Here is a 288,358-nt window from a genome sequence, read left to right as displayed (position 1 = left end):
TAGTCTGATGTGAATGTGTGTATCAGAAAAGATTCGGGGAAGTATTTGAAAAGGCTGGGACAAAAACGCAAGTTTGTGGTACAGAGATAAATTCACCTACAAGGTAAGGAAAGGAAGAGAGCAAGAAACATGCTCAAGGGGAAAAAAAGAATTGGCAACCAATTGAACATTTTTGTGTCAACAATTGATGATGATGATGATGACGACGACAACGACAACGATGACAACGATGACGACAACGACAAGAACTTACATTTGTGTAGCCTTTGCTCCCGGTCAGGCATTGAACTAGGTCAGGGTTTCTCAACCCCAGTACTGTTAACATTTGGGGCCAAATAATGGTGGTAGGGGTTGTTTTGCGCATCATAGGCTATGTAGCAGCATCCCTGGCCTCTACCCACTATCTGACAATAACAAACCAGGTGTGTCGATAAAAAATGTCTTTAGACATTGCCATATGTCTCCTTAGGAGGCAAACTTTTTCATAATTGAGGAACTCCTATACTAAGTGCGTCACGTGCATTATCTCATGTATTCTTCACAGCAGCCCCACACGGAAGCAACATTATAGCCCTCACTTTACTGATGAGAAAACTGGGGGTCTGTTTGGGCAGCTGACCTGAGGTCCCACCACTAATAAGTAAGAGAGCTAGGACTGGAATCCAGGTTTGTCTGATTCTAAAGCATATTTTTACTGCTGGTCAATATGAGTTTCCCTCTCATCTCAGATTCACACACAGATTTACAAGCTGTCCCCATCTCTTCTGATCCCAGAGAGGAATAGAAACAAAACATCAGCTACACAGCTCATTGATGAGGAGTTCTCCGCTTCCCAAACCCTCTTTAGCTTTCCCTTTAGTCTTCTGCTCTTTTGGCTCTATTTGTACCCATGTTTTCAAGGTTAATTACCTTTCAGAAAATCAGTGTAGTATGAATGAACAAATAAGTGGTTAAAGCCTGAATACATACATATGGAGAGTATGTCCTCATGTTCTTAATATAAACATTTAACCAACTGCAATTAAAAAACACAAATATGTTTTTATAAGGAAATTAATCTACCAGCCCATCACCTTTGATATCCAGTGAGATGTGACTAAAAATGTAAACTTCACAAATGGAGCTAAAGTTTAAACTGCTACAAGTTGTAAATTTATTCTTGAAATATTACACACATGGGAAACAGAAGCTAATTATTTTGTTCTATTTCAGTATGTGAAAATTACTTATAATCTGTCTGTTAAACAATTCAAAATTATTTTAAATTATAATTGACTATCAAACTAGGGCAATTTACACCTACAATCCCTCTGAGACTACCTAAAAATTGGGAAAGTAGCAGAAGAAAACACACTTCCATGTTTGTCAATTTCTTTCTGTTGCTCAGCCTCATTCCCCCAGGCTAAAAAAACAGAAAATCAGAAAAGCTTCACACAATTGATTAATAAGGAAACACTTTTCAAGCACTGGAAGTTTTACATTATTTGATTGGACTCTGCCAAGGAAAATTCCGTGACTCTCACACTTAAAACAAGCCATTATTCCAACATTGTTCATGGGGAATTTTATTTCTTTAAAGAGAAAAAAAAGGGGGAATCTCTTCTAATCATCTCATTGTGCTTATTGACCATCTCCACTTCAGTTCAACAGCAGCAGAAATCCAAATGCAGTGGTCAAAACCAACAGGTCTTTGGTTTTCCTCACAAAATAAGAGTTAGGTGGTTGCAGACATCAGTTGTACCACTTAATGATGCCATCAAAGACCAGATTCTTTCACTCTTTCTTCACTCTTCTTATTTGTATCACATAACAGAATGGCCACTTCAGCTCCAGGTATGATGTCCATGGTCAAAGTACAAGGAAGGGAGGAAGGGAGAGGCATCAGCTTTCCCAGAAGCCTACCTCTAGCCATTTCCTCTTATAACTTAGTGGTCCATGGGGTTACATGGTACATGATCACCCCTAACTATAAGGGTTGCTGGGAAATTAAAAATCTATAAAAGAAAATGGGATTACCTTGACCAGTTTGTATCAATCATGTTTCATCTTCTGGGACTGGACTTATGGCTGATCCAAACAAAATCAATTTCTGTTATCAAGAAAGAAAGTGAGTAACAGTCGTTGGGTAGAAGTAGCATCTACCACAACTTTCCTGCTTCAATTTATAAATGTAACAACAAACGCATGTTTTGCTTTCACAATTTTTTAAGAACTATGATGGGCCAGCCATTATGTAGGCACATTTTAGGGGCTAGAACTGGATCAGACAGTGGTTCAGTCTGGAACTTAACAATTAGGACTTATAGTTAAGCCAAGGAGATAAGGCTTGACTACAAACAACCAGAAGTGAATCATGTTAAAAATGAACAAATATATACTATTAAAAATGTGCCAAAAATGTGTTTTATTGAAATGGCATTCATAGGAATGTTGCTAATCTGTAAGAATTTAAAACTTATATTGAGATTATGTTCAAATTTTAGCTAAATTATAAATAGAATACAGACATTAAGGAATAGCAAATAAACTTGAAAATGCAAAAATGCCATGAATTGAAATCCTTTACATTTACTTTGAACATATTTAACAATTTGCTATTATTACTATAGAGATACACACACACAAACACAATCTGTTATAAAATTCAACAGTTTGACCTTCATCGAATTTTGCCTAAGCCTCAAAGATTCTCATCACACCATGGGTGTTCTTGGTTTCTCTTTAACCTGTGCAATGCAAAGTGATTTTCAAAATCCTCTAAAATGAACACGCCAATAAAACGGGCAGTGGGCCATACTAAAGATTAACTCCCTGCTATTCCTCCCTTGTTTATTTGACTCTTCAGAGCCTGTGATTTTGCGTCTGTGAAACCTGGGATTAGGTCAGGCAGGTGCGGGATAATGTTCTTTCACCATGACAACACCATTGTGTCCAGGCCATGGAGAATGACAAGGAGATTTTATAACCTCTCTAGTAGGGCTATTTTCATAGCCTGAACAGAGGAGAGGCTAATCAAATTTTATTTCAAAGAAGAATATTATTGCCCTTATATCACCTCTTCCTTTTTCAAAAGTGTCCTCCTAAGAAATGTATGATACAGATATCAATTCTAAAGAGGTGTGATTGGATAAGGAGACAGAGCAAGTCCCACACTCCTATCTCTAGCTCTCATTTTCAACAAAGGCTCTCTGCCTGTGGCAAGAATAATTTGGTGTGTAGAAAAAGCTAAAATTAACAGATGATATTTTCTTATCCATTTGTAGACAGATATGATTCTCACAGATGATTCCTGTTTTCACTTTCCATTCTATTCCTCCACATGATCACTCCTTTCCTTTATACTTTTCCAGTGTCATATTTACATATCCAAATCCCAACTAATCATTTTCATAATAAATATTTATGGAGCACAAACTGTGGGCTAAGACTATGCTCAGCCCTGAACATACAATGGTATCCAAGAGAATCCACAGACCCTACCCTCATGGAGCTTAACGTCTAGCTTTCCTGTGGCTATTTTAATGCTACCTCCTCCAGAAGGCCTTCCATGATTCCTTTCCTTAGTCTACATGCTCACGGTGCTCCATCCTCACTGTACTTTTGGTCTGTATCATTTTCTACTCTGTATGGCAATTATGTATATATTTCATCTGCCCTGTCCATTCATTCATTTTTTAATCCCAACAGCACCTCACCCAATACCTTGCTAATAGGTGGCACCCCCCCAAAAAAAATTTAGAAACTGAATAAAAAACACAAGAAATAAATGTGTCAGCCTTTAAAATCAGCACTAATTACATTTCCAGAGTCTAAGGAGGAAGAGAAATTTATGAAAATCATGGAACAGTAAAACATCTGTAGTACTAGAAGACAAACAATACAAAAATTATAGTGCACATATTATATAACTTTTTTTGAAAAGAGGAACAAGTGCTAGCCTACTTTGTAGACTGATGACACTCTAGCTAAATGGGAAAAGCAAAAAATATATGCCAGTTAAGTAATAGCTGTTAGGTGGAAAGTATTGATCACAGGGGAAAAGTATTGCATGGGAGGAGGGAAATACACCACCGAATTAAGTTAATAAATGCAGGAGAAACCTTGCTAGTCAGCCAGACCTGTAGGTGAGAGTCATACTTCATGGAGAAAGAGAGCAAAATGCAGAGAAAAAGCAGGTCTCACTGTGGAATGAGCTGTATTGTTTTAACCACAAGAATAAGAAACATGCCCTAGCCCATTTGGTTCAGTGGACAGAGTGTCAGCCTGCGGACTAAAGGGTCCCAAGTTCGATTCCGGCCAAGGGCACATGCCAGGATTGTGGGCTCGATCCCCAGTAGGGGCGTGCAGGTGGCAGCCGATCAATGATTCTCTCTCATCTTTGATGTTTTTATCTCTCTCTCCCTCTCCCTTCCTCCCTGAAATCAATAAAAAAAAATATATTTTTTTTAAAAAAAGAGTAAAACACACAGAAGAAAGTTGACTGAGTAGTGCTCATGATCTCCAGAGCTACCTACATAAGATTCAGTTTCCTGACAGGGTTACCCCAGTCCATGACAATGGCATGAGAATGAGAAAAGCCACCTCCACATGAAATGAAAACATCCCACCTACAATGGCAGGTGTAGTCTTGTTAGTGCCACCTCAGGGGTTATGCCAAGCAAGGAAGACCAGACATTAAATGGAGCCTGTATTCTCAAGAGAACTGGCCTGTTGCTTCTCCAGCTGACTTTGTCTAGAGTCAGCAGAGGCAATAAATCATCGTCATTGTCTGGTCCCATTATCTCACTCTGTCTACCCTACGATTCTGCTGCTTGGAAGGAAATCCCAGAAATCAGGAAGCGCACACTGAGAACCCGTAGATGTTATTCAGAGCATTCAAGAAGCCTACAGGAATCTGTCACACCCTGACCTAAGAGGGTGAGACCCATCCACAAGGAGGCCAAGAACAGGAAGTGAACAACTAACAGCAGCTCTGAAAATCCAACTTCACAAAGGTTGCTAAATTTTACTGGTTAAATGTACAGCTGACTCTGAAAGGGAGCCTAAAATAGGGCTGAAATTTTAACAATGAAAAATCATCTCAGTTAATAATTCCTTTTTGCATTCAAACCAATGACAGACAGTCAAGAAAATAAATGACCATGTTGAACTCAGAAATGGAATAAAGTATTCTTACAATGAAAAAAAAAATCCTTTTCTCAAAAACCTCTCTCAACAGGATAAAATGCCCTAAGTATTAACTATTTACTAATTAGCTTTTCCATCAAGTATATTTTACCTTCCACAAAAGATCTATCACTCAAATTCTTGGAAATCCTCCTGCTGAGTTTCAAGGAAAATAATGACAACTAACTCAACAATGGATTTCTAACGATGTACTTATTCCTACAACAAAAATAGAATTTCATGACTTTATTCTTATAGTTTGCTTTTCAAACTAAACTAACTCCAAGTCATTTCCCCCTTCCCCTAAGTAATTAAATAATGAGAATGTTATAAACTACATTAACAATTTTCAAAGTCAGAGAAAAGGGATACACACATAAAATAAAATAAGTTAAAAAAAAAAAAAAGCTCAACCTTTAATATCAGTGGGGAATAGCAGTATAAAAAAAATAAAATAAAATAAAAATAAACTACATTAACAGTGAAAAGCAACACAGGACAGCAAATGGCAGTGGCTGGTTGCCTGGTGCTTTGGGTTCAGAAGGATCCTAAAGCCAACACTAGGTTTAGTGGGGAAGTCTCATAATTGACTATTGATTTCTTCCATTGGATGTAATCTACTGCTTTGGGTCTAGGTCACATCCAGGATTAACAGGAAGCTCTGTTCATAAGGACCCCTCCCAGGTAAGAGGAGACCGCCCACTTAAGGTTGGACTCTGATAGCCTAATAGAGCTGTGAACAAAATGCTCTGAAGGAAAGCCACTGAACTTAGAGCACCTGCTTCAGTTTCTAAATGTGATTCATGCTATGTCAGCCTGAGCTTTACTTTCATCATCAGTTAAATGGGGATAACAGCTCTTGCACTCATCTGAAAGGATGGTGAAGGGTTAAAATGAGAAGCTAAGTGTAGCATTCAGACCACAACATACCTGAACACCTTTCAATCTCATACATAGGAGACATTCCAAAAATAAAAGCTAATTTGGATTCCCAGATTCCAGCATTGCAAATTATTCTCCACTGAAGATTGCCATAAGGAACAGGAGGCTGAGTTCCCGACTGGCCTATGGACTGAGGAGGTCACAGTATCACTCCACCTATGTTTCCTGGTCACAGTTTTCAGTGTGCACCATTGACTACACCCCCTGCACCAGTGAAGAGATAAGAACAAAATAATGTCAGTGATTAACTTCTATCTAGAACTTTAGAGTTCATCAATCATTGACCATTTGAAAAACTCTCATATCAACTAGTGGTATCATCATTCCCATTTTAGGAATCAGGAGACTGAGAAAGATAAAAAGTAAAGGAATGGGAAGCAGAGAACAGGGAGAATACTGCAGCACTGATTCTAAATACTGTGCCATGTGTACTGTTTAAAGTGGGTATTAATTCAAGGAAGTAGGTAAATTATGACAGCCGAACGATGACCCTGTATTTTCCGTTATCACTTAGGAAAGGAATAAAGGAAATGAGCTTCAATTATAGAGGCAGAAATTAAGGTTTCATACAAGGGCAAGTATACTGACAAGGCAACCACGTACAGAAATGGGTTACTAATGAGATTTGTGTAGAACATCTCTCCAGGGTGTGGAGAAAAGTGTGCCTGCAATCAGACACTGTTTTTTATTTGCCAAATTAAAATAGGCCTATGGGCTTTAGGAAATTTCTAAAAATAACCTTCTCTGTCCCCTGGGCATCATACTATCCCAAACCATTATCTGATGAAAGATTAATTTTTCCATTCCATGGATACTATTCAATTTTAAGTCAAATAAGTTGCCTACTGTGTACAATGCACAGTATAGCAGATGACATGTTGTGCAATGTATTCAAGTAAACATATTACTAGTATAATTCTATAGTGAGAATAACAACAAAGATAGTATCCTCTGCTAGATAAATGTGAAGAGGCACTTCAAAGAGACAAACTAGTTTTTGAATTTTTAAAAATATTTCAAATATAAAATTATCAAGATGCAAGTGGATTTATCCAACCAAAGGTATGTATATATGTATGTATGTATGCCCATATAACATTTAATCCCACCACAACAGTTTTATTTCTTTTACAATATTTTTGGCCCCTACTTATGGAAATATCTCACATCTTTGGTTCTCCATTCTGAACCAAAGTAACTTCATGGAATAATTATTTCATCGTGATATTTGCTACCAACAAAAGTATCTGTCTTCCTGGGGCTTATACTAGTAATAGGACAATTTGAAAATCAAGTAGTGGGCATGTGCACAGTGACTCAAAAATTCTTGTTTCTCTGGGGAGATGAAAAGGATTCACATTGACTCCCTTACTCAGATGCATTTCACCCAAAGGTACTGACACTCATTAACTTCTATCTACCCCCCTTCTTTGACCATTGTACTAGGATTCACCACAGCATAAAGTCCTCTTTCAGGACAAACCATCAGAATGGGGAAGCTTAACTAGCTTTCCATCCCAGTAAAGAGGAAAAAAAAATCCTTGAGTATTTATCTTAAAGTATCACTTGCATTAAGGACTTTTAGACAGGGTACAGTAGGAAATGGCTTCCCATAAAGCTGGTGGTGGTTATGATCAAAGCATCTCAGTGAACAATCTGAGCTATTTCTAGCCTTCTCCATTCTCCTCACTGGCCACTCGCTGTGGCAGGCAAAAAGTCCAAACAAGTTGCCACAGCCTAGAAAGTCTTGCCTGACATAGCAACCACCCACCTCTATCATCTCATCTGAAACTACTCTCCCTTCAGCTTATTCTTGTCCACAAGTCTTTCCCCATTGCTTCCACTTGCCACTTCCACCTTGAAGGTCTTCACACCTGCCATTCCCATTGCCTGGACTGTTCTGTACTTCCACCCTCCCCTAGTCAACCTTGATGATACAGCTAAAATGGCAATCCATCAAGGAAGTGCTTTCTGTTTTACATGGGTGAAGCCTCAGTTATGACCCCCAGTGATGTGCTCTTTCCATTACACTTATCACAATTCATTGTTTGTATAACTATTTAGTTAGGATATATCATGCTAGACTATTAACTCTTGAAACCAAAGATTAAGTCTGTCTTTTTCACCTGTATATCTCTAATAGTTAAGACAGTTTCTGGTATATAGTGGGACTTTAATATATTTATGGAATAAATGAATGAATGAATTGAATTAAACTATAAAGTTATCTAACCAAAAAACTTTCTCCTTTAATTATTTTCCCAAATCAAACATGGGCCAGTTGACTGAAAGCCAGGATCAGCAAACCATCAGCTACACTACCATAAACCTCTGTGAAGGCTACAAAAGTATCACAGTACACAGTTTAGTGAGCCATCAACTGGAGTTTCTTTTTTCAGGTAATAAAATGTTCTAAAAGTGATTGTGGTGATGGTTGCTCAACTCTCTGAATATACTAGAAATTATGGGATTGTATATTTTAAATAGGTGAAGTGGATGGTATGTGAATTACTAGTATACCTCATTAAAGCTGTTATTTTAAATTTTTCTGACTCTAAGATATAAAAACCAAAGTACTGAGGTCTCAAAGTACTTTATTTCAAACTTTAAGTCCTTTAAGTTGTCTTTGGATTTGGTCTTCAATTATTAAAAGGGAAACTGGAGTTTTTGTGGCTTAAGAAAGTATTCAAATGGAAACTGCTATATTTTGAATGAGACGTTTGGGAAAGAATACTTTTCACCAGTGGGCTGGGATCTCTCCTTTCACATGAACAGGCAGCTCACCAAAGAGGAGCTCCAGAGTGGTGCTACACTAAGATGCTGACAAAGAACTCAAGAAATGCAAACTGAAATGAGCCTTCACATTTTTTGCTTACACTACTGATAAAAAGCTCAGAATTGGAAAATGTGTGGTTAAAGAGGAATTCATACTCACTGTTGGTGGGAGTGGAAATGTGCAGAAGCATTTATGGAGGGCAACTTGGCAATAGCTATTAAAATTTTACATGTTTATGTCATTTTACCTAGATATACCCTCCTAGTAGTTCATTCTTCAGAAACACTTGCTCTGTGTTGGGCAATTATTTATAACTAGAGGCCCGTTGCTCGAAGAGATTCGTGCAATAGGCTTTCCTTCCCTTGGCTTCCAGCACCGGTTTTCCTCCGGCACCTGGGACCCAGGCCTTCGCTCTGGCCGGAGTCTGCCATCTTGTGTTCGCTGCTTCACTGCAGACTCCAGCCGGAGTCTTCCATCTTCGTCATTGCTGCAGACTCCAGAGTCTGCAGTCTTGTCTTCGCTGCGGCACTCCGCTCCTGTAGATCCCTTCGCTCCCCGCCCTCCTTCTCATAGCAGGCGTCCTGCCCCACCTGGCCACTCCCTGCCTGGAGCAGCTGGGCAGCAGCCATCTTTGGCCTTCTAATTTGCATACTCACTCTGATTGGCTGTGGGCGTAGGCGGTATGGTCAATTTACATGTTTGTCTATTATTAGGTAAGATACTGAAAAACTAGGAACAAACCAGATATAGTCTGTCCACTCAATAAAATATTTGATAATTGTTTTTAAAAATGAGGTGTTTTGCCTGGCCAGTTAGCTCACTTCGTTAGAGGATCATCCCAATACACCAAGGTTTTGGGTTCCACCCCCCTTCAGGGCACATACAAATCAACAATTAACCAATGAATGCACAAATAAGTGGAACCACCGATGGATGGATGCCTCATTCTCTCTCTCTTGCTCTCGCTCTCGCTCTCTCGCTCTCTTCCTCTCTGTAAAATCAATCTTAAAAATCATATTGTTAATATGTATATAGGAAAAATATAAAGAAATATACTCTGTATTTAATGATAGTTAATATACTAGTAGAGTGATGGGATTTCCATTTTTTTATTTAAATATTTCTTTCAAGTTTGAATTTTTTGAAATTCAAGTTTGAATTGCATTGCTTCTGCAAGCAAAAAAAAAAAAAAAAAAAAAATGAAAGGTTTTTAAATGTCTCCCTTTCATTTGTTTGGCCCACTGGAGAATGGGGAAAGGGGGCAAGCAATTACAACTGTCTCCAATTCTAGGAACAGGGACAACTCTCTACCTTCCACTGTGAAAAGTCACTCCCCTCCGCTTTTCTTATCTCCCACAGCCCTTCCTTTCTTCTTCCTCTACTTTCAAACTTAGCCACTTTCTACCTCAAACTACTGAATGGCAATCAATCAATTCTTTAGGCTCCTGTTGGAATACAAGTTCCTAGAAGACAAAGGACTCGACTCACCTTATCTCTAGGTCCTCCACAGCACAAATAACAATGCTTGTACACGGTGTTCTGGAGAGCTTCAGCAAGCATGTCAGAACTTTATAAACATAGTATTTATTTTTTAAGTTTTTTTATTGGGTTCGGCTTTAAAATACAACAGAAAGAAAAGATAAAAATGACCTCTGGATTCTCAGTTCCTCAGTGCTTGACAATGGCTGTTACCAGGGTCTTGTCTAATCTTTCAGAAACAGTCTATATACATGCATGTAATCCTACAGCCCCTTTCTTTACACAAATGGTAACATTCACTCTGTTCTGTAGCTTGCTTTTTTCACTTATAAAATTATGCAAATGTTTCATACTGGTCCATATAGATCGAATTAATAATGCCTTCTTTATCATGTTGAAGGTTTCCCAATATTGCATTTTATGGCTATCCCCTAACTAGGTTAGCCAGTCTCTCCCTGACATATCTAGTTAGTGTATTATTTAGGACTAGAGGTCCGATGCACAAAGATTCGTGCAAGAATGGGCCTTCCTTCCCCTGGCTGCTGGCCCGCCTTTGCTCCAGCCCGGAGCCACCTTTCTGCCTTCGCTCCAGGCCAGAACAGCCTTTCCACCTTCCCATGCTGCCCAGAGGCCCGGAGCAGCTGGGGCGGTGCGGAACACCTGTGTCATCATCATGGCGATGATTCAAGCGTCCCGTCCCTGGCCGCTAGGCGCCTGTGTATGCAAATTAACCCACCATCTTTGTTGGGTTAATTTGCATACTCACTCCTGATTGGCTGGTGGGCATCACAAAAGTACGGTCAATTTGCATCTTTCTCTTTTATTAGTGTAGATAAGATCTCACTGTGCTCAGATAACAGTGCCTTTCTTTTTTACAAAAGTGTGGAAGTAGATAGTACAGGGCTGTTCTGTACCCTACAATGACACCCTTGTCCCTCACCTCTTATTATTCCACCAGGCACATCCTCATTCCAAGTTCCCTTCATGGTCCAAGACGGCTGCTCACGCCCTAACTACAATGTCCATATTCCAGCCAACAAAGAGAGGGAAAAAGGAGAAAGCCATGCCCCTCCCTTTAGTGGACTTCCCAGAAGCTGTACAAGCTACCTACACTTACAATTTAGCGATATGGTCATACTTTGTCACAAAGAAGGCTGGAAATGTAGTCTTCACTCCAGGCAGCCATGTGCCCACAATAAATTAAGAATTCTTTTGCTACAGAATATGGGAAGAAACCAAGTGTTGAAAATAATACCATCTCTACCACAGGTTTCTTCCAATCTTTTGCAAGTCAAAAAAAAAAAGAGCAATAAAGAATATTCCTATGTATCTGTATTTGTACACTTATATGAGAGTATTTTGGACAAATTATTATAAAAGGAATATGAGAGGTTTTAGAGATCCTACTCCAATTCCCTCATTTTACAGATGAGGATTGACACCTAAAGAAGTGAAGTAACTTACCAAAAATCACAAAATTAATTCCCACAGGGTAGGGTTGCTAGATAAACTATAGGACAGACAATAAAATTTGAATTTCAGGTAAACAAATAATTTTTTATTATAAGCATGTCACATATAATATTTGGGACATATTTATAATAAATAATTACCCCTTGTTTATCTGAAATTCCAATTTAACTAAGCATCCTGTGGTTTTTGTTTGTTGTGTGTTTTTGGGGTGTTTCTTTTTGTTTTTTGTGTTTTTTTGCTAATTTTTGCAACTCTCTTCAGCAGAGCTAGGTTTAGAATTTAAATGTCTTGACTTTCTATCCCACATACATCATGGCCATGTCAAGTGGACACTCAGTTAATAAATGAGGTATCATCAACAAAGCACACCAGCAATACACAGACAAAGAAAATATCTTGCCAACAAAGATTACCTTTTATAAGGGCTCAGACATCATGCTTAACCAGGCCATATGCTTAAATTAATTGCATTTTTCAATGTCTTAGCTACATGGGTGACAAACCAACCACTCCACAGTGGTTATAATCAATGCTACAATCCAAAAGCCATTAGCGCCCATGTGCTCCTCTTCAATAGAAAATGAACTTAAATCAAAGCTGACTCCCAGGGCCTGGAAGAAGGCAAACCTTGCCAGAGTTCTGGTTTATTATGCATGCAGAGCGGAACACAAGGATGCAATCTAGATATGATAAAACAGTCAGAATTTCTTTGAAATTCAGTCACTTCACCATAGTAATAATCTCAGGAGAGGAACCAAGCTGGAAACCACAGTTACACCAGTAAGTACATTTCATTACGTTCTGTATATATGGCTTAAAAAACTAAAACCTAAAGAATTAGGACCTTCTCATATCCTTTCTTTGTGATTACAAATAAAGAGCTCTGCATAATTTTTCACATGACAAGATTTTATAGATACACATACTTTTTATAACAAAGAAATCAAGAACCTTAGTTCTAAGCACGTTTTTCATTCTAAGTAATATACATTATTCCCCTAAGGAGAACTACCTTACATATTAATTTTCCAAAATTTAGCACACTAGGCCCAAAAAAAAAAAAAAGAGAGCCTGATTATAATCCAGTCTCTGGACTCAGCTACCAATTTCCAGGAAACATAAAGAACAAAACAACATTTTAAACTCCGCAGGAATATATTCAACGAAATCCAGGCTGAGGAAGTTCTATGGGGCAAATTATCTGGTCTCTTCAATAACTAAATAGCAAATAGGGGGAAGGGGGGAGTCAATGAAATTTTAAAAACACCAACCAATCACAATGTGTGGTTCTTATTTAAATCCTGATTCAAACAAATTGTCATAAAACAAAAAACAAAAACTATTGCACTTATGAGACCATGGGAAATTTGAACACTGCCTGAATAGCTGATAATATTTTTAAAGTATAGCTCATTTTTCAATGCATGAGATAATATTATTACATTTAGAACTTTTTAAAAGGTCCTTACCTTTTAGAGATAGAGACTAAAATATTTATAGATGAACTGATAGGCTGGCTTGGTTCTGCATCAAAATAATAGAGGAGGAAGTGGGTAGGGTGTGGATGGTGTAGGAGTGGCCACAGGTTGATGGATTGGGAAAGATGATAGGAACACAGGGAGAAATTAACTATTTTCTGTTCACACTTCTGCATGTTTGAAATTCTCCACAATTTTTTAAATTTCTAGTACATGCCAAAAAATAAACTAAAGCCTATAGCATATTTATAAATATCTGAAGTATGATAATATTCTATCACAAAAAATTAATGTAAACAAACCCTATTGCTTCAGATCCTATTATGAACATTACATTAATTTAGGTAAAACAGTTTGTCTCAATTTTTTTCAAAAGCAAGGATTTTACTTAACTGCTATGAATTAAAATGAGGAAAAACACTACATGCTACAGTTATTTAAAACATTTAATTTTCCTACAATCCAGCAACATTAAGACCTCTCTCCTAAAAGCCAATTACTATTTTCCACCAACAAATTATACACAATCCCCTAATGGGTGATTTTCTAATACCTCAAAAACCATACTGTGAAGCAATTTTTATCAGCTGCCCTTCCCTTGAATCCTCTTTTCGTTTACTTTCTTCCCCTAGCCCTTCACTTACCTAAAAAGAGGGAAGCAGGAAAGTCCCAAGGTTGCCCAATATAAACAAGCCTGTGGAAACAACCTGTGAACTTTTCTAGCTCCGCTAAAATGTTTATATCACAAAAGCCCAAATAATTTTTCATTAGGCCCACTCAACCAGGAGGTATAAAATACAGAGTGTTTTTTTTTTTGCAAGCAAAGCATCAGTTCAGTCTAGGCATCTTGTGAAGTGAATAAATTGCTCCAATGAAGAAACTGAGACTCTGAATTAACATCAAATGAGACAGTTGAGGAATAGTTGACTTGAACTCAAATCCTCCAACATCAGTCCCAATATTCACCCATGCCCTCAATATAAATACATATCCACATGCACAAATATTTTTCAACCTAAATTACTATACTGTAACCTAATCAATATTTCTCTCATCAACATTCTTCCACATATCAAAGCCCACCTTATTATGCAAATGGCTGCAGGATATTCCATGGCAGAAATGTGGCATAATTCATTTAGCTAATCCTTTAAATTGGCTCTTTAGGTTTTCTCCAATCTTTGCCTTAGTAAAAAATGTGAACGAAATGGATGGGCCCAGACGGGGGCAGTGGCCCTGAGCAAAGTCAAGGTCTACAAATTATCTAAGCCTAACTATTATCAAGGTTGACTGAAGCAAAATATCAATAATTATTTATTTATAATATGTAGCATATGACATAGTAATTCCACTGTCATTAAATATTATCCTGTTTTTAAATGTCTGGGATGGTATTTCATCATATTAAGATAATATGGATACCCTACACTATTGGATATTTAGGTCAGTTTCCATGTTTTGTCAATACTCAAAATAGAATAACTATGATGAATATCTTTTTACTTTGTGTGCACATAATTCCTAGAAGAGGAATTACTGCATCAGGGAAAAGAATATTTTTAAGTCTTGATACATATTACCAATTTCATTCCAGGAAACAGGTACCCATTTAAACCTCCAAAGCAGTATGTGTTTTTGCTCATTATATGTGAGTGGCTATGCCCATCTCACCAAAAGAATGTGGGCTTCTAAGCACTCTATCTCCTCTCCCAATGGGCGGAGCCAGACCAGAGAGGAAATGCAAAAAGGGGCCAAGGGAAAGTTAATTTCACCCTCTCCATGAAACTCTGACTCCTCACTGGCCATCCCAGTATCTCACATCCAGGCTGCCTTCACAGTTATGAGCTGTGTAGCTTCATAGAGCCCCAGGCTAAGCAGAGCCCCATGGTTGGCTTAATGTCTGTCATCAATAATTTCTGAACAAGGGTCCTGCATTTTCATTTTGTACTGAGCCACCAAAATGTTGCAGCCGGTCTTGCTCATACCCCGCAGTGCCTTGGAGAGTGTGATGCACATAAAACACATTCAAAACTTTCCCCAAGTAGAACAATATTATTGTACTTATAGGAAAGGGGGAGGAGAAAAATCAAACTAAATCCACATTAAAAGCATTTTTTAAAGAGTATGCATTTTTTTCAAACAAATCATTATCAAATTACTGCTTAACATTGTTACACAGACATGGGGACAAATTGGAAGTCACAGAGATCCAAAAGAATCATGCAAAGAAAAAAGTAAACAAAAATTTTTAAAACATAGAAAGACAATAATTCAGACAAACACTAAGTTCAAAGTCAATGAAAATTTGGCTTTTTCCAAGACTATATCATCTTCCCAGTGGGTTCTTGAACTGAATAAATGTGATTTCTGCTTGGAAATTTTCCTGAAGGCCATCTGGAAAATTGAGACAGACGGAATAAGTGTCTTTTTATTATTATGAGCCACATAAAACAATTGTTCTCAGGAGCCAATAAAAACTATTCCAGAGGAACACAGACCACTAATCTTGCTACCCCCAAGCACTCACCAACCCTAAAATTTAATAGACTATTAGTATTCCTAGTATGAACATGGCCCTTTTCCCAAGTTTTAGTTAAAGTTTAAAAGATCAAAAAGTATTAGAATTCTGCAGATAGGTTCTCAGGGGAGGCCCTAGACTTCATCAGGCCAAAATCATTTTCAGTCCAAGTCCAAGTCCATATCTTTCTCACGTTCCATGCAGACATTGTTGAGAATGTGTTTTAAATCTGGTCTTGAATAAACTGTTTCAGAATTACATAGGGTATTTCTTAAGAATGGTGATTTCTGGTCCCCATGCTGGACCTTCTGAATCAATATATCTAAATAAAATTTCCAGGTCTCAGAAATCTATATTTTTTACCAACGTGGGGTGAATCAATGCAAAAACCAGAGTTTCTCACATTTCATTCTGCATCTTTGCACACTCATCAATGGGGGATTTTGTTAGAATGCAGATTCTGATTCACTAGCTCTAGGTGGGGGTTTAAAAGTGGACGTTTCTTACAAGATGAGAGCAGTAGTTCCCACCCTGGCTGCAAATTAGAGTCCCAGGGGGAACTTTTAAAAAATGTATTGATTTTCAGAGAGAAAGGAAAGGAGACGGAAAGAGAGAGAGAGAGAGAGAGAGAGAGAGAGAGAGAGAGAGAGAGAGAGAAACATCGATGCAAGAGTAAAACGTCAAAGCAAGAGGGAAACATCAATGGCTGCCTCACACACACACACCCCACACACCCCACCACCACCACTGAGGATCAAGTCTGCAACCTGGGCATGTGCCCTGACCAAGAATCCTTTTGGTGCAGGAGATGATGCCCAACCAACCTAGACACACTGGCCAGGGCCATGGGGAGCTTTTTAATATCCCAATTCTGGGGGTGGGTCTAAGATGGAGGAGTAGATGGATGCTAAGCTCACTTCCTCCCAAGAACACATCTAATGTATATCTATATTTAAAGCAATTCCTCCTGAGAAACAACTGTACGCTAATTAAACAGCTCTGCACAACCAGAGAGAGAGAGAGAGAGAGAGAGAGAGAGAGAGAGAGAGAGAGAGAGAGAGAAACCTCATAGAGAAGGTTGGAGAACCACAAGAGCTTTCCAGAAGCTGAGGGAACCACCCAGGACAGAAGGAACTGGTGAGCACCACTGTTCATATTTCCCTTGCATGTGGATAGCAGGAGAAGCTCCATCCAGGTTCTCTGGCCAACCTGCAGGGCACTATAGCATGTCTCCAGCCATCCTGCCTGGAGCTAGATCCAGCAGAAACAGAAGGGCTCCATAGCATGCATATTAGAGACCCTGCCACCCAGAGAATGATTCAGCGGGTAAGGCAGATTGCTGCTTCCGGAACCCACTGGACTGCCCACACATGTGGGCCTTCCCTGGCTGGACAGTGTGAAGCCAGCAAAACACTGTGGTCCCCGCGTACAGGGCTACTCTGTGCATAGAAAGTGTGGAGATAGTAAAGTGCTACTGTGCATTCATGTGGAGCTGCCCCACCTGAAGAGAGTGTGGAGCTAGCAAAATGCCATGGTACCCACACAGTGGGCTGCCCCAGTTGGAGTGAGTGGTGTGCTGCTGTGCGCACTTAGTGCTGTCCTGTCAGGAGAGGGTACAGAACTAGCAAAGTGCTTCTGTGTACACACACAACACTGCCCCACCTGGGGAAAGGGTGAAGTTGGCAGGATGAAAAGATGCAGGCTAGAGCAGCCCACCCAAGATCCCACTCTGATGGCGGACAATTAAAGCAACAAGGCGCACACACACAGGGCTACCCTACTGAGTGACTGGGGTGCAGCTGAGCAAGTGAGAATCTGCACTGCCAAAGAGGGTGCAGAACCAGTAGAGAGCAGCTGTACATGCATGCAAGACTGTGCCACCCAGAGAGGGGGTGGAGCTGGTGAGACATTGATATGCAAAGCAGCCCTGCCCAGAACCTCCTCTGACAACAGACAGTTAAAGCTACAGGGCATGCCAAGAACACACCAAGCAGCCCTGTCTACACCAGGCAGTCCCGCCTGAGTTAGAAAGGCAAGGAAGTATGCATATACCAGAATACCTCACCTGGAACCCACTCCTTCAAGCTAGGCAACATACCAGGCATGGCATGCACCTGCCCCAACTACAAGCAGCCAGCCAAAACTATTCAACACACAGTCTACACAGAGACCACTTTTTCAAGACTGGGAGAGTTAACTATCCCACCCAACTTAGAGGTACAAAGAGAGAAGATCAACAAAATAAGCAGACAGAAGAATATGCCCCAATAAAGAACAACAAAAAACGCAACAGAAAAACCCTAATGAAACAGCTAAGTAATTCACCTGATACAGAATTCAAAGAAAGAGTCATAAAGATATTCAACAAACTTGACAGTAGAATACGGGAACTCAGAGAGCACTTCAACAAAGAGATAGAAATGTAATTAAGAACCAATCAAAGATGAACAATACAATAACTGAATTAAATAATACATTACATGGAATCAACAACATAAAGTGGAACCTCGGTTCATGAACTTAATTCATTCCAAAAGGCTGTTCGAAAAGTGATTTGTTCAAAAACCAAATCATTTTTTCCCATTAGAAATCATGTAAATTGAATTAATCCATTCCAGACGTACAAATGATTCCCTGTTTTAACCTTTCTTCTATAAGGTACATGTCTAATATACTGTTTAGTCTATAAATAAACTTATTGAACCACCCCCTATTAGTCTTAAACAAATCACTTTCAGCACTCATTCTAGGGTTGTCTTTTAGATCGGCATGTAGCATTTTCACTTGCACATATCACTGCCTCCAAAATGCTGTCACCACTACCTGTCTTGCATTTATCCAAATCAACAACTGTTTTTCTACCTCTTCGATTGCCTGTGATCACTGTTTCTGAGTACTTTCACACCCTTAGCAACATTAGCACTCTTAATGGCCTCTTTATGTTTTAAAATTATACTAATTGTCCATTTCACCAACAACAAAAGCATTCTCTCCTTTGTTGCCTGAGAGATGCCTTTTGTCATACTAAGGTATCAGGATTAAAGGGTTGTCAGGTTGAAAACCGAAGTTTGTTTGACAACCAAGACAATTTTTCTGTGAACAACTTGGTTGAGAACCGAATTATTTGAGGGAGGAGACATTCAAAAAACAAGTTTTGATTGTATTAGTTAATACAGGAGAACAGATTAGCAACCTGGAACACGGAATAGTGGGCTGCACCCAATCAGAACAGCAAAATGAAAAAAGAATTTTAAAAATGTGGGTAGTATGACATCTCTGGGATAACATCAAGAGCTCTAACATTTGCATTATAAAAATTTCAGAAGGAGAAGAGAGAGAGAAGTGGGGGGGAAGAATATTTTTAGAAATACTGACTGAAAACTTTCCTAATCTGGGGAAGGAAACAGACATCCAGGTCCAGGAAGCACACAGAGTCCCAAACAAGATAAACCCAAAAGACTCACACCAAGACATATTGTAATTAAAATGGCAAAAGTTAAGGATAAAGAGGCAACCTTAAATTCAGCAAGAATGAAACAAGTCACATACAAGGGAAACCCCATAGGGCAGTGGTCGGCAAACTGCGACCAGAGTGGTTTGTCACTCTGTTGACTAATGAGTTTGCCGACCACTGCCATAGGGCATCACCTGATTTCTTAGAAGAAATTTTGGAGGCCAGAAGGGAGTCGCAGAAAATATTTAAAGTACTGAAAAAAAAGGAATCTATAACCTAGAATACTATATCTGACAAAGTTATCATTCAGAGCAGGAGGAGAAAGAATTTCCCAGATAAGCAAAAACTAAAAGAATCCACAACCACTGAACCAGCCTTCAAAGAAATGTTAAAAGGTCTTCTTTATGCCAAAAAGGCCATAACCAGAAATAAGAAAATACAAGAAAGAAAAATAATCTCACTGGTAAAGACAAATATGCAATAATCACAGTGAATCAACCACTTAAAAAGCTAATATGAAGGATAATAAACAATAGTATCAAAATTAATTATAACTACTATAAATAATCAGAGGATACACAAAACAAAAAGTATAAAACATAACATCAAAAACAAAGACTGGAGGAGGGAATAAGATGTAATGCTTTAGAATGTGATTGAACTGAAATGCCTATCAACTTAAAGTAGACTATTATAGATGATAGATAGATAGATAGATAGATAGATAGATAGATAGACAGACAGATATGAATCTCATGGTAAACATAAAACAAAACACATTAAAAACACACAAGCCCTGCCCTAACTGGTTTGGCTCTGTGGATAGAGTGTTGGCCTGTGGACTAAAGGGTCCCGGGTTTGATTCCAGTCAAGGGCATGTACCTTGATTGCGAGCTCAATCCCCAATAGGGGTTGTGCAAGAGGCACCTGATCGATGTTTCTCTCTCACTGATGTTTCTAACTCACCCTTCCTCTCTGTAAAAACCAATAAAATATATTTTTTTAAAAATAATATACAAGCCCTGGCCTGTGTGGCTCAGTTGGTAGCTGCATCATCCAACACATCAAAAGGTCAAGGGTGTGATTCCCAGTCAGGGCACATATCCAGGTTGCAGGTTTGATCCCGGGTCAGGGTGCATACTGACCAATGTTTCTCTCTCACATTGATGTTTCTCTCCCGCTTTCCCTCTCCCGTTCTCTCTCTCTAAAGTCAATTTAAAAAATACACAAAAAATGAATAGAAAGAAATTCAATGAAAACCAACAAATCAAAAGGAAAGAGATCAAGGGAACTAAGGAACAGAAAACAACCTCCACCAAAAAACAATTAACAAAATAGTAATAAGCGCATGCTATCAAAAATTATTTCAAATGTAAATGGGCCAGACAGGAAAAGATTTGACTTTGGGTAGTGGGGACATGATGCAATATACAGATCTTGGAACATAGAAACCCACAACTGAAACCTACATGCTAATGTTGACCAATGTCATCCCAATAAATTTACTTATTTTTTAAAATGTAAGTGGCCTAAATGCTCCAATCAAAAGACAAAGGGTGGCAGAATGGACAAAAAAATCAAAATAAAAACATGACCCATATACAGTATATCTATGGCTTACAAGAGACTCATTTTAGGTCAAAAGACACACAGACTAAAAGTAAAGGGATAAAAAAAGATAGTCTATGCAAGCAGAAACAAAAAGAAAGCTGGCATAGCAAAACTCCTATCAGACAAAATAGACTTTAAAACAAAAAATATAAAAAGACACAAAGGAGGACATTACATAATTTTAAAGAAGTCGATCTAAGATGAGGGTATTTCAGCTGTAAATAACTGTGCACCCAGCATCAGAGCACCCAAGTATATAAAGCAAATATAAATGGACATAAAAGCAGAAATTAACAGTGATATTATAATAGCTGTGCACTTTAATACTCCATTTACCTCAATGGATAGATCATCCAGACAGAAAATTAAGGAGGGAATAATGGCCTTAAATGCCACACTAGAGCAGTTTGACTTGATAGACATCTATAGAACATTTCACCTCAAAACTGCAGATTACACATTTTTCTCAAATGCACATGGAACATTTTTCAGGGTAGATCACATACTAAGTCAAAAAACAAGCCTAAATAAATCAAGAACATTGAAATCATATCAAGCATTTTTTCTAACCACAATGGCATAAACTAGAAATCAACTACAGAAAAAAATAATAAAAAACCTGGACAAAACCACAAACACGTGAAGATTAGACAACATGCTTTTAAATAACCAACTGATCAAAGAGAAAATCAAGTAGGCAATCAAAAACTACCTTAACACAAATGAAAATGAAAACACAATCTTATAAAAATTATAAGATGCAGCAAAAGCAGTTTTAAGAGGAAAGGTTGTAGCTATACAGACCTAATTAAGAAGCTGGAAAAATCCTAAATAAACAACCTAAATTTACACCCAAAGGAACTAGGGGAAAAAGGAACAAACAAAACACAAAGTAAGTAGGAGAAAGGAAATGATAAAGATCAGAAAAGAAATGAGTGAAATAGGAAAGATCAATGAAACTAAGAGCTGGTTCTTTAAAAGGGAAAACTGAGCATCTTTTAAAATCTCTCATAAAAATTATCTGTAAATAATGAGAAAGATGTTGAAATATTAACGCCTCCTCCATGAGCACATCAAAATGCTCCCCCAGCCACCTTCCATCTGTTCTCCCGCCTCTTCCAACATGAGCACAGCCTCACTCGGTTTTCAGTTCGGTTTTCAGTTTATTTAATGTCTAAAAAGATTAAGCCAAAAATTGTTTTAAAATGCTGCAAAGTATAATCCTCACATTTCAGACACATTTGGACATCCTAATTTAAAATATGGTGGAAAAATAGCACATTTGTAGGCTGTTTCTTGCCATATTTTAAATGCATCCTTCATAGAATTAATTTGTCTATCAAAATCATATGCATGAACTTAACTTCTAAGTGAAGTCACAACAGCAACAATAATAGCAGCTAACACTAACATTGTTCTAAACACTTTACACACTCATTCATTTAATCATGCTGTAATGTTATTATTATCAACTCCATTTTACAGAGTAGAAGACTAAGGCCCAGAGATACTCAGCGACTTTTTCAAGGTCACAGGGCTGATAGTAACAGAGCCAATGCTTGAAACCAGGGCTCTGGCTCCAGATTCTGTTTTTAGCCATTATGCCAAACTGCCCACTACCTAGCTATAATCTTTCTTTTTCAATGTCTGTGGTCATTTTCATATTGCAGCATTAAAAAAGCTGGAGGGTGAATGTAGTGGGTTGAATAGTGGCCTCAAAAAGATATGTCTAAATCCTAACTCCCTGAACCTGTAAATCTGACCTTATCTGGAAAAAGAGTCTTTGCAGATGTAAATAAAGATCTCTAGATAACAAGTGTCCCCATAAGAGAAAGGCAGAGGTAGATTTGAGACACAGAGACATATGAGGGAGAAAGTGATATGAAACAGGCAGATATTGGAGTGATGCGTCTGCAAGCCAAGGAATGCCAAGGGTTGCTGGCAGCCAGCCACCAGAAGCCAGCAGAAAGGCATGGAATGTATTCTCCCTCAGAGCCTCTAAAAGGAACCAACCCTGCAGACACTTTGATTGCAGACTTCTAGCTTCCACTACATGAGGGAATAAATTTCTGTTCTTTTAAGCCACCAAGTTAGTGTTACTTTTGATGGCAGCCTCAGGAAGCTAAGGCAGTGAGTCACACAGTAGACCCAAAAACCTTGAACAGAAATCACATCTTCATTTTACAGATCAGGAAACTAATGCTCAAAGTGAGGAATTTATCAATGTGCTGTCAGTCACACAACAGGTGTGTGGCACAGCCAAGCCAGACTCTAAACTACATGCTGGTCTCCCAACCCTAGGCCAGCCCCTTGTTCAGTATCTATTTGCCACCTCTTTGAGAGACAGAATTATACATGCATTTTAGAACTTGACCCAGATAGGTGTCCTGATTCCACAATTTGCCAGCTGTAAACCTCCATTTTCTCATCTGTAAAATGGGAACAGAAATGATACCTATCTTACAGTGTTATTTTGAAGAGTAAATAAAGCAATATATAAGCTTGATATATAGCCGCTCAATAAATGTTAGCTTTACTATTATTTTATTCCAATGTCTATTTAGCTATTGATAAAGGGTTAATTATAAAATCAGGAATATCACAGTGCCTGGGGGGAAACTGATAGACACATTAGCAGCATTTATCTTTATGTTTGGAAATTGGTCACAAATTTTATCCCCCAATTTCTTAAGGGGGGCGTGGATATCAAGATATAGTCCCAGTACCCTAGATGTGCACCTCTCAGACAGTCTTTATTGGCCCTACCCCCAAAAAAGAGGGCCTAATCTGATTGGCCAGTGACCAAGACATTGACTGAAAGGTGTCATTCTAGTGGACACAATACTATAACACAAAAGGAACACAATGCCCCACTTCCTCTCTCAGCCAGCCCTAACAGGGCAAGCTGGCCCTGAGCCTCCCATCTTTTTCTTGCTCTTCCATGATGACCATTCTTGGAAACACTGCTCTCTCAAGCAGCTCTGCCATCCACCCAGCTTCCCAGCCCTGGGACCAGTAAGGCAGTAAAGGCCTTTCCCTGCCTTACAGGAGTGGGCCCTGCCCACTCTCTTTACCCTTTCACTCTGGGTGTCCACGTGGTAAGCACACCAGAGCCTCCTCTTGCTAACTCTGATATCCCCCGGAGCATGATGGCTACATGGGGTCAGCATGCAGCAGGATGGTCATCTTGGGATCTGGTGGGGAGGAATAGCATTTTCTGTCCCTAATCAAAAATCCCTGCATGGAGGGATACTGAGCTCATCCTCAAAGATTAATAAAGCCATACTCTGTCTCCCTTTGACTGCTGGACATCAGGTGTATACCCACCTTGGTCAGACACTGAAGAGAGGAAGAAAGAGCACTAGCTTTCAAACACCAGAACCCCACCCAAATTCCTAACAAATTCATATTATTTTCTGATGTTAAATGGGTGCAATAAGCTATGTTATCTCAAAGAATAATACTCGTCATAAAGTGTCCCCTGATGTACTGAACTCCCTATTAGTCATCTGAGTGATAATGCAGACTTGAAGAATACCAAGAAAATGAAACACTCGGGGAAATGAGAGCCATTTCTCCCCAAACCAAATAACCATCAATCTGTTTCAATGGTTATCCTGCTCTAATTATAGCACTGGATCTACACACATACACACATACATACACACCCCTCCCCTTGTCATATTTCTCCCAATGTAAAATCCAAGCCAGCTGCTGGAATGAAGCTAAATACTATTGAAATGAACAGTGGCCTTAGGAAATGTGGGTCTGGGATGCTGATTTCATCACAAACATAATTTCTCTGTTTGCCAGTACTTTTCCCAAGAAGTTCAAGAACCATGAGCAGCTGTAGAAATCCAAGTCATCTGAAAAATCAAATAAAGGATCTCCTCTCCTCCAAAGCAAATGCCCTAAAAGGACCTCAGCATCTGCCTTCTTAGCATCAGATGCCGGCACCTTAATCTAAGGTGAGTTTTTGAAAATTCTCTCTTCCCTTTTGTTCCATTTATTTATGAAACATGATCCCTTTCACTCCAGGCCAGCACCATACTTTCAGCATCATCCATAAACATGTCAATTGCTTTTGACTTTCAAGAATTAACCAATAAGCCTTACACATTTCCCTTTCCCCAAATATCCAAAAGGAGGTCCTTTCCCATTTCCAATCCTGTGTCAGTGGCTCATAAATTCCTTGAGGTCAAGAGAAGGATTAAGATGACACCACAACTCCCCTGCCCTCCCGCCCCCCACACACAGGTAGAGTCAGGATTCTCACACAAGACTTTGGGGCCAAAAGATACACATATATCTCTAACATCTGGAATTTGAACTTGTTCACCTTTTTTACCTTCAAACTAAGAATGAACATCTGTCAACCAAGAGGTAGACTAGAGCACTCCAGAGAGACAACATCCCACCAAATATCCAACAGGAGGTCCTAAGGCAAGCAACAGCTGCTTAGCTCCAGCTCACTGGGTTCAGGGCTACCATCTGGCTGGTATTTAAGAAAATTCAGAAATCCAGGTTTTCACATGCTAACTAATTCCCAAGGTCACACAGCCAACTTGTGGCAGAGTGAGAATTAGATCTAGTCCTCCTGGCCTCATGAAGCCCAAGAGGCCTTGTCTTGATACATACTTGTGTGTTTCATTTCACAGTTATTTACCAACAACTGCTATATTCAGGGATATAATCTATAATAATAAAAGCATAATAAGCTAATTAGACCAGATGTCCTTCCGGAGGAAGCCAGGGCTGCGAGGGAAGCCTGGGTCCTGGGTGCCAGAGGGAAGCCAGTGCCCATAGCCAGGGGAAAGAAGGCCTAATTTGCACGAATTTCGTCCATCAGGTCTCTAGTTTTTAATAAGTGGATAGATGGATAGATGGGTGGATGGATGGATGGCCAGATATTAATGAACTAAAGTAGAAAGCAAGACATAATTCCCAAATTTACAAAATACCTTAAAAAACTGACACAACATTCAATGCATAACTATCATCTTCCTTTCCAAAATAATTTTTATTTGCAATTGACATTGAATAGGGAATAGATTAGTCTAAAAACAAAAAGTAAAGCAAACAAAGAATTTCTATTTAAGCCAGAACATCTTAGTCATAAGAAAGCCATGACTAAGGAAGCACTTGTAGCTCTGTGATCCACAGGTAAAAGCCATTCTTGGATTACTTAAGAATCTCTTTTCCCCTCTGCACTATTGGGAGCATGGAGTATATTTCTACAGTATTTCTATCAGGATGCTAATTATTACAGCTGAGAAATGCCATCAACAGCAAAAGTAAAATTAGCCTTTACTTGTAAAATTTCTCCTGGGATATGCTGGTGGCTCCTGTCTCAACCAAACAGAATAATGGGCTAACTGTGTCATCCCACAGCAAGCAATGCACCCCATCAGCAACACCTGAATGAAATCACCAACACATCAAACTAGACTGCCAACATGTCGACCTTGGCCTGCTGCAACCACACCTGCCGCATTGTAGCCCCATGCTCCCATCAAATCGCACTCGCGAGTCGAGTAACACTGACAGTTTTCACCATCAGGGCACTCTTAATTTCCGTAAAAAATTTAAGTAGCTTAGAGTTGTGGCATGTTTCAGCCAACATACACCTTTGAGACCATTTTATTCAGTGATGCAGCAGGAAAAACTGAGGTCCAGGGAAAAGAGGTAATTTAGCCAAAATCACATCATGTTTAGCATCGAAGTCAAGTCTAAGTTAATTCCTAGTCTGGGGCTTTCTCTTTTTGATAAACCAGTCTCCTTAGGTCAAAAAATACTTCTTTCACTCCACAACTAGGAAGGTCTCTATCTGGACCTTTTCTAACTACGTCCTCCCTGGATCTGAGGAAGAGAAACCCCATCCCCAAGGTTGACCTTACCTTCTCCTTTCACTATGACTTTTTTCCACCAATAACCCCTCTCTCTACCAGCCTATCCCCTACAAGTTAAAAATGTGGTCAAGTATGTCACACATTAGTGAAAGGATATTTCCTCAAACTCCGCATCCCCTTCCAGTTACCACTCTTTCAAGCTAAGCTCCTTGAAAGAAGAGTATAAAAATCAACATTAGCACTTCCAATCCACTGCAGCCTAATATCCACCCTCTCCAGTCCATAATAATGTCCTGGCAGAGGCCATGAGAAAGCCCATTCCACCAAACCCTACTTTGCCTCACCACCTGGATCAGTGAGGCTTTGCAACAAAACATGACCAAAGAACCAAACTCCTGATCTCTCCCTTCCTGAGTCTCCCCAGTGGTCCAAGCTCAAATCCTTTGACTTCTTTTGTTTTCCCCCCCCCCCCCCCCCGCACTAAAATGGAAGCTCCACACAGACAGGAATTTTTGTCTATTACCATAACCTCAGCACACACAGGGTCAATGTTCGTTGACTTAATCCACTTAGCCATTCAGTCATTATCTTGTTTGAACCCCTTGGGGAGCACCAGTGATGTCTCCAGTGGAAAGTGGGAGGTACATCTAAAGGCCAGTGGAGAGATTAGAGTTAGAGAACTTGATTTGGGAAACCATTCTTTTGATATAAACTACTAAAGTGTCACTTATAAGAGTTTTAGCTAGACAGAGCTGATGGAACAGATGAATTCAGTAGGCACAGATGAGCAAAAAGGCCCAAGTCTACAAAAATCAATTAATCAATAAATCACTTCCTCTGAGTCCTCAGGATTCTGGCTGGTTGGATCAGTCTATCTAGACCTGGAGGCCATGTGATCTTCTTTGGGCAACTGGAGAGTTTGTCTTTCCTGAGGGATCAGACAATAATATTTACTGGAATTTTTTTCCTATATTACTCCCTATAGAGAATAAAAAAATCTACAGTTTCCACCTTATGCCACAGAAAATATTTTAATGCAGCCTACCAGAAAATATGAGTCTTCCCCTTTTTCTAGCTATGGCCCAAAGTTTTCCAGAGCAGCCATCTGCAAATCAACATGAACTGGCTTGGATTCAGCTAAGGGGGTCTATACCTCAGTCGAGAAAACTCTCCTAGCCATCCCCAAGAAGTTCATCTAAATTTGGTTTCAAGAGAAAAATATTCTAATTCCACTGACTCTGTAAAGGAGAGAGAACAACAAGACAATAAGGAAAAACTGTTCTCAAGATTGTGATATGGTACCTCCTTGGCATATCACTAAAATACTTGTTTATCCAACATGACAGTTTGAAGATGACCTCTCCTCTCTCTTCCTCTTTCTCTCTCTCTCTCTCTCTCTCTCTCTCTCTCTCTCTCTCTCTCTCTCTCTGTCTCTCTCTCTCTCTCAACAAAAATGACCTCCATGGGCCAATTTCTCTTTCTCCTCCCTCTCTCTCTCTCTACTAGAGTTAATTCTGACTCTGAGGACTAACTCTGCATGGGCTCAACCCCAGCTCTGTCACTTGCTAACTGTAACCTTGGAAAAGTGACTTTCCCTCTAGCATTGCCTTGCTCACATATAAAATAGTGATATCATTAACAGTATCTACTTCACAGGGTCACCATGTGGATTAAATGAGATACCATATGCAAGCCCTTCAGCACAGTATTTGAAAGATCATTATTTCACTTAGAGTACATGTAGGAAGTTTTTTATGGGCTTTAGCCGCTATACTGATCATTTTTATTCTTATCAAGGAAACATACTTTAGTGACATGGGTGTGCTCAATGGGACAGTCTCACATGCTTGCCTGAGAAAGTCAGGAGCCCCAGCATTCCTCAATCCCTTCCAGAAGCCCTATCCTGGCTGGTTCTGGGAGGATGCTGTATCTACTCTCCTGGACTCTGGCTAGGTTTCTACAAAAAAGAAAGCTCACATCAAGGGCTATTCTCAGAAAGGTAAGTAAATTTGGCAAGCTCAAACTTCATGCTCACGTAAAGTTCCAAGGTAGAGTCAATTGTCCATCAAAAACTAGGTATATCACTGCTGTGTTCCTTACTCACGTTCTATATAGAAAAAAGAAATGTGTCTCTAATGATTTTCACTAGACAATAAGGGGACGACTCTTCAGAGTCTTCTTCAACCCTTAGCATATAAATAGGAACACAGTAGGTACCAAATTAACCCAAAATCTTTTGTTCCTTGCTCTATCACAAATGCCTACAGCATAATTTAATTTACAATGCTCAATTTCATTTGCAATTACAAAGAAGTAAAATAGAATTAACAGAGGTGAATTGGGAATTTAAGTTCCCCAAGACAAACACGATGAACTAGAAGTCCTTATTGAAAATATTTAAACATGTACCTTACTATGACACCCAACACTATGCAAACTCTTTTAAGGTCACTTATTCTGTAGGGTGAACTAGAATCTACCACCTCTAGTAATTTCTACTTGAATACATTTAGTGAATGTGGTGCAGTCTATCTATAAGTTTTCACCGTACTGATGTACACACCCTTTAATCATCCCCAAAATCCTGGCACATGTCCCCTACTTCTCAACATAAATTGAACATTAGTGAGCTGAAGACATGTCTCATATTACCAAAAGCTCATTCATTTCATTAAGTACTAGGAACTACTTATTCCTACTACACATGCAATATTAATGCAATACCTAAATATTCTTAGATGCTCTTGGGATTCAGAACACGAGTAAGGAAGTGAAGTTACAATTCAGTTATGCACACTTTTTTAGGAAAAATGACAAAGTTTTTATATGCTCAAAGAGCACATGACCCCCAAAATTAAAAACCACAGGCCGAAATTTTTAAAATCTGATAAAGCACATTTCATTTATTATTTGCTGCATTTATGAATTTGAGCAATTTCTAATTGATCAGTATGTGCATTGTTCAACTTTGTAACTTGTATATTTACTTATTTCTACTGGTTTCAGTATTACTTGGGTTCTTCAAAAATTTTATATCAATATTTCAGAAACATACCTAGTTCTAAAAGTTGCAAATCCTAACTAGCACCATAATATCATCCATCATGGAGAACCAAGTCTAAGGGAGTTTATAAAAAGTGGGGATTTTAAGACTTTTATGGAGGATGCAATCTGACATATAAGGGAGCCATGTGGGGCCACTAAGATAAGACAGCATGAATTGGTCCTGGTGTCAGTGAATACCACTTCCAGAATTTCTCCATTGGGCACAATCAGAGGTAGGGGTTGACAAGGTGGATGTGAAAATCAAGAGATTCCAGAAGGCTCCTGAAGTTGCTGCTGAAATAGCTAGGTATAGACAGGTGAGAGTTGCTAACTTTCTTTGATTGATCTTGGTCTTCCTAATAACTGAAATAAGGCAAGCTCCCAATTATGTGTTACACAAACATATTTCCTGGCAATGGCTGCCCTTTCTTCCTACCCACCTACCCACAAGCTGTATTGTTAGAGATTCTACCCATCATGCCTCTTTTTCAGAGTCTCTTTCCATAGCTCTGCTGTGGGGGATGGAAAGGTAGAAAATGGATCCCATGCCTCTCTTGGCCACAGCTAACTGGACCTAGAACAGACTTGGGATTCAAGCTGGCCAATCAGATTCTTGGTTCTCTGAATTTGAAACTGAAAGACAGCAACTCTAGGCAGACTCCAATGAGCACTTGAATAGAGAAGACACATGCTTTCCTTGAGTGGCCACTTTTTCACAAGCCACATATAAACACATAGCAAGAGAGAAAACAGAGAGTGAGAGACTGATTTTGTCATAATTACTATTTTCCAATGATTTTATTCTAGCCCCCCAAAACACCTGCCCTACCTACCCTTAAGGTCTGGGAGGAACTCTTATATGTTCCTAGTAAATCCCTTCTTTTCCTTCAACATGCTTGAATGGGTTTTTACTACTTGAAGTTACTATATTCTCTCTTAAACAAAAAGTAATTGAATGATTTAGTAAATGAGTGCGTTGGATTCTCAAAGAGGACAAAGAGGTTTCATAGGGAAGTTGATGGGAGAGAAGGAAATCAGGAATGCTGGCACCCAAGAGGGGAAGATCTGACTTTGAGACACAAGATTTGGAACAACCCAAAAGACAAATCCTGAATAGGTGTGACCACCCAGTGAGGTCAGAAACCACCTGAAGAGGAAGCTGAGAGGTGCCAGTTGAGGGACTCTTAGGCCAGGAGGCAATTTATGTGCCTTGAAGTTCCTGTGGATGGAGGCAAGGTCAGAAAGAATTCTAACTGAATTAATGAGATCATCTTCAATAAAGTCCAATAATCCATAATAAAGAGCTTCCCCATCCTTAAAGCTCTGCTCTGTGAATCCAGTGAATTTATCAAAGTCATGACTACCTGAAGAATCTGCTGGATCTTTAATGAAGCATCCTGAGCAATAATCTCTCTCATTTCTCTGCTGTGGTTTTAATTTTCCAGTCAGTCATGAAGTTGCTCCTCCTGTCCTTCTGGACAGGTTTCCAAGAGAGGAGTGTTCATTTGGCATTCTCCTCTGCTCATTTACTTGACAAGAATGCATTTGCTCCTTCCTGCTTGCCCTCTCTCCTCTGCTGCTCCCAGAAATGTGCTTCCTTCCTCATTCTTGCTTTCCACCCTTTCTGCATACCAAAGAGACAGCATCCTGAAGATATTGTGAGGCAGCACTGCTACTTCCACTCTATACTAGGCCTTCCATTTCAGCACCAAATTCTCTGGTTTTCAAGTAAATCTGTGTGTTCCCTTCAAGACAGTGAAAAGAAAGCAATTTTGGGGCTAAGCATACCTAGATTCAAATCCAACTATACCTAATGGTGATACCTCAGGCAGGTGACTTAATCTCTCTGCCTTGTTTCTCATCGATAAACAGTGATGGTACATGTCTTACAAGGCTGTTGTGCTCTCCCACACAGAAAGCAACTAGTAAATTCCAGGCACATAGCAGGGGCTCAATAATGCTTATTCTCTTCAAGAAAAAAAAAACTCATAGACACAGACAACAGTACAGTGCTTACCAGAAGAAAAGGGAGTTAGGGAGACAAATTGTGATGGAAGAAGACTTGACTTGGGGTGCTGAACACATAATACAATATACAGATGATGTCTTGTAAAACTGTACACCTGAAACCTAAATAATTTTATTAACCAATGTCACCCCAACAAATTCAATAAATAAAAAACAAAATGTTTATTCTCCCCCCCTTTCAAGATCAATGTCAAACATGGACCCAAAAAATACACCATAAATAAATAAATGACAGCATAAACAAATAATAGGTTTAAAAACAGTTTTCATTTCCTTGAAGGGTTGTTAATTTCCTTGTAAGATTGATCTATATTTACCAAATGTCTACTTCTAAAAGAATTCAAGGTGTTTGAAGACTCATGTGTAATAATCCAGGTCAAGATTTTTTTTTTTAAAGTCATTCACAATTAATTCCTTTCCCCAAATCATGAAACAGGTTTCATCTTTTATGTCATTATTTTTAAATAAATGTATACTTCTTTTTTTCATAGAAATTTAAGGTAATTTTTTTCTTTTTTTTAATTTAATAAATCTTTATTGTTCAGATTATTACAATTGTTCCTCTTTTTTCCCCCCATAGCTCCCCTCCACCCGGTTCCTACCCCACCCGTTGCCCTTACCTCCCCGCCACTGTCCTCATCCATAGGTGTATGATTTTTGTCCCGCACCCCCTACTCCTCTTTCCCCCTGAGAATTGTCAGTCCACTCCCTTTCTATGCCCCTGATTCTATTATATTCAGCAGTTTATTCTGTTCATCAGATTTTTTATTCACTTGGTTTTTAGATTCACTTGTTGATAGATATGTATTTGTTGTTCATAATTTTTATCTTTACCTTTTTCTTCTTCTTCCTCTTCTTAAAGAATACCTTTCAGCATTTCATATAATACTGGTTTGGTGATGATGAACTCCTTTAGCTTTTTCTTATCTGTGAAGCTCTTTATCTGCCCTTCAGTTCTGAATGATAGCTTTGCTGGGTAGAGTAATCTTGGTTGTAGGTTCTTGCTATTCATCACTTTGAATATTTCTTGCCATTTCCGTCTGGCCTGCATAGTTTCTGTTGAGAAATCAGCTGACAGTCGTATGGGTGCTCCCTTGTAGGTAATTAACTGTTTTTCTCTTGCTGCTTTTAATATTCTTTGTCTTTTGCTCTTGGCATTTTAATTATGATGTGTCTTGGTGTGGTCCTCTTTGGATTCCTTTTGTTTGGGGTTCTGTGTGCTTCCTGGACTTGTAAGTCTATTTCTTTCACCAGGTGGGGGAAGTTTTCAGTCATTATTTTTTCAAATAGGTTTTCAGTATTTTGCTCTCTCTCTTCTTCTGGCACCCCCATAATTTGGATGTTGGTACACTTGAGGTTGCCCGAAAGGCTCCTTACACTATCTTCAAGTTTTTGGATTCTTTTTTCCTTTTGCTTTTCCAGTTGAGTGTTTTTTGCTTCTTTGTATTTCAAATCTTTGACTTGATTCTTGCGGTCCTCTAGTCTGCTGTTAGGTCTCTGTATAATATTTTTTATTTCAGTCAGGGTATACTTAATTTCTAGTTGGTCCTTTTTCATATCCTCGAGGGTCTCGCTAAATTTATCGGCCTTTTCTAGGAAATTCTTGAAAAACCTTATAACTGTGGTTTTGAACTCTATATCCAGTCGTTTGCTTTCCTCCATTTCTTTCATTTGTGATCTCTTTCTTTGTCTCCGCATTTTTTTCTGTTTCCCTGACTTGGTAGAGTAGCTTTGTGTGCTAGGTGTCCTATAGGGCCCAGTGGCTCAGCCTCCCCAGTTACCTGAGGTGGACACTCTTGGTGCACCCCTTTGTGGACTGTGTGCACAGCCTGATTGTTGTTGGTATCACTGGGAGGAATTGACCTCCAGGCCAACTGGCTGTGAGAATCAGCTGTGTCTACACTGGGAGAACTTCTGTGCTGGAGACACCCTTATGAGACAAGACTTGCAAAATTGCAAAAGCCTCTGTGCTCAGCTTGGATGGGGCAGAGTCTCAGGGCGGAGCAGACAGCCTTGGTTTCCCATCAGCCCTGCCCTATGATGCCCCTGGATCTCAGTGTCCCTCGGTAATTGCTGCAAGCATCTCTGAGAGAAAGCCGCCCTCGAGTTTCGCCCACTGCCAGACAGTCCAGTTTCTCCCCAAATGAGTCTGGGTTCCCAGATTCTCGCCCGGAAATGGAGTTCAGTGCAGTCGGGAGCTTCTGTCTCCCTCCCACTTGAGAAAGCCAGCCACGCACTCAGCAGTCAGTCCTCTCTGCCCATGCGCGCCTCCGGACCTCTGTCTTCCACAGCTCCCCTGAGTCTCAGTGTGCTTTTCTCTTTTCCTAACAGTCCAGATTCCCCCGAATGAGTCTGGGTTCCCAGAGTCTCGCTCGGAACTGGAGTTCAACACAGTCAGGAGCTTCCATCTCCCTCCCGCTTGAGAAAGCCAGCCGTGCACTCAGCCACCAGTCCTCTCCGCGCACGCGTGCGTCTCTGTACCTCAGCCTTTTGCAGCTCCTCTGAGTCTCAATGTGCTTTTCTCTTTCCTTCTAGTTGTAGAATTTCCACTCAGCCAGCTTTCCTGTGGTTCTGGATGGTGTCCATTTTGTCTTTTAGTTGTAGTTTTGAAATTGTTGTGTGAGGCAGCAGTTTAGGTATTTACCTATGCCGCCATCTTGGTTTCTCAATAAATGTATACATTTTTAATAATTTTTTATATTTCAATTACAGTTGGCATACAATATTATATTAATTTTAGGTGTATAATCCAGTGATTGGACATTTATATAACTTATGAAGTAATCACCTCGATAAGTCTAGTACCCATCTGACCATATATAGTTATTACAATATTATTGACTATATTCCCTATGCTGTGTTTTATATCCCTGTGGCATTCTATAACTAACAATTTGTACTTCTTAATTCCTTCACCTTTTTCACCCATCCCTCCCAACCCCTCTCCCATCTTTTGAAACCCCAGCCCCCCAACCCACCATATATACATTTTGATTATCACTTTACAAAGTGAAAGAATTGAGTGCAGGCAAATTATCAACTCTAAACTTCTCAGTCTTGTACCTACTGACAATCTTGGAAAGATAATGTGGAGGGTTGTCCTATTATTCATTGTAGGATGTTTGCAGCATCTCTAGCTTCTACCCAGTAGATGCCAGTAGCATATCCCACCCAGTTTAAAAAAACAAAAATGTGTCCGGACATTGCCAAATGTTTCTTGATAGGCAAAATTGTCCCACTAATTGAAAAGTTAATTTGACCAATATACCTATAGTCAAACCAGATAGTACAAGCGCAACCATGGGTTTGTAAGATATAAAGTAGCTACTCAGTCTTTACTTCTCTACAGAACATTCCTGCTAAAAAACAAAATGGCTGCATATCGCTTCCAAGACACAATCAAATGCTGGCTTCTCAGAGAAACGGGGGAAAAATGGCACGTGCCAGAATTCTGTTTGTCAAGCTGCCCCAGCTCTTGGCTGCATGCCCAAATTCTGCCTAAAGCCTACTTCCCAAACTTCTTAAAATGCTTTCCACAGCTTTCAGAACCTGACCTTTGTAGCAGCTTTGTGTGTGTGTATGTGTGAAATAGATTTACAATTTTCTATATTTCTGCAAAGCCAAACCACTTATTGAGTCCAAATGCCAACTGGAGATGGTGGGAATTTGCACACAGATGTCAGCGGACTCCAAAACAACAACACAAGAGCTCCACCTGCAACTAATTATAGAAACCAAAATTGCACTCTGGCCAGAAGAGGCCAGGTTCAGAACCCACCCCATCTGCTCTGGCCGATAAAATCACTCTGTTACTCTTTCTCCTGTCAACATAGACTGGCTTCTTAAAATCCTCTGAGGATGTTGTCTGTAGGGAATTGTATCAGGCAGTGAATGCTTTGGGGGTGACCACTCCCTCTGCCTTCCCCTCCTGGAGCTCGGTTTCAATAAGTGTCTTTGGCACAAGTGAGACTAAAATCTCACTGAAATATTCCACAATGTTTTCTTTGGTTGTGAGCTGTTGCTCTCCCATAGCCAAAATAAAGTGATCCAGAGAGAAAATGGAACATGGAAGTCATTTAGCTCTCCCAAGGTCCAACGTACAAGAATGTTTATTTTCCTCCCATTAGCCAAGTCTTTCGTAAGAAAACCTGGGAGTAAAAATCTCTAAGGCTACTAATACAATGCACATGGCTGATCCTAGGGCTGACTGCAAGAGATTACTGAAGCAAAAACCAGCTGACATCTGTGACAAAGACGTATAGTTCACTTCAAATCATTCCCCCACACTCTGGCAAACAAAGAAATCAACTGTTGGCTCAGTGCCATCTCATCTATCTTCAGAACCAAAGGAAGTTTTTACCTCCCCATGGAAGGCATTACAATTGTGGTTTCAGTGTAAGTAGATCATTGCCTAAATCTGGACCAAAGTTTTTCCACCTTTCTGGAAAGGTAGACAAAGGCTACAGTTCTCTGAAAAGCTGAGGAAGACTATGTCAAGATGAGGAAGATGGACACTTTTTTTGCTCCTTCTAAGGTTCAACATTCCAAGTTATATTATGGTGCTAAGTTAGTTCATATTATCCAGTTCCAAATCCATGTGCCTATGTAACATTGGGAAAAATACACATAAGACACACACATTTCACACCAGAGTTTAAATGAAAACATATACACAGATAAGACATGACCGACTTCTTAATTTCTCAGGTCTCTTGATAGGGCTTATAAGCCCTTAAGCCATTTGGAGAAAGAGAGTGACCAAGCACAGCTCAAGCCAGTGCAGCAGACATCTGTGTTTGTCCCAGAGCATCCCTTCACCCCTCATCTCAGTAACTTTGAAAACTGTTCCTCTCCCAATGCCTGTTGTTCTAATAGGGTCACCAGTCACAGTAACCCCTTCTCACATACCTGTCCCCATCCCTGCCACATGCACTCACCAAGTCTGGAGGCAGGATGTAACTAAGGCAGGACCAAATCCTTCCATAAATTATCCAAGCAGGAAGTGAAGACGTGGGGATCTCTTAACCCTTCCGTTGTGGTACTGGCAGCCAAGACAGTCCACCACATGAAAGAGAAAACGAGGCTTGCACATAGAGGCAGACACTGAGAATCAGAGATGAAGCAATGGGGAGACCCATAGTCCTGCTACAGTTTGAGGCCTTGGGTCCAGTCAACCCCAAGCTCCACACCGGAGCCTTCCTGCAATTTAATTACAGGAACTAATAAATTCCTTTTTTGCTTATTCAGACTTTGAGTAGCATTTGTGTTGCTACTTTGGAATATTGCCTAATATAATTTAATATAATTAGTAAGTAGATTTCTTCATTCTAATGTGTTAAGTCCTTTAAGATCTCATTTCACCTCCTGAAATGCACCTATTTTATGACCAGTAATTATTATTAGTAACACTTATCAATTATTGGTTTTCTATGTTTTATCAGTTAGGAAGGTATTGAGCTGCAAGTAACAGAATATCCAACCAACAGTGACTTAAACAATTAGGGGTTTATTTTCTCATGTGACTAGAAGTCTGGGGCAGCCACTACAGGTGCTGGTGCACTGCTCAGAGATAGCAGGGCACGTGTATCCATGCTCATCTCTCTTCCATGGTTACTATATAGATGACACAGCTGCAAGTATCACATAGGCACTCAAGACAGAAAGAAGGGGAAAGAAGCATTGCTGGTGACATTCATTCCTGTTATCGGGAAAACAAAAGCTTTCCCAGAATCTCCCAGATTTCCACTTGGGTTTTATTTGAGTTTTATTTGCCACATACTTGATTATTCCACTCCCTCTCTGCTTTGTCAGGGAGTAGATTTTGCTGACCTCACTAACTTTGGCCTTGGTCACATAATATGCTTTTGGTAATAGAATGTTAGTGGATATGATGCAAACAAAGGCTTTAAAAGTGTTTGTGGGGTTTGGTTGGACACCTGATGTCTACGATCCACCATAAGAATATGAAACCTTAAGTAGCTGCTGCTGTGAGAAGAAGACATTGTCATAACTGAAACCAACTTACACACTAGAGCCTGGTGCCCTGAGTCCAGACCTACCCAGCTAAGTTGCCGCCAACCTGCAAATACGTGAGGGAGAGATCAATGCTTATCTTTTTGAGCCAATTAGTTTTGGAATGGCAAGTTACACAGCATTCCTGCTTAAGATAACGTTTCATAGTCAAGTAAGTTTGGGAAATTACTGGCTTTAAAAAATGTAATAAACATTTTTTAACTGCAAGAGTCAGAGCATTTCACATGCTGATATGTTGTATTAGTTTTGCCATAATAAAGTGCCACAAACTGGGTGGCTTAAACAACAGAAATTTATTGTCTCAGTTCTAGAGGCTAGAAGTTGGAGATCAAGATGTCAGCAGGGTTGATTCCTTCTGAGGACTATGAGGGAAAGCTCTGTTCCAGGCCCCTCTCTTGGTGTGTAGATGACTATCTTCAACCTGTCTCTGTATACTCTTCCCTCTGTGCATGTCTATGTCTGTGTCTAAATTCCCCTGAATTAGGGCCCACCCTAATGACCTCATTTTTACTTGGTTACCTCTGTAAAGACCCCATCTATAAATAAAGTCACATTCTGAGTTACTGGGGGTTAAGAATCCAACATATCTTTTGGGGGAGACACAATTTAACCCATAACATATGCATTATGATTTTGTCCTTAGGATAGTCCTTAGGTCAGGACTATCTAGCCTATGACATCTCAGGTTTATTTGACCAGAGAATCCTCTTTGGAAAATGCTATTTCCTCAGACACACTTTGGAAATACTGGCTTTGACGGATGCATGGATCTCAGACAGAGTAGTAGAAGGAATGGAGCCTGGAAGAAGGCACAGGGATAAGACAGGTCTATTTGATCAGTGAATTTATTTAAGTCCTACTACAAACCTGAGGGGACCTGACACTCAAGGGCAAAGCCCTTGGTTCCACAAACGTTCAGTGCTCAAGGTGACTTGCAGTGGCATTTAACTGTCAACTGGCCCTTCACAAGACAGCTGCCTCACCATCTTCTCAACAGGAGAGAGAATGGATTCTATCACCCATTTCCAATTGGTACAACTCTTCATATCTGGACACTCACAATAAAATAAGTATTTTAAAACAGAATTGAATGACCCCTATTGAAATGACCCTGCAGTTATACAAATAAAAAGAGAAAATAATAATAAAGGAAACACAGAAATATGATCTATCGTGACCTTTTCAAGTTACATGGTCAGAATGAGAATCAAATCATATATTGCAAGTAGCTCAAAAACCCATATTAATATCGATTTAGAGTAGATTATTTCCTATTGTGTTAAGCCAGAAATAGAAATTATCACCATAACCACAGCTTAAAAGCCATAGCATTCCCCAGATGGGTTTACTTACACTTCTTAGGTTACGTTTCCCAATGACCTTGTCCCACTTCTGCACACATGAGACGGATAAATATTAAATCTAGTACAATCTCCCAGTGTGTGATGCTATTTATATTCATGCAGATCCTCGGCTAGCCATGCACAACTTAGGGAAATGTTTAAATATTGTTTTAGGTACACCTAATTTGGAAAAAGTAATCCATTAAAAATACAAAACTAATAATTGTATAAAATATCCAAGAATCTGAAAAGTCAATAAGTTATATGTGACAAGCTGTAAGATATAAGTCCCTATGAACTTTCTGTAAATTTATTCTCTACCATGTTTTCTCTCTCTGATTTCCATCAAACAGGTACATAGAATGGATCTGTCAAGAAAAAAACAACCATATAACCTTTTAAAGAAAATTGGGTCCCTTTACACCCATGTAGTTGCATTCTTCCACCTCCAACCCCACACAGGCCATTAAAATATTAAGGGGCTGCCTCAAGTGGCAGCCGAACATTCATTCTAAATTTTTTCTCCTCACTGCTCTCCAAAGCAACCTACTGGTGTGACACTGACAGTATGGACTATGTGTTCATGTCATTCCAAATAATTAGATGTCATAATACACCACCCCATTCTTCTTCCATTCAGGAAAGAACATCATGAAGCAGAAAGCATAGGGATAACTCTGTATCCATGCACTCCGGTTCATATAAACAAGCCAAAGATTCCAAATGTCAGTACTGTAACTCTTAGTCACAAATGCATTTCTACTCATGCAGCTCTGTATGGCTGAGAAGTAGGGCCTTGGAGGGGGCCTGGGTATAATATCCATCCAGAAACCTGAGTAGTATCATCCGTTGGCACAGGAGAAATTCAGTCACAGCCACCTACCACTGGCTCCAAGGTTTCAAACAGTCCAGTATTTCTATAACACAGGAAGGGCATGCAACATCCTCCCTTAGATCTTGAGTTGGGTTCAGCTCCCTTGGAAAGAACCACTACAACTTCAAAATCTGCTGCAAAAGAACTGATGAGTGGAAACCCTCAACAACACTGTGCATAAGGATAAAAGGTCTATGCTAATGAGCATTAAATTCACAGAACTATAAATATCATAAACACGAGCATTCTAGCTTTCTCACCTTCACTCAGTAATGGACCTGCCTCCCATTTCTATTCACATAGTGCAATTCATATTGTCTTAGGACTTAGGTCATCTGAATTTAAGTTACTAAAATTCCAATTATCCAAATACTCTCTGGTAGAACTAATTGATTGTTGTAGATAAAAAAATAACACATAATTAAGTGACCCCTATCTCTTTTACATTCTTTTCTCCCTTGCAGAAAATGTTTCCATGTCTTTTCCTTTAAAGGGAAATTATAGTAAGTGATAGTAAATGGTAGAAATTCTAAACAGCACAAAAACCATTTCTAGGAAAAACAAATAAAGTCCTAATTAAGAATGAAAGTACTAAGTAAACTAAATCACATTCTTAATCATTCTATCAAAACTACAAATGCTCCTCAACTTACACTAGGGTTACATCCTGATAAACCCATCATAAGTTGAAAATATCACAATCTGAACATGCATTTCATATACCTAACCTACCGAACATCATAGCTTAGCACACCCTACCTTAAACATGCTCAGAACACTTACAATAGCCTACAGTTGAGCAAAAGCATCTAACACAGGAACACAGGGTAGAGTATCAGTTATGATTGCATGGCTGACTGTGAGCTGCAGCTCACTGCCACTGCCCAGCATCACAGCAGAGCATAATATCACATATTGATAGCCCAAGAAAAGATCAAAATTCTAAGTACACCTTCTACTGAATGCATATTGCTTTTGCACCATCATACAGTCAAAAAACATTAAGTTGAAACATTGTAAGTCAGGGACAGTCTTTAGTCATTTTTTACATCTAATCTATATGAAGTATGATCTTCCTAATATAGTAAGATTCTATTTATAGGTCAGTGACTCTATAAAAAGGTAGTGAACATAAAGTTAAGATTTAGATGTTGGCATGAAATAAACCAAAGCTTGAAATTGCAGCTCTGTCAATTATCAGCTGTATGAACTTGGGCAAACTGCTTATTCTCTCTACATTTATTTTTCATCTGTAAAATGAGACAAAGTCTAGCACCTACCTCAGATGACTGATGCAAATACTAAATAACATAAGGTACACAAAGCTCTAAGCACAATGCCTAACACATAATGGCCCCCAACAGATGTCTGCTTGTAGCAGCAGCAGTAATAATAGAAACAGCAGCAGCAGCAGAAGTCTTTATTGTTCCCCAAACTTTATTTCATCTAGCTCCACTTTTGACAAACATAAAAATCCCACTGGTAGAAATTTCTAATGCTCCTTCATATCTAATTTCCTTATAGCTAACTCTCCTTCCTGGAAAGAGGAAAGGACAACACCTCCCCGCCCCTTGCAATTGTGTCTCTTCCAATTCAAGGAACTGAGAAGCCAATATGCCATTTCTAGGCACTCTCGCTCTCCTGTAACTATGTACCAAGATGCAGAAAGCCTGGAACCGGAGTCACTGCCTGGAGGAGAGCTATTTGACCTGCTTCATACTTCAGGTGAATACAAAATAAATCTCTGATGTGTTCAGCCACTGAGATTTGAAGCTTGTTTATTATTGCATCAGGATCTACCCTATCATGACCAATAGGTACTCATATACCCCTAAAAGGGATTCTAACAGACTTCCAAGAGGGGAAGGAGGGGCACTTCAATGTTTTTTTAAGTAACTTGCTTTTTGGCAATCTTAATATTCTTTACTTTGTAATACTACCTCATATTGCAAGTAAATTGACTTTTCAAACTCTCCATGCTTCTTCCTCCTTTTATATTTAACCTAAAATTATGTTATACTAATATTTAATATACAGATTAATACTGGGGCTTTCACTGGGTCTATGTTACACAGTCATATCTCACCCACAGTAGTAGCCTCTGATCATATAAGTTCCAGAACAAGGAAGGGGTAATGGGAGCAGCCTAAATTAACTCTTCACTTGTTTCCAGCTTAGGGTAACATGGGATAGTTAAATAGAATTATGAATGTCACCTAGTTTAAACTGAACTAACCCTCATGAAATGAACAAGGGGTTTTATATGTTTTTACTGCCCGGCTGGGATGGTTCAGTGATTTCGTGTTGACCTATGAACCAGGAGGTCATGATTCGATTCTTGGTCAGGCACATGCCTGGGTTGTGGGCTCGATCCCTAGTCCAGGGTGTGCAGGAGGCAGCCAATCAATGGTTCTCTCTCATCAGTGATGTCTTTATCTCTCCCTCCCTCTCTGAAATCAATAAAATATATATTTTAAATGTTTTTTACTAGGAGTCAAATGGTTCTTTGTGTCATTAAAATTTACCTCAATATACTATTTATTTTACTTTGCCTTTTCCATACTTAATTTTTGTGACTGTCATAGAAGACAATATATTAACATAGTAGTACATCATGCATTTTATAAATAAATATACATGTGTAAGTGGGAAATCTATGCTCAAAAACATTTAATGGTCGAAGCATAAAATAAAAGTATTTTTGAAACTGACAGTTTAGATAACAGCTTTCAATTTTGCCACTACATGCATTATTCCTAATCTTCTGTAACCATTTCCCAAAACAACTAAAAAAGGAAGAAAACCAGTATAGGACTGGGGAAACACTCATAGCTGTAACAGGTTCACAGGATTTGCATGAACTAGCAAAGTCAGAAAAAAATATAAATAACAGTGAAGAGCATTAATTTGAATTAGGAGTAAAGGTCAAGGCTTTCTGTTCCAACTGAAAATCACATTTGCACATCTGAAAACTAGCAGACTGTCAGATAACCAAAGGGATAAGATGATTGCTTTCCACACTCAGAACAAACAGCAGATTCTCCGACAGATTAGAAATGCTTCTATGGGTACTTGGACTCCACAGGCTGGAAGCCAGGGAGACAGACAGGACGGTCCACAAATGACCCTAAGAAAGGCAGAGCACTACATTAGGCCAACATAAATATCACTTATCGGAGAATCATGAGTTTAGCCAAACTGAAATTATCTCAAGTATCTGGAAACGTTTTTAGCCAAATGGCATAGCACCATCTATTCCACATCTCTTAGCACTTATCTCACTACCAATAAAAGGTGAGGCTGGGATTTAAACCCAGGAATGTCTGACTTCAAAGCCCTTATGAAAATAGCATCATATAAATGAGCCTCACAGAACAGGTAGGATGTGAAAATCAAGACTGGCTTGATTGACTTTTCAAACTCACTGATGAGAGAGAACCATTGATTGGCTGCCTCGTGACCCACAGGTTGAGAACCGGTGCTGTAGAGCCTAAGACCATCGGAAAACACAGATATTTACATTACGATTCATAACAGTAGCAAAATTACAGTTATGAAGTAGCAATGAAAATAATTTTATGGTTGGGGGTCACCACAGAATGAGGAACTGTATTAAAGGGTCGTGGCATTAGGAAGGTTGAGAAACACTGCTCTAGTAGAAAATGATGGAAAGAGCAGAGGTATGGAGGTGGGAAACCCTGAATATTTACAGGTAGTACCACATGGTGGTTCTGGTAGCCTAGGAGATGTGGGGGGGAGGTGGTATGAGATAATGCTGGAAAGGCTGGTCAGGCTTTCCAGTGAAAGGCTCAGCCACAGAAGCAGATTTTGTTCTGGAGGCAATGAGTAATGACTGAGGGCTTTAAAGCAGGGGAATGGCATAACTTCAGGTAGATGCTGGGAAAACTAATCTTGCTATGACATGAAAGATGGATCAAAGAAAAGTATGAAGGTGCCTTGCACATAGTATGCGGTTAATATTGAATGGATGAGGCAAAAATGTGTTGTGTTTCTCTAACATATCAAGCCCATTCTACCCAACACCACTTAATATTGTTCAGTTCGATATTTAGAAAAACTCCACTCATTCTAGAAAGAAATAATGCTGCTGATACTTCAAAAAAAATCAATTCACTGGTCAGATGTGGTCCTCTAAATGTTGCTGTTAAAATGTCTACTCTTGCCTGGCCAATGTTGCTCAGTAGTCGAGCATCAACCCATGAACCAGGAGGTCAGAGTTCGATTCCCAGTCAGGGAACATGCCTGGGTGGCGGGCTCAGTCCCCAGTGGGGAGCATGCAGGAGGCAGCCAACCAATGATTCTCTCTCATCATTGATGTTTCTGTCTCTCTCTCCTTCTCCCTTCCTCTCTGAAATCAATAAAAATATTATTTTAAATGTCTACTCTTGCAAAAATTAACACTTTCCTCTTCTATTCAAAGGATGTATATCTGAGTTGCTGTTGTAACTGCTGAAAAAGAAAACAAGATTAACCAAGTCTCAAAGTTAGACAATGACAAGTGATCCTCCCTCTTCCACAACAGTGTGAAAATGTCATTGGAAAATAAGGAGGTCACAAGCTGTTATCTCATATTTCCTATGCCCTCTTGTAGCCTCCAAGTCAAACACATACTAAGTAGGAGCTTGTTTGATAATGCCGAACTTTCTTCTACACAGGTCATGGTACCATTTGCAAAGCAAAACACTGAGATGAGCCATAACCTACCTGATTTTCTTCATGGGAAACCCTCATCTGCTCCTTGAGGACAGACATCCGGGCTGCTTCTTCTTTCCTCAAGACTCTCTCCTTCTTGAGCTCAGGACTCCAGAAGGTCTTGATACTGTTCATGGAAGATCCCAACTTGCTGTCCTTGATGTCTAGCTCTTTCCGAAGGAGTTCATTCTCTCTCTGCAGTTCCTTGAGCTGGGCTTGAAGGTCTAACATTGTGCTATCCCTTACCTGCCTCAACATGGAGGGGACCTGGTGGTGGTGATGATGGGATGAGCTGGTCAGACCTACATGTTGATCTGTGTAAGAAAGGACATCTGTGTGGGAAAGTCCAGCAGAAGCAATATTGGGACTACTCCCCATGGCTGTGACGCGACCTCCATATACAGCTCTATTTGTGGCCCTTCCCAGAGTCATGGTGCCCTTTGGGTAAGTTGTCGAAGCCACCCCCTCATGATCACTCAGATACATGGGTCCAGACGTAGCATAGGCTGCATTAAGGGACTGGATATTCTCCATGGACAGAGTCTTGCCCGCTCCTCCACCTCCCCCACTACTTGTTCTTCGGTGGCCCAAACGAGGAGACCTTGGCAAACGAGGAGATCTGGAAGGGCTCCCTTCCAGATTGGTGATTGTTCTTGCGCTTCCATACATTTTTCTTCTATTATGAGGTGCAACTGAAGAGAAGAAATATACTAAGTTGAGGATAAAGCCAAAATTTTCACTGTTGGCCAGAATTTTCACTGCATCCCACTCATAGTCTGTACCAGAAAATTACTCCAATCAGAGATCTGAAAAATGAGAAAAAGGATCATCAAAAACAAACTTCTTTAGAACTCTCACTATAATTTCATTATGTTTTTAAATATATAGACAACCAAGATGTCCTCCGGTAGGTGAATGCATAAATAAACTGTGATACATTTAGATAATGGAATATTATTCAATGCTAAAGAGAAATGAGCTATCAAATCATGAAAAGACATGGAGGAAATTTAAATGTATATTTCTAAGTGAAAGAAGGCAATATGAAAAGGCTACATAATGTATGATTCCACCTAAAAAACATACTGGAAAAGGAAAAACTATGGACACAGTAAAAGAATCAGTAGTTGCTAGGGGTTAGGATCAGTGGTTGCTGGGAGAGGGATGAATAGATGGAACACAGAGGATTTCTAAGGCAGTGAAACTACTCTGTTTGATACCATCATGGTGGATACATTTCTTTATACATTTGTCTAAACCTATAGAATGTACAACACCAAGAGTGAGCCCTAATGTAAAATATGGGCTTTGGGTGATTATGATGTATCAATGTAGGTTCACTGTTTGTAATAAATGTACCACTCTGGTGCAGGATTGATAACTGGGGAGACTGTGTATATGTGGAAGCAAGAGCTCAGTGGGAACTCTGTTCTATTTTGCTGTGAACCTTAAACCACTCTAAAAAAATAAAGTCTGTTAAGGTAAATAATAGATAGATATCAATGGTGCTAATGACAGATGAACAATAGGTAGGTAGGTAGATAGATAGATAGATAGACAGACAGACAGACAGACAGACAGACAGACAGACAGACAGATAGATAGATAGATAGATAGATAGATAGATAGATAGATAGATACTGGTAGGTAGGTAGATACATGATGATAGAGAGATAGATAGATGATAGATAGATAGATAGATAGACCCATGTTCATTTAAAAAGAAAAGTGACCCAAAACTTTACTTACTACATCTAAACATTTTGTAAATTCTCCCCACCCTGCTCCCAAGCAACGTCAAAATTTCTCCGCGCAAAAAAACACTAATTGTTCCTTAGGAAAATGAAGTTCTGTGTTAAGTGACAGTTGGAACTTCCAGAAAATTGATCATAGGATGTCTCATCACAGAGACCTGAGTTATAAAATACCCTGTCCTGGAGGCATGACCCCTATACACAAATGCCTTGACAGTGACTCTGAGAAGCTGTTGCTTCCTAAGATGTCAAATAATAATCAACCATGTTGTTACCTCCACTCTTGTACTCACTAACCCATCACAGTCCTCTTTTCCATTAGGTTCAGAACTCTTCTCAACACAGCACTCTAGATGGTTTACCATCAATCAACTGGCATCAATATATGATTTAGAACCTATAGGCCATCTTGGAAAAAGAGGTTGCTCAACTAATATAGGTGGCTCCCTACATATAGCTGGATCCTAAGTGCTATCATCAGAGATGACAGTCCGGTCTCTTTCCCCTTTCACATACATCTTTCAGACTTGCCTTTGGGAACTTTGGGGACTTCTTTTGCATTTCTGCTGATCTAAATATTCATATTAACCATTCCACACCTGTACAGAAATGGCACGGAACAGTACACCATGTTAGAGTCCCTAGTTCCACAACCCCTAGAGAAAAGTAGTAGAAGCTCCGTGTCACCATTACTGAAGTACTTTGGTACAGATTTTATGCAGCCAGGGCTACAAACTGTGATTATCCAGTCAGTGCTGGTATTCAAATGGCCTTAACAGGATGCATCACGGCCTCCTGCTCTTTCTCTTAGGGTGTGTTTGGTATACTCTCTTTTTCTTCAGCTTTAAGATAGTAAGAGCACAGATTATGGAAAGGGCCAAAGTGAGGTTCAACTCTCCACTCTAACAACTGACTAGCTGAGTGACCTTAGACAAATTATTTAACTGTTATGAGCTTCCTTTCTCCAATCAATAAAATATGGGTAATTTCATCTAACTCATAGTATCCTAAGAAAAAGATGATGTTTATAAACCACCTAGTTTGGTGCCTAGCAATAATTTCTGTTGGTAGTGTCAATAAATACATTAATAGTATTATACAGGGCACCTTTTATTTTTAGCTGCTTATCATTCATTTCTCTCCCTCCCCCCCCCCCCCCCCCCCCACTTTCTGGTAACACTATCTCTATTTTCCTTAGAGAAATTATCCCAACCCTCTACTCATAGTCATTAGGTTATATAAGGCTGATTCCCTCTACTCCATCCTGGATAGGGTTGGAGTGAGAATATGAACCAGGCCTGGCCAGTCACCATAGTCCATCCCTCAAACATGGCAGATGGTTTAGGATGAACATGTGGCCCACCTTGGTCCAAAAGACTCCATACCATCATTTTAGATGAAACAACTAGGAAAAATAAGCTCTTTTTCAGCTGGAATTACTTGCTTTGAAGATGAACTTCTGAGAACTACCATGTAAAAAGGGCTTCCCTGAGACTGAAGCTAATGCAAAAAAAAGTCAGAGCCAAACTTTTAATAGTGTGAAATCAGACCAGGTGACATCACTTGAAATCCTGGATCCAGCAGTCATTGAAACTATATCCATCCCTCGGCCATTTTAGTTACATATGCCAGGCAGACTGACTGCATTAATGGCCCCAATTCCTGTATCTGTCCCCTTGGCAGTGCCCTCACAATCTGTCCCTGGGTTCTGTTGCATGGCTTGCTTTGGCCAATAAGGAGATAACGAATGTGAAGCAAGTGGAGGCCTGAAATAGCACTTGTGTATTTACTCGCTTGCTCATTTTCTTCTGCCATAGGAGTTAGAACATGCCCAGTCTAGCCTGCTGGAAAATAAAAACATAAAGCAGGGTCAGTGTGTCCTAGCCAACAGCCAGCCCCAAGACATCTGAGCAAGCCCAGCTAAGATCAGCAGAGGTGCCTAGCCAACCAGCAACTGACTATAGATGCAGGAGCAAGTCCAGCTAATAGCCACTGAACTCCATACACTCATGGACTAAACAAATGCTTCTTAGTATGTCACTGATGTTTTGTGGTCAGCTGTTTTGCAACATTACTGGTTCAACAGGTAACTGATATATTCACCCGTAAAATTTCTACATTCAATTCTAGTTGGGGTATCTGTCACTTGTACCTGAAAAAGTCCTTACGTATTGTATGAAGAAATATTTTCCATAAATGCTCCTGCTTTCCCTAAAAATTCCCTACAAAGAATTATATGCCTGTCTCTAACTAAAGAACTTGGTTTCAAATATTTACTAGTACATTGCTCAGAGCTTAATTATGTTTTACTTGATAATAAACAAAAATCATTTTATATCTAAGATTTTTGCAGAAATAACCTGTTGTGTTTTTTTAAAAGGGTAAATCAATAGTTCTAACCATTGGAATTCAGTTTACATAAATGATGAGAGACAGACAGTGAAATAATGTGATCTTTACATGAATATTTAATGAGATGATAAGATGTTCATGCCTAATGGGGTTGAGGGGGAGCAAAGAACAGACTGCAAAACATTTCTATGATTTACTCAAACTTTTGTAAGACACATGCACACACACTAACTAGCAGAAGATTAAAACGACACGCATCAAAATGTTAACAGTGGTGGGAATCAAAGGGATTTTCATTATTTTCCTTTTGTTTACTTGCCTTAAATTTTCTATCTCTATATATAAAAGGTAAGCGACTGAACGACTGAAAGACTGGTCCACTGAACCGTCGACCGGTTGCTATAACGCACACTGACCACCAAGGAGCAGACGCTCAATGCAGGAGCTGCTCCATGGTGATCAGTGTGCTCCCACAGCCAACCCCTGCAGTACCTCCCCCCAGCCAGCTGTCCTCAATGGCCCTAATTGGGGTGGCCGGCCAATCTCCTGCGGCCTTCCCGCAGCCCCTCCCCTTGGCCGGACAACCTCCCGCTAGCCAACCTCTCACGGCCCCTCCCCCCAGTCAACCTCCTGCAGCCCTGATCGCCCCGATCGCAGACCAGGCCAAGGGACCCCACCCATGCACAAATTCGTGCACCGGGCCTCTAGTACTACATAAAGATTTTTCTATTGTCTTTTCATTCTCTATTTCATATATTTCTGCTCTGAACTTCGTTATTTTCTTCCTTTAGTAACTTTGGGCTTCGTTTGTTCTTCTTTCCCTTGTTCAAAAATAGCCAACGGTAAGGGGTTTTTTTGGTTGTTATTGTTGTTACACAGCAAAGAACTGAAATAGTCACTTAATGTTTCATTGAAAGGTTATCTAATCATTTTTGACCAATCACCTGTTATTAGACACAGGTTATTTTTAATGGAAATATCATAATTAATATTCTGATTGATAAAACTCTATATACATCTCTTATTACTTCCCTAGGATAAAGTTATAGAGGTAGAATTATAAGATGGAAATTTAAAGGTTCTTGATACCCACTATCAAAATTCCCCCCAGAAATGTTGAAATAATTTACACTCACACCCTTACCACTGGCTATTTTTCCTCCACTGCCTTGACTCTTTATTCTCAACATATATTGGAAGCCACTAGTTTCTTTTGAGGCAACTAAAAATCCCTGAAATACCCAAATCAGGATCACAGCTCTGCATTTTCAGTAAATACACCTTAATGAGGAATACCAATACTGTGCTAACCAGCTCTGCTTTGGGCCAGTGCTTCCACGATAGTGTGGCCAATGTTCAGATAAACAAGACTAATGGGGTTTTGTTTGTACACCAAGACTTCAAGGCATTAATGTGTACTGTGACTATTCCAAAATTGAGTATACAATGTAGCTTTTTCCAAATTTATTTGAGAGAAGAACCCTTTTCCCTTCAAAATACCTGAAAACTTTTCCCTATCCATTCGGACTTATTTATTTAATTAACATTTTTTTAAGCATCAGCTTAAGTCCCAGTGTTGAATGCTGAGGATAAAGCAGTGTCTGAGACAGACACAGGTCCTGCCTGTGGGAAGTTTAACCATGAGGACAGACTTTATCAGAGTTTTTTTCATCAAAAATCTAACATGGTTTGAGGGGAAGGTGGTTACAGGAACTGGGCATTGCTTTAAGGACACAAAATTGACCAAAAAGAATCAGAATTGAGCTCTAACAGAGAAATAGAGAAGACCAAAATGATGACTGGTTGGAGTTTTAGCCTTACTAGGACAAGAAATAAATATAATTTTGTATTTATTTTTCAAACACCCCATATGGAAGACAGAATGTCAAAAGGAACACAAATGAGTCATCAGCAGTCCGTGTGTCTAAGAGATGAGGAAACAGGTTGATGTTGCTTATCCCAACATCCCACCAGACAAGAGGTATTATGTACAATTCCACAGAACTTAGCAAATCAAATAAGAACTCAGGAGAACATTAAAATGGTTATCAGAATAATTTCTTCACCACTATACATGTGCTTCTTAACAGTAAATTATAATTAGCAACCTAGACCCAACACTTTACTTATTAGAAGTAGTCTCTTCTACCAAATTTACAAAGAGCAGGGATGGTTTACTGGAACAATTTCACCTGTAAAGCACATAGAGTGATGTGGTTTTCACAGATGGGGTAAAGGTCAGTTGATGTCCACTGGCATGGCTTAGTGGTTGAGCATCAACCTATGAACCAAGAGGTCTCCGTTCAATTCCCAGTCAGGGCACATGTCCAGGTTGTAGGCTTGATCGCCAGTGGGGGTCATGCAGGAGGCAGCCAATCATTGATTCTCTCTCATCATTGATGCTTCTATCTCTCTCTCCCTCTCCCTTCTTCTCTGAAATCAATAAAAAGATTTTAAAAATTAAAAAGGCCAGTTGTCATGGTAAGCCAAAGGTGAGTTCCCATGGCTGTCGTGTCCCAAGTCTCAGGATTCCTACTTGTTCTACTGAGTCACCACAGCCCCTCCCCCTGCCCCAGCTGTGTTTAGTTGCCTGATACAGTTTTAGACACTTGTTTTGACACTCGGGCTTTTTTGGTTGTCCTCTTCTAATTCTCGTCTATCCTGATTTGTTTTTGTGTGTGTTTTTTTTTAGTTCTGTAAAATGAATCCCTGAGAAACAGCAAAAAGATCAACTTTATTCAGCAATCAATAATGCAATAATGTCTTCTATTTCCTATTACTGACTTCAAGAAAACCATTTCTGAGCTTTTCCCAAGCCTATAAATGCATTGCAGGAAATTAGGTAGCAGTTAAGATCATACTGTTTTAAATATTATTATGAAGCCATGATAAGCTCAATCATTGAGCATTCCTGTAAACTCTTAAAAACACCTGCTTCTTGTGTATTTGTGATGTACAATCCTCAGAAGGATACGTTATTAATAAGACCAAACTGTCCACAGAAACAGAAATGTGTTGCTGAGAATGACCTCAAAGAAATTAAATTGCGCAACACCTTTCCCTTTAAAAGCACCTCATGAATACAATTCGAAGTCCAAGAATAAGTTCCATTTAAGGCAACAATGCAAAATAAAATCAAAGACGGTTTTATGAACCTATAAGAATACTTTCTCTAATTGAATTGGATTCATAAATAAAATATACACGCATCCACTCACTCTCTTAAATGGCTTAAGGACTCAAACTGTAAGCTTAGAGGGAAAGAAGGTAGAGACTTGATTCCTCTCTACTTCAGGCATCTCAGACTATCATGGTCTGGAATGGTCTATTTTAAGACAAAAGCATTTCCTGCTATGTGCTCTAAATTAGGTTAAGTTTATTTCCACATATCTCAGTTTCAGTCCATCACCTGAGCCCTGCTGACAGGCCATGTGAGCTGAGATCATCAGTATCTCCCAAGATTTAGCCCAACTTAAAATATTCTCTTTTTTTTTTTCCTTACTGGCATCCTTAACTTTTTTTAAAAGTTTGTGTAACAGACTCCAGTTAATTCTAAAACCATTCCAGGGGAAGGCATGGTGCTGAACAGATCCCAAGCAAGAAGTGGCTGACTAGGAGCCAAATGCTGCCAGCAGATGTGTTGTATAGGACTATCCCAGTGCTCTTTAGAATTTTGATATAGTTGCCAAGATAGAGAGATACGGACATTTCACATTAAAATCCAGATTCTAGCTCCGGAAAAACCTGAAAACCTGACAATGTCAGGCCTACTTCCCTACCTGGAAATGACTGGTGAGAGCCAATCAGCAGTTGCCCCTTCAAGAGAGAACATTCACCCTCCAGTCCCCTCCTCTTCTGTAATCTTACATTCAGTCTCACTTTCTCATGCTTGCCCCTTTAGGCATTTAAATTTTACTACTTCTACCCTTATAAAATAACCTAGATAAGAATTCATTCTCCTCACCACCCACTTCAAGTCCATTACCAAATCCTACCAATTCTACCTCCAAACTTCTCAACCTGTTCCCTTGTTTTCTGCTTCTACTATCACTACCCAAATGCACCGGCATGACTTCCTTAAGCTATCCCTTACCCTCCTCAAGCATGGTCACTCCTCTAATCCTCCACCTCTATTCCTCACACATCAGCAAAACTATTGTAAGGTAACAATTCTGATCACAAAATATCTCCCCTTACCCACTTAAAACTGTCTAGTACCTCCCAGTGCTCTTTGGACAAAGACCAAACTCCTTCCCATGGCCAGAGGACCTACGAGATCTGGCCAACAGTTCCAGCCCCTCTCCTGCCACTCTCTCCTTCACTGACTCAACCCAGGTTTTCTTTCTGTTGCTCAAATGCATCCAGTCACTTCCTTTTTCAGACACTTCACCTGTGCTGTTCTCTCTGCAGAGCTGATTCCAGTCATCCTTTAGAATCTAAATGGGCCACCAGTTGCCGACCGCTCGTTTAGATCACAGCATCGACAGTACACCCTCCAAGGTCTATCACATCTCAGCTATGTTCTTTCAAAGCCTAATGCCTTTTTTCATGGCATGAATGTATTTTTTAATAAGAGAAGCTGACTTCATCTGCCCTACAAGGTCTTCAGAGTGGTTCTCTGATTTAGATGATAATAGGGGTGACCAGGTAGCCTGGGTCCTCTGGTGAAGGTGTAAGAAAATCTATTGTAACCTGATCAAGGCTGCCCCTCCTCAGAGCCTTGGTTTGAAAAATGGAAAGCCCTGAAGGAGAGGAATTGATATGCACAAAGGATTCTGGAGCCTTCAGGGAGGGAACACTGACATACCAGTCGTGATGCCCGGGATTCAGAGTGAGATCCGTGGGAAGAGATAAACATGGTTGCGAATAAGACTAAAGCTTCCAGAAATAAAGTAAATATTTCAAAATAAGAGGAAGTCCAGGTTGGTGACTGGGACTCAAGACAAGTGTCCCAGGCGCCATGGAGAAGCTTGTATGCACAGAGCACGTGAGTGAGGCAGGAAGCTAACAGAGGCCCACCACACTGTGTAGAACCTGTGCAATAGGCACAACGTATGCATGGACTGTAACTCATAAGGAGGCCCATGTGTCTTAGCAGGGTTCCCAACAAGCAGACGCTGAGATGAGGGTTTAGGTAAAGGTGGTTCATTTTTAAGGTAATCCCAGGAAGAACTAAGGGGAGAATTTGTCACTAAGACAAGGTAGTAAAAAAGCCCATCTAGGATATCTTTTAAGAAGGATTCTGTTGTGTTCAACTGGGCTCAGTCCTCTTGGAGGAGCTCTAAGAGACAGTGTAAAACCTGCCTCATAGTTACACCTCCATTCATCACTGGCAGAGGGCCGTTCCCTGGCACCTCCAGCCTGCACTGCAGGAGGCCAAGATAAAGCTCTCACGTTTCCATACAGAGATGTGAGTGGGTCATTGATGGTATCTGCTACACCACGCATGGCACACCTGTGGCTGAGCCTGGCCACTGAGAGACCATATAGTAGTGACTATGAAGGGCACCAGCATCTTTCAGTCCAGGAAGACCAGCCTCAACAGTGACACCTTGTGGCAGAAAAATGCAATCAAGTGGCGGACTGGTTGATCCTCCTTACTTAGGAGCAGCATAATCTCAGGGTAGAGAGAGGATCAGGGGAGGAGACAGGGAGAGGTGGAGAGAGGTGGGAGAAAAGACCTAGGCTTCCAGCTAAGAGGGAACGCAGGTTCCAGCATATTTGGTTTAATTTAGACAAATAAAACTGGGTGCAAGGTTGATGTTTTTTAATAGAAATCCATATATGACCCAAAAGCTCTACCACACTTTATAACTCCATATTAATTTGTGTGCACATTTGTTGGGATCTCTCTTCCCTCCTACTTTAACTCATACACTGCATCCTCAGGGCTTAACATTCATTCTAACATTTGTGAGGTCCAGGCAAGAATACAAATGGAGACACAAATACCATATGTCTGTACATTTTGAAGTTATAATCAAACTAACAAACTGGGGGAAAAAATACATTCTATCCTTCTACCTTGAAAAGGTAGCCAATAAAGATGTGGAGGTTAAAGTTTGTATTTTGAACTTAGAATTCTTGGGCTCTTCATAGTTCTGGCCAAAACATGGTAGTAAAGGGAGAGAAACCAAGATGGCGGCATAGGTAAACACCTAAACTGCTGCCTCGCACAACAATTTCAAAACTACAACTAAAAGACAGAACGGACACCATCCAGAACCGCAGGAAAGCTGACTGAGTGAAAATTCTACAACTAGAAGGAAGGAGAAAAGCTCACAGAGAATTGGAGGTACGGCAAAGGGTCTTTGTGCGCGCAGAGACGAAGGGCGGCTGAGAGCCTGGCTGACTTTCTCTGGCGGAAGGGGGAAGGGAGCCCCCGACCGAACTGAACCCCGGTACTGACTGCACTGAAACCCTGTTCCGGGCGAGCCCCTGGGGACCCACGCTCTTGTGGGGGGAGTCTGGACTCTCGGGCGGAGACTCGGGAGCCGGGGAAGGCGGAAGACTGAAAGTCCGCTCGCGCCAGTGTGCACAAAGGCTGCGGGAGGCTGCCACAGGCTTTCCCTAGCGGAAGGGAGTGAGAGGCTCCTGACGGCACAAAACCCCAGTTCTGACTGAAGTGAGCCCCAGTTCTGACTGCAGCGAACCCCAGTTCCAGGCGAGCCCCTGGGGACCCACGCTCTTGTGGGGGGAGTCTGGACTCTCGGGCGGAGACTCGGGAGCCGGGGAAGGCGGAAGACTGAAAGTCCGCTCGCGCCAGTGCGCACAAAGGCTGCGGGAGGCTGCCACAGGCTTTCCCTAGCGGAAGGGAGTGAGAGGCTCCTGACGGGAGTGAGAGGCTCCTGACGGCACAAAACCCCAGTTCTGACTGAAGTGAGCCCCAGTTCTGACTGCAGCGAACCCCAGTTCCAGGCGAGCCCCCGGGGACCCACGCTCTTGTGGGGGGAGTCTGGACTCTCGGGCGGAGACTCGGGAGCCGGGGAAGGCGGAAGACTGAAAGTCCGCTCGCGCCAGTGCGCACAAAGGCTGCGGGAGGCTGCCACAGGCTTTCCCTAGCGGAAGGGAGTGAGAGGCTCCTGACGGCACCGAACACCAGTTCTGACTGAAGTGAGCCCCAGTTCTGACTGCAGTGAACCCCAGTTCCAGGCGAGCCCCCGGAGACCCACGCTCTTGTTGGGGGAGTCTGGACTCTCGGGCAGAGAATCGGGAGCCGGGAAGGCAGAGGACTGAAGGCACACACGTGCTAGCAAGGGCAAGGCTGATGGGAAGCCAAGACTGAGACTCCACCCCATCCAAGCAGAGCACAGAGGCTATTGCAATTTGGCAAGTCTAATCCTATAAGGCTGTCTCCAGCACCGGACTTCTCCCAGCATAGACACAGCTGATCCTTACAGCCAACTGGCCTGGAGGTCAATTCTTCCCAGTGATACCAACAACAATAAAGACTTAATTACAACAAGGCTGTACACACAGTCCACAAAGGGGTACACCAAGAGTGTCCACCCCAGGTTAACTGGGGAGGCAGACCCACTGGGCCAAATTGGAAACCTAGCACACAAATCTACCAACTCAGGGAAGCAGTGAAAATGCGGCGTCTAAGAATCAGATCACAAACGAAAGAAATGGAGGAAAACAAACGACTGGATATAGAATTCAAAACCACGGTTATAAGGCTTTTTAAGAATATCCTAGAAAAGGCCGATAAATATAACGAGACCCTCGAAGAGATGAAAAAGGACCAACTAGAAATTAAACATACACTGACTGAAATAAAAAATATTATACAGAGACCCAAAAACAGACAAGAGGAACACAAAAATCAAGTCAAAGAATTGAAATACAAAGAAGCAAAAAACACTCAACCGAAAAAGCAAAAAGCAAAAAAAAAAATCCAAAAAGTTGAAGATAATGTAAGAAGACTCTGGGACAACTTCAAGCGTACCAACATCAGAATTATGGGGGTGCCAGAAGAAGAGAGAGAGCAAAATACTGAAAACCTATTTGAAGAAATAATGACCGAAAACTTCCCCCACCTGGTGAAAGAAATAGACTTACAAGTCCAGGAAGCCCACAGAACCCCAAACAAAAGGAATCCAAAGAGGACTACACCAAGACACATCATAATTAAAATGCCAAGAGCAAAAGACAAAGAGAGAATATTAAAAGCAGCAAGAGAAAAACAGTTAGTTACCTACAGGGGAGCACCCATACGACTGTCAGCTGACTTTTCAACGGAAACTATGCAGGCCAGACGGGAGTGGCAAGAAATTTTCAATGTGATGAATAGCAAGAACCTACAACCAAGATTACTCTACCCAGCAAAGCTATCATTCAGAATTGAAGGGCAGATAAAGAGTTTCACAGACAAGAAAAAGCTAAAGGAGTTCATCACCACCAAACCAGTATTATATGAAATGCTGAAAGGTATTCTTAAAGAAGAGGAAGAAGAGAAAAGGAAAGATAAAAATTATGAACAACAAATACATATCTATCAACAAGTGAACCTAAAAATGAAGTGAATTAAAAACCTGAGGAACAGAATAATCTGGTGAATACAATAGAATCAGGGGCATAGAAAGGGAGTGGACTGATAATTCTCAGGGGGAAAGGGGTATGGGGGGGTTCATAAAGAGACTGGACAAAAATCATACACCTATGGATGAGGACAGTGGGGGGTAGGTAAGGGCAGAAGGTGGGGTGGGAAATGGCTGGAGGGGAAATATGGGGGAAAAAAGGAGAAATAATTGTAATAATCTGAATAAAGATTTATTTAAAAAAAAAAAAAAAAAAAAAAAAAAAAAAAAACATGGTAGTAAGAGGCAGGCCTGCCCCAGCCAACATCCTTCTCTCCCCACCCCTGGCTCAACATGTGGTTTCTGAAGCCTGCACACCAGGCTAGCTCCATCTGCAGCAGGGGCCCGCAAACTTTTTCTATAAAAGACCAGATAGTAAATATTTTAGGTTTTGTGGGCCATTTGGTCTCTGCCACAACTACTCAACTCTGACATTTCAGCACAAAAACAACCACACCATTTGTAATCAAATGAATGTGGCTGTGTTACAATAAAACTTTATTTTAAAAAACAGGCATGGATTCGGCCCCCAGGCAGTAGTTTGCTGGCATCTGATCCATACTTTCACAAATAGGTACCCCTCAGCCATTCTAGGCTTACGGATATGCCCACTGTAGCATGGATTGTCCTCCGGAGAACGGGCCTGGTAAAGAAGCCCAAGCAGACCGTGGAAGACAACTCAGGGTCATTTAGGCAGGGAGGTCCCAGGCCTGTGGGTACCCAAAGTGGACCCTGGAATGCCAGGCACAGGTTTCAGGTGGGCACCTCCACTTGGCCCCATGCAGTCAAATGAGGCCTTCTAGACTCAGCCTCTAAAGTCTGAGGCCCTGGCAGGGGCTCCTCCTGTTATTATGACACTTTCATCATAAAACTGAAATCACTCCCATGGCAGTTAATGCAACAATTCTGTAATTGTAGCCAGAGAGGTGAGACATATATTTTTATAAAATGAAAGAGGGGAGCTCAAAATTAGATCTGGTTAAAGTCATATCTCTACTTTTTTGATGTGTTGCCTTGAGCAAATTACTTCACTTCTCCAATCCCCACTTTTTTCATCTATAAAATGGAGATATTAGCAATACTTTTCACAGTGATTTGGGAAAGATTAAATAAAATGATAGAAGAAAAGTAATTAGTACAATGCCCAGTACACAGCTAATCTACACTAATAAAAGAGAAACATGCAAATTAACCATCACTCCACTACGCCCACCAGCCAATCAGGAGGGAATATGCAAATTAGAAGGACAAAGATGGCAGCCGCCCAGCTGCTCCAGGTGCAGAGTGGCCGGGTGGGGCAGGACACCTGCTATGAGAGGGAGGGTGGGGGCGGGGAGGGCGGGGGATGAAGGGATCTACAGGAGCGGCACTCCGGCCACAGCCAAGACGAAGACTGCAGACTCCGGAGTCTGCAGCAAAGACGAAGATGGCAGACTCCGGCCTGAGTCTGCATCGAAGATGGCAGACTCTAGGTGGAGTCTGTAGCGAAGATAAAGGCGGCAAAGACCAAGAAGTCAAAGGCCTGGGTCCCAGGTGCTGGAGGAAAACTGGTGCTGGAAGCCAAGGGAAGGAAGGCTTATTGTACAAATCTCTTCATGCAACAGGCCTCTAGTGTTCAATAAAAGCTAACTTTGATCATTCTAACGCTACCAGAATAGGGCACAATGATTATGAATCTCAAAACTGTCTTCCAATTCTCTCAGTTCACTAACTTGCCTTGTCTGATACTCCTGAGTCAAACTTATCCTACTATTCAAAATGCTCAAGACATCGACCATTTTTTAAAACTGGAAAGAAAAATGGTCATCTTCCCATCATCTGCAGATTACAATATTATGCATCAATAGGTATTGAAAGTCCCAATAATAAGCCATTTCTTCTTCAAATGCTACAATGATATGAATCAGGAAAACAAAATAAAAAATGTCCAGCTTGACACAGCAGGGATTTTTTAAAAATGCTTTCCCATCATTCTCCAAAAAGCTGTCAGCAACTGAAACACACTCATCCACACATTAATACTCTCTCCTTTAGTTCCTCCAAACTCGTTTTATAATTACTGTTTTCCATGTGCAGATCTAGAGTGATTACATATTTTATAGTAAGGTGCTTGAGTAAAGAGGCTGACTATATACCATACTACAAGGTAAGGACTCTGTGTATCCAAGTATTAGTTAAGTGCACTTTCCATTAGCTTCTTTCATTACTTTAATTTCAAACTCTAACAATTTATTCTAAAGGGTTAAATTTAAATTCTAAAATACCTAAAAATGTTTGTTAAAGAGACAGACCACTATCTAATACATAGCTAAACACAAGTTTAAAATACATATAGCAAAGCCTCAAACAATAAACAGTAAGAATAAAAAATAATTTGAGATGCTAAATCAAATTATAAAATATTATGATTAATATAAAATGCTGATTACGACATTACTCATTATCTCATAAAGTTTTGTAAATCTAACAAATTAAGCTTGTTACACTGAACAAATAAATAAGGTTTTTTTATTTGTGAATTTCCTTTAATCTGCAAATGTAAAATGTCAGCTGGCAAAGCTTTCAGTTATAGTGTACTTACAAAAAAAAATTCAGGAATTATTGGGTTTTGCACAAATAATCCTCAATCTGTCAACTAACAGATGTTTCAGAGAAAATGATAAAAAGGTAGAACAATAACAACATCTTGTCCCTAAAAATCCAATTACACAATTTTTCTACATTTAAAATCAACATGTAAGGATTACATTTAAATAACCTTTTACTAGAAAAGAATATATACATAATCATAATCACATACTCAAGGGAAATTTTTAGAAAAAATTATAAGCAATTCCAAAGGGGAAAAAAAGACCACAATCAATAGCAAGGAATGGGAAATGGCTTAAATGTGCAAATTTCAGAGACAAGCATTTAGCTCTATATTCTGGAAAGATGATAAAAAAAAAATGTTATATCCTACTTCTGGGGTCTCTTAAAAATGACTGATCACCATGGAGAAATCACATGAGCCTTTACCAAGGGCCATGTTAGGGGTCCGGAATAGTACTCAGAAACTCCTCTAAAAACTGAAATCATAGGGAATGCGAGTTAATAACTGCATTAAGTCATCAAGTAACTGAGTTAAGCCTTTTAATCAGTGTACGGATAAGAGTAAGTTTAAGTAAGACAAAAATGTATTAGAAGAGAAAATATGGGACAAGATTCAAATCTATTCAACAAATATTTCTAGAGAATGAATCAGTAATATGATTTCCAACCTTCCAGAGACTCAAATTGCTCCATTTTTAAAGGGAGCCATAGCCCCATTATTAAGGTTTGCATGAGCAACTCTAGCTACTGTGCAAGGCTGCCAGGTATATGAACACTGGAAATAGATTAGAGCTTTTCTGGGAGGGGAGGGTGTGCTCTCAGATGGAGAGAGGCCTATAAAAGAGGAGTACTCGAGAAAGAAAATCATTTTTCAACCTGGGCAAGAACTGAAAAAGACAGGAGAGACCCATAGTCATGTATATTAGAGAATTTACAAATATCATGAGAACTTAAGGTTGCTTTTATTTCAATAATCTGAGAAAAAATAATGTAAGGATATTCAAGATCATCACCACAGCCATGCCCATTGAATTTGGACAATAAACCAAACCCTAAAGAATCACTATGGGTCAATGAGAAAGGGAAAAAAATGAACTTGGGAATCTAAATAATGTGTTCTCACCAAATGAAAGGTAAAACTATCAAGCTCCACAGCATAGCATAAATAAAAGTTTCAAAGAAGTTGAAAACGGTAAATATGATGAGAGAATTGAGTCATCACCCAGCACACAGCAGGGTAGACCAGTTGACTGCCAAAGAACCCGCCTAGAATAGTTGGCATCATATTCCAGTTACAAGTAGCAATTTAGTTAATGTGGCTAAATTGATGTTATTAATTTGAATTAGTAGCATTAAGTGTACTTAATTTCTAAATTGATTTAGGTTTTATGTAGGTGTAGGAGTGCCTGGCTGGGTAGTTCAGTTGGTTGGAGCATAATCCTGATGTGCCAAGGTTGCAGGTTCTATCCCTGGTCAGGGCACATACAAGAATCAACCAATGAATGCATAAATGAATAGAGCAGCAAGTAGATGTTTCTCTCTCTCTCTCTCTCTCTCTCTCTCTCTCTAAGAATCAATAAATAAAAATTTTAAGCGGTAGGTGTCCTGGCCCATGTGGCCCAGTGGTTAGAATGTGGGCCCAAAGACCAAAGACTCACAGGTTAAATTCCTCCAGTCAAGGGCACATACATCAGTTCAATCCCTGGCCACTTGCAGGAGGCAACCAATTGATGTGTCTCTCACATATCTATCTATCTATCTATCTATCTATCTATCTACCTACCTATCTATCTATCTATCTATCTATCTTTCTCTCTCTCCCTCACTCCCTTCACTCTCTCTTAAAAAATCAATGGAAAGAATATCCTCAGATGACGGTTTTTTTAAAAAAAAAAAAGCTGTAGGAGTTTTAAAAAAAAATAAAGAACCTCTCTAACTTTATGTTTGATAATTAAAAGTATTCATTAAAATAGCAATAATTTAAGTCAACCCTGGGGTTCTACAAGAAATTATCTTCTTTAAAAGGGACCTCATCCAACTCGGAGAAACGCTGGTTAAGTGATTAAACATACACTGGGTTTGAGTCCTGAATCTCACATTTATTATCTGAGAAAGCTAACAAACCTCTCCCCGCCTTGTAAGTACCTCAGTTAGTAACAATGGTCTCGGGAATAACAATGGGTACTACACAAATATAAGGTGAGTTGTGATTAAATCAGAGAAAACCTAAGAGTTTAGCACAGTGCTTAAGCCTTAGTAAATAAATAACTCAGTACAACAACAACCCTCATCACCATCAATATTAACTACAACACCTGTGTTGTTTTCTTAACGTATGATCAGCCAGTTATTAATAACTAGTTCTTGTTCTCTACTAATTTCACATGACTATGAAAGCCATTCCACTCTGAGCCCTAATATTCCCTTCGATCTCGATCAGTTCTTGAAAGACAGTACAATTGATTGATACTGTCTTTTAAGAAAACTAATACTAGCTATGTGGTTGATTTTACATGGATCCCAGGAAGGCAACTAGACTCTTAAGTACAATATGTTTTTCCTTATGAGTAAAAGAATGACAAAATTAAACATGTTGCACTGGGTCTAAAAAGGTTACCTGGTTTAAAAGTGTGCTAAGCAATTTGCACATAAGAGTAAAACTTTAGCCAGTGCAATATATGGCATCATTTATTCAAAATATTCACTGTCCTCTCTCGTTGTCTCATTCCCTACAGTCTCCCTCCCACAGGAGGAGAACCCTTTCTGCCTCACTGGCATCAGGCTTGGCCATGTTCTGTCAAATGTAACATGAACTGAAGTGGCATGCCATATCCAAACAGACGTGGTAATAGCCATCTGATGAGTAAACCACTGTGGGGATTTTTTCTTCTCTACCATGAGAATGGCCCCTCCAAGAAAGGGACTCCTCTTCCTGCCTGAGTCCCAGAATCAAGACAAAATAGAGAAGAACCTTACACAGCCATGAGATAGTTAGCCATTGAGATTTGGAGGCTACCTCAGCCTAACCTAACAACATCTGACTAATACACCCAGCTCGCATGGATGTGGCACTGAAACGAAATATTCAACACTTTGGTAAAAATACAGGGCAGCATTTTCTCACTGATTTCTCGCATTTCTTTCCTCCTTTGCCAGAATACCAATCTAGGTAATGTCATCCTTTCAGGGACAAAATACTTCATGTTAGGTCTCTAGGTAAAAGCAAATCACTTATAAATGATCTTTTCAGACAAAGAAACACATAACCAAGCATTTTAATTATCTCCAAATGTATATTTTCTTTATCATTCCTAGTCCCTGATTTGTTTCCTAACTAACTGCTGTTCCTGGTACTTGGACATCAAGATGAAGGCAATCGTTGGAAAGGCTCAAAGGAGGATAAATCCTGCTGATAACATAGTCATGCAAACAGCTCAAGCGAAGGCCAGAAAGCAATAATGGGTTCAGGCTGAAACTCATGATTCAACCATCGGTACATACGTGAATGCCTGTCCTGGAGCACAGCCCCATAAAGAGTCCAGTGGTGCCTGGCCCAAGCATGCCTCCCACAGATTGTGAAAAGAAAAGGGGACCCATACACCTGCAATGCCATGGTATAATGGCTCCATGAATTCCAGTTGCACCAAGTGATACCACTGTCTTCCCTTGAGCAGATCCAACCCTGAGAGGTCCCTGAAGGCAATAACTATGTCTCATTCATGTTTGCATCTCGCTGCTGTAACACTTGTAATTAAAGGCAGCTCAGTGTAGAACAGTGGAAAGCAGGGGCTTTGAGTCAAGAATCCAAGACTCAAATACCAATTTCTCCATTTACCTGGGTAAGGCCCTTGTGAGCAGATGCTGTTAAGTGCCCTACTAATGAACTTCTTTTGAATCTTGGAAAACTACTCTACTCTTGCAGGAGGCAAGATGAAAGTGCCAGGGAATACCTCTTTCTCTCCGAGCAGGCGGCGGGCGGGTTGTTCAGCCATGGCCAAAATTAAGGCTCGGGACTTCCGCGGCAAGAGGGAGCTGTTCAAACAGCTGGGAGGACTTGGTGGAGCTGTCCCAGCTGCCTGTAGCCAAAGTGACAGGCGGCGCAGCTTCCAAGCTTTCTAAGATCCGAGGTGTTCGCAAGTCTATTGCCCGTGCTCTTAACCTTCATTAACCAAACTCAGAAAGAGAACCTCAGGAAATTCTACAAGGGCAAGAAGTACAAGCCCCTGGATCTGCGGCCCAAGAAAACACGTGCCATGCGCCACCGGCTCAACAAGCATGAAGAAAATCTGAAGACCAAGAAGCAGCTGTGGAAGTAAGCGGTCAAGACCTGAACATCGCGGTGTCAATAAAGCACAAACTGGCTGACAAAAAAAAGAAAGTGCCATGGTGCCATGGAATAAAGAACAACTGACAGATATAATTATATACCAATGTTCATAGAAGCATTGTTGACAACAGTCAAAAGGTAGAAACAAACCAAATGTTAATTGGCAGATAACTGGATAAACAAAATGTGGTATAGAAATACAATGGAATATTATTCATCCTTTAAAAGAAACGAAATTCGCCCTGGCCGATGTTGCTCAGTGGCTAGAGTGTCGGCCTATCCACCAAAGGATTTTGGGTTTGATGCCCAGTCAAGGGCACGTACCTGAGTTGCAGGTTCGATCCATGGCCCCAGATGGGGCAAGAACAGGAGGGCATTGTGTCTCTCTCACAATGATCTCTCTCTCTCTCTCTCTCTCTCTCTCCATATATATATATATATATATGGAGAGAGAGAGAGATCATTGTGAGAGAGACACATATATATATGGAGAGAGAGAGAGATCATTGTGAGAGAGACACATATATATATGGAGAGAGAGAGAGAGAGAGATCATTGAGATATATATATATATATATATCCCTTCCCTCCCTCCCTTCCACTCTCTCTCTCTCTGAAAAAAAACTATGGAAAAAATATCCTTGGGTGAGGTTTAACTAAACAAAACAAAAGAATTGAAATTCTAATTCATGTGACATCATGGATGAACCTTGAAAATGTTATGCTAAGTGAATTAAACCAGACATAAAAGAACAGATATTGTATGATTCCACTTATATGAAGTAACTAAAATATAGCAAATTCATAAAGAGAGGAAGTAAAATAGTGGTTGCCAAGGGCTCGGGGCAGGAGGGATTGGAGAGTCATTGTTTAATAGGTACAGAGCTTCAGTTTAGGGTGATGCAAAAATTTTGGAGATGTATAGTGGTAATGGTTACACCACGTTGTGAATGTATGTATTACCACAGAACTGTACACTTAAAACAGTTAAACTGGGCCTGGCCTATATGGCTCAGTGGTTGACCATCAACCCATGAACCATGAGGTCAGGGTTCAATTCCCAGTCAGGGCAGATGCCCAGGTTGCAGGCTCAATCCCCAAGTAGGGACCGTGCAGGAGGTAGTCAATTAATGATTCTCTCTCATCATTTGTGTTTCTGTCTCTCTCCCTCTCCCTTCTTTTTGCTGAAAGCAAGTAAGTAAATAAATAAATAAACAAATAAAATAGTTAAACTGATAAATATTATATTATGTATATTTTACCATAAAAAAATAAATGTTTTCGAAAACAACTGACAGGAACTGCTTATTTATCCTTCATGTGAGGCCATCCTAAGGCAGGTGTTTTATGCTACATCCAGAGTTTCCTTGTGAGATTAGCCTCTAGTCATGAGTGCAATAATTTACTTAATAATGTCTCATCCACTGGCTGCCTTCTCCTCTCTGTCTCATGTGCTTTGTTCACCTACTATTGTTCCCTGTAAATCCCATGTAATTACTTGCACTAGAACACTTGTCTTAGGGTCTGCTTCTGGTAAAACTAAACCAAGACACATAGGCAAGTTTCTTAACTTCTCTAAATGTTAATTTCCTCATCTTGAGAAATAATACCTGGATCGTGGAGTTATTGTTAAGATTAAATGAGATAATACTTGACGTGCTTAGCACAATACCTGACACATAGTAGGCACTTACTGAGTTCCTTGGATTTCTGGTCCAATAGTTATCTGCCTTTTTTTTTTTTTTTAATATATTTTATAGATATTTTACAGAGAGGAAGGGAGAGGGATAGAGAGCTAGAAACATCAATGAGAGAGAAACATCGATCAGCTGCCTCCTGCACACCCCCCACTGGGGATGTGCCCGCAACCAAGGTACGTGCCCTTGACCGGAATCGAACCCGGGACCCTTCAGTCCGCAGGCCGACGCTCTATCCACTGAGCCAAACCGGTTTCGGCCTTTTTAATAAAAGCTAAACTATGTCTCTCCATTTCAAGAGCTATTGTTTACCATCTTCTATCTGATTAATATCTCCTATGATTTAACATTTACCATCTAACCACAACAGGCATCAAATGGAACTGGAATTTTGCATCCAACTCAATCCTTGCCTTAGAAGTGGGTTGAGCCCATAAAGGACATTAGACAAGCTCCCATATATCAGCAAGATCCTCCAAGGCAGACAGACCACCACCATATCCTCCTGACCTGCGGAATTAATTGTACACAAAACTTAATTCTTATCCTTCTTTCTCTTTGGCTCTGAATCTACCATCGTAGCATCACCAAGGCTTATGGTAAGGACTAAGATGCATTTAGTCTTTTCCTGTTCCATGGGGCACAACAAATGAAACCATGGAATCATAAAACTCCATTCAGGTGTATCCTTTGTGATGGAGCATTTTATGTGCTTTGGTTTCTCTTTACTTGCTTGCCAAAACACAGAGAGAATTTTGTTAGCACAATGATCACCCATGCCAATTAGCAAACCAAAGGAATAGGTTACTGACTCTGGTAGATGCTCCTAAGTAAGACTAGTGAGAAATCTAAATTCTATTCCTTACTTTTATAGAAAATACATTTCTAAATATGTGGTTTTTAAAAGTTGACTAGACTTACACGTTAAAAAGGAAAGCTCTGTTCCCCAAAACAAATGAATGACAAAATCCTAGATTACATATTGCCCTTTATCATAATCCCCAAAGCTTTTTTCCAATATTGCTTACCTCCATAGCATTTAACTCTGTTCTTATCCCTCACAACTATTTACAGTTGGCCAACCGAAGTCTAAAACCTGTCCATATTGGGCATGTCTAATGGTTTTCAACTTTGCCTCAATTACATTTACATTACATTTATGAGGGTCATACTACTCCCAATATCACTGCCTGCATTTTCCCATTTTCCACTTACTTTTTATAAAATAATCAAAAGATTCAAGAAATATTCAAATGATTACACAAACTCTGATATACAAAAATGGTGACACTAGTGAAATAAAAACTACTTGTTAGCAAGTAAGGCTATGACATAGTAGCTCAAAACATTGGCTCACAAGCTAAAGCAGAGAAATCAGGATTAACATATGAAAGGCAATGTAACCATGTACCAACTAACATCAGAAAAGTTGTATAAGACATACAGAAGTAGAGTCAGAGGCAGCTAATATGCATGGGGCATGGAATACAGTTCCAATACATAACTCCCAATCTTGCACATTTCAGGGAATTATTAAACCATTTCCATTCATGATCTTTCTCACACCACTTTCAGAAGGTATACACTATGAATTACTCCAAGTATTTCCAATTCTATTAGTCTAACAAAGTCAGTTTAATTACATCCATTAACTGCAATCATTTGCAAAGATTTTAAAACAAGATCCACACTCTTTCTGCTCTACTCAAAACTCAGGAAAAAGAACTGGGCCCCAGATGACATTCAGAGATTCTCAAAACCAACAAGCAGTGTGGAGTTCAACTACAGATCTTTTATCAGGAGCATCTTCACTTGGAAAATGGTCTTTTAAAGTTATTAAGGCTAAATAAATTGTGTTTGGTCAATGAAATTAGAATGGGCACTGTTAGGATTCCTAAGGCCATATCCATAATCTTTCTATTGTTTTCCAGGTCATCCTGCCACTCTCTTGCCCCAATTTCAAACCCCATGCTCCTACAAACACCAAAAGCTGGTAGTCATTGCCATGCAATCCCTTGATAGTTAAGCTTGAACCTCATCTCCTTAGTGGATCACAGAATCTTCATGCTTGTCACTCTCTCTGGCTTCTCTCATCATCCCTCAAGCTAATCTCCAGTTCCACTGGTCTCCTTTCACCTCCCCAAACCCCAAATCTCCTATTCTCTTGCTGACTTTTGGACCTAGACCACTCCTTGTGTTTTTGCACCTTCAAAAACAAGCTTACTTCACTTAGTGCTCCACCTCACCTTCTTTAAGAAGCCTTCTTTCATCCTTCATGCATTAATCTCCTAAGTCTTCCATGATAGCCTGGGTGCTCCCCTACAAGAGCTCCCATTACAACAGCCTTCTGATTTGTCTGGCTACAATCCTGAACCTTCCAGAATCACCTGCTCTGTTAATAGTTGCAGAGGGCTGGCATGAAGCAAGCACACACACATACAGTAAATATATGATATAATGGCTTAACTCTTTGTCAATAAAATCCATGATGAAAGCACACCAGCCATTCTTATTTTCCAGGATAAAATAGCTAATAAAATGATACTTAGTTGATCCTTTGCATGAGAAAAACTGTTGTAAAAATATATCATTTTAGCACAGCCAGCATGGCTCGGTGGTTGAGCATCAACATATGAACCAGGACACATGCCCCGGTTGCGGGCTCAGTCCCCAATGGGGGACATGCAAGAGGCAGCCAATCAATGATTCTTTCTCATCATTGATGTTTCTATTTCTCTCTCCCTCTCCCTTCCTCTCTAAAAATCAACATATATGTAAATTTAAAAATACATATATGTATATAATTTTATATCTGGAAAAGGGCCAGATGATTTTGAAACATATCAAAAAACAAAGATCCCCCAAATAAGAAGAAAGCTAGTGGCAAAGCCAGAAATGGAACTTTGGTCTCTTGACTCACAGATCAGTGCTCATATCTTTATATCCAAGAGAATCTGCTCTGAAGTTATTCTAAGCAACTATTCATGTTGCTGAATTCAAGGTGGCCCCTGCCAATGTATTCAAAGCCTGTGTATGAAAAGACAGCTCTTTCTCAGACGTAACAAAAAAGGGGAAATTTCCCTTGTGTATCCTGGCTAACTGCTCCATGCTCACAAGCCCGGTGAACAGCAGTCACTGAAACTCAGTTGTCTTTGTACCCAGCAGCATACAGAACCTATTTTCAACAAGCTCGTAAGAATGGCCAAGGTATCATCTCATTCACTACCCTACCTCCTACTTCTTCCCGTGAAGACGTTTCAAGAATAAGATAGCTAATGAACCAAAGTGGGAAACAAAGAAGGGGTAGGAGGAAATTTTACTTTAAAGGCAAGAAAAAACACACATCACCAGAAAGAAAGAAAACACATCAAGAGCCCAGTGTGAAAAAGAATCACCAACACTGCTCCCCTAGCATCCTGCCCTTTGAACCAGTCTTGCTCCTCCAGGGGATATTAGCTTGGAGCTGGCTGGCAGTAAGGCAGTATGACTAATCTGCCTTAAACAAGGCACAAGAAAGCCATCTTTTGTCACCGAGAAAATAACCAAGGATCATGATACCATCCCAACTTCACATCTTCCAAAGCCACTCAACCTTGTACCTTCAGAGCAGAATTCCCCAACCCCTGAGCAGGTCCCAGACCCCAAACCCACCTTCAGTCACCTTTGGGCCCACAGAAGATGAACTTCCCACCTCAACCACACCCACCTTATTTTAGAGAAATCCACTACCTAAGAACTAGTAACTACAGTGCATGACTAGATTCAATTTCTTATATAAATCCCTGCCCTTGTTTGCTATAATTAGCCATACTGTTCTAGTGGAAAGTCTCTTACAGTTTGCATAAGGATCTGAGAGTATTCTGAAAGAACAGTCACATTACTCAATTCCCATTCAAGTTCTTGTCTTCTAAGCCACTAGGAAGTTGCCTTGAATTAATAGTTTGCTTTTAATACATTTACGGGGAATGCACTTTGCTGCCTGCAATTCATTCATACTCAGATCACAGAATGACAACTACCTTTAGGGGTAGAAACCTGTAAAGCAGGAAAAAAGAAGGAACACTATCACACAACCCCACACATACCACACGATGCAAGATAATTAAGTGAGCAAAATGTAAAATCTGAAGAACCAACCATGACAAAGTCAAGTTTCTGGTATAAGGCATCTATGAACACTGCCACTGGCCTTCCCACTACAGGTATATCCCAGAGATGCCCTCTGACCCAATCCATACTCCTCACCCGCTGGAATGGCAATCTCGCTGTTGACTTCCAGGAAAAAGTCATCACTTAGCTCCTTCCTGAAATTGCTGGCTCTCTCTCTCTCGCTCTTTTAATTTTGTTAAGTGCCCAGTAGGTGCCAGCAACTAGAGATTTCGTGGAACTTCAAAGCAACAAATCTGGAAGATGCAAGTGGAGAAGGAATGTCCAAAAGGTTAAAAGCAGAATTTGAGGCACAGCCCTGGAAAACAGGCTAAGAAAATCCACTAGGATAGAACTTGAACTTTCCCAAGAGAGGGTTGACCAATTATATCAGCAATTAAGTCAGTGAGGTAGTAGCTTTGAGTATAAATCACACAGAGGAATAGGCCCTAGTTGTGAAAGATAGCCTGGATCTTCTTGGGAGGTTTGTCACTGACACTGGTAGGGCTCAGCTGTTGCTTCTGTTGTAATCATAGGGTCACACACTGCTCCTACTATGTCCAACAATAATTTAGCCGACTTGAGAGTCAGTTAGGACTCAAATTCTGGCTCTGCCATAGCATTAACTTTGAGCACATTCTTCTGTTCATTCATTCAACAAATACTTATTAAGCATCTATTATGTGTCAGACACTCTTCTAGACACTGGGGATTCAGCAAAAGGCAAAAGCTCTTGTCTTCATACAGCCTATCAAATTCTTTGAGCTTTAGTTTCCTCATCTATAAAATCTGAATAACCTACCTCTATGGACAATATGAAATAAGGCCATAAAGCACCTAGCATATAGTATACTCAATAAATGGTGTCCTTCACAGAATACAGAGCAAACCGATCCAGGAGCCCCAACTAGAGTATACGCTACAAATGAGGAACTATCTATAATTCACTTCTATATCCCAGTGCCTCTCACATAGTAGATGCTCAATAAATATTTCACAGAGCAATAAATAAGTATTCAATCAATAGTAGCCATTATTATGGTAACTGTTCATCATTACTCTTCCCCACTGAGGTTCTATTACCTAAAAAGGCAACAGGGCATTAAAGACTTTTCTTTTCTTTTTTTTTTTTAATATATATTTTATTGATTTTTTACAGAGAGGAAGGGAGAGGGATAGTTAGAAACATCAATGAGAGAGAAACATCGATCAGCTGCCTCCTGCACACTCCCCACTGGGTATGTGCCCGCAACCAAGGTACATGCCCTTGATGGGAATCGAACCTGGGACCCTTGAGTCCGAAGGCCGACACTCTATCCACTGAGCCAAACCGGCTAGGGCAAGACTTTTCTTAAAAAGAAAAGCAAGATGTGCCCTGGTCAGGTAGCTCAGCTGGTTAGGATGTCATCCTGATATGCCAAGGTTGTGGGTTCGATCCCCAGTCAGGGTACATTCAAGAAGCAATCAATGAATACATAACAACAAATCAATCTCTCTCTCTCTCTCTCTCTCTCTCTCTCTCTCTCGCTCTCGCTCTCTCTCGCTTTCTCTCCCTCCTTCCTTCCCTCCCTCCTTCTCCCTTCCTCATGTTCTCTAAAATCAATCAATAAATAAAAAGAAAAGCAAGATGCACTCCACCATATATCTTCACACTTCTACAACATGAAAACAAATGTTATCAAGCACAAGTATTCCAATTCAGAGACTCTATCAGTACAAAAACTTGCATGGACAGCTATTGTAGATGCCTGCCTTCTTCTTTCCTAAGCACAAAGTAAGGATAAGTTGGCTTGGCTTCAGGTTGATCCCAAAGACACTTAAAAAGTAAGTTAAATACAGTTTAGCAGATATGCTAAAAGATTATCATCAGTAAAGATAAGCTAAAGAAAAGTGCTACATAAACAATCATAAAATTCTGATGAATTCAAACAACAAAGGTTTATTTCTCGGTCACGTTATAAGTCTGATGTCAGCTGACTGAAAGCTTTGCTCATTTAGTGACTCAGGGACCCAGGCAGATGGAGACTCCATTTCAACAGGTGCTTCCTCGACCATCATGCAGTAAAAGAGAGTGCTGGATGGTCTCACTCTGAAAATTAAGTGTTCTAGCATAGAAGTGACACAAGTCACTTCCAACATTTGCCTGGAAAGACAGGAAAAGCGACTGTGGGATCATTAACAGTCTCTACCACTGATGATACTAAAACACAAAAAGCTGTGGAATAATAAAAGGATTTATCCCAGAGAATGTTCTAATAAAACATCTGGACAGCTCTAAGGTTCACATAATCCTGGACCTGGGCGGCTGTGTCGGATCATTTTAGAACAGTGGCCTCAACATAAAGATACCTCAGACAACATAAACCTGGACCCTGAATTTCCAGAGCAACTCTGCTTTTTTCTATAAATATACTGAGGGTCCGGATAAGCTTTCATTTAGGGAACAAAAAAGGGTCTACAGCTGAAAAACATTTGAAAAACCACAAATGTAAACCAAATCCTTTATTTTACAGATTTAAAAAGTAGAGAGAACAGAGAGGGGAAAAACAGGAAGTTAAAGTGACCCCACCTCACCCCCAAAAAAGCTCCACAATGTTTAGCAGATGTAGAAATAAGTCCACTGACAGAATGTGTTGTTCCATTGCACCACCCTCTGGCTTTACCCTTCATCTCAGCTACCTTGAACTGGCACAAAGGAGCCAGACCTAGACCAAAATCATGTCACAGCGGTTCATCAAGGGTTCAATATATGATATGGATGATAAGTAGAAGTCCCCACCCTACTGCACTAAATAATGATTCACATCCTATTAGCAATTCTCTATATTACCCATTCCCTACTTTCTGGCAAATGTGAAGCCATTAGTAGAAGTTAATACTAACCTTCAGGAGACTTTAATTTTTGTTCTCAGATTACAGGTTAACAGCCAACTATGATATGTGTTCACTCAATTCCATTTCCTTATGGTCCCAACTTTGCTTTATACCCAGCTTTTCCTCCACCTTCATTCACACTAAAGCACTGGGTACCACATACTTAAGCTCAATGGTCCCAACCTCCAGCCTCCATCATTTTCTAATTATCTTATACTTGCTAGTCCATGAAATAATACTCAAACTTTTCAACCTAGAATCCAGGTGTCTCTCAGTCTTAAACCAGCCTATTTTGGGAACATCATCTCCACTGTGGTATTTATCCTGTCCAGCCAAAAACAGGATGAGTCTCCTCTTCTCTTCTCTTCCCTTCCCTTCCCTTCCCTTCCCTTCCCTTTCCTCCCCTCCCCTCCCCTCTTCTCTCTCTCTCTCTCTCTCATCCTTGGGTGAGGATTAAAAAAGGAAAAAGACATAGCAATGAATTATAGGTCTTGTGATAGTTCCTTAATCTGAGTTTTTATGTTCTCACTGATAAAATAAGTTTGAGAACATCTACTTTGAGAGGCTCCTGAGAAGGTATGTATCAGTAAGGATTGTGTTTGACTACAAGAAACAACTGGTAGTTTATAAGTAAGGAATTTGTTTTATGCAATAAATACAGGAGAAGGCAGTTTAGACTAATGCTATGGCTCAACAATGTCATCGAGACCAAGATCCTTCAAGGTTCCCGTTTTCTCATTTTTAATACATGGTTTCATCTTGTTGTTGTAGTTGGCTGCTGCCCCTCCAGGCATTGCACCTATGTTCCCAACAGCAATAAGCAGAAAGGGGCCAAAAGCTGTTGGGGCATATACCAGCCAAGCGTGTCCTCACTGAGCTTTCAGGAAAGCCCCCATCCAACAACACCCACTTACATTAGTATAAGACCTGAGCCACTCTAGGCTATAAGGTAGTCCAGGAAAGGGAGATAGACATATTCCCATCTCAAACAAAGCTGGGGTTCTTTTAGTTAGAACAGAATAAATGTTGAATAGCCAATCAGCAAGGTTAAATTAGATATTTTATGTAAAGTGTTAAGCACAGTAATCTCACACATAATTAACTGTTCAATAAAAGTTAAACTATAGCCTGACCAGCATGACTCAGTGGTTGGGCATCAACCTATGAACCACGAGGTCTCAGTTCAATTTTCGGTCAGGGCACATGCCCAGGTTGCAGGCTCAATCCTGGTAGGGAGATACAGGAGGTAGCCAATCAATGATTCTCTCTCATCATTGATGTTTCTATATCTCCCTCTCCCTTCCTCTGTGAAATCAATAAAAAAAATATTTTATAAAAAAGTAAAACTATAATTGCTGCTATTATTGTTATTATTATTCAACTATCTTACCCTCTAGCCAAACAGAATAACTTATTATATCCAGATGTGCTCCTTCCATGTCTATTATATCCACCCCTCTAACTGTATATCCAACACTATCCCTGCTTCAAGGTCCATGAAAATGCCATTTCATCCACAAAGTCTTTCCTGACACTCCTAATAAGAGGTCCTATGGTGGCAGGACATCAGATAAAAACTTCTTTGAATAATTTAAGAAATTCTTATACATTCTTATACCTGTTTTTACAGTCTAGAATCAAACATGGTATGTTTCTGAAATGCAAAAGCTAAACAATTAGGTTCATATGTCATAAAGCTGAGAGACTAAGGGGATAAAAACTGCACTCCCCAAGAATGAGAAGAAAAAAATTATAAAGTTCTCTAATAACACCATGCTTTTGTGGGAGTTCAGATTATAGTTCATCAAATATTCCCTCTCTACTATGGGCAGAATCTAGTTTTACCTATGGATATAGGGGCTTCCCCATGTGACTTGCTCTAACCAAAAAGGTTGCTAATGGAAAAGACATTTGCTTGTGCAATTTGGCTTGCCACTTGAATCCAGTGACCTGCCCTAAGAAGAGCATGCCCCAAGTAGCTGCTATCCCTTCAGCTTGGGCCCCAGAACACAAGTGGAACAGACCGGAACCCAGCCTGCAGCCTACAGACTCACCCCAATGAGTCCAGCCTCGGACAGCCAAATCACATTCAACCTAAGACACATGAGTGTGAGAATAAATAGACCTGTTGCTGTAAGTCAGGGATTTTTGTTATGCCCCAAAAGTTGACTAATATATACTTTACCATTTGATATATTTTAGCACTTCTTACATATTCATTTTTTTCTTCACATAAGAAAGAACAGGCTGAAGAATCTCTGCCTTTGGTACACGCAGTGATTTCTATCTTTGGATCAACTGATTTAAATTTATGAGACTACATTATCATTAATATCAGTGCTTTTTTTGCATTCCATTTATTCTACTAGCTTTCAAAAATAAGGAAAATCACAATAAAGTATCACGGAATAATATAAACATTGCTAAAACTAACCTTGGTTAGCCAAGTAGGTCTCTCTTATAGACAGCCAAATGTTAATGTCTTAGCTGATAAAAGGGGTGAAAGGATGCCCTAGTAGATTGTACAAAGTCATCTCCACCAAAGTCAAAGACTACCTGTTGAGGTGAGTTTGTGGACTCCAACACCATTCATCGAAACACATTTTTCAAGATACCTGTTTTGGAAAACCATAACCACTGAATTTCGCCAGTAGGAAGACGTTGATAAAGCTTAAGTTTTGTGACTTTTCCAACATAGTAAAACAAGATGGCCATATTATTTTAATAAAATAATTTTAAATAAAATTATATTCAATCACTAATGAAAACCAGCCTTTTTGTAAGTGAAAGATAAAATAAAATTCCAATCCCTTAGTGAAAAAAGAGCCAGTTGAATGATGTTAAGAGCATGTATTCGACCAAGACCAGTTAAAAATTCCAACGGGGGAGGAGAAAGGGGAAATGGGAGATATCTGTAATACTATCAACAATAAGAAATATATTCTTTTGAAATCCCAATTGGAAATTTAAAGTATCAAGTAAAATGGAAGAGTGGATTTTGTTTTGTTTTACCTTCTTTTAAGTCATTATTAACTTGGGAACCAAATTTCCATTGGGCCAAAGCTGACACACTAGAAGTATATAAATCACAAAGTTACTAAATTTGCCTATTTAGTGGAAGCAACAGCCTTCAAAGTGGCAAGGCAAAGAGGACAATACAAAGGCCATGGACATCGCAGTGCACTCTTAACAGAATAGGCCATATGTATGCTGAGATAGCTTACACTTCAGACTGGACACATGCAGATCACACTACCAAAATTTGAATTCAAGGCCATCGCCAAGGTCATCGACTCTGGGTCAGAGAAACCTGGGCTCAAATTCTCACTTTCACACTTAGCTGTATCAAGATACTTAATTCCTTTAGTTTCTTCTATCTGTAATTTGGGGATAATAATAGTAGCTACCTAATAGAGGTTCTGCCAGATTTTAAAAAAAATAATGCATATAAAGTACTCAGCAAAGTGCTAGCACATGAAATAACAATAATAATGATAATAGTGAAAACACTACCTTGACAAACCCAGCTCCTACATGAAGACTGTCCTAATCTGTGAACTCTGGCTCATAATCTGCTCATGAAATGCTGAATTCACAGGTCTGTATTCACATCCAGGTACAGCTTCTATGAGGTGACAGCTCTCTGGATCAACCAGTAATTCTTCTACTGAATTCAGGCAGAAGAATGTTGAAAAATAAGCTTTTCACTAACAGAAAATTAAGAAGGATTTGGTCCTTCCGCCCACAATCCATCCAACCATAAAAGTCTTGCTAGTGAAAGCCGTGTTTCCATCATTATCCACACACCAAACTGTGCAAGGCTTTTGTTAAAGCACAGAAGCAGACGGGCAAGATGGCTCACTTTCTAAGCAAACTCACCTCAAAGGCAAACTCTTCTACTCTCCAGAAAGGATCTGGTTTGACCCCACTGCCACCTCCAAACTGACATCCAAACTGGAAGTGAAGAAGCCAGCCCTCACTTCCAGAAGTTGATGTACACTGTCAAAAACTAAAAGAATCCCTTCTATTTGTGGTAATTCTAATAAAGCATGCTTGTCTGCTTCAAAAATATCTCATAAATTCACCCATCAGCGCCAAGAGCCAAATACTGTAGGCTGAGAGACAATGCGACTTTACAAGGACAAGAGACCATGAGAGACAAAGTGCCACACCCTTCCCAAGACAGCTCAACAGTAAATGGTGTCTCTTATAAAGGAAGATAAGTCTAACCCCCAACACCCTTCCCCCCACCCTCATTTCATTCTTTACACAGACCCATTTCCTTTTCATTTTTAAATCAATGGCCTGAGCATCCCCAACTACTACAACTAATAAAGGGGGGTGGAAGAAACAAACACAAGTCAAATTATACTTGCTTCTAAGCCCATTTGGAAGAGTTTTCTTCCCGCCTGTCTGCCTTTCACAGCTGGAGCCTCATACCTGGTGGAAACCAATGGTTAAGTAAAACCACTGATTTTAAAAAGCCAACCAGGAAACTAGCCATGACAAGTGGGAACTGCCCTCCTCTCCCGAGCATTGATTGGCTCTTGGGGTTCCACTGTCCCTGTTCTACCCACATAAATGGCAGGTGTGCCTGTCAATCACTCAGGGCGCTGACAATTCACCGCTCCGGGAGTAAATTGTCTTTCATCTCGCAGAGGCAGGTAGCCGCCTAAAATCGATCCGCTCACACTGCGCGGACCCTCCCTCTCTGGGGAGGAGAACAGAGACCCTTAAGTACAAAATAAATAAGACTGGGCCATGAGAGAGTTTACGAGCGCACCAGAGCACTCGTAATCTTCACTGTCCTAAAATGATCTTTCAAAGGCTTGGACGGTAAATTAAAGGGGAAAAATAGGCACAACCCTTTAAGTACCTCTTTTCTTGTATAATCCCGAGAAGGTGAGGGGGAAGGAAGGAATGTCGTTCAGGTTAATGTCACATCGTATTCGTTTTCATACACCACCACCCCCAACCCTTCCCCAATTAACCCAGCTTCATTTTCCATGACACGGATTTTTTTTTTTTTTTTTTTTAACACGCTACCCTCGGAGTCCAGGGAGGCAGCCTGGGACCCCACCCCCCGGGCTGGGGCTGCACCTTTCCCTACTTTGTTCTGCTTGAGGTTTCCCGAGACCCTTGCCCCGCGAACACCCCACCCCTTGAAGCAAGAGGGGGAAAGAGTGGGAGCTGGAGAGAAGAAAGGCGATGGCAGGGAGGGCGGCCGCCGGGAGGGACTGCGGGAGGTGGCCCGGCCGCCGGGACAAGCGCGCCGGGGAAGCCGTGCACTTGTTCCAACCCGGGGGCTTCTCCATGAAGGCAAACCCGCCTTTAGGCCGCCCCATCCTCTCCCCCGCCCCAGAGAGCCCCGGCCGAGGAGGGTGGTTCACCCCTCGGCTCCCCCCGATAACGCATTGCAGCTCCCCAAGAGTGAGGGGCGCCCGACACTAGAGATGCCGGGGCACGGGCGCCCCGAGGGAGCCGGCGCCCATCGGCCCGGCCCGACGTCGACGTCTCACCTTTCGGATGCTCGCCCGGGGCCGCCCCACATGGATTTTTACAACCTCACGTCGCCTCGGCCCCGGGCGGCCGGGAGGAGCCGGAGCCGGCGCTGGAGTGCGAGCAAGCAGGAGCGGGAGGTGGAGGAGGAGGAGGAGCCGGCTGGAGGGAGGGAGGCAGAAGGGAGGGTGCGCTCCGAGGGCCCAGGCCCGCGCGGGGCCGGGCGGGGCTGGCGGCCGAGGGGGCGGCACCCACCGCAGTCCCGACACGCGCGCTCGCGCGGCGCTGAACTGCGCTCCGCCGGGCCACCCGCCGGCGCTCGGCGCTCTCTCCCGCCGCGGCCCTGACTCACATTCCCAGCATTCCCGGGGAGCGTGGGGTGGGGGGGCGGGCGGGGACGCGGCGCCTCCGCGGGGGGCAGCGGGGAGCTCGGCCAGGGCGTGGTGCGCACGGCTGGGGTCTTGGAAGCGCCTTCTCCCTGGAGGCCGCTGTCTGGAAGCAGCTGGTCCCCGTCTTCTGTCCCTGACAGCCCTTCCAAAAGCTGCCAGCCACTCCCGGACTAGTCAGGTGGCCTCGGCGACAGGGGCAGGGATGGCACTTGGTGGAGAGGCTGCAACTATCTTTCAATTTAAGCTTTGGAGTTGCGGTCGAGGTTTCCATACCCCCGCACCTCCCCTTAGCTTAATCTTCTTTAGGATGGATGAAGGGATTTCATAAGACTTTTTTTACTTGCTTGTACCCCCAAGGAAAGGAGAGAATGGAATAAAGGAAGGGAGCAAGAAAAAATACATCATCATCATCGTTACCATCATTCATTGAGTACCTCCTCTATGCCCTGCAATGTGTGTGTTTTCCCATTTAAGGAAGAAAGATAGTGTCTGAGTTCATTCATACACACACACACACACACACACACACACACACACATCTCAAGGTGAGGCGCAGGAGGAGTTGGAGACGTTTTTCATTGGAAAAAGCTCCCACCCAACAAGTCTGGAGCCCCAACTGCTACCATTTTATATTAGCCAGGGGATTCGAAATGTCATAGGTGTATCCAGATTTGGTCTCTCACTGAGAGTCCGTTCACAGGCCTAGAGCAGTAATTTCCTTCCATTCCTGATGAGTCTGCTTCCAGCAATTTCAGTGGCCAGATAGAACTATCTCCTGCTGGGAAACTCAGAAAATGAAGCAAATTGAGCCTTGGGATGTCTGGGTGAGCAGAGGTATGGCATCAGCACAGTGACTAGGGATGACTCCTTTTTCGTGCCCTGATGGTATTTCAAATATTAAATGAAGGAAGTGGGTACTGAAAGAGGAGGATGCCTTTCTGTTCCAGCCCAAATGCCCTGTTCTTAAGCCTTCCTTTCACATTATTAGTATTGAAGGTTTTTCACAGATTCACGGCCCCAGAGGTCTCTGCACTCCCCTCTTCTTTCCCCCAGTCACCAAGAAATTGGCACTCATTTTGTTGACCCAGATGCTCCCCGGAGAAACCCAAGCTACACTTGTTGTGTTTAGTTTCCCTTGTACATCCTAGACAGCCTGGGCTGAAAAGGCTTGTTATATACTAAAGCCCTGTCAAGAGTCCTTTGACAAGTCCTAAAATCCCATATCCTTTGAAATGTGACCCGTGTTTATTGAGTACCTCCCTCTGTGCAGCACTTACATTTTCTCAACTACTCTCACAGAAACTCTGTGTTTACTATCTTTCAGAAAAGTCAGGTAACATACCCAGCTGAAAATGTATTTAAATCTATGCCTAAGGTCCACCAGTCTTGGCCACCCATTCTCTTAACCTTTGATCCATGGAATCTAAACAAGAATCCTTGTACTTCTGGTGATAATTTCTTGTTTATATGCCTATGTACATTTTCTCCCAGAGGGAAGATCTATGGTTCTCAACAGATTTCTTTCACATTGGGTTCTTGAAAAAATTAAAAATAACCACCTCAAGCCAAAACCGGTTTGGCTCAGTGGATAGAGCGTCGGCCTGCGGACTGAGGGGTCCTGGGTTCGATTCCTGTCAAGGGCATGTACCTTGGTTGCGGGCACATCCCCAGTGGGAGGTGTGCAGGAGGCAGCTGATCGATGTTTCTCTCTCATCGATGTTTCTAGCTCTCTATCCCTCTCCCTTCCTCTCTGTAAAATATCAATAAAATATATTTAAAAAAAAAAATAACCACCTCAAGTAGAAAGCAACTTTATGTAGTAGAACAAGGATTAGAAATTTTAATGATATAAGTCATCTTTACCCTCTCTAGGACTTACGTTTCTCATCTGAAAATTAAAAAACTGAACTAAAGGATCTTAAGATCTCTTCCAGAGCCAACATTCTCTAACTTTGTGTGTGTGTGTGTGTGTGTGTGTGTGTGTGTGTGTGTGAGAGAGAGAGAGAGAGAGAGAGAGAGAGAGAGAGAGAGAGAGAATGCTTACAAGTAGCCACTGCAGGTTCTCACCTTTGAGGACAAAAGATTATAAAACATGCTATGTTTTATTAAACCTGTTATATGGTTTCAGGTTTTTTGTTCATGTTTTTTTTGTTCGTTTGTTTGTTTTACTTTGTTTTTCACATCTTCCTCCATGGCAATACCTTCTCCAGCATGTCAGAGGAAGCACACACTTTTATGGCAGATATTTTTTCTCACATATTTATTCATTCATTCACCCAACAAATACTTACTAAGCATCTACTCTGTGTTGTCCTATAGGTTCAGAGACCTTGCCCTCAAGGTCTGTCCAGTACAGTAAGAGAGAGAGACAAGAAAAACAGGCATAACAATACCTCTTATAAAGGGACAAAGCTCTGGAACTGTAGGAGCACACAGGAAGGACAGTCAACCTTTTCCCTGAGGTTCAAAAAATTCTTCTCAAGGAAATGTCTTAAAATTTGCCTGCCACTTCCAACTTCCCTGCTTTATCCTGTGTTCGGCCCAGACCAGCAAGCAGCTAGAAGAGAGTGGTGTCTGATGGACATCTGCTCCTGGGCGAGTCCACAGTATTTGAGACTGGGCCATGAGAATAAGTCAGCCAGTGGATACTGAATGGTGAGCTTGTAGACTGTGGTGGCCTAAATCAGAACTATGGCACCCAAAACCATGATGCTAAAGTCATTAAGAAATGAGCTCTAAGACTTTTGCCAAGCAAGCTTGTCTGAGAGAGGAGAGTAGACAGCTATGTTAAACCTTATAACCTACCCAGCGGGTTGACATGATGGCCAAGTGGCCCTGTAAGTGAGCACTGGTTGAAAACAACTGTTTTAGTTGGACAATGATGCAGGGTCATAAAATAGACAGCAGCAACTACTTGTCTCTTTTTCTTTTTTTATATTTTGTTCATTATGGATATTTTGCATTCATTCTTAATTCAGCAATTGCAAAGAAAAATATTTACATAGCCCATACTATGTGCTAGGCCCTGTTCTAAGCATTTTGTATGTATTACCTCACTTATTCCTCACAATCACCCTTTAAGATACCATTATTATTTCTATTTTATCAGTAAAGACACTGATGCACAGAGAAGTAAAATAATTTAACAAGGTCACACAGCTGGAAAGTTGCAGGACTGAGATGCAAACCCAGGTGTTGGTTTGCAAACTGGCCCCCTTACAGGGAGGGACTGAAAAGAAAGGCAGGCCCCTGTAGATTGGTAGGTGGCAGACTTAATAAGTGAGGGAACTTACATACAAAGCTTGTCTTGGGTAGCCAAAAGCCCCATAGATCTCCACACCAGCCCACCAGAATCTAAAAAGTTTACATAGAGGCCTGATTCTCCCAAGAAAATGCCCATGGCAGAACATACATTCCAAGGACAGGGAAGGGAGTGAGGAACCCTGGATTCCCAGGTCCAGCTCCTGGGTAACTAGCAATCACTGTCCTCTCAATTACTTCCTCCAACATCAGTCAGTCTGGCTCCAAAATCAACAAGGCAAAATTAACTGGACTTGATGAGTGATTGGATGTGGGATATGAGGGAGGAGCCAAGACTGCTCCCAGGAGTCTGATTTGGGCAACTGGATGGATAATGTGGCATTAACTAATACTGGAAATACAGGTGGGAGGCACAGGTTTATGGAAAATTTATAACAACTTATGGGTTCAGTTGGGTCATTACACATTTGAGGTGCCAGGAACCTCATGATGGAGATATCCAGAAGGTGACTATCTCATTGTGCTTTGAGGTCAGATGAGAGATATATGATGAAGAGTCATCACATTTGGCAATTAGAACCATGGGCATGTCTTAGTAACCCAGAACAGTCATTGGCTGTGGAAAAAATACAATTAGATGAGAAACAAAATCCCTAAACAGCTCACAATTACCTGTTCTTCTTAGGCATAAAGTCATTTGTACATGTCTCAGGGTAGATTTTAGTTCAAGAGAAACATCAGTAGTCTGCTATAAAAGTAAAAAGACCCAAATAACTACCCACAAACAACCCCACAACAGGAAATAATCACCTGACATTTATGAAGCCAACCTATTGGCTTAACTCAGTGGTCGGCAAACTCATTAGTCAACAGAACGGCAAACCATGGCTCGCGAGCCGCATGTGGCTCGCAAGCTGCAGTTTGCCAACCACTGGCTTAACTAAATGAATTCTCTTTGCCAGGGATGTTTTAAGACCTTTGCAGCCTTAAGCATCACAGCAAGCATTTCAAAATCCAGCATCATCGAAATATCTTTTTTTCTGTGGAAATTTTTGAAAGATTTTTAACATCACTTTTCATTATTTAACTAATTCATTTTATTCACTTTTGGCTATGATTTGTCCATAATTATTAAGCCTACTCAAGAATTATTGTGAGAAGAGCCATAGCCAGTTTACACAGTGGTTAGAGCATTGGCCCTGGACTGAAGGTGGCAGGTTCAATTCTAGGCACATCAGTCAGGGCATGTGGGAGACAACCAATGGATGTGTGTGCCTCTCTCTCTGTCTCTCCCCCTCCCTTCCACTCTCTCTAGAAATCAATGGAAAAAATATCCTCAGGTGGGGATTAACAAATAATAATAATAATTTTTGTGAGAAGAGAAGAAAATTCAACCAACAATTGTTTTCAAATGGAATAAAATGTTTGTAAATATGAAAAACCTTAATAATGTGTTTTGCAGATATTTACAATTAAACATTTACTAATTCCCCACTTATAGTTTTCTGTAAACCTGCTAAAATGTTGATTAAATGTTCATACAACCTAAAATTACATCAACTTCATGAGTAGATATTGTTGCAGTCATTGGGGATCCCTTATCTGCTCCTGGAAAGATGTGGCAGATGGCCATGTTCAGCCCTGAGCCTGGGCTGTGTCTATGTGGTATTTTCCATGAGATACTGCCCATCCCTACGGCCTCCTCTTCCTCCCAGTTCTCTGTTGTGGCTATTTAAAGGTAGTTCATTAGCACATTTTAAATTATGCTAAAAGCTGTAAAATTAAAAGGACTTTTTTACCAGGCCGATTTTTCAAGAACAACTTCCAGATGGAAAAGGCCCCTTGGAAGCCCTCATAGAGAGGAAACACTACAGATCTAGGTTTTAAAACCTTCAAAATTCTGCAGGCTTGAACAGGCCTCACCCAGATCCTGGCTCTTTTAGACTTGTGCTTTTGGCTACTAAAGCAGTTACATTCTAATATCACCATGCTTTCCTTCTAAAGAGCTAAGGGCATTGTAGAGAGTTAAGCTATTCTAGAAACCTCTGCAAAGTTTTTACCTTGAATCCATTTGCATTTCCATCCATGCAGATGCTGAAAGGACCTAGCAAAACTTTTAAGTGAGCTAATAATGGGATTCATTACATGAGAGAAAAATAAAATTGGGAAGAGGGTATTGAAACATGAAAGATGTTTGAGATATCATTCACATAGCAAAACCAACCTTCTTTCAGTTTCCCTCCAGTGGCAAAAGTTTGGCACTTAATAGCTGTGTGTCTTCAGACAGTTCTTTACCTAGAAAATAAGAGTAGTTCACAATTTCTTCCTAATGTGGCTGCATTAAAGAACTAAAACCATGCAGGTAAAGTCACACATAGGAATGGTGGCTTCTGTGCCCCAAATGCTGATTATGTTAAGGCAAAGAGTGACATTTCCATGTAACATTGTCAGGAATTTTCAATGAATCTAATGAAAGTCCATGCAAAATTGCCAGGACTAGGGTTAAACTAGCCTTCAATGCAAATTTAAGGAGGAACCAAAATCTCAGTAATCAAGGTAAATCATATCTTAATATGATCGTTTTGGAAAACCGATCAGCAAACCACAGCCCATAGCTGGCTGCTTGTTTTGTAAATAAAGTTTTATTGGAACTTCTGAGGAACAAAGGAACAAAATGAAAAAGAGCTGGAACTTCAATAGGGACTTCATGCCCTGAGGTTCCAATAAAAAATGTCATATATTAGGGCTGCTTACTCACAGTCCACTTCCTGATGATGCCCTGGAAGCTGCTGAGAATGCCTGCATTCATCTATTATCTGCACAGCCTGGAATCTCTCTGGGCAGGAGACAAACACCTGCCCAAAGGGTGGGTTCCTGTTTTGAGAGAAAGGGTAATAAGCCACCAGGAAATGTTTCCTGGGGCCAAAATGGTCTTATTTACCCAACTTAACCAAGAAGCCTAGGTCCACAAAATACCAGCTTTAGGCTACATATGTGAAAAATCACTGAGATAAATGTCTAAATACTCTCTGAGTACTCCATAAATATGAGCCATTTTTTAATAATAGGAGAATCGTTAATGTAATTTGAAGAGTGAAATCTGTGGTAGTACTGGAAAGATATAAGTGATGGGCCCATTAATCAGCCTGTCTGGGGACAGGAGCCAATGCTAGATAAAGATAGAATGGGACATGGGAAAGCAGGAGAGGGTACTGCTTTTCTTTCCAAGCTTAGGTATATATCCTCCCACCTACAAAAGTGGTTCAGGGGAAGTTCCACCACTAAGCAATTCTGAGAGACAGTGCAAAGCTTCTTAACTTCTGTTGCCAAAAATTCATCCATTTCTTGAAACAGACTTTGGATCAGGTCTGAGAAACAGGGGTTCTTTTTCCAAAACCACAGACTTAACTACACAATTAAATGAAAAGAAATGAACTTGCTTGAAGGAGAATAACAAAAGAAAACAAGTTATTTTAAATGATAAAAAATATGTACCAAATTGGCCACAGCTTTAGAATGATTGTTCCTGGGTTTGATTAATGAGATACATTATCAGCAGAACAAAAAAAGAGCTTACTGGTTTAGGACCTTTTTTCACTTAACCTTTTAATAAAAACCATTTTTAAAAAAGTTTTAGCTTACAAAAACAAGAGGAGTGGGTTGTAAAATAAAATTCAAGCATCCCAGAAAAAAGTGAAAATCGGCCCTCAGAGACAACCAATCACTTTCAGCAGCCTGGTACGTTATATTCCTTTGGATATTTTGAATGTATATTTTAACACAAACAAGGCCCAATTATGGTGGCTGTCTTTCATATATCTTATCTCCTCCTTCGGGCTTTAGACCTGCCCTTCAGGCTTCAGAAGTTATCACCTCTCCTTGGCCACATCCATTGCTCCAAGGGCTAGACACTTGACCACAGCCAGGCCAATCAGAATCCTTCCCTAAAATTTTCAACTGGAGCTCTGTTTTCTATTCTAGGAGCTCTGAAAATGTAATAACAGAGGTGGTGGCTTCCATGACTCATTCTCATAGAAAAGTTGCAAACACTGAAAAGCAGAGATAAGAGGCAGAGAATCTTGGCCCTGAGAACATTCAGGTCCCTGGCTTCATTGCTGAAGACTCTGATGCTAAACCCATAGTAAGCTTGGCTTTTCAGTGAAGTTATTCCCCATGGTTGTCTGCCACTTGCAGCTAAGAAAACTCTAATATACATACTATTCCGCTATTTGATTTTATTCCGCTGAAGTTGTGTGTATTGTGGGCAATTTCCATATCAGTGCACATCTCCCTCTTCTTTTCCCACAGCCCATTGTATGCATGAATGTTTATGACCTTTTTCTAGAGCCAGAAACACAAGGAGGTTTGAAAAGAGATAAACAGAGGAAATTATATTCAGATTGAAGAGCTGTAGCCACACAGGAGTGGTGATAATTGTTATGTAAATGAGAGGCCAAGGCTGATGATGTTTAAATAGCATTTATTCCCCAACCCCAAAGGCAGTACTCATCATACCTGCCTGAGGGAGAGTAATCTGTGTCATATATTATCACCTCTGCTAGATGACTAAGGACTATGACTATGTATCCATTTCTCCACCAGACCTAGTAGTAGTAAAGTTGACGTGATTCATTCATCCAAAGGGTCTTTAAATCTTTATTTGTTAGAGGAAGATTGTGAGTGACATTGAGAGGAGGTTACATTTGCATTGGTTGTTAAGGCCTGGAACCGTTAAGTACAATTATTGAGTTTGAATCTGTCTATAGATTCGATACCCAATGCTTCTACCATGCAGTTTCCAAGACATGAGGCAACTATAATAAAGAATTGTACTTGGGCTTTGTGGTCACACAATAATGGAGTCAAGTCCCAGTCCCTTCATTTATGGGAAATTTACTTAACCCTTCTGATACAGTTGTAATCTACTAGTTATTAATGGGAAAGGAAAAAAGGGAAGGCCAGACAATATAGGCATGTTCCCTGTAAAACACTGGGGGAGGGATCCAACAAAGGGAAGACAGATGCATGCCCCGTAAAGTTGGGGTGACTTAGGGAAGGTGCTTGTCAGTCCCACCCGGGAACAGAATTCATTGCCCAGAATGGGTGTGGCCACTGCAAGGGTGTGCACATTTGGGAATATATAATCGTCTAAGCCAAGAAGTTGGCTCTCTTGGCGTGTTGTGCTTAACTCCTGGTTTTAGGGCCCTTTTGCTCCTGCTTCCTTGCATTCTCCCATGTGGCCCACGGCCATGCAGACCCCACACACAATGGACTAATGGACTGCAACTAACCTGATGCTGGATTGGACTCTGCTCCAACATGAAGTGGGAACTCTGGACACTGGCTCTACAAAAGCCCCAGCTACACTTCATCTATGACTCGACTAAGGGAAATGGGACTTTGGAAACCCAAGGGTGTAATTCTATGAAAATAAAGCTTTCTACCATGTCTCATCCTCCCCTGGGGGCCTCCAGAAATGCTTATTCCAGTGGTCCCCCAAGAACCCCACTCCCACTAGCAATGGGGGGAAATGAGGTACACTCCCCTCTTGTATCCCTTCTAAGCCTATTTACTTATTAGAAACAAATGGGGGTGATTAGTAGTACTTATCTCATAGATAATTTGAGAGAATTCAATGAGAAATTGCATGAAAATTGCCTGTGACTGTCCTGGGCCCATAGTAAATGCTTAACCCGTTTACTGCCATGCGTCCAAAGACGCTTTTATCTCACTTGCCTCTACAGATGCTTATGGCATACGAAGGGTTAATAAATGGAGGCCAACTAATATCATCTTCTTCAGTTGATATACAGTAAATTCAGTTGTCAGGGCTGTATACTGTTTCAAGTTTCCCAACTACCAATGTGACTTTTAAAAACTGTTCTTTGTAAAGTTTCAGAACACATAAAAAGCTGGGTGCCAAGACACATTTAAAAGCAAAACAGTTCTAAAATAAGGAAGGGATGCATAAATTTTTAAATGTTGGATCTCTCTTTAAGAGCAAAGTTATACTGTGAGTAAATATCAAAATTCATTCTTTTGTGACCTTGTTCAAAAGTAAAGTTTATTGGAGCATGATGCATGTCAGATGCTGCTTAGAGTGGCCTATGCCCTTCGACATATTGAACATATGCTGCACGTCTGGATTTTTTTCTAGCAGGTGTTTCGGGATGAAGAAGGAAGAGGGTCATACATTTGACCACAACATCCATAGCACTCAGGCTTGCCCTGGATCATGTTCTGTAAAGTACAAACAGGTAGAGAAAGGGTAATTTCCTAGATCCTTAAGGCAAATAGTTTGTGAAATAGAATTCGAGGGCCTTTTGAGGCCTCAGGAATTCAGACTAATGTTCATAGAAAATCCACAGGGGGAGCAATTGCAGCTTCCCAAGAAATGAGCTCCTTGCCATTTCTGCTGCATAACACCCTCCTCTCCCACCACTCTACCGAGTTAACTTTTATTTAACTTCAGCCTCAGCTCTCTTTGGCATTTCCTGCAGCAGCTCTCTCGGAGCCCTCTGTTAGGTGTCTGTACTAGCAAATCTCATTGCCTCCTGCACTTCTCTTTCATGGCTTTTGATGTTGCTGGTGGAAATGAGGTTCTTTCATGGAGTTGCAAGGAAAGCATTCTGGGAACCCACTTATGGGAGAATAAGGTATAGTGGTAAGATTAATTGTAGAAGCAAAATCGAACGACTGTCCCAGATTCAGCTGTGTCCCACTGTGAAAGAAGTCCAACCTTGTCTTCTTCAGGCCAAGAACAAAGGTCAAGATCCAGAAATTTCCTGCCATTGGTTCAGTCCATATGAAAGCTTAGTCCAGTCCAGTCTTTGTCCCCATCAGGCTAGCTTAATCTCTGTTCCCAGCTGCACTCCAGCAGGGGCTGTGCCCAGGCTTGCCCTTGGAGCCACAGGCGCCAGGCAGCTGCTAGGGCCACATGGCTGCTATGGAGAGAGAACATGCCAATGAATGGGGCAAGGGCATGGGGGTGGGGGACAAGAGAAAGAGAGCCCCTTTGTTGGGCTGATTATATTATCTTGGGCTTGGGAAGAACCAGGCATCCTTTCAAACTAACCAATTAAATTCTCAATCTTTCATGAGCTTCTGATGGGTCCTTCCTCTAACCAATCTATCTCTTAGATCTTCCAGGGTTTTCTATCTCTTATACAATCTGATCCTTTTCCCAGGCTAGATAGCGGGGCCCCTATGGTTGCCATCTTAGTTTCCATTGCACATGCCTCATAGTAGAAACACCTCCCTCTTGTCATATTGGCTTCTACTGGGCATGCACCTAACAGAGGAATTTCCCCTCCTCCTTTCCCCAAAAACCCATGCAAGGCTGGCAGTTCTCTGGGGAGATTGCAAAGCTGGTCCTTTCTTCCTACATGGGAGAGGGAGGAGTCTTAATCCCCTTGGCAGGGCAATGTTGCAATTCCCTGGGAAGTGTGTGAAGCTGTAGCTTCCTAGTAGATTAGGCTTCTTAATGTCTGACTCCCTTTGCTCCCTTCCTTTATTAATATCTACCTATCTACACTAACATTATCATAACCACACTGGAATAACTGTTTGATTCATGGTCTCAATGCTTTTTACTCACCTGTATGCCCCATTCCCATCAGGAATAGGACCATTTCTGTTATGTTGACCCCACTGTCATGATATAATAAATATATGTTGAAAAATTGAGAAATAAAACTTTTATTCTATGAATTTCAACTCAAGAGTGGACCCTCTAAGAGTAGCTAATTTGCTATTAAGAAACTTTCCTTATGAAAATCAGAATATCTTTAATCCATGTAACAAAAAAAAGCCATGTGATATCATATCATCTATATTCTATGAAATTAATTAGTTATTGGTTTCAGGAAAGAAAGTGATAATTATAACAATTAGCACTAGTTGGATGTATAACTGGCTAGATCCAAAAAGAACTTGGAAGAAACTAAGATAAAAGTAGGTTTGCCTCCCTCACAGATGCACTTGAAAGTGAGGGTTCTTCTCAATGCACCTGCAACGTTAGGTTTTAGCACAACATTGAATAGAAGAAAATTCTGAGATAGCTTTCCCTTCCCAGAGCCAGCTAAGCCTTTACTTGGATCCTCTCTGTGAGAGAGGACTCACTTATACCACAAACAGTCCCTTCTATTTTTGAATGGTTCAAATGGTTAGACCAAAGCATATCTGATTCTAATTCTACTTATCCAAACCGGAATGAATGGATGTATGAGTAAATTAATATTTACTAATTCGGAAACCAAAATGAGGCTTACTGCACTACTTTAAAATATAACAAACCTCTAAGTTTCTTCATTCTGTGTGTAAGTTGTGAGCAAGCATGTGTGTGTGTATGTGTGTGCACGTATATATTTGTAAATATAATTGTCTTGTCACATCAACATATGGCAGTGGGTTTATACGATTCTGGGTTATTTTTATAACCCTCATTAATACTCATAGCCATTAAAAATCAACACACTTAAATATAGCAAAATTAATTATGGACTAAACCCATAGATAATTTTTAATATAGGACAAGAGATGAAAAGCCCAAAACCCTTCTTCTTGAGTACAGAAATACACCATAAGGAGTAATTCTTTAATTGCTTCTGATTAGAATAAATGTCCAGTGTGTCCTGGATCTCCAGGAACATGACTAACACTTGCCTCACCTTGCAATGATTGCAGATAAAGTGTGGGTGGAGGTGTGAAAATGGTGGGTATCGCCTCAACACCACCTCCTCCTCTAACCTTATAGTTGAAATCGGGCACCCATTAATATCCATGGCCCTGGAGGCTTTTTCCAACATGTGTGTGAGAATTTTAGAGAAGCTCAAATATTGAGTCATTCTTTTAATATTTATATATATGTATTTTTTAAAAATATACCTTTATTGATTTCAGAGAGGAAGGGAGAAGGGAGAGAGAGATAGAAACATCAATGATGAGAGAGAATCATTGATTGGCTGCCTCCTGCATGTCCCCTACTGGGGATCAAGCCCGCAACCTGGGCATGTGCCCTTGACCGGAATCGAATCTAGAACCCTTCAGTCTGCAGGCTGACACTCTATCCACTTAGCCAAACCGGCTAGGACTATTGAGTCTTTCTTGAAACAGATTTGGGGAACAAGTAGCTTGGTATTTGGGAGACTGTTGCTTTGGTGACCAAGAGACCCCCAAGTTCCATGAGGTCTACCGCTAACTCAGCCAGGTGAGCCTGGGCAGTTTATTTGATCACTCAGTAGATGGGTTGTTATGAGAATTCCATGAGATAATTCAGAGAAAGCTTTTAGCACAGTGCCTGGCACAAAGTAAATACTCAAAAGTGTTAGCTACATTTATATCCAAGACCACCCCACAGACAGATTTAATCGCCAACAGTGTTCGTGTGTTCTAAAAGCCCTCCACCAGACAAATCTAACGTGTAGCCAGCATTGAGGGCCCCTCATTCATTTTTGATCCAAACACTCACCAAGATTGAGAGGACACCTGCTATGTGTGACTAAGCTCTCGTAGCCCACCAAATACATGCTTCAGAAGGAGAAAGAGGGAATTTTACCCAAGGGACTTCCTGATTTGCATGCTGGTTTGGAGGCAATTGATGGGTAGTTGTTGAGAAGGCGAGGAAGAGGGTTATACTAGTTTTGGGGAAAGACTGAGATGGGTGAGGACAGCTTGGAGTCTGTTTCAGATACTGGGGATGGTCTCTACACTCTGCCCTAGGAAGTCATGTCTGAGTTTTGTGCAGAGCTAGCCTCTAAGCCAGAAGTGATGGAGCCACTACCACTGGGTGAGGGTCTGTAAGACCAGGGAGCACAGGTAGGGCCGATTCAAGTTCCAAATCACAATAATAATGGTAACAGAAGACACCATTAATATACATACTCATGTCGAGCAATTTACATGCGTCAATAGCAATAGTTGATATCCACTGAGTGCTTACTACCTACCAGACACTTGTCTAAGTGCTTTGCAGGCTTAATTTCATTTGACCTTCAGAACAGCCCTCTGAAACAGCTACCATTCCAGCCACACTATAAGAGAACAGGGAAGCTCAGAGAGGTGAGGTGATTTGCCCAACTCACAGGGCTAGTAAGGTCAGAATCTGAGTCGTCTGCCTCCCAAGTCCAAGCTCCTGACCAACCACAGGACGACTGAGACTCTCCCCATCCGAAGCGTTTGAGACAGCTCCAGAATGTCTATCTATCTCAGCCTTCAGTAAGCAACTGCCTCTGCAGAGGGTGCTGCCACAGGATATAAATTTGTACCAACCTCCTCAAAGCAAGCTATGCTTAGGTGTTCCCATTTTAATTGTCAAAAGCAGTGCTCAAGTAGATCTGGCTATTCAATCCACTTTGTCAATCTGCAGCTGGCAGTCTGTCAAAGCAAACACTGCAAAACACTTAAGGCAGGGGATGGGGAGCAGGTTTAGCCTCCAGTGGGGATGATGATTAAAGAAAACATTTCTTCCCATTAAAACATAAAATGACAAACAAACCTCTGCTCTTAGGCACTGGAAACTTTTCCCAGGTTATCAACAATAATTGCAATGTGTTGATATTTGCAGTTATCTCCACAGTTCTTCTTTGTCTCAATCTACTGAGTTGAGAAAATGCAAAATTAAAAGTCACCCTTGCCCTAACTGGTTTGGCTCAGTGGATAGAGCGTCGGCCTGCGGACTGAAAGGTCCCAGGTTCAATTCCGGTCAAGGGCATGTACCTTGCTGTGGGCACATCCCCAGTAAGGGGTGTGCAGGAGGCAGCTGATCAATGTTTCTCTCTCACTGATGTTTCTAACTCTCTATCCCTCTCCCTTCCTCTCTATAAAAAAAAATCAATAAAATATATATTTTTTAAAAAGTCACCCTTGCCAGCACCTTCACCTCAAGGGACTGAAGCACTTCCATGTCAGAAGTCAACCAGAGGACACAATGAGGTTTCTGGTTCATCTGCGCCTTCAAGATTTCCCTTTTGAACTGTGACTTTGCGTAAGTAATTGTACCACAGGGAGTTCATTAGAGGAAACAGAAAGCAGGATAACTGACCCTCTCACAGCAGCAGCCCACAGAGGAAGATCCAAAGATAAACAAATAAGGCTTTATGCTGTCTCTGGGTTTCATTATGGTCTGAGACTATTCCCTGCGATAGACCATATTCTTTGTGTCATTTACAACCCACCAGAAGTTGACACTAATGACTGCTGGTAGCACATTTTAGCTTTCCATTTGTTGGATTTATCATCCTCCTAACAACTATTTGAGAAACAGAGTGCTGATTTTATCCCCATTGACAAATAAAGAGACTGAGGCATGGGACTTGCCTAGTTCTACATGGCTGGGTCTAGAATTATGACTTCTGACCTCTCCAATAAATTCATAACCAACCTGCTTGTACAGAGATTGACTGAGGGCTTCCATCTTAAACAGTCTTTGAAAGTAGGAATAATAAATTAAGATGCAGCTATGGAATCCAGGATGGGGAAGATTAAATATGGGAGAACTCTTGAGCTAAACTTGAAGGACTCACTTAACTGTAATAGAACCAGCCATCACTCATTGAACACTTGCTGTGTGTGAGACACTGGGCCAAGAGCTTTACATACATATATTTCCTCACTTAGCACTCACCACAATCCTGGGAGGTGGGATGTAGTATTCCTAATTTGCAAGATGAGACACCATATCCCACAAAGTAATTCTCTCCAAATCTGGGCATTTCTCACACCAAGGCAATTATTGCTCAAAACACCATGCTGCCCTCTGAAGTTAGTGGGTTGGGGGAAGGAAAGGCATTTCTTAAAAGTAATTCAGTGGTCTGAATCGTAATAGTCCATCAACTTAAGATTTTGCATGCCAAAAAGAAAAAACAGGCAAGTGTTTAAGGGACACTGAAACCATTTCTACACTTGCCATTGCTATATATAGCATGGTGGAGTGGTGAAACAGGCTGGCTGGCTTTGATGCAGGAGAAACTTGCTAAGCTTCAGTTTTCCTCGCCGGTAAAATGGAGATAATAATAGCACCGCATAGTGCAGTTGTGAGAACTCAATTATTATAATATATAAAGCATTTAGCACAGCTCTTGCTAAATTGTGAGCACTCAATGAAAGACTGCTGCTGTAACATCATAGCAATGTAATGAAATAGTTAATAATAAAAAAGAGAGATGTAATAACTGTAATAAGCAAAATATTCTGACCTCAGATCATAACTTTGTATTTTCTTCTTTGCTCATAACCATTTCTCATTGATAGGTGTTTTGTTGGTGTTTTTTTCTGGAAGCTTATATCTGTGACTTTGTTTGGTGGGCAGGGTTTTGGAGTCATTATACAGTGATTGCTTCTGCTTGGAAAACAAAAAGCCAGAACAGCACCAACAGCCAGTGGAAAGATGTGATTTATTAGCTCTTCTCCTGTTGTGAAACCAGCAATGCAGATGCACCAGGTGAGGGCCATGCAGGAGATGAAAGTGATATTGGAACATCCACCAACTGGCATCCAATTATATATGGGGAACGGCCTTTCTTGTTTAAGGTGAGGGATATCGGCAATGGGCGGCAGCCCAAATGTCTGAGTGTGCTCACTATGTGGGAAGAAGCAGCAGCAGCTCCAGCTGACTGGCTCCCTTTCGGGGCTCAGTGCCATTGGAAGTGTCCTGAACCCCAAGAACTTACTGATACTCTTCAAGAAGCCAGACAGAAAAATTCTGCATGCCTACATCCCAGAAAATCAATGTTTTGTACCCATGTATCTTGTATGAGTTTAATATTCCATTTTCATACCCATTATCTATATGACCTTGGGCAAGCTCTTGCCCTCTCTGATCTAGTTAAGCACTTGATTTCCTTGTCTGCAAGTTGGTTATAATAACAGAAAACTCAGATTTAGTTTAGAAATAACATAACACTGCTCTGCTTCTAATTTAGAGCAGTGTTTCCCCAAGAGTTAAAGTGCATTCCATGGAATGCTAGTCTCATGAGATGCTACAGAAGAGGAAGTGGGTTCCATAAACCTCTCTCAAAGATTACTAATGCAAATTAGCAAATTAAAGGTTCTGAGCAAACAAGGTCCTGCAGTATAGAAACTCATCTGCATTTAACTAGGTGTTTCCCAGTTATTAGTCTATGGAATCCTTTTGTCCTTTAACACTAATTTAAATCCCATGAAGCTAGTGTTCCAAGAAATATACTTTGGTTCTCAAATTTTCATGTTCATTGGGATCCCTTGGAGAGTTTGGTAAGACAGATTTCTCAGCCAAGCCCCCAAAGTTTCTGATCCAGTAGGTCTTAGGTGGAACCCAAGAATTTGCATTTTTAACTATTTTCTGGGTGCTGCTTATGATACTGATTCAGGAACAATACTTTGAAAACCACTACTTTGAGATATATAAAATTAGACCCACTTTTTTACTGACATTCAAGCTGTTTTGGTAATAACTCTGGGCTATCAAAATCCATATTAGTCATAGAATATTAGATCTGAAACAGAACTTGCATCCATCTATTCAACCAATATTTATTGAGCACCAACTTGTGAGGCACTGGGGTAAGATAAGTGAAGAAACACTGGCAGGGTATCTGTGCTTTCAGAGGTCGCAATATAGTGGATAAAAAATAAAACAAATGAAGATAATTGTAATAAGAACTACAAAGGGCATGATGGGAGAGATTAGCATGGGTACTTAGTTTAGGTTGGTCTGGTTAAATATGGCCACAGAGTCACATAGCACTTCCCAACAAGAGGCAGAATCTATTTTCCTGCCCTTTGAATCTGAGCTGCCCTTGTGGCTGGCTTTGACCAGTAGAATATGGCAGAAGTGGTATCATGAATGTTCAACAGTGTAGGCATCAAGACGCTTTCAGCTTCCATTCTCACCCTCTTGGAACCCTGAAACCACCTTATTGTGAAAAAGCTGGCATGAAAACCGTGTGGAGAGCAAGAGACCAACTATCCCCGCTGAGCCCAGCCCCAGGTCAACCTGCCAGCTGACTGCCGCTGCATGAATGAGCCCAGGCAAGACCAGAAGAACCATTCCACCAACCCACAGAATTATGAGAAATGATAAGCGCTTGTTATTTTAAGCCACCGAGTTTTGTGATGCTTTGATATGAAGCAAAAGCAATAGGGGATCGTGCAAGTGCTCTGGGAGAAAGATTATTTAGGCTGAAAAATTAGTAGGAGTTGGGAAGGCAACAGGCAGAGTAGGGAGAGAATTCCAGGCCAAGAATGATAAGAGTCCTGGCTCAGGGTGGGCAACTCAGCTTTTCCAATAGCTGAAGGAAGGGCCCCGCAGGAAGGGGTAGACTAGAGCATGTTGTAGATGCTGTGACAAGCCATCCAGATGCTGCCCCTCTTCAAGACTGAAGCGCTGAGTCCCCTGGCTTCTGCTGGCAGTGATGACTGACCACTCAGCCAATCCCTCTCTGGGAATTGATTCACTTTGGCTGAGAGCTGCTTAGCCTAAGGCAGTGGTCGGCAAACCGCGGCTTGCGAGCCACATGAGGCTCGTGAGCCACGGTTTGCCTCTCTGTTGACTAATGAGTTTGCCGACCACTGGACTAGACTAAATGTTACTGTGTAGTTGGAAGCTGTGAGGATTAGGCAATTGTGGCATATTGTGTGCAAAGAGGTAAAGGGTAGTATATGACAGTGGTCGGCAAACTCATTAGTCAACAGAGCGGCAAACCGCGGCTCGAGCCGCATGTGGCTCACAAGTCGCGGTATGCCAACCACTGGCCTAAGGTCTTAGGCCTCCCTGAGGGCAGTTGGCATTCAATGACTTCAATGACAAGTCTTCATGACAAATGGAGAGGGTTTGGGGGGCTGGATAAAAATATGAAGGGAGGAAGAAGCACAAATTGGTAGTTACAAATAGTCACAGTGGATAAAAAAAAAAAAAAGGTGAAGGGAGGAAAAAGCACAAATTGGTAGCTACAAATAGTCATGGGGATATAAAGTACAGCTTAGGGAATACAGTCAATAATATTGTCATAACTATGTATGTTGCCAGGTGAGTACTAGACTTATGGGGCGATCACTTCATAAATTATATAAATGTCTACCACTATGCTGAACACCTGAAACAAATATAATATTGGATATCAACTCTAATTGAAAAAAATAAATAATAATAATTTTTTTAAGTCTACATGTGTAATCGCTAGTTCCTTGCCACAGCGATTCAGGATAACCCCAGAACTTTCTGTGGTATCAACAAAAGTTGTGCCTACATCACAGTTTAACTTCTGCTTATGCCCAATCCTGCTTTCCTCATTCCCCCTCTCTATGGATCCCAAGCACACACCAACAAACTTCCATGCAAATCGCCATCTCAGAGTCAGCTTCGTGGAAAACCCAGAGTACAGGGGAAGGATATTGGGGGTTGGGGTAGGACATGGGAGGGTGAGAGAGGGAGACTATGTCAACAGCACAAGTGAAAGAAGATAGCTTGGACTAGTGTAGTTTTGGGGATGGAGATAAGCAGACGAGTTTGGGATTAAGAGTTAATGAAAGATGAGGAAACAAATAAGACAGGATCACTAATAATGCCATGGAGAGCCAAACAGGAGCCTGAGGCAAAAGAAAAACCCATAATACTGATTCGGTGTTTATTTAAAATTTTGGTAATTTGTTCATCATGGTCTTTGATTTTTAAAATATTATTTATTTTTGTGGGGTTTTTTGGCACTCCCTTGACTTTTGCACCGAAGGCCTGCCTCAACAAATGTTTATTGTTTTAAGACACAAAGTTTTGGAATAATTTGTTATACAGCAATAGATAGCTAGTGTATTAACTATCAGTCCTCAAAGGCGGTTTCTTAATCTGCGAAATAAGGATAATATATTTCACATGTTGTTGTTTTTTAATCCACACCAAAGGATATGTTTTTATTGATTTGAGAGAGAAAGGGAGAGAGAGAGAGGAAAAAAATATCTATATAACAGAGAAACATTGATCAGTTGCCTCTGAGACACGCCCTCTCTGGGGATCAAACCCACAACCAATTTCTGACTGGAATTTGAACCCACAACTTTCGGTATATGGCACAACACTCCAACGCACTGAGCCACCAGCCAGGACCACATGGTTCTTTTGAAAGTTAATTGAAATATTTCAAGAAAGTCCTTAGCATGCTGACTGTCACAAAACATTTCAATGTATCCACAATTATAAATAAAATCATAAGTTACATCCTGATTTTAAAATCCCAGAGTAAGAACGAGGAGAAACCAAGATGGCAGCATAGGTAAGCACCTAAACTGCTGCCTCCCACAACAATTTCAAAACTACAACTAAAAGACAGAACAGACACCATCCAGAACCACAGGAAAGCTGGCTGAGTGGAAATTCTACAACTAGAAGGAAAGAGAAAAGCTCACAGAGAATTGGAGGTACGGCAAAGGGTCTTTGTGTGCGCAGAGAGGAAGGGCAGCTGAGAGCCTGGCTGACTTTCTCTGGCGGAAGGGGGAAGGAAGCCCCCGACCGCACTGAACCCCAGTTCCGACTGCACTGAACCCCAGTCCCGGGCGAAACCCTGTGGACCCAAGCTCATACTGTGGGAGTCTGGACTGTCAGGTAGAGAGAAAGGCACCTGGAGACTTGGAGACCCGGGGGAGACTCAGGGGAGCCCCGGTGGGCAGGGGTCTGGGGGCGCGCACGCCAGTGTGCACAAAGGCTGCGGAGGTTGCCATAGGCTTTCCCTAGCAGAAGGGAGTCGGAAGCTCCTGATTGCACTGAATCCTAGTTCTGACTGCACTGAACGCCAGTTCCAGGCGAGCCCCTGGGGACCCATGCTCTTGTGGGGGGAATCTGGACTCTCGGGCGGAGACTCGGGAGCCTGGGAAGGCAGACGTCTGGAGGCGTGTGTGCGCGCGCGCGCGCGTGCGCAAGGGCAAGGCTGACTGGAAGCCAAGACTGTCTGCTCTGCCCTGAGACTCCACCCCATCCAAGCTGAGCACAGAGGCTATTGCAATTTGGCAAGTCTAATCCTATAAGGCTGTCTCCAGCACCGAACTTCTCCCAGTGTAGACACAGCTGATCCTTACAGCCAACTGGCCTGGCGGTCAATTCCTCCCAGTGATACCAACAACAATCAAGACTTAACTACAACAAGGCTGTACACACAGTCCACAAAGGGGTGCACCAAGAGTATCCACCTCAGGTTAACTGGGGAGGTCGACCCACTGGGCCATATAGGAAACCTAGCACACAAATCTACCCTACCAACTAAGGGAAGCAATGAAAATGCGGCGTCAAAGAAACAGATCACAAACGAAAGAAATGGAGGAAAACAAACGACTGGATATAGAATTCAAAACCACGGTTATAAGGCTTTTCAAGAATATCCTAGAAAAGGCCGATAAATGTAACGAGACCCTCGAAGATATGAAAAAGGACCAACTAGAAATTAAACATACACTGACTGAAATAAAAAATATTATACAGAGACCCAACAACAGACTAGAGGAACACAAGAATCAAGTCAAAGAATTGAAATACAAAGAAGCAAAAAACACTCAACTGAAAAAGCAAAAAGCAAAAAAAAATCCAAAAAGTTGAAGATAGTGTAAGAAGCCTCCGGGACAACTTCAAGCGTACCAACATCAGAATTATGGGGGTGCCAGAAGAAGAGAGAGAGCAAGATACTGAAAACCTATTTGAAGAAATAATGACTGAAACCTTCCCCCACCTGGTGAAAGAAATAGACTTACAAATCCAGGAAGCGCACAGAACCCCAAACAAAAGGAATCCAAAGAGGACCACACCAAGACACATCATAATTAAAATGCCAAGAGCAAAAGACAAAGAGAGAATCTTAAAAGCAGCAAGAGAAAAACAGTTAATTACCTACAAGGGAGCACCCATACGACTGTCAGCTGATTTCTCAACAGAAACTATGCAGGCCAGACGGGAGTGGCAAGAAATATTCAAAGTGATGAATAGCAAGAACCTACAACCAAGATTACTCTACCCAGCAAAGCTATCATTCAGAATTGAAGGGCAGATAAAGAGCTTCACAGACAAGAAAAAGCTAAAGGAGTTCATCACCATCAAACCAGTATTATATGAAATGCTGAAAGGTATTCTTAAAGAAGAGGAAGAAGAAAAAAGTAAAGATAAAAATTATGAACAACAAATACATATCTATCAACAAGTGAACCTAAAAATCAAGTGAATTAAAAACCTGAGGAACAGAATAATCTGGTGAATATAATAGAATCAGGGGCATAGAAAGGGAGTGGACTGATAATTCTCAGGGGGAAAAGGGTATGGGGGGGTTCATGAAGAGACTGGACAAAAATCATACACCTATGGATGAGGACAGTGTGGGGGGGGGAGGTAAGGGCAGAAGGTGGGGTGGGAACCGGGTGGAGGGGAGCTATGGGGGGAAAAAGGAGAAACAATTGTAATAATCTGAATAAAGATTTATTTTTTTTAAAAAAAAAAGGTTAAAAAAATAAATAAAAAATAAAATAAAATTCCAGAGTAATATTGATTACTTTTTACAGAATTCTAATGAGAATTTTCTGTTCAGCTTCCTAAATAAGTTTTTAAATTTTCTCTATATATTTACCTTTCTTTTTAGAAGTTTAGATCCGAGGAGCAATGTCTAGTTGCTTAAGAGCAACTGGTAATGTTTACTGTTTCCAATGGAAACAAGGCACCAGGAGGTACTATCATCATTACTATGAACATTTATTGAGTACTCATGAAGTGTTAGGGCTTCTAAGCACATCATATACATCTTGTCATTTAATCCCCCATGTCACCTACAAAGCAAACATTCCCCATCCCCTCAAGTTATTCCCCCATTTTACAGGTCAGTAAACTGAGGGAGGCAGAGAGAAGGTCAACCCTTGGCTCAAAGGTGCAGCCAGAAGGCACTTGCCTCCAGCCCCAGTGCTCTGGAGGGCGCCACAGCTTGTGTACAATTTGCAAGTGAAAGTATTTCCCTCAATCCCAGCTGTGTCCTTGGTTGGGTAAGTCACCTTTCCATTGCCCACAGCAAAAAATCATATCTGAGTGTGCTCACCCAAACTAATCTGGGTGTTTCATCCCTCAGGAGTTAGCCATTTCAAGGATTTCTCTATTCATAATATGAATTGTAGGCGGATGCAAAGTCAGCACGCTGAGTCTTACTGGTATCCTGGCTTCTGCATGAATAACAGCGTGTGCTGAGTAAGAGCTTTGGTGATGCTTTAATTCCCTCCCTGTGGCTTTTGCCTCAAGAATTGGCTTACTCCACTGCTGTGGCCTGATATGCCAGCACAACACAGCAGCCTTCTTGGGTTGCAGAACTCTAATTTTCTCGGTACCTTATGGTCTCTTTTGCCCTTGAACTACAGATATCGACTTTTCACTTTAATGCACATTACCTCGAGAAATTCAAGGCCAAAGAAAAACATTCCAACAGGCCTGCCTCTGTAGGGATTAGAATTGAGTAGGAAATGGAAGAGATTGTATGAGGGCCATATTTGTTCCCAGGGGTCTAGATGCCTGAGAATCTCTGAGCAATTCCCTGCACGGCTGGAGGGCTTACCTTTAGGAGACTCAACCTGTTTGGAAACATCTGATTTTTTTTAACTTTAAAAACAAAATCTGATGTTTGACATCCAGAAGGCATAGTTTCACTTTTTATAGTTACTAAAATAAGAAATGTTTTGGGAAAGGGGTCATTGTTATTAGTGTACTATTTTTTAGTGTTTGCTAAACCCATATTAGATTGCTAAGCATCTATTATATACTTTTTAATATATATATATATATATATATATATATATATATTGATTTCAGAGAGGAAGGCAGCCAATTAATGATGAGAGAGATTCATTGATTGGCTGCCTCCTGTAAGCCCCTAACTGGGGATTGAGCCACAACCCAGGAATGTGCATAGGTCGACGCTCAACCATTGGGTCACACTGGCCATGCACCTATCATATATCTTTTATTCCAATGTTTCAAGACGTTTAAAATCAGATCCAATTGAAAATGGATGCCCCTCTAAAGAAGGTATAAATATACTAATCTAAGAAAACAAAACCGTAGATCTTCTGGGTTGTAGAAATCCTAGAAAGTGATAGAAGCTTATATACTACATTATCTGTATAAGAGGGGGAAAGGAATTCCTTATTCATGCACATTGAGGACCAATTTAGCTTCATCAGTCCATTCGACATGGTCAGTGTTTATCAAGCACTCTTCTCGAAAGGTCCCTGCCAGCTGGAGAATTCTCTGAGTTAACATTCATAAAAATGTACACGTGAACGGGCTTTTTGGGGTCGACTCATTAAACACTTTCTTAGGGCAGAGCTTCCTCCCTGACATTCCTGACAGATGGTTTGCAGATGCAGAACTAACTCTAGAACTACCTCCCTTAGCAAGCTTCCCCGCGCCCGACCTTGGTCAGAATTCACTGCTACTCCTAACATCACAGATGCTATCATTGTAATGAACATAGAAATAATTGCAACTTACTGAGCACCTGCCATGCATCAGACACTGCAGTATCAGTACAATAACCTTGCATAATAGGTATGATCATTCCCGTATTTCAGATACAAAATGGGATAAACTTGCTCTCCAGAAACTTGTTCAAGGTCACAAGGCTAGGAAGTGGCAAAGACATGTCAAATATTTGGGGGTCTCAAGCCTATACTCCCACTGCCCTCTCCATGCCACCTCTATCTATTATATCTGCCATATAACAGCATGTCACATTGGAATTACTCCGTACTCATCTGCTTCCTCTCCATTGGTAGTAAACTTCTTGAAGACCAATATGGTGTCACTTGTCTTCTGTGCTCCAGTCTCTAGCATTGTGCCCAACAGATAGCAGCGTCGCAACAGGCATTACTCACTGAGTAGGTCATTTCCCTGTACCTCTACTCCCCCAAAGCCTCAAACCCTGATTCTAGATCACTTCCTTTGTCCCTCTTGTATCACGCTAATGGAAGCTAATAATCAGGAAACAAAATGTATTAATGTAGATTAAAATTCTTCAATCAAGTGACATGGATGAAAATTTAGACTTCAAAGAGATTTGATGTGCAGAAAAGTGTGATTATGTGAACATGCATGTTTAGAACCGTTTTTTATGTCTGTTGGTTGAAATAGGATACATTAAGTCAATATGAGAATTCTGCCCAGCCAAGGAAGAGACATGATGAAGAAAGTGTGTGTGAGAAAAAGATTTTTGCTGTTTAAGCTACCCAATCTTCTGAATTTTATTATACCAACCTGAGTGGACTAAGACACTTCTCTCTAAAGTTCCTTGGCCTCTTTGGTAGTTTACATTCCCTTGTTCTGTCTTTCTATCAGATTTAAGTCTATTCTTAATGCTCCCTTGTTCCCACAATGCTTCATCAATATGTAACTTATTTCCCAACACACAGTATCAACTAGGAAAAACTTAGGTTATGTAAGCCTTTTTTATTCTAAAGTGCCTGAAAGGAAGATATAGATTCTGAGCATTCAATAAATCTGAATTGCTTTAAAAAGCTAATTACCAGGTGTATAAATTTGGATAAATTAATCCTCAGTTTTCACATCTTCAACAGGGAGAAAGATTCTATCTCTTAAATAAAATGTATCTGAGATTGTAGTGAGGATTAAATGAGATAAAACTACTTGGCACACAGTATGTGCTCCAATGAAAGAGAACTATTATCATTATCATTTTGTTCTGAAAGCACATCTGGGAAAGGGGAAATAGTCTCATCCAGAAGGCACAAAAACCACTGCAGGTTCACCTTTCCAGTGGGTAAAGGGAATATATATATATATATATATATATATATATATATATATATATATTCTTTTATTTTTTTCTTGTTTTGAGATGGGCCAAACAGAATTTTACTGATGGAAGAGATAAATAACAGAATCCTGATTCTCCTCTCCTCACTGGCATTCCAGAATGGAATGCTGCTTGGCTCATTAACATTTTCTAGTCCTATGAGTTGTTACATTTCAGTTTAAATAGCAATTTGATGCAGCCAAAGAGGTTTGCATAACAATATGTTCTATTTACTGAACATACAAAATGTAAGGATAAAGAAATGTTAAAAGTTGGACTACCAGTCCCTGGATGTGAAGGCCCTGGTTTTTGCTCTATTTTAACTTTTTAAAAATGTCAATGTTGCAAATGTGATTCTGAACAGACTGTACAGAAAGACACTTTAAGTATATTAACATCTTATTAGAAAACTTCTAATTCCCCACAAGTAGAAGGGGGTGTGACCTATTACAGGATTGCAGCTTTTGAGATGATTCACCCCCTCACACACACATATACTGACACATCAGAGGAATTATTCTGCAATTTTACTGTCTGCAAACATTGATAAATCTGGTACCTTAGATCATTTTTAAAAGAATCTGTTGCAATATTCACCCTTTAATTTAGACTCTACAAAGGATCCATTGTATGGCTGGCTCAGGATTTTTTCTCACTCCCCAAAATTTCACTCCCCCCGTAAAGTCAAGACTTTAATCAATACTAATTGAACTTGGCATAAAGAAATTTTAAAATGACTCATAAATTAGCACAGACCCATGATTTCTCAGATCGGTGGATTCTGCAGAGCAGCACCTGAGACCTCACAGCCAACAAGCCCTAGTGAGAATGGACATGTGAGCTGATCTATTGAGTTGCCAAGGAACTTTTGTGATTTGATTCTTAGTGAGAAATGTCTAGGGTAATATCCATCTCACTTGTTAAAAGGGCATGTCATAATGTCCTTTGCTGGGGACCAAAAGGGAAAAACTTAAAGAAAATCAAATTTCCTAGTGCCATTAATTACATAATGGAAAAGAATAAAAAATTTTAAAGGATGCAGATGCAGGGAATAGTAATACATCTTACCTCAATTTTTCAGTTTACATAATTCCTTTTTATCTTTTAAAGGCATTGAATAGCGCATGATCATTGCATGTATGAATAATAATACAAATGTGTATCAAACAGCAAGCGGAAGGTCCCTCACCTTTCCCATGACATCCCAGTCTCTAAATAAAACCTCCCATTAATATTTTAGTGTGTGGCCTTCTAGGTTCTTCTACCCAAACATATGCAAATTTCTTTACTCTGTGTTTGTTAATCCAACAAAATGGTATGGATTTCTTTCCTTGACTATTCATATAAATCAACCTTCTCACTGTCTGCATATTAATTGCTGAACCACAACTTAACCCACCTACAACCAATAATATTTAGGTTGGTTCCAGTTTTTCACCACAACAAACAATGGTATATAATGTCTGCATGATTGCGATAAAAATATATTACATATTTATTAATATTTCTCTAAGTCAAATTCTTAATGTGGAATTATTGAGCCAAAAAGGAAGTGATTGATACTTTGATAGATGCTACCAAATTGTCCTCTAAAGGGTTGTGACCATTTAAACTCTCAGTAACAGTACACATCCATACTTATTTCTTGAATCCTTAACCAATTTTGAACACTGTAGACAGTTTCATTTTTACAAAGTTTTTATTTCCACATTTGCATTTACAATTTCTCATAAAATAGTAAAGTGAGGATCCTGGCCATTGTTTACAAACTATGTTACAAAGAAGTTTAAGGTTTGGGTTCTTTAAGTTAATTCAAGGCAATAAAATCTTTTTTTAAAAAAAGTATCTTCTTTTCCTAGGCCATATTCTCTCCCAATTATTTGAAAATAAGGCATAAATTCCCTCTCTATTGTTCGCTGGAGCTTCCACCCCAAGTTTCCAAGTTGCCAATATCATCAAGATTCCTAATGGTAAAATGTTATCTCTTTTCTTGGGTGAGGAGCATAATGAAATACTACCACTTGACTACTTTTCCCTGACATCCTAGAGCTGATTCATTCTGGAATAACAGAGGACGAAAGAATTCAGGTCAGTCTCATACTTCAAGTGATTCTCATCTACAAGGTTTGGCAGAGGAAGCTCCAAGAGGTTTTCTAGGTCCCCTCCAGTATGTTTCCCTCCAATGAGCTACTTACCCTACACACTTCAGCACCTGGACAGCTCTCTCAGCACCAACTCAAGGGAAGATCGTGGTAAGCAGCTGTTGAGCCCTCTAGCGGTAGCTTTAGTTGTTGCACAACTTGTCTTTTAATTACTTGAGTAATATATACTAGTACATTATTGTTATGAAAAACCCAACCTTTTTAAGATTATAGAGTAAATATGAAAGTTTCCATTACCTTCTCCACTCCCCCTCCTCAGAAGTAAGCACTGCTAATATACAAATCACAAATACTTATCATCTTTTGTTTTGTGAACAGATTCATTCTAGACCCACTTTGCTTTTATTTTCAGCTAATAAAATTCTTAAGAGTTTTTTTTAATCCTAAATCCTGGAAGATAGTATGGGAGAGTGGTTGAAAGTATCTGTGCTAGCAACAGTTAGGTTATGAATCCTAATTCTGCCACTTCCTCATTGTCTGACCTGGGCCAAATCACTTAACCTCTATTTACCTCAGTTCACTTATCTGTGAAGTAAGAATAACAAAATTTCATACCTTAGAGGGTTTTTAGGGTAAATAAGTGATAAAATATAGATCATTCAATAGCTCTTAGCTGCTATTATTAATATTAATTACACAGTAACTGATACATAGAATTCCATAATATAGATTATTATAAATTATGTTATGGCTCACTTATTAAGGGACATTTCTGTTGTTTTCTAGTTTTCCTATACTGCAGTGCTGTAATGAACACTTTAGCATATATATGTCTTTATGCCTATGTAAAAAGTAACTTTTAAAAATCTATTCCCAGCAAGAGAGTGAAAAACTTTTCAGTTAACTTCCAAAAACTCCTAGAGTCCACATTATTAGTTGACTTGCACAGTGCTACTGAGAAGGAGGGAGGGAGAGAGACAGAGAGAGAGAGAGAGAGAGAGAGAGTCTTCTGAGAGATTCATGTCAGTGTAAGGATACATGCTATGAAGAAAAACAAATCAGAGAAAGTGCATAGAAGAGACTGGGGAACAATAGTAGATGAGGTAATTAGCAAAGGCTACCCCATCTACACAGGACGAAATTAGCAAAAGGGATCTGAATGTAGTAAAGGACTAAACCTAGCAAATGTTTTGTAAATATATGGAACCAGGAAACAATCTTGACTTTCTGGTTTCTTCCCCTCCTCCTACAATGAAAGCAAACCCTGTACTCATATATGGCCTATCCTTCCTACTTACCTATACATGACCTTTATTTATCTTGGAGTTTTCAGTCTCTGTCTTAATTTACCATGAACATAATCATTTTGCAGTCAAGACTTAATTCCTTATGCTTCATAGTCCCCCAGCTTCCCACCAGACCGGGGTCCTGGCTGTGCATTTTATGGACTCTCAACTTTAACTGGCTGGCATGTGGCAGCTGCTCCAGTTAATCTTTTGAGGTTGCTATGCAACACAGTCCTTGGCCATGTGTACTCACTCCATTCAGGGACATGGGAACGTGAAAGAAGAGGCATTCAAGTGTCTGCTCTATGAGTGTCAATATTCTAAACAAAATGAGTCCTTCACTAGGGCCTTGGGCTGTAGCCAAAGAAAAGCTATTTTATGCTGGAGCAGTCTATTAGATGTAGGAGTTCATGCTTTAGGTATGGGCCTAAAGGCATCCAAAGGTTTATAGAACCTATTTTGCTCTAATGTATTTTGTTCTAGGTTTCAATAGTTCTGATTAGGATGCTTTTGGTTGCAAGTAAGAGAAAAACCAAACTTCAACTGGCTTAAAAATAAACTGTGTAATCTCATTAAACAAGTGTAGAGGTGCTTGACTCCAGGATGATTGCTTTGGGAGTTAAAAGGCATTATTAAGGATCCATATTCTTTCTATTTTTCTGCTTTCCTATCTTTAGCAAGGCAGGGTGAAACCTCAGGCTTCTCTCACAATCCCAAGATGGTTGCCACAGTTCCAGTTATCATTGCAGATACAACAATATCCAGCAAAATATAAACCAAACAGGGAATTGAGCCTTAAGGTGTGTCTCACCATCTAGGAAAACTTGAAAAGCCTCCAGAATTTTCACTTCTGATTGGCCAGAACTGAGTCACATGTGCATATCTATCAATAACTGGCATACCTGGAATGGACCTATCTCTGTTTGCATGGGCATGAATAGGGCCATTTCTCACAGAGGAAGGTGGACACCTAAACTAAATTGGGGTTCTTCTATTAGACAGGGATAAGAGGGTCAAGATTGTTGGGGGTTGGGTCCTAGGTCACTGATCACTTTGTTAGGGCTGTTATAACAAAACAGCACAGCTCAGGTGGCTTAAACAACATAAATTTATTTTCTCATAGTCCTGGAAGCTGTAAGTCCGAGATCAGGGTATCAGCAGGGTCATTTTCTTCTAAGGCCTTTCTCCTTGGCTTGTAGATGGCCATCTACTCCCTATGTCATCACAGGGTCTTCCTTCTGTACATGTCTGTGTCCAAGTTTTGTTTTTTCCTCATTTAAATATATTTTCATTGGTTTCAGAGAGGAGGGAGAGGGAGAGAGAGATAGGAATATCAATGATGAGAGAGAATCATTGATCGGCTGCCTCCTGCAGTCCCCCTATTGGGTATTGAGCCCACAACTCAGGCATGTGACATGACCGAGAATCAAACTGTGACCTCCTGGTTCATTGATTGATGCTCAACCACTGAGCCACATTGGCCAGGCAAGTTTACAAGGACACTAGCCATATGGAATAAAAGCTTAACCCTAACAATGTCATTTTAACTTAACTATCTTTAAAGATCCCTATCTCCAAATGCAATCACATTCTGAGGTATACTGGGACTTAGAATTTCAGCATATGGGTAGGACACAATTCAGTCCATAACAGTTATCAACAATGACTTTCACTAGTTATTTGTAGAGTATACAGAGTTCAAAAGGAAAGAAATCCAGTCCTAGCCAGTGTTGCTCAGTGGATAGAGCATCAGCCCATGGACTGAAGGGTTCTGGATTTGATTCAGGTCAAGGGCACATACCTCAGCTGCAGGCTAGATCCGGGGCACGTGTGGTAGGCAATCAATTGATGTGTCTCTCTCACATCGATGTTTCTCTCTCTCCGTCTTTCCCCCTCCCTTCTACTATCTCTCAAAATCAATAGAAAAATATCCTCAGGTGAGAATTAACAACAACAAAAAGGAAAGAAATCCAAATTACACATTATCACACTTCTTTTTATTAGAACGGCATTGTATTGTGCCTACTGCTTTGCAGTGTGCTGTCTTACCATACCTTGAACATCTTTATATGTCTTTATTTTTTTAACAGTTGCAGAGTATTACACTCTATGGATTTACCACTATTTTCTTACTGAATCTTGTGTTGTTGCGTACTTAGGGAGCTTCCACGTTTTATTATAAACAGCACTGCAATGAACATCTTTCTAGCTGAATTGTGTTGCTTCCCTATCACTATTAAGGGCATTATGAACAATTTGTAATTAATTATAAGTTATATTTTAATGCCAATATTAATAATTAATATAATTATTAATACAGTTACTAGGGGTCCGTTGCATGAAGAGATTCATGCAATAGGCCTTCCTTCCCTTGGCTTCCAGCACCCGGGACCCAGGCCTTCACTCCAGCCAGAGTCTGCCTTCTTCATCTTCGCTGCAGACTACGGAGTCTGCAGTCTTGTCTTCGCTGTGGCACTCCACTCCTGTAGATCCCTTGGCCACCCCCCCACCCTCCCTCTCATAGCAGGCATCCTGCCCGACTGCCACTCCACGCCTGGAGCAGCTGGGCGGCAGCCATCTTTGGCCTTCTAATTTGCATATTCACTCTGATTGGCTGTGGGTGTAGCAGAGGTATGGTCAATTTACATGTTTGTCTGTTATTAGGTAAGATTGTTAATAATTACGCTTATTACTGTTTAACTATCATAAAGAATTTTAAAGATTAGTTTCTAGTAGTGGAATTTCCCAGTTAATCTTTCCTGAACGCTGAGTCAGGAAGCCCTGGGCCTTACAGTTGTCATGTCACCAGGAGTCACCTTCATCGGGGATCAGAGAAACAGCTCAGAGAAGGCAGAGAAGGCCCAGGGAGCTGCTTCTCTGCGTCACAGAATTCTTCTACCCCAGAGAGTGAGTGATCTGTCATTAATTCTTCCATCCATGCTTTCCTTTATAATCAATTTGGGGAAACATGTACAAAGATGTATGTGTTAGAGGCCAGGAAGCAAAGGGCTTCATGCTACTCAGATAAGTCATAAAATGCCCCCAATATTTATGAGCAAGAAATACAAATGTTTTGGAAATCTCCATCTATCACTCTGAAGTAAAACTGACACTTGCAGAGAGAGAGAGAGAGAGAGAGAGACAGAGAGAGAGAGAGAGAGAATATTACCTCATCATCATGTTTTTGTAAGTTGGTTTCTAAGTCAAAACAGAAAATGAAATACAGACACAGCCTCATTGAAGGTCTCCTAGGCCAGGCTGTAACGTGAACAGAGTGGGGTAGACAGTACACAGGGCAGGGCATGGGGTGGTGTAAGGCCCTGGCCCTGGCTCTGTGGTGCTGTGCACAGGTTCCCTCAGGTGTCACTGCCAAACCCACAGACTGCATTCAGTTGTCACAATAATAAAAATGATATTTGATATGGGAGGCTTTCCAGAAGATTAAGACTCTGCATCCATATCAGACATTTCCAAGCATTGAAAATAACCATAGAATAACATCTGTTAATTGTTCAAGTATCTTATTTGAATATTTTGGTCAGTAATTTTTCCAATGTGGCTTTTACCTCCACATAATCCAATGTCCTTTCCACACTGTCTACCTCACTCAAAATAATAAAAGCCAGACTGTAAGCTCCATAAGGACAGGGCCATTTCTCTCTCTCCCCCCAAACCTCTGCCTGAAGCACAGTGATGCTTGGTACCTTTGGAGAGAAAAAAAATAAGGATTGAGTCGCTAACATTTACTATGCAGTTGACATGTGCCAGGGACTGTGCTAAGAGCCGTATAAACATTCTCTCATCACAGCCCTGTAAGGAAGGTGCTGTTATTTCCTCCAGTTTACAGATAAACAAACTGAGGCTGAGAGAGATTTTTAATTTTTACCAAAGTCAAACTGCTAGTATGCAGCAAATTGAAACTAAATCATGGTCTGAATTCTAAACTTGTGCTCTTCACTATGGCCTATGGAGAAGAAATTCAAACACTGGCAACATCAGCATCTTAACAGAGGATGACTTCAAAGAGAAACCATAGAACTGGATCTTTTTCTAAAAAAATATATTTTATTGAATTTTTACAGAGAGGAAAGGAGAGGGAGAGAGAGTTAGAAACATCGATGAGAGAGAAACATCTGCCTTTTGCACACCCCCCACCGGCGATGTGCCTGCAACCAAGGTACATGCCCTTGACCGGAATCAAACCTGGGACCCTTGAGTCGCCAGGCCGACGCTCTATGTACTGAGCCAAACCGGTTAGGGCAGAACTGGATCTTTTAAGTGCCATGATTTCCATCTGCATTTATCTATATCCATATCCATATCCATATCCATATCCATATCTATATCTAATTAGCATATACATATGTATATTTATATATATATATATATTATTGATTTCAGAGAGGAAGGGAGAGGGAGAGAGAGCGAGAAACATCAATGATGAGAGAGAATCATTGATAGGCTGCCCCCTGCATGCCTCCCACTAGGGATTGAGCCAGCAACCCTGGCATATGCCCTGCCCGGGGAATCGAACCGTGACCTTCTGGCTCATAGGTTGATGCTCAACCACTGAGCCATGGCGGCTGGGCCTAAGCTTAACTTTTTAGCATTTAACCTTTTGTCTTTTAAGTCATCTAAGGGCACCTTATTTATATTCTAAAGAATTGTAAATGATACATAGCGTTGAGAAAATTTCCACCTCAGGGTGTACAGCACAGAGCTATAACTATAGCAGTAACATTTTATTTCTTTTCAAAAAGCAAAATCTGAAGCAAATTTGGCAAAATGTTAACATCTGTTAACTTTGGATGGTGGGTTCTTGGGTGTCTGTTATATTACTTTCTGTGCTTATGTATACTTGAATTTTTTCATGATTAATAAAAAATGTAGGAAAGAAAGAAAGTCTTGTAGTTGATACCTTTGATTAGCATTTTTATTGGTACTTACAAATGTCATTTTTTTAAAATCCTCACCCACAGATCTATCTTCATTGATTTTAGAAAGAGAGGAAGGGAGAGGGAAAGAGAGAGAAAGAGAAACACTGATGTGACAGTACACACCCCAACTGGGAATCAAACCCACAACCCTTTGGTGCAAGGGACAATGCCCCACCAACCGAGCCACACAAATTAAGGCTGTCTTTTTAAAAATTATTATTACAGAAGATATGTGACTATGTGCTCATTGTAAAAACTGTCCAACAGTACAAAAAAAAAATAGAAATCCCTTTTATTCTTCTTCGACCCTTTTCTTTTTTCCTACTTAATACTAAATGTTAGTGTATTATACATGCAGATTTTTTTTCTGTGCACATATAGAAAAGGAGAGAGAGAGAGGGAGGGAGAGAGAGAGGGTGGGCTATGTGTGGTTTTCTAGATCTATAGGTCTATCCATCTGTCCTATGTGGGACCACACCACTCATCTAACATGCTTTTCTTTTTTTAAAAAAATATATATTTTATTGATTTTTTACAGAGAGGAAGGGAGAGGGATAGAGAGTTAGAAACATCGATGAGAGAGAAACATTGATCAGCTGCCTCCTGCACACTCCCTACTGGGTATGTGCCCTCAACCAAGGTACATGTCCTTGACCGGAACCGAACCTGGGACCTTTGAGTCTGCAGGCCGACGCTCTATCCACTGAGCCAAACTGATTAGGGCCTAACATGCTTTTCTTAGTAACACATCTTTCCATGTCAATTCATAAAGATCTACCTCTTTTTACTTATCCATAACATGTCATAGTGTGGATGTAACATACTTTTTTTTTTTATGAAGATTGCTCTATGTTTTGGTTGATTCCAATGTTTTCTCATTTAAAACAGTGCTTGAACATATCATTTTATGTTCATTTTCAAGGATTTCTGTAGGACAGATTCTTAGAAATAGAATTTTGGAGTCAAAGATATGCATTTTAAAAAATTTTGATATATAGCAAGAGTGTTCCCCAAAACAGTGTATGAGCTACCCATTTCCCCGAACCCTCACTAATCCTATAAGCAATCAACCTTTAGAAGTTTTGCTGCATTTATCAAAACTACATCTAGGAATCTACTACACAGATGTACTCACACATATGGTAAGTGATGTATGTACAGTCAGTGTTAATGGGAAAATACTGACAAAATATTTCCACTGATAAGGAAACATTAAAATAGACTGTGGTATGTCAGCTATAAAAAATATGAGCCCTAGCTGGTTTTGGCTCAGTAGACAGAGTGTTGACCTGCGGACTGAAGGGTCCCAGGTTCAATTCTGGTCAAGGGCCCATGCCCGGATTGCGGGCTCGATCCCCAGTATGGGTGGTGCAGGAGGCAGCTGATCAATGATTCTCTCTCATCATTGATGTTTCTATCTCTCCCTCTCCCTTCCTCTCTGAAATCAATAAAAATACATTAATAATAATAATAATAATAAGTAAGCCCTCTAGGTACTCATAGGGGAGCTCTTGAAGGTAGAAGAGAACAACAATGTGCAGAGCAGTTATGCAGTGCCTGGCCATCTGTGCTAAAGTGGTGGTGGTAACTATACATGTTTCCTATGTGTGTGCATTGAAAGTCTCTGGAAAACTGCAGAAGATACTGATAACATTGGCTGCACTTGGCGGGGAAGGAAACTAGAGATCTGAAAAGGACAGGTGGAGAGGGACCTTTCCCTGTACATTTTTAGAGCCTTTTTCATTTTTATCTTTGAACCCTTTAAAAGTACTACCTACTCAAATAATTCATACAATTTGAATGAAAATACAAAATATTTTCCAAATGACAGATGAAAAACGCTCTTGTTGGTACTTTAGAGTGCAATTTTCTAAGTGCTGGTGAAACTGAGCTTATTTTTTTCTTGCTGGCCATCCACAGACAATTTTTCTGTGAAACTTTCTGCTTATATCTCTTTCACATTTTTGCTAGTGAGTTGTTGGGGTTTTTTCCCCCCAATTGTTTGGTAGCTCTTTATATATCAGGGTTTTTTTACAGTTTTATGGCGATATATTTTACATCATAAAATTCATCCATTGTAAGTGTATAGTTCAAGGATTTTTTAATATATATATTTTATTGATTTCAGACAGGAAGGAAGAGGGAGAGAGAGATAGAAACATCAATGATAAGAGAAAATCATTGATCGGCTGCCTTCTGCATGCCCCCTACTAGAGGTAGAGCCAGCAATCCGGGCATGTGCCCTGACCCAGAATCCAACCATGACCTCCTGGTTCATAGGTTAATGCTCAACCACTAAGCCACACCAGCTGAGCTAATTCAAGAATTTTTACCCAATTTATGAAGTTTTACAACTATCACCATATACCAAGGATGTTAATTCATTGTTCCAGAGTTCTTTGGTGCTTCTTGATGATATAACCCTTTGCAACATAAGTACTTGAAGAAATGCTTTCTCCCAATCTGATCATTGTCTTTTAGGTTAGACTGATATGGGTAGTCAAAATTTACCTAGTTAAATTTGAACAAAGAAAGACAGATGTGACAAAAGAAAGAGACAAATATTAGTCTCTTATGGCTATCAAGAAAAATAAAAAGGCTTCACTATCAAACAGATCAGATAAAATATTATTTGACTTTGTCATTAATTTCATTTATAAAAAATAAATATGAACCATGGGTGTCTGAGTATATGTATCACTATTAAAGTAATTAATGAATTAAAATGTAGTACATGAAGAAAGGAGCTACTTTTATATATATATATATATATATTTTATTGATTTTTTACAGAGAGGAAGGGAGAGGGATAGAGAGTTAGAAACATCGATGAGAGAGAAACATCGATCAGCTGCCTCCTGCACACCCCCTACTGGGGACATGCCTGCAACCAAGGTACATGCCCTTGACCGGAATCGAACCCAGGACCTTTCAGTCCGCAGGCTGACGCTCTACCACTGAGCCAAACCGGTTTCGGCGAAAGGAGCTACTTTTGAAAAGTTATAAAAGATACAGATAAGGCCATATGTAACTTATACAGTATAAGAATAATAAAACAAAACCTGTATTCCTAAAACAGTACCTTGAAGTTACCTGTGAAAAAAAAAGGAACTTTTCTTTTTTTAAAATATATTTTTATTTATTTCAGAGAGGAAGGGAGAAGGAGAGAAAGATAGAAACATCAGTGATGAGAGAGAATCATTGATTGGCTGCCTCCCACATGCCCCACACTGGGGATTGAGCCCACAACCCAGGCATGTATGTGCCCCTGACCGGAATCAAACCCAGGACCCTTCAGTCTGCAGGCCAATGGCCCTTTAGCCAAACTGGCTAGGGCAAAAAAAGGAACTTTTCAATAGGAGGATGACACCCTCCCCCACCTCCAATGCAGGAACCACCTGGGAAGTGTTGATGCTTCTGCTCTGTGACAGCTCTGGGTCTCCTGTCAATTGCACCAGCCTCTGAATTTTAAAAATAACCAAAGCTAAGAAGACTGACCCCTCTTTTTTGTACCAAACCCCATATCTAGCACTTTACAATTAGTGTCTCAATTCTCACAGCAACAGTGTGGTGATGGCAGCATTTTAACAGATTTACAGATGGTGAACCTGAGACAGAGAGTGAACTACCTTCTCCAAGGCTGTGAGGTTGCGAGGATTTGCACACAGGTCTGTTCACCCGGCAGGCATCCTCAAACTACGGCCCACGGGCCACATGCTGCCCTCCGAGGACATTAATCCGGCCCGCCGGGTGCCGCTGCCTGTCCTGCTTAGCAGCTGACTTGTCCCGGGCCCACAGTGTGCATTGGAATTTGTTCACAGTTTTGTTTGTTTTTTTTAAACTATAGTCTGTCCCTCCAACGGTCTGAGGGACAGTGAACTGGCCCCCTGTTTAAAAAGTTTGAGGACCCCTGAAGAGAGTCCAACTCTGCAACCACTGAACTCTACTGCCTCCCAAGCCAGCTAAGGCTATTAAATGATTCTTGAAATTTTTAAATCTCACATTTGTAGGTAACTTTCTTTTCCAGGATGAACAGGTACATCATTTCTCATCAATCAGCAGTGTGTGTGTGTGTGTGTGTGTGTGTGTGTGTGTGTGTGTGTTTTCTTTTTTACTTTCTCCATAATAAATCTTTTTTAAGTTGTCTAAATAACTCAAAACACAATAGGCCTATTCTGTCTTTTAGATCTTCCTATACCCAAATGGATTTTTTTAAAAGCAGCTTTGACCTTTGGAGCCCAGCTGGAATTTTTTTTTATATTTTAAAACTATGGACAAATGATAAAAGTTTCACCTGCAGCCCACTTTCTCTCCCTGTGAGTCAGAGGCAAGTATTTAGACGGCTTTTCTGCAGGCGAATAAATACAGATGAAATCTTTTTGTAGACATACCATTTTGGTAGTGATCATTTTCTACCTGAATTTTCATCTTTGAAGTTCAAAAGGGAGCTAGAAAAACAGTTCAACTCAATAAACAATGTTTGCATGGTTCTCCTAGTTAAGCCTAAATTGGCCTGGCCTGTGGGGATCGGGCCAAAACCGGCTCTCCAACATCACCCAAGGGGTCCTGGATTGCGAGAGGGCAAAGGCCAGGCATAAGGACCCCGCCAGTGCACGAATCTGTGCATGGGGCCTCTAATCATGTATAAAAGAGGATCAGAACCTGGACACGGTGCTCAGCCTCTGGAGGTGACTCCACTGAGCCAGCACCAGTGCAGAATAAACAGTCTTTTTCTGAACCTCCAAGTACATATGGTTTGTCGCTTCCCACCAACCTGATTTCTGCCATCAGTATGACCAGACAATCAATGGGTCCAGGCTGCCTGCACTACTTCAGCCAATTAAGCAGAAACAGGGTTGAAGCATAAATGAGCATTTATTCTGCAGGTCATCCACAAAAATCTGCTCTGCCCTCTGCTATGAGCCAGCTGCTTATATTGGGTAGAAAGAGGAAGATTACATGGGGAAACAGGCAAAAGGGATAAGAATGGGTATGCAAAATGGGCAGTTTACAGGTAATGCAGCTGGGGGGTTGCAAAGGCCTAGGGGTATGCAAAGGGCTGGGGTTTTTCAAAGAGCTGGTGCTTCTGCTTCCTACAACAAGGATGTTGATCTTTCCATGATAATAGGCAGCTCCTGGATGTAGAGGATGGGCCTCATTTCCAGGTGAGCTCCCAGGTCCCACCCAGGTCCACGTGCAACTCCCAGCCAGGTTAGAATGTGCTTTCTTTATTCAGAACAAAACACAATTAACAGAGCATAATTAATCCTATATAATAAAAGGCTAATATGCAAATTGACCGAACTGTGGAATGACCAGTCACTATGACATGCACTGACCACCAAGGGGTAGACACTCAATGCAGGAGCTGCCCCCTGGTGGTCAGTGCACTTCCACAGGGAGAGTGCCACTCAGCCAAAAGCCGGGTTCACGGCTGGTGAGCACAGCGGCAGTGGCGGGAGCCACTCTTGCCTCCATGGCAGCACTAAGGATGTCCGACTGATGGCTTAGGCCTGCTCCCTGGAGAGCAGGCCTAAGCCATCAGTCGGACATCCCCCGAGGGCTCCCAGACTGCGGCAAGAGGGTGCAGGCCAGGCTGAGGGATCCCCTGCCCCCTGAGTGCATGAATTTCATGCACTGGGCCTCTAGTATATCTTATAATTATAGCTGGTCCTCAATATTCTATCTCTGTCCCTAACAGTAGCCTTCCGTACAGGGTTCAGGGCTGGCCTCACAATCCTTCTCAATCTGACATTTCAGGCAAATCAATCCATTAAAATTGGCAAGAGATGAAATTCCCTTGCTATCACTGATATAGGAAAACCTCCTTTAAGCTTATTATATGCAGAAACCTCTCTTAATTAGTAAAATGTCTGAAGTATGAAAAATTATCCAAAAAAAAACTGCTAAGAAGTATACACATCTGGAATATATATAGTCTGTTCCCCTTTCTCTCTTAGTCAATTTCTTGTCTCTCTTACTTTTTTTTTTTCTCTTTACTTTCCCTTTTCCCAATTTCATTTTCACACTCCTTTTTTCTTTCTTTTTTTCTTTCTTTCTTTTTTCCTCTTCTTCTTTCTCTCCTATCACCTAATTTGCCTTTCTCTGGTGGTCACCTTTATTGGAGGTTATTAATATCGTGAATACATTCCTGTTCAGTGCCTTGTGAGTTGTACCTGGTAGTGCTGTATTTTGTGCCTTTAAATCAACCCAGGAGAGAGAGAACTACATAACCAGACACCCAGAGAAGAGAGACCATGGGAAGACAAAGAAGCAGCCCGCATATGAAAGAAAAGCAGGCATCACCAGAAAAGGAAGTAAACGAAATGGAGGCAAGCAACCTTCCAGAAAAAGAATTCAGAGAAATGGTCATAAGGTGGCTGAAAAGAATGGAAGACAAATTCGACAATATGAGCAAGAACCAAGAGGAAATGAAGAAGAACCAAGAAGAAATGAAAAATGACATCGCTGCTGTAAAGAACTCAATAGAAAGCATCAAGAGTAGACTAGAAGAAGCAGAGGACCGCATCAGTGAGCTAGAAGACAAGATGGAAAAAAATACCCAAGAAAAGCAACTTCTAGAAAAAAAAATTAAAAGGCAGGAGGAGAGTCTAAGGGAACTTTGGGACAACACGAAACAAAACAACATCCGCATAATAGGGGTTCCAGAAGGAAAGGAAGCTGAGCAAGGAATAGAAAACCTCTTTGAAGAAATAATGACAGAAAATTTCCCAGATATAGGGAAGAAAAAACCCACACAAATCCAAGAAGCTCACAGAGTCCCAAGCAAAATGAACCCCAAAAGACCGACGCCAAGGCACATTATAATTAAATTGGCAAACACCAACGACAAAGTAAGAATCTTAAAAGCAGCAAGAGAGAGACAGAAAGTTACATACAAAGGAACCCCCATCAGACTAGCAACTGATTTCTCAACAGAAACTCATCAGGCCAGAAGGGAATGGAATGAAATATACAAAGTCATGCAAAGGAAGGGGCTGAATCCAAGAATACTGTACCCAGCAAGGCTGTCAATCAAAATTGAAGGTGAAATCAGGAGCTTCACAGACAAAAAAGGACTAAGGGAATTTATTACCACCAAACCAGCAATGCAAGAAATGCTAAAGGGTCTACTGTAAAAAAAAAAAAAAAAAAAAAAAAAAAAGAAAGAAAGAAAGAAAGAAACAGGAAGCGAAGAAGTAACACAGGGGTAAAGAATAGGAATGGCGACAAATAAGTACCTATCAATAATAACTTTAAATGTAAATGGATTAAATGCCCCAATCAAAAGACATAGGGTAACAGATTGGATAAGAAAACACGACCCATATATCTGCTGTCTACAAGAAACCCACCTCAGAAAAAAAGACGCACACAGACTGAGGGTGAAGGGATGGAAAAAGGTTTTCCAGGCAAATGGAACTGAAAAAAAAGCTGGGGTAGCAATACTTATTTCTGACAAATTAGATCTCAAACTGAAGGACATAACAAGAGATAAGGAAGGCCATTTCATAATACTAAAGGGAGCAATCCAACAAGAAGAAATAACTCTGGTAAACATATATGCACCCAACACAGGAGCACCCAAATACATAAAAAAACTCCTGGAGGATATCAAGGGAGACATTGACAGCAATACAATCATAGTAGGAGACTTTAATACCCCACTATCACCATTGGACAAATCCTCTAAACAAAACATCAGCAAAGAAACATCAATCCTAAATGACTCACTAGACCAGATGGAAATAATTGACATCTTCAGAACATTTCACCCCAAAGCCACAGAATATACATTCTTCTCAAGCGCACATGGGTCATTTTCAAAGATAGACCATATGTTGGGACATAGGCAAAGTCTCTTCAAATTCAAGAAGATAGAAATCATATCAAGCATCTTCTCAGACCACAGTGGCATAAAACTGGAAATCAACTACAATAAAAACAACCCAAAGAAATCAAACACATGGAGACTAAACAGCATGCTATTAAACCATGACTGGGTTACCAGAGAGATCAAAGAAGAAATAAAAAACATCATGACAACAAATGACAATGAAAACACTACAATCCAAAATCTATGGGACACAGCGAAAGCAGTCTTGAGAGGGAAGTTCATAGCTCTACAAGCCTACTGCAAAAAACAAGAAACAGGGGTAATAAATTACCTAACCCAACAACTCAAAGAGTTAGAAAAAGAGCAACAAGAAAAGCCCAGTGTAAGCAGAAGGAAGGAAATAATAAAGATCAGAGCACAGATAAACGACATAGAGACCAAAGAAACAATACAAAAGATCAACAAAACCAAGAGCTGGTTCTTTGAAAGGATAAACAAGATTGATGAACCTCTAGCCAGGCTCACCAAGAAGCAAAGGGAGAGGACCCAAATAAACAAGATCAGAAATGAAAGAGGTGAAATAACAACAGATCCCGCCGAAATACAAAGGATTGTTAAAAAATACTACGAACAACTCTATTCCAACAAACTGGACAACCTGGAGGAAATGGACATATTCCTAGAAAAATATAACCTTCCAAAACTCAATCAGGAAGAATCTAAACAGCTCAACATGCCAGTAACTATGGAAGAAATTGAAGCAGTCATCAAAGAGCTTCCAGCAAACAAAAGCCCGGGGCCAGACGGCTTCACAGGAGAGTTCTACCAAACATTCAAGGAAGAACTAAAACCTATCCTCCTCAGACTATTCCAAAAAATTCAAGAGGAAGGAACACTTCCAAGCTCCTTCTATGAAGCCAGCATCACCCTAATACCAAAACCAGATAAAGACAACACAATGAAAGAGAATTACAGGCCAATATCCCTCATGAATGTAGATGCCAAAATCCTCAACAAAATTCTAGCAAATAGGATCCAGCAGTACATCAGAAAGATCATACACCATGACCAAGTAGGGTTTATCCCAGGAATGCAAGGATGGTTCAATATCCACAAATCAATAAATGTGATACATCACATAAACAAATTGAGAGATAAAAATCATATAGTCATATCAATTGATGCAGAAAAAGCATTTGACAAAATCCAACACCCTTTCTTGATAAAAACTCTCAACAAGGTGGGAATAGAAGGATCATACCTCAACATCATAAAAGCTATATATGATAAACCCACAGCTAACATCATACTCAATGGGCAAAAACTAAAACCATTTCCCCTAAGAACAGGAACAAGACAGGGATGCCCACTCTCACCACTCCTGTTTGACATAGTACTGGAAGTATTAGCCACTGCAATTAGACAAGAAGAAGAAATAAAAGGCATCCAAATTGGAAAAGAAGAAGTAAAGCTGTCCTTATTTGCAGATGACATGATATTGTACATAAAAAACCCGAAAGACTCCATCAAAAAACTAACAGACTTAATAAATGAATTCGGCAATGTAGCAGGATACAAAATTAACACCAAGAAATCTATGGCATTTCTATACACCAACAATGAACTTACAGAAAGAGAGACTAAAAAAGCAATCCCATTTTCCATCGCACCAAAAAAATTAAGATACTTAGGAATAAACCTAACCAAGGAGGTGAAAGACCTATATGCGGAAAACTACAGGACACTGAAAAAAGAGATAGAGGAAGATGTAAACAGATGGAAGAACATACCATGTTCATGGATTGGTAGAATCAACATCATTAAAATGTCCATACTACCCAAAGCAATCTATAGATTCAATGCACTCCCCATTAAAATACCAACGGCGTATTTCACAGACCTAGAAAGAACTCTCCAAAAATTCATCTGGAATAAAAAAAGACCCCGAATAGCCACAGCAATCCTGAGAAAGAAGAATAAAGTAGGAGGGATCTCAATACCAGATTTCAAGCTGTATTACAAAGCCACTGTCATCAAAACAGCCTGGTACTGGCACAAGAACAGACATATAGATCAATGGAACAGAATAGAGAATCCAGATATCGACCCAAACCAATATGCGCATTTAATATTTGACAAAGGAGGCATGAGCATACAATGGAGTCAAGACAGTCTCTTTAATAAATGGTGTTGGGAAAATTGGACAGATACATGCAAAAAAATGAAACTAGATCACCAACTTACACCATACACAAAAATAAACTCAAAATGGGTACAGGACTTAAATATAAGACAGGAAACCATAAAAATACTAGAGGAATCCACAGGCAGCAAAATCTCAGACATATGCCAAAAGAACTTTTTCAGTGATACTGCCCCTAGGGCAATGGAAGCCAAACAGAAAATAAACAAATGGGACTGCATCAAAATAAAAAGCTTTTGCACAGCAAAAGAAACCATCAACAAAACAACAAGAAACCCCACTGTATGGGAGAACATATTTGCAAATGGTATCACTGATAAAGGTTTAATTTCCAACATCTACAGGCAGCTTATACAACTTAATAAAAGGAAGATAAATGATCCAATAAAAAAATGGGCAACGGACCTAAATAGAAGCTTTTCGAAAGAAGACAGAAGGAAGGCCAAGAGACACATGAAAACATGCTCAAAGTCACTAATTATCCGAGAGATGCAAATCAAAACAACAATGCGATACCATCTCACACCTGTCAGAATGGCTATCATCAACAAATCAACAAACGACAAGTGTTGGCGAGGATGCGGAGAAAAAGGAACCCTCGTGCACTGCTGGTGGGAATGCAGACTGGTGCAGCCACTGTGGAGAACAGTATGGAGTTTCCTCAAAAAACTGAAAATGGAACTCCCATTTGACCCAGTAATCCCACTCCTAGGAATATATCCTAAGAAACCAGAAACACCAATCAGAAAGGATATATGCACCCCTATGTTCATAGCAGCACAATTTACAATAGCTAAGATTTGGAAACAGCCTAGGTGCCCATCAGCAGATGACTGGATCAGAAAACTATGGTACATCTACACAATGGAATACTATGCTGCCGTAAAAAAGAAGGAATTACTACCATTTGTAGGCACTTGGATGGAATTAGAGAACATTATGCTAAGTGAAATAAGCCAGTCAATGAAAGAAAAATACCACATGATCCCACTCATTTGGGGATAATGAAAAACATTATAAACTGATGAACAAAAAGATAGTTACAGAGGCAGTAAAGCATCAAACAGACTGTCAAATTACAGTGGTAAGGTTAGGGAGAGGTGGGGGAAATAAGAGATCAACTGAAGGACTTATATGCATGTATATAAGAGTAACCAACGGATGCAAAACATTGGGGGGTGAGGGCATGTATGGGAGTGGGGTGGGGGTGGGGGGCAATGGTAAGATATGTACACATATAATACCTTAATAAAAATTTGAAAAAAAAAAAAAAAAGAAAAGAAAAAAAAAAATAAAGTCAGAGCAACTGACGTGGGTTACGAAAAAAAAAAAAAAAAGAAGTATACACATCTGAAATTCAAATTGTCTTATGTAAATCAAAATGCAGCCCATAATCAAGAAGAATTTGTAATTAAATCAGAGCACTGGCCAAATAGGTTTTCAATGATGTAATCATAGAAGCACCTGGTGCTACTTCCCAGAAAACTGAGGTCTCTGGACACTCAAAGTCCTTGTCTGCTTTTTATTGGGCTTTGGGATCTTTAGCATTTCAAATGCAATTCCGAGTCAACCAATCAAAGGAGCTGTAAAATAATCTGATTAAAAATGCAGGGGGATTATATTCCTCTTCTCTTTCTCTAAGAACCTTTTTTGTTTATTCATTCACATAGCAAATACTTACTGAGTGCCAACTCTGCCGGCCAGTGCTCAGTGCTGGGGATGCAAATGAGACCATGGGAGGGGCAACTCTGCCCTCCTGGTTGTGCTCCCCTGGCAGCAGCTTCGCCTGTGGGCAGTCAAGAGGGGTATGGGGCACTGGGAAGGGAGAAGGAGGCCTACAAAGTGCTGATGTTGCTTGTTGTAGATGCTGCTGCAAAGAGCTTCAGAAGCTTCCTGATACTTCTTTTTGAACCACATGAGCATTTAACAGCTGACATATCTCAAAGGGAAAAAACCCACAAAACCATAAGCACAAATATGGTCTTTCAAGCTGCCTTTTTCCATGGAGAATGCCAATGTAGTAATCCCTTGAAAGAATTACTCACTATAACTTGAGGATAGCAGACCCATATCCACATGTTTGAAGACTCCTTAATTTCTCCATCTTATTTTAAAGAGAAAGAAATGAAATTAGGGGAAATGGGCATGTGAGCTAAAGGTAGGAAAAAGAGAAATAAATACTGTATAGTAATTCCCATATGTGAAATAAGAATTCTTTTGGACTCTCCTGTGGACTTGGGCAAAGTTTTTTGACTTGGATATTTGAAATATTTGACTAGTCAAGCTATATATTTTCTTCTAAGTTAAGCTAACACAGTGATCCTTGCTAGAGTGCTAACTCCACATGGGCAGGAATTGTCCCCATCTCCAGCACCTCGCACCTAGCTCCACACCTGGCACAGAGTAGACACTTGATAAATAATTAAGGAATTAATAAGTGAATAAGCAGAAAACTGATCAGGAGACTGGTGAATTATAATCTATTTTCTATACTTATCATTTCCATTTTACCTTTGCGGCTGGCGTGGTTCAGTGGTTGAGCATCGACCTATGAACCAGGAGGTCACAGTTCAATTCCATGGTCAGGGCACATGCTTGGGTTGCGGGCTTGATCCCCAGTAGGAATCGTAGAGGAGGCTACCGATCAATGATTCTCTTTCATCATTGATGTTTCTATCTCTCTCTCTCCCTCTTCCTTCCTCTCTGAAATCAATAAAAATATTTTTAAAATAAATAAATAAATAAAATCAGATTGCTCTAGTGCTTTCTCTAATACATCATGTGCATAGTCATTTCTCTGGGCATTACTGAGCTTAGGTGATTTCCTTCCTGACATATTCTACTGCTTTGATCTGGAGGGGGTGGCGAAATCTGCAGCTTTGAAGGGTGCTATAACTGTGGAAACAAATGTCAACATATTGGTCTTACATTTCAGGCCTACCTGATATCTTCCACTAAGTCCTAGCTTGTTTTGTTTTGTGTTTTGCTTAGATTGGCCAGAATCAGTTGTCTTGTTGCTTGCAACCCCAAAATCCTGGCACTAAGGCCCCTAACCTTCTGAGTTCAAAGTTATTAAAACTTATCTGATAGTCTGGAGTTAAAAAAGGGCATGGTTAGACCCACTGTGCGCCCACTGGCACAGGCCCAGGTTAGGGGCTCAATCCCCAAAGGATGCTGGGGTCATACAGGAGGCAGCCGATCAATGATTCTCTCTCATCATTTTTGTTTTTATCTCTCTCTCCCTCTCCCTTCCTCAATGAAATCAATAAAAATACATATTTTTTAAAAAAGATGTAGAAGGAAAACTGGAAGCAAGTTATATCACAGAAGCCAAAAGCTTACATAGTAATTAACAACTATAAATGCCTAAGAGGTGTTGATTAAAATTAAAGTCATTGGTGAACTGAGAGCAGTCTTAATGGAATGATTGAGGATGGGCAACAGTCTAGTTGAATATCCATACAACAAATAAATAGTAAAAGAAATTCAAGTGTTAGAAGGGTTTGTTAAACTGGATGATCTTTTTCAGGTTCCTGCCAACCCTGAAATGATGTGATTCCAGATGACCTCCAAGGAAGATCTTTCGAGATCCCTCAAGCCCTCCTGATCTGCTGGTGGCTCCCCACTTTGTTTACATGTAAAACCAGCCAAGTCTCTGCTTGCCCTACTCATGTCACATGGAATAAAAATCCAAGGAACTACCAATTGCTATGTGGTCTGGACCCATGATGAAAACTAAATATCGCTTTCTTTATGTCATCACATAACCAACAGTTAAGCAATAAAAATTTGCCAGACTTTAAAGGAAGTTGTGGTGTAGAAAGAGGCTGAGTTCATAAGCCAATCTGCAAGTGTCAGGTTTAAGATTAGTCCGAGAAGAAACGAGTGGAGTTAAAGTCACCCGAGGGCCTGTTGGAAGGATTGTGCATCGTCCAACTACTCCAGACTCCATCCCAGGGGCTGGCTCAGAAAAGGAGAGTCCTGTCCACAGATCAAACCAGCGGGGGCTGACACGCTCTGAGAGGGCCATGGGGAGCCGGCATGGCCAGCAGCCTACACAATTGCCAGCACTCTTCTCTGGGTTTTGAAAAACGAAATTAACTTGTCGAGTAAAAAAGAAATTGAAAGCAAAGATCAGGTTTTCCAACTAAGTCAGAAAGAAAGCATAGCCGAGATATTTTTTAAATGCCGATTTAAGAAACAAGAGTTTTCATCCTGGTTTAGTTACTATTATAAAGTGAATCACAACCCTTCTCTGCACTCAATGTCTATACCTATAAAATCGGGGGTTAGAACTAGATGGTAAGCAAACGCTTCTGCTTCTCTAGTGGGAGTAGGGTGTTCCTAGCATGTGTTTCTACTGTGGAGGTTCTTATTACACGTTACAGTCACAGACTGGCTTGTCCTCCCACCAGACTGTCAGCCCCAGAGTAGGCACCAGCCTCTCTGTCCACCACTGGTACGCAGCACCCTGCAGTGCTTGATAGATACCTGTTGGAGGAAGTGAATACCAAATGCCAGCTCCAGTGCCTGGAAAAGGAAGCTTCAGGAAAAGGTGACTGGGTATCAATCTTTAAGAAGTGAGCCAAGAGCAGAGCCTCCCCCTTCACTTTGCCTCTGTTTTTATAAAAGCCCAGCAATGGTACATACTAAGTGGTGACATCTTAAAACATTCCCCACATCTCTGACACAGAGAGTACTACCATCCTGTCTTATGACTTCCAGATAAACCAAAATTAGAAACTGCATCTCAAGTCAGTTACTTTGAAAAAAAAAATACTGTTATATATGTTTCTGGCATGTTCCGAAGAGGTTAATTTGCCTTGGGGTGCTAGGAGGATGAACAAAAGAACAAAAAAGTAAATACTTTAAGATAAAACATTTTGTTTGTGATTTCCCCTATAGGATAGGTCACTAGGAGTGGGATTTCTAGACACTGAGAAACTCTATAAGTTTCCAGAGTTACCCCCAAGGATTATTCACTTTAAAGTGATTAATTTGATATTATGTGAATTTCACCTCAATCAATTATTTTACTTATTTATTGATTTGAGAGAGAGAGAGAGAAAGAGAGAGAGAGAGAGAGAGAGAGAGAGAGAGAGAGAAAGGAAAAGAGGGAGAAAAACGTCAATTTGTTGTTCCATATATGTGTTCATTGGTTGATTCTTGTATGTGTCCTGACCAGGGATGGAACCTGCAACTTTGGCATATGGGGACTACTCTTTAACCAACTGAGCTACCCAGCCAGGGTCAATAAATTATTCTTTTAAAAAGATAGCATCTTAAATATATTTTTTCTTGTGAATGTGCAGTTTAAAAAAAAAACCTCTGTATTAAACGCTTAATTGAATACAAAAATTAATTCCAAATTAAATAATTCTTTTTGGAGAAAGGCCCAGAAAAAGAAGATAGAGCTGTTCATAACTCATTGTTAACTTGCAAAGGCTTCTGCATAATGAGGTTCAGTCAAGTGTTTGATAATGAGCAGTTCATTTGGAGCTATTTTTCCAAAATAGAGGATGCTATTTATGAAATGATTCTTTGGGTATTTATAGTCAAATGCTAATCTTTGTTTTTTTATTTTGTGGAAAGACTCCTTTTTGAAAACCCCAAGTTGTGAGTTGAGTAACTAAAGGAGCCTAAGGGTGCTTCTCATTGATGATGGATCCTTCCTCCTCCTCAGATCCTATGATTTTAGGCCAATGTAATACTTTGCTAGGGCCACCACAAAAGAAATTAATTTCCTCCCAGTTCTGGAGGCTAGAAGTCTGAGATCAAGGTGTCAGCAGGTTTGGTTTTCCTTGATGCCTCTCTTCTTGGCTTGCAGATGGCACATTCTCATTGCGTCTGCATATGGTCTCTTTCCTGTGTGCACACATCCCCGGTGTCCCTCTATGTGTCCAAGGTTCCTTTTCCTGTAAGGACACCAGTCACACTGTATGAGGGCCCACCCTGACAGCCTCATTTTAACTACTCACCTCTTCAAAGTCCCTGCTTCCAAATAGAGTCGCCTACCGAGGTATTGGGGGTTAGGGCTTCAACATGTGATTTGGAAGGTATACAATTCAATCCATAACAGGCAGTACCTAAACTGACCCAACAGATTACAAAAGTTTCAAATAATAGCACAATATTAAAATGGAATCAACCTTACCATTGGCAAAGACAGGCAGTTTCAAGGTATTTTTCTTATTTTGCTTCTGTAGCTAAAAGAAAAAAAAAATAATTATTTAAAATAGCATAAAGATGCTTTTACTTTCCAATAATCTAATTTTTTGCTAGGCAAGGCCTAGTTATCAATGAAGTAATGAATCCTAATCAAGTTCTGGATAATGTTAATACTCTTTTAAAGTAATAGCACATTGTAGATTTCACTAAATGAATATTAGAAGACAGAGAGACTTATTCCCATTGGGAAATGCGTGACTTTTCTGAGCATGATTCCCAATTTGTAAAGTAGGAGTGATACCCATCTTGTCTATATCCCTGAATAGTATTGGAAAGACTTAGAAATAACATATAAGAACAGTAGTTCTAATCTATGAAATGCAACATTAAAACAAGGTGAAACTATTAATAATGACATCCAGTGTAACAAATGGCAGGTAAGGTGATAGTTTAAACAAAAAATGTCCATGACTGAAAGCTTATCTTAAAGAAAGGGTTTATTGATCCAAATTCTAGCCAGAAAAGACCAGGTTCTGGAGGCATGTAGTTGGTACCGCCAGCAGTAGGGCTAGGTAAAAAACACAACCATATCTGAGGCCCACTTTCCGAAGCTGACAGAAGCTTTTACACATTATGTTTCGGGGAAGAACGATGTAAGTTATTTTAAAAGAATTTACATTGGCTACTGATGAGGAAGGTGGGAAAAAAGTGAGGTCAGGGATATCCAATGATAGACACCCAGTCTGTAAGGGAGAAATATTTACTACTTTTGCTGGTTATGGGCAACAGACCTGCAAGTTCATGCATATGCAGGATGAAGTGGCGTTTGTGGTGGCTGCAGAAGTTCATTCAAAGCTGTAACATTCATTCATAAAGGTGAGAGGTCTACTGTTAGTTGCCCCACAGCTATTAACTGGTTAAATATCAGTGTCTCTATCACCATAATTTAATTTAGGGCATCTCAGAATTTTTCTCCTGTCAAATTAAGTAAGAAGTTTGTGACAAAACGGAATTTTCGTGTGGCCTTTACTTTTTCATCTTGGTTTTACTTCAAGCATTATTGAGTGAGTTTAGAAGGAGTAGTGAGGTGTATTTTTTGCCATTAAGCAAGCTGCTCCTTCCATTAACTAAGAAAAGAGTCTGGAGGTGGAGGGTTGGAAAAGGAAGACTCTCAGCCAGATTCTAATTTTGTTTCTTTCTATGTGTGCATTTTTTTGGATTGAGTTTGAACTCAATCAGCCCTCCTTTTGTGACGTTAATGTGTGAAATGAAGGGGATTTGTGAATTGGACCAGTGTCTATGGCAACACATCGTTCTAAGAAACAGCAGTGCACTCCAGTACGCACTACCTGATGGCAAAAGAGAGGAGCTGGATGGATGTCTGGAGAAAGGTAGCAATCAGCTGCAATTTGTCTTCTGTAAATAAGGATTTTCTTTCTTTCAATGGAAGCTTTTCTTTTTTGTCTCTCCTATCTACATAATGCTCATCAAGGAAGCATTAGGCTTAGAGAAGTCTCACAAGTGGTAATTGGTTTCTCTTTCCTCTCTTGTTAGTTGCATGTTGTGAATACTGTAGGAAGACTAAGTTGTTAACACTAATTATTTCCACCCTGATTTATTATTCATCTTTGCAAATGTCATTCCTCATATATCTCTTTCTACACTTTACTCTGAAGGTTATAGGCAAGATAAAGATACATATACTAAAATGTTCAGTGAGCAAATAATGTCAGTCTTACATAAATCCTCCCAGAGAATACAAAAACAACAAAGAATAATTTCCAAATCATAATTTAAACTTAATATAACCCTGGTATTAAAACAAAATAAGGAATATACAAGAAAAGAAAGTTCCATGCCAATTACATTGATAAACATTAAAACAGGAATCCTGAAAATATGGTAAACTAAATTATACACTGTCATCATAACCAAGTTGGGTTAATACAAGAAACGTAAGATTGGCCTAACATTAGAAAAAAATTTTAGTGTAATCAATGACATTTATAGATTAAGAGACAAAAAAAATCATAAGATCAACTCAATAGGTTTAGAAAAAGTATTGGATAAGATTTAACACACACAATAAAACTTCTCCTAAGTCTCAATTTTCCTTAATCTGTAAAAGGATAACTACAAAATATCTACAGCAAATATATATTTTTTAAAAATGTTGTCTTTAGTTTTATTTTTTTAAAATCTTTACCTGAGGATTTTTTCCATTGATTTTTAGAGAGTGGAAGGGAGGGGGAGAGACAGAGTGAGAGAAACATCGATGTGAGAGAGAACTGAGGTACATGCCCTTGGTCAGAATTATAGCCAGGACCCTTTAGTCTGTGGGCCTACACTCTATCCACTGAGCCAAACTGGCTAGGGCTTTTTTTCTTTTTTAGAGGTTTGGAGGAGAAGTTGATGAGTTTAATGAGTTGGTTTTGCTTTTTAAAAAATATATATTTTTATTGATTTCAGAGAGGAAGAATGAGGGAGAGAAAGAAACATCCATGATGAGAGAGAATCATTGATCAGCTGCCTCCTGCCCACCCCACACTGTGTTCCTGATCAGAACACAACCTGGGCATGTGTTAGATAGGGAATCAAACTGTGGCCTCCTAATTGATAGGTTGATGCTCAACCATTAAGCCATACCAGCCTGGCACAAATATTTTTTGTAATGGTAAAATCTTGAGTCTACCACCAGCACTAATCCTATTTAGCATTATAAGAAATCCTAACCAGAAGAGTAAGAGTGAAATGAAATGAAAAAGAAATAAAAGTAACTGAGATTGGAAAGGAAAAAATAAATAGTTTATTTAAAAATGATATAATTGATTACATAGAAAGCAATAATAATAATAATAAAATAAATCTACAACCTTGGCTTGTGTGGCTCAGTTGGTTGGGCACCTTCCTGTGTACCCAGTTCAATTCCCGGTCAGGGCATATGCCCAGGTTGCAGCTCAATCCCAGCTAGGGGACATGCAGGAGGCAGCCAATGGACATTTCACTCTCACATCAATATTTCTCTTTCTCTCTCCCTCTCCCTTCCTCTCTCTCTCAAAAATCAATAAGAAAATATTTTTTAAAAAATCTACAGATTACTGAATTAATGAAGTTATGAGATATAAGATTAAGAAACCCATGAATAATAAATATTCAATGTTGTTGTTTTTTAAAAGATACTATTTACAAAAGCAAAAGCAACTATAAAGATATCATTTGCAGAGTCAAAAACTGTGAAGTACTTTAACAAGTGACTCGAAGACTTTAATGTAAAAAAGCACACAACTTGAAGGGCAGGGGGAGATTAATAGGTGGAGCACAGAGGATTTTTAGGGCAATGGAAATACTCTATGATATAATGATGACTATATGTCATTATACATTTGACTAAACCCATAGAATGTACAACACCAAGAGTGAAACCTTATGTAAACTATGGACTTTGGGTAATAATGACATGTCAATGTAAATGCATCATTTATAACAAATGCATTAGTCTGGTGGGGTATGATGATGGTGGGGGAGGCTTTGCATATGTGGGGACAGGGTGTATGTGGGAAATATCTGTTCCTTCCTCTCAATTTTGCTGTAAACCTAAAACTGCTCTAAAAAAAAAATTGTCTTTAAATTTTAAAAAAACACACAAGTTGGGAATGTTCTGGGGTAGGAAAAATTTTCTTAAGTAAGAGACAATGTGTGTAAAAAATTTTTGTTAACAAATACACCATAAAGAAAATGAAAGACAGGTAACAAACTAAAAACATATTTGTGCAATCTATGTAAATCACAAAGGATTAGTATTTGGAATATATATAAGAATATGTCAATAAGAAAAAGACAACCCAATATAAAGAGGAGAATGCACATCTAATATATAAAAGAGCAAAATATAAATGACTTTTCACAGAAGAGGATATACAAGTAATTAATAAAATAGAAAAAAAGATGAAACATTTCCTTAATAATTAGAAAAATGCCAACTAAAGCCAATCAGATACCATTACCTATTTTCCAGATTGGCAAAAATGAACACATCTGAAATACCAAATGTTGATGAGGATTTGGAACAGCAGGAATGCTGGTGTACTGGAAACAATTTAAAAAACACTTGGTGGGAGTATAACTGGAAACAATTTAAAAAACACTTTGGCTCTATCTGGCAAAGTTGAGTTTGCAAGAGCAGAAACCAGTATAGAATTATTTATAGCAGCATTGTTTCTGAGAGAAAAAAACTAACAAACAAAAAATCATGTAAACAATCTAATTGCTCATTAATAGGTAAATGGATTTTTTAAAGTGGCATGTTCAAATAACTATATTCTATACAGCAATGTAAGTGTGAACAGCGATATGGGTGGATCTTAGAAACAGGACATTGTGTGAAAAAACAAGTCACAGACTACTTGGAGTATGAACCTATTTATTCAAAGTTCAAGAACAAATAAAATTAAACAACATACTGTGAAGGATACTATATTAATTTGCTAGGACTGCCATAACAAAGCACCACAGATTGGGTGGATTAAACAGCAGGAATGTATTTTCTTATAATTCTGGAGGCTAGAAGTCCAAGATCAATGTATAAGCAGAAATGGGTTCTTTTGAGGCCCCTCTCCTTGCAGATGGCTGTATTCTCCCTACGTCTTTACATGCCTTTACCTGTGTGCATGTGTGTGTCCAAATTTCCTCTTCTTATAAGGACACCAGCCATATTGGAGTTAAGGCCCACCCTAATGACCTCATTTTAACTTAATTATCTCTTTAAAGACCCTATCTCCAAATACAATCATATTCTGAGGTACTGGGGCAGGGGGAGTTAGGACTTTAACCAATGAATTTTGAGGGAACACAATTTAGCTATACACACACACACACAAAGTTATAATAAAAAGCAAAAAATAAATTAAATAGATAATCAAAATAGTGGGTCTTCTTGGGGCTGGGTGAGAGATGAACCTAGGTAAAAGCACACAGGAGACTCCAATGGTCTTTGTGATGCTCTGCTTATGTGAGTGCCCTGGTGTCCATTTATTATGTCCATTAGGTATGTTCTTTAGTGTGCTTGAAAATTTCATAATAATAAACTTCTTTTAAAAAAGAAAATAGGAGGTACTTATATAAGGACAGCTTGTGCATGCAACAGGAATCTAACCAAATTAGCTTAGAAAATGTGTTGGCTCAATATCTGAGAATATTAGAAATCAAGATGGCTTAAACGTGAATGGATCCTAGGACTCAAATGCCATCAGATTCCTCACCTGCTCACTCTCTCCTCTCTTGCATACTTCCTTCCATTGATAGAAAGAAGTTCCTTTGGTTTTGAGCACAAAATTTGCTCGGTTTACCTGAATATTTTTCATTGTTAATTGTCATTCATATTTAAATTACTTGGGTTGCTTTACAGTGAAATAGTAAATTAATATCCTGGATAAATTTTTATGCCTCCCCAATTCTTTTAAATCTATAAATAAAGAACATTTCAGATTAAAGTTATGGTTTTCCTATTTCCATAGCTAAGTCATTTCAGAAAATAATAGGGTCCTGAAGTTCATAGTCTCATAGTTTTGAAATATGTAGCTAAGTCTATAAAAGATGCAGAGTAAATTCCTGAACATGTGTTAATTGTGAAAGTTCCATACTAGCTCATCTTTTAAAAATTTGTGCTATACCATTATTAGATAATAAATTCTAATATTCACATTTGTTTCTTTTGAAATATCTATAACCCAGAAAAAAGTAATTATGTGTAAATGACTAGATAAAATGTTTTATTTTGAATTGGAAATACAATCACTCTAAAAATCCAATCTCAAAAATACTGAGCTTCAAATTCTTACACTCGGAAAAAAAATTATCAAGAACAGAGAAATAGCCCTGACCCGTTTGGCTCAGTGGATAGAGCATCGGCTTGCAGACTCAAGGGTCCCAGGTTCGATTCTAGTCAAGGGCATGTACCTTGGTTGCGGGCACATACCCAGTAGGGCGTATGCAGGAGGCAGCTGATCGATGTTTCTCTCTCATCAATGTTTCTAACACTCTGTCTCCCTTCCTCTCTGTAAAAAATCAATAAAATACATTTTTTTAAAAAAAGAACAGAGCCCTAGCTGGTTTGGCTTAGTGGATAGAGCGTCAACCTGTGGACTGAAGGGTCCTGGGTTTGATTCCAGTCAAGGGCACATGCCACGTGCAAAAGGCAGCCTATTAATGATTCTCTCCCATCATTGATGTTTCCATCTCTCTCTCCCTCTCCCTTCCTCTCTGAAATCAATAAAAATGTATATTTAAAAAAAGAAAGGAAAGAGAAATAAACAAAATAAGTAAAAATAAAAAAGAAAAGAAATAGAGTGGGTGTGGGCTAGAAGGGGTCACTGGGGAAAAAAGAGGGACATCTATAATACTTTCAACAATAAAGATAAATTTTTAAAAAATAAAAGAGAAATAAGGAAATTTACATGTGAAATGAAACTACTTTTGTTTGTTGTTACAATATTAAACCCAAATGGGCTCATGCAAACTTGAAGAGAGATAACTTCAGGGCTTTCCTGCTTTATAAAGTGGTGGTATTTATACCTCCAGAAAGAGACACTAGATGAGATGACAATTACAGAGGGCTCTCATTGACAATGGAAACATTCAAGAAGACTTGAACAAAGCACCTGAAAGGATAGAATTAGATCATATTTCTCTTCTTTATAACTCTTGAAGATATATTATTTTGCACACTGGTCCGAGAAGGAAAGAAATATTAAAAAGTAATTATAATACATTCAGCAGACATTATACATAGTATGTACCAGGGACTCCATTTATTGAGCTCTTATTATGTGCCATGGACATGTTAAACTACAGTATATGCAATTTCTTCCACATTTTTCTCTGGATTAATTGAATTTAACTAGGACAAAACTTCTGTAAAGGAACAAAAAGTAGATCAGTGGTTGCCTGGGGGCAGAGGAGGGAATGTAGATTGGATGTCATTTATTTTTGAAATTGGATTTTTGAGATTGATGGGCTTGCCTAATCAACAGCAAACATTTTGTAGTAGTCATTTACATATAATTTTCTTTTCAGGCTATGGTTGTTTCAAAAGAAAAACATAAATTTAAGAGGAAACTTTTCAGAGTAATGGTAGTGTTTTAAAACTAGATGGTGGCTTGGGTGCTTCAGGTTTGAGCGTTGACCTATGAACCAGGAGGTCATGGTTCGATTCCCAGTCAGGGCACATGCCCAGATTGCAGGCTCATCCCCCAGTTTGGGGCCTGCAGGAGGCAGCCGATCAATAATTCTCATCACTGATGTTTCTATCTCTCTCTCCCTCTCTGAAATAAATAAAAAAATTTTTTCAAAAAAAAAAAAAGAAAAACCAAGATGGCAGCATAAGGTATACACCTGTAAGTGCTGCCTCTCACAACCACACCAAAACTACAACTAAAAGACCAAACGACTATCACCCAGAACCACAGGAAAGCTGGCTGAGTGGAAGTTCTACAACTAGAAGGAAAGAAAAAAGTGCATTGAGAGTGTGTAGGAGGTACAGAGCCGTGGAAAAGCAGAGGTACGGAGGCGCATGTGGAGAGGGCTGGCAACTGAGCATGTGGTTGTCTTTTTCAAGTGAGAGGGAGATACAAGCTCCCGACTGCTCTGAACTCCAGTTTCCAGCGAGACTCTGGGGACCCAGACTCCTACAGAGAGAAACTGGACTGTCTGGCATCGGGCTGGAAAGTGAGGGTGGCTTTCTCGCAGAGGTGCGTGCAGGAATCATTGTTTACTGCGCTGGGGCATGGGACTCAGGGACGCAGAAAATCTGAGATGCAGAGACGGCTGACTGGCAGCCATCACTGTTTGCCACACCCTAGTGATTCCCTGAGACCCTGCCCCGCCCAATTTACAAACTCACCCAAACTGTGCACAGCGGCTTTTGCGTATGAATGGCCTGCCCTATCACAGATTAACCTAACAAACTGCAGCTGGCTCAGCTCCAAAACTTCCAAACCCAAAGCAAAGAGGAGAAATCTGCAGATCTTGCTGTAGCTCCTGCTGGGTGGCCTCAGACAGTAGCTGACTTGCACCTCCTTGAAGATCCAGGAGCCAGTGTACCTAGTGGTCAGTGTGAGAAGACACCAGATTTCAACTCTTCACATCCATAAGTGACACATTCAAGAGGCAGACTCAGTGAGCACCAAAGCCCCACTGAAGCAAGTCCTGGTCCATAAGAGTGTCTCCAGCACAGCAGTTCTTCCATTATAGACACAGCTAATTCTCACAGCCAATTGGCCTGGAGGTCAATTTCTCCCAGTGTACCCACAGCAATCAAGGCTTAACTATAACAAGACTGTGCACCCAGCCCACAAAGGGGTGCACCAAGAGTGTCCACCTCAGGTGATTGGGGAGGCTTAGCCACCAGGCCCTATAGGTCACCTACCACACAAAGCCACTCCATCAACACAGGGAAACAACCAAAATGTGGAGACAAAGAAACATGTCACGAATGAAAGAAATGGAGGAAATGGAGGAAAGAAAACTACTGGATATAGAGTTCAAAACCACAGTTATAAGGTTACTCAAGAATCTTCTAGAAACCGCCGAGAAACTTAGTGAGACCTCTGAGGAACTTAGTGAGACCTTCAAGGATCTTAATGAGAATGCCAAAAAAAAAAAAAAAAAAAAATGGAAAAGGACCAGTCAGAAATTAAGTATACACTGTCTGAAATAAAGAATAATATATAGTAATCCAACAATAGACTAGAGGACCCCAAGAATCAAACCAAAGATTTGAAATATGAAGAAGAAAAAAACACCCAACCAGAAAAACAAAAAGAAAAAAGAATCCAAAAATATGAAAATGGTGTAAGGAGCCTCTGGGACAACTTCAAGCGTACCAACATCCGAACTATGGGGGTGCCAGAGAAGAGAGAGAGCAAGATATTGAAAACCTATTTGAAGAAATAATGACAGAAAACTTCCCCCACCTGGTGAAAGAAATAGACTTACAAGACCAGAAAGCACAGAGGAATCCAAAGAGGACCACACCAAGACACATCGTAATTAAAATATCAAGGGCAAAAGACAAAGAGAGAATCTTAAAAGCAGCAAGGGAAAAACGGTTAGTTACCTACAAGGGAGTACCCATACGACTGTCAGCTGATTTCTCAACAGAAACTATGCAGGCCAGAAAGGAGTGGCAAGAAATATTCAAAGTGATGAACAGCAAGAACCTACAACCAAGATTACTCTACGCAGCAAAACTATCATTCAGAATTGAAGGTCAGATAAAGAGCTTCACAGATAAGAAAAAGCTAAAGGAGTTCATCACCACCAAACCAGTATTATATGAAATGCTGAAGGGTATTCTTTAAGAAGAGGAAGAAGAAGAAAAAGGTAAAGATAAAAATTATGAACAACAAAGTGACAACAAATACATATCTATCAACAAGTGAATCTAAAAATCAAGTCAATAAAAAAAAATCTGATGAACAGAATAAACTGGTGAATATAATAGAATCAGGGGCATAGAAAGGGAGTGAACTGACAATACTCGGGGGGAAGGGGCCATGAGGGGTGCGGGAAGAGATTGGACAAAAATCTTACACCTATGGATGAGGACAGTGGCGGGGGGTAAGGGCATGTGGGGGGGGATCAGGTGGAGGGGAGCTATGGGAAGAAAAAAGAGGAACATCTGTAATAATCTGAACAATAAAGATCTATTTAAAAAAATATAAATAAATAAATAAATAAGAAATAAGTAGATGGTGGTTATGAATGACTTTTAAAAAGGTTTTCCCCCAAATCCTATGAATTTAAAAATACAGCCCGGCATAATATTGAAACTTTGAACTAGTATTAAAAACACTTCTGTGTACCAGCCTTTACATGAAATAGGTATTTGTGCAGGAAAAAATGTTTCTAAAGAACAGTTATAAAATTTGATCTATGGCCGAAACCGGTTTGGCTCAGTGGATAGAGCGTCGGCCTGCGGACTGAAGAGTCCCGGGTTCGATTCCGGTCAAGGGCATGTACCTTGGCTGCGGGCACATCCCCAGTGGGGGGTGTGCAGGAGGCAGCTGATCGATGTTTCTCTCTCATCGATGTTTCTAGCTTTCTATCCCTCTCCCTTCCTCTCTGTAAAAATATCAATAAAATATATTTTAAAAAAAAATTTGATCTATGTTTTCTTCACTTTTTTATTTTACAGTTAATAATATATTGCTAGAATTTTTAAAACCCAAACAAAATATTTATGTCTAGAATAAACATTTAATTCTATTTAGTAGACATGTTTTAAGGTGTCAGATTTAATTAATAACTACAGGCACAGATACAAAAACATCTATCTTGGTTCTTGCAGTTTATGCAAATTTCATATAATTATTCTCTACAGAGAGTTCATTTAAAATAATGTTTTAAACTTTCATTTGCATTTATTTTATGCTGAATTTATTCCCATGCCATTAGTTTTTGTTTCTTCAATTTTTTCTGGGGTATCTTTTTCTTCTGTGCCACCTCCTCTTCTGGTTTAAGAACCATCTGCTCTTTTTCAATAGGATCACCTCCATGTGGCAGGGAGAGCTCATGTGGGGGTTAATCAGCCAATGAGCTTTGTAAATTCAGCACCATTTCTTGGGGGTGTTATTCACCTAGATGTGCTCAATGACTAGAGAATCTACATCTAAACCCTTAAATTCAGCATTACTCTCTGCACTTTTAAGCATGTGCAGTAAAAATTCAGCTCTCTTTTTGGGCCACTGACCCTGTGTCCAGCCCCAATTTTTTGCTTGGGCACACCTACCAACTCCACCATTGCAATGACTGAATGGCACACATTGCTTCTGCAAAGGGACACCCTTCAGATACTTGGTAACTTTTGAATATGCATACCCTTCATGGCCTGGGCAGTTTCACAGGTGTTCTTAAAGTGAACATGAAGATTTTAACCTCTTGATTTGCATGATTTTATAGGATTATTTCAAGTGAATAGCAAGCCATCAATCCATTTATAGGAAAAGCTAAAATAAAATTTCTTTAGCCCTGGCTGGGTAGCTCAGTTGGTTAGAGTGTTGTTCCAATATGTCAAGGTAGGGGGTTTGATCACTGTCAGGGCACATACAAGAATCAACCAATGAATGCATAAATAAGTGGAACAATAAATCTCTCTCTCAAAAAAAACCAAACACAAAACAAAGAAAACTTGCTTTAAATTATGTATTTTCCTTATTGTGAGCTACATAACATGATCCTTAATATCATACCACAAAAAGCTACCACTTGATAAAATTTGACTTAATTTTACTGCAAAATGTTTATTCAACCTCTAGGTCTGCAGCAGCTAAAATACAATAAAAAAGTAATCACGCATGCCCTAACCGGTTTGGCTCAGTGGATAGAGCGTCGGCCTGCGGACTGAAGGGTCCCGGGTTCGATTCCTGTCAAGGGCATGTACCTTGGTTGCGGGCACATCCCCAGTGGGAGGTGTGCAGGAGGTAGCTGATTGATGTTTCTCTCTCATCGATGTTTCTAGCTCTCTATCCCTCTCCCTTCCTCTCTGTAAAATATCAATAAAATATATTTAAAAAAAAAAGTAATCACTTGTGTCCTCAGGAAAGTAGGTGACCCCATGAACCCACATTTTAAATTTTCTTTCATTAATTGAGGTTCCCTGATATCACAAATAGGAACAGGTGGAGTCAACTGTAAATCTGTGTTTATGTCAAACTTACCAGATGCTGAGAGAGAAGTTGCTACTAGGGTATAAACAGGCTTCTCTAGCCACGGGTGCTTTGCGCACACTGTTAGCTCTGTGGCCATACTCTTCATTCATGCCTCAGATCTCAGTCTTGGCACTTCTTCTGGTAGAAAGTCTTTCCTCAGCTCCCGAGTTAGATTAGACTCCTTTGTTGTACACTCTCCTAGAGGCATTCATTTCCTTCAGAGCATTTCTGTGGTTTCCAATTGTATAATCATTTAACTTAATGATTATACAACTGCAAACCACAGTTCTATCCTACAGGGGAACAGAGCCTGTGTCTGATTTTCTGGGTCATCTCAGGCCTACCCTCAGTCCTACCCTCCAGGAATCAGAGCCCCTGTCTGGCTTTGTTCTTTATTGAAGACTAGAGTCCCAGTGCACAAAATTCATGCATGGGAGGGGTGTCCCTCAGCCCAACCTGCACCCTCTCACAATCTGGGACCTCTGGCTCCTAATCGCTCGCCTGCCTGCCTGCCTGATGGCCCCTAACCACCTCTGCCTCAGCCCCTGCTGCAGTGGCTTCAGGAAGGACATCTGTAATGACATCCGGAAGGTCATTCGGCTGTCCAATTTACTTAACGTATTACGCTTTTATTATTATAGATATCTCTTTCTTCTAACAAGCACCTGGCACATAGCAGATGCATAATATACTCACTGAAGAAGGAAAAGAAAAACACACAAGATTATTTTCTTAGAGCCACCCTTCCTCAGGTCTAGCCAATTTTACTAAGAGCAAATGGGATGCTAGCTGGTTTGGCTCAGTGGATAAAGCACAGATTGAAGGGTCCTGGGCTCAATTCCGGTCAAGGGCACATACGTTGGTTTCAGGCTCAATCCCTGACCCTGGTCTGGGTGGGTGCGGGATGTGTCTCTCTCACATCGATGTTTCTCTCTCTTTCTCTCCCCCTCTTTTCCATTCTCTCTAAAAATCAATGAAAATATATACTTGGGTGATGATTAACAAACAAAAAAAGAGCGAATATGGATGATTAAAGTTACATATTCAGTGCCCTAAACTAAGCACATCAGACTTGCAGAAGAAGCCTGCAGCAGAGGAAGCTGAGGATGATTGCTCAAAAGCCAGCCCTTCCATGTGCAATTTCCCTCTGATAGTTTCTGGGTCCTGTTGTCGTGGTGATAATGATTGTCCCATGTCATTTTCTTTCCACCAACAGTAAGAGAAACTTTGCAATTGAGATATCATTTAACAGACGGAGTGGTTTCCTTTGGACACTAAGTACTGCTACAAATTTTATTTTATTTATTTTTATAATAAATCTTTATTGTTCAGATTATTACAATTGTTTCTCCTTTTTCCCCCATAGCTCCCCTCCACCCAGTTCCCACCCCACCCTCTACCCTTACCCACCCCCACTGTCCTCATCCATAGGTGTAAGATTTTTGTCCAGTCTCTTCCCGCACCCCCCACACCCCTTTCCCCGCCCCCCTGAGAATTGTTAATCCACTCCCTTTCTATGCCCCTGATTCTATTATATTCACCAGTTTATTCTGTTCATCAGATTTCTTTTATTGACTTGATTTTTAGATTCACTTGTTGATAGGCATGTATTTGTTGTCATTTTGTTGTTCATAATTTTTATCTTTACCTTTTTCTTCTTCTTCCTCTTCTTAAAGAATACCTTTCAGCATTTCATATAATACTGGTTTGGTGGTGATGAGCTCCTTTAGCTTTTTCTTGTCTGTGAAGCTCTTTATCTGCCCTTCAATTCTGAATGATAGCTTTGCTGGGTAGAGTAATCTTGGTTGTAGGTTCTTGCTATTCATCACTTTGAATATCTCTTGCCATTCCCTTCCGGCCTGCATAGTTTCTGTTGAGAAATTAGCTGACAGTCGTATGAGCACTCCCTTGTAGGTAACTAACTGTTTTTCTCTTGCTGTTTTTAATAATCTCTCTTTGTCTTTTGCTCTGGTATTTTAATTATGATGTGTCTTGGTGTGGTCCTCTTTGGATTCCTTTTGTTTGGGATTCTCTGTGCTTTCTGGTCTTGTAAGTCTATTTCTTTCACCAGGTTGGGGAAGTTTTTTGTCATTATTTCTTCATGTAAGTTTTCAATATCTTGCTCTCTCTCTTCTTCTGGCACCCCCATAGTTCGGATGTTGGTACGCTTGAAGTTGTCCCAGAGGCTCCTTACACTATCTTCATATTGTTGGATTCTTTTTTCTTTTTACTTTTCTGGTTGGGTGTTTTTTGCTTCTTTGTATTTCAAATCTTTGACTTGATTCTTGCGATACTCTAGTCTGCTGTTGGATCTCTGTATATTATTTTTTATTTCAGTCAGTGTATGCTTAATTTCTAGTTGGTCCTTTTTCATATCCTCGAGGGTCTCACTAAATTTATCGGCCTTTTCTAGAAAATTCTTGAAAAACCTTATAACTGTGGTTTTGAACTCTATATCCAGTCATTTGCTTTCCTCCATTTCTTTCATTTATGACCTGTTTCTTTGTCTCCACATTTTGGCTGCTTCCCTGAGTTGATAGAGTGGCTTTGTGTACTAGGTGTCCTATAGGGCCCAGTGGCTCAGCCTCCCTAGTTACCTGGTGGACATTGTTGGTGCACCCCTTTGTAGGCTGTGTGCACAGTCTTGTTGTTGTTAAGCCTTTATTGTTGTTGGTATCACTGGGAGGAATTGACCTCCAGGCCAATTGGCTGTAAGGATCAGCTGTGTCTACGCTGGGAGAACGTCTGTGCTGGAGACACCCTTATGAGACAAGACTTGCAAAAGCCTCTGTGCTCAGCTTGGATGGGGTGGAGTCTCAGGGCTGAGCAGACAGCAATGGCTTCCCATCAGCCCTGCCCTAAGAAGCCTCTGGGTCTCAGTGTCCCGCAGTAATCGCTGCAAGCACCTCTGAGAGAAAGCCGCCCTTGAGTTTCTCCCACTGCCAGACAGTCCAGTTTCTCCCCGAATGAGTCTGGGTCCCCAGAGTCTCGCCCGGAACTGGAGTTCAGAGCTGTTGGGAGCTTTTTTCTCCCTTCCGATTGAGAAAGCCAGCTGCGTACTCAGTTGCCAGCCCTTTCCGCGCACGTGCATGCCTTGGTACCTCTGCCTTCTGCAGCTCCTCTGAGTCTCGGTGTGCTTTTCTCTTTCCTTCTAGTTGTAGAATTTCCACTCAGCCAGCCTTCCTGTGGTTCTGGATGATGTCCATTTTGTCTTTTAGTTGTAGTTTTGAAATTGTTGTGCGAGGCAGCAGTTTAGGTGTTTACCTATGCCGCCATCTTGGTTTCTCCTCCTGACTGCTACAAATTTTAAAATAAACAAATAAAGTTACATATTCAGAAAGCCATCTGATTATGACCATATGCCTCGAAGCAAGCCCATCAGATCAGTTCTGGAATTTAAATTTTCAGGGGATTACACAGGAAGATAAACCCTTGGAGGTGCAATTGTCATCTGGAAGGTCTGAGGCCCCGTGGAGATGGGCTGTCAGCTTTTGTTCCTTTGGGCCCTTTGGGTCTATGCTCTCTAAGATATGATTCTCCAACTTTTCTTTGAATCCCATGAGTTACTCCAAAATTTTTGATTTTTGCTTAATTTAGTCAGAGTTCATTTCTTTTGCCCATAGCCAAAGATCCCCAGCTGTTATATCTTCCCACCTCTTTTACTATGATCAGATGTAAAGACTTCTACATTGCATACTTCTCAAGACTAGGGATTAATGCTGTAAGTTTCAGAAGAGCAGCTAAAGGAATATACTACATTTAACCAATGCAAATGCTCAAACTAAATGGTTGTTTCCACCTGTGGTTTTGAACTCACCCAGAGCACGCCCTTTTCTAGACACCCACCTAGTGCATCTCTAGCACACCTTCCTGCACCCCAAATCCTCCTTTATTTTTCATGTCTGAGCTATGATATGTGGTTCCTTTCACATCCAATGACACTTCATCAAAATTCAAACAGCTTTTTAAGCCCCACACTCCTAAAATATAAAACCCCAGTCTCATGCACTCCCTCATTTCTCTCTAGATTCTTACCTCCACCTCATCCTTCCTCCTTCCCTTCTATCAGAATAACATACTCCTTCTTCATCAAGGCCACCTGCCACCTCCCACCTGTCTGGTCTCTTGTAGTCCCATCCTTTCAGTCACAGCTAGCATTCATTGAGCCAAGGACAGTTCCAAACACTTTGTGTGAATTACCTCTTTAAATCCTGAAAACATCCCTGTGAAGTTGGGAGTATTATTGCAAATCAGGGAAATAAAGCTCAGAGAAGTTAATTAACTTACGTAAGTTCATTAAACATTGGGTCAAGACAATTTAACTCCTGAGCATGTGCTCTGGAACATATTTTTCTGCCTCAATATTTTAAAAATTTCTCAATATTGTTCAAATCAGCACCGCCACCACCAATGAAAAATTTTCTTGATCCTACATCTTCCTGTGGCCTTTTTCTTATCTTCCAGTTTTCACTGAATCCAGGTCCAGGGGCCACTTGGGCCACTTCTCAGCTTTTCTCCTACTTAATTGCTGCAGTACTAGTCATGCCAACAATTTCCTCCTTAAAATTAGGGGTTTTCTTGGTTTCCATGAAGCCTCTGACACTTGCTCTTTCTCTCCTTCCAGGACCACATCTTCTCAATCACTCTAATCAATTCCTTTTTTTTTTTTTCTGTCGCCCCTTAAACATTGGAATTTCTAAGAGTTTTATCAATAAAAGCCTGAAACTCAATTTCCCCCTGCCCCCGACACCATTCACATCTTTCTATCCTTCTTCCTTCTTCTTGTTAAAGCAGCATATGTCACCCAATCTGCCTCTCTCTGTCTCCCCCCACACTCTCATCCAATGGTCAGAAACTCCTGATAGTATTTTTCCTCTGTAGAACTTTAATTTGGGTCTTTTAAAAATATATATGTTTTTACTGATTTTAGAGTGAGAAGAAGGGAGAGAAAGAGGAGAGAGAGAGAGAGAAACATCAATGTGAGAGAAACATCAATCAGTTGCCTCCCGTACGAACCCCAAGCAGGGACTGAACCCAAAACCTGGGTATGTGCCTTGACCAGGAATCGCACTGGTGACCTTTCAGTACATAGGATGATGCTCAACTCACTGAACGCTAGCCAGGTTGTTGAAAACTAGTATATCTTCTGTATCTCTATTTCACTTTTTAAATATATGCAATAGTTACAATAACTTTTTATGTCATTCTCTGTTAATTCTAACATCTGTGTGGGTTCCCAGCCAGTTTCAACTGATTGATTATTCCTCTTATTGTGGACCATGTTTTCCTACTTCTTTGTATGCCTGGTCATCTTTAATTGAATGCCAGACATTGTAACTTTTACCTGTTGCATACTGAATATTTTTATATCTCTATAAATCTTCCTGAGCTTTGTTTTGGCATGCACTTAAGTAACGCAGACACAGTTTGATCCTTTTAGGGCTAGCTTTTTTGATTCGTTAGGCAGGTCCCAAGCAGTGTTCAGTCTAGGAATAATTATTCCTTAGTACTGAGACAAAACCTTTGATCTGCCCAGTGCCATGAATTATTGGTCTTTCTAGCGCGGCTGATGGGAGTAGGTACTGCTCCTGGCTCTGCAGGGGCATCAGGCACTGTTCACTCTACACGACTTGGCCTCACACATGTGCTGATCAATACGCTGCTGGATTCTGGAAGGGGAGTCTCTGCAGATGTCCAGGCTCTCCCTCTCTGTTAGCGCTGTCCTCTCTGTCCTGTGAACTCAGTCCTCTCTGCTCTGTCCGAGAAACTCAGCTGCCCTGATCTCTCCAGACTCTTAGCTCTATCTCCTCAATCTGGGAAACCAGGAGCCCAGTCGGGTTTCCCCTCCCTTGCAACACAGTCTGGAAACTTTCTCAAGGCAGTAAGCTGGGGCAATCAATCATAAGGTTCATCTCATTTGTTTCCTTTATCACAGGGATTTCTGTCTTTGGTTGCCTGCTGTCCAGTGTTTTGTAAACCATTGTTTTATATATATTGTTGATTGTTGTTTCAGGTAGGAGGGTAAAGCCAGACTTGTTTTCCCATACTGACCAGAAAAGGAAGTCTATGAAATTTAATGGATCATCTTATCTCAAACATTTGTAATCCATTTTTCTCACTTTACCAGAGCCTCATTTTTTCCTAAAATATTAATCTCTTGTTATTCCCCTGCTGCAGACCCTTTTATAGCACCTTGATTGTTTATGCCTTCATGACCAGGCCCCTTCCCATCCCTCTACCGCCCCCACCCCTGCCATTTCCCCATATGTTCCATTGGCTCTAACCAAATCAAGGTATTTATAGTCTTCTCCATCCCACAATCAGCACTTACCAGCACCTGCCTCCAGGTCTTGGCCCACATCGTTTCTTCTGCCTGGAATATTCTTTCTCATCTTCCACTGGGTGAACAGTTCTTTAACCTAGAAGATCCTTTTTAGCACATGTAAACTTTTGCTACCAAGTAGAATTGCTCCCCTGCCTATTGTACCACTATGAACTAAATATTGTGCATGTCCATTTTACAGCACTTAGGACTCTGTATTATATATATTTGCTTATTTCTCTGTTTACACTAATATATAGAACATTCTAAGAGGGTAAAGAATGTGCTTTCTTTCTATGCCCACTGTTCAACTTACCCAACCAATAACTATTTACTGAGCTCCTCACCATGTCCAGGCACTGTTCTATATCCTAGAGACACAGCACTGAACAAGACAGAGTCCTTGCCCTCATGGATTTTACATGGGGGTGAAAGAGGCAGTTAATGCACGTAGAAAAGTATAGCATATTTACAGAACAGAAGAAATTAGGATGTTGTTACCGTCATCTGGGGAACAGAGGTGATATTAGCTTGGAATAGGATGAGGGAGAAGGGGGAGAGAACTGGATTCACGTGAGATGCATTTCTGAGATAAAGTTAATGGGGTTTGTACATGGATTTGTTGGAGGTGAGGAGGGAAAAGAAGAAAAAGGATGACTTTTATATGATAGATGCCTAATAAACTCATGTGTGAATAAGCTCCTGGACAATTGAAAACTAATTTTAAAAAGATGAACCTATGGATTTGATTCAGAAGCTAAGTGGCCAATATTATCAGGAACATTAGCTTTCTACAGACTAGTTACCAGAGAATAGTAAACATGGAGCAAAATGGGTGAAGGTGGTCACAATGTACAAGCTTCCCGTTATAGTATAAATAAGTCCTGTGGACGTAATGTGTAGCATAGTGATTATAGTTAATAATACTGTATTGCATATTTGAAAGTTGCTAGAAGAATAGATCTTAAAATTACTAATAAAAAGTATAACTATGTGTGGCGATGGATGTGAACTAGACTCATTGTGTTGATCATTTTGCAATATATACATATATAGAATCATTATGTTGTACACCTGAAACTAATATAATTTTATACATTAATTATAGCTCAATAATAAAAAAGAATAGTAATATTAGGTTACCCTTACTTACTGTCTGACCTTACTCAAGTCATGTAACTTCTCTAAGCCTCAGTTTTATCATCTGTAATATAGAGATAATTCTAGTATCTACGGTTGAGTTTTTCTTTTTTAGGAAGAAATTGAAGTAACACTTTTAAGTTATTTAGCACTATGTCTAATATATAGTAAGTGGGAGCTTATTTCAATATGTTACTAGTGAAACAACCAATCAATTGGTTGTTTTGTTGTTCTATGTTCAAGAAGAATATCATGATTAAAACTTTTGTGATTATCTGTAAAATAAAGTTAGGTAATTCTTGCTGTGATATATAGTTTGTGTTCTAGAAAAATTAGCAAAGCTTTCAAAAATATATACAAAATAAAATAACAAAATTAAACTGTCACAAAAATCTCTCCCACTGAATGAAAATTCTATAATGATTTAATGCCTCCAAGCATCTTTCTAAAGTGGCCCATTTTCAAATATTTCTATCATTGGGAGAAAAGCCCATCTGGTCAATCTTCTGGATGAAGCAAGGAGTTCTCAGTTCTCCTGAGCCTTTGGGGGGAGCGGGGAAAGAGGTGGGTGGACCCAAAGAGAAGATGGCTGTGTCCCCAGCAGGGAAGGAATAAACAAGGTCTGTCACCAATTTCTTTGGAGATTAGGAGCAAGCGAAGACAAACACTGGTGAGCTAAATGAGAGAGAAGAGTTTCAAAATAGGCAAGAGAATGAGAAGGAAAGAAATCAGGACCTAATGAAGGGCAGCTCCAAAGGTGGGGAAGAGAAGATGTTGGGTGATGGGTGTCTGTACACATTCTGTAAGAGGGGAAGTGGAGGGAGACAAAAGAGAACCCTCCCGGAGGGTAACAGTGGGAGTGGGTGGAGCCTGGCAATCCCCACAGACACTCATCCATGGTAATATTGTGTACGATTATCACAATAACCCCAAATGCTAATTACTATTATTATCTCCATTGTACAGGGAAAGAAACTGAGGCTCAGGGAAGCCAGTTAGCTTCCCCTCACAGCAGTGAGCAGCAAAGCAAGAATTTGAATCTGATTCTGTTTAATCGGAGCTTGTACTCTCCTGAGTCTGGCTGCACTGCCTCTAGTTCTTGCTAATGGGAGGAAAGCAGCAGGGTCAAAAGAATCTGGGGAGGGGAGAAAGAATCTGGCAAAATTTTCTATCTACAGTTCTTAAACAAAAATCGATTTAATCTTTGTGTTTAACTTAAAAAAAAAAAAGTCTTGCAAAAAATTTAATCTTACACCATGGAAATAAAACATGAAGATTCTTAAGTACTTTTCTGTAAGGGAATTATTTGCCAAAGTCAGACTGGAAGTACTAGTTCAGACAATCACTCATATCTTGTGAGAATGAGGGTTGTTCAGTATCTCTTAAGAGGTGATGATTCCCATTTCTGCTTAAGAAGTAGCTTTTACTTTATTAAGAAGGTATTTTTAATGGGTTTAATATAATTAGAAAATGTCTCTAAATCCCCAGGAAGAGTTATGACACTATAATTTTATATTTTCTATATTAACCATTTAAAATCACATTTTCTTCAGCTAAAATAAGTTTTATCTGTGAACATGTCTGCATGTTATTATTGTATAAGAAACTGGACCTACACTGCCATCTGCTGTGTCATGATTAGATGAAAATCTCCCACATAAACTGGGCTTGAGCAATGCAAAATATACATATGAAAGCCTGTATAACTTTGCTTTGTGGACAATTAGTGCAGTTATATATTTCAAACTGTATTATAAACATGAGGAGGGAGTGTGTGTGTGTGTGTGTGTGTGTGTGTGTTTACTATGACATGAAAAAAAATAATAGATAATAACGTAACAAAACTTGTGTCCCAACCACCTGTCCTTGAGGAATCTGTGAGACCCTTAGTGGATGCCTGGTACTGTGGATACTATTGAACACTGTATATACTACTAGAGGCCTGGTGCACGAAATTCATGCATGGCTGCAGTCCCTAGGCCTGGCCAGCGATCGGACCATGAGCGTCTGGTGTGGAAGGGCAGGTCCCAGCTGACCTCTGGGCCCTGGGCAGCACCTAGGCCTCTGGGCGCCCACGCGTCCCCTTCCGCCTGAGTCATGGCACCCAAGTCCCCATGCAGAGATGAGGTGAGCACGGCCAGACGCCGCGGGCTGGGGCACAGCGTGGGCCTCTGGGCCACCCAGTGGTGCTGCACAGAAGCTGGGCAGGCAGTGCGCTCTCTCCTGGCTAGCCTCACAGACTGGATCCTGTGCGAACCCACCGGGAGCTCGACCAAGCCCCTGTGGTCCCGGGGGCTACGGCTGACTCACGGGAAGACGCAGGCGCTTGGCACCTGAGCACGGGGGGAGTGAAAGCAAGCTTGGTGGACACCCCGCATTCTCACTGCACCTCCATCCCCGTCACCCTCGCCCCCATCACCCTCGCCCCCAAGTAGCCAGCGAGAGGTCGCAGTGCATTGTCGATGCCCACCATGTTCCATGCCGCCCCTGGTGGTTAGTGCATGTCATAGCGAGCGGTCAAACTCCTGGTCTCCTGGTCGCCTGAGGGGACAATTTGCATATTAGGCTTTTATTATATAGGAATATATACTAAGATTTTCCTACACACATATACCTATGATAAAGTTTAATTTACAAATTAGGCACAATAAGAGATTAGCAACAATAACTAACTTGAACAGTTGAACGGATAACTGGGGTGGCTACTAACTAGCAAACAGGAAGGTAGGGTAGGGGAAAAAGGGGAGGGGGAGTGGGCAGGGGAGTGTATACAGTGTGTATTCAGTGTGGATATGCTGGACAAAGGGATGATTCATGTCTGGGGCGGAATGGAGCTGGAATGGTATGAGATTTCATCATGCTACTCAAAATGGTGCACAACTTTAAACTTATGAATGGTTTATTTCTGGAATTTTCCATTTAATATTTTTGGACTGCAGATGACCCCATGTAACAGAAACTGTGAAAAGCAAACTTGAGGATTAAGGGGAGACTATTGTACTATCAATACCATTGATACTGCGTGTTTGTCCCCCGGTCCCAGTCCCTACCACCCTCATGGCCATCCCAAGGAAATCACTCTCCAGTGTCGTTTATCACTGGGAAACGTTTTACTAGGCGCATGTGTACATTTAATAGGTAAATGTGTTCACCTTTTCCTTCTGTGTGCTTTATCAAGGCTTGCCAGTGAAGATATCTGCGTGTTAACAGCACTTCGTCCTAGGGAATTAGCGGAGACAGCTCTATTCTGATACCATTGTTTCCAAAAGTTTTTTCCCCAAATTTAAGACTCAGAGCTGCCCAGGTAACTTCTTGGTTGTCACTAAGTCTTATATAATCACGCTGCTTCCTTTTCTTTGGTATGTCTAAGATAATATGTAAATTATGAATTTCTGTTGTCCCATTACAGTTAATGTTGGGAGAAACACATTCTAGGTAGTGGGGGAGCTAAAGAAAAGACACAGAGCCCGGCTGGTGTGGCTCAGTGGTTGAACGTCAACCCATGAACCAGAAGGTCAGGGTTCGATTCCTGGGGCACATGCCTGGGTTTTGAGCTCTATCCCCAGTAGGAGCATGCAGGAGGCAACTGATCAATGATTGTCTCTCATCACTGATGTTTCTATCTCTCTTTCCCTCTCTCCTCCTCTCTCTGAAATCAATTTTTTAAAAAAGACACAAAGATAAGAGAGGAAAGAACAAATATTGGAAAGAACAAATACTGTCACAGCTGGAGCATAAGAAGATTGGGGAAATAGAAAGGACATGACCAAGTACCTGGGCTGGGAAAGCCATTGTGTCCTTAACAGAAAGAAGGGCAACTGGCCAACAAAAGTCATGTTGGGGAAGGGGGACATCCAGCGCGGCCTCTGCTACGTTCGAGGTGATTCCACACAACCGGGAAAGAACTGGTGGCAGCCCACAACCCAGGATTCTGTAGTCAAGGAGAGAAGTAGAGCTGGTGGTTTCAGAGCCACCCTTACGGAGGTGTGAGCATGAAAACAGAGAGAGAGGGGAGCAGTCAAAGGACTCAGGAGAGGAGCAGGGCCACAGGAGCTAGAAAAGAAAACTGGACGTGTCAGTTTGGTAATGAAATACTGCATATGGATGATAAAATGCTCCTCCTACAATTCTTTCCAGCACCTGACCACTGTCGCTGTCCATGACTGAAAGAAACCTCAGTGTGTGTTTTAGCTTATAAAGGTCCTTCTATTGAACCTGAATAGAGGCAATCCCAGGAGGAAAGATATTGACCCTGAGACATCACACCATCTGCAATCAATCCTTTCCCCACCTCCTTCAGCCCTTTCATGGAAGAATAAACTGATTTAGATGAATATCAGGCCACCACAAAAGAGGAGCGTGTGGTGTCTAGGTTATAAGGAGGAGAAAGTCATCTCTTTAGATGCTATTGCTAAAGAGGGATTGTAAACGTATGTGTGGCAGGCCACATCTTTCTGAGTCAGGGGGGTGTCTATGCTTTTATGTTTGCGTGTATGTGGTGCTGGTGGTGCTGGTGGTAGTGGGGGGGGGGGCAGGATGTGAGATGAGGAAGCTAGGGCACCCCAAGCCATTCACCGCTCTAAAACAAATTCTACAATTTGTTCATCACAACGGTGATCAAGCTCAATCAGATCTGCAGAGCTCAATTCTTTTTGGATGCTATACTAGAAAGAAGGTGTGCTTTATGGAACAAGAATATGCACTAGTTTTATTACTGCTTTAACAAATTGTCACACACTTGGTGGTTTAAAACAACACAAGTTTATTATCTTACAGTTATGTCAGAACTGTAAGGTCAAAAGTCTGATATAGGCAGTCGGTTCGAGTGCCCGCGGCAGTGAGGAGGTGTCCTCGCCGTTGCCCCTTCTGCCCCGCTTGAGCCCGGACGCACCTCCTCCGCGCTCCTCGCCGCCTCCACCCCCGCGGCAGCCGCTCCCCTCGCCCTCGCCCTCGGGGAGCACACCCTGAGGAAGAAAGACAAGAAATCCTTCAACCAGAGCCTGGCCGAGTGGAAGCTCTTCATCTACAACCCGACCACCGGAGAGTTCCTGGGGCGCACCGCCAAGAGCTGGGGTTTGATCTTTCTCTTCTACCCAGTCTTTTATGGGTTCCTGGCTGCACTCTTCACATTCACAATGTGGGTTACGCTTCAGACTCTGAAAGACGAAGTTCCAAAATATCGAGACCAGATTTCTAGTCCAGGACTTACGGTTTTTCCAGAACCAGTGACAGCGCTGGAATATTCACTTAGTGTGTCTGAACCAGAGTCCTATAAAGGGTATATTGAAGACCTTAAGAAGTTTCTAAAGCCATATGCTTTGGAAGCACAGAAGAATCTCAAAAACTGCTCTGATGGAGTCCTCTCTGAACGGAAGGGCCCAGTTTATGAAGCATGTCAGTTTCCTCTTACCTTGAAGCATGCAGTGGGGAGAATGATCCTGACTTGGCTACTCCCAAGGACACCCTTGTATTCTTGTGAAAATGAACAGAATAATTGGATTAAAGCCTCAAGGAAAACCAGCGATAAAATGCACTGGTAATTCTAAGGGTGAAAACACAACAACTCTACCAGCTTATCCTCCTGAGGGAAACATAGACTTAAAATATTTTCCATATTATGGGAAAAAACTGCATGCGAGTTATCTACAGCCATTAGTTGCTGTCCAGCTCAACTATACTGCTAGCAGTACCCCAAAAGAAGTAACAGTCGAGTGCAAGATTGTTGGATCAAAAAACCTGAAAAGCTATGATGATCGTGACAAGTTTTTAGGACGAGTTGCTTTCAAAATCACAATGCATGCATAGTAGGAGTTAGGATATGTCCACAGAGTCAATGTGCTGTCTGTCTTTATTTTGCATCAGCCAGACCTGACATTCTAGAATTAGGAGACCACCTGAGAGAGAGGTGGGGTGGTACATGACGCTGCGGTAACATTGTAATTTGTTTCCCAGTCATAGTGTTCTTTGTCCTCTGAAGTAACTGCCTGTTGCCTCTGCTGCTTTTGGAACCATTGTACAGTCGTCAGATGGGGACTGTGAACATCTGATTCTGAACATGTGGGTCTTGTCCTATTTTTTATGTGGTTTAATTGCCAAGTGTCTAAAGCTTAATGTGCTGTGCCATGTAAATATTTTACAGATTTAACACTGGTTAACTGTCATATATTGATGCCAGCCGAGTTTTAGGGGTAAAATGGTACCTGACCAACATGGAGTGACTTTACAGCTGCAAGAAATGTGTGGGGAGAAGCTCTGTGTATGAGGAGGAAAAAAGAAAATAAAAGCGGATTTGAAAGGTAAAAAAAAAAAAAGTCTGATATAAGTCTCACTGGACTAAAATCAGGATATTGGCAGACTTGTGTTCCGTTTGGAGGTGATAGAAATCAGAACAGTGATTGCCAAGAGAAAGGGGTGGGGATTCATAGATGGGGCTACAAGAGAACTGTTCTATATTGTGATTGAAGTGTTATTTAAATTGCTATATAAATTTACCAAAACTCTTTGAATTGTACACTTAATATCTGTGCACTTTACTATCATAATTTTTAAATTCAGTTTTTTATTAATAAAATTTACATATTATAAGGAGAGTGCTGTTAAACAAATGAGCTCTAAAATAGACAGCAATATGTAAAAACACCTGAAATACATAATCTTCTCAAGCAGAATATGCTATATTCATACCTAAATCAGTTAGTATTCAATGTCCATCAGATGATAGAATGAACCTCACTGTTATGATTCAGCTCTTTGTTAAGAAACTTTATATTGGTATTAAATTCATGCTATTAATGAATGCCTTGGGAGATCAAAAATGTAATTCTACAGTGACCAATTTTTTTGGCTCAGCTTCCCATTCATACTTTATGCTTACTCTGAAAAAATGGATCTGGGCCCTTTGAGCATGTTTCCTTTGTAGCTGACAGGATGTTAAGCTTTCTCCGGAGAGGGGGCTGGAGAGACACTGCAGGAAGAAAGAGCACTGTGTCTGAATCCAGTGTACTTAGTGGCAGGGTCCCCAGAATCCAGCTCCTCAGCAAATGAGGCTTCCCCCAGTCCCCAGCTCCTGCAGCATGGGCAGCCTCTTGAGTGTCCAGCCCCTAGCACACACAGCCTCCCCAGCACTCAACTCCTGCAGAGCACAGTGGCCGGCAGCACACAGCCACCTGCAGTTCCCCCAGCGACCCGCTCAGGCAGTTTTGTAGTGGAGGGCTCCTGGTGAGACACCTTCCTGAACAGATTCCTCCAGGACCCTGGAGAGGCACAAGCCTCCAGCAAGGTCTGTATCTCAGTCCTGGGGACAAGGAGGCTCTCCCATGGGTACTTTGTCTAAGTGGTTCTTATATCTGTTATTCCTGTAGTTTTTAGAGCTCTCTTTACTTCTTACTACCCAACCTCTCAGTACACCAATCTCCTGTTAGAGTTAACAATTCTCATATTAAACTTTCCCTTGTTCAAATTATGGCATGGCTTCTCTCTCCTGATTGGACTCAGGCTGATGCAAACCCCCAGAAGCAAAATAAAAACATGATTTTTAACTTAAGACTACCTTATCAGACACTTGATAAAAGCAGCAATTTATTCATACAGAGATGAAATACACACAGTATTTAAAGAAGGAAATGATTTACACATTTGGGATTTAGGTGACTAAGCAAAATACCAGTAAACGCATATGAAGAGATTTTTCTTATGCTTTTTTACTGAAATAAATAGTTCAAATAATCATAATTACTTTTGTTTACTTTGTGATGAGCAAGATATATACATTCATCATCTTAGGAAGGTCTTGCACTGCCCTTAAAATGGACTTAATTGAAAGTTAAATTCAGGGGAGTCACAGACAACTAAATAAGTTACAAGCTCTCTTCCCTTCTTAGTAAAAAGTTTTCAAAACCATTTTTTAAAAAGAAATGTTTTAAAGAAAACATTTCTTTTTAAAAAATATGTTTTAATTGATTTTAGTGAGAAAGGGAGAGGGAGAGAGATAGAAACATCAATGATTAGAGAGAGTCATTGATCCACTGCTTCCTGCATGCCCCACACTGGAGATCGAGCCCATAACCCAGGCATGTGCCCTGACCAGGAATTGAACCGTAACCTCATAGTTCATAGGTCCACACTCAACCACTGAGTCACATTGGTCAGGCAGAAAATATTTCTTTGTAAAAACTCTCTCTCTCTCTACACACACACACACACACACACACACACACACACACACACACTATTGGTTCTGTTTCTCTGGAGAACCCTCACTAACACACAGGGATTCAAACAGACACCAACATTCACTGCAGCATCATTATTCACAAGAGCTAAAACATGGAAACAACCCACCTGTCCATAGAAGAATGAATAAACAGATGTGATATATATAAACACAATGGAATATTATTTGGCCATAAAAAGGAGTGAAGTTCTGATATAGGCCACAACACAGATGAACCTTGAACATTATGCTAGAAAGAAGCCAGGTACAAAAGGACAAACATTATATGATCCCACTTATGTGAAATACCTAGAATAGATTAATTCATAAAGAGACAGAATGAGATTAGAGATTTCCAGGGGTTTGGGGGAAAGAAGGATTGGAGAATTGTTTCTTAATGAGTATACAGTTTCAGTCTGAGGTAATGAAAGAGTTTTGGAAACTGATACTGGTGATGGTTGCACAACATTGTGCCACTGAATTGTACACTTGAAAATGGTTTAAATAGAATTTTTTGTTATAAATATTTCTATAGCAAAAAATAAAATATGTAAAGGTTAATCGTTTATTAATAAATATACTATGTTTTTCAGGAGAGAGAGGGAGTTAGAGATAGAGAGAGAAAGGATCCTTAATGCCACATTTAATCCTTGATTGGCTCTGGCTTTCTAAATAAAAAGCTATAAGATACTCTTAGTATAAATGGGAAAGTTAAATAGAGATGGAACATAAATAAGGACAGAACATTTGATGTTATGAAATTGCTAACTTTCTTTGGTGTAATAATAATGCTATGGTTAATAGAAGATCATATTCTTAGGAGCTACATGCTTTAATGTTTACGGGGAGTATTATAATGTCTGTAACTAACTTGCAAATAGTGGTGCAAAAAGAAGTGTGTGTGTGTGTGTGTGTGTATTTAGGGCTATGGGTATGGGTGCCTGCCTGCTCCTGTGGAGAGAGAGAGAGAAAGAGGATGATAAAGGAAATGTGCAAAACATTAACAACTGTCAAATCTAGGCAGAGGATACAGGTGTTCATTGTCCTATTCTGTCATTTTTTTGTTTACTTAAACATTTTCATAATAAGTTAGAAACAAAATAAAAAATTTAAAGTCATACCATCCTACCTCCCAGAAATACTCCTGTTAACATGTTGCTTTAAATCCTTTTAACCTTTTTTTCAAATATAGAAATATAGCTAAGAATTCCTTAAAAGCAAAAACATGGGGTCAAATGTACATTGGTACCTCTTTATTTATTCAGTCAAGTAAGTTAACAAATGTTTACTTAAATATATTCTCTACATCCCAGGTACATAGTAAATATTAAAAATCTCTTTGAGTTTTGACTGAATGTTCCAAGAGAATTCAATGTGCCTAATTTATTATAACTATAGTTTGTAAAAATCACATAAGAGTAGATGAGAAAACTGTGAACTTTTAGTTCCTGCATTGTCATCCAGGGCATCTTCATCATAAAATATAATCCAGCCGAATTTTATAAAGTTGTCATTTTTAAATTTTTGTTGATCATTCATTTAAGAAATATGTACTGTCTATACTGCTCCGCGCCAGGCGCTATGGCGACAGAGGCGACTGACATCAACTGTCTGCCATGAAGCTCACGCTGACACGGATCTTCAATGTATTAGTATCCTGATTGGGGAGTTCAGAGAACGGGCTCCTATTTTACCGGCTAGTGGTCTCCAGGGGTGCTTAAGGTGATATTTGAAGGATGAATAGGAGTTAGACTCATATAACACTAGATTGGGTCATGCATGGGCTCTGGATCAGTGAGTGATGCTTGGACAAGTTCCTTAACCTCTCTGTGCCTCAAGGATAATGTCGTACAGCTTAAACAGTAGACATGAGGCGCTTAGAGCCATGTCTGGCACCTAAAAGCTTAATTTGCTGAGTACTTGCAATTGTTGCTGCTAATTTACAAAGAGCTACAATGTGCTAGGCTTCGTGCTTGAGGTCAGGGTAAGAAACAAGCCATGCCCTGCACCCGCCCTAGTGGTTTCCTCCCTTACCCCTCTCACTTATTGTACACTTAAACAAGCCTCTATTCCGGGTATAAAACTTAGAAAACGTTAATGTCCTAAAAATGTGTATGCTTTTTGTTTCTCCCTGTTTTTGCCACCTACACCTGGGCTGAGGCACTTCTCTAAGGGCTTGACCTCTGGGGCGGGCACAATTCCGAAAGGCAGGGACCTCTCCCATCCACGTGTGCGGACCAGGAGCTCCAGGTGGGGCACTGGAAGCCGGTCCTCGCACAGCTGCGCCCGATGAGCGCACCCACCAGCAAAACCAACCCCGATTGGTCCTCTCTCCGCCTGCCGGCATCTCTGTACCCAATCGGCGTCGAGCTTCTTGATCCGCTCCGGCAACCGACGTACACAAGGGGCTTGGGCGTCCGTGGAGGGAGCGAGAGGTCAGGCCATGAACTTAGGGTAAGCTGGGGTGAGAAAGGGGCCCCACTTGAGAAGGCGTGAGGCTGGGTGGGCCCTGGGACTCCTCAGAGAACCTTCCGGGCCTGCGGCGCCCTGAGGTGAAGTGGGCGGGGCTCTGGGCAGCCTTCACCGTTCGCCACTGCCCTCGCTTTCCACTTCCCAACTGAGTTAAAACCCCCTTTCCCTCCAGAGGGAGGAGAGGCGTGCAGGAGTGGAGTAAACTGGGGAGTGGGGGAGGGTGTGGGCGATGGAAAGGCCAAGCTTGGCGGTTTCCCGTGGAGGAGCCTGGCCCATGCCGGTTCTCTGCACCTGCCTTGGGAGTCTGCGGATCGTGCGGGCGCGCGGAGGACGTGAACGCCCGCCGCGGGGCCCAGGCCCCTCGGAGTCCCGGTGCTTCCCGTGCGCCGCGCAGGACAGGCCCCTCTGAAGGCGCTGAGTAAATAAAAAGGACTGCTGCCTGGTTTTCATCACTGAGAAGTTTAATATTTTAAGAAGGCGAAAAGTCACCTAACGCAGACTACTTCACGTCGTTTAGCACATAGAATTTTTGTTCTAGAATTCAGGGATAAGAAAACAGGGCAGCCTGAAGGAATTTACCGCGCCGTACTGCCAAACAGATGTGCTTTGCGGTTTCATTTAAAGTGTGTGTTTCACCGACGTAAACAACGAACTCTTCGTATCTCTGCTACAGGGAAGCCCTTAAAACCGTCTTTTCCGGTGTTTGATCTTCGTCAGTACGTTGAGGTGACTGGTTTTCCCCTCCCTGAGAAACACCTCCTATTTCGTGTTCTAGTCAGACCTTTCCCAACCTCTCCGTTGACTGGCCCGCCGGAGTTAGTTTTGTCTCTCGGAAGTCACTTTTGTCCCACCTTTTTTCTTTTTTAACCGAAATATTAAATTAACTTTGTGGGCTGCTATTTTTGTTTTTAGAGGAGTTTTTATTAAGACCTTCACAGATGTACAAGTTTATCGGTAGTGACTACTGGTACTTTGTGCTCTTTGATTTGACACGCACAAAAGTATAGTAGCCAGCTCTGACGTCATCCAATTCCGAGCACTTAAGGGTTGCCGGTTGCATTCCCCCCATCAGGGCTCGGGCTCTATCCCCAGAAGGGGGCGTATTGGAGGCCGCCGATATTTTTCTCTCTCACCCTCCATAAAATAAAATAAAAATCTTTAAAAAGTGTATAGCAGCCACAGTTTCTTACAGAGTGCAGGGCAAAAGTAGATTTACAGTTGTTCGTATGGAAAATGATACAATAATTAACAATACAAGAGTAAATTATTTTGAATACTCACAACTGTAAAGCTACATTTGCCCCTCCCTGTAGATTTATTGTGAAAATAACAAATGTGTCAGTAAATGTGAATATATATTAGTTGAAATATTGAAAGTAGAGTGGAACTGTGCGCTCAAACAGTGAGTAACTGGGGTGGCAATGTGATAGCTCATTTTCAAATAATGCACTAGCATGCCATAAAATACGTTAATCGTGAGATCATTATGAAACTAATAAATGGAGTTAGACATGTTTTGCTCCTTTAACTTAAGTGAGGAGTTTTAGCATTATTTTTCCAGTCTAGAGTTATAAGAATTAAATGATAGTATGATAACTGAATTAATTTGTTGCTTACCAGTAACAAAATGAAGTGTCAGGTTAAAGATAATTCTTTTAATTATTGGAAAGTTTCAATAATGTGGATCTCCCTGTAGTTTTTAGTTTTATCTTGGATTTAAAATGTTTTTAATTAAAAGAATAGTTTAATATTTATAAGATTTCTGTATAATTCAAAAGAACAGATTTACTCTCAGGTTCAAGTGAGCATTTCTGGCTATTTAAAATGCTGTTTCTTACAACTTTCTTTTATTTTGCAGAGATGGTTTAAAGCTTGAAACTGAATTATTGGATGGAAAAACCAAGCTAATATTGTCTCCATATGGTATGCTGTGTTACTGGAATCTAAAAATGTTAACTTTTAAAATTCTTATATAAAATTTATACTACTTTAACTGAATTTTTACTTGTAGTAGAGGGATTTTTAAATGGTACTTTGAAAAAAGCAGTTTACCCTAACTTCCTCAAATTTATTTTTAGCCAATTCAGGGTACATCACTGCTTACCACTGTCAGTATTCATGAAATTTAATGTTCCAATATAGTTCATGTGTTATATATCTCTTCATTATATTTGCATATGGCAAATATCCTAATTACCTAATGTATAACCTAAGTGAAAATGTACTTATTTATGTTCTGTGCATGTAAAGAATGTAATGTTTGAGAAAATTAAATCTACAGTAAGACCACAGTTGCTAAAGCCATTTTTCATATTAATTTAAAAACTCAGAGTATATACTTTGTTAGTCTTCTCATTCACATTATTTTTTTTTTCCCTCACCTGTTTATAGTTTTTACCTTGGAAAATAAAAATGAAGTAGAAATGCTTGAACCATACTATAAAACAACACTCGGGATCTAAAGTTAATGCTTTTTGGGGTTAATATTTCTACTGATAGTAATATCTTAAAACAATGCTAATTTAAACAAATTTTTATAACTGCCTTGGTATGTTTTCAGTTGATAGTTCAGTAATTTTTTTTTCTTTTGTAGAACATAAATCAAACATTTCTATAAAGGTAAGCCAAACAAATGACTTTGACCTGACCTATTTTCAAATGTAAAATGTGGTATACTTACAGTGATTTGAAAATAATCTGTGCTAAAATATTATAAGGGGTTAGGAGTGATGGTAAGAAGTTATTGTTCCCTTGTCTTCAGGCTGGTTCTTTCACAGGAATGGAATAATAATGTTTCTGTTGTAAAAGCTTTTTAGAACCCTTTTCTCTAGATCAGTGCTGGAAAGGTTCTAAAACTAGTGCTTCCAATATGGTAGCCAGCCACTAGTGGTAGGTGGTTATTGACTGAGGAAGTGAATTTTAAATTTTATTTAATTTTAAATGTAATAGCTACTGTACTGGACAGTACAGTTCCCAAGATGTTTAAAAATAGATATTCATACTTGAAAACAAAAATTTTTCTTTTCATACTCATTCCATTTTTAAAAAATTTTATTTTTCAATTACAGTTGACATTCAAGAATATTTTATATTAGTTTCAGGTGTATAGCATAGTGATTAGACAATAATAAACTTGAAAAAGCATACTCACCTGGCATAATACACAGGTAATACAACATTGACTATGTTTCCTATACTATACTATACTATACTGTACTTTACATCCTCATACTGATGCCATTTTTCCACACCAAAAGGGTATATTTGACTCACAAATTCTTATATGCATTTAGCTTTCTCCTTTAAGAGATCAAATTGGAGCTTAATGATAATTTTTCTTTTATTTTTTTTTTAAAATCAGGAACCCATAGTGCCTTTTTCTTTCTTTTTTCTTTTGTTAATCCTCATCAAGGATATTTTTCCATTGATTTTTAGAGAGAGTGGAAGGGAGAGGGAGAGACAGAGAGAGAAACATCTATGTGAGAGAGACACATTGATTGGTTACCTCCTACACGCACCCCGACCAGGGCCAGGGAACCTGAAACAAGGTACGTGCCCTTGAAAGGAATCAGAATTGAAACTGGGACCCTTCAGTCGGTGGGCTGACGCTCTAGACTGGATAGGGCCATAGTGCCTTTTTCTACAGAATTACATTACCACTATTAAAAAAATGTTTGATATCATTACTTTGCTTGTACTCTTTTTTTTTTTTTTTCATTTTTAGATTGACATCAGCAGAAATTTCTACTCTGCTCTTCCTTAACTTATAGTATTCCCTTTTTTCCTTTTTCTCTGCAGCATCTTAAAGTTTTTCTTGCATGTTTATGAATGGAGCCCATTGTGGATGATATGGCACTTTTCAACTCTGAGCCCTTGATGTCTTTGCTGTTTCTTCCAGGTTTAATCAAGGGGGAGAGGTTGTTTTAGTACCCACCATATTGATAAATGGATGGTGATGATTAGAATAATTCCACAAGCTACCAATAAAAATTATTTCTCTCTGTATATGGTATATACTTATATACGTTATGTGTTCCTTAATGTTTGACTACAGATTGTGTATTTTTTCCTGGCCCTGCCCTGTTAAAATATTGCACCTATTTTTATTTGAGCCACATTAACCAGTACAGTCCCCCTTTAAGCTCCTAGATTAAAAGCAACTTGTATTAGATTATTTCTACCTCCCCTAGCCTCTATTCTCTCTCATATGTTCCCTCTTTCATTGTTTTCCTTGATGGACTTGCTAGCTACACCACTTTTGTGAAGACATTTAATTGTCTTTTTAACTAATTTAGAACATCTGGAGATATCTTTCATGCCTATAAATAAACAAAGTTACTAGTCATAGACTTTTGGTAGAATCATTACAAAATTTTATCTGTGGTCTAGGGATATTTTACTCTATAGTTTCTAGAGTAACTAATAAGTCTCAGATGATGTTGATTTTAAATTATATATCTTAAAGCAAATTGTTTGGATTTATCCCTGTTGCTTTTGGAACTCCAAAATACTGATAAATGGTAACCATGAGGTGTTGGTTATGTTAATTAGCTTGAGTATTAGGTGATTATTTCACAGTGTAGACATGTAACAAATTATCATTGTATACCTTAAATATACACAATTTTTAACTTGTCAATTGTACCTCAGTAAAACTGGAAAAAAATACTGATGCAATCTAAGTTTTCTTTCTATATTGATTTTATTTCAGGGAGCTTTTCTTCCCTTATTTATAGAGCTTGCTGAGATCCTCATTTCTTTCTTTACATAAGATAAAAATCCCAAACACTAGTATTTGTTTTCCTTTTTTAATCAGTTTTTTAACTTCTTAAACTTCACACTTTGGCAGCTGTATGTTGAATTTTTTTTTAGTAATTCATAAATTCTCTCTTCATAGTGCTTTTCTTTTTTCCCACTGGGGTAAGTTCCTACAATACCTATCAATAATTGTTTTGCCCATTCCTCACAGGTTGAAATACTACCATCTTCATGGTGTGCTCTTTAAACACAACTGAACTCTCTCATCATCAAGTTTAACACGTGTGGTCAGAGAACTTCCTTAATTCTATCAAAATCTCTTCTGCATTTTGAATCTTTGTTAATGAATACGAAGTAAAGATAGTTACCAGCCTTATTTCATAGGTTTATAGGAAGATAAATGAAAAAATGATAATGATTTAATGTCATGAATAATTTATGAATTCTAAACTCTTAAAGTTATCTCATAAATTATTTGAAATATAAAACATTAAAAATTTTTGTACAGGTTTTTCTACATGTGAAAATTAAAGTAGTGACACTAGAGGATATATACAATATTAGTGCTAGGAAGTACATTTTATTTTTTAAATATATTTTATTGATTTTTTACAGAGAGGAAGGGAGAGGGACAGAGAGTTAGAAACACTGATGAGAGAGAAACATTAACCAGCTGCCTCTTGCACACCCCCTACTGGGGATGTGTCCGCAACCAAGGTATATGCCCTTGACTGGAATCAAACCTGGGACCCTTCAGTCTGCAGGCTGACGCTCTATCCACTGAACCAAACCGGTTAGGCTAGGAAGTACATTTTACATACTAGTATATATTTTTAATCCTCACCGGAGTGAGGATATTTTTTCCGTTGATTTTAGAGAGGGTGAGAGAGAAACATCAATGTGACAGAGACACAGTGATTGGTTGCCTCCCACATGTGCCAATGAGGGAGGGGATCAGTCCTGCCACCAGGTAGTGCCCTTGACTGAAGCTCCAACCACTGAGAATGCCAGCCAGGGCTACACATTTTCTATTTTAAAATGTTACTTTTCTCAGATTCTGGCCTTGGGATCCTGGCCTCAGAAATTGTGAAATCAGCCAGTATTAAACCACTGCATTGGATACTGTCTTTATATTTTGAAAAATATTGGTAGAATTAAACTAGGTAAAAGAGCAACATGCTACATAAAAATGTTTATGACAAAGACCCTCCTTTTTGAGCTATTAAAGTCATCTTATTCCATAACCACTGGGGAAATGATCTGGGCTACATTTTTTTCTTATTAGATAACTTGAATATAATTGAATATTTATTTGGTAGTTTACAATTTTTTGTTGCCTCTTTTCATTGTTCTTTGGCATTAAGCTACAAAAAGTATTCAGAGTTGAGCTGAATGTATAGTGTCCTTGTGCCAAGTTTTTTCTTACCGGTTTGTTAAATATTTTTTAAGATCTTTTCTGTATATTATTTCTTTGTTTTTGCATTTGTTTGTTTCTTATTTTTCTTTTTGTGTGTATATTATTTCTGATGTAATTGGAATGTGGTAAAGTAATTCTAGTTAAATTAGAGCTCCAATTAGTAGGTTTCTGTTTAACAAGGATTTACTACACTGTAAAAGTCCAATATATGTGTAGAGCTGTATTCTTGGCTTTATTCTGTGACTGAGAGAGAGAGGAGTAAAACCTAGTCCTTGTTTCCTGGAAGTGGGAGTATCAATCAGGTAAATAACTATGTAATACAAGAATAAAATGGGTGTCATATTAGGGTTATAAGTAGAAGAAAACAGCCCTCGCTGGTTTGGCTCAGTGGATAGAGTGTCAGCCTGCGTTTGATTCTGGTCAAGGGCACATGCCTGAGTTGTGGGCTCCATCCCCAGTAGGGGATGTGCAGGAGGCAACCGATCAATGATTCTCATCATTGATGTTTCTCTCCCTCTCCGTTCCTCTCTGAAATCAGTAATATATATATTGAAAACATTGGAAAGAGCAACTCTTTGTGGTTTGAAAAGACCAGGGAATGCTCATTAATAAAGTGACATTTTAATTAGAACTTAAAAGATGAGAGAGATATTTATAGTCAAAGAAATAAGGAAGTGTATTCTGAGCTCACGAAATGGTGGGCAAAATACCGAGCTACAAAGCATAATTTGCATTTGGGGAATAGTGTGTACCTTGGGAATTGTAGAACATAAAGCTTGGCAGGGTTACAATCATGAAGAGTTTAAATGAATACTCAGTTTGAATTTATTTGATCTTCATGTCGGGAACATTAAAAAATTTTTGAAAAGTGGGCTAAATATAATTTGTGTTTTAGGGCTTCAGGCAACTCTGTGAAGGATAGTTTTATAACCGATCTGTTAAAGAAGGGGACAGAAGTGAAAGATTTTCAAGATATGTTAAGGCAGTGGTCGACAAACTCATTAGTCAACATAGCCAAATATCAACAGTACAACGATTGAAATTTCTTTTGAGAGCCAAATTTTTTAAACTTAAACCTCTTCTAACGCCACTTCTTCAAAATAGACTCGCCCAGGCCGTGGTATTTTGTGGAAGAGCCACAGTCAAGGGGCCAAAGAGCCGCATGTGGCTCGCAAGCCGCAGTTTGCCGACCACTGTGTTAAGGGAATGCACTGCACTTAGCAGTTCAAGTGAGACACTAGAGAAATGAAATGCTCAACTGCTAATGCCTCAAAAAAAAAAAAAAAAAAAAGGCTAGTATAAGTCAAAGAAGGGTGAGATTAGTAGGAGCTGTAGTAGCTGGAAACTAACTGAGGTGTTAGGGTTCAGTTGTATGTGCAGTCTGCTGATAATTTGCTTAATCCACAAAGTGGTTTTCAAAAACCAGAATGAGTTGCCAATGTCTAAAAAATTGGAAAATTTAAAATAAAACATGGCATTCTTGGTTCCCTTGAAATATTGGATGATCTAGTAGATTTTTTTTTTAGTAGTGTAGTTGTTGTTTTTTTTTGTTTTTGTTTTTGGTAGTGTAGTTTGGTTCTCCTTTAGGCGGAAAAGTACTGTTCAGTTTATCCTAGCTCCCACCCAGTCTACAATACAGTAGGTATTTGAGTTTTCTACCTCTCTTTTACAGAATTTGTTATATTAAAATAGCCACAGGGATGGGAGAATACAAAGGCATTTTAGATTGTGGTATTGGTATCAAAAGCCTAAAGCCAGGAATAAACAGGTGTAGGTGAGGTGAATAGGATAATAAAGGAATCTTGTGGCTGATTTTACAGGGATATTTTGAAAAGTAGGACAAAATGGGATTGGTGAATTGGTCAAAGTTTGGTTGTGTATTATGTAATTTATTGAAAGACAGGGAAAATTGGGATATGATAATCTAGATGAAAGCCATGTGGCATCTACTTCATTCCTTGATAGCAAGAATATTGTCTTATTCAACTTTACACGTCCAATTCTTTTTCCCATAGTGGTGAGCATGTAGAAAACACTTAATGATTAAATGACTGTTGAATTATTTTAGGTTAGTTGGGTTTGCAGAAATGTATAGTGGATTAAATGGGATAAATTTGAGATAGGCTGCCTATGAAGTAGTAATGAAATGAAAACCTGGTTTTAGGCTTATTGTTTTGTAAATGGTGAGAATAAGGCTTGAAAGTAAGAACCAATACTTGCTGGTTAGCTAAGAAAGACTATAAAAGGAGGATAAAGCCGAAACCGGTTTGGCTCAGTGGATAGAGCGTCGGCCTGTGGACTGAAGGGTCCCAGGTTCGATTCCGGTCAAGGGCATGTACCTTGGTTGCGGGCACATCCCCAGTGGGAGGTGTGCAGGAGGCAGCTGATCGATGTTTCTCTCTCATCGATGTTTCTAGCTCTCTATTCCTCTCCCTTCCTCTCTATAAAATATCAGTAAAATATATTAAAAAAAAAAAAAGGAGGATAAAGAGTCAAAGATAACTCCATGGTTTCTGGTCTGAGAGCTAAGAAGTAAAGAGCCACAGAAATGGGATATTTTGGAAAGGGGAGCTAATTTGGAGGAGAGATGAGGGATAAAGAATTCATTTTCTAAAATGGCATAGTTAAGGATAGTCATTGAACAAAAATTTATTGAACACCTACTTGGAAAAGAGCTAGGGAGGTGGGAGTGAAAATAGAGCAGGAAACCTGCAGTTTTAAATAGAGTGGTCAGAGAGGACCTCACTAAGCTGGTGATATTGGAAAACATACTTGAAGGAAGTGAGTGAATGAGGCATATAGAATCTGAAGGAAGAATATTCCAGGTAGAGGAACTGACTAGTGCTAAGGACTAAGACTGGAGGTTCTTGTTGAATTTAAAGAACAAGATGCCCTGGTGGCTAGAGGCTAAGAGAAAATGAGATTAGATATGAGATAATGGAGGCAAATGGGAGTGTACCCGATCATTATGTCTTCTTTGGTCAGAGTGAGAAGTTCAGCTTTTCTTCCAAGTGAGATGGGAAGCCATTGGAAGATTTTGAAGAAAGTGGCATGCTCTGACTTAACATCTATATCATAAAAGGCCCATGGTTGTCATGCCATCACGCTATCATGGCAGGTGGGGCAGGCGTGAGCTACTAGAGGTGGAGAGCTATGAGCGGCGGAGAGCTACTAGAGCAATGGGCTGGGCGGCCAACTGAGGCAAGCAGAAGTGAATTGTGTGCACTGGGGCTCTAGTATTAAGATAATCACAGTGGCTGCTGTGTTGAGAATAGACTGTGGAGCAAGGGTAGAAGCAGGAAAACCAGTTAGAAGTTTTTTTCAGTAATTTAGATGAGGGTAGTGGCTTAGAATAGAGAGGTGGCAAGAGATGTTTAAGAGTAGTGTCAGATTCAGGATATATTTTGGAGATGGAGCAAAACAAGGGGTTTGATGACAAGTTAAATGAAGCCTATCAGAGAAGATTCAAGGATAATTGCAAAATTTTTGGCATTAGTAACTGAGATAGGAACGACTGAGGGGAGGAAGTTATTAGGGGCAAGAGGGAGATCAGGAATTTAGTTTGGGACATGCTGAGTTTGAAGTGTCTATTAGAAACCCAAGAAGAGATCTTGGGACTGAGCCCTAGGTATTCCAGCTTTAAGAGATCTGAGAGAAAAGGAGGAGCCACTAAAGACTGAGAAGGAGTAGCAAGAAGAACCAGGATTTTGGAGTCCTATAAGTGAAATAGAGAAAGGGTCTCAAAATGGAAGGAATAATCAACTCTATCGGACACTGCCAGTAGGTCAAGTAAGATGAGAGTTTGAGAATTGGTAATTGAATTTAGCTATGTGCAAATTATTAGTGACCTTGATGAACAGTTTGGGTCAGGTTGTTGGGTGAAAGCTTGGTTGGAATGGGATTATAGAAGAAGAGAGGAGAAAGTGGGATCAAGAATTTTTTAAGATGGCAAAAAAGATGTGAACAGTGGAAAAGAAATGGTGATGATTCAAAGAAAAGCAAAGTATTGCTAGAGAGAGATTCTTGAGAAAGAGGGTTATGGGATGTGTCAGTAACAGGAGGGCAGGCAGCTTGAGTACAGATGCTGGTATAGATTTGATGGTAGAAACAACGTTTTTTTTCTAAATGCTTCCTTGTGAGATTTTCAGTGAAATATTAATCAAGGTCTTCAGCTGAGAATGAGTATGAAAGAAAGTATTAGGGGCTAGGAGAAAGTTGAGAATGTTGCTAAATGAATGAGATGAGACTAAATGAACTTGGGAAATGTGTGCCTGCCAGGTAGTATGAAGAGCCCATTGGTTGTTCTTGGGTATGTATTTAAGATGAAACCAGATGTTGTGACTGTGTGTTTTTCTCCTTGGATGCAGGCACAGAATAGGTGAAAAGTTAGATTTTACCAGGTTTGGGATTTGCCAAGTGTATGTGATATAGAGCAGAGGAGTTGAGAATGGAAAACAGTGATGGTTTTGGTTGATCATGGAATTTAAGATTGGTAAGGAGGGATGCAAGGACAAGAGGAAGGTGGTAGGATCAACATTATAGATCCCAGCAGAGTTAGAGAATTGTTGGGATATGTTAAGAAAGTTAAGCTGGAGAAAATAGGAGGTGGTGGTCATGTTCAGTGCTTGAGATAGATTATGGAGGGATTGCAATTATGAGTAGTTTCAAGGTCAGTATAAGATATCACTATGGGAATGAGTAACTGAGGTAGCATGAAGGACAAGAGTATAGGAGCAGAGTTCAAGGAAATGAGAGACCAAGATATTGGAAGAATGATCTATGGATATGAAAGCACTGATAATTAAGGCAGAGTTATGTTAGAGGGATGATGACTCATGGGTTAAATTATTCAAGGAATAAGGGCTATTAGCCTATCTACACTAATAAAAGAGAAACATGCAAATTAACCATCACTCTGCTAAACCAAGCCATGCCCACCAGCCAATCAGGAGGGAGTATGCAAATTAACCCAACCAAGATGGCGACCAGCCATGGAGCTGGAGCAAGCAGGAGGCTTGGGTTGCCCCGGCAATGGAGAAAGCCAAGCTTCCCGCCAGCCCTGGCCTCCGCTCAAGGCTACAAAGTTTCAATTATAGAGGATAGATAAATCCCAACAAAAATGGCAGCAGCCACGGAGCTGGAGAGAGCAGGAGGCTTTGGTTGCCCCCGGCAATGGAGGGAGCCAAGCTTCCTGGCTGGCCCTGGCCTCCGCTCAAGGCTACAAAGTTTCAATTATAGAAGATAAGTAAATCCCAACAAAAACAGCAGCAGCCGCAGAGCTGGAGAGAGCAGGAGGGTTGGGTTGCCCCCAGTGATGGAGGAAGCCATGCTTCCTGGCCGACCCTGGCCTCCACTCAGGGCTACAAAGTTTCAATTATAGAAGATAAATAAATCCTAGATACTTGCTTCCAGCCGGCCCTGGCTTCCGCTCAAGGAGGCGCTGAAAAAAGAAGAAAAAAAACGGAGGGGCTGGGACCTTGGGTTGCTGGGGAATGATCAGGCGAGGATGGGACGGCAGGGGCCATTGGGGGTAAACAGACCAGCAGGGGGGCCACTTGGGGGTGAGCAGGCCATCAGTGGGGTCAGTTGGAGGTGATCAGGACAGCCGGGGGGGACAGTTTGGAGTGAGCAGGCCAGCAGGGGTGCAGTTGGGGGTGAGCAGGCCAGTCGGGAGGGCAGGTGGGGGTGAGCAGGCTGGCGGGGGGGCATTTGGGGGCGAGCAGGCCAGCAGGCAGAGTGGTTAGGGGCAATCAGGCAGGCAGGTGAGTGGCTCGAGCCAGCAGTCCCGGATTGTGAGAGGGATGTCCGACTGCCGCTTTAGGCCCGATCCCTATAAACCGGCAGTAGGACATCCTTTGAGGGGTCCCATATTGGAGAGGGTGCAGGCTGGGTTGAGGACCCCCCCCCCCCCCCCCGCGCATGAATTTTGTGCACCGGGCCTCTAGTGGGTCTATAATTGCTTATAAAGAAGAGAGGTATTGTGGATGATATAATCATGACATGAGATGCAGTGCTGAAGTAGAATGGAGATGTCCTATAACAACTAGAATAAAAATTCTTCATATACTTTATTATTCTGAATAAAATATTTCCAGTCATTGGTAAAGCTTTCAAGTGAAGATTTGCAAAGGTTAAAAGTTAGTTTCTTTTGGATATATATTAGCTAAATGGGAAAAAGTTTAAAGGCCTGATTTATCATATATATCAAGATAATTATTGATTTTTCATGGGCTGTTATAAAGAATAAATTTTTGATATCTTAACAGATGGGAAATAAGACCAAGATTGGAAAATGTACTTTAAGAACAAAACAAACCGGATGCATTCTAAAATCAACACAAAATACTTGTATCAGTAGTGAAAAACTTTTGGAAAAGAAGAGAATTGGTTCAGAAACGTCACTGGCAAAAGGTGAAAAAAATAGTATGGCTAAGGATTTATGCAAGCAGTATACTGATAAAGACTGTCTTCATATCCGGAAGGAGAGTTCACCTACAACCCCTAAAATACAGAAGACTAGAAACACCTTAAATACACCTGTAATAGCTAAACAGAAGCCTTGCAAAAATCACATCACAGGTGAAAATATGAAGAGTAGTTTGGTGTGTCTAACACAAGACCAGCTACAACAGATTTTGATGAATGTAAACCACGGAAATAGATCCATGTTCCTGACTGAGAATGGAAAGGAGGAGGAAACAAGTAAGACTTTCTGAAGTTTTAATACATTTTATTGACATAAAATGTTTTAGAATTTCAGGTTCATTGAATTTTTCATAACTGTGCCTCTTAAATTCTATTTTAATGTAACAATTGTTCAAAATGATTGGTCTCTTAAGGTAAATAAATGTACAGGATTACTTTTATAATATGTTATATTTTATGGTTAATGCCCAGAATAATATTCTCATGAGCCATAGCCTTAAGAAACCCAGTTTTCTGTGAACTCTAGAAAAGATGTTAATACAGAACACTATTGTACTTATATTAGAATGTAGAAAACATTACTTACATTAAAAAGAATTATATAAAATGTTCACCAAACCATATAGTACTTCTAGTGAAAATTGAGGGACCCTCTACTATGAAGATTTGATTTGCTTGCTGAAAATGTTGATTTTCCTGGCCCCTACATTTTGCTTTTCCTAACTCGCAATCCATGCTAAGGATTGGCAGCACTATCTTTTTAAAACACAAACTTGAAAGGAGTAGTAGAATATTACATGCCTTCTGTTTCACTAATCATAATTGTAAGAAGCCTTCTTGTTTCAGCTTTGAGCTGAGGAATTGTGAATATGAGTAGAAATATCATTAACATTTTGTGAGGCAATCCTATCTAATAAAAGAGTAATATGCAAATTGACCGTACCTCCACAAGCCACGCCCACCAGCCAATCAAGAGCGAGTATGCAAATTAACCCAACCAAGATGGCTGCAGCCACGGAGAGGGCAGGAGGCTTGGGTTTCCCCAGCAATGGAGGAAGTCAAGCTTTCCACACACCCTGGCCTGCCTTGGCCTCCGCTTAAGGTTACAAAGTTTCAATTATAGAAGATAAATAAATCCCAAGAAAAATGGCTGCAGCCACGGAGCAAGCAGGAGGCTTGGCTCTGCTCAAGGCTATAAAGTTTCAATTATAGAAGATAAATAAATCCCAGATACCAGGGCCTCCGCTTGGGTCACGGGGGGGCATGGCCGGCCTGCAAACCACCACAGGCCTCTAGCCCAGGCCGCCCCACGCCCCAAGGGAACCCCCACCCTGATCCAAGACACCCTTCAGGGCAAACCAGCTGGCCCCCACCCATGCACCAGGCCTCTATCCTATCTAATAAAAGATTAATATGTAAATTGACCATCACTCCAACACACAAGATGGCTGCCCCCATGTGGACACAAGATGGCAGCCACAAGATGGCCAGCAGGGAAGGGCAGTTGCGAGGGACCAGGCCTGCAAGGGAGGGCAGTTGGGGGTGATCAGGCCTGCAGGCGAGGGCAGTTAGGGGTGACCAGGCCGGCAGAGGAGGGCAGTTGGGGGTGACTGGGCCTGCAGGGAAGGGCAGTTGGGGGGGACCCAGGCCTGCAGGGGAGAGTAGTTGGGGGGGACCAGGCCTTCAGGGGAGGGCAGTTAGGGGTGACCAGGATGGCAGAGGAGAGCGGTTAGGGGCAAATAGGCTGGTAGGGGAGCAGTTAGGCATCAATCAGGCTGGCAGGGGAGTGGTTAGGGGGTGATCAGGCTGGCAGGCAGAAGTGGTTAGGGGCAATCAGGAAGGCAGGCAGGCGAGCATTTGGGAGCCAGCAGTCCTGGATTGTGAGAGGGCTGTCCGACTGCCTGTTTAGGCCCGATCCTACCTGGCAGTTGGACATCCCTTGAGAGGTCCCAGATTGGGGAGGGTGCAGGCTGGGCTGAGGGACACACACCCCTTGCACGAATTTCGTGCACTGGGCCTCTAGTAGTGAAATAAAAATTAACAGTCACCAGGAAGAGTTCCCACAATTGATTTGGAGAACAGGTAGCTCCTATATATTCCCAAGGTGCTGAGATGGATTCATCTACCTTCTCTTGGTCTAGATTATCCTTTGTAAAATGAGAGCTAGATTTTGTCTTGTAAGTCTAGAATTCTAGTTCAGAGAACAAAAAAAATAAAAACTTAGCAAAGATAATGAGAGAAAATATCAATAAAGTTAAAAGCAGAATTTTCCTAGTCATATAATGACCTACATATTAGATATGCTTTTTCTTCACTAGGAGAACTAGCATGTTAAGGAGCAATGTAGAATAATTTTTGAGCCAAGCATATGAGTCCAAAATATTTGGAATAGATATAGCTGGGGCATAAAGCCAGTAGTCCATGGTAAAGTTTTTCACTGATTTCTCAGCTAAATTAGGAAAAGGTAGTGAGTTTTTCATAGAGCTATTTGCTTTTATTCTCTATAAAGTTGTCAATTGTGTTTTTGTTTATATTTATAGTATATGTTGGCAGGAGTAAATGGAGATTTATTTTTGTTGTTGTTGCTTGTTGTTTGATATAGGAATTTGTATGGCTCTGGCCATACATTTGGGTCATTGAACCTCTGAGGCTCAGTTTCCTTTTTTGACAAAAAGGGAGTCATAATACCCACTGCAAAGATTGCTGTGAGAAATAATTAGGTAATGTGTAAGGCAATGTTTTTTAAACATGCTAAAGTAAGGTATTGTAATAGATGCAATTTTAGTGTTAATTTTAAAGCATGCATTTTACTTTCTAGGTCAGTACAGTCTACATTTAAACAGTATTCCTAATCCACAAAAGGATGAGAACATTATGGGACTACTCCAAAAAACTGAGGTTGTGTCATGTGTCCAGGATGAAAATAAATCTGTTTTAAATAAAAGTCAGGAGACATCTAAGCAGTCTGAGCAGAAAATTGCCATGTATGTAAATCATATCTTGTGAATATGATTTTTTCTTGACTTTCTTGTGAAATATTAACTCTGAAGACTTTAGAGCTAGTTAAAAGTTTATTACTGAATACTATGGAGTATGTTGTATCGAAATGTATAATAAGGTTTCAGTTATTTTTTTGTGTTTTGTCTCAGAGAGAATGTATGGAAACCAGCAGACATATTTAGTACTTTGGGGGAAAGAGAACGTGATAGAAATTTGTTGGAAGCAAAAAAAGCCCAGTGGAGGAAAGAGCTTGGTAATTATTAACACCTATTACTGTAGTTTGGTTGACTTGCAGAATATATATTAAGGATGAAATAGATACTTCAGTATATTATCAAAAGTCTTGTTTTGTAACATTTGCCATTTAGAGGAGTTCTCTATAAATGTATAAAAAGATTGTGGTTTCACATTTGCTTAGGTTGTACCTTTTTGTTTTGGTGTGTACCAAAAGCCAGAGGTGAGCATTGATGTCATCAATATCATTCCAGAGCTCCTGGATCTCAAAGATTCCTAAACTTTTCTCATTTCTTGAATATCCATTATCATATTTCTCCATTACAGAAATCCTATGTGTTTAAAGATGGTTTTATTTAAAAATAATTGAGTTCATTTTTTAAAATAATTAAAATATTCTAATGAAAAATTATCAATATGATATCAATTAGTGTATTCCACACAAAAACAAGCTTATTGCTTTTTGTCAGCCTGTAGAAACTGTATAACAGAAATATTTATAATTTTTGTTAGGGTCTTAAAATATTGATAACAACTAAGAAACTCCCATTACTTCTTGGACTAGACTTGGAGTCCATAGTTTGGAAAATATATGAAGTAACAGTTATACTTTTTAGAAATAGCTGTACTAAGAGCATGAAGATGGGCTTCACCCTCCTGTAAGGCAGTTGTGCTGATACAGGATAGATGATGTAGAAAAAGAGATAAGCAGAAGAATTAGGGAATGAATTGATATTGGAAGTGATGGTAACAGAAAAATGAAGAAATTAAATATATGGTAGCAGTGTCAGGAGATTTGGAGATCTGATCTGTGTTTATAGCATAATTTCAGCTTTAAATATTTTTAAATAAAATTCAGCTTATCAAAATACAATACAAAACTTCTGAAGTAAGATATGGAACTACTTGGAAATTACTGAAGTGTTTTATGCTTTAATTATTATCTTTAAAAATACAATTTTCTTTTACTTGATACTGTTAGAAAAGCACATCTTTCTTTGTTAAGCTGTGCTTTCATTAGTTTTCTTGGAATTTAAATTTATATATCTTTGACGTTTTAAGAACTATTGATTTGGGGCCTTGTTTATTTATATTGTTTTGTTAACACAAGGTTTTATATTTTTTACTGTTTTCACAGTTATGAATAATGCTGACATTTATTAAATATTTATTTTGTGCCAGGCCCTGTACTGAAATGAGCACTATAATTACTCTCTTTTTACAGAAGAACAATCAGGTTTAGAGAAGTGAACAGTAATTTGTTCATAGACATATAGTGGGGAAATAGTTGAACTTGGATTTGACCCCCAGGATTCTCTGAATCCAGAGTTGTTACTTTTGAGTCTCTTACTAATAATTGACTGAACATTTCAGGAAAGTAGAACCTCAGAATAATTAGCATAATATAAACTATGTTGTCTTGAAAAAAATCTCTCTTTATTGATAATTGTAATAGACATTATTACATCCATTTGTGCCATACTTAAATTTGGTTCTGATTAAATGTTTTATTCCATCTCCCTTAAAATTTTTCTCTTGTGAGTTAATCTCCGTACAAAACAAATTTAATCTATATTGGAATCTGCACTCTTTAAGACGGTCATGATTTGTTTACGTGATTTTTTTTTACAGTTATTGTACATTTTTTAAAAAAGGACATTATTTCCAGATGAACAGGTTGCTTTAAAGAAGAAAGAAAAAGAAACTCCTGAAAAATGGAATAATACTTGGGAAAAATCTGAAAGTGATAAAATAGTATGGGAAAAAGTTCAAATTCTTGACCAGTCAAAGGTAAGAGTATCAAAATCAAGCATTTATGGAACATAAGACATCTTAATTGAAATTTTGTAATGCTAAGTCAGGTTCAGATCATAAATTTATTTTTAAAGCATATTATTTGTATTACTTGAAGGTACACTTGGTTTTTGTTTTTGTTTTTTTTTTAAATATATTTTATTGATTCTTTACAGAGAGGGAGGGAGAGGGAGAGGAGAGTTAGAAACATTGATGAGAGAGAAACATCGATCAGCTGCCTCCTGCACACCCCCTACTGGGGATGTGCCCGCAACCAGGGTACATGCCCTTGATCAGAATCGAACCCGGGACCCTTCAGTCCGCAGGCCGACGCTCTATCCACTGAGCCAAACCGGTTTCGGCTTTGTTGTTTTTTTACTTTGTTTTTATTGTTTACACTATTACAAATGTCCCCATTTTCCACTCCTTCCCTCTGGCCATCACCACATTGCTTTCTGTGTCCATGAGCTGTGCATATTTGTTCTTTGGCTAATTTCTTTACCCCTTTTCACCTAGTCCTGCCTCCCCCTGACATATTTATTGAAAATATGTATATATTTCTATTAAATATTTTTAAAAGCATATTTTTTAAAAAAAAATCTTATTTTTCAGATGCTATTTGAGAACACTGTTATTTTTAATTTAATTATGATCTCAATTAGTCTCTGTTTGCATTCTGTAAATTACCTTACTATGTTAGTAGGTATCAGCCTTTAGGCACCATCTTTAGGCTCTTATAAAAGAACTACAATTTTCAGATGTCCACAAAATTCTACCACTGACCGTGCGGTATCCACTATAAGCTTATCAAATCAAACATAAGTACATACCAGGTGTCCCTCAGGGCTTGCTTTGGACAACTGTAAATTTTGCCTTTGTTTGATATGAGAGGAAGAAAATGTGCCTTTGTTTTTCTATTTGTTTTTAGACTTCTGCTAGTGTTTCCAGCATTCTGTCACAGTCTCCCAGTCAGGTAACGGTGGTCCAGGCTGATGGTCACTCACCATCTAGAGCTAGTCAGATTTTAGAGGTAAGTCCTATGTGTCATTACTTTGAATATATATCGTTTTTAGTACTCGATCACGATGTAACCTGTTTTCCTTGAAGTAGTGAATGTAAGTATTATTTTTAATTTCCAGTTAATATTTACTGAGTACATTGTGCTCTTTAGATTTAAAAAATGTTATAAGCTATTTCTTTTTTACACATATAATCCCTTCTTCCTAGGGGACATTTACATTTTAACAAATGTGTTCTGAAAATAATACAGTAACCTAAAGGGATGATTCTGGTGGTAGACATTTTCATTCAGCACTGTAGATTTTTTAAAGGCCTCTCCAGATTAGATTGTTTGCATAGCTGTTTATTCTGCTCCATATAGGGTTGACTTACCTACATCAGTTTTGTAGTTTGTGGATAATTTTACATTAACAAAAGAATGAAACTTGAATTGTATTTTGCCATGTTTCCAAAAGCGCTTTGACTGTTGAAAGGCAGTAAATTAGTTTTGATAGACATTATTTGGGAAAAAAAATCTGTATTTCTGGGTGACAATTTAAGTGTAAAGTTTAGAAATTAATGCATGTAGCCCTAACCGGTTTGGCTCAGTGGATAGAGCATCAGCCTGCGGACTCAAGGGTCCCAGGTTCAATTCCGGTCAAGGGCATGTACCTTGGTTGCGGGCACATACCCAGTAGGGAGTGTGCAGGAGGCAGCTGATCGATGCTTCTCTCTCATCGATGTTTCTGACTCTCTATCCCTCTCCCTTCCTCTGTAAAAAATCAATAAAATATATTTAAAAAAAAGAAATTAATGCATGCAGATACTACTGAAAACTACACTAAAACTACTCAAGAAGTTGGTGATAATTGGCTTATTTACTTTCAAAATTAGGATTGAAGAATCTTTAATGATAAAAATATTAAGTATTTTCCGTTAACAAAATTTAGGTTGCAATGTTCAAATATTATTTGTTTTTGTTGATTTGCATGGTTCTTTAGGTCATTTATTATCTTAGGTGACGTTATTTGCAAATAAAGAAATAACTATTTGTGTGTGTGTGTATATATATATAATATATGTCCTATCTAATAAAGAGGGAATATGCTAATTGACCCTCTCGCCGTTGCAAAGATGGCGGCACCCACAGCCAATAAGGAGGGAATATGTTAATTGACTGCCCTTCCCTCAAAGATGGCGGCACCCACAGCCAATAAGGAGGGAATATGCTAATTGACTGACCCGTCCTCAAAGATGGTGGTGTCCACAGCCAATAAGGAGGGAATATGCTAATTGACTGCCATGCCTTCAAAGATTGTAGCGCTCACAGCCACAAAATGTTGGTGCCCTGTCCCCTCAGCCCCACTGGGGCAGCAGGTGCACAGCAAAGCCAGGCCCATCCCCAGGCAGGCCCAGTATTACTGTGCACCTGCCTCTGGAGTCCCCCGCCCTCAGCCCCCCAGCCACCCAGGGTCGGCCTGAGGCGCAGGCAAGCCTCGGATGGCAGCTGCCCAGCCAATGCCTGAGGCACAAGCAAGCCTCGGATGGCGGCTGCCCAGTCGCCCAGGGCCACCCGAGGGCGACTTTAAATGCAGTTTAAATGCAGTTTAAAGTAACTCAAGTAACCAGGGCTGGGCGAGGCTTGCGCTGCCAGCAGTGGTAGCAGCAGAGGAGTGATGGGGCGTCACCTTTCCCTGATCCCTGGGTCACCTCCTGTCCCTGAGGGCTCCCGGACTGTGAGAGGAGGCAGGCCGGGTTGAGGGACCCCCGCTCCAGTGCATGAATTTTCATGCACCAGGCCTCTAGTGCACTCACTCAGACTCACACATTCACACTCACTCTAGAGGCCTGGTGCACGAAATTCGAGTATGGGTAGGGTCCCTAGGCCTGGCCAGAGGGGTGATTGGGGCCCCTGCTACCACACCCCTTGGCCTGGCGCCACCTGCTCACCTGCTCCACCATCCTGCCACAGTCCTGTTCGCGTCAGGGCTGGCAGCACTCCACTGCTGCCAGCTCTGCGTCACCAATGCCTGCCATGTTCCGCGCCGTCCCCTGGTGGTCAGCACACGTCTAACTCCCGGCCAGTCGAACTCCTTCCAGTGGGGACAATTTGCATATCAGCTTTTTATTATATAGGATAGTTAATGAAAGCATGTGTCCCTTTTTTAATAACCCCAAAACTATAAAGTTATTTATATTTTGGAGTCAGAGTTGGGGGTTGGGAGTGGGAGAAGGACAAGAAAATAAAACATGCTAAATCTATGGCTGAATGACCAAAGGTTAAGGAGTATGATTACCTACTTATTCTTTTAATATTTAAATGCAGTTTTTATGTATTTATTTATGAATGTGGTAAGATACCTGAAAGATGCTGTTGAGGGAAAATGAATTGTGTTTTAAAAAAACAAAATCCCCTTTCTTAAACCTGCAAGCAGTTGGTTTCAGAAATCCCAGCTATACTAGGACTATTTTATACTACTTGAATATTAAGTTAACCTCTTCATGTAATTGAGAGGAGGAGAAGTTTTGTTGTAGGCAGGATCACCAAGACCCATTTTGTTAGAATAGTGGCTGACATATAACAAGGGCTTAATGAAGGTATCAAACAAACTCAAAAAGAGTCTGGAGGCTTTGACTAGAAATAAATGATAAAGATTTATTCAAGGGTCTTAGGCTTTGCAAAATGAAAATACAACTAGGTAAAAACCCAGAAGTGTTCTGAAGAAGATAGACAAGTTAAAAGTTTTTATAGTAAAAATACATTCTTGAGAATAATAAGTTCTGCATTCTTAGCCCTAGGATTGGTCCAGGACAGTTATCGGTCAGATATCAGGCAGTCTGGATGGAGGATGGGTGCCAGCAGATCTGATCACATCTGGTGGTCTGGATAGTGGATATCAGGTGGTCTGTATACATGAGTCCTTGAGGGGGTAACCAGGGTTATCTGGAGGTCTGATGTATATCCAGGCATTGATGTAGGACTGGAAAGTTCAAAAGTTTTAAGTTCTCAGGCTAGATAAAACCTACTTGATTTTAGTAATTTAGCTGCTTGACTATAGTGACTTCATTATATTTCTTCACTGTATTCCTCAGAGGTTTGCTGTAGTTGTAGTTTACAAATCTGGTCCATTTGGAACTCTGAGGCTTTTGTGGGTCAGTTCTGTTAACAGGTTTCTTTCCTCTCTCCTCAATTCTCAATCTCCTACCTTAATTGAATAGCCCTGTATTCTCATCCCTGTATTGTTCAGCCCAAATGTTCTTTTACACTGTGTAGCTTAAAACTCCTTTTGTGTTTCTAAGATATTTACTTACAGCCTCAGCCTTACCTTCATAAAACTTGTCTTTTCTCTAATAACTACCACTCCCTGAGAAGTCTTTTAAGTACAGGGAGTATATTCTTTTTTTTTTTTTTTTTTAATATATTTTATTGATTTTTTACAGAGAGGAAGAGAGAGGGATAGAGAGTTAGAAACATCGATGAGAGAGAGACATCGATCAGCTGCCTCCTGCACGCCCCGTACTGGGTATGTGCCCGCAACCCAGGTACATGCCCTTGACCAGAATCTAACCTGGGACCCTTCAGTCCGCAGGCCAACGCTCTATCCACTGAGCCAAACCGGTTAGGGCTACAGGGAGTATATTCTAATGTATTCTCTAACATGGGGTAGAATGTGAGGCTGTCATTCTACCAGCTTCTTATTGCTACCACCAAACCATAGTTCTTCAGTTGGCCAACAACAAATTCCATCTAAATGTTTCCTTTATATTTTTGTTTACCTTTTTTATTGTGTAAAATGTATGTAACATCATTTTAATGATTAAGATTCAGTGGCACTAATTACATTTACATTGTCACGCAACCATCACCACTGTCCATCTTCTGAATTCTTTCATCATCCCACATTAAAACTGCTCATTAAACAATAACTCCCTTACCCTAACCGGTTTGGCTCAGTGGATAGAGCGTCGGCCTGAGGACTGAAAGGTCCCAGGTTCGATTCCAGTCAAGGGCATGTTCCTTGGTTGCGGGCACATCCCCAGTAGGAGGTGTGCAGGAGGCAGCTGATCGATGTTTCTCATCGATGTTTCTAACTCTCTATCCCTCTCCCTTCCTCTCTGTAAAAGATCAATAAAATATATTAAAAAAAAACAACAAAAAAAAAAACCAATAACTCCCCATTTCTCTCTGGCAATCACCATTCTACTTTCTGTCTCTATGAATCTGACTATTCTGGGTACCTTTAAGTATAATCACACAACATTTGTTCTTTGTGTCTGACATATTTCACTTAATATAATGTTTTTAGGGTTTGTCTAAGCTGTAGCATGTATCAGAATTTCATTTATTTTTAAGGCTGAATAATATTCCATTGTATGTGTAATACTAAATTTTGTTTATCCATCCAAATGTTGATGGATATTTGAGTTGTTAGCACTTTAGGCTGGTAATAGGAATGATGCAGCTGTGAACATTGGTGTATAAATAATCCCTGAGTCTCTGCTTTCAGTTCTTTTGGGTATATACCTATAGTGGAATTGCTGGACCATCTGGTAATTTCATGTTAAATTTTTACCTATTTTAATATGGTGGTTTTATATTTCTTGGCTGTAAAAAAGAAGGAAACCTACCCTTTGCGACAGCATGGATGACTTGGAGAGCATTATGCTAAGTAAAATAAGCCAGTCATAGAAAGACAAGTACCATATGATTTCACTCATCTGTGGAATCTAATGAACAAAATAAACTTACATACAAAATAGAAACAAACTCATAGATAGAGAACAAACTGACAGCTGTCGGGGAGAGGTGTTGCAGGATTGGGTGAAAATGGTGAAGGAATTAAGCAAAAGAGAAACAAGCTTATAGACACAGACAACGCTATGGTGATTACCAGAGGGAAATGGGGGCCAGGAAAGAGAGGATTAATGGTGATGGAAGGAGACTTGACTTGGGGTGGTGAGCACACAATACAATATATATATAGAATATGATGTATTATGGAAATGTACAACTGAAACCTGTATAATTTTGTTAACCAATGTCACCCCAATCCTATCTAATAAAAGTGTAATATGCAAATTGACCATCACTTCAAGACACAAGATGGCCACCCCCATGTGGTCAAAGATGGCTGCCCCCATGTGGACACAAGATGGCCGCCACAAGATGGCCTGCAGGGGAGGGCAGTTGTGGGCAGTTAGGGGTGACCAGGCCAGCAGAGGAGGGCAGTTGGGGGTGACCAGGCCAGCAGAGGAGGGCAGTTGGGGCAGACCAGGCCAGTTGGGGGGGACCCAGGTTTGCAGGGGAGAGCAGTTGGGGGAGACCAGGCCTGCAGGGGAGGGCAGTTGGGGGGAACCAGGCCTGCAGGGGAGGGCAGTTGGGGGGGACCAGGCCTGCAGGGGAGGACAGTTGGGGGGAGACCAGTACAGAAAGGGGAGGGCAGTTTGGGGGGACCCAGGCCTGCAGGGGAGGACAGTTGGGGGGGGGCCAGGCCAGCAAGGGAGGGCAGTTGGGGAGGGCAGGCCAGCAAGGGAGGGCAGTTGGGGGGGGGCAGGCCTGCAGGAGAGGGCAGTTGTGGGCGATCAGGCCAGCAGGGAGGGCAGTTAGGGGTGACCAGGCCAGTAGGGGAGGGCAGTTGGGGGGACCAGGCCTGCAGGGGAGGACAGTTGGGGGGGACCAGGCCTGTAGGGGAGGACAGTTAACGGTGACCAGACTGGAAGGGGAGGGCAGTTAGGGGTGACCAGGACAGCAGGGGAGGGCAGTTGGGGGGGACCAGGCCTGCAAGGGAGGGAATTGGGGGAGCAGACCTGCAGGGGAGGAAAGTTGGGGCGGGGACCCAGGCCTGCAGGGGAGGGCAGTTAGGGGTGACCAGGCCAGCAGGGGAGGGCAGTTAAGGGTGACCTGGCCAGCAGGGGAGGGCAGTTGGGGTTGACCAGGCCTGTAGGGGAGGACAGTTAAGGGTGACCAGACTGGAAGAGGAGGGCAGTTAGGGGTGACCAGGACGGCAGGGGAGGGCAGTTAGGGGCAATTGGGCCGGCCGGGGAGCAGTTAGGTGTCAATCAGGCTGGCAGGGGAGTGGTTAGGGGGTGATCAGGCTGGCAGGCAGAAGCGGTTAGAGGCAATCAGGCAGAGGCCGGTGAGCGGTTGGGAGCCAGCAGTACTGGATTGTGAGAGGGATGTCCAACCACCCGTGGACATCCCTCAAGAGCTCCCAGATTGGAGAGGGTGCAGGCTGGGCTGAGAGAGAACCCCCCCCCCCCCGTGCACGAATTTCGTGCACCGGGCCTCTAGTACATTTAATAAAAAAGAAAAAAAATTTTTTTAAATTGTAAGTTTAAAAAAAAAAAAAAAGGAAAGCAGTTATGAATGAAGCACTTAACCAAAGGTAAAGCAAATTGAAGAAGCATCTGTAAGAAATCTGAAATTTTATACCTTGGTGTAGAGTTTTTTGTTACCTATACAATATGCTAAAACTAAAAGGAGAAAGTACTTTTTATTTTATTTTAAATATTTGTACTAACTTATAGAGAGAGGAAGGGAGAGGGAGAAAGAGAAACATTGATGTGAGAGTGGAACATCATTCGCTGCCTCCTGCACACCCCAGTCATGGGGATCAAGTCCACAACCCAGGCATGTGCCCTGATCGGGAATCAAACCAGCAACCTTTTGGTGCATGGGTTGACATCCAACCAACAAGCCATACCATCCAGGGCGAAAATATATGCATGTATATTTTCAATATATTTTTATTGATTTCAGAGAGGAAGGGAGAGGGAGAGAGAGATAGAAACATCAGTGATGAGAGAGAATCATTGATTGGCTGCCTCCTGCAGGCCTCCCACTGGGGATTGAGACAGGACCAGGAATTAAACCCTGACCCTCCTTGTTCATAGGTCAGCAGTCAACCACCGAGCAACGCCGGCCAGGTAGAAAATATATTCTTTTTTTTTTTTTTTTTTTAGGTTAATCATTAATTTAATTAGGTCTTAATAAAGCCATCCAAGATGAGGCATTCTATATTAGGTCATCCAGTACAATCACATGGGAAGTACTCTACTTATTCAGATCATTTGCTTCCTTTATTAAAATTTTTTTTAATTTAAACTTTATTGTTCAGTTTATTACAGTTCCTCTTTATTCCCCCCATAGCTCCCCTCCACCCACTTCCCACCCCAACCCTTGCCTTTACCCCACCCCCCCCAATATCCTCATCCATAGGTGTAAGATTTTTGACCAATCTTCTGCATCCCCGACACCCCTTTGCCCCCAAGGATTGTCAGTCCACTCCCTTTCTATGCCCCTGATTTTATTATAGTCACCAGTTTATTCTGTTCATCAGATTTTTTATTCACTTGATTTTTAGATTCACTTGTTGATAAGTATTTGTTGTCATTTTGTTGTTCATCATTTTTCTCTTTACCCTTTTCTTCTTCTTAAAGAATACCCTTCAGCATTTCATATAATACTGGTTTGGCAGTGATGAACTCCTTTAGCTTCTTCTTGTCTGTGAAGCTCTTTATCTGACCTTCAATTCTAAATGATATCTTTGCTGAGTAGAGGAATCTTGGTTGTAGGATCTTGCTATTCATCACTTGGAATATTTCTTGCCACTCCTTTCTGGCCTGCATAGTTTCTGTTGAGAAATCAGCTGACAGTCGTATGGGCACTCCCTTGTAGGTAACTAACTGTTTTTCTCTTGCTGCTTTTAAGATTCTCTCTTTGTCTTTTGCCCTTGGTATTTTAATTATGATGTGTCTTGGTGTGGTCCTCTTTGGGTTCCTCTTGTTTGGGGTTCTCTACACTTCCTGGACTTGTAAGTCTATTTCTTTCACCAGGTAGGGGAAGTTTTCTGTCATTATTTCTTCAAATAGGTTTTCAATATCTTGCTCTCTCTCTTCTTCTGGCACCCCCATAGTTCGGATGTTGGTACGCTTGAAGTTGTCCCAGAGGCTCCTTACACTATCTTAATATTTTTGGATTCTTTTTTTTTTCATTTCCGGTTGGGTGTATTTTGCTTCTTCTTATTTCAAATCTTTGACTTGATTCTTGTGATCCTCTAGTCCAGGGGTCCTCAAACTACGGCCCGCGGGCCACATGCGGCCAGCCGAGGACATTTATCCGGCTCGCCGGGTGCTGCTGCCTGTCCTGCTTAGCAGCTGACTCGTCCTGGGCCCGCAGTGCGCATAGGAATTTGTTCATAGTTTTGTTTTTTTTTAAACTATAGTCCGGCCCTCCAGTGGTCTGAGGGACAGTGAACTGGCCCCCTGTTTAAAAAGTTTGAGGACCCCTGCTCTAGTCTGCTGTTGGATCTCTGTATATTATTCTTTATTTCAGTCAGTGTATGCTTAATTTGATTGGTCCTTTTTCATATCCTTGAGGGTCTCACTAAATTTCTCAGAGGTTTCTAGAAGATTCTTGAGTAACCTTATAACCGTAGTTTTGAAATCTATATCCAGTCGTTTGCTTTCCTCCATTTCTTTCATTTGTGACCAGTTTCTTTGTCTCCGCATTTTTGCTGCTTCCCTGTGTTGATAAGAGTGGCCTTGTGTGCTAGGTGTCCTGTAGGACCCAGTGGCTCAGCCTCCCCAATTACCTGAGGTAGACACTCTTGGTGCACCCCTTTGTGGGCTGTGTGCACAATCTTGTTGTAGTTAAGCCTTGATTGCTGTTGGTATTACTGGGAGGAATTGACCTCCAGGTCAGTTGGCTGTGAGGACCAGCTCTGTCTACAGTGGGAGAACTTCTGTGCTGGAGACACCCTTATGGGGCAGGACTTGCTTCAATAGGGCTTTGGTGCTCACTGAGTCTGCCCCTTGAGTGTGTCGCTTATGGATGTCAAGGGTTGTAATCTGTTATAGTCTCACACTGATCACTGGGTACACTGGCTCTTGGCTTTCCAAGGAGGTGCAAAGTCAGCCACTGCCTGAGGCCACTCAGCAGGAGCTCTAGCAAGATCTGCAGATTTCTCCTCTTTGCTTGGGGTTTGGAAGTGCCCAAATGAGGCCTAGCTGTGAAAAAATGCAGGCTGCTGCTGCAGGGCCTTAGGCTTTCTTTTGGATGCTTTGGAGCTCTCTGACCCAGCTGCAGTTTGTTAGGCTTTATTAAGTTGCAAGGGGAACAGGCCATTCATATCCAAAAGCTGCTGCGCACAGCTTGGGTGGGGTTGTAAATTGGGTGGGGTGTGGCCTCAGGAACTCACCAGGGTGGAGCAAACAGCAATGGCTACCAGTCTGCCCTGCCCCGGGGAGATCCCTGGGTCTCTGTGTCCCGCGGCCCCATGTAGGAACAATGATCACTGCGAGCACCTCTAAAAGAAAGCCGCCCTCACGTTCCTGCCCGATGCTGGACAGTCCAATTTCTCCCCGTATGAGTCTGGGTCCCCAGAGTCTCGCGCGGAACTGGAGTTCAAAGCAATCAGGAATTTGTATCTCCCTCCCGATTGAAAAAAACAACAGTGCACCCAATTGCCAGCTCATTTCATACCTCCGCACTTCCGCACCTCCACACCTCCTACCAGTCTCAGTGCCCTTTTTTCTTTCCTTCTCATTGTAGAACTTCCACTCAACCAGGTTTCCCCTGGTTCTGGATGACATTTGTTTTGTCTTTTAGTTGGAGTTTTGATGTGGTTGTGAGAGGCAGCAACTACAGGTGTTCACCTATGCTGTTTTCTTGGTTGTTCCGAAAATATATTCTTAATAACTAAGAAAAGTCTAGTTATAATCAACATTGATGAGTTGGTAGAAGATGGCAAGATAAGAGGATGTGAGAGCATACTAAAGTTCTTGTCTTATTAGAAGAAGACATTTATAGACATCAAATTAAAGAGAGGCTTAAAAATAAAGTAGGATAAACTGAAATGTAAAATTAAGATAAAAGAAATAGGACCATCAATAAATATGGTCTAAGTGAACTAAAACTCACTAGTCAACATATACTGACAGGTGGGAATAAAGAAATCTAGAAATTTTCTAGAATAGAAGACATACCTAATGCATAAGAACACAGCAAGGTGGAAAATAATACGATTTTAAGAACCACATTAAAGTTGGTATTGTTACACTAATAAAAATAAGACAAAAAACATTATTGGGGATAGTGAGGGTTATAAATATTAACAAGATTCAACATTAAAAAGGTATAGCAATTTTTACATGCATGTACCTAGCAGATGAATAAAGCCTTACATATATGAATCGAGAAATTACTAAAACTTAAGAGAAATTTATAAATTTTTTATTAAAGGTAGATTTCAACATGGAAATCAGCAATATAGCAAGTTGCTTTTAATTAACATATCAGATTCTATGTCCAACAATTAGGAAACATTTTTTTCAAGCACACATGAATATTTATAAAAAGTGATACTGTGTTGAGCCACAGACTCAGTAAAATTTTAAGTAGCTACTATATAAACAGTGATTTCTACCTACAAAGCAAGTAATTTAGAATTTACTAAAAAAAATGATTTTTTTAAGCCACTACATATTTGGAAATGAAAGACCACAGTACTAAATAATTTGAGAGTTAAAGAAAAAAATAATTGAAGTCACAAATATTTGGAACAGGAAGATAGTGGTTATGTACATACATCAAAATGTAAGATAGAGTAGGATTCAAGGGAAATTACATTAAATAAGGAAATCTTAAAATCAATATGCCAGGTGCCCATCTTAAGTTAGAATTAACCTAAAATATAAGAAACAGATCATGAAAAATAGGAGCATCTATAAAATGCATAACCTACAAAGCTGAAAATTGCCTTTTATTTAGAGTATAAAATAAATCTGTCAAGACTGATCAAGAATACAAAATCAAGAGTGAAAATGCAATAATTGTAAGTAGAGAGTAAATCATTTGTAAATGAATATCTTATGCCAACAATTGTGAAAACTTAGATGAAATGGATAAATTACTGTAAAAATTAATAACTTATAGGAACTGACTTAAAAAACTTAGGTAGTCTTGTAACTGTTAAAGTAAATGTAGATCTTATTAAAATAGTTTTCCCACAAGTGAAACAAAATGCCCACATAGTCTGACATTTTCCACCAAACTTTAAAGGAGTAAATACTAAATTCATTTAGGTTACTAGGCAGTAGAAGTATAGACTAGCCCACAATTAATTTGAAAAGCCTGGTATAAACTTGATATTAAAGCCAGAAAAATAAATAACAGAAAAGGAAGATTAGGTTTATTTTGTTTCATGAATATACACACAAAAATCTTAAAGACAATATTAGCAAGTAAAATTCAATAATGTGTATCATGAGTAAGATAGGTTCATATTAGGTAGTTAAGGAATTTTTTAAAATCCACAAATGTAATCTTTCTTTTAACCCAAGAAAAGAAAATATCTCAATACAGAAGAAAAAGCATTTGATAAAATTCAAAACCAGTTCATTAAGAAAAATGGCTGGAAATTAGAAGGGATTACCAATTGAGCATTAAAAGCAAAAAAACCCTAAAACAAACATCATCCAAATGAGCCATTTTAGAACTATTCCGTTTAAAATAAAAAAATGAGATGCCCTGGCCTGTGGTTAGAGCATCAGCCCATGCACCAAATGATCGCAGGTTTGATTCCTTGTAGGAGCACGTGCCTGGATTGTGGGTTCTATCCTCAGTGGGGGCATGCAGAAGGCAGCTGATCGATGATTCTCATTATTGATGTTTCTATCTCTCCCTCTCTCTTCCTCTCAGAAATCAATAAAAATATATTTTTTAAAAAATGAGTATATTATGAACAACTTCTTCCGGTACATTAGAGAATTTAGATGAAAAATTGACAAGTTATTAGAAAGACATCACTAAAATTGACACAAGAAATAGTCTGAATGAATATATATTTATTAAAGAAATAGAACTTGTCATTAAAAACTTCACAATGTAGACTCAAGCCCAGGTAAGTTTAATGGTGAACTCTTTCAGAAAATTAAGGTAGAAGGGAAAACTTTCCAAAGTTCTTTATGAGGGCAGTATCCTCCTATATAATAAAACCCTAATACGCAAATCGACCGACTAGCAGAACAACTGGTCGCTATGACACGCACTGACCACCAGGGGGCAGACGCTCAATGCAGGAGCTGTCCCCTAGTGGTCAGTGTGCTCCCACACTGCAGTTTGGAGTGCCATTCAGCCAGAAGCCAGGCTCACGGTTGGCGAGTGCAGCAGTGGTGGCGGGAGCCTCACCTACCTCCGCTGCAGGTGGGCAGTAAGGAGCAAGGGGTCCTGGACTGCGACGAGGAATGTCTGACTGCTAGCTTAGGCCTGATCCAAGGATCAGGCCTAAGCCAGCAGGCAGACATCCCCCAAGGAGTCCCGGACTGCAAGAGAGTGCAGGCCAGGCTGAGAGACACGCCCCCGAGTGCATAAATTTCGTGTACCGGGTCTCTAGTAAGTAAATAAAAACCTGATGCCCAAAGCTATTAAGACAAATATGTTTTGTAACAAAACCTGACAAAATAATACAAGAAAGGGAAATGTTAAAAATAATACATCATGATGAGTTGCGTTTAAGTAACACTAACTAGTTTTAACATTCAGAAATTAATGAGTCACTAAATTTGTAGAAAAAAATAGGTAAATTCAATCATAATGGCTGGATATAAAATGAATACACAAGTGTCACTGGCACAAAATTGAAAGCTGCATAAACAGAACAATTTGTAAAATAAAAAGATAATAACTCCTTAATCAAAAGTTCTGCCTTTTGACGATTACTATTATATTGTAAAATATAGAGAGGGAGAAAATTACCTAATTGAAAAGGATTTACATCTAGAATATATCTTTTAAAAAAACCAAATTATAGGAAAACTCAATTTTTAAAAATAGGCAAAAGATTTTGAACAGACATGGCTTCAAAGAGGATATATGACAAGCACATGAAAACTAGGATTTTTAGCCAGAGGATTTTAAAGTAATTTTCAAATTCAAATTACCTCTACCCACCCCCAAAAAAGTATTATTAGCTCTTTATTTTGCTACTCTTCCTCTAGGAAGATCCTGTTTTTTCTAGCCCAGTGTCCTAAGATCAACCATCTACCACCCACACAAATACCTTTTCTGCCTGGTGAGTGGACAAGATAGTAGGTGGACTCCTAGAATGAGGCAGCTCTTGGTGGATGGACTGGCAACCAGGGCTATCCTGGATCATGGCAGAGTCACCACTAAATGCCTTCTTTCCAAAACTACATTTAAAAAAAACCCTGTTATCTGTATGTATGTGTGTGTGTGTGTGTGTGTGTGTGTGTGTGTATACACACACACACACATACATATATATATATATATATATATATATATATATATATATATATATATATATAAAACCCTATTATGCAAATAGACTGAACGGCGGAACAACCAAACTACCAGTCGCTATGACATGCACTGACCACCAGGGGGCGCGTGTGGAACATGGTGGGCGTCGGCAGCAGGCGGCAGAGTGCGGAATATGACAAGCATTGGCCATGGCGTGATGGTGGAGCAGGTGAGTGGGGGCACCAGACCAAGGCGGGGCATCAGTCAGCCGTCATCAGGGCAAGCCTCTGGTGGTTAATGAAAATTCTTTGCTCCCGCATGCCGCAGTCCCGCCGAGTGCTCGCACCTGCTGCCAGCGCTGGCCCTGATTGCTCGGTGCCATCAGCGGGTGCAAGCGGTGGCTGCTGGCCCTCATTTGCCCCTCAGGGCTTCTCCACCTCTCCCTGCTCCAGAGGGGCGATTGGGACCAGCAGCCACCTTTCACACCTGCTGCCGGCAATGGACCCACTTTCACCTGCTGCCGGTGCCAGAGTTGCTGCTTGCACCCGCTGCTGGCACCTAGCGCCGGTCCTGATCTCTCAGTGCCGTCAGTGGATGTGAGCGGTGGCTGCTGGCCCCGGTCGCCCCTGAGGGCTTCTCCACCTCCCCCTGCTCCTGAGGGGTGGTTGGGGCAGCAGCCACTGCTCACAGCCATTGATGGTGCCAGCCCCAATCGCTCTGCACCGTCAGCGGGTGCGAGTTGGGCCGGGGCTGGCAGTGCCTGGGAGCAGCAGCGACAGGAGCAGGCCTGCTGGCAGGCAAGGGACCGGGGCCGCAGTGGGAGGGGCCAGGCAGGGATGTGGAGGATGGGCCCTGCGCCCACCGCAGCCTCACGGCCCACTGTTCCTTTAAAGGTGCACAAATTCGTGCACTGGGCCCCTAATAAGGGGATATTTAAATAAAACTGAACCAGGCATTTAATGTAGTGGACCATTTGAAAAGCCATCTACTTTCAGTTTTGATTTAGCAGCTGACATTGATACAGTACTGGTGTTAGGAGTAAGACTTAATGTTTCCTAGCATAGAATAAGTTGAAGGTGGGAAGGTTTTAGTGAATATCTGTGAAAATAAGTTTTCACTCAAGGCTGTCATTTGAGAATTAGGCTTGAAATGGGTGTTTAAAAATTTTAATGAGTTTTTATATAGGAGAAAAAGTCTCAGGTCAATAGTATGAGGGAGATAAAGTGAAAAAGTGTGAGTGAACCTGGGGGAAAAGGGTTCTTTCCTTACCATATGGAGGAATTAAAGGAAGGGGGTTGCTAGATGTGGCCAAAACACATTTGTTAAACAGTGTGTCTTGCATGAACATATTTGCCTTTGCTTAAACCAAATGAGCTCAGTGACCAAAAGGAGATTCCATTCCTACCAATTCTCTCCGCCCTACAAATCCTTACACTTTCATTCCTCTAACTGAATACACATTGGGGGAAACTTAAGAAAAAGAAAAGAATAAAATGTTTCTTAGACATTCCGCAGACATTGAGACTGCTGAAGTTCATTCAGCCTGCTGCCTGCCTGCCACTGAGGGTTCCCTGCACCATGAAAGCCTGGCTCTCCTTTCTCCTTTTTCTGGTCTGGAGAGACTTGGCATCCCACAGCAGAAAGCCCTGCCTGATGAGACAGAGGTGATGGAGGAAATGGTGGCTGAGGTACCCATGGGAGCCAACCCCATCCCGGTCAAAATAGGAGAGTTTGATGAAGGTGCTGAGGAAGCTAAAGAGGAGGTGGTGGTTGAAAACCCCTGCCAGAACCACCACTGCAAACTTGGCAAGGTGTGTGAACTGGATGAAAACAACACTCCCATGTGCATGTGCAGGACCATGCCTCCATTTGTGAGTTTGAGAAGGTGCAGCAATGACAAGACCTTCGACTCTTCCTGCCACTTCTTTTCCATTAAGTGCACCCTGAAGGGCACCAAGAAGTGCCACAAGCTCCACCTGGACTACATCGGATCCCTCCCTGGACTCTGAGCTGACTGAATTTTCCCTTTGCATGCGGGGCTGGCTCAAGAGCACTCTGGTCACTGTGTATGAAAGGGATGAGGACAATATCCTTCTAACCAAGAAGCAGAAGCTGTGTGTAAACATGAGAATGAGAAGCACCTGGAGGCTGGAGACCACCCCATGTTGCTGCTGGCCTGGGACTTCAAGAAGGAATTACAACATGTACATCTTCCCTGTGCACTGGCAGTTCAGTCAGTTGGACCAATACCCCATTAACAGGTACCTGTCCTATACTGAGCTGGCGGCACTGTGTGCACCTCTCATCCCCATGGAGCACTACACCACCTGCTTTTTTGAGATCTGGACAAGGACAAGTACATTGCTCTGGATGAGTGGTCTAGCTCCTTTAGCATCAAGGAGCAGGATATCAATATGTGATCTACAGTACCTCCTTACACAGTACTAGTGTTTTTGGTAGGGAAATCTCCACATCTCCACTGGTTGCTAATGGGAGTGGGCTTATTGTGATATCCTGAGAAAACGAATTTTCTGAGCGTCCCACAGGAGGATGAGATATTGTAGAAAGCTTTATTTCTGTGGAATCAAATCCGAGTTTCCATGGTTCCATTTCGCTCAGTCCTGCCATAGAAGAAGTTCCATTTTGCTTTCAGCAGAGCTAAAATGAAAGCCAATGTCCAGAGTTTCCATTCCATCTCTGCACAGTCCAATGTAGCGTCAGGCTAGCTTAATTTGTGTTCCCAGCTGCAGTCCATTAGTCCATTGCATGTGCGGTGTGCATGGCCATGGGCCATGTGGTTATAGAGGAAATACGGGCAGGAGCAAAGCCAAAGGAACCAGAGAGCCGAGAGAGAGAGAGCTCCTTTGTCTGCAGGATTATGTATTCCCAAATTTTCGTGGGCTTCCAGTGGCCCTGCCTACTCTAACCAACCCATCATTCCCTAGTCTTGAATGAGGCAATTTCCCTTGTCACCCCAACTCATTGCACATGTGCCCATTTCCCCCTTTGTTGGACCTCTTCCCATAGTGACCTGCAGGGACTGGACTGGTGGTTCCCTGGAGAGTTTGAAATTGTAGCTTCCTGGTGATTCTGCCCAAATGGCCATGCTTATAATATCTGGCCTCCCTTTTGCTCCTTTCCTATTATTAATAACTACCTAATTACAACAGCATCACTGGATTCTCTCTTTTTAACCTTCCCCTTCCCTCTAGTATTTAAGATGTTTGGGTGGTTTGTTGTTTTGCCTGGGGAATATACTAATATAGATTTAAATGAACACATTAACGGTGCTAAAAATGGAGATTGTAACCAAGTCATGACATCTTAGTTGTAACTCCGCCCCTTGCTCACCCACTAACCATCCCATTTTTTCTCTGGCCATTTGAAGCACTGTCCATTGTTTTAGTGGCAGATAGGTGGGAACTTTGATCAGCTCACACCTGCCATCAACACCTATTGCATCTTCATATTTGTTACGGGCGCCGAAGGAGGAATGCACGAGGCCAAAAGGGGTAAAGAATTATGAATTTATTAGTCATCTGGAAATCCAGATGGGCTGAGCCCCAAAATGGCGCCAGCCCCCAAAGACAGGGAGTCAGAGGTTTTTAAAGGACTCTGGGTGGAGAATTCTCTATGCAGGTCTGGATTCTGGGAGAAAGAATGGTCTAAGCAAGTGGAATGTGGTCTAAGTAAGTGGAATGTCCATTGTGAACTGGCCTAAAGGTCCGTTCCCAGGGGAGGGGTTATCGATTCAATTATTTGATCTAGCCTTTTTGTTTTATGGAATATGGACGAAGGTCATATCTTTCATAATTCCTGCTGATGTGGGACGTCAAGATCACAGGGGGATGGAATTTGATAGTAGTTGGCTGGATGAGGGGTCGCAGCAGCATGATTTCCCCAAGAGACTGGTTGGTGAAGGCTCAAAAATGGTCCTGTTGAGTGACTTGGGAGGTAAAAGCTGGTCTGAGGCTGCCACAGCGTCACTTGTCTTGTTTTGCTGCTTTTCTGGGCCTGGAGCTGAAATACAACTGAGGTCTAGATGTTATCTTTAGGGAAGAAACGGTCAGGGGTCTAAACTGCCTAACTACTGATATGAAAGGGGAGGAGAGGTTATCCTGGGGGTGAGGTTATTGTTTTCCCAGTTTTGCCCCTTGCTAGGCATCCAGAGCTTTCTTGTAGGTCCTGAGACAGGATTTCAACATAGGCTGAGTAGTGGTTAGACTCCCTATAGCAGTTTCAACCCCTACTGTAATGCCCAGGGTTATTAGAAGAGGGATTATCTGGACTCCTCCTTTGTGTCAGATATGATGGGTTATGGGGACAGGTAAAGACTGACTATTGCAATGGGTGAGAGATAGACAAAGGTACAGCTTTCTGTCCAATTGATCAGGAGGCAGATGTATGGGTTTTCCTCACAGAGGAAGAAAAATCCCTGATCATGGAGACAAGCTGAAAGGTATAGAGAGAAGAGGTGGACTAAAGGGTATGAGGTTTCTTTTCCCAGTTCCACACACCAAGTTGAGAGGGTACTCGTCATGGCACTACTGATAATGGGTAACAGATGAGTGCTTGAGATTCTATTGCAGTGAAAGTGGGCGGGAACACTACAATGGGCTGTTATCCAAGGAAAAAGAGAAAGGGAAGGAAAGGAGCAGGTGAAGCCTGGGGCCTGTGTGGCTGGATAAAAACGGAAAAGAAGGGAGGCTTGATTTCCTGGGCTGTAGAATAATTACCTAGAAGGGTGTCTGCCTTTTTGAGAAATATAGTTCCCTTTTCCTTCTTATAAGCTAGAGTGATTTTTGCCCGATTCTGTCTCTTGATTAGTAGAGGGATGGTGGTATACGCTGAAGAAGAGTGTGAAAGGCAAAGCCAGGAATCCCTGGCACAGGTTGACTTGGTCTGGTTTAGGAGGTAATGGGTAAGGTTAAGTGTTCATTTGAGATTAATGGAGGTGAGAAAGTTCCTTATGGGTGTAGGAGAGGAGGTTTGGTATAGGATAAGAAGGAGCGCTAATCCCCACTTCCAGGGTCGGGATTGTCCCAAGGAGAGGGAAAGGGTTTGTTCAGGACCTAGAAAGAAGGAAGTCTCATCCCATGGGTAATCGAAGTCCCCTTGTAGAAGGAAGTTCCATAGAAAGGTGAGAATCCTGATGTAAAGGGAGGGGGGATAGTAGCTAGGACCTGGAGAATTGTATTGGGAGAGAAGGTGGGCTTTCCGGGAAGTCAGGGTTGGTAGGGTCAGTACATAGGAGTCACGTGCATGGGTGCTCACTCATTCGTCCTCTTCCTCTGGGATGTGGGCAAGGCGGAATCTGATGGGCCCAATCTGGTGGCTGTAAAGTTAGGGGACTCCAGCTCATGTGATTGAGGTGTTCTGGGGATGGGTTTTAATCTGGAAAGGTGGAATCGTGGAGTATGCCCTGATAGTTTAGCTGCAATTGGGGCAGTTAAGAGTATCTGATTAGGGCCTTGCCATCAGGGCTGTAAATTATTGATGGATTTCCTTTAGGAGGAGTAGGGGGATGTCTCCTGTAAAAATTGAGGGAAGACCTGATCAGCATGTTCTTCAGTAATTGTATGATGAGATTTAAAATGGGGTCTTAGTCTCTCTTTTTTTTAAAAAAAAATAAATCTTTATTCAGATTATTACAATTGTTTCTCCTTTTTCCCCCCATAGCTCCCCTCCACCCGGTTCCCACCCCACCTTCTGCCCTTACCTCCCCCCACTGTCCTCATCCATAGGTGTATGATTTTTGTCCATTCTCTTCATGAACCCCCCATACCCCTTTCCCCCTGAGAGTTATCAGTCCACTCCCTTTCTATGCCCCTGATTCTATTATATTCACCAGATTATTCTGTTCCTCAGGTTTTTAATTCACTTGATTTTTATGTTCACTTGTTGATAGATATGTATTTGTTGTTCATAATTTTTATCTTTACTTTTTTCTTCTTCCTCTTCTTAAAGAATACCTTTCAGCATTTCATATAATTCTGGTTTGGTGGTGATGAACTCCTTTAGCTTTTTCTTATCTGTGAAGCTCTTTATCTGCCCTTCAATTCTGAATGATAGCTTTGCTGGGTAGAGTAATCTTGGTTGTAGGTTCTTGCTATTCATCACATTGAAAATTTCTTGCCACTCTCGTCTGGCCTGCATAGTTTCTGTTGAGAAATCAGCTGACAGTCGTATGGGTGCTCCCTTGTAGGTAATTAACTGTTTTTCTCTTGCTGCTTTTAATATTCTCTCTTTGTCTTTTGCTCTTGGCATTTTACTTATGATGTGTCTTGGTGTGGTCCTCTTTGGATTCCTTTTGTTTGGGGTTCTGTGTGCTTCCTGGACTTGTAAGTCTATTTCTTTCACCAGGTGGGGGAAGTTTTCGGTCATTATTTCTTCAAATAGGTTTTCAGTATCTTGCTCTCTCTCTTCTGGCACCCCCATAATTCTGATATTGGTATGCTTGAAGTTGTCCCAGAGTCTTCTTACACTATCTTCAACTTTTTGGATTTTTTTTTTTGCTTTTTTCTTTTTCGGTTGAGTGTTTTTTGCTTCTTTGTATTTCAATTCTTTGACTTGATTCTTGTGTTCCTCTATTCTGTTTCTGTATAATATTTTTTATTTCAGTCAGTGTATGTTTAATTTCTAGTTGGTCCTTTTTCATATCTTCGAGGGTCTCGTTATATTTATCGGCCTTTTCTAGGATATTCTTGAAAAGCCTTATAACCGTGGTTTTGAATTCTATATCCAGTCGTTTGTTTTCCTCCATTTCTTTTGTTTGTGATCTGTTTCTTTGACGCCGCATTTTCACTGCTTCCCTGAGTTGGTAGGGTAAATTTGTGTGCTAGGTTTCCTATATGGCCCAGTCGGTCGGCCTCCCCAGTTAACCTGAGGTGGACACTCTTGGTGCACCCCTTTGTGGACTGTGTGTACTGCCTTGTTGTAATTAAGTCTTGATTGTTGTTGGTATCACTGGGAGGAATTGACCTCCAGGCCATTTGGCTGTAAGGATCAGCTGCGTCTATGCTGGGAGACGTTCGGTGCTGGAGACAGCCTTATAGGATTAGACTTGCCAAATTGCAATAGCCTCTGTGCTCAGCTTGGATGGGGTGGAGTCTCAGGGCGGAGCAGACAGTCTTGGCTTCCCGTCAGCCTTGCCCTTGTGCGCACTCGCAGACCTCTGCCTTCCCAGGCTCCCGAGTCTCCGCCCGAGAGTCCAGACTCCCCCCACAAGAGCGTGGGTCCCCAGGGGCTCGCCTGGAACTGGGGTTCAGTGCAGTCAGAACTGGGACTCAGTGCAGTCAGGAGCCTCTGACTCCCTTCCACTAGGGAAAGCCTGTGGCAACCTCCGCTGCCTTTGTGCGCACTGGCACACGCGCGCCTTCAGACCTCTGCCTTCCCCGGCTCCTGAGTCTCCGCCCGAGAGTCTAGACTCCCCCCACAAGAGCGTGGGTCCCCAGGGGCTCGCCTGGAATCGGGGTTCAGTGCAGTCAGAACTGGGGCCCAGTGCAGTCAGGAGCCTCCGACTCCCTTCCACTAGGGAAAGCCTGTGGCAACCTCCGCAGCCTTTGTGCGCACTGGCACGCGCGCTCCTTCAGACCCCTGCCTTCCCAGCTCCCGAGTCTCCACCCGAGAGTCCAGACTCCCCCCGTAAGAGCGTGGGTCCCCAGGGGCTCGCCCGGAACTGGGGTTCAGTGCAGTCAGAACTGGGGTTCAGTGCGGTCGGGGGCTTCCTTCCCCCTTCCGCCAGAGAAAGTCTGCCAGGCTCTCAGCCGCCCTTCCTCTCTGCGCGCACAAAGACCCTTTGCCGTACCTCCAATTCTCTGTGAGCTTTTCTCTTTCCTTCTAGTTGTAGAATTTCCACTCAGCCAGCTTTCCTGTGGTTCTGGATGGTGTCCGTTCTGTCTTTTAGTTGTAGTTTTGAAATTGTTGTGCAAGGCAGCAGTTTAGGTGTTTACCTATGCCGCCATCTTGGTTTCTCTGGGGTCTTAGTCTCTGAGAGGGATCTCTGTGGAAGGGAAGTTTCCTAATAAGAAGGGTCTTCCATATATGAGTTCAAAGGGACTAAGAAAGGAGGGTGCATGGGGGGATTGCTCTGATGTGCATAAGGGCTAGAGGTAGGAGAGTAGTTTAAGGTTCTTTAGTTTTGAGAGTTAATTTAGTTAGGTGAGACTTAATTAAGGAATTTGCCTTTTCTACCTTGCCTGAAGATTTGGGCTGATGTGGGGAAGGGGGTGTAAGTTCCACTGGATGTTCAGAGTGGAGGAGACCTGTTGAGTCATTCGAGATATGAAGTAGGTTCGTTATCTAATTGTAATGAAGTGGGTCAGACGTAGTGGGTAATGGCCTCTACCCAGCCTGAGACTGGGTTAAAAGATATTTGGTTCTTTTAAAGGGGGCATGCAAGGGAAATCAATTTTCCAGTCTTGTCCAAGGATTTGGCCCCTTGACTATGAGTGGGGAAAGAAGGAGGTCTAACCTGTCCTTGGGGAGATAATGAGTAACAAGTAGAACAGGTTTTGGTGATATCTTGCAGTAGGGAGGCTAGGCTAAGACGTGTGATGAGGGGGTTAAGGAGTTGTAAAAGCAGTCTTTCCTATATGTAGGGAATTGTGAATAGCCCGTAAGATATTGCGGGCCTGTCCCTGGGGAAGGATGTATTTTTCTTGAAATTTTAACCATGGACCTTCCTGAGTGGCCACAAGAACTGATAGGACTGAATTCCTCTGGAGTGTATTAGGGTGTTATATGAGGTATAGCTAATAGTTGGGGAGATGGGGGCTTCCTTGGAGCCGCTGCCTTGGCTTCCTGGACTGCTTTGTTGTTTTCCCTGTATTACGGATTCATTCCTGACTTGGTGTCCTTTGAAGTGTATGACTTTTAAGAAGGCTAGAAAAGGGGAGAGAGGTTCCAAAATACCAAGCAGGAAGACCTATTGAGGCTTTCAGTGATAGTGTCAAGGACTGTGAATGAGCGGTGGAAATAAAGAAAATCTGGGCTTGGGTATAAGGACATAAGCAACAGGAGAGAGCCTGGGTTGGGCTGCTTTAGCTTACTAGGAGAGAAGGGGTCCCTTTGGACATCAGGGGTGATCAGGTCCTGACTTAATGGACAACACAAACCTTCTACCTATTCATAAATAACCAGCTTTAGTCAAAAAGTAAACAGCCAGCATTTACATTTATGAACACGCTTTAAACACACTCTTACTTTCAAGAAAATATACATTCAACAAAGTACAAGAGATCTTCTGTAATAAAAACTAAGAGCAGGTGAATTAAAACTTGTCTAGCAATCAATGTTTCAGTATTTATGTTATTTAAAAATATTTAGATATTTATCATTTAACCCAGCAATGCTCCAAAGACTTTAAGTTATCAAGACTTTGGAAAATTATGTATAGGCATTTGAGACTGGAGAAAAGGCAGGGGGAGGAGGGAGCAGGCCCAGTAGCCTGTTCTAGGACTGCAGTTTCCAGGCTTCTAGCAGCTTGGATTTAAAACTGCCACATTTTTCCTTAGAGATAACATGCTAAGGTTTGGGTGATAATGAGTTCAGCAGGACTGTTAAGTAAGCGTTTGCAGTTTTGTAGTAAAGACAGCTGTTCTTTGGGAAGAGGGGGTGAGAAGGTGCTGAGGTGAGAGCAGTTTTCAGAGCATTAAAGGGTGAGAATGCTGGCCTTGGAATCTAAAGGCTCAGTAAGGGGGTCCCTTCGCCATGTCATGTCATAGAGGAGCTTAGCAAGAAGACTGAAGTCAGGAACTCAGAGGGGAGAGTACCCAGCGAACCTGAGAGAGTATTTCCTGGGTTTAGAGGAGGGGACAGTCATTTAGGAGATAAGGCCTTTACAGTCTAAGGAATGGTGTGGCTTTGTGGGGTGAGAGTGAAACTGAGGTAGGTGACTGTCATTTGGGACAACTGGGTTTTATGAGGGGATGCGTGGTAGCCCTGGCCGGACACCGAGGTAGAATGAGAAAATAGTGAATGGGGGTATTTAGTAAGATGCAGTGTAGAGGTGAGGTGGCTAATGGCTGTGAGGCTAGTCTGTCAACCCCTATAATAGAGACTGAGAAGGAGACGAGGGTCCCAGCGAATTTGGGGAGGGCAGAATAAGTGGCCCCCGTGTCAATTAAATCGAGATTGGCTTACCTGCCACTGCAGTCATTACCCGAGGCTCTGTCCTGGTGATGTAAGTCTGTGAGGCCTTGTCAGGACCTAGGCAGCTTGAGTCTTAAGTGGCCAGTCCCAGGAGGTCTGGGAGCTCCAAACTGGATCCAGAGAGTGGCCTTGCTGAAGTTCAACCTGGAGGGGCCAGACTATAGTCTGATTTCCAGTGGCCTTCCTTTCCTCACCTTGGGCAGGGCCCAGGTGAGGATCTCGGACTTGGGCAGGACTTGGTTCAGTGTCCTTCCTTGTTGCATTTAAAGCATGGGCCCAGAAGAGGCTTAGCCCCTGACTTACCCTTGGTAGGAGGACCGGCACTTCATTTGGGGTTCATGAGAGCGGTGGCTAGGAGCTGAAAGGCCTTTGTCTGGGCCTCAGCCTTGGCCTGATCTCGCCTCTGTTTTTGGATTTGGGTCTCCTCGTCTCTATTATTAAAAACCTTAAAAGCCAGGTTAATGAAGTCTTTTTGAGGGGTTTGTGGACCTGTGTCTATTTTTTGAAGTTTATGGTGTATGTCGAGGGCTGATTGGGATATAAAATGGGTGTTCAGAAGAAGGGCTCCCTCTGGGGAGGTGGAGTCTAAGGTGGTAAATTTCTGTAAGGCCTCCATGAGGTGGAAGAGAGAGAGAGAGCTGGGTTTTTGTTAGGGCCTTGAGTGATTTTATTAACTTTGTTATAAGAGGCTGTTGAGGAGGGTGGTCTGGGTATTTGGGCCTGAGAGCAAGTGTTAGGTGGGAAAAGGCTGTTTTGGAGCTTGCATTCTCAGGGGCTGGGGAGAAGGTGGTTGCTGGTTAGGAGGGTCTGGGTTTTGGGGATCAACTGCAGGTGAGGGAGAGGATGTGTAAGGGGGTAGAGATTGGTAGTCTGCTGGGTCAAAAGTAGATTCAGAATTAGAAGTGTTAGGGGTATGATGTTTTGTGTGAAGGAGAGAGATATGATGGGTAGAGCAGGACTGAGAGAGAGGATTGGGACTGAAGAATGAAAAAGGCCTGGACATAGGGAATCTCTGACCATTTTCCATTGCAGTAACAGCAATTATCTAATTGTGCAATGTGTTAAAAGTGCCGTTTGAGACTTATTATCTAGTTTATATTGTGGCCAAATAGTGTTACAAAATAAAATAAGTTGGTTGGGCATGATCTCACTCGTGAGTGTGCAGAGGGAGTGTTAGCCGTGGCTCACGAGAGAGGGAGGGTGAGTGACAGACCACAAATCCAAAGGTGACTGTTTAGGGCCGGCGTCCCACTGCTAAATAAATCACCATGGGAAATGAGAGGTGACCCTCTTGACTGGGCGTCCCCAATCTAGAAAGACCCAAAGCCAATGGTTCAGCAGTCTTCTGGTCTAGCGCTAGGACTTTTGAGACAAGAGACTTTCGATAAGTCAGTGAGCGAGAGTGGGCAGAAGACTCGAGACAAGGGAAATTGTGGAACGTTAAGTCACCTAGAGAAGATTGGCTGGTGTGGGATGGAGGGACAGCAATGGAGAAGGAGAGATTCCGGATCCAGCATCCTCCTTGGCTGGTTTGGGAAGGTCCATAAGGGAGGAAGGCCTAATCGAGGCCAGCAATCGAGTCACCCGAGTAGGATTCAGAGGTAAGCCCAGGTCGAGCTGCTGTTGCCTACTGATCTCCGAGTAGCAAACTCAGGATGATCAAAGCCGGGACTATGGCTCCCCATCCCAGTGGAATCCTCCCAGGTTTCGGCACCAAATGTTAGGATTGCCAAAGCAGGAATGCACGAGGCCAAAAGGGGTAAAGAATTATGAATTTATGAGTCATCTGGAAACCCAGATGGGCTGAGCCCTAAAATGGCACCAGCCCCCAAAGACGGGGAGTCAGAAGTTTTGAAAGGAATCTAGGTTGGCTTTTTCTGGGCGGAGAATTCTCTGTGCAGGTCCAGATTCTGGGAAACTCCAGAGGGGATAATGGTATTAGCAAGTGAAATGTGGTCTAAGCAAGTGGAATATCCATTGTGAAGTGGCCTAAAGGTCAGTTCCCAGGGGAGGGGTTATCGATTCAATTATTTGATCAGACCTAACAATATTTGCTCTCTCTTTTCTGTTTCAAACTAATGCTCACCAAGTGAGACTTTTTATGTTAATTTTATTTCTGGGTGGTGGCTGGGGGGTGTGGGGGAGAGGTCTTCCCCACATAGCCTGAAGGTAGGCAAAGGGGAGTAACAGACATGTGAGGTTGGCAAGAAGGTTTCTGGGCCTTAAATGATCAGTGGGGGAAGAATTCCTGGAAAATCTACCAACCAGAATAGCAGACAACTAGCCTTGCTTGCCTGGGCTGGCTATGTTAACAAAAGTATATATGCTCTCACCTAAACCCAGTTCCTCACCATTTTCCTTCTCATCTTCCAGTGCCATTTTTTTCCCCACCATTTTTTTTTCCAACACACTTTTTCAACACCATCAGTTCTCTGGAATCCACCAAGCCTGAGGGGCGAGGGGGTTTGGATCACCACATCCTACTGTCTTTGGGAGAGGAAGGACTGGGAAGCTGTTTCAGCCAGGAAAGCCAAAATGAAGAGTGAGGTGTAGGCCCGGCCGGCATTGTTCAGTGGTTGAGCCTTGACCTATGAACAGGAAGACGGTCACGGTTCCATTCCTTGTCAGGGCACATGCCAGGGCTGTGGCTTGATCCCCAGTGTGGGGTGTGCAGGAGGCAGCCGATCAATGATTCTCTCTCACTGATGTTTCTATCTCCCTGTCCCTTCCTCTCTGAAATCAATAAAAACAGATTTTTTTAAAAAAAGTGAGGTATAGAAAGTTGTAAAATGGAAAAAGTGGAGTTTGTGAATTGGTTTTGTTTTTAGAGGTGTTTTGTGTGGGTTTTTTTCCACTTTTGGATGGTTGTCATGAGAAATGTTTTCTTTGGTTTCTAGCATGTTCCTCCTTTCCTCACCCTACCCCCCACCCCTTGTTTTTTTTATTCAAGAGAAACTTCAAAGTCAATGGGATGGTCAAATCATATAGGTTGAGAACTCATTCCCCTCCAAGCATTTCATGAAAAAGCTGCTTATTAATCATGCAAACTATCACCAGGATGTGGAAAGTTTGACAAATCTTTTTAAATAAAAGAAACAACTTAAAAAAAGATTTCAACTGAAATGAATTATTCAGGTGGCAAGCAAGTGGGTGGTAATGGCTTTGTAAACATCCATGAATAAGAAATTGAAGACTGCTCTGAGCAGTGTGCTCAGTTGGTTGGAGCATCATCCCATACACCAAAAGGTAGCAGGGGTTCAATCCCTGTTGGGGTGTGTGTGGGAGGCAAACTATCCATGTTTTTCTCTTTCTTAAAAAAAAAAAGAATTATAAAAAAAGAAATTGAAGACTTAATCGAGAGAGCTGATTATTAAGTTTCCCACTTGGTTGTGTAAATATATGTGTATAAGACTTTTTTTTTGAGCAATTTTAGGATTTTTCAAGGTATTTTTGATTTGTGCTAAATAATTTGCATCTCTGCTGAAATTTGAAACTAGATCTGGTTACATCAGACTTCAGAAAATGATTACAGAATTCTAAGATGATACAGTGCCAGTGTTAAGAATTTCTTACAAGGAGTTCAAAGGGCCCACATGTTTTTCTTTTCCATTTTGACCTCTAAAATAACATTTCTAGAGATAGAAGACTTGTTGAATCACTTACCTGAGGATAATCTTCCTTTTGAAGTTTCTCTTTTAGGCTTAAATAAATACGATGGTTCTATTTTAATCTGTTAACGATATGCAGGAGTACCTGAGATATTAAAAGTTTTTTTTTTTGTATAAATATTTCCTTTGATGAAAGTAATTGTGTGTAAACTATGAACTTTTGTCTTTGTTTCTGGTATAAACAAGGGCAGATAGTAACATTTGGAGGTTTATTGCCATTGTATTCTGTCAAACTATTTAGAATTATGTCTTGCAGTTATTTCACATAACAAAATGCTTGTTGCTTAGCTGTTGCATTTAAGGCAATTTGAGTAGAATACAGTACATTCTTTTTGTTAGAGCATACTAAACTCTCATAAGGTAAAGCAACAAATTTTTATAGTACTCTTATTTTTGTTTTTTTTTGCTTTCTTAGAATTCAAAACTTAATCTGGACACTATAATATTAATTTTTTTGATAATTTCACTTTTTAATTTTTATTGATTTTTTTGAGAGTGGGAGAGAAAGAGGGAGAGAGAGAGAAACATCAATGTGAGAGAGAAACATTGATTGGTTGCGTCCTGTATGTACCCCGACCAGGCATTGAACCCACAATTTGGGTATGTGCCCTGACTGGGAATCGAACCGATGACCTTCTGGTGCACGGGATGACACTCAGCCAACTGAGCCACATCAATTTGGGCACAATATATTTTTCTTAATGAAATGACATAGATGGTGATAGGGCTATAGTAGCAGAAATGGAAAAGAAGGGTATCCTAGAAAAAGACATTAATATTCAATAGAGAAAGTTGGTCTCTTAGTCTCCTGGCTCTGGGTCCAAAGGCAGTATTTTTTGTATTTTGAAGCCAAATGTAAAACAGTATTCATCTATTTTAAATTACCAATGTAACTCCTTTCCAAATCTAAGTGAGACTACTTTAGATTAGAATTTTGGAAACTCTGTATCATTGCTTTGGAGAATTTTCTATTTTTTCATTAGAAAATTTCTTTTCCTTATACAGGGTTGGGTAAAAGTAGGTTTACAGTTAGCTGTATGCATGGAAAATAATACAATAATAATGAAATAATAACACAAGAATAAACTGTGTTTTTGTGTACTCAGAACTGTAAACTACTTTTATCCCACCCTGTATTTATCTTGTATCTTTCTTTTAGTATATGTTACAAATATGATTCTGAAAATCAGAACATATCTACTTAATTCTTGTATACTAGAATTTTTTAAAATTATTTCTGTTCTTAAAAATAAATTTATTAAATTTGTATAAACTTTGGTTAAGATTTATAAATATAAAGTGGTTAGAAAAAAAAAAACTGTACTTTAAATGGTATTGATGACTATTATTTAGGAAGCAGTACTGCCAGAGCACCCTTTCAGTGGTGTGAAACAAGAACAGCAGAGCAAATGGATTGAAGAGTTGAACAAACAAATAGAAGATGACGGGCAAAGAAAAACAGAAGAAAAAATTGTATCTTCAAAGGTAGCTTACAAAGTTTTATGGATATAAATGGAAAAAATTTCAAAGTGAAAATTTTTTTTTCAATTACAGTTGACATTCAGTATTACATTAGTTTCAGGTGTACAGCATAGTGGTTAGACATTTATATAATTCACGAAGTGATTCTGCCTTGCCATAAGTGTAGTAACCACCTGGCACCATACATAGTTATTATATTACTAGAGGTCCGATGCACGAAATTCTGCAAGAGTAGGCCTTCCTTCCCCCAGCTGATGGCACCAGCTTCCCTCTGGCACCCAGGACCCAGGCTTCCCTCCAGTCACCGGCAGGCACCTGGGCTTCGTCCGAAAGGATGGTCTGGTCTAATTAGCATATTATGCTTTTATTATTGTAGATTGAATAATAGTATATTCCCTATGTTGTCTTTTACATCCCTGTGACTATTTTGTAATTGCCAGTTTGTACTTATTAATCCCTTTATCTTTTTCACCCAGCTCCCAACCAAATCCCCTTCCATCTGGCAACTGTCAGTCAGCTTGTTCTCTGTATCTGTGAGTCCATTTCTGTTTAGTTTTTTATTTTTGTTAATCCTCACCCAAGGATATTTTTTCCATTGATTTTTTTTTGAGAGAGTGGAAGGGAGAGGGAAAGACACAGAGAGATACATTATTGTGAGAGAGACACATTGATTGGTTGTCTCCCACACATACCCCCACCAGGGCTGAAGTACATGTCCTTGACTGGAATTGAACCCTGGACCCTTCCGTCTGCAGACCGATGCTCTATCCACTGAGCCAATCTGGGCTTCTTATTTTATTTTCTTTTAAAGATTCCACAGCCTGACTGGTGTGGCTCAGTGGTTGAGCACTGACCTATGAACCAGGAGTTCAGGGTTCGATTCCTGGTCTAGGCACATGCCTGGGTTGCGGGCTTGATACCCAGTGTGGGGCATGCAGGAGGCAGCCAAACAATGATTCTCTCTCATCATTGATGTTTCTCTCTCCCTCTCCTTTCCTCTTTGAAATCAATAAAAATATATTTTAAAAAAAGATTTCAGATATAAGTGAAATCATGTGGTATTTTTCTTTCTCTGTCTGACTTAATTTACTTAGCATAATACCCTCTAGGTTCATCCATGTTGTTGCAAATGATAAAATAATCATTTTTTTTATGGCTGATTATTGTCCTATTGTATATATGTACCACATCATCTTTACCCAATTGTCTGTTGATGGACATTTAGGTTGCTTCCATATCTGGTCTATAATAAATAATGCAACAATGAACAGAGGGATGCATGTATCTTCTGAATTAGTATTTTTGATTTCTTCAGATAAATACCCAGAAGTGGAATTGCTGGGTCATAAGATAGTTCTTTTTTTTAATTTTTTGAGGAACCTCCATACTTTTCCATAGTGGCTGCACCAATTTACATTCCCACCAACAGTACACAGGGTTCCCTTTTCCCCATATCCTCACCAACATTTGTTTGTTGATTTATTGAGGCTAGCCATTTTGACAGGTGAATTTCAAAGTTTTTAATCTAAGGATATTCTGTAACTATTTGACAAGACTAGATTATATGAGTTATTCCACATTTGTGACACTTTCATTGATGCATTTAATGATGCATTTTGCATAGTTTCTTGTAACTTTTTAGAAATTTCCTAGTTCTTTGAATTTCTCTTATTCTCCAAGCTATTTATCTAAATGTATATGGATTAAATACAATAGGCAGTTTTGTTAATTTTTATGATGCTTATTCTGTTGTGTGGTGACTTAGAAATCATGTTTGATTGTCATTTAAGGTTTTATATGTGAGAACAATTGGAAACATTCTTAGCAATTCTTATTTGTCATGATTAGGGTGAGGAACATGACAGATGGGCAGTGCATTTTGATTCTCAGTCTCAGCTGTCCTCTCGGTCAACATACAAACAACCAGAGTACTTCTGTATCTCTGCGGACCCTCAGGAGCTGGCTGACATCAGCAGTGTTTATACACCTACAACTGGAAGCCAGATTGAACCTTTAGAAGAGGAGTATATAGCAAAACCTGTTAGAGGTGCGGCAATCCCAAACAGTCAAAAAACAAAGTAAGTTTATACTTAAATATTTATTGATGTTTTAAAAAGTATGCTTTTTTAGGACTTACTATATTTATAGTATTATCAGTTGATATTCTATTTCAGGTTTGGTATTTTTTTGTAAAATAGAAATGATTATAGGTATATTCCAAACAAAAATGATTTAGTATCTCATTAAATCCATATTTTGGTGGTTTTAAATAGCTAATGTATCTATCTTGCCAGCTTTCTCCGTTCTATGACTGCTCTCTTGGACCCAGCTCAGATTGAAGAACGAGACAGGAGGCGACAAAAACAGTTAGAACATCAGGTACTGCATTGTAAAGTATAGGTTCTTTGCCTTATTTATGGCCAAGAGATACCTAAGTAAATGGAAATTAAAAATTCATTATAAACTTACAGCATTGGCCTTGTCAAATCCCTTGATCAATCTAATCCCTACTCCCAACTGGCATTATATTAGGTTTATGCTCAAAACGCTGAGAATCAGTATCTCATAATATAGCTACCTGCTTTCCAGAAGAGAAAATTTTTAAAAATATGTTTTTATTGATGTTAGAGACAGAGGAAGATGGAGGGAGAGAGAGAGAGAAACATTGATAGGCTGCCTCCTATATGTCTTCTACTGGGGATTGAGCCCACAACCTGGGCATCTGCCTTACTGGGAATCAAACCAGTAACCTCTTAGTTTCTGGGATAATGCTCAACCAACTGAACCATACCGGCTGGCAGAAGGGAAGAATTTTTTTTAAGCAGGAGAAAAGCATACAGATTTATTTATTTATTTATTTATTTATTTATTTATTTATTTATAATATATATTTTATTGATGGTAGTATTACAGATATCTCCCATTTTCCTCCTCCCTGACCCTCCCCACACCCCAAGGTATTCACTACCCTATTGCCTGTGTCCATGCATATCCATATCTATAAAAGGCTAATATGCTAAGTGTCCCTCCGACTATGATGTGCACTGACCACCAGGGGTTAGACGTTCAACACAGGAGCTGCTGTGACATACACTGGCCATTTACAAAGAGACAGCACTGTGGACCTGGTGCCGACAAAGCAATACCCGGCTTCCCCCAAGTGGGACACAAGCCCCACAGCCACCCCAGAGCAACAGCCCACCAAATCTCAGCCAATGATACCAAGACCCCATGGCACAAAATGCAGCCCACAGCCCAGCCCAGCCTTTAAATGGTGGCTTTGGGCACTGGGTAGTGACGTCATGTAGCAACACCCAGCTTCCTCTCCCTAGCGACAGGCCATTTAACAATAATCGGCACCACGAACCTGGTGCCCACAAAGCAACACTTGGCTTCCTCCAAGTGGGACACAGGCCCTGCCACCACCCTGGAGCGACACCCCACCAAATCACAGTTGACACTGCCAAGACCCGATGGCGCAAAATGCAGCCCACAGCCCAGCCCAGCCCAGAAATAGTCGCTGTGGGCACCGGGTAATGACATCATGTAGCAATTCCCAGCTTCCTATCTCTAGCGACTAGCCTCCTTGCAGTTTCTTCAGCCCAGGAACATAACTTGCTTAATAGCCAGGTGGAAACATTTTACACTTTAACCAAATGTCTGTGAAGCATTTTCACGTGCCTCATCTCATTTGATCCTCACAGAAGGCTTGGAGTAGGTAGATAGGAGACACAGTGGAATCCTATTTTCATTAGCCTGGAAATGGAGATTTAGAAAGCTTAGACACTTGACCCGACTGAAAAGAAGTAAGAAATGGTGGACCTTGAAAATGACTTTAGGTTTTCTCACTGCGCAGAATTTAGTCAAACACTGCTGCAGTTAAATATTTTGCCCTTTTTTCTCCCTGCGTGATCTACAATAATAATCTGCTTCGTGTTGATATTTACTGCTGTGTTGCTGACAATTACCTGAAAGAGAAGTTGGGGTGCTTCACTGGGCTGGAAAAAGTTTAGCTAAATCAGAAAGCAGGTCTAATGAAGCAGGTTCATTCTATATATATAAAAGGCTAAGTTGACTCGAGCATGCACAATACAGATAAAGCTCTTGCTGGCGACAGTCGCACGTGTGTTTCAATCTGTCATTGTCGATCATGAATTTGATTGACACTTCTATTATAAAGGGCAAATAGTAATATTAAAATATTTCTTCTAATAAATTTCCTTTCAGTGTGCACAAATTCATGCACTGGGCCATTAGTAAGTATGTAAGTTCTTTGGTTTATCTCTTCTCTTTGGGTCTTATTTTGTTGATCAATTCATTTTGTTCATTAGATTCCACAAATAAGTGAGATCATTGAGAGTTGTCTTTCTCAGATTGGCTTATTTCACTTAGCATAATATTTTGGAAAGATTTTTAATATATAGATTGCATATATGAAATGGTACTAAATTTTAAGTTAATATTGGATATTTTTAGTTCTCCTGAATTCCATCAGGATGAGAATTACTTTCTGTATACTGATAAACTTATTTGTTTTGGTGTTTGGTTTAGAAACACCAAAACAAATGCATCCTGGGTTTTTTAAGTTTGTGACAGTGATTTATATGATTATTTGTATCTAGAAAGCCATCACTGCTCAGGTAGAAGAAAAGCGTAGGAAGAAGCAGTTGCAAGAAGAGCAAAGAAAGAAGGAAGAACAAGAAGAGGAGCTTCGCTTAGCACGGGAACGAGAAGAGATGCAGAAACAGTATGAAGAAGACATACTTAAGCAAAAACAAAAGGAAGTAGGTATTTATATTCTAACTGTAATATTTTAGAGTAAAAGTGGATGTGTTCTTAAAGTAAAAATAACCAAAAGTTTAACATTTTCATGTATTTTGAAATTTTGAAGCTTTATGGGGAAACATTAAAGCTTTGCATTAAAAAAGTTATGAAAGTTGAGGATTCTGGAGAAGGTTTTATTTCAAATGATTAGTGATTAGTTCACAAATGCTATATTGCTTGGGTTTTTTCTCTGCTAAGAAGGAAGTCAAGATGAGTTATTATAGCACAAAACAAAAGTTATCCACGTGCTTGATCTTAAAATGTTTTCTAAGCAATTATTAATATATTAATAAATGTTCTAGAAATGTTAAGAAAATGATTGGCCTTTCTGTCTGTGTCTCTGGTGAGTAGGAGCATATATATGTAGAGTGATTGACAGGGATTGATAATACAGTGTGTTGCTATGTTACAGGTTTCCTCTGTGCTAATTAAGGGTCTTTTAAAAAGAATAGATATCCAATAAATAGATAAATAAATAGATAGATAAGTAGATAAGTAAGTAAGTAAGTAAATAAATAAGTAGATATCTGATTGGCTAGGAGAATCGTTATATTAAATGGTACAGACAGTATAGGTATGGTGGTGTCAAGTTGAATTAACAAAGAGCAACTCATATATTGACATCAATTACCAAAGATTCTTGAGGTTTACAAAGTAGAACATAGAGCACTTCCTTTGGAGTAGGGAGGTGGGGCCGCAAGCCAACATTTTCTTGCCTTTTGCACTTGCAACCTTCAAAATTAGTGAAGGGACACATGCTCTGGGTTCTGATTTCATTATGTTGAATAGGCTGAGTCAACTACTATGAAATAACTATGTATAGTTAACTATGTATTGTTTTTTCATGTATAACTATATACATGAAAAAAAAATCAAAGTATCATTTGCTTGTATTGCAATAAACGCCCATAAGATTTGTGTTTTACCTCTTAGTAATCTATTTTTAATCTTAATAGAATTCTCATGGAATTGACTATTGGTTTAGAAACTTTGAAAGCTTTATTAGTATAAACTCGAATGTAAACGAGTTCTTATATTTGTTGTCTAACGAAGCTATAGAAAAAAATTAGACTTCTGGTCAAGATGTTGGAGTAGGTAAATGTGCTCATCTCCTCCCACGATTACATCTAAATTACAACTAAACTGCAGAACAACTATCATTGATTATCACTTGAAGTCTAGCTGAACAGAAGTCTTATAACTAAGGATATACAGAAGAAGCCAGGTGGAGACTGGTAGGAAGCACAGAGATGTGGATCTGGCTGTTTCCACACCTGCATGTAGTGGTTAAAAACTGAGAGGGATATCTCAGCTGCAGAGGTCCCCCTGAGGAGCAAGGAGTCCCAGCTCCATACCAGGCTCTTCAGCCCAGGGGTTCCATTGCCAGGAAGAGAAGTCCCCATAACTTTGGCTTCAAAACCAGCAGAGATTGTGGAGTAAGAAGGAGGTGTCCTGGAATGCACAGACTTACTTGCTGACAGTCACTCACTCTGAAAAGCTCAGGGGACTTCTGGAATAGAACTGAATTGTCTGGCTTCAGGCCAAGGGTTGTATGGTTAGCTTTCTCCTAGACCAGGGGTGGGCAAACTTTTGACTCGAGGGCCACAATGGGTTCTTAAACTGGACCGGAGGGCCGGAACAAAAGCATGGATGGAGTGTTTGTGTGAACTAATATAAATTCAAAGTAAAGGAGCGGAGGGGAGATCAAGAGAACCCTCCGCTCTTTCGGCTCCGCGGGCCGGATCCAGCCTGCGGGCCGTAGTTTGCCCACGGCTGTCCTAGACTGAAGTGCTGGCAGAAGCCATTATTCCTTTGTTGTGCTCAACCCACACCCAGCCTGCAGGCTTAAGTGATGCCAGTTCTGAATATCCATCATCCTGGCTAACAGCAATCATCCCATCTGTTGATTCCCTGATACCCTGCCCCACCCAACTTTTGGGCCCACCAAGTTGCTTCCAGTGGCTTTTCCATACAAACAGCCTGTCTTAGCTCATGCTTCAGACAGTCCTGAAATTTCAAGGGTTCACAAACTCCAGATAAGTAACATCGGGCCTCATTGTGTTCTGTATCTCTTGCTAGGCAGCCCCAACTCTGGCACTAGTGGCAGCATGCCTCAGTTCACAGCTTAGCCTCTCCCACGTACCACCAAGCCCAGCATCAGTGGCAACCATCTTCAGATCACTTTGTGTGTTATTATACCAAGTGGCCCTGGGCAGGGCACAGGCAGTGGCTGACCTTGGCTGCACCAGAACCTCTCCTAAGAGGCTCCAGAAGAAATACACCCAGTGGCCAGCTTCAGACCACACCAGAGTACCACCCAATCACCTCCACAAAGTATACACCAAAATGGTAGACTCTGCAGGCACCACAGCCTTGTTGAAATGAATCCTGCTCCATAGGGTAAATCCCTGCACAAGAGTTCCTGTGCTGTAAACGAGGCCAGCCTTCACAACCAATCAGCCTGAGGGTCAATTCCCCAGAACACACAACCCACACATAGGACCAGGTAGATTGAGCCAGTCAGTCCCAGAGGACACCTATTATATAAGGCCACTGTACTAAGATTGGGAGACATAGCAGCTCTGCATAATACATAGAAACAAATACAGAAAGGCAGGCAAAATGAGGAGACTAAGAACCATGTCCCAAATGAAAGAACAGAACAAAACACCAGAAAAATAATTAAACATGCAATCTACCAGATGCAGAGTTCAAAACACTGGTTATAAGGCTGATCAGTGAAATTCAGGGAAGAATGAATAGATGATCTCAGAACTTCAACAAAGAGATAGGAAACATAAAAATGGAGATAGAAAATATAAAAAAGAGCCGAAACCGGTTTGGCTCAGTGGATGGAGCGTCGGCCTGCGGACTGAAGGGTCCCGGGTTCGATTCCGGTCAAGGGCATGTACCTTGGTTGCGGGCACATCCCCAGTGGGAGGTGTGCAGGAGGCAGCTGATCGATGTTTCTCTCTCATCGATGTTTCTAGCTTTCTATCCCTCTCCTTTCCTCTCTGTAAAATATCAATAAAATATATTTAAAAAGAAAATATAAAAAAGAGACAATCAGATGTGCAGAATGACTGAAATGAATATATTCTAGGAAATCAACAGTAGATTAAATGAAGCAGAGATTTTGAAGATAAAGTAGCAGAAAATAGAACAGCAACAAGAAAAAAATCTAAAAAAACGAGGCCACATTAAGGGGTCTCTGGGACAACTTCAATCATACTAACATTCTTATCATAGGAGTACTAGCAGGGGAAGAGCGAGCAAGGAACTGAAAATCTATTTGAAGAAAGAGCGAGCAAGGAACTGAAAATCTATTTGAAGAAATAATGATGGAAAATTTCCCAAACCTGGTGAAGAATATAGACATACAAGCCCAGGAAGCACTGAGTCCTAAACAAGATGAACCCAAAGAGGCCCACACCAAGACACATCATAATTAAAATGCCAAAGGTTAAAGACAAAGAGAATCTTAAAATCAGCAAGACAAAATCAGTCAATTACCTACGAAGGAGGTACCACAAGACCATCAGCTGATTTCTCAAAGGAAACTTGTAGGCCAGAAGGGATTGGTATGAAATATTTAAAGTGATAAAAAGCAAGGACCCACAACCAAGATTACTTTATCTAGCAAAGCTATCATTTAGCTTGCCAGATTAGAAAAGGCTAAAGGAGTTCATCATCAAACCAGTATTACAAGAAATGTTCAAGGGACATTGAATATTTGTAATTGAAAAGACAAAACCCAAAAACATATGAGTAATTACATACATACCAATAGTTACTTTAAATGAAAATCATTAAATGCTCCAAATGAAAGAAATAGGGTTGCTGAATGGATAAGAAAACAAGACCCATACATATACTACATACAAGAAACCCACTTCAGTTAGAAAGACACAGACTGAAAATAAAGCGATGAAAAAAGATATTTCATGCACTGGAAACAGCAAAAAAACTGGGGTAGCAATATTTATATCAGACAAAATAGACTATAAAACAAAGGCTATAGTAAGAGAGAAAAAAGGACCCAGCAATTCCACTTCTGGGTATTTATCTGAAGAAACCCCAAACACTAATTCAAAAAGACATATATATCCCCATGTTCATTGCAACATTATTTACAGCAGCCAAGATATGGAATTAACCTAAGTGTCTATTGATAGATAAATGTGTAAAACAGGTGGTACATATGTACAATGGGAATATTACTAAGTCACAAAGAATGGAATCTTGTCATCTCCAACAACATGGAATTGATGTAGAGGGAATTATGCTAAATGAAGTGAGTGAGTCAGAGAGTGAGTCAATGAGTGAGTCAGTGAGTGAGTAAATACCATGATTTCACTTGCATGTGGAATCTAAAAACCAAAATAAACAGCACATAGACTCATAGATACAGAGATCATTTTGATGGTTTGGCAGATGGAGGGGGAGGGTTAGGTGAAAAAAGGGAATGGTTTAAGATGTGCAAATTGCCAGTCATAAAAACAGTCATGGGGATGTAAAGTACAGCAGAGGGAATATGGTCAATAATATTGTAATGTCTATGTGGTGCAGATGGGTAGGTACTACTAGACTTATTGGTATGATCACTTTGTAAGTATATAAATGTCTAATCACTATGTTGTACTCCTGAAAGTAATATAATATTGTGTCACTCTAATTGAAAAATAGCCTGGCCAGTGTGGCTTAATGGTTGAGCGTTGACCTATGAACCAGGAGGTCACAGTTCAATTCACAGTCAGGGCATATGCCTGAGTTGTGGGCTCTATTCCCCATGGGGGTCATGCGGGAGGCAGCCAATCAGTGATTCTTTCTCACTGATATTTCTAGCTCTCTCTCCTCCTTTCTGAAATCAATATTTTTTAAAAATAAAAAAAAATTAAAATTGTATAAATCAACAACAAACATCCAATGAAAGAATGAGCAAAAGTCTGGAACAGGTACTTTACCACTTTACAGAAGAAAAACAACCAGTGAATATTTAAAAAGTAGCTCAGTCTCATTAGTCATCAGTGAAATATAAATTAAAACCACAATGAAATGCCATTTTATATCTACTAGAGTGACTAAAATTAAAGACTGCTTAAAAAAAAAAAGATATTAAAATGTAAGCTTCCAAAGGGAAGGAGTTTTCTCTGTTGTCTCTTCTACTTCTAGTATCTTTAATACAACCGGGTATATAGTAGGAGCTTAGAAAATATCTACTGAGAGAATATTCAAGTTTGTATGTGTTTGTTAATTTATTTAATACATTTTTTACTTTAATATTGATAGGAAATTATAACTCTCAAGACAAATGAACTCCTCCAGACAATGCAGAGAGCACAGGAGCTGGCACAGAGACTAAAACAAGAACAGAGAATCCGAGAATTGGCTCAAAAGGGACATGACACTTCTAGATTGATTAAAAATCTTGGTGGTAAACACTTAACTAGAATTTTATTTGTAATATTTTTTGAAGTTGACTTTAAATAATTGACTATTTTTAATACCTTTAACACAACTATTAACTAGATATTTTTAAAGAAATTTTAGACCTTGAACTGATGTATCTTTATAATACATATCTTATTTGGGAAATTGTCTTAAGTGTACAACTAAATAATAATACACTTTTCATATATGTTTTCTTACTTTGCTCACAGTAGGTAAAGTGATTATTCTATACCTATTTTTATGGAGACATCTATTGAGTAGTCTCCCTATATTCAAGAAGGGATTAAAATGCAGGTAATTTTTTATAAGAAACATTAGGCTAGCCCTTCTAAATTATTTTGCATTGTTCATATTGATTAATTAAAGGCTTTCGTGTAGTTACTGCTATTCATAATTTCTATTAATATTCCTGAACTATTATGTTATCACATAACTTATTTCTCTTGCCATTTGATACAGTTCAAGTGGAATTTAATGAATCTACTAACACCATTTCAAATTCAAGACATGGCTTGGATGAAGTCAGTGGTAAAATGAACACCTGTATCAATTCTACGAACTCTCCTAAGAAGGATACTGGTGTGCAAACAGGTATTGGTTTAGAAATTGTTATTTGGTTTAAATTTTACTTAAGATTAAAGTCTTAATTGTAATTAAGCTCAATTAATTTAAAGTTTAATTTAAGGAATTCAAAGTTTTCGGTAAATTAAAAAGTAAAGGGATCTCTTGGTTTTCGGTTCTTTATAACAATTTTATTGAGATATAATTCTCATAGTATAAAATTAACCCTTTTTATAAACTAGTGTTTTTTTAAAGAGTACAGTTCAGTTTTTGTATTCAGAGTTGTATAACCATCATCACAATGAATTTTAGAACATTTTTGTCACTCTAAAAAGAAACCCAGTACCCATCAGCAGTCATTCCATTTCCTCCCTCCTCTCCATTTTTAGGCAAACACTAATCTACTTTCTAGCTCTGGATTTGACTATTCCAGACATTTCATATAATTGGAATCATACCTAATGTGTGGTCTTTTTGTGTCTGGATTTTTTTTTTCACTTAAACATAATGTTTTAAGGTTCATTCATGTTGTGTTACGGGTTAGTACTTCATTTTCTTTTATTGCTGAATAATATTCATTTTATGAATGTCCTACAATTTGTTTATTCCTTCATCAGTTGATGGGTATTTGGGTTACTTCTACTTTTTGGCTATTATGAGTATGCTGCTATGAACATTCATGTGCAAGTTATTGTGTAGACATATACTTTCAGGGCTCCTGGGAGAGATGAATAGCATTGCTAAGCCATATAGTAACTGTATGCTTAGCACTTTGAGGAACTACCAAACTGTTTTCCAGAATACTTGTACCATTTTTTTTTCTTTTTACTTGTACCATTTTTTATTTCCACATAAGCAGTGTATGAGGGTTCCAATTACTCTATATCTTTGTTCACAATTATAATTGTGAACTAATGATGTTGAGTAACTAATGATGTTGAGCATGTTCATTTAAAAGTTTTACATAGAGCCGAAACCGGTTTGGCTCAGTGGATAGAGCGTCGGCCTGCGGACTGAGGGGTCCCGGGTTCGATTCCGGTCAAGGGCATGTACCTTGGTTGCGGGCACATCCCCAGTGGGAGATGTGCAGGAGGCAGCTGATCGATGTTTCTCTCTCATTGATGTTTCTAGCTCTCTATCCCTCTCCCTTCCTCTCTGTAAAATATCAATAAAATATATTTTTAAAAAATAAATAAATAAAAAATAAAAGTTTTACATAGTAACAAGGTAATATTCATGTTGGGTGGGTACCATTATCATAGGTCTTCATTCTTACATGAATTCTTTCAGGCCTTTACCTATCTGTCTGAAAAATCTTTTTTTTCTGTTTTTAAAATAACTTTCTGCTCTCTTTACCTTTTTTTTTTTTTTCTCAATTGAGGTATAATTGACATATATTAGTTTCAGGTGTACAACATCATGATTTAAAATTTTTATATTTTCTAAATGATCACCACAAGAACATTTAGCACCATATAGAGTTAAAACTTTTTCTATTGATGAGAACTTTTAAGATTTATGCTTTTAGCAACTTGCAAATATTCAGTATGGTATTTTTAATACAGTTGACCATTGACAACATGGGCTTGAATTGTACTGGTCCAGTTATATGTGTGTTTTTTCTAATTGACCTGTGTAGCTCCATTGATCCACACAGTTTCAAACCCGTGTTGTTCAAGGGTTAATCTGCTGCTGGGAATCTGAATATGCAGGCCCAACTGAAGTTATATGTGGATTTTCAATTTTGCTGAAAGTTGATGCCTCTAACCTTCACACTGTTGAATGGTTAGCTGTAGTTACCATGATGTAAGTTATGTCTCCATGTCTTATTGTATAGCTGGAAATTTGTTTGTTTTGACCCTTTCACCAATTTCACCCACTTCCTCTACCACACCAACTGTTCTCTATATCTTTGAGTTTCTTGTTTTTTAAGTTTCCACATATAAGTGAGATTACTAGTATATGGTATTTGTCTTTCTCTGTCTGACTTATTTCAGGTAGCATAATGTCTTCAGGGTCAATCCATGTTGACTCACATATTAAGATTTCATTATTTTTTATGGCTGAATAATATTCCATTGTGAGTATGAGTATTGTATGTATTCATACTAAATTTCTTAATTCATTCATTCATGGACACTTAAGTTGCTTCCCTATCTTAGCAAGCAATATATATATAAAAGCCTAAGCAACTGAATGACCGGCCCACTGCAGCCGCTTCCCCTCCCTAGACACTCCACAAGGAAGAAATGCTTTAAAAGCAGATGCCAGGTGGCTCCCAACAACCGGCACAAACATCAGCGGGATGGATCCAGATCCCGAGCTGGCAAGGGTGTCCTACTGCCCACCCGGAGGGCCAGAGCCTCTCCCAATCAGAACTGACTGGGTGTGAGCCTGCAGCAGGGGCAGCGGGGCCAGGATGACCAGGAGGGGCAGGCGGCATTGGACTGCCAGTATCATCCCAATCCCCGCAGGCCATGCCGAAGGACCCCACCTGTGCATGGATTTGTGCACAGGGCCTCTAGTCTATATCTTCTATACTAATAAAAGGGTAATATGCTAATTAGACCAGATGTCTTCTGGACATCCTTCCTGACAAAGCCGGGGGCGTGGCCGGCCTGCAAACTGCCCAGGGCCCAGTTCCCGCCCCCCCAGCAGGATCCCCCACCCTGATCGGGGGTGTGGCCGGCCTGCAAACCACCACAGGCCCCTTGCACAGGTCGACCCTGCCCCCAGCAGGGACCCCCACCCCAATCCAGGACCCCTTCAGGGAAGGCCAGCTAGCCCCCACCCATGCACCAGGTAATATGCAAAGTGACCCTAATGGCAGAATGACCAGAACATTCGCTGGACCAGTCACTGTGAGGTGCACTGACCACCTCTTGGTCCCTTTCCCAGCCGTCAGGCACCAATCACCCGATGGCGAACGGGAAACCGGGGGTGGGTGGTGGGGGGGGGGGGGCGGAGCCAGTTGCAGGCAGCTGGGGAATATGGCCCTGAATGCAGTCCAGGCCAAGGGATTCTACCCGCACACGAATTTCGTACACCGGGCCTCTTGTATATACTAGGTGTACCGTTAATCAGATTTTATAGTCATAAGAAAACATGATAATTTCAAGAGAAACATCAAAAGTGCTTTATTCAAAGTAATGTCCATCGCTAGCTACACATTTCCCTATCTTTCAGGTAATTTGTGTATTCTGTTCCAATAGAATTTTTCTTGTTTTGAGGCAAACCATTCAGAGACCCAATTTTCCACTTCTTCATATGTTTTGAAGTGCTGCTCAGAAAGTGCGTGTGCCATCAATTGGAACAAGTGGTAATCTGAAGGAGCAAGATCTGGTGAATACAGCGGGTGGGTTAATACTTCCCAGGGAAGATCTTTTAACGTGTCTTTAACTGGTTTTGAAGTGTGTGATGGTGCTTCATCATGAAGCAATATTACTTTGCCGTGTCTTCTGGAACATTCTGGTCGTTTCACGATCAAAGCGTGGTTCAAATTGATTATTTGTTGTTGGTAGCGATCAGTATTAATGGTTTCACCTGGTTTTAGAAGCTCATACTACACCACACCTTCCTGATACCACCAAACGCAGAGCATTGTGTTCTTTCCAAAGCGATTTGGCCTTGCAGTCGATGTTGATGGTTGATTTGGATCAACCCATGATTCTGTGCGTTTGGGATTCTCAAAATCCACTTTTCATCACCAGTCACAATTCAATGCAAAAAAGACTTTCTTTCATGCTATTGAAGCAACATTTTACTGGTGACTTTGGTTTTCCACTTGTCTTTTGTTCAGTTGATGTGGTACCCATTTTCCTTCCTTTAAAATTGTTCCTATTGCTTGTGAACAATCAGAAATTGTTTGCTGAGTAACGTTTAATCTTTCTGCAAGTTGTTTTTGAGTTTGACATGCATCTTCATCCAATAATGCTTGTAATGGTCTTCAAAATTTTTTGGTTGACCTGGCCGTTCTTTGTCTTTCACATCAAAATCATCACTTTTAAAGTGTTTAAACCAGCGTTCACAAGTATCTTGAGATGGAGCATGTTCACCATAAGCTTCCCGAAGTATTCAGCACTTTTCTTCAAAATAAAATAATGAATTAAAACTTCCCGCAAATGCTCTTTTTTTTTGGTATGGTACGGAATTTGACATTTTTAAGTGCAAAAATATCTATGATGTTAACATCTCCAGCAAATTTGACGTATGAAGTTTTGAAGCTTCTTGTCAATACAACAAAATAGCATACATATCAAATCGCATATATACCAAATATGTGTAACTCCATCTATTGAAAAAATCCGCGTTATTAACCGGTACACCTAGTATATATAAAAAAGCCTAAGTGACCGAGCGACCGTTTGACCGGTAACTATAACACACATTGACCACCAGGGGCAGATGCTCAACACAGGAGCTGCCCCTGGTGGTCAGTGCGCTCCCACAGTGGGAGCACCGCTCAGCTGACTGACGAGCAGCAGACGCCGGGCTCACAGCTGGCAAGCGCAGCTGCAACGGCATGAGCCTCTCCCACCTCCACAGCATTGTGCTACCAAGCAGAAGCAGGCACAGTGGGGCTGGGATGAGCAGAGCAGCATGCCGCCCGGCCCAGGCTTGGGCTCCTCCTTGGCTGCCTGCTGCTTCACTCGCTACTACATCCTTTGGGGGATGTTAGACTGCCGGTTTCGGCCCAATCTCCACAGGCCCTGGGGATTAGACCGAAACCGGCAGTCCAACATTCCCTAAGGAGTCCCAGGTTGCAAGAGAGCACAGGCCCGGCTGAGGGACCCCACCAGTGCATGAATCCGTGCACCGGGCCTCTAGTCTTGAATAAAAGTGGTGAGGGTGAGCGTCTTTTGTCTTGTTCCTATTCTTAGTAAAAGCTTTCAACTTTTCACCATTGCATATGTTACCTTTATTATGTTGAGGTACATTTCCTCTATACTCTCTTGAGAGTTTTTATTATAAACTAGAACCCTGGCGCACGAAATTCGTGCACTTGGGGGTCCCTCAGCCTGGACTGTGCCCTCTCGCAGTCCGGGAGCCCTTGGGCGATGTCCGACTGATGGCTTAGGCCCGCTCCCCGTGGGCCTAAGCTGTCAGTTGAACATTCTTAGCTTTGCCAGGGAGGTGGGAGAGGCTCCTGCCACTGCCGCTGCGCTTGCCAGCTGTGAGCCCAGCCAAGGGCTTCTGGCTGAGCGGCACTCCCTCTATGGGAGCGCACTGACCACCAGGGGGCAGCTCCTGTGTTGAGTGTCTGTCCCCTGGTGGTCAGTGCACGTCATAGCAATTGGTCGTTCCATTGTTCGGTCTATTTGCATATTAGCCTTTTATTATATAGGATGTAAGTTGAATTTTGTCAAATGCTTTTCTGCCTCTATTGAGATGATCATATAACCTGTAATTTTTATTTATTAAAGTGGTGTATCATTGATTGATTTGTGTGTATTGAATCATCCTTGTGTCCCTGAAATAAATCAAACTTCCTCATGGTGTGTAATTCTTTTAATGTATTGTTGAATTCACTTTGTTAACATTTGGTGGGGATTTTTGCATGTGTGTTCATGAGGGATATTGGGTTGTGATTATACTTTCTTGTGGCATACTTTTCTGGTTTCAGTATCAGGGTAATGCTGGTTTTATAAAATTAGCTTTGAAGCATTCCCTCCTTATCTAATTATTTTGTAAAAGGATTGGTAATAATTCTTCTTTGAATTTCGGTAGAATTTACTAGTGAAGCAATCTGGTTGTAGACTTGTTTGTTGGGAGGTTTTTGATTACTCATTCTCCTTACTAGTCTGTTTAAATATTTCTCCACAATTAAGTCTTGTTAGTTTATGTTGCTAGGAATTTATCCATTTCTTACAGATTCTAAAATCTCTTGGTATATAATTTTTCATAGTAGTCTCATGATTCTTCATATTTCTGTGGTATCAGCTATAACATATCTTTCATTTCTGATTTGAGACCTTTCTCTTTTTCTTGGTGAATCTAGCTGAAGGTTTGTCAATTTTATCTTTTCAAAGAACCAGCTCTTAGTTTCAGTGATCCTTTCTATTGTCTTTTTAGTCTCTTTTTTTTATTTCTGCTGTGTTCTTTATTTCCTAACATCTATTAACTTTTGTCATTCTTTTTCTAGTTCCTTAAGGTATAATTAGGTTGTTCGTTTGAGATTTTTCTTATTTCTTGATGTAGGCATTTATTGTGATGAATTTTCCTCTTGGAATTGCTGTCACTCCATCCCATAACTTTCGGTTGTATTTCCATTTTGTCTCAGGGTATTTTTTGAAATTTGATTTCTTCTTTGACCCATTGGTTATTGAGTAGCATGTTGTTTAATATCCACATGTTTGTGATTTTTCAGTTTCCTTGTAATTAATTTTTAGTTTCATACTATTGTGGTTGGAAAACAGTGTTTGGTATGATTTCAGTCTTCAAAAACTTACTGACTTGTTTTGTGCTCTTACACATGATCTATCCTGGGTAATAATCTGTGTGCAATCAAGAAAAATGTGCATTCTGTTGCTTTTGGTTGGGCTGTTTTGTGTATATTACATCTGGTCTACACATTTCATGTATGGTCAATATTTTCTCATTGGTTTTCTGATGTAAGTGGGGGTATTAACATCTATTATTACATTGCTATTTCTTCCTTTATGTCTGTTAATAATTACTTCATATTTATGGGTACATAAATATTTACACATTATATCCTCTTGTTCGATTGATCTTTTTATCATTATATAATGTCCTTCTTTTATCATCTCTTTACTTTTAGTTTGTGTGTGTCTTTACATCTGAAGTGAGTATCTTATAGCCCTCCCTTATCCACAGATTCACTTTACGTTAACTTTGATTAACCGTGGTCCAAAAATTTTATATGAAAAATTCCAGAAAGAAACAATACATTTTTAATTGCATGCCATTCTGAGTGGTGTGATGAAATCTTGTACTGTCCCACCTAGGACATGAATCATTCTTTTGTCCAGGAAATCTACTCTGTATGTGCTACCTTCCCATTAGTCATTTTGTTATCAAACACATAGGTCAATGGAACAGAATAAAGAGCCCTTTAGTTACTTGTAAATTTAAAATTCTAATCATAAAGTCTTTGCAAAGTGGTTGTTCAGTTGGTTATACAGTACAGCTGTGCTAGCTGAGCACATCACTGAATATTATAATGTAACTAGTGGCCCGGTGCACAGATTTGTGCACATTGAAAGGAAATTAGAAAAAATATTTTACTATTGCTATTCGCCCTTTGTCTATAATAGAAGTGTTAGAGATGAAAGAAAATTAGTAAAATGTATATAAAAATAATTAACAATAACATGATATAACAAAGGTATGATATAAAAACATTGATAGAAACAATGACTAATAAATTAAGATCTCCCTGTATACCACATTAAGAGTAAAAACACTTTCAGAGTGCTTGACTAATTTCCCTTGTGATGAAGTATTTACAACTTTAACGTCACATGCTCTTCGAACTCGAGAGAAAGCAACATATAACTGACCATGTCCAAAAACGGGTTCAGGTAGGAATATTCTACTCTGCCTAGATTGGCACCAGCGAGAGCTTTATATGTATCACACATGCACGAGTCAACGTTTATTTTTAAATTGCCATTGCATGTCATATGTGCTGGTCAGACGGACGTACGGTAGGTAACTTAGCCATATATATATATATATATATATATATATATATATATATATATATATGAAAAAAAGATACTGGAAATTTTCTTGAGCGTTTTTTTAGAATGGAAAAAAGTGAAAGGTTGTATGTGATTCAGCAATAATCTGCAGGGAAAGCACAATGGTATGTGAGATATGAGATAAGGACTTAAACTAGTTAACTGCCACAATATTTTGAATTTAATTTAAAAACGTCCACCACTTGAGTCTGTAGATGCTTATGACATATAAATGGTAAAAGAACATGAAATGCAATGTGACTTTATATTAACAGCAACATTTCCCTGAAAATTTGGTTCCAATAGAGTCCTTTTTCCCCAGTTCCTCTGGAATGAAAACGACTGAAGGATATTTTCCAGATCCTTTTATTTTTATGTACTTTGCTAATTTCAAACTAAGAAAACTTCACATCTCACAAGATATTTTTTATATTGCTTTTGATGAAAAGTTTGTCAGTTACCATTGATAGAAAAAATGTAGACTTTTTCTCAGAACTATACTTAGGTATACAAGATGGTATTACATATGGTGTTTATATATTCAAGTGAAAGCCAAGACAATCCTGTGGAAGGTTTTGTTTAAAAAGTGGTCTTAAAAAATGGTCTATATTATGTGATGCTACAAATGAATCATATGAAGTTGATATATAGTATAACATAATCAAAGGTGGGGAATATCCGGCCTGCAGATTGTAAAAAGCCCTGCCAAGGCATTAGGGGTGAGTTAATGACGTTTGACCAAATATAGCAGGCTAATTTTTAAGTTGATAATTTGTATGGCCTACAAATGATGTTGTAAGTATCCAAATGGCACTTGGCAGAAAAAATGATTGCCCACCCCTGGCATAGAAGATCCACTTGTTTAAGAAACCTAGGGTGGGTGAACAAATTTAGAGATGGAAAGTGGAGTGGAGCTTGCTGGGGTTGGGTGAGTGTATGAAATGGGAGATTCTGCTTAGTGGGTACAGGGTTTCTGTTTGGGGTGATGAAAGGTTCTAAAATTGTGTGGCATTGAAGGTGTGCTTGATACCACTGAACTGTACACTTAATGGTTTAAAAGCCCAGCCGCAGGCTCAGTGGTTGAGTTTTGACCCATGAACCAGGAGGTCACGGTTTGATTCCCAGTGTGGAGTGTGCAGGAGGCAGCAAATTAATGATTCTTTCTCATCATTGATGTTTCTATATCCTTCTACCTTCCTCTCTGAAATCAATAAAAATAGATTTTTTTAATGTTTTAATGGAGGAAATTAGAACCCTTGTGCATTATTGGTGGGAATATAAAATGATGTAGCCACTATAGAAAATCATTATGATCTAGGAATTCTTGTATACCTGCAAGAACTGGAAAGTAAGATCTCTAAAAGATATTTGGACACCCATATTCATAGCAGCATTATTAACAATGGAAACAACCTATGTGTCCCTTGACAGATGAGTGGATAAACAAATGTGGTATACAGTGTGTATTATTGAGCCTTATAAAGGGAAGAAATTCTGACACATTCTACAACATGGATGAATTGAGGACATTATGCTAAGTGAAAATAGCCAGTCACAAAAAGACAAATACTGTGTGACTACTTACATGAGGCACTTAGTAGTAAAATTCATGGAAACAAGTAGAATGGTGGTTGCCAGGGGCTTTGAAGGGGGGGAGGGTATTTAATGGGTATAGAATGTATTTTAAGAAAAAGGTTTTAGAGGGCAGTAATTAATACAACAACTCTTATTTTAAAATGGTAAATCTTGTTAGGTATATTTTAACCATAATTTTAAGAATCATATTAAGCTCTTTTTTCAGATGACTTAAATATTGCAATATTCACCAGTGCAGAATCATACCGTGGATCAGTAATAGAAAGGGAAATTATACATTGTTCATCTCCTGAGATTCCTGCAGAATTTAATGAACAGTTTAACACTCAGAAAAACAAACAAGAACTAAGAAGTCAGAATAAAGGAGCCAACTTAGAAAAAGAAAACAGTTGGTGTAATGACCAGTGTAATCAGTTCACAAGAACAGAGAAACAAACAAAACATATGAAGAAATGTTCTAAAAGACCTGAATGGAATATAAATAAGCCACTCAAAGGGCATATTCCAGCATCAGAAAAGTACCCTAAACAGCTTCAAAAGCAGAGAGAAGAAAAAAAAGTAAGAAGGCAAATGGAACTGCTACATTTAGTAGAAAGAAATAATCCTGGAAACCTCTCTCAAAACAGAGGCACTTCACCAGTTCTTCATTCATCTCATCAAGAAACTGAGCCAAATTTCAGGTGGCATTTAGTCAAAAAGGTAAAGAAAGCTCTTCTATCTTAAAATATATTTTAAGAGCATGTATTGATGTTCTAGATTGAAAACAGTTCCCCACACGCATGTTTTCACAAAGCTGTTTCTATGTCTGAACTGGAGTTCTAGAAGTTTTCTTTGGTTTATACTGGAGGATGGCAAACTATGGCCCATGGGCAAATCAATCCTTTTGTCTGCTTTTGTAAATAAAATTCTGTTGATACACAGCTATGCTCATTCTTTTATATATTATCTTTGGCTGGCTTCACACAATAGCTGCTGTGTTTAGAGTAGTTGCAACAGAGACCACATGGCCTAGAAAGCCAATGTTTACTATCTTGTCCTTTATAGAAAAGTTTACCCTTAAATCTTATATTGATTAAAGCTGTTCTTTATTCAAATACCCATTCAGAACTTATGATCCATATAGACAGGATAATTTATAAAATCAGAAAATGGATTGGTTCTGACTTTGGAAAGTTACAAAGTCTATCTAGTATCTTTTATCCTTAGATTTTTTTCAACAAAAACACAAAGTATTGTGGAAACATATGCAAATACCATTACTACTTTCTGCTTTTATCCATCTTTTAGGAAGAAGAACCTCTGAAAATTAGTTATTTCAGCAAAGAAAGGTATGTTATGAATAGATTGATTTCCATAGTTACTTAGTACTGTGTATGTGGTACAAGAGATACAAAATATTTGCTCAAAATAGAGGTGAGGTCAAGTATATATATATATATATATGAAGACAGAAACAAGTGTGATTTTGAGGTGAGGAATAGAGGTTTAAGGGAAAGGGTAGCTGGCATTTAAAATCACCTAGATTTTGAAGGCTAAATTGGATTGGGTTTAGGTATGTAAACAGTGTCAATCTAAGACATTCTGCTTGGATTGTGTGGGGGGATGAAAAATTCAATTAACCAATGAGAGACTTATAACTGTTAGAATTTTTATTTTATGTAAGAAATAGCTGGTTCAGAGTTGTCTCAGAATATGGCTCTAACACAGCCGTGGTTAAACTACAGCCCGCGGGCCGGATCCGGCCTGTTCGGCTGTTCTATCCGGCCCGCGGAGCCAAAAGAGCGGAGGGTTCTCTTGCTCTCCCCTCCGCTCCTTTACTTTGAATTTATATTAGTTCACACAAACACTCCATCCATGCTTTTGTTCCGGCCCTCCGGTCCAGTTTAAGAACCCATTGTGGCCCTCGAGTCAAAAAGTTTGCCCCCCCTGCAACAGCAAGTTTAGGTCAGATGTAAGTACATTACTTTATGATGAATTGAGAAACTTCAGAATTAAGTAACCTTGCTAGCGTTGACCCCCAGGTTCTAGTAGTTTAATCCCTACCCCACCCCCAGTAGAGTATAAATATCTTTAGCAAGTATTATTAAAAACTCAACTTAATCCCATTCTGTTTCTAAAGGTGTTATAAGTACATTGAGGATAAATTGAAATGTAATTAAAGATTAGACATGGTTAATCTGAAATATACAATTTACATTAGTCCCTATGTTGTTGTTTCTTAAAAATACAGGTCTCAATCACCACCAGTTCCTGTGATGAAAAACAGAACTCAACAGACACTGAAAAAGAGTAATTACGAAAGAGAGAATCTGATCTCAGGAGGCAGTCAAACAGAGTTATCGCCCAGGATTTCTGAACCATTTCATTTTATTCCCTATGTTCGAACCAATGAGATCTATTACCTTGATCCAGATGCACCATTGTCTAGGCCTCTAACCCAGGATCCTCAGTACCCAAATCCACATAGTAAGTATTCTCCCCTTTAATTGTAAATTCAAAATTGGTATTCCTATCCTAGAAAGTGTCATAACAAGGTTTGCCCAAGTTTTTTGAGGTCCATTATTAAATTTTGCTCGGTGCTTTCCTAGGACATAAATTCATTATGAATCCTTAGAATATATTATAGCATAGTGCTATATATATCAGAAATGTTTTTGTCATTTTCATCTGGCTTTAGATTGTGACCAAGAACAACGACAGCTATTTGACTCGGACAGGGACCCACTTCTTAATCCTAACTTGGTGAAAAACAGGGATAGACAGCAAGCAATCCTAAAGGGACTATCAGAACTGAGACAGGTATGAACTTTTATGAAGTGTGGATGTGACTTTTCTAGTGTTGTGTTGGGAAGACTGTTTTTACCAAATGCCTGGTTGGTTACATGATTTATGTGACTGCATCCCAGTTTAAAAAAAAAAATATCTACAGGGTTGGGGAAAAAGTCGGTTTATAGTTATGTGAAACAGTTTATATTTTTGTATCTTCTGTAAGAACTGGAAATCTACTTTAGCCCCACCCTATATATGTTATTCTTGAATTGAAACATTTTAAGTCTTTCAGTTTGTCTTAGCCATGTTTTAAGAATTTCCAGCATGAAATAATGATACAGTTCAAATATTAAGACATTTTTATTGAATGAAAAACAAATGCATACATTGTAAGACATGACCAATCAATAAGGCCCTAAAACCAAAGGCAGAAAATAAATATACAATGATGGTATAAGAGATTCTTAGAAATGCAGTTCACGCTTTTTAAAAGTGGATGTGTTGGCAGTGTTTGGAATTGAACATTGACACAAATCCCAAAGAATAATAGAATTCAATATGAAATTATACGAATAACCTTACTCAGACTACTTTTTATTCCAGACCAATTACTGTGAATTCTAATCTTTCTTAGGTAAAAATAAAAATCACTATTTAAGGCTATAATTTTTCTCCATTAGTTAGCTTTAAAAAAAAAATAGTGGCTTGCAAATTTTTTTGTGCAGTTTTGATTCACAGTGTGCTTTTTATATTTGGGGAAAATACACTGCCATTTTAGGAAAGCCTTTTTCCATGTTAAGTCATTTACCAACAATGCCTCTTGCATTGCAAGTTGGTGATTCAAGTATTGCTTACTAGTTCTTTCTATAGACCTAGAAAATCATCCTTACTAACACAGGATTATGAAGAAAACTGTTCTGTTTTTTAATGATAGGTTTAGTTTCATACAGATTTAGATTTTTACCTAAAATTTCTTTGTGAAGACAGGTCAGGATGAAGGAATATGATGTACACATTCATCCAGCAGGGCTTTGTATTAGCCACTAATGTTAGTGCAGGCAAGATAAACACTAGAGCATTTGGCAGACAGGAAGAGGGGGAGATCTCAGCCCCATAATTATATTGACTTTAAAAAAAGTCATCCCTATTTGTTTCTATACTAAAAATATAATCTTCAAATATTGTAATAGCTACACAATATCAAACTAAGAAAGTCTAGTGTGTGAATTTTTTTGAGTCATTAAATTTTAACATGACAAAGCTTAAACTGTAGCCAAGTATCTGAGCTTAATACAATTCTGGATTAACAGGGTAAAATAGGAATAATTTACAAGTCTGCTACACACCTTACTAACATATCGATGTGATTTCAGGGCCTTCTCCAGAAGCAAAGGGAGTTGGAAACTAATCTCATGCCTTTAGCTGCCAATCAAGAAGATAATTTTAGTTCTTCATTTTCAATATAGAAAATCAAATCCTTCACATTTGTCTTCTAAATTATAAAATGTCCTCATTGCTTAACTGTATTTTTTTTTCAAATAGCCTAGATTTATTTTTAAATGCTTATTTAAAACTTGTATATTCTGTAGTAAAATGCTGTATATGTATATATAATAATTTTTTAAAAATAAAACAGTTTTCTGCTCTGTCACAATCTGGGTATTAGGACTTACCTTAACACAGCCTGGAGTCTGTAATCTGCTAATAGACAATGTTCTTCCACACTTTTTAAATACCTATGTATTTTGCTCTATAAAAGATTTAAAAGTCTTCTTTTGAAGTGCCAAAGGAAAAGTCTGGTTTAATATATCCCAACTTTTACAAAAATAACCGATTCCATTTAGGCTCACATGGTAATTTTTTCTTTTCTTCCTGTTTTTATGACTTTTATTGTAGGAACTACAGTTTTTTTCAAAAACATTTACAAGTTTGCATTAGTAATGGAGAGGCAGTTATTGGCAGTAGCTGTGGGGTTTAAAATTTGTCTCCACCACACACTTATCTATGAATTTAAGAAGTTATTTTAATCTAGCATTTAAGTACTTACCACCTCAAAAAGATACTTTTCTAAGACTATAAGTTTAAAAATTTATAGGCAAAGGGTTTGTTCCAAATCTGTCCAGTGCCTTTAATAAACCTATTTTTTGAAACTGAATTTGGCTAAGTCAAGGGCCACACAAGCACTGGAAATTATAATTACCAAGTACTCTAAAATAATAGGTTGACCAGAATTTTAGCAACATGCCAGAAGAAAAAAAAATGCTGCCTGGTATTAAGGCCTAAGTCTTATGTACATAGTTTATTATCTAAAAAAATGAAACAGAATTGTTGGATAAATCTTGAGGTATTGAGCCAAAATCCTGTAAATATTTATTAATATCACTGGCTTATACCTGTATAAAAACACTATACAAAAGCTTAAGTGAAAATAAATACAATAGTTGATACATCATTTCAGCAAAGTAGTTGGTATCATCTAACAATAGAGGAAAGCCATTGCTGTTTACTATCCTTTTGCAAACACCTAGTTTTATATATAAAACAGACTTCAATTTGAAGCCAAAGTACAGATGACATACAAACATAAAACTTAAAAAGTGCCAACATGAGATAATTCAAGTACAATATATGTTAAAAATATATATATATATTTATTTCAATTTTCATATGCTTTAACTGTTACAGGCCATCATGATTTAAATAAGAGGGGGAAAACATTTGAGAAAGGACAGAAACCTCTTGCTTAAAGAATGAAATATAAATTGTTAATTCACTTTTAAGAAACAGAAAAAGTCCATTAACAATCTATGTAAAAAAAAGTTACTGTAATTATTTTTCTTTTGAAGATGGCCTGGAAAATCATTTTTCCCCCAAGCTTTCAGTATAAGCAGATAAAAAGTAATTTTCACTTTCTTGAGACTGACTTGATGAAAGGGCATATGGTGTTCCCAAAAATGTCTGGTGAGTGAGAACATTAAAATGACTACACTGATGGGACATATTTAATTGATTTTGATAAACCTGAAAGTTGTTATATGAATCTTGTTCAGCTGAATTGTTCTGTCCTTCAGAGCTTACATCAATAGAAGCTCTCTCTTCAGAATCAATTTGGTAAGTCTTATCTTCTAATAAACTTTTTTGCACGTCAAGAGACGATTGCAACTCAATTTGAATATTCTTATTTTGATCTGTTCCACGTGATCCTTTGGTCTCTTTCGCCAATATTTCTGAACTGCTGTACACTTCTATTTGTGAGATTTCATCCCCTGAATCCAGAGACATATCCTCTTCATCCTTTTCATCGTTTTCTAAAAGAGCTACATTTAAAAAACAAAAAGTCCTACTCTATTGAAATACACAATTTAAATTTTAAAATTATACACTACTCACACAACATAATGCGTCAGGGTCTGCAAGTCCACAATCCCTTAAATCTTGGTCTTCTGCCACAAGTTCACTTAGTCACAACACTCACACTAGGTGTGAATGTCCAGATAATCCGATGCTAAAAGCTTCTGCGAAATGTGTTCACGTTTAATGTTGGGAAATCCCAACTCCCAGCTCCAAAGGGATTAATGTCAAAACAGCATCTAAAGTTATACGGTAATTCAGTATTTGACAAGACAAATACAAAATAAAAACTCTTGACATCTAGCTTCACTGGATTACTAAACTTGGTAAGCTCTATCAAATGATCTCTGCTTTTCATCAAAAACAAAAAGACATCTTTTGCATAAAACCTGGAACCAAAGCAGAGGCCATTGCACAAAAGACTAAAGCTATGGATATCCCTACTACTTTGTATTAAATTACTTTGTACATCTGGGGATATTTAGTACCCCAATGCCAAATCCCCACTTCTGGTGTCCTTTTAAAAAATATAACCCCTTCGCTGACAACAGCAGCCAATAAAGCTTACAATACCTCAAAGAGAAAATACCTCAAAGAGAAAATGCCTACTTTATAGTATGCAGTCCACAGAAACTAACAGCTTGTATTGACTACTGTATAATAAATGAGATTTTGTGTATACTAAAAATGATACATTCATTGAAACACTTCCCCTGAAGCTTTTTACCTGAGGTGTGAGTGGTTTCAAAATAGGCATCTCATCATATGGAAATAGTGAAACCATTCCTCTTTTTCTGTCTGCCTTCAAGAAAATGAAAACTACTAAAACATTACCTGACTGCGACTCAAGATTCTCATTAGCACCAAGCAGTGGAAGGTTTTCTTCTGTGACCGAGTTGTGATAGCCCACGAGATTTTTAAAGTTTTGCATAAAAGCTTCAGCAGATGCAACTACTATTCCACTATCTGTATAACTGGAGGGCATCTGGATATTCTTTTCTAAATTAAAAAGAAAATGTTTTGAGTGTAAAATACTTGAAAATGTACATGGACAAATGATGATGCCTGCTCCCAGCCCTCCTAAAATTCCACCCTTTTCAAAATCATAGCTTAACAGTCAAAATCCTTTCATCCACATTTATATTCATAGTAGAAAGCTGAAGACCACTGCTTACCTGTTAAAAAGACTATGTGTCGTTGCTGTATGTTCTGAGCCTGAAGTCTAATAAGACAGTCCAATTCTGGAGCATTTCGAGCTTGTGAATCGCAATTGTGGTAAGACAAAATTTCAACCAGATGTTTCTTCTGATAGACATTCAGAAGCGTCAACAGACTTAGAGCTTTAGCATTCAATCTGTGAAATTAAGTAGTTCAGTATCTCCTAAAATTTACTATGGAAGTTTGTGCTTCAAATTAAAACTATAGTCTCTAACTTGAGGCAACTAATGACAACTGCACTGCTTAGCCCACTGCCTGATACAGGGATGCTGCTTAGGAGAGAGAGAGCGCGGCAATTGTGCAAACCACGTGTAAAGTTCAGGGGCTTTCTCTGCAGGCAAAGTTTGAGGGCCAGCTATTCAGTGTAGACTAAAATCTCAACCAGTCACTAAGTAACAAATTACAGTTCTCTTTATTTTCTCCAATTTAGAACTTTAGTGAAGGCATAAATGAGTAACAAAAAAAGAAATGAACAACAAATGGTACAAATTACTGACTGCTGTCAGGAATAGGATGGTATTAACTTTGTACAAGTTAGACCTTGGGCCTCAGTACTGCTATCTGTTAGGTAAAGATAAGATGTGATGGTAAAACAAGCTTTTAAAAAGTGAATTACTACCGCCAGGCTGGGTGGCTTCAGTTAGTTGGCGTGTTGTCTCCTACACCAAAAAGGTTCCAAGTTCAATTCCCAGTCACATCACATGCCTAGGCTGTGGGTTTGATCCCTGGTCAAACCACATATGGGAGGCAACCAATCCATGTTTCTCTGCCCCCTACCCCCAGTTTCTCTCCCTCTAAAATCTGTGAAATTAAGTAATTCAGTATTCTCAGGTGAGGATTAAAAGAAGAAAAAAAAAATTACTACCAAAAGTTAAACACTTTAAAATTATTTAAGCATGAATTTCCCTAAGTGTGTACCATGGAATATCAATATTAGAAAAATTTTGTGGTCTAAGAAATGCTGGTTGACAAAATGTAAAAAAGAATAGTTATTCTTAACTACAGAGTTTGTCAGATCCTTACATATGTAAATACATTGTATGGACTCTCTAGTAGTAAGATACAGGATCCCAAACTCATCTGATTACATAATTGTTTGTGGAGCCTCCCAAAGTGATTGTTGCTCCAAGGTTCACGCTTTGAGAAGTGACTTCTGGCCATGCAGGTGATTAGGACATAAGCAAATGTCCTGATCACAAATCCCTATATCATGGTGAGACCAATCTTTGTCTCATTTAAGTGTGCTGTTATTAAAATAGCAGCATAAGGTAATCCTCAAATGGGAGAGAGCCTGATCTAGTTAGCATACACACTTCAGTAAAAACAATAAAGACTACTGATTATTCCATTCTGATTATTATTCAAAACCCCCAAGTAGCAAAGGTTAAACCAATTTTACCTATATACATAAATAGAACTTCAGCAAACTTCTACCTAAACAATATCACTTGCAAATAGGTTAGAATAATTTAGTATCACATTCCCTTATGGCTGGCTAAGGAAAAACTGAACAGCATCCATAATCTATAAACACAGAGAAATTCAGAAAGAAATTTTGTCAACATCCACATGCACAAAATGTTAAATCAACAACCATCATACAGGTTTTTTTTGAAATCTTACCTGCCCAGTTCCTTTAGTTTTTTCTGAAATTTACAGTGGACTTTCCATTGCCATTTTCCTTCTGGAGTACTAAGTTCTTCAAGGAATGTCAAAAAATTTTTAAGGTTCTCTGTTAGAGATAATGAAGTTGATTTTAAATTCAATAAATAACAACCACCCAAACTTAATTACAAAAGAAGTGTATGGTGATATTGTGTAGAAACACCTACATTCCTAAGTAGTATTTTCTTTCTCTCCCCCACCTCTAAAGAAGACACATTTTTATATTCTCTTTTAGATCTGAGAACATCACATCTACACATTATAAAAAAGAACATGTTGATAACAATAAACCAGAAGTAATCCAAGTGCAGTAGGTATAGAGAGCCTTGCTTGCTTTAGATCAAATTTAGAGGAAATTATTTATAAAGACTAAGAATGGGTATTTTGAGGTAAAAAGCTCAAGAAAATGAATGGAAATGTACTATTATCTATGACTGGCTGAATGGATAATACAATAACAAGTGTGAGTGAGTTATTAAGAAAAACTTAAAGTTGCCCTCTTAGTGCAGTAGGCAGCGCGTCAGTCTCATAATCTGAAGAAAACTTAGGCAAGACAGAAGTTATGTGCTCAAAAGAATGCATAAATCTTACCAATTGTGATAACTTCTGGATTTAGAATGGATTCATCAGACACAATAAAACCTCCAGATATAAATAATTCATTGTAAGTATGATTTTTAACATCATCCAGACTATCAACACCAGCAAAACTAACGCAGGGGAGCTTCTTTAAAGTCACCAGGCCAGGTACCTATTTAAGTACCAAAATAAAAACAGAAATAAGGACAGATAAGGGAATGAACTGACTCTAGTGTTAAGTAACCTACAAGAGAAGTATTAACAAAATGCACTATGGCTAACCTAAGCCAAGCACAAAATAGTATTTCCAACATTATTTCCAAATTTATAAACCAATATTTATGTAATGGGTACCTACCATGACTAGAGAACACTCTAAGGAAAAGGCAGAATAGATCTGGAAACAATTAAAAATGCTAACTTGTCTGGCCCTGTGAGTACAATCAGAATCCAAATGACAGCAAGAACCTACATAATACTGAACAGTTAGGAAAGTTTTCAAAGGGCAGCAGGACTTGAGAGAGGCTCATAAGACTAAATGGGTTTGCGTGCATATAAGCATAACCAATGGACACAGACACTAGGGGGGTGAGGGGAAATGAGGGGATAAGGACATATATGTAATACCTTAATCAATAAAGAATAATAATATAAAAGGCTAAATGGGGTACCTCCAAATCTAAGGGATAATGGCCAGTTTGGCAAAGGGGGTAAAATTGGGTTTTACCTGGGACATACAAATGAAGAGATGACAACAATATAAAGAGAGTCAGCAGACTCGAGTGATAGAGAAGGTTTGTGATGTGCTGCCATTTAAAATTTTGCAGGGGTACAGACTTGAATCTCACAAGCTGATTCATAGAAGGGTCCTTTAGGTCTCAGCCCTAAATATCCAAACCTCAATGTTTTATCTCCTTTAAAGCTTATGAGGATGAACAGTTTTAGTTTCAAAGGCAGTAAGATTCTATAATAAGGATGTTTTTGTAAGCAAAATAAGTAGTAAATTTGACTTAGTCTACCTTGTGAATGAAGCCTGCAATGTCTTCATTTTGAATAATAATTAATAGTTTATCTAAATTTGATCTTCTTTCCAAAAACTGTTCTGGATGACATTCTGTATTGCCTAACTTGATAAGATATTCCTGTTAAGAAAAGAAAACTAAATCAACATTAAAAAGCTCTTTTGCAAACATCCATTTAACATTAGAACTGCAAAATAAACTGATAAACTTAAGCTAGATCCAAGGGCCTCAGGGATCATCAAGTCTGCTCTTACTGAATCTAAAGCTCAGAGCTGAATGGTCACAGTCACATGTTACAATGCTATGCAATCAAAGCCAAGTAAATGCCAGTGTGGGGTATAAACACACACACAGTACAAACAATGGATTAGCCCAGGTTCTTAACCCAGCTCCACTACTTGTCTGGGCAACCCAGAGCCCAACCATTAACCATTTCCTCACTCCCATTTTCCCTTTCTTTCAAAGCAGGCCCTTGGTTATCTGTAGCAATGTTATTGGTATACTCCTTCAGAGTTACCAACCACTTTTCTGACCACTGTAGCTCATTTAATTCACAACATTCCCAAAAAGGTACTACCTTTCAAAGGACACAGGTAGTAGTCCAAGCAGAGCTCCCTTAGCTTGCTGGAGGAATCCTGAACTCTGAAGCAAACTGCAGGATCCTGGAAGTCCCATTCCTCATTTCTCAGACATAGGAGCAAATTCATCTTCTCACGGTTGGCAGGCTAGTTAGCATAAATCTAAACTCAGCTTACCTCACACCCAGTCTACTGGTCTTTGTATCACCCAAAAGGGGTTGTTTCTAATGAGCCCCAAACTAAAGTAGATCAAAACAGTTTGGTTTTTATTTAACCTGTAAAGCTTCTGGGCAGATTTGAGAGCAGCTTACAGTGAGGTAATAAAAAGATAAATTACTGTCAGGCCTGCTTATAATTTTTGGTCTTTTTACATTAAGAACTTTAAATGAGAGTTCATTTTAATGCATACAGTAAACCCTCGATTTAACGGACTTCAGATTTAATGGACAAATTTTTCAGTCTGTATGTCATGTGAAAATTAACACCCTGTTAATTTTAAAATGCTTTTAACCAAGATTTGCTTATAATTAAATTTACAGGTTATTTTTTTTATTATTAATTCACTGTTATTTTAATCAAATTTTAGCGAATAAGCCCGTGTTGGAAAAAAAAAACAAAACACTGGTAATTTCGCCGACATAAATAGTACGTATCTGCAACTATAGTATACATATTTAAATCCAGAGTCACCACTCATAAACAGTGTTCAGCAAATGAACTGTTGTCACGTAGCGTGACTCTTTCTGCAGCAGTTTCAACACGTGCCAGCCGATGTTCTGACGTGCGCTACACCATGCCCCAGTCGTGTGCATTTGTTTACTCTTAGTGACTAGTGAATGCAAGCATTTACTATACCTATTCAGTATACATCTTAAATTCTGTAACAGAAAACATTTCTGTGAAATTAAACTTTTCATACATACTTAATTTTAATTACACAAATGTGTCTACAGAAGTAAAAACATGTAAACTAATTTATCAATTTCTTAACATACGCATTCGGAAAACCTACTTTATTATATAATGGACTTTTGGCTTTAACAGACACCCCCCTCACCCAAATTAGTCTTTATATCGAGTTTTTACTGTACAATAACAAATCAGTTTGACTCCAGAAATCTTTAGGAAACTTAACATTTTATTCACAGTTTTTATTCTTTGTAACATTTTTGCCAGAAATATTCCAATGGATATTGATTAAAAGAATTAAAGTTCCAATCTGATTTCCTATCAGATTTGTAAATCAAAGCTTTCCCACCCCTAAACAACAGAAATATGACTTAATCCATGCCAGACTGAATTAAAAGCATTTCCTGTGTGTTATAATCAGTTTCAAATTGTGGTGGGGGGAGGTGGAGTAATGCTGAGTACACTAGGCCCTTGGTTCTCATCTAGCCCCACACCAACATGCAGTTATGGCCCAAAGAGTACCATCCTTGGGCACATGTTCTGGAGGTGGGAAAAAAATCGAGAAGCTCTATGTTCAATCATACAAGGCAAAATGCAACCAAGGAACTGAATTCCTAGTAAGTCTGGTTGCATCCTCCCAAGAAACCACAAGGAATTAAAGACACACTGAGCACTCTCTTGCATTTCCATGCTCGGTTCTCCTGGGCACACCACATGAAGCATGCTGACATTAATAGGAGATCCCCAAAGTGACAAAGGCTCAGAACATATCAGCAACATGGAGTTTCTGGGTCACTCTGGGCTTAAAAGCCACTTATTTATAGTTTCTTCTGCTTCCTCTTACAAAACAATCAGAAATTCATCATGGCAAGTAAATTCTGTAAGTGGAGCACATATTTATTTTAAAACCTAAGGCATTCCCTTAAGGAATTAAAATCCTACAGTTTAGTGAATTCTAATTGCTTATTATTAAACCCATAGAACTGTTTGGATATATAATTTACATACTTATTATTTTATAGACCTATGTCTAACCCTATACACACACACAAATACATGTGTTGTTCTTTTTTAAAACCAAAAACCCTCATCTACTCTGTAACTTCAGTAGAAAAAAAAAATCTTGCAGTGAAGAATCTTTCATGACTGGGGAGTCTTCCCAGGATCATAGTATTTTTTGCTCAATAAAGGCTATAGGGAACCTGACATGATCAGGTATCAAGAAACACCAAAATATATTATCATTAGGTTATTCCTGGACAGTTTTATTTTTTTATTTGATAAAACCCATGGGGTAAATACAACTTCCTTTACCCCTCTGTATCTTTCCCTCCCTGTCATTAAAAACCCAAGTATGAAATATTTAAAATCTTTGAGCAGTTTAAAGGTATTTGCAGTATGTAACAATGGTCTTTAAAACAATAATCTAAATTCTAAGATATTTACATCACAAGGTTTCAGTTTAGTTGAACTCAAGTCTTTCATTCCATTCTGCATTAAATTATGAAAATATATTTTAAAACAATAATTTTTTATAGAGGTCAGACCCAACATGACAAGTTCATACAACATATAAACTTCTCTTTTAGTTACCTTTATTTCTTTACAGAGCACGCTCTCTTCTTCTTCATGAATGTAAAATTTCACAGTATTTCTCTGGACATCTTTCATGATTTTAACCAAACTGTTAAATACTTCAGGTTCTAACTTGCTTATAAAATTTGAAAGAGCTGGCTGGGCAGAAATGTCTACATCACTGGGTGATTTTGTTTCTTTTTCTTCTGGTTCCTGAGCAGTATCATCAGGTACAGTATGATCAGAAGTCACCATTAGCTCCGTGGCATGGTGTGGCTGGTTCACTTCTACTTCAGTTAAACCCAAAGTTGAAGAAGAATGCTGCTCATTAGAGTTGGTGTCTTTCAAAGTATCACTACAAAGTGGTTCAAGGTGTTTATTGAAGTCACTTGAGGAAACTGGTATGACATGTCTTCCTAGAGAATTCAATGTTATCTTAGTACCAGAACCATTAAGACTGACTGGTGGCCAATTCCCACCCTTGGCTGATGCTTTGATAATAATGGAATGTAGTTTCTCATGCAAGCCATCTACAAACTCCTGTACACCAGCTTTGGAAGTCTTAGAATATATGAACTCAGAAAGTCGTTTCATCTTCTCTTGTGTTGAAAAGATAGGTGTGGGAATTCTACTGACATATGAAACATTCTTTTGCTTCAAAATCTCTTCTATCTTCCTAGAAAAGAGATTGTATTCTCCTAACACTGTCCTCTCTGTGGTTTCGTTCACTGCAGGCGGCTCTGCTGCTGGCACACACTGCTCCTCCACTGTCATCACCTGACCTGTTAACACGTCCTCCTCAGTGGTGCCCTTTAGTGTGTCTGTAAATGGAGAGGATGGAAACTGGTAATCAGAACTTCTCTGTCTACTTATTACCCGGGGGTCGTTAGGAAAGGCCTCCTGTGGTGGCAGATACACCAGTTGTTCTTCTGGTGATTTCATACCTATACAGGAAGAGTTTATTATAAGAGTAATTGAAAAAAATAACATTTGAAAAAACATTTTTTTTGAGAAAAAAAATGTCAGGTCATTAGAACTAATTACACATTGAAAGGCAGAATAAAAATCACAAATAATGGTGTGAAAAGGGTCAATTTGGCATCAATACAAGTTATTTCTGCTTCCCTACCTTTCTGTGTGACTTTAATAGACATGTTTTAATCAGGATAGTCAGTTGCAACAGCTTGCTCCACCCCTATATTCTTTGTCAAGTAACGTCTACTATCTATGTATATAAAAGGCTAATATGCAAAGTGTCCCCTTGGGAGTTCGATCGCTCACTATGATGTGCGCTGGCCACCAGAGGGCGGTGCGGAATGAAGGAAGGCCCCCACCAGCAGCTGGAAGGCCCTGATCAGCCCTGATTGCTGGCCAGGCCTAGGAACCCTACCTGTGCATGAATTTCGTGGGCCTCTAGTAGTAATATAATACTAGAGGGCCAGTACACAAAATTCGTGCATGGGGTGGAGGTGAGGGAGGTCCCCTCAGCCCAGCCTGCACCTTCTCCAATCCGGGACCCCTTGGACATTCCTCTCACAATTCTGGACCACTGGCTCCTAACTGCTCACCTGCCTGCCTGCCCAATCACCCCTAACTGCCCCCCGACAGGCCTGGTTGCCTAACTGCACCCCCACCCCCGCTGTCCTGATCGCCCCATGCAGCCTGCTGTTTGGTTGTCCCTCACTGACCCCCCTGCCGGCCTGGTCACCCCACACAGCCTGCTGTTTGGTCATCGGTCCGGTTGTCTTGGTCATGACAGCCCCTGGCTTTTTATATATTAGGATAGTCTTGATATGAAAATTTGAGAGTAAGGCAATTGAAAGAATACCAAACTAAAATGATGGGGGAATAACGTCCAACTTAAGAGTTGCATTCATGATGTAGGATAATTAATTTTATGTTTCCAGATTACTTTCTCCTATGAGGTTGCTTTTAATGGATTTCCTACAATGTTAGGGACTTCAATTTATCAGGGGGAAAAAGGCTCAATAATACAGGAAGAGAACATATTTCAAAGTTGCATTAAGAGTAACATTTTTGACAGTGCTTTCTTAAGTATTTTTATTTTGTTTCAAAATAATTCCAAGAGAAATCATTTAAGATAAAGAGGTCATTCAGCTAGTTGATGCTAATAGAATTATTTAACTTTTGACTCTTGACAACTAGCTCAACCCATAAGATAATTCCCTCCCTGCCTACAAATGCTAAATTCAAACAAAATGTTTTTGAAATTACATTTCAAAACAGGTGCCCTAAGTCCCTTTTTAAAAACAAGGGGAAAGACCTTTAACAACCATTTAATATTATATTTTAGAAAAAGAAAAAATTTCTGATCTTTGATTATAAGATTGATACTACACAATTTTATCCTTTAAAAAATTACTAATTTTTAAAAAATCTTAGCCAATATTCCAAAACAAATTGCTATTCTAGTATATGGAAGGGTGCCTCTAAATCAGAAAGTCCAGGTACTAGTTTTCAAAACTACAGTACTTTAAAGATACAGTGAATTCCCTATTCACCTAGATGTAGCAGCATGCCCTCTTTACACAAATTCAGATTTTATTTTCCCACACTCACACTTTTCTAAAGGTTTTAAACAGCCTCAGTAGCAGTCAGCTTGTGACATTTCTCTATCAACCCCAGTGGTTACCATGAACCACTGTAACCATTTACTGCTGTAAAGGTACCAGTCCGCAGGGTAAGAAGACCATAGCAGGTTTGTAGGTGGAAGAGAAGGGGAGCAAAATATCCAATACCATGGTATGAATTAAAATTGTATTAACTGATAAGTCAGAAAATTCAAGTTCCAGAAAATAACTCAGTAATACTGAATATTCTTCTTAAATTTCAATATGGGGTCTAGTGCATATGTAAAATGTGCTAGGAGTGGAAGATTTACTTTTTGAAGTATTTTATGTACTTCTTGAATTATGTACCATGTCAAATGCCTGATTTGTTTAGATAAAAAGATTTTTAATTGTACCTCATAAAACAAATGGGTTGAGGACCACCTGTAATTTAAAAACTTCTGAATCTTTTGTTATTTTAAATAAAATACTTGCTCCCAAAAATCTATAGCTAAAGTTCACACCTATAAACTTATTCTTGAAGGGCTATCGATAAAGGGAAGTTTTAAAAGATGAAATATAACTTAAATCTACCTGGGGAATTCTCCATATTAAAAAAACTCTAAACCAAATCCATTTAAAAAATGCAAATGATCACTACCTAATTTTATTTTGCACAAATTTCCCCTATATGATTTTAACTGGTAGGTTGACTTTATTATTTTTAAAATGTCTTCCTCAATTAATTAAGAAACATGTCAATATCCATAATAATGCATGTTTTCTATTGTTATTCAAGCATTGCAATACTTTGACTTTTAAATGAAAAGCGAGTAGTATTCAGATATTTGTACTTTCAATCACAATATATGAAGATGATGCCAAATAGGAGGACTGCTGATGAAACATTTTGAAGTATAAACAAGATACCTGCTGCTCCTAAAGAGAAAGAATTACTGATAGACACAAAACACAGGTGAATCCCAGACATAATGTTCAGTGAAAGACCCCAAAACAAGAGGACAGGTAGGTTTCCCATATATCTTAAATTCAAGAACAGGTAAAACTAATCTATGATGAAAGAAGTCAGATTTACTGGTTACTACTAGGGGCAGGGAGAGCACTAACTAGGAAGATGCAAAAGAAAGCCTCAGGTGCTGCAAGTGTTCTACACATTGATCTGGATGGTGTCACCTAAGTGTATCCATTTAGATCATCTTTATCTAGGAAATATAATGACTTTCTCCAAGAGAATCTTGAACTAAAAGTCTTTTTAATTTCCAAAAGAGAGGAATAACTGTAAAGAACTACTAAAAATTCAAAAATCATTTAGCTTTCCTTCCCCACCAAAAACCACTTAACACGTTAAGCACCATGTCAGTCACCGGTGACTGAAACGGAAAGGAAGACAAAACAGGCTTGGTGCTTACCGTGTTAAGATTTCTAAAAGAGTAAGATCAACAAAATGAAAACAAGTGAAAAAGACCCACTACCAAACTCTAAGAAAACAAAGCCTATGACCATGCAGGGATGTTGAATTGACTGAGCTCCGACAGAAGACTCTTTTAGTTGCACCCACTGCAACCAGCTAATCATTACTACCTGTAAATGTTTCTGGAATCCGAATATTCCCTAATCTCTAATTTAAATTATCTGCAGAAATTAGCTTTACAATTATAAGAAGAATTGGGTAAAAAAATTTCAAGATTAGGAGTAATGTACCTAAAAGATAAATGGCTTCACCTCCATATATTTGTATAAATTTAAGAGAAACTTAAAGACTGCTTCACATAAAATATTCTACAGAAATGGATTAAGAAAAATATTCCCAAATCATCACATCAGATAGAATTGACTGTAGGTGAAGAAAACACCTGTAATTTCTATGAATATGTAGTGACTTCTTTGAACACATTCTTTATATAAGAATATTTGATACAAATCAAGTAATGATATAAATATGATATAATCCAAATTTTCTGTAATTAACAGAACTTAAATTGATGCCCTATTGATGGAAGACCAGAAATGCAAGTAGCAATTCTGAAGAAGGGCACAGTGGGAGGGAGGAAAAGCAAAGGGAGCCTTCTCACCTGGCGTTTGTTTTTCACCATGTTTCCCCAGCTGGTCTTCTGGGCTTCTTGCATTCCCTCCTGACAGAAAGCATCCATTAGATTTGTAGACTTTCTTCAGATATTGGTGATACCTATTAAGCAGCTCTGAGACAACCCCAAATGCTAACAAATCCAAGTAGTCCTTCTTTTGCCTAAAATAATACTGAAGGCTCATTCAGAAATGGGAAGTTGCTTCCCTTTCTATTCAGTTGATGATGGAATATCAACATTTAGATATTGTGCCTTCGAATGGCTCTGAAATTAACTGTAAAGGTATCTAAATGAGGAATGGTTAGGATAATCATCTTGTACCCATTACCTCCTTATTCTGTTTCTCCCACTCAAAATGACACCTTCAGCTCCCAAGTGAGAAACAGTTGCCTCTCTACCATCACTTCTAGGCCTCTTGCCCCTCTGGTAAATAGAGAATGGTGCTGAAGCCCAAGGAAATTCATCAAAGTTTTAGAAATTCTTCTCAGAATCCTTGGAAGTCTCAGTAGCTTCTAGGTTACAAATCAATCTACTTTTTTCCCTTTTAAAGGTTAAATAAAGGTCCAGAAATGGAAAAGATATGCCCTGGAAATATTTCAAAAAATGCTTAGCTAACGAAGATGAGTAAGAACTTAGAATATTAAGATTATGTATATATGTGCTCATACATGTGTTTGCACAGAGAAATTAGGATACTGCAAAATGATCTTTCAACATTTGCTAAACTATTCTTACCCCATGGTTCATTAAGCTTCCCAGGATATTTGCATTTCAGGACATTCTCCACAATGATCCAATTATGCCAAGATAATCCAATACTAAGAAATCAAATTTCTTTTAAATAGATGAACCTCAATATGACCACTTCTTTGATGACAACTTGTTATAAGGAAGCTTATAATTTGAGCAGACAGCATTTACTGGGTGTCCAAAGACCATCACTGCATCTCTGTATCTACCTCACCTTATTAGAAACTCAATTTCTGCCAATAATTTTCATTTGGAAGTTTACATGTTAAACTCCATACAGAGAAGAAGCATGTTTTAAATCCCTATTTTTCAATAGGGCTTTTTGCAGATACTTGCTGATGCTGACCAAGAACAGTAACACTTGATAAGCATTTTATTGCTCAAAGTAATGCACTAAAGATGTCAGAGCCAAGACAAAGCACTCAAGAGTAGGATCTAGAAAAGATGAAACCCTTTATGAAACTGGTCCCTAAGTAAAACCAAGCGAACCTAACCCCCAGTACACTTGTTCTTACCTGTAATTGGAATCAGTTTCCAATGTATTTCAGTCTCTTCAACATTATTTGACTTAGATTGTTTATGGAATCCATGTTCAATGGGAATGGTGGGACACAAACTGCAATCTTCAAAATTATTCATGCTAATTAAATTTGGTTCCTAAAAATTAAGAGGACATATTCAAAAGCTTTCTTTTCAATTCATTTTAATGTCAAGAATAAACAACTATTTTTTCACAGCAAATTCACAGCCTTCAATCTGAACATTGAAAATTAGTCAAATCAACATGGTAAATTAATAATACTTCAGCCTTACATTAAAACACCTTTCCTTCAAAACATAATTTGATATTGAATTAGAACTGAGGTTGGTCAACTTTTTCATTCAAGCACCAAGTATATGGCTTTGCGGGCCATATACTCAGATACTCAGCACTGTCACTGTAGTGCAAAAGCAGCCAAGGCAATACCTAAACAAATGGGCATGGCTGTGTTCCAACAGAACTTCAGTTACAAACATAGGCAGTGAGCCGAGTTTGGCCTATATCAACCCAATTTAGAGTATTAAACATGTTAGGAAATGCTAACATAAATTAGTTTCTCAGTGCCTACTTTACACATCTCCCCAAGTGAGCCTCCTACAATCCTCCCCCTAAATTAAATATCTGAAAACTACATGGACAAAGGCTAGGGACATATATATGACTTTTAGCCAAAGGCAGGGAAGAGAAAATGAAGGAAGAGTAAATTAGAAATAAGCCCTTAGGATGGTGCCATCCTAGTACTGTTCCTCAGTAATGTAGCCACTTTTGGGGGGAATATAAGGCTACTTCTCAGCTAGAGATCAGTACTCTAAACAGAAGTCATAAATAAAGTGGATGCCCTGTCAAGCAAGGCTGAGTGTCACTTCAGTGGTAATCCTAAAGGCAATTCATTTTCCATTCCTATTTGTAAGAGAAAGACAAAGTACCTAACCTTGTTTGTAACACTAGTGCACTGACCTTATTCACCTCATCTGCTTCACCTATGGGTAATGGTATTTCTAGCAGAAAGCCAATGTTTCGAGAATTCAACTTTATTATGTAACGATATGGAATTAACTCCCAATAAGCCATTTCTGAAAAATAGATGGTCTAGCCTTAACTTTATCACCATAGGTAAATCTTGGGACTATCCATAAACCTACAAGCAGGAAGGAAAACAACTACTTCTCTAGTCAACTCTTTGTAAAAAGGGGTAACTTAGAAATACTATCCTGGACACTTTTATTGAAATGTTTTCTTTTTAAAAGGGAGAAAAAGAAACATTAAAGCACATCCTCTCTTTCACACACACATTCACAAAAGCGAACAATATAATCAAGAGATATAAGCTTACTTCTTTCAAATGTAGTTTATGGTCAGCGCCTACTTCACTGGTAGAAAGAGCAATAGGATACTTTACAGATGATGTATCAGCGTCTAGCAATGGGCTCTGAGTGCCCTTAAAATGTGCATTTTCAATTTTTGCACAAGTAAGCTGCTCATATTCTTTCTTATCTGGGTTAGAATTCAACTCATATTCATGCTTTTGCCTCAGCTCTTCATAGGCACCATCAGAACTCAATCCTAAGGCTTTGTTGACTGTGTCTGTCAGGGATGCATCAGAATTGCGTGCATTTGCTAATGTTTCTGATAGCCAATTAAACAGCCTATGGATGTCAGGAACACCAGAGTTAGAGGTATCCTCCTGCTGCAAGTCGGTGTCACGCCCAAGTGAGCCAACGGGCTGTGGAGACTCTGAAGGGAAAAGAGAAAGAAGTCATCTCTTAGAGTTGAGTTTGGAAGGCTAGCATAATAATTTTAAAATTGAATGTACATAAAAATTAATCATCATAGACATTTATGGGCAGGAACTCAGTAGACTTTACATGTACATCCATCCCTTACTTTACAAATATGACTGGTTCTAAACTTTTGCACATAGGTCAAAATTCCTATTAAATGAAAATTTATTTACATAATTTGAAAAATCTATTAATGATAAATGAGCTCAAACATCAAGTTGATGATATGGATAATATACTTATTAATGACCATACTACAGTTACCTTAAAATCTACTAACAAAATTCCTAAGTCAACCAGATGCTGGACAAGAGATAAAATACTTGTTGCTACTTTGCAAAATATCAGGAAGATATGCAAATTACACTAAAGGAAAAAAAGAACTCATGACTTAATTTGAGTTCTATCTCCTTTATAGCTTTTACGTTTTGTCCTTAAGATACTGTCTGACATTCTTATCTTCTAAGCCTTATCTCAACTGACTAGATTACCTAAAGAAATCTATACTAACTTTGCACTAAGAACAGAAAGCACTATAAGAGCTGGCTCAAAGCGGGTACAAATCTGGGAATTCTGCACAACAATATACTTAAAAACTTGCAAAGGGTGTAGACATTCAGAAAGTCATGTGCTTTTAATGCTGAAGAAAGGTAAAACCTGGGTAGTGGTAGTAACATTAAAGATGTTCTATATATTGTAGTAGTATTAACATAGCTATAAAAATTCATCAAATTGTACTTAAAATGGGTACAGTGTATATAAATCATATCTTTAAAAGTTTATGTTAAAGAGGGTAGGGAGGATAGAAGAGTACCTCTTATAAAATGAGTGGGTTTACCACCAAATCAAGATCAGGGTATTTTAGCCCTGCCCGGTGTGGCTCAGTTGACTGGAGCATCCCCCTGTACACCAAAAGGTGGCAGCGCACATACCTAGGTTATGGGTTCAATTTCTAGTCCGGTTGGAGCGCATACGGGAAGCAACCAATCGATGTTTCTCTCACATGTATGTTTTTTCTCTCTCTCAAAAAAAAAAAAAATCAATAAAATTTACTTAAAAAAAGATCAGAGTATTTTAGAGTTAGAATACAATCTTTAAATCTCTTATTTTAGTAATCAGAACTAAAGTGTGCAAAATGACTACAAAGAAACAAGCAAGGAACACCTAGAAATGCAAGTCTGATCATTACTGTTCTAGTTTAATTAACCTATCCACCCCTTCTCGCTGCTGCATTTCTCCTTTGGTCTATTATAATTAGCATGGCTTCACCATCATTTTATTGATAAAGACTGATTTTCACCCACACTTTTTCACATATACAAAATTAGTCAATATCAGCTAAAAATGGCACCAAACTTTACTTATCTTGCCTCTCATGTGCTCAGTGCTAGGAAATAGAGCTAAGTTTAGGAATAATACTTTCGAGTTAGTCAGAACTGAGTTCAATCATGGATTAGTGAACTACATAGCTTTAGATACTTATTTAATTTCTCTGAAATTACTTTCTCGTCTGTAAAATAAGGATAGCAATGTCTAGTATTCAAGAACTAAATGAGTCCACATATGTAAAGCACCTAGTACATAGGAAGTTCTTAAGTCTCAAGATACATGTTGACAGTATGGATCAGACACAATCAACAGGTTCAGCACACAGCAGAAATCCAGCAAAAGCTAAAGGAGATGAAAACCATCAGGGAGCAGAACACCCAGAAATTTATTCTGGAGGGATCTGAACTGCAAAGATATGAACGCTTGAGAGAAATTAAAGATGCTTCAAGAAGAAAGAAATAGAAGTAAATGGCTAATCATGACATAGTCTGAGAAAGACGAGCTTTAACCAAGGAGCATGTGAAGAAAGAATGGGAAATATGGCTACTCAGGACAGATGTTGCCAACCCAGAAAAAAAAAACCTGAAAGATGAATACAGAAGCTGAGATTGGTGGCAAATTAGCAAAGCAATATTGAGAAGAGTATCATACTGAAGTGAGTGATAGAAGCCAGGAAGGCCACCCAGGTGATAAGAATACAGACAAAGATGAAACATTAGAAAAAGTGAAAAAAACAGAAAGATTGACCTTTGGGAGAAACCAAGATGGCTGTATAGGTAAACACCTAAACTGCTGCCTTGCACAACAATATCAAAACTACAACTAAAAGACAAAATGGACACCATCCAGAACCACAGGAAAGCTGTCTGAGTGGAAATTCTACAACTAGAAGAAAAGAGGAAAGCACATTGAGACTCAGAGGAGCTGCAAAAGGCTGAGGTACGGAGACTCGCACGTGGAGAGGACGGGCGGCTGTGTGCACAGGTGGCTAAATGCGTGGCTGGCTTTCTAAAGCGGGAGGGAGAAGGAACCCGACAGTACTGAACTCCAGTCCCGGGCGAGACGCTGGGAAACCAGACTCATTCGGGGGGAATCTGGACTGTCAGGAAAAGAGAAAGCACACTGAGACTCGGGAGCTGCGGAAGGCAATTTACAAATATGATGCACGCAGAGAGGACTGACAGCTGAATGCACGGGAGGCTGAGTGTGGCTGGCTTTCTAAAGCGGGAGGGAGACAGAAGCTCCCGACTGCACTGAACTCCAGTTCCGGACAAGTTTCTGGGAACCCCGACTCATTCGGGGAGAAACTGGACTGTCTGGCAGCGGGCGAAACTCCAGGGTGGCTTTCTCTCAGAGGTGCTTGCAGTGATTACTGAGGGACACTGAGACTGTCTGCTCCTCCCTGAAACTCCGCCCCATCCAAGCTGAGCACAGAGGCTTTTGCAATTTTGCAAATCCTGTCTCATAAGAGTGTCTCCAGCACAGAAGTTTTCCCAGCGTAGACACAGCTGATTCTCACAGCCAATTGGCTTGGAGGTCGATTCCTCCCAGTGATACCAACAATAATCAAGACTTAACTACAACAAGGCTGAGCACACAGCCCACAAAGGGGTGCACCAAGAGTGTCCACCTCAGGTAACTGGGGAGACTGAGCCACTGTGCCCTACAGGACACCTACCACATAAAGCTACTCTACCAACTCAGGGAAGCAGTGAAAATGTGGAGACAAGGAAACAGATCACAAATGAAAGAAATGGAAGAAAACAAACGAATGGATATAGAGTTCAAAACCACAGTTATAAGGTTTTTCAAAAATTTCCTAGAAAAAGCTGATAAATTTAGCGAGACCCTCAAGGATATGAAAAAGGACCAAGTAGAAATTAAACATACACTGACTGAAATAAAAAATATTATACAGAGACCTAACAGCAGACTAGAGGACCGCAAGACTCAAGTCAAAGAGTTGAAATACAAAGAAGCAAAAAACACTCAACCGAAAAAGCAAAAAGAATCCAAAAATTTGAAGATAGTGTAAGGAGCTTCTGGGACAACTTCAAGCGTATCAACATCCGAATTATAGGGGTGCCAGAAAAAGAGAGAGAGCAAGATACTAAAAACCTATTTGAAGAAATAATGACAGAAAACTTCCCCCACCTGGTGAAAGAAATAGACTTACAAGTCCAGGAAGCGCAGAGAACCCCAAACAAAAGGAATCCAAAGAGGACCATACCAAGACACATCATAATTAAAATACCAAGAGCAAAAGACAAAGAGAGAATATTAAAAGCAGCAAGAGAAAAACAGTTAGTTACCTACAAGGGAGCACCCATATGACTGTCAGCTGATTTCTCAACAGAAACTATGCAGGCCAGACGGGAGTGGCAAGAAATATTCAAAGTGATGAAGAGCAAGAACCTACAACCAAGATTACCCAGCAAAGCTATCTTTCAGAATTGAAGGGCAGATAAAGAGCTTCACAGATAAGAAAAAGCTAAAGGAGTTCATCACCACCAAACCAGTATTATGTGAAATGCTGAAAGGTATTCTTTAAGAAGAGGAAGAAGAAGAAAAAGGTAAAGATAAAAATTATGAACAACAAATACATGTCTATCAACAAGTGAATCTAAAAATCAAGTCAATAAAAAAAAATCTGATGAACAGAATAACCTGGTGAATATAATAGAATCAGGGGCATAGAAAGGGAGTGGATTGACAATTCTCGGGGGGAAAGGGGTGTGGAAGGTGCGGAAGAGACTGGACAAAAAGCGTACACCTATGGATGAGGACAGTGCGGGGGAGGTAAGGGCAGAGGGTGGGGTGGGAACCAGGTGGAGGGGAGCTATGGGGGGGGGGGGGGGAAGAGGAACAATTGTAATAATCTGAACAATAAAGATTAAATTAAAAAAAAAAAGTAAAAAAAACAGTTATTGAAAACACTGTAAAATAAAACTCTCTGCAAGGATACAAATGTTCTTCATCTGTACTGTTCAATAAAGTGGTGTAGCTGTTTAACAAAGGAAATTAATTTTTGTTTCATTTAAATTAAACTTTTTGCACTATCCAATATGGCAGCCACTAGCCACATGTTAAGATCTGCCTAGTTAATAATAAGAACAGTAGCAGCAGCATAAAATGTAGACTGTTACATCAAAGGTCCCTGAATATAAAGAAACATATTTCATGCTTATGTTCTAACAGTGTAAAGATCTTAAAAATATAGATAAAAAATATTTTAAAATTGTTGCAATATTGAAACACAAACTTAAGACAAAGGCCTCCCATTTCTTATGTCAACTAAAACAGAAAAAAGGAAAGAAAACTAGGGAAAAAGGGGCGGGGGGCTAACATATTACTGGATTCCCAGGGTAGAAAAAAACATGTGTATGCAAATAAGAAATTTTATTTTAAAGTTAAGAAGATTCCTTTCATTAAGTAACACCCCTCAAACCCTCCAATATTCTATACTTTTCCAATCATAAAATTAAAGAAGTATAAAAGGACAGGTGGTCCAATTCGTAGGATAAAAGCTGAGAATACTTTATTTTCTCACATTTGTCTATGCTACACAATTCAGAAACCCAATGTGCTAGGGTAGGAGTTGGCAAATAGCTATTTTCTGTGAAGGACCGGACATAAATATTTTAGGCTTTGTGGGCCATAAAATCTGTCCCAACTCTGCCATGGTAGTGTGAAAGCAGCTATGTGTACACATAAATGAACAGGCATGGCTGTATTCCAGTACTTGCTTTACAAAAACAGAAGACAGGCTGGGTTGGCTTTCACTTTGAAACCTGCAGACCCCTATGCTAGAAGCAAGGACAGAAATACTTTACTCTATTTTTGGTTATTATTTTTATACTGTATAAGAGCAAACTGATATTTTACCTTCATACAGATGGCAATTTTCAGCTAAATTACTGGTTTTGGCGAACTTTCTCATATTTTCAGGTAGATCCTCAAGCTTCCTCTTCAAGACAGTTTTGCTTCTCATATCTTCTGTGTCTGAGTCCCCACCCACATTTTTTTTCCTAGACTGAATCAAATTAATCAATTCTTTGACTCTATCCTTATCATAATCCAAAGAGTGAGATGACTTCTGCTTTCCAGGTTTAATAGTCTCACCCCTTGAGTTATTTCGTTTCCCAAATTTCTTTTTTGTGCCATTCATTTCTTCATGGCCTTCATAATCTGAAAGTTGACCGAACTGTTGAAGTTTTCTATTGTCTTCAAATAGCTCTTTTAACTGACAAATAGGTAACTGATACATTTCAGGCCGAAAAATATAGGTACGCAAACAATCATCAATATGGGATTTATTTCTTGGAGCTGGGTATAAGAATTTTTTATCATCTAATCGTGAATCATATGGAAACATAATAAACTCTCGTTTACCTGAACCAAAACCTCGCTTAAAAAATTCACTTACATACTTTTCAACAACAGAATGAAAATTTATACTATTTATATTTTTGAATTCCTTTCGACACCGAATCAAAGCAAATTGTAAAAACTGAGTTATTTTTAATATATCTGGCATGCTCTCGTATCTTTCCGGTGGTGCTACATTGGTTGAACCTTTTTGTGCTGTAAACAAAAAAAGTAAGCCATGTTAGCAATAAAGAAACTAATCAAATACAGATCTACATATTGTCAAAGAAATGTTAACATTCATACATTAATGGTGAATCAAACTTGTATGTACCTTAATACATATATGTAACATAGAAATATATGAATCACATGTTTCTAAGTCTAGGGGACTAAAACAAGCAGATGAGAAACTAGAACAAAGGAAATTATAGAACGTATTTTTAAAGGGAAAAGTACCCACTCACTGAAGATCTCATTTCCTTTTGTAACTAGGCCTTTCAAATTGGGACAAGTAAAATATCAGGAGAAATAAAGAAGCAGGGCAAGATATGAGGCTCCTCACAAGATAGTCCTACCCAGGATAGCAATGGCATTCTTTCCTGTTATAACAACTTCGTAAGAACTCTATCCCTATAAGGAGATATGCAGGCACTGGGTGCTACAACTGAGAATCTCATTCTTAATCTAACAGTGAAAGCCATTAGTGGGAACTTTATCTTAATATAGCACTAAAGTTAGTTCTTAGGAATGGTGAAAAGCAAATTTTGTCTGTTATCAGTGTGAAAAATTCTAATTAATTTTGAATGGCCTATTATTTAGCCCAGCACATGATGCTTTTACAGTTGCTAAAATCTGAATGCAAAAAGGAACTAGGATTTAAAAAAATCATATTTTATAAAACCCCAAAAAAGCTACTGTGTTATAACAATTACAAATAACATTTAGTGAAAAAAAACAAACAAACACACACACACAATTAAACCAAAAAATGATTTTTCATAGTAAAAAATAAATCAAGTCATGTAATTTGTACTTTACATTGCTAATAGCTCTTACTACCCCCAGTATTTCCTAAAACATGATGTAAGAAAAACAAACTGCTTAGGGAGTTATCTGGAAATTTTCAATATAGGTATCTATAAGACTGGATTTAGATAGTCAACTTACAAGTAACTATGCCTCTAGGTTCTTGAAATAGAAACAAAGCATGTAGGATTCGAGATCTGGCACTTTGATGTTCTAAAAAAACAGAAGTCAAATTAATTGGCAATGTGTTTTACCTAAAAACTTAAAAAAAGAATTATAAAAATTAAAGACATTACCTACCATATGGAGAAACCATTTGAAAAGGAGAGAGAAGAAAAAGGTATCCTCGGTCTCCCAAAGGTTTAACAAGAACCTGCATTTTTAGAAGAGGGAAAAAGTTTAATCTGCTTTATTATTACTAACCATAAGGTCGACACATAAGTTTCTGCTAATTAGTTCTTAATCATCTTTAGAAAACATATTGCCCCTTAATTGTTAAAAACTCTTCTCCAACTCTGCTAATTCACTAAATTCTAATAAAATATTCTTTAGTTTTCATAACTTAAATGAGAAAATTCCTCTAATTTACTGTGAAACCAACTTGCCGATTTTCCGTTGACACTAAAATACAAGGATCAAACTAAAGCCTTCAAAAGCAATTCAAGACATGTTAATTGCAAAGGCAGTGTTGTGCTGGATGTTGGAAATATAAAACAAGTATGACACAAATGCTGCCTTTAAGAGTTCAGGCTAATCACAAATGAAATGTGTTGCTAATTCTTCAGACATTTAATGAAAATCTTTCACACATAAGGCAAATTGCCTTGCCAGAAATAACTTCAAAGACAACACAAGATATCTGATCACGAGCAGTTTATAATTGGGTGGACAGAGCAACACAGGAAATATCAATAATTAGATTAAGTCAGACTAATTCTTAATAAGATTTACAAAGCAACATGAAGGGAAAAATACAATTCATTTATGATCAGAAAAGAAACTGAAAGTGTACTGGAGGTGAATTTTGAAGGATGGGTACAGTGCCAAGAACCTGAGATTGGGGGAAGGACATTTCAACAGAGGTAACATCATGAACAAAGGTAGAGTTATAATATGATAGACACCAGAATACCTATGACTGGCAAAAGGGTGAGGACAGATTAGGACAAATGTCCAAGACAAGCGTACAAAGAAAGATCCTAGGAAAAATTACAAAAAGACAAGAATGCCAGGTTAGCCAGGAATGCACTGGAGAGTATACCCTTTTGAACTGGAATGATTCCCTTGAAAGAAAACTTGTGCTACAAATCCCTATTAAATAATTCCAATAAACAAAATTTGTGTAAGAACCCATAATTTTAAGGCTGAAAACTACCAATTTACATCTAATAAAAACATTGTTTGAACACTCAAAAGGTGGACAATGTACATAAAAATTTTGTTTCAGACTCAAACACTTTTATCTAAAAGTTTTATATATCATATCCTTTATAACATTTTGTCCAACTCCTGGTTGTCAAAACAGGAAGTTGGAAAACACAAATAAAATTTTCATGTTTTGTGTGGTCACTGAGGAAAAACAATTAGATTCTTTTAATTTTTCACCCACTCCAAATAGCAGGCTTTTAAAATTCCCCTGGCTTAGTGGTCTTTATAAAGACCACTGTCCTCAATTCTAAGGGAATCAACACCCTAAAAACACCCAGGCAGACAGGCTTTAGCAGTAAAGCCACAGTAAAAAATCTGTGGCTTTAGCTCAAAGAAAGTTTAAGCCCTCTAGAAAAGGAAATACAGCCGGCCAGCATGGTTGAGTGGTTGAGCATCGACCTATGAACCAGGAAGTCATAATTCCCGGTCAGGGCACATGCCTGGGTTGCAGGCTCAATCCCTAGTAGGGGTGTGCAGGAGAAGATCAATGATTCTCTCTCATCATCGATGTTCCTATCTTTCTCTCCCTCTCCTTTCTTCTCTGAAATCAATAAAAATATATTTTAAAAATGAAAAAAAATACATACCTATAAACTCTGTGCTCCTTACTGCCTCTATTTGTTACATCTTACTGTTTCTTTCAGAAAACAGTATTAACCCAGTCTATGTATTTTTATTACTTGACTAGAGGCCCAGTGCACGAAATTCATGCACTCAGGGGGTGAGAAGGGGGCCTCCCTCAGCCCAGCCTGAGAGACTCCCGCCACTGCCACTGTGCTTGCCCGCTGTGAGCCCGGCTTCTGGCTAAGCGGTGCTCCCCCTGTGGGAGCGCACTGACAACCAGGGGGCAGCTCCTGCATTGAGCATCTGCCCCTGGTGGTCAGTGCGCATCATAGCAACCAGTCATTCCGCTGTTCGGTCAATTTGCATATTAGCCTTTTATTATATAGGGTTCTACTATTTTGACTTTTCAATAACAAAACAGGTAATTAATGTGGTACAAAAATGCAATAAAATATAAAATATTTTAGCTCACAATCTTAAATGACCAAGCTTACTTAGGAGGAAATAATCTACTCTAAGTGAGATTCAGCAGAAACAACAAACACCCAAGGGCTTCAAATTGGAATTATCAGATGCAATATATACAACAACAAATATGAAATGTTCAAAGAAATACACAAAATAACTGGCATAAATGAAAACACGTTCACACAAAAATTAATATACAAATATTCAGAGCAACAATATTCATAATAGCTAACGCATTATAGCTGATGAACAAAATGTGGCATCATCCATACAATAAAATATGATTCAGCCATAAAAAGGGATGAAGTAGTAATATATGCTACAACATGGATGGCCCTTGAAAGTACTATGCTAAGTGAAAGCAGCCAGGTACTACAGGCCACATAATGCATGATTCCACTTACATAAAATGTCCTGAATAGACAATCCCATACAGACAGAGGTAGATTAATGGTTGCCAGGGACTGGAGGGCGGAAGAAATGCAAAGTAAATGCTTAATGGGTATGAGGTTTCTTTAAAGGGTGTTGAAAATACTCTGGAATTAGATAGTGGTGATGGTTGCACAACACTCTGAATCTTCTAAAAAATCACTGAATTGTACACTTTAAAATGGCTACAATGGTGAATCTTATTTAGATAAAAACAACATCAAGAAATATCAGAATATAAACTCCATCTCCTAGAACAGTGACCAGTACATAATAGGTATTCAACAGTATTTCTGAAAGAATTAACAAGAATATGTTATAATAAAATGAGGCAGATCTCAAAAAGAATCAAATGTAACTTTCAGAAATATTCTCTGTGAAATTAGAAATTCTATGAATGGATTAAAACAGCAAATTAGACATAGCTAGACAGAATTTGTAAACTAGAAGATAGCTATAATGGAATTATTCAGAATGCAACACAGATAAATAAGTAGATGAAAAATACTAGTACAAGAGAAATTAACAAACATGAAGAACAGAATGAAAAGGTCTGACATATGCTGGTTCATAAGTCTTAGAAAGACAGTCTAAAGAAAAGAATGAGCCCTGGCCAGTTTGGCTCAGTGCTGAGCGTGTCGGCCTTCGGACTGAAGGATCGCGGGTTCAAATGATTCCAGTCAAGGGCACGTACCTCGGTTGCAGGCTCAATCCCCAGCCTTGGTCAGGGAAAGTGCAGGAGGCAACCAATTGATGTCTCTCTCTCTCTCTCTCACAGCGATGTTTTTTTTCTCTCTCTGTCTCTCCCGCTCCCTTCCACTCTGAAAATCAATAAAAAAAAAAAAATGCTTGGGTGAGGATTAACAACAACAAAAAAAAAACAAAAAGAAAGAAAAAGAAAAAAGAAATGAAGAAATGAAGAAGATATAAATCCGAGATAATGACTAATATTCCAAAAATGAAGATATAAGTCCACAGATACAAAAAAATATATACCACGCTGGTTAAAAAAGGAATCTACACCTAGATATATTTAATGTTAACTGCAAAACATCAAAAACAAATATTTCAAAAGCAACCGGAAAAAGAAGAGGTTCTACAAAGGAACAATAATTACACTGAGAGCTGACCTCTCAATAAAAATAGAAGCCAGAAGATACCTTAGTATATAATCAAAGTGCTAAGAGAATATCAATCCAGAATTGTGTACCCAGATCCCAACAATGCATTGAAGAATATGCGTTTTTCTCAAATACAAGGGCATGTACAAAAATTGACCACAAAGTAAATTTTATATCAAATCTCAATAAATTTCAACTAATCACCACCTGTTCTGATTAAAATGGAATTAAATTAGGAAAAAAACAAAAAGACAAAAGTATTCTCATAATTTGGAAATTCAAAAATATACCTATATATCATGTGTCAAAGTGGAAATCATAATAAAAACTAATCATAATAAAACATATGGAATGCTCCCCCCCTCAAAAACCACACATAACCTTACTGGGATTTTTAAAAACTGGAATTGTATTAAATCTGTAGATCAAATTTGAGAGAATTAACATCTTTATGGTACTTCCTTAACCATTAGCAAGATTATCTCTTTACTTTTTTTTTTAAGATCCTCACCTGAGGATATTTTTCCATTGGTATTTAGGGAGTAGAAGAGAGAGGGAAAGACAGAAATATCGATGTGAGATAAACACATTGATTGGTTGCCTCTTGCACGGGTCCTGACCAGGGCCCAGGCCGGGGAGGAGCCCACAACTGAGGTACATGCCCTTGACCGGAATTGAACCTGAGACCCTTTGGTCCACAGGCCGACACTCTATCCACTGAGCCAAATTGGCTAGGACTCTTTACTTCTTTAGAGTATTCTTGGAATAGAATTTTATAATTTTCTGGATATAAGTCTTGCTTATTTTGTTAGATTTATCTATTGCCAGGCATCTTATATTGTAGACAGTATTTTTCATCTCAGTACATTTTCTATTATGTACATAGAAATGTAATTGATATTTATATGTTGATTTTATGTCAGATCTATATAAAATTTGAATTATTTATTTTTATACATTTTTTAGGTTTGCTATATAGATTTTATTATCTGGGAACAATACTGTTTTGGTTTTTCTTCTCTAGTCTTCATGGTTTTTATTTTTTTCTTGTGTTACTGTGCAATCTAGGATCTGTAGCATGACGTTGAATAAAAGTGGTGATTGTAGGTAATTCTGTCTTCTTGATTTTCAAAAGAACACTTGCAATATAACCCATTAAGTAGAAAGTTTGCAGGTTTTTCATAGATACCTTTTAAATGTAAATTTTTTTCAGTTTAAAGTTTTTTCTTAACCATAGTGGGTTTTGAATTTTATTGTCTTTTTTTTTTTTTTTTTTTTTTGCATTTACAAGATAGCCACATAATGTCCTTTCTTCTAGCCTGGGGGTCTGCAAATTACAACTTGAAAGCCAACCCAGCCTGTTTTCTGTTTTCGTAAAGAAAGTACTGGAATACAGCCATGCCTATTCATTTATGTGTATAGATAATGGCGGAATTGGGACAGAGACTGTATGGCCCACAAAGCCTAAAATATTTACTATCTGCTCCTTCAGAAAATAGTTATTTGCCAACTCTTGCCCTTATTAGCACATTGGATTTCTTTTTGTTGTTGTTTTTTTGTTAATCCTCACCCCAGGATATTTTTCCATTAATTTTTATTTATTTTTTCCCATTGATTTTTAGAGAGAGTGGAAAGGAGAGGGAGAAACATCGATGTGAGGGAGACACATCAATTGGTTACCTCCCACATGTGCCATGACTGGGGCCAGGATGGAGCCTGCAACCAAGGTACCTGCCCTTGACCAGGATCAACACTCTATCCACTGAGCCAAACCAGCTAGGGCGCACATTGGATTTCTGAATTGGGTAGCTTAGACTAATGTGAGAAAATAAGTATACTTAGCTTTTATCCTACTAATTGGACCTCCTGTCCTTCTATATTCCTTTAATTTTATAATTGGAAAAGTACAACACAGAATATTGGGGGGTTTACAGAATATTACTTAATGAAAGGAAATCTTTTTAGCTTTAAGATAAAACTTCTTAGATGCATACACATGTTTTTCCCCCCTAGGAGTTCAGTAATATATTTGGCTTTTTCTTTTTTTTCTATACTATATGTGATGGCTAGTTTTATGTGTCAACTTGACTGGGCCACAGGGTGTCAAGATATGTGGTCAAACTTTACTCTGGATGTTTCTGAGGATGTTTTTGGATGAGTTTAACATATATATGGATAGTATGAGGAAAATAGATTGCCCTCCCCAATGTGGGTGAGTCTTATCTAATTAACTGAAGGTTTAAATAGAAAAAAAGACTGACCCTTCCTGGAGTAAGGGGGAATTCCTCCTGCCTACCTGCCTGCCTTTGAGTCAGAATATCAGTGTCTTTTTCCCACATCTTTGGACTCAAACTGAAACATCAGCTCTTCTGAATCTCTGACACTCAGACTGGAACTACACCATCAACTCTCCTCAGTCTCCCAACTTGCCAAATGCAAATTTTGGGACTTTTTAGTCTCCCTAACTGTGTGAGCCTATTCATTTCTTTTGTGTGTTTGTTTTTTGTTAATCCTCACCTGAGGATATTTTTCCATTGATTTTTAGGGAGAGAGGGAAAGACAGAGAGAAGCATTGATGTGAGGGAAACACATCGATTGGTTGCCTCCTGCAAGGGTCCTGACCAGGGCCCGGGGCAAGAAAGAACTTGCAACCAAGGTACATGCCCTTGACGGGAATCAAATCCATGACTCTCTGGTCTGCAGGTCAATGCTCTACCCACTGAGAAAAACTGGCTAGGGCTGTGAGCTAATTCTTTATAATAAATCTCTGTCTTTCTCTCTCTATATATATATCCCCATTGGTTTAGTTTCTCTGGAAAACATTGACTAATATACCACGTAACTATCTTGATAAATGCAAAAAGAGAGGGAGGGAGGGAGGGAGGGAGGGACGGAGGGAGGGAGGGACGGAGGGAGGGAGGGAGGAGCATTAAATAAAATTCAAAACCCACTCATGGTTAAAAAAATAAAAAAAATCTAAACTGAGGTATCTATGAAGAATGTTCATAGCAGAACAATATTCAAATTTAGGGACATTGCTCTCACAGGTTTTTTATATTAAAGTCAACTTTTAAATTAACTTGATTTATCACCAACCAAAAGAACTAAATATAATTTTACTTATTTTATAACTACCCTGTGGGAAAATAAAACTTCCCCAGATTTCTCAGTGCTCCTGCCAAAAGCCCTCACCCTCCATATTATATAAAGATAGGGAATGTTGCTTTCATTTTTACCAGAAATATTTTGCTGTTTACATACCTTAAGAATTAGATCTGTAGCAAATTATACAGTTAATTGCTCTAATCCAAAGGATAATTAAATTTCTCTTGTTCCCCTGAGAGTGCCAAGTGGGTCCCCAAGAAGGCAGAGGTGACAGCACAGATTAATTCCTAGTTTAAGTCCCAAGGTGACAGGAAGACTAAGAGCTTTCTCCTATTTACATTTTAAGTAAGAATGAGTCCTAGGAATTTGGAGATGTCATTAGAACCAAGAGAGCTAATATTCATTAACATTTTTCAGAGCCTTTTCAGGGGCGTAGGGAGGTAGTGGCTTCCTTTCCTTTATAAGCAAAGAAAAATCATTTTTTCTCACCCCTTATCTACGGGATAGCTACTCCATAAATAAATGACCTGTATCTTGTTGCATCTCCCTAACAGTAATGACTAGGGCAAAGGAGGGCCAATACATTTATTACTTACTATAATGTATTCACTATATTTGTCTCTGAACCATAACACCTTGTGTAGGTCCAAGGTAAAATTATTAACAACCCAATAGTCCCCAATGCACCTCTCATTATGAGAAATATGAAAAAAGTAACTATCCTATTTAATAAAGAGGAAATATGCTAATTGACCATCACACCCTCACAAAGATGGCAGTGCCCACAGCCAATGAGGGAATATGCTAATTGAATGCCATGCCCTCAAAGATGGTGGCGCCCACAGTCACAAGATGGCGGTGCCCAGTCCCCTCAGCCCCGCCGGGGCAGCGGACATGTGGACCCCCTGGCGGGTCCGGCCACTCCACATGCCTGCCTCCGAAGTCCCCCAGTCCCTCAGCCCCCCAGCCGCCCAAGGCCGCCCAAGGCTCAGGTAACCAGGGCCGGCCGAGGCTTGTGCTGCAGGCAGTGGCAGCAGCAGAGGTGTGATGAGGGCGTCGCCTTACCCTGATCGCCGGGTTGCCTCCCACCCCTGAGGGCTCCCGAACTGTGAGAGGGGGTAGGCCGGGCTGAGGGACCACCCCTCCATTGCATGAATTTTCATGCACTGGGCCTCTAGTAGTTAGAGTAATTTCCAATGAGGTGCAGGAAAAGAAATGCTACACAAAATACCTAGGTCCATTAGATTCAGGTAGTGTATTCTTAAGGAATGCCCATACTCTCTAAGATCTAGGATCTTACTTCACTTTTTGATTCTGAAAAGACCCAGTCCTCCACAAACCTTGCTCAGATTAAGAGCAAAATGCCAGCTTCCTTCTTATCCTTCCAAAGATTCTCATTATTAGGAAATGAAGGGATACTATGATTTTCTGATAAACTCCTCACTGTTCAGATTCTCAATACTCATTCTCTGAAATGTAAAAACTGTATGTTTTGGATAACTCACCACATCCAAACTAACTATCTAAACTTTCACTTTTACTTTCTGAACTCAGTAATTGAACAGATTCTGATCATGAGGAACACTTGTATTATAGCCAGGCTTTCAGAGGAAAACAAGAAATCCTCCTACATAATAAAAGGCTAATATGCAAATTGACCGAATGGAGGAATGACCAGTCGCTATGACGTGCACTGAACACCAGGGGGCAGACACTCAACGCAGAAGCTGCCCCCTGGTGGTCAGTGCACTTCCTCAGCCAGAAGCCAGGCTCATGGCTGGTGAGCGCAGCGGCGGTGGTGGGAGCCTCTCCCACCTCCATGGCAGTCGGACATGCCCTGAGGGCTCCCTCACTGCAAGAGGGCACAAGCCAGGCTGAGAGATGCCACCCCCCCCCGCCCCACCACAAGTGCACAAATTTCGTGCACTGAGCCTCTATTGTAAATATAAACATATATTCACATGTATTGAATGTGCATGCGTGTGTACGTATGTGTATGTTCTAAGATGCCTAGCCCAAAGGTTTCTAACCAGTTGTTCAAAGAGTTATTACTGGGTGTCCACCAATTCATAAGTTTACAACTTCTGCCTATAAATTTTATATAACTTGATGCTCCCATCTATAAACAATGGATTGGTTAAGCAAATCTATATGTATACAATGAAAACCCTATGTAGACAATTAAAATGAAGTTGTGGGTTCTGAAAATCAGTGATACAAATCTCCATTTGAATACCTGGAAACTGAGGCTCAATAACGTGAGGATTAAAAATAAGTCAACTGCTGAATAACCTGTATTAAATGGCATACTTGCACACAAAAAAACCTTTCTTTCTTTCTCTTTCTTTCTTTCTCTTTCTCTCTCCCTCTCTCTCTCTCTCTCTCTCTCTCTCTCTCTCTCTCTCTCTCTCTCTCTCTTTCTTTCTTTCTTTCTTTCTTTCTTTCTTTCTTTCTCCTGGAACATCTGATTAGCATTTAAACATAAGCTCACCTGTATCTCATGTTAACAGAAACCTTGGGATAGCCACCACTTTTCTCTGCAACTACCTCATCTCCTTCAGCTAAACTGTACATATTAGCATCACTCCTGAACCCATCACAATCTGATGCCTGAAGTAATTTCTCTACCTAAACTCAATATATTCAATACCCACTGACCAGGATACTACCTACTAAATATGTCTTAAACCAGTATCATCATTCTTACCTTTCTCATCCAAACATACATCACCCTCTATAAGTAATAGTTTACTACCTCATCTCTCTCTCCCTCCTTCAATTCATTCTCTACATAATAACCAAGGTAAGCACAAAACATAGATTTGATCATGCTGCATACATAATCAAAACCTCATCCAACTCCCTTTAAAAACCATTGCTCTTAGGATCAAGTCCAAACTTCCAAATATTTGAACACTGCCTGCATGATGCTGTAGGATATAGCCTCCTATACCCTTTTCCAGCCTCATGTTCTACCACTTTCTCCCAACTACTATAATGTTCTCTTATTTCTTCAACCTCACAAAACAACTTTTTTTTGAATCTTTAAATATGGCACTGTCTCTACTGGAACCACATCTATCTGAGTAATTCCATTTATCACTCTGTGTGGTCTAGGACCATGGTCGGCAAACTGCGGCTCTCGAGCCACATGTGGCTCTTTGGCCCCTTGAGTGGCTCTTCCACAAAATACCACAGCCTGGGCGAGTCTATTTTGAAGAAGTGGCGTTAGAAGAAGTTTAAGTTTAAAAAATTTGGCTCTCAAAAGAAATTTCAATCGTTGTACTGTTGATATTTGGCTCTGTTGACTAATGAGTTTGCCGACCACTGGTCTAGGAGAACAGAGTCTCTTTCCCTCATTTTTTACTGAACTATATACACCTTACATAAATACATGACATTCAAAAAGTATCTTTTTTAATATCAGTCACAATTACAAAATACAACAAAGATACTTCACGGGAAGACTGCTCTGTAGAAGGTCTAAGTATCATGGCTATAAAGGAGAGTATCAAAGGCCATAGTAAAATGCTGTTAATTAAATGGTAGCAACAAAAACAGAGACCTTGTGGTACTCTCAGAGATAAAAATGAAATAAATTGAAATATTAATATGATCACTTATTAATAGTTTCTAAGGGAGAAAGAAGAACATTTTAAATTTTACTCACAAGTTTTTCTTTCTCCAGTTTTTGCAGTAAACTCTCCATGTTACTTCCAATTCTTGTCTTTTCTACAACTTCATAAAGACTGCAATACATTCCATTCTTCAAAACTGACATAAGAAAAAATACATAGTAAATATTCAGATTCAAGTCTGCTTCTTATATTTCAGTAAAATTAAATTACTTCACCTTCATTTGAACCGAAGTATGCTTCCTTGTAAAACAGTGCTGGAGGAATTTTCTGTTTCAGATGATCAATACTCATAACTGTTTCAACATCTAGCTTCTCAGGACTGAAAGAAAATTGAAAAAGCGTATTTCCTTACAATGTATTTTTAACTCTAGCAATGGTATCTCTCTCTCTTTTACACACACACACACACACACACACACGCACACACACACGCACATGTCTTGCTGGAAAACAAAGAGCATATTTATTAATACTGTACTTTAAAGAAGATTTGATATGGGAAGTCCAGATGTACAGGTAAATAGATACAAAGTCTGGCAATATTACCAACCTTCCAAATTTAAGACAAAAGCTAATTCTACATGCCAATATTACTAATAATAAACGATTTAAGGTTGTCATTTGATTAAAAACAATTCAAGTATATACTGTTCACCTAGTCTTCAAACATTTATGAAGGTTCATGTTTATTGAGATGATAGCAAAAGATCATTTTATTTTCATTTTTTAAATTGATTTTTAGAGAGAGAAAGGGAGGAGAGAGGCAGGTGGAGAGAGAGAAGGAGAGAGAAAAAGAGCAAGAGAAACATTGATGTCAGAGCAAAACATGAATCGACTGCCTTCCACACGCCCCCTACCAGGGATCGAGCCCTCAACCTGGGTATGTGCCCAGACAGTAAATTGAACGACAACCTTTTGTTGCATGGAATGACGCCCAAATAACTGAGCCACACCAGCCAGGGCAGCAAAAGATCATTTTAGACTTTTCTATTCCAACATGTTCCCAAGACTGGAAACAGCCTATACATTTTAACTTAAAACATCAAAGCTGTTTCCAACAAAGAACTGATAAGTTTTAAGTCTATCATGTTCAAATTGCCACATGGAAAATATATCTAATTAAGATAAAATTGTTTGATTTTAGAAAGAAAAAATGGAGAGCGAGGGAGAAAGACAAAGAGGGGGGGTAGGAAGAGAGAGGGATAAAGAAACATCGATATGAGAGAGAAACATCAATTGATTAGGTTGCCTCCTGAACGCACCCTGACCAGGGATTCGAACTTGCCACCTTTCAGTGTCTGAGACAACGCTCCAACCAACTGAGCCAAACCAGCCAGGGCTAGGATAAAACTTTTAAAAATCACTTTTAAGATTTAAATTCATTAAGAAAAAGTTTTAAGCCATGAATGTGTATAACTTTTTAGCCCATCTTCAAACCAAGACAGAAAACCAGAGGGCTCATTGTGCCAATTAAGTTTCTAAAGATATCAAATCAATCTTTTTAAAAAACAAACCAGTATTGATATCTAACTTCTTATGGACCAAAGTACCAAAGTAAAATTTAAATATAAGAAAGAAAAGCAAATAGGGAAATTGCTATTTTTTTGTAATATAGCATACTTACAGTTTGATAGGCAAAAAAGCACGAGTGGCTGACCTCAGAGAAATATAGCACAAAAGCTTTCCTTTATTTAAAAGCTGTCCTTTCCACAAGGTGTAGTGAAATTTATCTAAAAAAAAGGGGGAGGGGGACACAATTCTTGGCAACCCAGAAGCAAATACATGTTTACTGGAAAAAAGGGGAAAAACATCTAGAAATAAGGTTTTGTAGAACAAAACAAAACAAAATATTTGACATTTATATTTACAGTAGAGTTCAAATATTAGGATTTTTTGTCTAAGTTTTCGTTTCCCCTACAAAATTATTCCAGCTGCAAAGAATAACGATTTTGTCTAAATGTCTTCATATCAGAAAGCTGAGGAGCAAAGACAATATAGTCTACCCTCTTATTTCCCCCAAATGAGACTATATGAAATCCGGTTAACTACATGAATCCATACTATGTCTCATATCTTCTACTCAATCTCTTTTCATTGTGGAGAAACCTGATCTAAACCTTTGACGAATTTAATACTTTTAAAAGGCTGAATTGTGAAACTTGTATTGTTTACTATTATCAATCCAAGTGGTCAAACCTGATCTATTCACAGCAGCAGCAGCTTCTGAAGGACACCTTATGCCTGGATGACCAAATGTTGATGCTATATCATAGCATGGCCTCACCCTCCTTTTCATACTTTGTAGACTCTCATTCATTATGAAAATAAACCAAAGCACTTAATTTATTAATTTTTTACTATGTGCATGTACTACTCTTTCAATTTAGAAAACTAAAGAATCTTACCTGTGTTTCTATCTGCATTAAAGCTGTTAGATCTACAAAATAAAATTTTTTTAATTACTAATTGTTAATATAAAAGTTAACACTCAGGACTTTGAGATAGGTGCTATTTTTAATGGCATACTATACAAGAGAATTAAATTCTCCCTCCAAGTAGGGGTAAGCAGTTAATTACATACTATAACATTTAATAAATCCAAGTTTACTTGGAGAAAAGAATTACTTACTTGACTTGAATTACCTTATTTGCCCAAAATTAAGGTACTGTTTTACCCAAAAATATCCATGAGGAGAAAATAAGAGTCCATTAAAATCTCTGTTAATTACTTTATCCAATATAATAAAGAGGTAATATGCAAATTGACTGTCACTCCAACACACAGATGGCTGCCCCCATGTGGACATAAGATGGCCGCCACAAGATGGCTGGCAGGGGAGGGCAGTTGGAGGGGGATCAGGCCTGCAGGGGAGGGCAGTTGGGGGGGATCCAGGTCTGCAGGGGAGGGAAGTTAGGGGGACCAGGCCTGCAAGGAAGGGCAGTGGGGGTGATCAGGCCTGCAGGGGAGGGCAGTTAGGGGTGACTGGGCCAGCAGAGGAGGGCAGTTGGGGGCGACCAGGCTGGCAAGGGAGGGCAGTTAGGGGTTACAGGCTAGCAGTGGGGGGCATTTGGGGGCGACCAAGCCTGCAGGGGAGGGCAGTTAGGGGCAATCGGGCCAGCAGCAGAGCAGTTAGGTATCTATCAGGCTGGCAGGGGAGTGGTTAGGGGGTGATCAGGCTGGCAGGCAGAAGCAGTTAGGGGCAATCAGGCAGACAGGCAAGTGAGCAGTTGGGAGCCAGCAGTACTGGATTGTGAGAGGGATGTCCCACTGCCTGTAAACGGGCAGTCGGACATCCCTCAAGGGTCCCAGCTTGGAGAGAATGCAGGCTGGGCTGAGGGACACACACCCCCATGCACAAATTTCGTGCACCAGGCCTCTAGTTTTAGTGATAAGATTCAAAGAAATGGCCTCAATACATATTTAAATGTAGTCATTCATCATTCAATAAATATTTACTAATATTCTAAGTAACAGGACTACAGGGATGAATAAGTCCCCTGCCTTCATAGAGCTTATAATCTCATGAGGTAGACAGACAACAATAAGAAAGGTATTTACCAGATGGTGATGGTTTTAAGTTCTAAGGAGTAAAAAAAGACACTAAGAGTACACAGGTTAAAAAAAAAAATCACAGAAGACCTCATTAATAAGGTCATCTTTAAGAAAGTGTAGGTGTATATTATGCAGCTAATTGGGGAAAGAGAAGGAACAGCAAATGCAGAGGCCCTGAGGCAGGCATATTAACAGTGGCATTCAAGGTACAGCAAGGATGTTCAATCAATGCTTGTTTTAAATGCTATGAAGGTTAAAAGATGGAATCAAACAGAAGGCAAAGAAAATTAATGGATAGTCATTATTCTTGGGAGTATGACCTCATAATTATTGAAGTGCTGAAAGGCACTATAACAAATGTATCATGGAAATGATATAGACACATACACACATACAGAAAAACCCAAATGTCTGGATATTATGTGAATCCATACTTGTGGCTGTGGATGGTTTCCAGGACTAATCACGGTATGAAAAAAGTGTTAGATCTCAAACAACTAAAATGAAGACAACACTTTGATCTGGAAACTAATAAAGAGGTCAACCTCAAAAATGTCTAGTATGTTTAAGAATGTGGCTTTAAAAACAGCAGTATTTCTAAATTAATATATATTATACATATCATACTTTGACTATGGGTACTCAAAGTAAATATATGTAGATATTTGACCATTTCACCTATATCCTTACTTAATTTTGCCAAAACATTTTCTGGAATAACTATACATGGGAACAAAAAAAGGGAAAACTACTTTGTATTTGGTTACCTTATATTAGAGCTTATAAGAAATCAATGGTACTCAACTCTGACTAAAAATCAGAATCAGCCTGGCCAGTTTGGCTCAGTGGTTGAGCGTCGACCCACGAGCCAAGAGGTCACTGTTTCGATTCCCAGTCAGGGAATATGCCCGAGGTTGAGGGCTCAATCCCCAGTAGGGGGCTTGCAGGAGGCTTCCATCCAATGATTTTTCTCTCTCATCGATGTTTCTCTCTATCCCTTTCCCTTCCTCTCTCTAGAAAAAAAAAAAATCAGAATCACCTGGAAGCTTTTAAAAACTGCCAATGCCTAATCTACTTAATAAATACCTGATTTTGATTTAACTGGTTTGAGCGGGAGCTGGGGCATCTTTAGGAGACACTCCCCATTTCCAGGAGAGCTGACACACAAAATTTCACTTTTAAAAACTACATTTACTCAACTATGCAAAGCTTTAATATCAAGGAAAAAGAGGTTTAACTAGTGAGGTTCAAGTAAACTTTAGCTTATATTTCCATACTAGAGGCCCGGTGCATGAAATTCGTGCATGGGGGGGGGGTGTCCCTCAGCCCAGCCTGCACCCTCTCCAATCTGGGACCCCTTGGGGGGATGTCCGACTGCCGGTTTAGGCCCGATCCCTATAAACTGGCAGTCGGACATCCCTCTCACAATCTGGAACTGCTGGCTCCCAACCGCTCACCTGCCTGCCAGGCTGATCAACTCCTAACCACTCCCCTGCCAGCCTGATCGATGCCTAACTACTTCCCTGCTGGCCCAATTGCCCCTAACTTCCCTCCCCTGCCGGCCTGATTGTCCCCAACTGCCCTCCCCTGCTGGCCCGGTAACCCCCAACTGCCCTCCCCTGCAGGCCTGGTCTCCCCCCAACTGCCCTCCCAGCTGGCCTGGTCGCCCCCAATGACCACCTCTACAGGCCCGGTCGCCCCCAACTGCCTTCTTTTGCCAACCTGGTCCCCCTAACTGCCCTCCCCTGCCAGGCTGGCCGCCCCCAACTGCCCTCCCCTGCCGGCCTGGTTGCTCCCAACTGACCTCCCCTACAGGTCTGGTCACCCCCAACTGCCCTCCCCAGCCGACCTGGTCACCCCTAACTGCCCTCCCCTGCAGGCCCTGTCACCCCTAACTGCCCTCCCCTGCAGGTCTGCCACCCCCAAATACCCTCCCCTGCAGGCCTGGTCCCCTCCCCCAACTGCCCTACCCTGCTGGCCCGGTCGCCCCCAACTGTCCTCCCTCTCCTGCTGGCCCGGTTGCCCCTAACTGCCCTCCCTTGCAGGCCTGGTCGCCCCAACTGCCCTCCCCTGCTGGCCTGGTCACCCCTAACTGCCCTCCCCTGCTGGCCTGGTCACCCCTAACTGCCCTCCCCTGCTGGCCTGGTTGCCCCTAACTGCCCTCCCCTGCTGGCCCGATCACCCACAACTACCCTCCCCTGGCGGCCATCTTGTGCAAGGGTGTGAGGGTCAATTTGCATATTACCTCTTTATTATATAGGATAGTTTCAGTATCTGTCTTTTACATTGACCTTTTAAATATAGTTTTACTGATTTCAGAGAGACAGAGATAGAGAGATAGAAACACTAATTATGAGAGAGAATCATTGATTGGCTGCCTCTTGCATGCCACTGGGGGTCAAACCTGCAACTTAGGCATGTGCCCTGACCGGGAATTGAACATGACCTCTTGGTTCATAGGTTGATGCTCAACTATTGAGCCACACCAGCTGGGCTACACTGACTTTTTAAATCACAATGAACATTTATGTATCTAATTAATTTTAAGGGGGGAAAAAATGGGAACAAAACAAAGTGCTCCTTCTAACTATGCAGTCCAAGATATATAATACCATACCATTCTGGATGATGCCCAAAACTCCTAAACCTTACCTTAATGAAGGTACAAACTTCGGAGGTTGTATATCATCTTGGTAAGTAAAAGACACAACTGCATATGGACACACGTGTCTTGGTCTTCGCCTTAGTTCATCAAAGCCATACTCATAAAAGTAATACTAAAAATAAGAAAATGCAAAATTAACTTAAGAAAGCAAAAGTACAGAGTGGGAATCTTGTATTTATCTGCCTGGTTTTTGAAAAATATAACACTTAAATGTGCCTCTACCAGAAAATATTTTTAAGCACTGCTTGTCAATTTAACTATAATAATTTGTACTTTATATTCATTTTAGGATATAAATATTCTGCTTCTATATATTTATCGGATGCCAGAATACTAGTAGGTATTCCAAAAGTTTACTTATTGAAGAGTTGACCATCAGGAATATGGTCAACAAATTTCCTCATAAAAATGTTACAAAGGGGGCTCCCATATCAGCTCAGAAAAGCCAATTTGATACAAAATTAAAATACTACAGACAGCCGAAACCGGTTTGGCTCAGTGGATAGAGCGTCAGCCTGTGGACTGAAGGGTCCCGGGTTTGATTCCGGTCAAGGGCATGTACCTTGGTTGTGGGCACATCCCCAGTGGGAGGTGTGCAGGAGGCAGCTGATCGATGTTTCTCTCACATAGATGTTTCTAGCTTTCTATCCCTCTCCCTTCCTCTCTGTAAAATATCAATAAAATATATTTTAAAAAAAATACTACAGACACAACCTCAACCAAACCTACCATGTTGTTCACCATGTCAAAAGGAAAACATAGTCTTGGATCTAACTGCAGACAAAGCAGCAAGAGAGATCACAAACATAGGTAGGTGACCCTCTTCCTACTGCCCATCTGCATCTCCCCTTCACCTATTCAGAACATTCATTAGACCAGGGTTTTGTGACCGCAGACTAGTAGTTTGCCTGGCCAGTGTGACTCTGTGGTTGAGCGCGTCAACCCATGAACCAGGAGGTTATGGTTCACATTCCTGGTCAGGGCACAGGCCTGGGTTGCAGGCTCGATCCCCAGTAGGAGGGTGTGCAGGAGGCAGCCGAGCAATGATTCTCTCTCATCATTGATGTTTCTATCCCACTTTCCTTTTCGCTTCCTCTCTGAAATCAATAAAAACATTTTTTTAAAAAAGAGTGCCTCAGTTTATAAACAAGGCATTATCCTTCAAAGTCCATTTCCTTGGGGTAATATTGATTTCAATAATGTTGTTGCTCTGAAAATGCCTGGAAAGTTTTTTGAAATATCAAGCCAGTTTACAAGTTCTGCTAGAAAAGTCAATAATTACTGTAAGTTTATATCTCTTATCTACCAATACTACCACTGTCCAGAAGGTAATCAAATGAGTCCATCCAGACAACCTTGGTGAATATAATTTTTGCTAAAAGCCCCCACCAACAGGTCTTGCACACTGCGATTCTTCAGAAAGAAAATATTAAGTTTTTTAATTTAAATATCAATCAGCTGCCTCCTGCACATTTGTTAGAAATATTACCTTAAAAATGACCTTACTTTATAGTCAAACATCACAGAAATCACGACTAAAATTCATCAATTAGAACACTTTCAAGTATGTGTAGTTTACTGTGTATCAATTACATGTGAATAAAGCTTAAAAATTAATTCTAAGTTTGCATCTTACAATAAAAGTAGAAAATATTTTATCAAATCAATAGTACAAAATAATATGAATTAAGGTATTTCAAGGGGCTTCAACTCTACCTTGAAGGATGAGTAGTATATTATTAGGCAAAAACTCTCTCTAGGCCAAGAAAAGCCAAGGCTTCAAAGTGAAATGAGGTAAGGGCAGAGCTCATAAAAAACAAAAACAAAAAACAAAACAAGATGGAAGTAACAGTGTACAGGCAGGGTGAGCTAGGCTAAGGATTCTGAATATTATCTGTAAGTCTATATTTCTAAGTTGTCTTGGAAACACTGAACAAACAGCCAAGACACTGAAGTCTGGGAATAATATGTGGAAAACAGAGCCTATACTGGTGTAGTGGCAGAGGGAACTGAAAATGAACATTTTAAAGGATTTGGTGACAAACAGATATCATGTCATAACACTAAAATGGGTTCAGATACCTACTTGAGTAAGCTCATAGGCTCGGTAAGCCAAAAGTGATGTAATTCTATTGGCATTCTTCGACACGTGACATTCATGCTTTGGTGTTGGATCCAAAGCACTTTTAGATTCCAAACTTTTTACACCCATGGGGTCATATATACTTTTTATTTTACCCTAAAACAGAGAAAACATTTTAAGTCCACCCAAACCTAATTATTGACTATATAATATTATAGACTATTTCTTTGAATATACATCACCTATAACAACAGTTTTTTTTCCCTTTAATATCTGATAATAAAGTAACACTCAACGCATTTTGTAAATAGTGAAGAAGAAAAAGTTAACCATAAAAAAAAGTGTTGTTTGAATTTATTTTATAACAAAGAAAAATTTTATTCACAACACTTTTCACTAGCCTAAATGACATTACCAATATATTACCCTCCTTTCTTCATTCTATTTTTTTGGAAAGGAAAGGCAAACTCTAAAATACAGTAAGCTTACATCAAAGATGGCAAATCACTCAAAAAAGTATGTTTCTATACCAAATACAAGCAAGCTGTTTTTTAATTTAATCTCCTAAAAACAGGGTCAACTAAAATCCAAATCAAATGTTGTCTTTGATATATGAAATGTGAAAGTTGAAATTACCTTCATTATTTTAAAAATAACAACATCACCCACTGTCCCAGCTTCCAAAGGATTAGCTTGTAACAAATCAGGATACCTAGAAAGATAGATACCTAGTAAAGAGGAAAAATTTTTTTAATTTAAATTTGAATAACACAAATACAAAAATAAATAAATATTTAACCTAATGATAAGAAATGATATGACTGACACCTTTTTAAAAAATGTAATGACAGTAAAGATAGCTTATATTTCACCAAGGCAAAAATAAAACATGAAATAAAAAATTTCAAAATCCACTAGTACTCGACTAAGATAAAAAAAAAAAGAAAAAGATACTTAAAAAAAATTCAATTTGGATAGCATGCAAAAATCAGAAACAAATAATAAAACTGGTTTCACATCACAGAACCTAAAATCAGTCTCCTTTTCTGGAACTATGACAACTAGTAAAAGGGTAATATGCTAATTAGTCCGGACATCTTCCAGACGACCTTCCGGACGTCCTTCCAGACAAAGCCATGGGGCAGGGCCGAGGCAGAGGTGGTTAGGGGTGATCAGGCAGGCAGGGGAGAGCAGTTAAGGGGATCAGGCCGGCAGGGGAGGGCAGTTAGGGGGATCAGGCCGGCAATGGAGAGCAGTTAGGGGGATCAGGCTGGCAGGGGAGAGCAGTTAGAGGGATCAGGCCGGCAGGGGAGAGCAGTTAGGGTGATCAGTCTGGCAGGCAGGTGAGTAGTTAGGAGCCAGCAGTCCCAGATTGGATCGGGCCTAAACCGGCAGTCGGACATCCCCCAAGGAGTCCCGGATTGGAGAGGGTGCAGGCCAGGCTGAGGGGCATTGTGCCCCCCCCCACCCTGGGCATGAATTTTGTGCACCGGGCCTCTAGTACATAAATGTAATGGTAAGAATTGTAGTAAAATCAAATAATATATTTTTAAATGGCAACTTCATAGTACACAAATGAAAAAAGAAAAAAAGATTACCCATGGAAGGACTGCCAAGAATTGTTATTTTGGACTGGCCCACCTGTAGTCCTTTTTCACATATGCTTTGAACCTAAATAAACAAAACACTTCATCTTGCAATCATAATACATTGAAAGTGTGAAAAGATATTTTGTAAACTTGTTTTAAATAAAATCTAAGTTTCTAAACTATGTATTTTTAACATTATAGAAATTTTATATGTAAGACAGTTTATAACTAAATATTAATGTGAAACTGGCTTACACTTCCAATGTAACCATAACTGGAATCCAGTTTTGTTTATGTTAGATACTCAGAATTCATATCGCTCATATATAAGCATCCCATCTTAAAGTGAATTAAAACTATTTAAAGACAAGTAACTCTGCCTAAAAACCTTCAACTAAAGCCTGGCCGGTATGGCTCAGTGTTTGAGTGTAGACCTATGAACTAGGAGGTCACGGTTTCATTCCCAGTCAGGGCACATGCCCAGCTTGCAGGCTCAATCCCAAGTAGGGGGTGTGCAGGAGGCAGCCAGTCAATGATTCTCTCTCATCATTGATGTTTCTCTCTCTCTCCCTCTCCCTTCCTCTCTGAAATCAAAAAAATTTTTTTTTAAAAGAATCTTCAATTAAAGATAAAAAACTGGTTCCAAGCACATATAACCAACAATAAAGAAGATAATGTATTTTAATAAAGGGAAAATTATTCATTGTCAAGCACATTCTAAGGTAAAAAAAATAGGTTTTGTCAGAAAAAAAATGAGCACATTTGAAAAACAAATCACAAAACAATGAAATAGCTTTGCCTCACTAAATTATTTCTTCTACTTATACATCAAGAAAATGTTACTTATAATTATCAAGTGTACTGTTGAATAAATGAAAAATTAGTAACTAACAATGGGAACATTCTCAAATTGCTTTTTTTTTTTCAATGAATCACTTACCTGATAGCGATCAACCATCAAAAATGCATAGGATTCTGAAAGTTCTTTATCTGAACGGCCATCAAACTTCAGTTCTCTTCGCTTTTCTGTAAACTAAGTGAAATTAAACCTATAAACAGTTCTGTAGCATGTAATTATATTTTTTAAGCTAAGAGTTTCAGTAATTTTATTTCTAAAAAATTCAAAACCTAATAAAGTACAAATTATCTTTTCTCTCCTTATAATTTCTGTGTTCCCATTTTTTTACTGTTTTAATTGGTTCTTTACCTTCACAATATAGTCAAATGAGCATCTAGTATTTATCAATTTTAACTTAATTTCTATTAAAATTTTACAACTCCAACTCTCTAATATATTTTTAAGTTCATTTTTTAGTTACTTTTGGATCACTCATTTTAACATGGTGCACTGCAAAGAGTAAGTGAATTAATAAATCTGTTGAATGACCCACTTCTAAACAATAAACTCAATTAGACAAGAAAAAATGTTTCATTTCTTTATAAGTGCATTCTCAATGCTACGTACATAAAACACACTCCAAACATATTACCAGGATAAAGAACGACTTTAAGTACATGTGAACTGTAAGTCACCCGAAACTGCTGGCTTTTGCTTGTATCTAAAGATACAAGATAGATACATTCAAAATATGGAGCCCATATCTAATAGATTTATATGTAGTATGCAGGCCATTACTGATCTTTAATAATATAATCAGAGAATCTATAGACTCAATTTTCATATAAGATTAACAAATAATCATCATAAAATGAAACCACATCAAACTACCAAGGTTTTCATTTTTTCCTGGGAGTCAGTAACATTAGAGGTCCTTTCAAAGTTAAATTTTGGTAACACTGAGTTAACCAACTTAAAAAAGTACAAAATTAATAGTATTTTATGTACATTAGAAAGCAATTTATACATAAAATATTTCTAAACACCTCATTTGCATCACTTCAGAATTACATGTTGGCTTTTCCTAAATCAAAACTCAAAAGAATATTCTAATACATACATGAAAAGTAAATTCACTATCTAACATGCTTAACTGTTTCCCCCTGTTCACACTTTTTTCACTAAAAATTTCAACTATTAAGATAATCCAAACATCAATAAACAGTTGGGGGGGGGGGGGAATTAAGCATATCCTAAAAAAAAAATACACACTTGATTTCATTATGCTCCAATTTAGGCATAATATATAGTTAAAAAGATGTCATTTAAAACTAAATGTTTTCCCTTCCATAATTTGGCTTTCCAAAAAACTTTTTTTTAAATATATTTTTATTGATTTCAGAGAGGAAGGGAGAAGTAGAGAGAGATAGAAACATCAATGATGAGAAAGTATCATTGATCAGCTGCCTCCTGCACACCCCACACTGGGAACCGAGCCTACAACCTAGGCATGTGCCCTTGACCGGAATCGAACCTGGGACCCTTCAGTCCGCAGGCTGACACTCTTTCCATTGAGCCAAACTGGCTAGGGCTAGTTTTTTTAAATATATTTTATTGATATTTTACAGAGAGGAAGAGAGAGGGATAGAGAGCTAGAAACATCGATGAGAGAGAAACATCGATCAGCTGCCTCCTGCACACCTCCCCCTGGAGATGTGCCTGCAACCAAGGTACATGCCCTTGACCGGAATCGAACCCGGGACCCTTCAGTCCGCAGGCCGACGCTCTATCCACTGAGCCAAACCGGTTTCGGCTAGCTTTCTTTTTTTTAATCCTCACTCAAGGACATGCTTAGAGAGAGGAAGATAGAGAGAGAAAAAGAAACATTGATGTGAGAGAGAAACACACTGATGTGAGAGAGAAACATCGATGGGCTACCTTCTGTACATGCCCCAACTGGAGATTGAATCTGGAACTCAGGCATGTGCCCTGACTGGTAATGGAACCAGCAACCTTTCAGTGCACAGGACAACACTAAGCCAACAGTCATTCCTGCTAGGCAAAAACTTTAGCATTTTTAAAGAAAAGAAAAATAAAACAAATTCCAGGCTACTAATTGATTCTGTAGAATCTGACAATTACAATTTAAAACATACCTCCTTTTCCAAAAGCTCGTTATGTACCAAGCAAGCACGTTTGTAGTTAAAATTTGTTACTGAGGTTGGTTCAAGGTAAGATGAATGGAGAATATTTAAAACATCTTCAAATTCACGAGATCCTGGAGTTAATGGCTGAAAAAGTGCTAAAATAAAAAATATTAATTTTAAGATGGATTCTTCAATGCAGTTTCTTTTATTTTTGTGGACTTTTACATAAAATTTTCAAAGGCTTCAAGATTATCTTACTTTGTGATATGCAGAAGAGATACTTATTGATTCACTAAAGAAAAATTAAAAGCAGTTGCCCAAATCCTTTAGCAATAAGCACCTCACATTAAACATGCACACAATGTTATAATTTTGCAAATCTTAGGGATGCTACATTAGGCAACCTAAATTGCCTAGACTCTCATATGAACTTGCCCATATACTTAACTCCTATTTTATGTTACACTGAAATAGTGGACCATTTATTTCACCAAACTGTTTACACCCTAACTGATAAAAACATTGAATAAAACATTTAGGTGTCTATAAAAGAAAATGATTCCATTTGGTGTTTAGTACTACAGTTAGATATGCTGCATCCATTGGCACCTGGTATTACCAACAAGTGGTAGGACATTTATTACAAAAACTTAGTGAAAAGGTGAAGTTTTAGAGTCAAACCTGAACACAAATATCCTATCTAGCATTTTTTGGCTTTATGGAGACCCTGGGTAAATCAATTACTTAACCAAACATAAGCTCAATTCTCTCGTTTGTAGAAATTTAGCTATCCTAAGTAACCACTATATTCCACATGCCACACAAGACAAGACATGGAAAAGGTTCTAAGCACAGCATCTGGCGAAAAGACAATAAAGGTTTTTATTCCCCACTCCTCCAACTATTCCACACTACACTGAATTTCTAAAATACTTAAGTCAAATATCATTCTTCGATCAGTGGATTACTGGTTTAATAACCTCAAATTTCTACTTTATGCATGAAATAGTTTAACTTACTCATAAATTTCAAATATCAAGTATATATACACTGTGTGGCCAGATGATGATGATCTCTGAACGCATAATAATTTGGCCACTCAGTGTATATCCTATATAATAAAAGGCTAATATACAAATTGTCCCCTCGACCAGGAGTTTGACCAGCAGGCAGGCCAGCCAGCCAACTGCCCATGTCCCCTCCCCCTGGCCAGGCTGGCCGGACCCCACCTATGCATGAATTCATGCACACACACACACACACTCTCTGAGTGGCCAGATTATTATGCGTTCAGAGATCATAATAATCTGGCCACTCAGTGTACATATAAATTTTTCCGAAACATAAAAGGAACCACTTATTTTTCACTGGAGATAACATATATTACCATTCTTTCAAAACACTTATAGTCAATAAATGTCACAAAATACTTATGAAAACTCTTTTTTTATACATACTTTTTTTATAGGAATCTTTTTGATTTCAGAGGAAGGGAGAGGGAGACAGAAACATCAATGATGAGAATCATTGATCAGCTGCCTCCTGCACACCCCCTACTGGGGATCAAGTACACAACCCACACATGTGCCCTGACCAGGAATCAAACCTTGACCTCCTGATTCATAGGTCAACACTCAACCCTGAGCCACACCAACCAGGCTCTTATACATATTCTTAAAGGTACTTTACAGCAACAGCAAATAAGTTGTTTTTACTGTTTTCTCTAGTTTTAAGGTCATAATGTCAAATGATATATCCATTCATCCATTCATTTACCAGGCCATATATATTTCTACAAAAGTGTCTGTAAAAATGTAGCTTTCAATTATAGAATGAGTATCAAACAAATGGTTACCACTACTGTGGGATCACACACTAAAAGAAATTTTTAAAGGAATAACAATAACATAGTTATAATGCAATGAAGACACTGACTGTGAATAGTAGGGAAAAAAAAATAAAGCACTCAAAAAAAAAAAAACCCTACCCTAATTAGTACTATATGAATATACTCAATAATCTATAATAATAAAAGCATAATATGCTAATTAGACCGGACGACCTTCTGGACTAAGCTGGGGCTACAAGGGAAGCCCGGGTCCCGGGTGCCAGAGGGAAGGAAGCCAGTGCTGGCAGTCAGGGGAAGGAAGGCCTACTCTTGCACGAATTTCATGCATCGGGCCTTTAGTCTATTATAAGCTCCATGAGAGCAGTAACTATATCTACCTTGCTCATTACTCTAACTGTACCATGCCAGTAGTCAGAGTTGTAAGCACTGGCTCCAAGTAAGTTGAATGACTGAATGAGTAAAGGAAAATAAAACTTGACAAAGTTTATTCTCAATAAAAAATGATTGTCATCATTTTTTGAATGACAAATTCAACAATTCAGTAATATATAAAACAAAATGAAAGCTCAAAAAAGGAGAAATACATTGTCTAAATTCAAATCTGTTCTATAGAATGTGGTAGGAAAAACGTTTTTCTTTGTGACTGTCCCCAACTAAATTGAGAAAAACTTGGCAAGGAAAACAGCATGTGGACTAGTCTTACAGGCTTTCATATCCCAAATGGACCAAGCATGATTTAAAACTACCGTATGATTTCACTTGGAAACTAATGAACAAAATAAGAAAATAAGTAAACTAACAGACAAAATAGAAACAGACTATAGATACGAAGAATAGACTGACAGCTGTCAGAAGGGAGGGGATTTGGGGGGCTGGGTGAAAAGGTGAAGGGATTAAGCAAAAAACAAAACTCATAGACAAAGACAATATAAACAGTATGATGATTACCAGAGGAAAAGGGGGATTAAGTGGTGATTGAAGGAGACTTGACTTGGGTAGTAAACACAATATACGGATGATATATTATAGAATTGTATACCTGAAATCTAAATAATTTTATTAACCAATGTCACCCCAATAAATTCAATTAAAAAAATACTTGGATAGTTAATGAATGTAGATTTGTGGGGGTTTTTCCCCCATTGATTTTCATAGAGAGTGGGAGGGGGAGAGACAGAGAGAGAAAAACATCGATGTGACAAGACACAAGAATTGGTTGCTTCCCATGTGCCCCAACAATGGCCAGGGATCAAGCCTGTAACCAAGGTACATGCCCTTGACCGGAATCGAACCCAGAACCCTTCAGTCCAAGGGCTGATGCTCTATCCACTGAGCAAAACTGGCTAGGGCAATTTGTATGTTTCTAAACTAACAAAGTGACTTCAGATATCTAAAATATGCCAAAAAGTATCATATGGCTTCAAATTTCTAGGTAATTTTACAAGTCTTCATAAAAGAAATTGCTTAGTTGAGCTGCTCCAACACTATTTCTACCATCAATTTAATCATGAGAGAAATTAAGTTAAATCATATAAATTTATATAGCAATTAACACATTTATTTTCAAAAAAGTACTTAACATTTCTGTTTCATCCCAAAGTATTGTCCTAAAGAGTAACTATTTTTAAGAATTCAGATCAATATGCCTGTAAATATAGTTTAGAAATTTAACTATTCTGTTGTGAATGTGCATTCCCTGGTGGTCTATTTTGTCATCCTTAATAATACTCTAAACACTAGATATACCCTGGTCAACATATCCTCACTTCCTTTACACATAATACATATACATCGTAATCTTAATTATGGGCCATTTTTTGAGACAAGAATAATAAACAACCCTGTGACTATCCAAATGGGGAACAGAACATTTTATGTATTAATCATCCATTTCACTTAAAGGAAGTCAGTATCCAATATTTTGTCCTCTGGATTCTGACAATTATTGAGACTAATAATTAGTGGGTCATTACTACTTTTCAGATATTATACAAAGAGCTTTACATGCTTTACCTCACCTAATCATCAAAACCACCCTATTTAATTTAGTTCATTGTGCCCATTTCACAAATAAAACTGAGACAGCTGAAGTTAACTTGCCCGAGGTAACACAATTAATGAATAGGGAAGCTGGGATTCAAATTCAGGCTGCCCAGAGCTCCAAATCTTGTATCCTGAACTATTAAGTTAAAAAAAAAAAAAAAAAGTGTGTATAAGTGCTCAAGCTTTATTTCCAAGATCTAGAATATATATATTCTTCTTCCTCACTTTAGAAAAGGAAGTCATATAGCACACTTAAGACAGGAAATTACCTATAAAACAAAGAATTTGATGCCTAGGATTATGCTCTTTCTACCTCTTATGTGTCTTCTCTGAAATCTTTCTCATTGTAATGCATTTAATAGGGCCAAAAGCCATGGAACCCTTTTTTTTTTTTTTGGTTTATAAAGGTTAGCAGCAGGAACACATTAAGAAACATAAAATTTTACTTATTTACATGACTTCCTTCAAATGCATGCCAGAATGATAACTAATGAGTTGATTTCTGATCACAATTCGTAAGATTTCCCTATCATAACAAAACTGATTATAAATTAAATTTTACAGGATTAAAGAAGAGATTTACAAAGACACTTGGAGATTTATAATTCAGATAAGAAAACACTATATCACAGAATCAGAACTAGAATCCAAATCTCCTGACTCCAAGTCCATATTATCACTAAGTATTTTTCATTACTGGTAGCATACAAAATATACTCAAGAATTTAATGTTATATTTACGCAGTTGAAAAAGAAATAAAATTTAAGTCATCAAATAATTCCTTAGTCAAAGGAACATTTTTCCACGATTACCTTTACCAATTTATTTAGTGTCAATGCTGATCTTTGTGTTTCTATTAAGATTGTGTATTTCTATATATACACAAAAACAAGCTAAACTTTTAAAAGGTGGACCACTTTTCAAAACACACAAGTGGATAATATGAAGTATACATTCTAATTTAAAGTGATTAATTCATGGAAGAAAAGGAAATAACAAAAAGTCTGGGGATCACATGTGGTCTATAATTCTCTCTGAATCCAGCTCTCTGAAATCTACTAGTATTAATGATTTGATTAAAACTCAATAAATATCCATTTGTTCCTTACAATAATTAAGTTACTTTAAAAAATCACTTTCCTTCAGTCTAACTGCTACAGACTTTAGGAATGGTGTTTTCATCTCTAAATCAAGGTTGAACATACTGCAGAATTAGCAATGAATACGCTGGCAGAGATCTACAGAGACAAGTACAAATATGACACTATTGACTTTTTCTTTGGACTAGGGACAAGGTCAAAGAAAATTTTACTTCCATTATCTAGTATTTACATGCACCTATCAAACATTTTATGTGAATAACCAGATTCTGCCTACACTTTCATTCTCAGGTTTACTTCTGTGTAGAGAAATCAATGGTACTTAGAACCCAGTCATTCATACAGAGCTACTGAAACACCATGCACATTTCCTTAAGAAGGAGACAGCTCCAAAAACAATTACAAATTTTGTGGGAAAAGATGGGAAGTGAGGAGGATTAGTCCAAGACTAGACCAGTATGGATGCAGGTGTATGATGATACACATGCACAAGACACCCGTGCATGAGCAGTTAATCTTGCGCCCTACAGAAAACATTAACCAAAACACGTTTTACAGAAAGTGATTTCCCAAAACCTTTGGAGGGAAAAACCATATAAAATACAATTACCATTTTAACTTACTTTTGATGACTTACAGTATTAGATTTTAGAGTAAAAGGCAATAGTAAAATGGTACTGAAAAAATGCAATTCTACAATTTAAATGTAGAACAGTGCCTCTTTACACTACTATAGAAAACAGCCCAGCCAATAAATAACACAACATATATTAGAATAAAATTTTACTCTTCCAGTCAATAGTTAGGTCATTTAATGTCAGTACTAAATGTATTAATTTTATAATGAACATAATCTCAATTCCCCAGGGATGAAGACATGCTAAACATTTCTAAATTTAGGTTAAAAAGGAACACTTTTGCCCTAGCTGGTTTGACTCAGTGGATAGAGCGTTGGCCTGTGGACTTAAGGTTCCTGGGTTGTGGGCTCAATCCCCAGTAGGGGGCATGCAGGAGGCAGCTGATCAATGATTCTCTCTCATTACTGATATGTCTGTCTATCTCTCTCTCCCTCTCCCTTCTTTTCTGAAATAAAAAATATATATATTTTTTAAAAAACTTTTTAAAATAGATCAGATCAAAAACTAAATAAAACTCATATATTAAAAAGAGAAGTCTTGCTACAGTTTGAATAGTGACAGGTACTCTACACCTAGGTTCAAATTCCAATTCCACCATTTACTAGCTGTGTGATTTGGGCAAGTTATTTAACCTCTCAGTACTTCACTTTCCTCATCTATAAAATGGGAATAGTACCTACCACATAGCATTGTTGAGATTTAGTTAACACATATGAAGTGCTTAGAGTAATGCCTACAACTTATTAAACATTATAAAGTATTTGACAACATTACTTAATTAGAATGGCAGAATTTTGGATGTTACCCTGTTGTCAAGACAAAGAAAACTGAGACAACACGTTTCTATACTCACATAGTATTTACCTTTAAGGTACCAAAAATATTCAAGTCCTAATCTTAAATTTCACTGGAAAACATAGTCACAAGAAAAGGTTTTCCGTATTAAAATATGAATGCAACAGAACCTTTGATACCTGAAAAGTTCAAGCAGAGGTATCTACTAAAAATGATCTACTACTCATGATTAGTAGACTTATACCTAGCCAAATCTTACACCTTTCAAGACTTCCAAGATGATTTTGAAATTGTGAAACAGTACCTGCTATACTGCTTCTGATAAAGCATTTTGTTTTAAATAATGAAGCCCTAGCTGATTTGGCTCAGTGGGCAGAGCATCGGGCCCTAGAAGGGTCCTGGATTAGATTCCAGTCAAAAGCACATACCGGTTGTGGGCTTGATCCCTGGCCCTGGCCCTGGCCCTGGTTGGGGAGCATGCGGGAGGCAACCAATCAATGTGCCTCTCTCACATCAATGTTTCTCTCTGTATCTCCTCCTCCTTTCCACTCTCTAAAAATCAATGGAAAAATATCCTGTGGTGAGGCTTAGAAAAAAAAATTTAAATTAGAAAAAATAAAAAATAATGAAAAGTTGAATTTTTCTAAATTCTATCAAGCACCAACTGCTCTCAGCTTGGACAGAATCAAGTCCATGGTGGTAAAATAGCTGTTTATTTAATTTTAAAGGCTATATTTAAATCATTTTAATGATTGCATTATTTGAATAGCTGCTGCTCAGTGTATAAATATTTAGACAACTTAAAAATTACTCACTTCCACTACACATGAAAAAGTCCATTATGTTATATTTTCCTTATTCACAACCTCCCTAACAAGAAAAAGGTAACAACCTTTTGCCTCTAAGTGAAAATGGTAAATATAAATTTTTCCCAAAGGGCATCAGACTCAGGAGAGAAAACAATTTTATATTTCCTAATTCCTGAATTATATCCACTTTTAGTGTGTTAAAATACAGCAGCTTCACAATTTATCTTACTTAAAAAGACACAAAACACAATGCCTCTCAACACTTTCTAGTGCCTTCTCTCATTTCAAACCAAACTGTGAAGGTTTCTAGGCCAATTTTCTGATCCTATCAAAAGGTAGTACATCATAAGCCATGATATGCCAATAAACTATTAATGAGGGCCCATCTGAATTTACTTACAACCTACTACCAATTGATAATTTAGGCTGGGCATCAACTTTCCTCATATAGTCTATACTATACAACTGAACCAAAAGAACTGACAACCTTGACCTTTACAAACATCCTCTTGAACCCGGAACATATTACATTAACTTTCTAGAAACATCCTCATGCTGGTGGACAAAAGGTAACTTCACCTTTGTCACCACTTTTTCTCACAAGGATCTTCTTGGCTTTGTCATCCAAACAGAAATTAACAGAATGCGTACCTAACTGATAAATGGCTCTAACAATTTCAGTTGGGCAAATGGAGTTGGCTATGCACGTGGAAAGAAGCACATGCTTCATTCCAGATCCTAAGTCTTTACTAAATTATGTTTTCTGTAAATAAAAAAATGTCCACTATTTTCCACAGTAAATCATGACAAACTGAACCACGCAGTAAATAAAAAAGGAAGAGGGTTTAAATTGACTTAATCCAGAACATCCCAAATCACTGGCTAGTAAAAAATAGTGCTATAATAGAAAATAATTCTGATTTCCATTAAAATGTCACAAATATGGCAGTAAGTTTTAAAAAAGGTAAACGTAGTTCATGTAACTGTTCCCATATTGGCTCCAAAAACTTGAATGGATTTTTTTATCTGAAGTTCTCAGATGCAATATCAAATTGGTGACTCTTGGGCATAAGCTAACCTCTCCCTATTTTTTTCCATCGGGAAGTTACTGCACCAAGAGCCTACCTTCCCATTCTTCTCAAATACAATATAAAAATACACTAAAGTTTGGATTTAAAAGGAGAGAGAGAGAGGCCTATTTAATCAAACGCTTCAAAAACAAGAAAAAAATCTACATGGAAATGAAGTGTGATGGAAAATAGCAGTGTGCATGAATCACATCTAATGGAGATTTCTAGACAAGGGAAGACGCTGACATCCAGCAAATTTCAAGTAGACACAGATAGCTGAAGAATTTCCACAGGGAGAAGCACTTGTGATCCTCTGAACAATGAATGGCCTTGGAGAAAGCTCCAGAATCCGTGGCCACGGGCTATTTCCACAGTGAGACTTCTCAGAAGCATCTTTAGGAGGACACACCAGCTTCTCTGCCTTCGGGGGTTGGGAGGGAGGGGCTCCGAGCACCATCTTTTCTCTCTGGGAGCTGCAGCCTTACGGACAAGCTTCAAACCTGAGCTACTTCCAGCTTCCTCGGGGAGAGGGGGCAGAGGAGCGTGGTTCCACCACTTTCCTCTCGCACCAAGCGCAGCAGCTGGGCGGCCGTGGCAGTGAGGGAGCGGCGGCCTGCGCTGCATGCGTGTTTACGTCTCGGATGGGTGTGGGAAGAGGAGACAGAGATTCTAATGAAAAGATGGAGGGGAGAGAGAAAGAGGGGTTGGGGAAGAGGGAAGCACCACCTTTCTTTTCTCTGCTCTTCCTGGGGATCTGAAAAATCCTCCTAACGGGTCTTTCGGGCTCTTCGAGGCCTTTGGGGAGAGCGGCCGCGCCCGCCTCAGCCGAGTCCCGAGGCTGCTCTTGGCTGACGCTCGCAGTGGCCTCGGCCGCCGTCTCCTCGGGCGCCGCGCCGCCGCCGCCGGGCTCCCAGATGCTGGGGCCGCCGCCGCCATTTTGTGGGGAAGACTCGGGCTGCGGAAGCGCCCGCTTCATCTCCTCGTCGCCGCCGCCGCCGCCACTTTCGCAGCTCGAGTCCGTCGGCGGAGAGGCTTCCGTCTCCGCAGCAGTCGCCATCGCGCCGGCGTGAGCAGCCCAGGAAGCTTCTGCCAACAAGGTGAAGAGGGTGGGGGGAAGGGGCGGCGGGCCAGCCTGGCCGCCTAGCTGTTCTCAGCCCACCCTCACCCTCCCCCCCGCGGTGGCTTTGGGTCGCGCTCCTGACCCAGGAGCCTCTCGAGGGCCCCACAGCGGGCGCCCCAACCGTGCCGCCAGGTCCCAGGAGCCGCTCCTCGCCAGTGCAGTCCTTCGCCGGCCCCCGCCACTCAACGTGCTCGCGTCTGAGCCGGGAGGAGGCGGGGTCCTCGTGGACCGCTCCGCCAATGGGGGCGCGGCGCCCACCTCCGCGGGCGCGGATACGACCGCGCCGGGGGGCGGGGCCTCGGGCGCTGGAGCCCGCCAAAAGGGGCGACCGCAACGCCCCGCGAATACCTCGACGCCCGCCGGCCGCGGGTTGGATGGGCCTCAAGGCGAGCTGCCCGTGCCGAGACCGCGCCGACCAGCGCTGTGGGTCATGGAGGCGCGTCCAACCAGGTATCGCCTATTTTGAAAGAAAACTACCTTCCTTGTCTGCGCAGGCGTTATACCAGCCAAAACAGGACTCAAGCAGCGGGTGCGGGATGACCCCAGTCTGTGGAATAGTTGCAAAAAAAAGCCTGTAGAGGAGATAAGAGAATGAGCTGCAGCACAAGAGCCTGAAAGCCTCCGGCAAAGCCTCACCCGAGTTCAGCGAGGTGCCATTGCCACTGGATCTTGCATCTTTACAATAGATTACTTCCACCAGCCCCCCCCCCCCCCACTCTTTTATCTTTTTTTTAAAATATTTTTTGATTTTTTTTAAAGAGAGAGGGAGAGAGAAACATCAATAATGACAGAGAATTTCGATCGGCAGTCTCCTGCACGTCTCTCACTGGGGATTGAGCCTGCAACCCAGGCATGTGCCCCAACCGGCAATGGAACCTTGACCTCCTGGTTCATGGGTCAATGCTCAACTACTGAGCCACACCAGCTTAAAGAGTTAGAAGCGGTTGTCCGCCTCCCACAAGCAGTCAATACCTGGGATCCTTTGATATGACTTCAGCCTAGTGTTTACAGGATTTTGTTCTGGTGAGCCTGAGGGCTGCTGACTTAAATTGTTTTCCTTTGGTGTCTTTGGTTTCCTATGGTGAGTGTATACTGAAGAAAAAATATATTCATTTGTAGCCACATTAAAAATATACAGCAAGTAGTACTTGAAAATAATTGTCAAGTTGAATGCCTTTTCAATAGTTTTTGCTGGTTAGGTTGAAACCACTATCATTGGTTATCATGAGTACAGACAGGATTTTCTGGTGGCTTTTCTATATGCTAGACACTGGACAAGATGAGTTACATCATCTCCATTTAATCCTCACAATAACTATCAGAGATACCACAGGTATACCTTGTTTTAATGTGCCTTGCTTGATTGAGCTTCACAGATGTTGCATTTTTTACAAATTGAAGGCCAGA

At 39.8% G+C, this 288,358-nt stretch overlaps 3 protein-coding genes and 3 pseudogenes across 29 annotated transcripts in view; 3 read left to right on the top strand and 3 right to left on the bottom strand.

Moving 5' to 3' along the window:
* ERC2 (ELKS/RAB6-interacting/CAST family member 2) overlaps positions 1-78,947 on the bottom strand; it is a 909,167-nt gene extending 830,220 nt beyond the window's left edge. For 7 of the 12 annotated variants that reach the window (XR_013960983.1, XR_013960984.1, XM_080676100.1 and 4 more), the window contains exons 1-2: positions 78,623-78,886; positions 44,795-45,588 (exon numbers count right to left, since the gene is read on the bottom strand). Coding sequence is in view for 10 of the 12 variants with exons in the window: in XM_080676100.1 (XP_080532226.1) it covers positions 44,795-45,451 (657 nt within the window). In the remaining 2 variants the exon portion in view is untranslated. Of the gene's footprint in view, positions 1-44,794; positions 45,589-78,622 lie in introns of all 12 variants that reach the window. The other 5 variants (XM_080676097.1, XM_080676102.1, XM_080676099.1 and 2 more) reach the window with 1 other exon arrangement.
* A 60,063-nt stretch (positions 78,948-139,010) lies between these two features.
* On the bottom strand, positions 139,011-139,530 carry LOC308251299 (large ribosomal subunit protein uL22-like; annotated as a pseudogene). The gene has a single exon. The product of its transcript is annotated as a large ribosomal subunit protein uL22-like (transcript).
* Positions 139,531-152,732: 13,202 nt separating this feature from the next.
* LOC308251546 (sodium/potassium-transporting ATPase subunit beta-3-like) lies at positions 152,733-153,563 on the top strand (annotated as a pseudogene). The gene has a single exon. The product of its transcript is annotated as a sodium/potassium-transporting ATPase subunit beta-3-like (transcript).
* A 4,774-nt stretch (positions 153,564-158,337) lies between these two features.
* On the top strand, positions 158,338-230,180 carry CCDC66 (coiled-coil domain containing 66). 7 transcript variants are annotated; one of them, XM_080675148.1, is made up of 21 exons: positions 158,352-158,409; positions 159,101-159,153; positions 160,286-160,350; positions 161,021-161,046; positions 170,869-171,304; positions 173,847-174,012; positions 174,178-174,281; positions 175,932-176,053; positions 176,985-177,086; positions 205,493-205,624; positions 206,098-206,154; positions 207,470-207,699; positions 207,916-208,000; positions 210,244-210,405; positions 215,735-215,879; positions 216,356-216,487; positions 225,965-226,458; positions 227,047-227,087; positions 227,990-228,225; positions 228,437-228,558; positions 229,902-230,180. In XM_080675148.1, the coding sequence occupies exons 5-21, from the start codon at positions 170,869-170,871 to the stop codon at positions 229,992-229,994; spliced, it is 2,859 nt and encodes a 952-aa protein (XP_080531274.1). In that variant the 5' UTR covers positions 158,352-158,409; positions 159,101-159,153; positions 160,286-160,350; positions 161,021-161,046; the 3' UTR covers positions 229,995-230,180. The 7 variants fall into 7 exon arrangements, with proteins under 7 accessions (XP_080531272.1, XP_080531271.1, XP_080531273.1 ...); XM_080675146.1 differs by lacking the exon at positions 159,101-159,153 and having other exon boundaries at positions 158,338-158,409; positions 225,998-226,458; XM_080675145.1 differs by lacking the exon at positions 159,101-159,153 and having other exon boundaries at positions 158,338-158,409.
* On the top strand, positions 191,898-192,739 carry LOC308250628 (SPARC-like; annotated as a pseudogene). Its single transcript has one exon. The product of its transcript is annotated as an SPARC-like (transcript).
* Positions 230,181-230,340: 160 nt separating the features above from the next.
* TASOR (transcription activation suppressor) lies at positions 230,341-287,165 on the bottom strand. Of its 7 annotated transcripts, none has more exons than XM_080675138.1 (24): positions 286,558-287,165; positions 277,536-277,681; positions 275,482-275,574; positions 274,551-274,623; positions 273,589-273,680; positions 272,956-273,108; positions 270,857-270,981; positions 267,057-267,088; positions 266,276-266,381; positions 264,867-264,970; positions 264,684-264,787; positions 254,199-254,271; positions 254,040-254,111; positions 252,387-253,085; positions 246,725-247,125; positions 245,366-245,507; positions 244,089-244,148; positions 239,444-240,369; positions 236,361-236,483; positions 235,354-235,513; positions 234,721-234,829; positions 233,055-233,233; positions 232,714-232,878; positions 230,341-231,845 (listed from the first exon to the last, which is right to left on the bottom strand). In XM_080675138.1, the coding sequence occupies exons 1-24, from the start codon at positions 286,886-286,888 to the stop codon at positions 231,388-231,390; spliced, it is 4,926 nt and encodes a 1,641-aa protein (XP_080531264.1). In that variant the 5' UTR covers positions 286,889-287,165; the 3' UTR covers positions 230,341-231,387. The 7 variants fall into 7 exon arrangements, with proteins under 7 accessions (XP_080531264.1, XP_080531265.1, XP_080531267.1 ...); XM_080675139.1 differs by having other exon boundaries at positions 239,444-240,246; XM_080675142.1 differs by having other exon boundaries at positions 231,371-232,118.
* Positions 287,166-288,358: the final 1,193 nt, after the last annotated feature.

The sequence above is a fragment of the Plecotus auritus genome, assembly GCF_963455305.1.
Source record: "Plecotus auritus genome assembly, chromosome: 6".
NCBI classification, from domain to species: domain Eukaryota; kingdom Metazoa; phylum Chordata; class Mammalia; order Chiroptera; family Vespertilionidae; genus Plecotus; species Plecotus auritus.
Note: the sequence above shows the minus strand (reverse complement) of the source record. Positions and strands in the feature narration are given on the sequence as shown.

What these genes read in the sequence shown, in the direction of transcription:
- CCDC66 (XM_080675145.1), top strand. An exon ending in GCTAATATTGTCTCCATATG is followed by an intron (nt 160,351 to 161,020) that starts GTATGCTGTGTT and finishes TTTCTTTTGTAG; the next exon opens with AACATAAATCAAACATTTCT. An exon ending in TCAGCTTGTTCTCTGTATCT is followed by an intron (nt 206,155 to 207,469) that starts GTGAGTCCATTT and finishes TGTCATGATTAG; the next exon opens with GGTGAGGAACATGACAGATG.
- TASOR (XM_080675138.1), bottom strand. Translation starts at nt 286,888, where the DNA reads ATGGCGACTGCTGCGGAGACGGAAGCCTCTCCGCCGACGGACTCGAGC. An exon ending in TTATTTTTAAAATAATGAAG is followed by an intron (nt 273,109 to 273,588) that starts GTAATTTCAACT and finishes TCTCTGTTTTAG; the next exon opens with GGTAAAATAAAAAGTATATA. An exon ending in AAACTAAAGGAACTGGGCAG is followed by an intron (nt 233,234 to 234,720) that starts GTAAGATTTCAA and finishes TTAATTTCACAG; the next exon opens with ATTGAATGCTAAAGCTCTAA.